Here is a 288,358-nt window from a genome sequence, read left to right on the forward strand (position 1 = left end):
GTGAGTACTAATTTACTGTTAGCCAATAACAACAGAAAAATTCTGTTTCACTCTGCAGTAGTCCAGTTGTTTGGTCAAGTAACTGCATTATCAAGCAACTGAATTGGATAAAACTAAAGTATCAACCATTCCCTTTTGACCTGCTCTGAAGAGTAAGTGTATATGTGATTAACAATCTTTACGTCCAGGTCTAAAAGCTGAATAACCTGAATGTGTATTTTCTGTCATAATTTGTTGCATTAAACCAGTGAAAATTTTTTCCTGTAAAGATTTATTTTTACTTGTTGAATAATGAGGTCCAATCATTCACTATCCAAAGAAGATTATCTGCAGCTACACTTCTAGATCTCATGAGACAGAAAAACTCATATGGACTTTTTCTGGTGTATTATGGTTTGTCTGATGAGTTATTAGACATCTGAATATGGAAATGTCCTTAGTGTTAGTTTAACATCTTTCCTCATGGGTTGTAATTTCATAATCACACGTTAGTATTAATGATGGGGACATGGCTTTTGAAATTTGCTTATTGAGAGATGATATACAAAAAGAAATAGGACAGATTCTCAGTACGTGAAAAACAGTGTAACTTGCCTAATTCAGTTGAGTATCTGACTCAGATAATGTAAAAGCCACACAGTGGCTGACACTAGTGATGAGGTCTCAGGCTCATGTCCATCTGTGTTTAGGTGATCCATTGACCAACATGGTTATAGGAATTCCCCAGGCAACGTGTCTAGGCAATTGACCAGTATAGCTTACTGCCTTAAACTGTAGACCACTGATCAGCTATCTATTTGCAGATAGCTTGATTGAGAGTGATTTTTGACTTGAATGCAGAATGAAGTTTAATTTCAAGCCTACAGAGCTGTAGCAAGATGTTGAACTGTTCTTTTCCCATACCTTGTAAATGAGCCAAAAATACACCACTCCCTGTGGATGGGGTTGCTATGCTATTGTATTCTGTTCAACACCATCCTGTTCTATGCTCATTACCTTAACACTTGAATGCATCCAGCTGCTCTATATGACAGCCATATCTGTAGCTTCTTTTGTCTTCCCAAGGAAAGAAGGACAGATAAGGAGTAATTTTGGTTTTGGGATGTGAGTTTATACTAAACTCAGAGGATAAAGGGAGAAGGAGGCTATTAAAAGCAGTTTTTAAGAGCCTTATTTTCCCCAGGGAATACATCCTAGTCTCTGAGAAAGCTTTTTTTTTCTCTTGCAAGGGTGTATTTCGCCATCATTTTTGCTCTTCCAAAAGAGTTAAAATATACATCTTACAATTTCAGTTAATTTTTATATGTCTCGGAACCCTTGAATGCTTAAAAGATAGTGATGTGCACTTTGAGCTTAATTCGGCACCTTCTTTGAAGCCAGTATAAACAGAGGATGCAACTGATACTGCTCCTGATTCTTGAGAGGTGCACGCTGCATTCTGTACTACTTAGCATTACTGATAGTGAGATAGCTTCATTACTAGATCTGCTTTGTTTTGGCTAAGATGAGAAATGATGAAGACAGCTGGAAATGAGGACATCATTTACCATGCTGCAGATAATACAAAGTACTAGTTGCATATGAATCTTCAGCAAAAACAAAGAGCTTTTGCTGGGCATAAAGAACATTTCAAAATACATGTGAGCATGAGTTTTTCACCTAATGAGGTTATAATGTGGCTACATATTCCTTCTGCAGGACTCCACATACTCCTCATCCCTCTGAAGACCTGAGAGGAGGTAGAACATGACTGTTGAAAGCAAGTGTCTTGAATCCAGCTTCCTTCACCTGCTCACTCTCTACCTCTGAATCCCACTCCTTCAGTGGGTCAGGCTGCAATTTGTCCTGTGCCAGTGTCAAAGATGGTAAAAAAAGCAAATACGGTTCAATTAATTACTCTCTGCACGCTCTACAGGGCTGCCATGAGGTCAGTCTACGAACAGTGTGTGTTCCCTGCACCATGCTGGGAATACAGTATTCACCCTGCTCATGCAACCAGTCGTTACGGGTAAACAAGGTTTAAAGACTTACAGGCAAAGAGAGAATGTCTATCAACAACCCAGCTCCAGCAAGCATTCAAAAAACTCTCAAAGAAAATAATTTCTTGCAAGACCCCCCTTCCGAGCCTCCTACAAAAAACTTCCACAATTTAAAGAGAGCAAGCATACAAGCAAAAAAATCCAGAAATTTACTTAATGCTACGTAATGCTTGGCTATCATTTTATTCTTCTTTCTTTCTTCCACCTCCTAGTGTGTTAAATGCTTTCTCCTATGCAACTAGCTGACTCTGAAGTATTCACAAATAAAAAACTTTGCTAAATCAGATGGGTTTAAAGAAAATAAACTGGAAGTTCTTGATAAATTTCATCTAGCTCAGACCCTAGTATTTGTTGTTTTACTGAAATATTTGCACCATAAATTAAAGCTCAAAAGTTGGGACATCTGCAAAAACAAACTGAACATTGTTTTTAGCTTTTCTTCTGAATCATTCTTTGATTAGCTTTCCAGTAAAGAAACTCACTGGGAGTATAAGAAGGTATCTTTCTCTTTCCATCAAGCACTTTATGTTTGGTTATTTACTACCAGCTGTTCATGTTAAGAATTACAAAGGTTCACAGGGATCTGTGAGTGTGTGGTAGGTAATAAATCTGCCAAAGATTATCGAGGTTTGTGTATTTTAACATACTGTGATGTGACCTTAATCTCCCTAAGTCTAAAGAAAAAGAAATTCTGTCTCTTTATAAAAGATCCATTATCTACATGAAGATAATGCTGTTTGTGATTTAGTTCTGATGTCGAACCTTATTTTTGCTGATGGATTCTTGGCATGTACTACAGAAAGGTCAAACAAGAGATATGTCTTTGTATTGTACAATCAGACAAAACCAGTTATTTTCAATGTGATGGAACTACTTCAGAGCATCTTGAGATTCTTTTTTAAGCTGGAATTTTGAAATGATAACTAGGATATGTAAATGCAAAGTATAATTTGCAAAATTATCAGCACCTGCTACAAGCAAAAATATTAGTGTTTGTTTGCATTATCATCAAGGATATTCAGATATGCATCGTTTTTTTTTTTTTGATCCTAGGCTTAGTACAATAGTGGAGGCATTAGTGCCTTCATGTTTTAAAAAATAAGAGTCATGCTAAATCTTAAATCCCTGCATAACTCTAAGGAGCAGAGAAAAACCTTCAGGAGGTGAAAAAGAAATGAGACAATTTCTTAATGGCCTCATGTAGTATCTCTAAAAGTTTAAAGGCAGGTTTGTCCAAGTTTACCCTTTAGAATGTGGCTTCATGTTCTTTCATGTTCACTGTAAACGTTATATCATACGGCTTTTGTCATGCCAGTTAATCTGCAGAACGGTTAGAAATTCACATTATTTGTGCTAGAAATATATCGTTCTGTTACTCCATATTATTAGATACTGCTTCTTCACATGAGCTAGCTCTTTTCTAAGTGAATGGTCAAATCTAGTCTGTGACATATAATGTGGCAGAAACACCATAGAAATCCATACTGGACATGACAAAATGGCTGCATCAATACTTTTTTCCCCCCTCTCTGTGGAGGAAATAAAAAATGAAACTTGCATCTCTGCATCCCCTTTTTTTCCTCCTCTTTATTTACATCTCAAGATCTTAAGTTAATAACCATCACTTTCATTTTTAAGCACTTGTGAATGTACATTTTGCTACATTTTTGATACAGTATTGCACATTATTGCACAGATTATTGGAAATATAATAATTATAAGTAAAAAATCACTCCCATCTCTATTAATTTATTCATTATATATATATAGTGTATCTTGTCCTTCAAATCTACTGATTTTTTTTTGACATGTCCTTAATTATACTGTGAAATCAAATGCAAGCAGATATTTCTCCTTTATTTATGGGCTGGTTTTGCAACAAAACAAAACAAAAAGAACCCAAAACAAAACAAAACAAAGCAAAGCAAAGATATTTCTCATCAAGGTTTAGGAAAAAAATTGAAGCTTCTTATTTCTGCCATAGCTTGTCTTTTGCTGGTAATCAGCCACTGTCATTATGCAGACACCATGACAGTTTGCTATCAGATTGGCACTTCATTTTTCCATAAAATATTTCAAGCATGAACTTCATCCATTTCATGGATAAAGGGCTTCTGCTTAAAATTCACAATTGCAATAAGACAGAATCTTTCATTTCAGTTAAGGATCTTGTTAGACAAATGGTTCTCAGATTTAGGTCCAAATATTGAGTTCAGCCACCTTGTTCTTTTTTTTTGTTGTTTTTGGGGGTTTTTTTTCCTGCTGGCTACCCTGTTGCTCAAACACCTCCAATTTCTTATCATTGATTACCACTGAGGATGAGTCCTTGGTCAAAACTGACTATATTGAGCTCTGTTGTAGGACTATTCAGATCAAAACACCTGCTCTCCATTCCACAAAGTAGTTTGAAGTTATAAGGAAGACAGTGTTATAAGGAAAGACAGGCCTTAGCTAAAAAGACTCATAATTCACCCCGATTCTTGATGAATTAGGTAAACCAATTTTACAGCTCATGACATATGACTTGCACCTAGAAATTGGTAGGTAGATGGATTCTCACTCTTCAAGCCTATTCCTCAGGTGAATGCTCTGATGTAAATGACCCCTATAGGTTAATCAAGTGTTATTTGTTCTGACTTATCTCCAAAGGATGGATACAATAAAGATAAGAGACAAATATTCTCACACCACTGTTTAGATCCCACAAAACCCTACCCTGGAACCAGAAGTTATAGGTGAATGTGCCTGCTGGTATTCCACCTCTGTCTGTGCACCTTTGTAGTTTGTATTTTTTATTCCTGAAATTCACAAGAATACTATACCCTTTATCACTAAACATATCTTGTGTTGTACATCTGGTTGAGCTTTTTCTGTTGAACTCTCAGTGAACTACTTCACTAAAGTTGCCTAAAGCTGAGCAAAATTCAGAACTGAGTGCACCTTTGGGGTGCAGAGCTTCTGTCTAATAGGATGGGAATAGAAAGTAAACACTATTCCACTCGTAAATAACTGAATGTTCAGTTGGAGAGAAAAGCAATGTGACTGCATTTGTTGGAAGCAAAGGAATATAACAAAACCCCAGTTCATTTATGCCTGTTGAATGTAATGTGAAAGAGATGTCTCGGGAGACATTTGAAAAAGACCCAGAGGAATGTCCAAAGTCAAAGGACTTGGTGATGCTCTTTCATACAGAAATATAGATAATCAAATGTACACGGTCCTCAAGTGAGTTTAAGAGTCCTAGATTGGGTATGCATACTCTCTGTTACTGAATGAGAGTAAGGCATTTACTAGAGTTCAGCATAGTCAACACACAGGGAAGCTTAAGCCAGCCATTCAAAAGACTGAGGAAGAAGTTACTCAGGCATCTGTCTCAGGAGTACTCTGACATCCTGCTATGAATCTGAGATTTATAATTTGAGTCACTTTCTTATTTCAGGCACCTACAGGGTGTTATTTCCTACTACAAAGGGCAATAGCCATGTTCTTCATAAGAGCAGTGAAAGTCCTTTTCCAGGGAGTACGAGACCACATTTCCACAACTCTTGTGTCCACCAAAAGACTAAAAGGAGTTTTCAGTGTTCCCATCTTGAAGCTAGGCTTTACGTGCCTTCAGGGAATTAAGAACCGTCTATTGTAAATCCTTAAGAACAGTAAACTTCAGTTAATTTTTATAGCTTTCCAGATCATTTTACTGTTTGTTAAAAGTGTGGTTAGATTGTTTCTACCAAGGAATCATAAGCAATTCTGCACTTGCTTAGTCTGTAAGGAAATGTGTCAATTCAGAAACATGTAGACTTCTGCACAACATTGAACCTCTAATAGTGCTGCAACAGCTGTTAATCTTAGTGCCTTAGCAGTTTTTTCAGTGAAGTAGAAAAAGCATTAGGGAACAGACAAAAGTGATGTGATTCAAGCTCTCTATAAAATAATTGTTCTTCATTCACTGGCAGCCAATGTTTTTACATTGTTCATTGGTAAGAAGTGTGTTTTTGACATATAACACTTCTCTCATGCTAGCTTTAGCACCAGGGGTGTCAGCAGCTTACCCCTTTAATTTATGTTTGCATGAATATCCAGAAGAAATTGCAGAGATCCTCTTGGACAGCCTTCAGCCAATTGTGGTCCTGTTTCATAACAATTGACATTTGTAAGAGATATCTATTACAGACCAGGAGCTTAATCTTGATTTTACACCACCTCTTGGTGAAGGAATGTTATCGTGGCATTCAATGCATCTAGCTACTATGCTGTTGTTGTATTATTACTTAACATTTATTTTCCAGTAGTCCTAGAAGCACTGCAGAGATCTGAGTTCCACTAAACTAAGCACTCTGCAAACAGTCCCTGCTGTCCTGGTCCCTGCTGAAATAAAATGTAGTTTAAGTATTTGTCTCCCAAGGGACACTGGAAAGCTAAAATGGATTAACTCAATGAGTGAAATTAAATTCTGTTTGTTAAAATATACTAAACCCTGCAGGTTCCCCCTTAGAAATAAAGTGCTTCTGCTTACTATCATTTAAATTCTGGAGGAGTTAATTACAGTTTTCTTGTGTGTTCCTTTTGCAAATTTCATCATCCAGCTGGATGCAGGTGAATGCATTCAGCCAGAGTCCCACCAGAAGGAAAAGCAAGTTACTGTCTGTTCAGGACAAGAAACTACAAAATCTGGACTTGGAAAGATATGCAGGAAGACTAGGACAGGAGGCAAATAATTAAAAAAAGAGCTTTCTGCCTTTAGTATGTTGAATCTCCAGCTGATTTTCTGTATGTGATCTTTGTATAGGCATAACATCTGTACGATAATCAGGTATGGATTTACTGAAGGAGTCATGGTATGCGAGAGCCCCTTATGAGCACCCCCCAAGACGTCAACCTGCTCAGAGGTGCAGTAGCTCCGAGTGCAGCTGCTGATCTCCCATGGGTCCCAGCCAAACCACCACAGTGCACGCTCAGAGCATATGCACAGCCCCTGTATGGTTAGGATGAACAGACTTACACAAAGTGTACCCCGTATGCAGATGGTTAAGGCTATTCTGGTTCAATATGCAGTTCACATAAAATAAGGTCAGTGCATCCCAATGGTGTTAGACTCACAGATTATGAGCTGCACAGTCTCTGTTTCTTCCTAGATGTCCTGAATGAAGTATGGGAACCCTAAGTACATTTATCGTGAATGTGGTCATCTCTCAGCATAGACGAGTCCCCCATCGGTTGTGTTGTATCTGTTCCTACTAAATGTCTTTGCAAGATTGTCCTTTTCTGAGCTATTAAAACGGTCCTCAAAATATCTTAATAACCTTACAGAAACCTCTCTATATTTTCAAATATTCAGTTGTTCACACAGGTGATAGTAAGACTACCAGTGGTCTAAATTTGTGTGACAATTTGTGAGTACAGTTGTCATCGGTGTGATAGATATTTGGAATGGTAGTCAGGTAAGCAGAGTATTTGCAAATGTTACTTTTATGAGAAACTGTGATAAGAATGCGTTAAAAACTATTCCAGAATAACATAAAATAGGAAGGCATGAACAGATATGATATAATAAAGAGAGCCTAATGCAGGGCTAAGAAAATTCAGTGACAGTCCTTTGGCTCATTTCAGCGGGATTTGAAACAATCCCAAAATACATATCAACACAGGTAATTATGACTATATTTATTTCTTCTGAAAAAAAAAAGAAAAAGAAAAAAAAAGAGGAATTACAGGAGAAGTCAAAGCCACAGGAAATCTCATACAGACACTAGAGCCATGCTCAGAGGGAGTCTTATCACTAAGGTACTATGTAACACTGCATAAATACATCTCCTGGTATTTGTTGGGTCTGGGGATGTATACTGGTTTGCATATGTACTGCAGATTCTTTTCTGCAATAGCCAAAGTGTTTGCCATCTGCAATCTATGAACTTTTCCCTGCTTCATGACTTTTCATACCTCAGTTCACAGAAGATAAGACAGCGGTACTTTTTTTTTAATGTGTTGTCCGTACTATGCTGAAATTGATATTATATCAAAGAGTTACCTTATGGCCTTAAAAACCTAGTAAAATATATTCAAAAGGAAAATATAGCAATGACGTAGTTACTCAGTTAGATATCATTGAGTTAGGTACTGCCCTGGACTGAGATCACTCTGCCTGGATAACCTGGGTATACCAGGCTGGACCATGATTTTTTAGGATTCATAAATTTTAGGACATGATCAAAGACCCAGAATACGTATGTATGTGCATAGGATATATCTGTACTTACACATATACAAGGGCTTATTCACACTTCGCTAATAGCCATAATATGAGTTCATCTCAAGGCAGTGTATTTTGGGTTTAATAAGCCATCTTCCTCATCCTATGGCTTTTTCTGCAGTTCCAAATTACCACAGGGGAATATTGACATGGATTTCTGAATAGTGAGAAAGGTAAGAATAACATGAATAAAGAGAATTTTAAGAACATGAGAGTAATGTTCTAACTAGAGGTACTTTCTGAGAGAAAAGATGTTGACAGCTTTAACGTCAATTACAGGAATCAAATCCTTGTCAGTGTGGTATGAAATCACATGCATATTTCTGTTTCATGGACTGAGATTTTTTAAATCTCACATTTGGAAGAAGTGAAGGCAGTGAGGAATATTCTACATACTTCCCCAAAACAAAGCTAATACCTAGTCATTATATAAACAAGCAGCATAAACAATTCCATTTATTTATTTCTCTGAATTGCCTCTCTGACATTAACCTGGAACCTAAATGAATTTTTACAGTCTCAAAACATCAGTTTATTGTATAGGTCAAAGGTTAAATGTACTCCCACATCAATTTCAGTACTCTGTAATTTTACATCTTATATTACATGCATTGTGGAAACCTAATTTCAAAATAAAGAGCAACACTTTACAACTGGTAGTGGGTAATTATGGGAAAGCATACGTGCATTGTGGTGTAATAAGCCTGCCAAAGCAAAGTGGAAAAATCATGGTCCATCCTGACTAAGAAAAATGTTAGATTTTCCACCAAATCCACAATAATGTATCCAAACAGTTCACAGCTTCAGCCCAACTCTCTTTAAAACTCTTTGAGTATGATAAACCCATAGGCTAAAGGAAAAAGAGGTAAATTAAAAAGAAAAAGATGCACTTTATACAAAGAAAGAACCAAAGTGCTTCTCTTTTTTAACTGGTGAGTAATACAGGAGTAGGACCAGACCCATGGAAAGTATTAAATATTAAATAAAGAGTATCAAGTTACTAGTGCACTCCTTATGGCTCATATAATGAAATCTATGCTGCAATAAAAATGCAACTTTTTTTTGTACAATCAGATGTTCATTGTTGTATGCATAAATACAGCTTTCTTTGTGATATGTCTTTTTCATATGTTTAGAGAAACCAAACAGTTCATTAAAATATCACTCATCAGAGTGACTGTTAGCTGACAATTGTACCACCAAGGAAAATAATTTATTTTATATCTACCAACACAGCAAAACTGTAAGGACTTCGCAGTTCAAGAATAAAAGCAACAGCAGCTGACTTCCTTTTTCTTTGAACTTTCATGTGGCTGAAGTGTATAGTATACATATCACTGAGGCTGCGTCCATAAACTGCTTGCATACTTGCACAGCCAGAGTCACAAACTATCAGAGATTAGATAGATTTAAAATAAAAAACATGATTTAAATATATATATGCTTAGTACATAAAGAGGACAAGAAAGTCAATCAAGGCCTGGTTTTTAAATGAAGCCTTTGAAATATCTGGTAAAATTCTGTGGAAAAAGCCCTAAAACTTTGTGGGTTTTTAAAATGGTTTTGGTTTTACATCGTTTGCACACCATGCATGTCTTTCTGTTTCATCCTAAGCTGATCTTCCCAGTAAAGATAAAGGCAATCAAAACGTTCAGGCATCGCCTGGTTAAGGATCAAAACTGCTGGAAATCAGTTTCCCTTTGAGACCATCCAGGCCTTACAGATTCCAGTCCGAACACTGCAAAACTCATGCTTCAATTCAGATGAATTGATATGTCATGAGCCCTGTTGAACAGCCTTTCAGTTTTGAACGGTAATAAAACTGAGCACAAGGTAAGTTTTATCCAGAGTTGGGGTTTTTCTCACTTTTCTCATATTCTGTCATTTGACTCATTCTAAGGATGACCTATGGATTGAAGATATCCTCCTCTGCTCCATGTTTTAACTTGTTTTGTTGCAAGCTGGGATAATCACCTCTCTTAACCTGTAAAATTTGGTTTCCACCTCATGCTACAATAGAAGTAAAACAAAGAGAGTTTTCTGGTTTCTTTCTCCTCCATAAACTTGAAAGAGTGGCACTTGAAAGGTAGAATGATATACATCAGATGCAGATGAACAAAAATATCTCACTTTTAGTCACTTCTTCAAACTCTGCATCACTCCAATAGGATGGGTTTTCACCTTAGGCTTCCATTTACATAATTAACCTTTCTAGCTTATCTTATTTTCCTTTGCAGACAGTGCCTGTGTCACCCTTAAAAATATGCATCCTATTGGTGATTTAAGCATCAGATTTATAACTGGTTTGTCATTTTTGGGGAAATGGTTGCTACTTAGGTACCATTGTAGACTTCATGACATGATGGGCTTTTTTTTTTTCACCCTCTTGTAGCTGTAATAATCACAGTGCCCTTCCAGAGTTTCTGTGGTAATTCCTACTTAAATTGTATCTTTTTTAGAAGACACAAACAGGCACGTAGAGCTAGTAGACAGTAAAGCATCCTTTATCTTTGCTAGTTCATTAACATGAAATGGAAATTATCTCTTTCTAAATTATAATGTTTGATGTTTGTTACAGTTTCTCTAAGCACAGCCAAGATTTTTATGGTGTTATTACAATTTTTTAGTAAACTTGTCTTAACTAAGATGTGTTTTGTATTTTAAAAGTCTTTAAAAGCTTCAATGTTTCATTATTTAACATTTTTTTCATGTTACGTAGAGCTACTAGGAAAAAGTTCCATGTTGTAAGCGAGGATTTGGCCACGTGGTTCTCATTATCTTCAATGAGATTCAGATGGCTAACTCACTGCCTTAACTCTGAATATTTATATATATGTGTACATATACCGCTGTGTTTCACTGGAGTAAGAATGCTTATTACTACCTGGAAGTCTGCTAGTGCTTGCTGAATTTTTCTGAAGAGTTTTTCAAGCAAATTTTGATCCACCAGTGGTTTCACTACCCATATACCTTTGTTATTCATTCTTCACGAGCACTTCTTTAAGGAAGTTTATTTTGAGCATTTGGAGAATGCTTATTTTTCAAGCAAAGAACTTGCTAAAATAATAGTCATTCATATGTGGTAATAGTTACAGTCTTTTTAAAAAAGAGATATACAAACACCACTATGTGAGCTAGAAGATTAATCAAACACCACAAAGAAAGAATGGTGGATTTTCACACAAAGTCACCATCAAAGAACTTATGGAGAAGTTTCTCTGTTTGTGAAATTGTGTGGCACAATAATTATGAACATGCAGACTAATTATGTGTTGAAAGTGGAGCTATTTGCAGCATAACAAGCTCTACTAAATAGTTCTTGCCCACCTTACTGTAGGTCAATACAGGATCCAGTTAAGAACTCCTCAAGCTGCTCTCCTCCTAAAATTCAAAGCAATCAGACTCAGGCTGGAACAGAAAACCTCAGGCAAAGTTCACTGTAGTTACTGCACCTAACTCTGCACCACCAAAGGTCGCAGTCTCTCTTAGCAGGGAAGCCAAAAAAACGCAAGTTCTATTTCAACTTCTCCATTTCACAGACTGGTGCCTCGGTTGCGTTTGCTGCTGAAAGATTCACATGCTGCCTTTTTCTGACTCCGCCAAGAAAGCTGTGACTGACAGGTGAAGTGCAAAACATCTGCTGGGAGATAATAGTTTTCAACCTTTGCTGCATTTCCTCAATGAACGTTGGTCAGAGTTCTTCATTTAAAGTGACTTTGTACTATTCAATGCCTGGCAAAGCATTACTCTGATTCAAGAATAAACACCATTGCATTTTATGACCATTTGTAGTCGATAAAAATTGATCTTTCAAATGTACATACCTGGAGATGGGCTCCAAAATCTACCTTGACTCATTTAACAAAAATGCACCTGCATTTTTTTAATTGCTTACGTTTCACAAATTCCAACATGAATCATAAATGCTTAGGACATGGAAATATCAGGAAATTTTTACTGAGATGTGATAGAATCCTAAAGTGACCAGAGTGGAACTACATCCCCCCTGCTTTGCTTTTGAAATAATTGTGCCAGATGACACTGACTCTGTTTGATCTCTAAAAATATGCTTTTTAAATAAAAAAAAAACAAAAACCCCCAAAACCCCAAACAATCCCCCACCCCCTAAACTTAGCCAGACCAACTTTTTCTTCAAATACAGAAAGCTCAGTGCTTGAGACATAGTAAATGAAAGTCTTGAAGGGAAATATATCTCTTATTTTTTAACAGTATCTTTGTAAGATAGGTCCTTTCCTTTCTTCCCGCTTTCTAGGTGACTATCTATAAGTAAGGCTTAGCTATGAGCCTGTTCCCTGTTGCAGACAAGACAGTTAACTCCTCTCCTCTCAACTGCCTTATTTCTATCTTTCTTTGCCTCTTAGGGCAATGCTGAATTTTCTCCACGTCAAGTCTAAGCTGCTCTCAGAGCATCCCACACCCCTCCAGGGTGCTCACTCTTAACCCGCCAGCAGCAGCCAGGTTAAGTAGTTATAGTAGCTATATGTGCCTTGGCACATGAGTAGCTTTCCTCTCAGCTGCCCCTTCAGTAGTATATCCCACATACAGTAGTTACACAGCAAACTGAAAACAAACGCATTGAACAGTTTTGCCCTCTACTATAAGGTGCCTAAATATTTACTCAGCAACCAAACATCCAAAAAGAACCAGCTTTAAGGATTAAACATCCAAACAAATTTAAAAAAATCTTGTCCTTGTAACTATTGCAGTAGTGTACTGTACTCCTGTTCAAGTAGTGACCTGACACAACATTTTAACACTGTAAGTAATCTCTTTTGTCCCTTATGTGTCTTCACCGACACCATACGAAGTAGCATGCTCACGGGGCATGCTGTATAATGATGAATTACATTTTTTTGCATAGGATGTGTATAATCCAACGTCCACCCTCCCCCCTCAGGTGCAACCAGGTCCCCCCTTCCTGTGTATTTGAGGAATTTGCCCTTGCCGGCTCAATTTCTCTCCCTCCTCCTCTCAGATGTGCAACCTACCATGTGTAGCTATAACATAATCCAGACGTGGTATTTGGTTTTCATTTGGTTTTTCATCCAGTGAGCCTTGTTTTCTGCAGCAGAACCACCTCTGGCCACATCAATTACACAATCTTGCATCAATTACACAAACATTTAGATTATTTGCCACACTGACAGAATACTAAGTGAGAAAGGGAAACATTCTCCCTATAATACTGACAGCAGACACCACATTCTTGAGAATGCCTATTTTTTAAAAGGCATTTAGTTTCACACAAGCCCAAACATCTATAAAGAAAAAGGTTGATTCGTTCCTTCCTTATCCAGTGCAAGAGCTTTCCTTTACTACAAAGACACCAGTGTTCCAGGCAGTTTAGTTTTAAACGTTCCAAGGGGAATCTCCCTGAAATCTATTGTTATTATTACTATATCCACATTTTCCTGTAGAGTGTGCTAGGCTTTATCCGTATGCACAAGATCAGAGTCCTTACACCTTAAGACACTATTTAACCATCAAATGATCATTTCTGACAACGTTTCCCTAATGTTCTGACCTACTTTCCCTGTCTTTTAATCTTTCTGTGGATTCCAGTTCTAACTCTTTTGATTAATCAGTATCACGCGTCTCATTTTTGGATAGTGGTGCATCCTCAGTACTTGCAGTATGTCATTGTGCCTTTTCCCTTCAAACTATGATACCGTCTGGTTTACTGACTCAATAAAGAAAGTTTATGGGAGTCTCTCAGGGTTTTCTGCTGCAAGATGCTAAACATGCAAATTGTTTTTTTTAGTTCAGTGGACAGACACAATGAAAATAAAGACGACCCCAACTAAAAAGGTTAGTTTTCAAATATGAGTTTACTTGTTGGCAAATTCTTCTTTCCATGCCATCCTTCTCTTACTACATGCACCACAAGATCAGTTAAAGGTTTCCATTTTCATATATTTCTCAAAATAGTTTCATTCACTGTAAAAAAAAATAATGTTCCTAGAAAATAAAACCTCAACCGCAAAATTTCCCCCACCTCTAGAAATGGTTATCAGAACTTGAAAAATCTCTAAGCTGGGTGAATAGTTTCCTTGTGTTCAGTGGTATTTATTGCATGTTTCAAGTCAATCAATGAATTTTCCTTTTTTTTCTTTTTTTTTTTAATCTCTGTAAACAGCCCAGTTATTATCTGTTTGATAACACAGTACCCAAATTTCAACTAACTATGCAAGGTGTTTTTCCTGCAGGGCAAGATAAATAGGTATTATTAAATTCTTCCTCTACGGTATGATTTCTCCATGGAGACATTTTAAAATTACGTTGGTGATTTTCTTCTATATCATAATGCAAACTCCTACCTTGTCCTGTTTACTGTCTAATATCATCTCAGGCCTACTTTTGTCATTCCTGTTTTCCAGTTTCCCTTCTGCGGTTGTGCAGGGCTTTTGAATTATTTTTTTTATATCTATCAAGGTTGTTCTCTGTGCATTTGTCTAAAATCTCTGGGATTTCTTTCTAATTTTCCGTGTTCTCTGTTTTTTATAAATTCATACTGTATGGAAATTCGCTAACATTTGCACTCTTCTACATCATTAATGAATTTGAAAAGCAGTACGAAAACACACTGATGGAATTTCTCAGTATGTAACAAATCCCAGTGGAAGTCAGTTTTTGCTGATCATCATTATTTCTTTTGATCAACTTGTCTATCTTCAGGTTATTTCTCAATGTTTTGGGTTTTCTTTAAATCAGCTCTGTAAGATACACAGTGCTCACATATACATGCAGTACTTACAAAATCACAATCATATGCTAGGAAAGTATGAGAACTGTAGTTTACTGGGTTGCAATGTCTGTTTTATTTCCAACTTTCAAGTATCAAATGTATAACATAGAATTCCAAAGCACTGAAGACTTAGAGAGTCCAAGAATGTCAGGGAAAGAGCATTAAAAGATGGAAAACAATAAAACTCCAGATGGGTTTATAACAATGAGAAAGAGACTGGGTTAAAGACTGAACATCAGTTTCTGATGGATATGGAAGATTTTTCGGGCTTTCTTGGGGAGTGGATTCTGATTGATTTTGTTCGCTCACGTCAAAGTTACATTTGCACTTTGTAAGTCTGAATTTCATTCGTGATCTTTGATTATCTCTAGCTATTTTATATTACTTCATGTTGGATTGCTTCCTGTAAAAGGTGATATTTTTCCAGAGCTGGACTTCAATTTATCTTTTACAAAATCCGTATCAGACACTTTTTGATATAATGAAGAGGGCAACATAATTAATCAATAAAGCAGTGTGTTATCATTTAAGAAACTAGCCAGTGGAACGATGCCTGATTATCCGGGAAGACTGCCATTTAAATAGACAGAGTAAAATAGTGGTTTTGTATATATATATTTCATATGTTTCATATGTTTTTCATCTATGCAGCCCTTTTTTATTTTACAAAACAATTAATAAGTGCTCAGCCATGAGCTTACAGTAACATCATATACTTCTATATTCACAACTTGCAAACTTACTAGAAAATATTTTACAGGTTTTGATAATAAATTCTTTCTATAACCCTTCCACAGGATTCTTAATGCAACCACCATGTTTACATATTGTATATCAAAATTAAATAAGACAGTTAAACTACTTTTGGCCCTACTACAAACACACCACAATAAAAATTAACCATTAAGGATTAAGTCTTGGATCCATCAAAGCAGTTAACCACATACATAATCTCATGGAATTTATCAGTTCAACACATAATTAAGTCCTTTACTGGACCAGATCTTGAGATTGTAATACCAAAAAGATGGGAAAATTTGAACAGGCTCTGTTGGGTCAGAGGTTTTTTGTTTGTTTTTAATTTAAGATATATGATTCACTTGTTAGCACTGTATTTAAATGTCCTTCTGTCCTAGCCCTTATGCTTTTTGTAGTCTTGGTGTACACAAAGGTCCACCTCAAAAACTGGAACATGTCATAAGCATCCTATATGAATAAGTGAACTGATCAGAAAGACCATGAAACAGGGGGTTGTAGAGCCAGTTCACACTGATTTATCTACCACTTGAAAGTCGTAAGTGGCATGTGCTACAGATCCCACTGAATGTCTGACAGACATCTATCACTTCCTCTGTTAAAAAGATATTTCCTGAAATTTGTACAGAGAGGAAAATTCAAAAAGTCGAAGGCATAATTTTTCAGAAAGGCTAGTTTTAAGGTTTCCACTGTTTAAGTGAATAACTTCCACATAAAGGTATCTGTTTTTTCGAAAATGCTAACGGAACTTCTTCGCAGTCTATCCTTCTCATATGCATTAAATGGGGTACTCTAACACTGCGGCTGCAAAGTCACAAACCACCTATAAACAAATAGTCTATTTTAGATTACTTTCCCATTAGTAAATTTTGTCTTAATTGTCTTATGTTAGCCTCTATTTGAAATCAACTTATGACTTCAAGCTAAAATATTATATCCAACCTATATATCTTATATTACTTCAATATATTTACGATATCCAAACACTTTCAACCAAAAAAATAAACAAAAATTTAAAAATTCAGTAAGGGGAGAAATGTTTCTCCAGCATTCTTACTTTCTAGAAATTTAGGGTTATATAAAGCATATTTCCATGCCCACAAATGTCATCACAGCCAAGACTTCAATGCATTCTTTGTAACAGAAGCCAATCTGAAGCATTTGAACTTTTATTAGTGGAAAAATTATAGTTGAACTCAGATGATTGAATGCAAACCCAGATTGCAGAGGCTTTCCAACTACATGTGACTTCCCTCCACATGTGTAAAAAATGCACTCACAGTTTTCTCTGCTTATTTTGGTGGCCGTAACATCACCAGAAGTAAAATTACTATGGTGGTTTGGTCCTTTTTCATTGCAGAATACTTGCATTGCATCTCTATTGAAACTGTTCCAAAAGACTTCCCATTACCTTTATACCAACAAACAAATAAAAAGCATGGAGGTAAGCACTTTTTGCTACTATTTCTTTTCCGGCTCAGGATTTTTGTTGTGTGGCACAAATAGGAGGAAGCATCTGTCCTAGCCTACTGTAAATTCAATCAGGAATTAAATTCTACTAATTCAAGCATGCCATTTCTGATCTACTATGGAAATGTGTTTTGTAATTAAGTTGCCAACAGTCAACTCCACAGATTGGTTTTGGATGACATTCAAATACTCCCAAGAATACCAGAGTCCTTTCCTCATTGGCCAATATTTCATTATTTAATATAACATGCAGACATTTCTTTTTATGCACAAATCATTCAGTAGCAATGAAGATTTTTGAGATCATTTACCCAGATTTCATCCTCTGAAACCTTTATTACACAGCTGCTTCCACAAGATTCTACCAAATAAGCAGGAGGTAACAAAGTCAGTAGAAACCCTTCTCTTAGAGTAGACAAGCTGTGCAGAAGAATGTCCTTCCTAATGGAGAAACCCTGCTTTGCAGAAATTTCTTTTTTGATTTCCAGGAGCTGCAGAATTAGATCTATATGACTGAACAAACACTCTGTGACCATTCCTAATGTCTTTTGCAACAAGGCCCAGTCAGCATGGGTTCATGAAAGGCAAGTCCTGCTTGACCAACCTGATTTCCTTCTACGACCAGGTGACCTGCCTAGTGGATGAGGGAAAGGTTGTGCATGTTGTCTACCTGGACTCTAGTGAAGCCTTTGACAGCGTCTCCTACAGCATTCATCCTGGAGAAGCTGATGGCTCGTGGCTTAGACAGGTTTACTCTTCACTGGGTAAAGAACGGGCTGGATGGCCAAGCTCAGAATTTCGTGATGAACGGTGTTAAATCCAGTTGGTGGCTGGTCACAAGTGGTGTTCCCCAGGGCTCGGTTCTGGGGCCGGTCTTGTTCAATATCTTTATTGATGATCTGGATGAGGGGATCGAGTGCTCCCTCAGTAAGTTTACAGATGACACCAAGTTGGGTGGGAGCGTTGATCTCCTGGAGGGTAGGAGGGCTCTGCAGAGGGATCTGGACAGGCTGGATCGATGGGCAGAGATCAACTGTATGAGGTTTAATAAGGCCAAGTGCAGGGTCACAACAACCCCATGCAACGCTACAGGCTTGGAGAGGAGTGGCTGGAGAGCTGCCCGGCGGAAAGGGACCTGGGGATGCTGGTTGACAGCTGGCTGAACATGAGCCGGCAGTGTGCCCAGGTGGCCAAGAAGGCCAACAGTGTCCTGGCCTGTATGAGAAACAGTGTGGTCAGCAGGAGTAGGGAAGTGATCGTGCCCCTGTAATCGGCACTGGTGAGGCCGCACCTCAAATCCTGTGTTCAGTTTTGGGCACCTCGCTACAAGAAGGATGTTGAGGTGCTTGAGCGTGTCCAAAGAAGGGCAACGAAGATGGTGAGGGGTCTGGAGCACAAGTCTTATGAGGAGTGGTTGAGGGATCTGGGGTTGTTCAGTTTGGAGAAGAGGAGGCTGAGGGGAGACCTTATCGCTCTCTACAACTACCTGAAAGGGGGTTGTGGTGAGGTGGGTGTTGGTCTCTTCTCCCAAGTAACTAGTGATAGAACAAGAAGAAATGGCTTCAAGTTGCACCAGGGGAGGTTTAGATTAGATATTAGGCAAAATTTTTTTATGGAGATAGTGGTCAGGCATTGGAACAGGCTGCCCGGGGAGGTGGTGGAGTCATCATCACTGGAAATGTTCAAAAAACTTGTGGACATGGCACTTTGGGACATGGTTTAGTGGGCATGGTGGTAATAGGTTGACAGTTGGACTTGATGATCTTAAAGGTCCTTTCCAACCTTAATGATTCTGTGATTCTGTGAGGGGGCAGTTTTTTGTCATTCTATACCATGAGAGTCACAAACTGTTTTTTCTTCTTTGGGTTACTTTTCTGCCTTTGTTTAAATGAATGAGGGCTGACACTAGTATTTAGAGATTATATCATACAACAAACAGCATGTCAAGTATATTTTTAGGACTTTCCTCCATGACGTAGAATTGATTCTGGCATTGAAGCAATGTAGAAAAGAGAGAAAATCAAGGATGATAAACATGCAATGTCTTTATTCTTTATTCTTCATTGGATATTAGGAAAAAATTCTTCACCAGAAGGGTTGTCAAGCATTGGAACAAGCTGCTCGGGGAAGTGGTTGAGTCACCATCCCTGGAGGTATTTAAAAGATGTGTAGATGTGGTGCTTAGGTGCGGGAGAAGGATGGACTTCACAATTCTATAAGAGTTATATTCCGAAGCCGTTTATTGTCTTGTCTGACTCCAATATATATCATAATCTTTGTTTAGTCACCCGCGCACACACTCATGATTGGTTACAGCTTGTTACACACACTATTGCAATTGGCTATATACAAAGTATCACGCGCTGTCCACGCGCCTCTCACACAGTCAGGATTCGCTGCTTGCAGGTGTTCCTGTTTTCCTCACTTCTTCTTAGCTGTTTACCACAGCTCCTTCTCCTCAAGGCCGAGCCGTGCAGATATCCAGCTGTTTACCAGCTTCTCAGTGCCACAGCTCCTTCTCCTTAAGGTCGAGCTGTGCAGGGTGATCCCAACACTTAGGGACTTGGTTTAGTGGTGGACTTGGCAGTGTTAGGTTGATGGCTGGACTCAATGATCTTAAAGGTCTTTTCCAACCTAAATGATTCTTTGTATGTATGATTCTATTGCTGTGACTGTGATACAGGAAAATTAGCACAGGTGAATATATGAATTGGTTCATAGCATGAAGACTACTTAGCTGGAGGTTAGATGTCATACTTAATTGTTGAGTAAACAGGATGTAGTAACTCCTGCTGTATTTAAAAGATGTTATAGACAGTAAAATGAAGGTCTCTCAATTGATGCGATATGGTTGTTAGAAGATGTACAAAGGCAAAAATCCGTATGTGGAATGACATGTCTGCCTGTAGGTAAGCAAAGAAAATGGGACTCAGCGGACCAAATGGATCCATCTGCCATGTAAACATATACAGGTGAGCTGGTCATACCTTTGTAGTCAGTGGCAAGCAATAAACACGCCTAGGATCTGATTCATCCTATTCTAAAATAGATGTCAGAAATAGACCACATGTTCTGAAAGTGCCTTGAATAGCAATATTTTGTACAGAAATACAAGTCCAAAGCAATGAAGTGGTCATTTGTGCTGAATCTCAGCTTCCCTTACTGTGCAGGAGTTTGGTTTGTGTTCTTGTGCTTTTCCTGGTTCCTGCTGAGATCAGAATTTAAAAGTGCACAAATAGTAGGAGAAATGTCATGTTTACAATTCTTTTCAGCTTGGTGAGAAACAGGAAGTGACAGAAATAGTATTCTTGGCTGATATTCTAGCAAGGGGTTCTCAGACATTATTCTTGGGGATTTGTCACAAATGCCTTGCCTTATGTTTTGTGAATTTGCAGAGTGATAGAAACGAAAATCTGGGGAATCCATCCATTCTGTTTTTCCATTAAAACAAAAAAGGTTTCCTATGACAGGAACAAGCTCCAAAAAGGAAAAAACACACTTAGCAAACAAACTTATGTTAAGAACGTTTTGCTGGAAATATTTATACTTCACTCCTGGAAATTATACTAAATACAGTTTCACAGTGGTATCACTTGAATCAAAGGGTCTCTGCGTGTTAAGATATTGAATGGAGGTCCAAGGTTATCCTTTCTGATTAATTTTGTTTAAAAGTACTTGACACATGTTGAAATCTGTTTCTTCCAAAAGTCAAACAAAAACTGGCCTTTCTAAAAATTACATAAAGTTCAGAAAAACAATATCTTTTATAAGGTTGAAGTAAAACACAAAATGCACAGGGAGGATCCTCTTTCTAACTCTCTAAGCGTTGTGTTATCTTTTCATCATGTAGCCTAGTGTTATTCTATGTCTCTTCAATGACAGTGTGTGAGACGTACTTTCAGTCACTCTGGTTAAGGACAGTGAAAATGTTATGAGATGGTAGGAGTGCCAGCCACCCATCCATAGCCTGCGTTGTCTTAACAAGACTTTAAAATGCAGGATGAGCGTGCTGGGATCACTTATCTCAAACACGGGATACCTGAATTTCTTGCTTTCATGAATGGTTGGTTTTGATTATGATGTAGTAAACAAAAATACGTCTTAAACCATTATGTCAGAGAAAAAAAAGGTCATCTAAACCTACTTTTTTGCCACGTGCTGACACAATTGCCTCTTTTCCCCAATGCCTGCTGAACTGCTTGTGGGAAAACACCTTAACATGCTTTAGCCTTCATAGACCAAATTCGTAATTAGTTACTGTTTAAACATTTGAAGTTAGTCTGTTTTTTTTTTCCTCTGAGTGAGTTAGAGAGAGCTAATGCAGTCAGTCAGCCAGTGCAGGGTGTCAGTAGCCTCAGGAGAGGCACAGTGACAAGTAGCTGGAGTGGAAACCTCTTGGCACAGCTGAGCCTGGAAGAGGACAGCTGTCCTCAGCCTCCTCCATGCGGAGAGCCTGCTAAAGGCAGACAGACGGGCTGAACCTGGGTGAGAAGTCTGTCTCTTAAACATGCACTCTGACCAATGAACTGCTGAGTAAATGGGAACACCACAAGGCACCCTCCATGAAGAAAAACCTTCTTTCTTTTGCCTACAAGTGCAAGTTCCCCTCCTTGTTCCCTTTCTCTCTCCAATAAAAAGACGACTCCGGTTGAATGGCGTAGTTTGTACAAATAAAAAGTGTTTGGGGAACAGGACCACTGGTTTTTGAGGGCAGATGAAATTAATTGAAAGTGAAATTTTCAATTGAAATTGAAAATGAAACATTTTCAATTATGTTAACTTTTTTTTCTCTTTTGTATTTTCAGATTGACAGCTGAAGCACCACTGCCACTAAAAGATATGAACATTCTTGTGATGAGTTCCTCTGGCCACTGAAGTGCGTGACATACTTTTGGTTCTGTGTCCCTGTCATTATGTATGAGATGCTGGTCACCAGTGATCTCAGAATTAGCCCTCTGCACAAACAGGCTGACCCAGCAAGATAAATCTTTGACAACTCTCTCAGGTCTTTGTTCTCAGGCTGTAAACCTGGTATGTTATAGAACCACAGCAAGGAAAGCTTTCTACACTCATCTTTATAGTGAACCAAGTGAATGAGGAAGGAAGATGAAGGAACAGTATAAATTAATTTCATTAGGTTTTCCATTATGTCCCTGATTGTCCACTGAAACCTTTTTTACTGATGCTTGTTAAACACTCACGACGTACTTGAACTCCTGGCTACTCAGCTTCTCTTTCCGTATAACTCATGGCACAGATTTTCTGTAAGTGATTCCTGACTTCAGCCCTGTTTTATTTCTTTCTAACAACCTCCTCTATTTTCAACAGACAGTAGAAAGACTGATGATCTTTCTCCAAAGAACAGATTTCTGGTTTAGCTTACATGGCCCACAGTGAGAACTAACTCATCACTGGAGTTTGTTCACAGAATAGATATACTCCAGAGTCATGATATTTTTAAGACACATTTTTAAGCTTATGGCTCAAGGAATTATGCCATTTATGATGTCCCACAAGTCTCTATTTTGCTTCTGAACCAGAATCCAAGTAAATGAATGTCATTATTATTTTATGTGGCTTTGTGGCTTTTGTGTGAATGACAGGCATCTGCCTCATTAAAACCACTGTATCTGATTGACACATTCGTGAGGATATTTGGAAGGGATTGGAAGCTGAAGGATTACTATTTCACCACTAGAAATTACTATGATTGATAAAAATTTAAAAATTTTGGCTGCACAGTTTTTCCACAGATTGTTCTAGAGGTGAATTTAAAACTTTACATTTGAGCTTTAGCAGTACAGCATATGCCATAAGGGCAGCTTATTTTTTCAAGGTGATATTTTAGTATGCATTTTAAGCAAATGCATATCTTGTACCTCTCAAAATTTTTGTTCTATAGGTACAGACCAGAATAGTATGGAGGGAAAGAAAGGAAATTTGCATCTGTATAGTTGCAAACATAATCATAAAGCAAAGGATGACCTGTTCCATAGCTTGTAGTAGTTGAAATGGACATAGAGCCCAATTCTCCCCTCTCATGGAAAATCCATGCTTGCTTTATGCTTTCTTTTTGTGGTTCTCTGCTTTGGAAATGATTTGTTATTAAGATGGACTGCATTTTTCCATGTAGAAATGACTTCGTTATGTGAAAGTTAATCTTATTACAAAAAATCCAACAACAACAACAAAAAAACCCCAAGGATTTTTGAGGGGTAATCAGCTTATTTGCCTGTGGTAAAGATTCTCAGGCTTGAATGAGTGTAACTCCAGGCCTGTAAAGCAACAAAGGGAAAATAAACAGAGAAGAAAAAATTAAATAAAATCTTTTCACTTTACAGATTTAATATTTCAAGAGTCTAAATTTCCATAAGATAAAGTTAGAGAGACTCTTTTTTTCTCTCAAAGCCTTGGGCCATAGTATTATCGGTCATTGGAAATGAGATTTCATATCCACTTCTGTTGGTTAAGCCAGCTCACCAAAACAGAGCACCCTTCTTATGATGGCAGGAGTGGTTTATCTCTGTGAAATCTCCCCCAAGTATGTATCTTAGCTGCTGAAAGTCTTTTTCTCTGGACTTGAAAACAACAGGATCTCCTCACCCATATTTCTTCAAAAACTAATTTCTATAGTATTACTCTCCACTCCTAATTGTTTTCAGGAAGTATTGTACTGTGATCCCTGGGCAGAGTAGTGTTCATGAATATATTTTAATTTTTCTCATCTGCCTTTTGGGAAGTTCTCTATATGGTATTCAAGAGACTTCTATTTTTCACCTGTGCTTTAGTACAGCACCTACTTTTTGAAAAGCGACCTGTGATTGTTGCTGTTCACCTTGAACTGGTGTCTTAGAGGTGAACAATTTACTCTCTACAAGTGCCCCTCTCCCTCCACATGGAAAGGGAGCTTGAACAAGACGTTCAGACAGACATTAAATTCCACACAGCTGAAAATAAATATGATGAATGTCAGTATATGCATCTATATGCTACATATGAGCACCATATGGAACAATGCAAATAAATACACACTTACAGGAGTAGTAAGTATTCCCAAAGCTGGACTCCACCCTCCACAGATTAGGCATATGACCTGCTGCACAAACAAAGTTTCTTCGTCTCTCAGGTTTTTTTCCCTTGAGCTTGTGCATATGCTTATTTGTGTCAATCTGTTGCTTTTATTCTAAACTTAAATTGTAATGGTGAGATTTACCTCCTGATTAAGAGACCTACATTTAAGTGCCTAGATGCATTTGTCTACAGGTGAGGTAGGTATCTAAGCTTCCATTACATTCAGTGGAGAACTCATCAGCACCGTCAGTGTCTGCTTTTGGGAGAGCTAAGTAACTGTTCAGACTCCATTGACTATACTGCACAGATTTCCATTAACCTTACTTGGTGCTGGCTGTACTGGTAACTCAAGTATTTGTTTGTGTGCAGCTACGTGAAAACATCTAAGGTATCTGCCCTTATCGGGGTCTGACTCCTGACCGATAGCAAACATACATTTTAGCCATAGTGCTTTTTCTACCACACAGCCCAGCCAGGATGCAGCTGTCTAAAGGACTTACTAACCTCACCAAATTAGAAAGACTGATACCCACCTACAACTCTTGGAAGAAGAAAGTGGGCAAAGACTTTTTCCTTACATGGCCTTCCACTATATGTATTTATACATCACTATCCCTCAAAAGTTCTTTAGCTTTATGCTCAGGTTAGAAGGGCACTGGGTGTGGTATGACAGGTGGGAATTTGTCTTAAACGTGATAGATATTCTCAGTGAGTTTATACATCTCTAAGTGATTATTCAGACAGTATTATAGCTCTAGGTGTGCTGTGATTTTGTTTGCTCTGAAATATTATGTTTCTTACTTACATCATAACAGACAAAATGACCCCTAGAGTTCAGTAGGAATGAATTAACTCAATGATATCCAGCTCCAAAGCAGTAGGACTGTGCTTGTCTGTATCTGTTTGGTTTTTTTTCAAGACAGGAATTTTTCACATCTTCATTTCTTTTTCCATCTATAATCGTTACAACATATACAATCCACCAAGTTGCACCAGGTAACTTAGAAGTGTACATCACTAACAGCCAAAGCTGCTGCTGGATCCTTTCATGGACCTGAGAGACCTGATCAAGAGAGGAGATGGCCTGGACTGAAGAAAGGGAATCTGAGGGCTGCTCTGTAAGGTCGTGTATCACATTGTATCAAGTCGTACCATGTCATGTCATGTCATGTCATGTCATGACTTATCATACCATATCGTGTGGCATAAACAGAATCCCCTGAAGTCTCATCCAGGAAATACAAAGCTGTTTTTACCAAGGTCTGTGTAGAAGCCACATCCATTAGAAATGACTATGTTTTCTACACAGGGTAGGAACACATTACAGAGATGTCATGAACTAAGCTGTAACAATCCTGTATTGCATACATGAGAAAATAAATCCCATATATTCTAGAAAGTGAAGTCACAGAAAAGAGTTGTGATTTTCATATCAAAAGGTGAAACTTCCTATTTTTAGTCAGAATTACAATTCTGGCTGACAATCATAACTAAATATCTGACAAGTAGAATACAAGAGGATTGCTATGGAAAAAACAATTAGACAAACCCTTTTTTGCCAGGCAATGTTCACAGTTTGTCACAGGCATTCTTCTTTTACTTCCCCAAATATATATATTTAGGTATACATATAAAGAACAAAGCTTTTTCCCTTGGATATTTTACCATTTTTGAGAGAGATATTATGTGAATTCATGAGTACACTAGGAAAAACCTAGAAAGTCAACAAGTAAATGGCTGACCTCCAAGATCATGAAGTAAATTAAGATGCTCTTTTTACTTCAATGAAATAATTTTTCTCAAGAAAGTGTTGGTCTTTATTTATACTGGAATCAATACACTTATGATCAGGCATGAGAAGAGAGGAGCTATTTTTTGTCTTGATTTAAGAGTCTCTCAGATCATTCTTTCAATATTTTTTTTGGTTGTTGTTGTCTTTGTTATCTTCTCTTGCAAACTAAACCTGCTACATTTTCATTTTGCCTTTTTTGCCGTGGTACATGTGCAATTAATACCTTCTTCCGCACGCAGTTACAATGAGGCAATAATTGCTCCTTGACAGGTGGTGAACTGACGTCCAAAGGTACCAGAGTGCTGAGCACTGCGGCAACTAACAAGGTGACTTGTTTTTCCAGACGGGTGTTCCTAGAGAAGGAACCTTTTGTTTGAAAAATCAGCACAGGTTACAGGGAAGGGGAAAATCAAGGACAAAGAAATAATTTTTGCTTTTAAAAGAGATCGGGGAAGTGTTTCAACATAGATTAATGAGAAAATACCTAATCACAATTCACAGGCCTGTGTCCAGTGCTCATTCTGTGATGGAGGTATTTCTAACCCATTTTTATTAACCTTTAAGACAACTATCAAGGCATAAATTTAACTATGAGGCTATGTCATAGCTACTTTTGAACAGCTAGACTGTAAAATAATTTGTGACAAGACAGATCCAGGAATGCTTTTCTGAAATTGTCATGAAAAATGGATGAATAATTGGGAAATGTATTCAGGTACCTCATCCAATCTTTACAAACCATATAATTTTGAACTGATAAACAATTTCTTGTAAATGGCCAAATGTCAATTATTGTACAAATAGGATTAGTATGAAAGATAGTAGACATTTCTGTCATAAAAAGGTTTTTCACCACAGTTCCTGAAATAACACCTTGCTATTCCACTTCTCAAACAAAGGAACAGATTAAGTTGCAATTATTTCACCTTGCAAAGTCACCGAGAGATGACTTTGTTAGCTGAGTGTTCATACTTAGACACATTTCAGGGTATTATGTTACTTAAAAATAAAATTACATAAATCTGTACAGAGGAAGTCTTCAGGCTCTTACAGCAGAGTGGGTTGTTACTTCATCTTATGATCCATGATGCTAATGAAGCAGATGATTTTAAGTAGTACTTCGCATAATAACAATAAGAAAATCACGGAAGTGTAAATGGCTGAGCAAACCATCTTCTCCAGAAAGGCACATAACATTAGACCCACAATTATGCTCCTTCTGTAAGCCTTCACACTAGAGAAAATTCCTTCAAAGTCATCACTTAGAGGCTTCTAGGAGAATTTAAATGTGTTAGGAGTGTTACATTTGCTTTCTCAAACTGTACTTGTCCTTTTCAAGATGCAAAAAAGTGAGATTGACAATAATTCTTGGTAATTAAATTAACTACAGAAAGTACAGAATAGATTAAGCAGAGAATAATAGTTTGTGATTGGTTTCACAAAGCAGTGTGTCTTCAATTTCTTTTTTGCACAGTACAAATCCTCCTCTTGCTATAAATTATGTCATGTTGTGCCTGCCATATAGGAATAAGCATGCATGACATTACAAAGACACCAGCTAGTATCACTGCAATTACAATGGCTTGCATATTTTCATTACAAAATCCATTTTAAACTCCTTGTATATTTCCTAATAGAATACATGCACCTCAAGACCTGGAACCCTGCTGATTTAAGGAACTCTTTATAACTCGGACAACTGTGATTAAAGCAAAAACGCATGTATTTGGCAAGCCATTGTATTTTTAATGGACTCAGTTGTAGCTTTGCCACAAGTTTTGTCGGGGAGCTGGCTTTGTAGCTCTAGAAGCCAGGAACCTAAAAGGGAAGGGATTCTACAGAGAAAATATAAAAGCTCAACCACCTTCTTAGCTCCTCTTATCCGGGTGGGAAAGAAAATAGATATTTCTGTGGATGGAGCCAGCAGTAAATTGCAATATTTTTCCCTCAGCCCTTCCCTGTCTCAGTGAGGGAGGAGGCAAAGTCCTACCTGCTCCCTGATGCCATCCGCATGCCTGGCTGCGAGGCACCCACTCACCTCTGTGGGAGCTCTCCTCCTACTCCCCGACCCCACGGGAGAGGCAGGTCTTCCTCTTGTGTTCTCCATCTAGCTTAGGGTAAGAGGAAAAGGAAGGGAGGAAGGGAGGAAGAGATGAAAAGAGGAATAAAAAAAGTATGAAAGAATGGAAGGATGGAAGGAAGGGAGGAAGGGAAGGAGGGTCTGGGATTCCTAGCAGTCTACTCTGCAAATAAAACACAGCCGTTTTCAGAAGTAGAGTGAGGCAAAGGTAGAGTTATTATCAATATTGTTTTCTTTAAACTTCCTCTCTTTGTTTTGTTAAACATTTCACAAAGCATTCCCTGAACACTACATCTACAGCATTTTCATGTCAGAATCTTTCTGAGATTTACAAATAATATGTACTGAATCATCCATGTACCTCCATGAGTGTCATTTTAAAAATGAGAAGAAACATAAGAAAAGTTAGCTCCATCACTACATACACACAAGTTAACTGTGAGAGTCTCCAACACATCCAACCACCAGATGAAAAGGAACAAGGAATCCTCTAATTCTTAGAGAAATGCATGAATTTACATTTTTATTTTAAGAGATCCTTCCTGCTGCACACTTGATGTTCTCTGGGTTGCACAACAGGACAAGTATAATCTATACCTTCCTCTACCTTTATGTCCCCCTGTATTATGCTTTGCATCCCTGAGGAGTAAAAAAAAAATTAATACCTAAGAGATAGAGTAAGGAAAATAATAATAGAAATTAAGAACCAAGTTTTCTGTATGGGTGATTTAACCTTCTGGTTTTTTACACCATCTGAGATACCTCTGGACAGAATACGGCCACTGAAATTTAAACCTGGTTGTATAAACTATAGACAATATCCTGGGGTTACAGCCATTGATAAGGCTGATAGTTTTTTTCTTTGTTTTCTGAACCGTGTATAAATTGTATAGAACCCACTGAATAAATAGCAGTCTGTAGTCATGTCAGATACATACTGTATGCAAAACCATCTCTTAGTACTTTTGATTTTAAAGAAGTTCATTAAACACTGAAAAAGCTGAGTCAGCAGAAGCCAAGTCAGCAAACAGTTTTAGTGCCTGTCTGTAATTAGTTTAGACATCCAGACAACAAAGGAAACAAAGTTATTCCTCTTTGACACTGTCATAAAAAGGGAGAGTCAAAAGAAACCAGGGCAGGTTAGTTCTGAAAGCGGAGTGTACTACATCGAATGATTTCCATGGGGAGAAACACAGTCATTGTGCAATATGCTGCTGAGACACCTGAATGTAACCGGTGAAGAATTCATTACTGAACACACACTCTTTCCTCAATTGACACATTGCTAACTATGTCTTCACCTAATCCATTATGACATGCCTCCAAGCTAATAAAACCTTTTCCTTTGGGGTACAGAAGCTTGGGTACCTCAATATCAGCTTTCTAATATAAGTAAATGAGGCAGCTTGCTCACTTCGCCACACCTAGTTGTGGTGTGTTGTGTTCACTGGAATAAATGAGAAAGATGTGTATCTATCTATTATGTCCTTCATCATCCATGAAGTATCAGCTTCACAGGTACCTAGTAATTAGGGCTCGCAGAGCTTGCTGATTAATATGTAATTTTAAAGCTTCTCATGGTGACTCACCTCACACTCAACATAATGCAAGTATTCCTGTGTAAGTAGCAGGGCTTATTATAGATAAAATATGTGAACTGTAGATTTAAGCAAAACTGAATTTTCCATGTTTACACACTTTCACTTAAACAAAAGACAGAAGTAGAAACTTAGGAATAAACCTAAGTTCTTAATGCCTCCCTCGTAGAATTGAGAGAGCTGAGTCTAAAAAATCATTACCCCTTTATCCCGCCTTGCCTTCCTGCATTTATGTTTTGGACACTTAAACTCAACACACACCATCAGTATTTAATATCTCAGTTCACCCAAGAGCACAGGTTTTGCAGATCCCTAGCAGCTCGGTGTTGAGCATACCGATGTCTAGTTCATCTTTAACCCCCACTTTGGATTCACAAACAAGTCATTTCACTGCCAGACTTATCTGAGCAGCTTGTGCCAGTAAGTGTTTTGGGATTCCACTGAGTAAAAATGCTCTCAGTGAAAGCTGATGGTGGTTATAACTTTTTTTTTTTAAATGGAAGACTGATGTTTTTCTATCAGTGTCTCCTTCAGATATCTGGTTAGCACTACAGCTGAGGGCTTAGGGCTCTGATGTAGCATGGGAAGGAGCTGTCTGCTTATGACCTCTCCCCCTTGACCACTTTCTGAACATTTTTTGCAGGCACCCTTACACAGCTCCCCACTTTGTACACTGGTTGTCAAACAGCTTGTTAAGAGGTATATAATACCTCTGGGTGTTGTACAGGAAGCCCTTATAGTTGTGTTTCAGAGATACAGACTCTACTGCAGAGATAAAGTTCTGAAAGCCAAAATGTGAGAACATTTTTGGGTTTTTTCTTAGATTTGGAACAAAGCTTCTGTTTATTTCAGTGGCAGTGCATAACAACTCAGGGGAATAAGGTCCAAACTGCACCCCCATCACCATAGGCCAATGAAAATACACATGCCCTGAGGATGACTGTAAGTATAGATCCTGTTTCTCTGAGCACAAGGCTACTACTGTCGTCTGAAGACACAAGGATCTAGACAATGCTGCTTGCATCTGCTATATGGAAACAGCTCCTCAGCAAAATCACAGGAAGTTGGTAACTCCAATTCTAATTACTTGATAAGAAAGTAAAAATTTTTTTTGAGATTGTTTCAATATGCTTGCTAACTCATTTAATATAATCTAGAAGATGCAATCAGCTCACCAAAAAATGTTTAGTTGGTAAATAAAGCTTATTTGCCACATATCCAAATCTGATACTGCCTATTAATGAGCAATAACCATTGATGTCAGAGATTCAGTTTTTTTGTTTTGTTTTTTTTTTTTGGTTTTGTTTTGGCCATTAGTATAAACAGGACAAAGAGGAAAAACCAAGAAAGCATAATACAAGAATGAGAAAATAAGAATAAGAAAGGCATACTGTTCTTCTTATTACTTATAAAGAAAAAGTTTTGACAAGAAGTTCTTGCAATTAAGGCCAGGAGGAAAAAAAAAGAAAGAAAAATATCATGGTGTTGGTGTAAATGATTAAAATTGTGCAAGCAGAAATTAAACTGTGTACAAAGTAATTGAGGGATGCATTGACTAGTCCACAAGAATACGCTGTTTAGGACAGAGGAAGCAGGCTTTTCAACTCTGGTATTTCTGCATCTACCATTTAAGGGAGCAGTGGTTGCCTCTCCCATAGAAGAAGGTGTCAACCCACTTCATAACAGAGAAGTTTGAAGGATCTCCATTAAAATATTCACTGATGTCAGTGTCCAAAAATGTCCATCAGGTCAGGGTACCATTTTTATAATAAGTCTCTGTGTTCTATCCAGATTCTTAGGTGCTACAGCTTGCCATGTCCAAAATAATTAAGATTATAATTAGTAGATCTTAATACCACCATAGACCCTATTGCTTGCAAACTCAGGCAGGGAAATAGTATAGGTAAGACAATACTTGCTCTGCCTGGAGGAATTTACACCTGCTTCCCTAGCAGAATTTGGAGGCAGTCATTTTGTCAAGACTTTTGACACTCCTACCTTGTACGTCACCCATGCTGCACAATATTTACAGATTGCTACTAAAGAAACTAAGAGAAGAGTGTATCTTTCCATGATTGAAAATTTCCCTATTCTCTCATCCTGAACGTGAGTCTGAGCCTAAGGATCTTTCATACATATGCAAAGTATACAGGAAAATCTGTTTCTCAGTGCTCCTAGAATATAAATGTTCTGAGCACAGTGCCTGTTCCAGATTAAGCCTGATCCTACACACTTCAGACAGGAAAAAATTCCATAAAATATTACCTCCAGCTCCTTTCCTTTTCCCTTTCCCTTTAGTATTTTCTGTTTTCTTCTCTTTTCATTTTTCTGTTCTTTGATATCTCTGTTTCTAGAACGGTTTACTAGCATAGTAATGGACTTTGCACAAGGCATCTGTTTAAACATACTGCAGAAGAAACGTGTTGTTTTCCTTAGTGTTAACCTGGTCAACAAAATTTCCAGCTATGAAACAATCCTTCATCCACAATACATCATCCTGCATGTGATTTCTTGATGTGGTGGATACAAAGAGGGAGAGAGTCTCCAGGGCTGACCTGCTGTTAAATGGAAGTGTTTTCCGCCTGGTGGAAGCAAATGGGGCTATGGAGTTTATAGCAGCAACAGATTCCTGCCTCATAGTTCAAATCCATCAAGTTTTATATTTCTGTTATTTTGTGGCTGGGCTTTCTCCTCTAACTGACAGTGTAAATGAACACCAAAGAAAGAAAGAGACTGTGCATGTTAAGTGTTGTTTGGTTTTTTGGTTCCCCCACCCTGTATTGTTGTTGTTGGTTTTACTCCTTGCATCACAGCAACGCCCTGAGTTCCCGGTGGAAAGGAGGGACCCTGCTGTGGCAGGCACTGTACAAGGCTATAATGAAAAGATAGCCCCTGCCCCAAGGGCTTACTTAACCTTTTTAAATTACTGATTCAGTTTAAGATTGCAGTCCTCACAACTTGAAGTATTCTCTCTCTCACTCAGTCTTTTCTAAGAACAGAAAGACTAGACTGTCCTCTGGCTTATAAAATAACGAAGAATTTTTCTGTAATGCTCCTTTTTCATCACATTTTACGTCAGTTGTTTCTTGTATGGGTTAGCCCTGAAACACATATATTACGCACTGAAATAAATGAAAACACATGACACAATACTATGAATTCCCCCTTCCCCCAACAAAACCGAAGGCATTTGAACTGCTTTAATTTTTGCAGTTTTTGCCAATTAATTGCACAAGCTCAGGCATTGAAATTCATCCTGTGAATATAGTATGCCTCGCAGGGTGTTCATATTGCAGCACGGACACCAATGGGGTCACTACTAAACCAGAAGTGTACTCCACATATAAAGGGCTCTTCTTTTGTGGGTTCTCAGAGACTACAAAAATACTACTTATCTGAGGTTAACAACCTGGTTTAGCCTTACTTTAATAATTCAAGCTTCATTCCATTCAGAATTAGGAACTTAATATTCTACTCTTCTGAACAGAAAATTGAAGGGAATTACTATTATTTCACATCTGAAAAATATTTCAATAAAAACTCTGTACATTTTGGAATAATGAAATGGTTTTCATTTTGTTCTTTAGAGAATGGCATGGTGTTTTCTCCTGACTTTCACTGAAAAAAATGGAAAATTTCAAAAGAAATGAAAGTTTCCATTTAGACCAAAAAAGAAAGTAAAGGCTTTCTTCACTAAACAAAACAAAACTGGTTTTCATTCCTTTAAAGTCATGAGCTGCTCTACCAAACCATTACTCATGAGAATGTGTTGTTTGCTCATATTGCAAATGTAAGGAATCTTCATCTGAGTGTGAAACTTGCTACAGGGAGTATTCTTTCTTTGTCTTAAACAGTATTGTTTTAAAGATCATTTTTAAAAGTATTTTGTTCTCTATGCATTTAATTAAAACCAACTTTTCACCCATTTGAATGAGAAGCCCGAAGGGGAACAAATACAACTCCCATTTCCTATCCCTAGGGCACTTATTTTTGAAGAGTAGGTTATGTTGAGACACCCTTAGTCTCAGTAAAGGTATCTTGGATTTTAGAATCTGGGTAAGACCAAAATATTCATTAAGTCAAAACAACAATGACACTACTCGGTATAAGCAACACTTTCTTCAGTTCACCACTGAAACGCGGCGACACCCGGAGTATACAACGTCAATCTACCTGGAGTATACAGCATCAGGTTATATCAGTGTTAAACAATGGGCTTTGGGATGCTTTTGGTTCAGTATTCAGTAACGTTATCAAGCTACAGTAAAGATGTGTTTATTGGAGGAGGGGAAAAGCTAAGAAGACAGACAGACTCTTTTTGCTTCCCCGGCATTAACACTGCTGAGTGTACACACCGAGCTATGATCCTTACTGCCAGCACATTTGAACTAAGCATTGAACCCACGCTAAGCCTCCAAGCACTGCCCTGAAGCACATGTTCCAAATGCTCTCTTTTTTAGAGCAAATATTGATCAATACAAACCACGGAAATGAGAAAACAGGCTGAACAGGCTGTCCATTTGATTTGCAACATTTTTCCACTACTTCTTTGCTACCCTCCCCAAGCACTTTTACCAGGGGAAAACTGAATGATTTACACATTAAGATTTATTTCTTTTGGTTCTTGAATATTTGCGGTTTTAAAAAACGAGCAGCTACAATGTCAAATGACTGCAGTTTGTGTTTTAGGGCAAGCTGCATTTTTAGCATTCTCTGGTTGGTTTGTTTGACAATAGGAATGTTAAGCACAGTACAATTGCTGCTCCATCCTAACCTAACATACTGCATACATCACATTTTACAGGCTCCCAATGCTGTCAGAAACAAAAAACACAGGATCGAGTAGTTGGGAGGTTAATGAAAAGCTGTATAGTAACTCCACTGTCCATGAAGACAGAACTGGGTTATAATAAGGCCTCTAAGGGCCACCAGGAGTTGTTTCAGGCCTTCAGGCAGGTACGGTCCTTGCCGCTGTTCATCTCAGCTATTTCCTTTCTTCTCCTCTTCACGCGTTGCTCGCTGCCAGGCCCAGCACCCCTTGCCTCCCAGCAGCACGCAGGCCGTGCCCAGCTGGCAGCAGCGACCAAGGAACAGAGGGGCCAGGACAAGGGCAGTACCGGTGGCAGCGACCAGGGTATGGAGGCTGTGAGGCAGGAGCTAACCTGCCAATTCCTGGTCCAAGGGTATTGCCTTCAATTGCCTTCTCCTGCCTCCTGCGAGGGCTGACATAAAAGATGTTTGACTACATTGTCTCACAGGCTGTTGCGCTGTAAGGTTAATAAAATGGAGGAATATGCAGCCATCACAGAATATTTTTTGCTGTTTTGGAGATGACAAGCTGGGTGGGGAGCTTCTTTTCCTCCTCTTCCTTCTCCTCTTTTGATCCTTCTTCTATGTTTGTTTTTCTTCACACCCTGCACACATGTTCAGAGTAAGAGCTGAAAAACAAGTTAATAAATACATTCTGTGTATTGCTCTTTCCTGAAATGTCCTTTGCCATACATGAGGTGATTTATTTCTCATACAATAAAACTCTCAAGACAGCAACAATTATGGCAATCATCGTCACCTTGAAAATAGGTGTGCTTTTCTGTTATTCTTTCTAATGTAAAGTGGATGAATATTTTAACCTTAAAGACAACGTGAGTCACTTTTGGAATACCCTGGTGAGTAACAAAATGCATACTTGCACTTTCTTCTGCATCATGATGTTACTATACAAGACACAGTAGATGCCATCTTCTTTCTCTGCTTAGCTTTAGAACAAAGCACTGTCAAAGTTGGCAAAACCAAACTGTGAAAGGTTTCACTGTCCTGCACCTATTTATAAATTCACTTAGTTAATCTCATGGCAGTCAATGGCATGATAGTAAAGGCTGCTATAAACTTTGTAGGGCTTTGAAACAGGCCTGATACTTTTGTGTGCGGAGGAGCCCTCCTTTATGAGGAGGAGAGCACAGGGCAGGGTGATGTTTCTAGAACTAGTACAAGTCAGCTTGGCCTCTGGGCTACTTTTTAGCTCATTTTTCTGCTGAAGAACTTAGCATTTGGGTTCTCGACAAGTATGGGGAAAGAGAAGAAAACAACTGATACCAGATTGGCATGTCCTTTCCAAAGAATTCAGTGAGTCTTTAGTGTTCTTTTTTGTTTGCTGTTGCTTGTTGATGCACAGGGGAACAAATCTGGCTTTACTTGATGCTGAAAAGAGGATAGTCTTGGGAACCTGCCCTTTTCCTGTTTTTGATATTTTTTCCTTAGGAATTCACTTTTGCTAGAGATACTGGACTAGATGAACTTTAGCCTCATATATTATCACTGTGTACTTGGAGGCTAGCAGCAGTTCTACAATAAATAAGTCACGTAAATTTTAGAAAGCAATTATTGTGCAAAACATGGTTTAGAATGATAAAGACTTATTTGTTGCAAAAAGCACAACAGTGAAAATTACTCAGTGAAATGTTTTCAAAATCTAGTAGCTCTTCCTTAAGAGAAGTCTCATTGTTATCAGTTGCCTTTAGCAACATTAAGGGCAGAAAGGTTATATACTATGTTGGATGCTGCAGGACAAATAAATAGCACATGTATAACTGCCTAACTGGAAATTCAGTTGCAGAAATACATATGTATTCAGTGATTAAAAAAAATAATGAAACCAGATTGACTACAAGTAGGTATAGCTCCATTGACCTCAGGGAGCTACATTGACAGGAAGCAGCTAAAGATCTGTACCATCAGTTTCTCAGTAGTTTTATCTGATTTATACCAGTGTGTAACAGGAATCAGATTAGTTTTATCCCTACTCTAACTCCAAAGACTTCGGAGAGATTTTGTGAAATATCCAGGAGAAAATGAGATACTCCTAAGCATATATTCCTCCCAGAAATTCACTGATTCCACTTGAAAAGGACTGCACAACTCTGAATGTCTTTTTAATGGAGTTGTCCTACAATAAAATATGCCTGATTAAGTGCTCTAAGAAACATTATCATTAAGGCTCTATGTCTGGTGAATATCATTCTCAAAGCTTTTCTTTCCCTGATTGTGATGAAAGGAACATAATGGTCAGTTTGTGATGACTGGACCTGATTTACCATTGAATTGCTGCATTTAATAGGAGCATTAAGTCACATTTTATTCTATTTTATTCTATTTTATTTTCTAACAAAAAAATTGTAATAAGACTTCTTGGTTTTGTTGGTGCTTATATCAAAGGAAAAATACAGGCTAAGATATCTGCACCATCTGACACTCTGCATGAATAGGTTGCTAACAAAATTAAAGTTGTAGTATTTCTCACACACCAATTAGCTTGGATAAAACCCAGGGTGAGTTAAAAAGTATGATTCATTACTGTAGTCCTTGAAAATGTCTTTAGACTGCCATCATAGGCTGTGTATAAACTCTGGGATTTCAAGCTTTTAAGTTCAGATATCTATACTAACTACCTCTTGGCTATATGTCGAAGAAGGTCCAAAAAATTATCACCTTCCCACTAACATCCATTTTGGTTTCCATTGAAAGGAAAATTAGTTGTGTCAGTGGGAAGGAAACCACAGCATACTTCAAACGCAGGTGCCCTCATCTGGCTGATCAGAAAAACTTATTTATCACAGAGAACTATGTTGCCGAGTCTGATCAGAAGCAGTCCCAGCCTTTCAACAAATGTCCAGGCTATGCAAATCATTGGGAGAAGTTTCACTAGAAACATGGCTCAAGTAAAAAAATGTAGGTCTAAACTTTCTTAAGTGCAAAAAAAAACCCAAATTCTTTCTGCTCCCATGTGAAAATCTATGTGAGGTTGATTGCAGTTTGCAGTTTCCAGTCAAATCTGGAATCTGGAATTAGACGTGTTTGACTCAAGTCCATGGCTAAGATGTTCAGAGCTTTTAAATTGTATCCAATTACTAAAGCTCCAGCTATTGCTCTAGAGACACACAATCTCTTCAGAGGTTTACATGCATACCAGAGCATGTCTTATAATCTCTTGCAAGGCTGTTGGAGGAGTACTAAGTAGGTAGATAAGCCAACCTTAGCCCTCAGACTTCCGGATAACCAGGGTATTAGAAAATCATTATAGATTAATTGAAGGAATAGTTAAGAAAAAAACCAAAGTTTAGAGTCTAATTCAACTCATTGTTAAGTAAAGTTTTTAATTAGATCAGATAGATTATCTCTATCTATTGACTGTAACAGGGAAGGATCGGGGTTGTGCAATCCCTCCTCCCCACACCACACTCCAAAGAGCCACAATCATAGATTCATAGAATCATAGAATTGTTTGGGTTGGGAGGGACCCCTAAAGGTCATCTAGTCCAACTCCCCTTCAACTAGATCAGGTTGCTCAGATATAATATAATGAAAGTGTTCATCTGTGCAAGCAGTCTCAGAAGTGGGATGTTTTGTAATGAGAGACAGCCTTACAGATGTCACCAAGGAAAGATGAAGCAGTGTCCCATGATTAGGGATCATGGGGTCATGATCCCTAATAATCATGGTTTATTAATATTAATATTAATTATTAATAATCATGGATCCTTCATAATCATGGGATCAAGGGGTGCACCTTCCCAGACTGACTGTCTCCGTGCTAGACAGAAGCACTACTTGCTTTTCCACAGACACTCGGTGCCCACACACATATATGTATTCATTGTGCTTCCAAAACTTTTCTTAGCAGAAGGCAGGACAGAGACAGAAGGATAATTTTAAAGTACTGCATACCAAGAGCTTCTCCATTTTACAGGGAAAAATAATAATTTGACAAAAATTAAAAAGAAGAAAAAAAAAAAGTAACTTTTCTGCCTGGCAGTGGAGTAAAAAGAAAATTATATTTCCAGACTGTATTCCAACAGTGGTGCGAGTAGAGCCAAACTGGTTAAAAATATGCAAAAATTGGTCTGAGGAAAGGCTTAAGCCTGAAAACTGCAAATAGGAAACAGCAAGTGTTCATTATAGTACAAGAAAAAGCTTTATAAAGGCAATTTTTTTTTTTTTGTGATTTAAAGCCTATATCTTCTGAGTTGGAGCTAATGCCATCAGCACAAAGTTTTCAGTCACAATGTACTTTGTTTATTCCAGTCAAAGAGCAGCTTATCAAGACAGGATCTCCAGGGAAATGCTAGTTCCTGAAAAATCGAGAAGTCTAGTTTGAGTAACATGCAAAGAAATGTTACAAGAATTAATGTTTGCTACTGTAAATCATTTGTAAACTAAAGACCAGGCCCAAATTTACAAGAAATTTTGAATGTAGTGTATTAATTATAAAAATATAATGTACTCTTTGAATTAAAATTCTGTGCACAGCCACTGATGTAATGATTTATGGGAAATATCAGTTTCACTAGATTCACAAAATAATTGAGTCAAGTGGGGGAAAAGGAAGCTCCCTAAGTATGCAGTGCGGTGTGCAGAAATATTTGGCTAGGGAAAATAATATAACATCTAAAGAAGAAGAAATGAAACTCAAAGCAACACTTGCAATGTGCCTGTAGCTTGAAATTAAATGTTTCTATAAGAGGAAATTGATAATACTATTTGCAGCAGGGCTTCTTCAGACGTGTTAATGCTTTTCTGTAATTCATGAAATCCATCCATAAGGCGATTTTCAATTTTTTTTTCTGATTTGACAAGCATGTAAAATTTTCCAGCAGATAGCTAAACCTTCTGAAGAGAATAGAAGCTTATTGACACTCCTCTTACTTTCCTTAGTTATCTTATACAAATCCCTTGGAAATAGACCACAAGCGTCAAAGTATCTATGGATCCCAGCCTGAAAATTACTGTTCAATATTCAAGGTAAATTGATTCAGTTTAGTAAGGGTGTTGGTGAAGGAGGTAATTTCTCTCAAACTTTTTAAAAAAATATATTTGACAAATGGAAGTCTGTACAATATCATAATAAAGGTCAATTCTATCTGTTTTATGTAGAAATATAGGCTCTGGTAATTATCTAAATAAGACATTCATGCAGGGAATGGTGACCTGTATTAAAAAGTGAACAGCTGTGACTCCTACAATACTAGATATTCCATGAAATAAAAATAAATACTCATTATATAGCCTAAATATGGTAAATATTGTATTTTTTGGCTATTAGAAATATAATCTTGTTTTCAGGACTTGTACAAACTGCATTTCATTTGCTTTATATTTTGCCAATCTAACCAGAAATATAGATAATACTAAGCACAACTAATGTTTCATGAATACTTTGGTGTCTTTCTGTGCATATAATTCATATTTAGACATGCAAGTGGCTTTAATATATCTAAAACTGACTATTGACATAAAACTGCTCTTCAGTTCGTTATGGTCAAAATTGCAAATCAAAATAGAAATTAAGTGGTTGTCTTATGCTAAAAAAGCACTTAGGTGTGAGGACATTTTCTGCTTTCTGCTGTTTTCTAAAGTGTTTACACTGAATATACTTCACGACCAAATGAGAGAAACTGAAATTAAATTCCTTTCTCTGCTATTACATGTATTCACAACAAATGATATTAAATATATTATCATAGGTGGTATGATACCAGGAAATTCCTGACCACCAAAATATCAGACAGATATGGATCTAACTGTAATAAGGGACTAGGACAGATAGACAGTTTGTTGTAAAAGGTTAAGGTTACCATCTGGAACAAAGTTCCTCTGAGTCTATCTGAAGTAAATCAAAACATATTCTTCAATGACTGTTCAAATCTCATTGACCCTATTCTGGTTTGTCAGGAAGGTTAGAGAGTTAGAAAAGGCTCTTTTTGTTTTGTAATTAAATTAAAATCAGTTTGGATAGAGATAATTCTTCCGTGGATCATAAACAAAACATACGAGAACTGAGATGAGTAACACAACCGTACTGACATAATGCTAATGGAATGTTTCTTGTTAAAATATTTTAAAGAAATAGTAATTTCACTTAAAGTGTTAAAAACGTGAGTTTTATCTTCTTTGTTCTCTTTTTTAGCAACACATGACACCTTGTTATTGCTCCCAAACATTTTACAATTGGCATAAATCTGCCTCTTAAAATTTGGCTGAAACTGTTATATCCATGAGCATCAGCAAACAAACTAGTTATTTATTCAGCATTTTTATTTCATCAAGGGCAGTTAGATTATTTTTGCATATGACTAGAGGGCCTTTCCTCTAAAATGTCGAAGCTCTTTGCTTTCTGATGCTTAGTACATTCACATTTTTTACAGAATCACAGAATCACAGAATCACTAAGGTTGGAAAGGACCTTCAAGATCAAGTCCAACCATTAATCCAGTGCCACTGTGTCCCCTAAACCATGTCTTGAAGTGCCACATTCACACGTTTTTTGAACACTTCCAGAGATGGCGACTCCACCACCTCCCTGGGCAGCCTGTTCCAATGCTTGACCACTCTCTCAGTGAAGAAGTTTTTCCTAATATCCAATCTAAAACTCCCCTGGCACAACTTGAGGCCATTTCCTCTTGTCCTATTGCTAGTTACTTGGGAGAAGAGATTCTTTATTTTAGTAAAGAATGGAAATGGGAGCTTTCAGACTCTCATAGAATTCCCATGAAGCAGTGGGTATGAGCCTGGGTCATAAGCAGAGAAGCGTAATGTCTTTTCCCAAAGGTGCTGCAAAAGGAATGCAGGAGGAAAACTTGTATAATACTTGAAATTTCAGCAGTATTTGCAGTATTTTGCAACATGCCATTAGTTAGAATGTGAGGTCAGTTCACAACTAAAGAGAACAGGGTACAACAATGACTTCTAAGGTAAAGATAGTCCCAGAAATGTTAAAATTATGACTACAACAGGTTAATAAAATTGTAAATTTTTTTCAACAGGAAGCTTTGAAGAAGCTACAAACACTTTCACTCTGATATGCTTTTTCAGAGGGAACTTCACAAGGTCCCACTAAAGCCTCAGCCTTGAAAAAATGTTGCTTGTTAAAATGAAAATTTGCTTTTCTGTTTGGTTTTTTTTTTAAGATATAAAGAAAACAAAAAAATTAGCTATGATTTTTTTTTCATTTAAAAGTACCTTACTCTCTCTCATATGACCAGGACTTACTTTGTTCAGACTCACAGGAATGAGCTGTTTTCAGACAGGAAGCAAATTGTAGAGGCAAAATGTGCCACTCCTGCCCATTCTTCCTACCTCTACTCCAAAATCTTTCCTAGACAGATTCTTATCAAGGATTCCCTTTCCCATTGTAGATCTATTTCTGATGGAAATTTCTGCTGTTGCTGCCATTGTCTATCTTTGCTTAAGTACAGGTACATTAGGCCATCCTTCATAGGCTGCCATAGGACCAGAAATTGAGACATCTACAGCTTGTAGAGATTTTCAGCATATTCATTTTAGTTCTGAGGCTTTCCTGGCATGTGCAACCAAGTTGGCGTGAGCACGCACTGTAAATCCCACTCTTTGGAATAGCAGCAGATTTATTGCATTGGGATTATATAGTCAATCTCTGCTTGGGCAGTAGATCAAACTCTCCCTAGAAGTTTGGGGCTTGGGGAGCCTGAGCTAGCCAGTGCACACACACTCCCATCATCTATGACTTGATATATAGCAGCTCTAAAGAGTGCAAGTGAATAAATTTTTTCTCATGGAGGGAGAAAGGCCTCACCTTCCCATTAAGAGTCAAAAGAGGTGGGAACTTATTTGCTCCCTTGTGATCTCTCAATACATCTTCCTTGAAAAAGGCAGATGTTTTGAGTCGCTTATTTTTTGTGACTTCCCTGACCTTCCTGTGGCTGCAGAGTAAAGGCTGTTACTGACTGCTGGTCAACGATGGCTTACTTTTGGAAGATGAAGGGCAGCGTCTGAAAGGAATTTTCCTGTTAGGTTCACTATTGGCATGTTTATGTGTTGGATTTAAAAATTAGTAATCTTTGGTTGATAGGAACATTTAGTTCATCATAACTTGTAACTGGTGTTCAATGTAGATTAAAGAAGTAAAAGACTAAAGGAGAAACTGGATTTTACTGGAAACAGTGGCCTAAAATATTTCCAGAAACCCACTTTGACACCTTATTTCACTCTTGAGACTAAATTGGGCCCTATTTGTAGGCCAAGATACATTTAGCTCAGACAGCTTGTTGTGCGATTGATGCTATATAAATTCTGTGCTGGACCCAGTTACTGTATTAAGCAAAGCAGTACTTGCAGGAGAAGCAACATCTTTCATTGCATCAACTGACTGCTGGGCTCTCAGGGCTATAAAATGTTGCTATTGCTACGTTAAACCAGCTGCTGCAGCCTGCCATTGAAATCTGCATCTGTCTCCATCCTCCCGTGCGTCTGCATTAATCACAAGGGCAAAAACTACAGTGAAAACAGTTCTGTTAATTGAAGCTTTCTCATTTTCTGCAAAGAAAGGATGAGTTTTGTGATATACTGGTTGTTCTTGTTTAATGGAGCATTGCTCCTTGCCTGTGCAGATGAACTGCAAAACAGGAGAGCGAGCATACATTTTCTGATTACAATGATACTGTATCACTTTCACTAAAAAAAAAAAACTTAAAAGAATAAATAGTTTCTGCCAACTGTAAAGCATGCAGCATGTCTTTTAGTGTTGATCTTGTTTCAACTCTCGGCTGCAAAGTTATTTGTTTGATTAGATTCTTATGAAGTTTGGAATATGTTTACATGCAGGGACCGCTTGGAAATGTGTGACGGTTCATATCGGCAAGAGAGTAAGATACAGACACTTATAACCATTCACACAAACATGTAAGTTCAATCCATAGACATTTAAATATGACTACAGTTAAATATGGATATGAACCGTTTTGTTATTTCTTCTATGGATCTATTCTTACTAACTTACTCAAATTCCATGCAATCCTAGATCAAGAACTGGATTCTTAGTATTTACTGCAATGGTTCCCCTTTTTGCCCTGCCATAGCATAAAAGTGTCTTTGGGATTCTACAGCCAACTTAATAAAACTCTTTAAACATAGGAGAAAGAAATTATTGCACTGAGTACTTTAGAAATACTCCCTTTCTCTTGGACTCTGACACATCCAAAACTTAGAGAAGGCTCATTTTTGCAGACAGAGTTATTGCAATGTCTCTACAAGATTTTGGCACTGAGTCTGGGAAAATAGCGTAAGAGCCAATGGCAAGAAGGCACAGCAGGTGATGATGCCACTCAAAATTCCAGTCTGGTGCACTGCCCCGTGGAAGACGCTTCTGCCTGAAGCCTTCAAGCCTGGTTGCTACATTTACAACCTTGGAGGACAAGGTAGTTGGGCCAAATACAGGAGAAGGAAGAAAGTAGCCCTGGGAGAAGCACTCCAAGTGGGCCGTGGCACAAGAGTAAAAACAGGAGGAAAACAAACAAACAAACTACAGCCATACCTGGAAAGCTGGTAAGAGAGTTACACAATTGGATCTGGGTTTGGTAAACAATTGTAAGAGAAAAACATGTATAAAGTGTGAATATCAGTGGATACAAGGAGGATATAATCTCAGTTACTTGGCTTTCCTTTGCTTTTCAGTCTCTTCCCTCAAAACATACAAAACAATACGCTGCAGGTTAGTTAGAATCCACTGAGATTACTGGAATTATTCCAAGGCATGAACTAGGGTCATAGTTTCATATTTATATTAAAACCTTGGGGATTAGTATAAACTGTTAGACTTGAGTTTTGGAAAATCTGATATAGTCCTTTGTACAACCCCTTCAAATCCCATACTTGGCATATAGTTTATGTTTTGGGTACTAGAACACAAGTTATAAAGCAGAAAGCATAGGTGGTTGATGTTAGTTTTGTCACTGTACTTATTACTGGAATGTTCTAAAATATTATTATAGTAAAGCTGATACATGAATAGAACAGAATAGAATAAACAGTACATTATAGAAAAACAACCCTCAGTTTTATTGCTTTACAACCACAGATTTTGGGTAGTTTTAAGAATTGTAAGTTTAATTGCCTTCCCATTTTATTCTTTGTGCAATCTTTTTAGTTTTGTTTTTTTTCCTGAAAATTGCCCAATCGTTTGCACATCTAAAACCTGTGTACACCATTTCAAGTAATTCCACACCTGCAATTTTATAATTGTAACACTGCATTAAAGAGCAGCAGGAATAATGTATTTTTCTACTTCTAGCTGGTATCAGTCTGGAAAGAATACAGAAATGTCAGTGCCTTCTCATATTTTTACTGTTGAAACACAAAGACGACAATGGAGCTATGTCAAAAGTGAAATATGAGAATTTAATAGCTGTCCAGGGCTGTGCAAATTGCAGGTGCAGATTGACTAGCAATTTATGGGGCGTAAAACCCAACAGCGAATGAGTAGGCAATAAACACAGGGAATTGTTGGACAACACTGAACAGTCAAACATGAGTTCGGCTACCTGCACCTTAGCTGCAGCTGCAGCACGAAGTGAGCAGGGCAGAGGGGTGAATGTAAATGCCTCTGACTTCAGAGAACGCATGAGATCGTGCTGGGTAGTTTGGAGGAGTGCTGAGCCAAATGCCGAGGTAGAAGTCAACTGTAGAAATATTCACTCTTAATGTGCTCTCTGCCAAATACAGTACTGTTTTCCCTTTCACCTCTCACAAAATATTGTAACATATTCAGATTTATTTACTGAAATTTCCATTTTTCAACAACAAAATACATTCTTTTTAAGACAGTGAAATTTTGGATGAATAGGGGCCTCCTCCCTTTTCCAAGGCCACAGATTTAGCTGTCAGTCAAGGAGAAGATACCTCCCAGTCTCCAGAACTGAATGAGGTCTGAGGACAGGTTGATGGCTTCAAGGAAAGGACTACACTTAGTGAAAGAGGTTGAAGGGAAGACGTCAGAGTTACAATGCTGAATGGTAGAAACGTAGACTTGCTAATAGCTCTGTTGGAGACAACTCTGTGGGCAGACTGACGGTGGAGGTGAAGAGCTGTGGGGCTGTAGCCCACAACCCTTTGGTAAGCCCATTGCCTCCAACTGACTTCTCAGAGGAGCAGCTGCACCCACGTCCAACATCTTTCCACCATGTCCTCCACACTACAAGGAGTGTTTTATAGCTGAGGCAAATTATCTGCCTTAATCATAACAGGCTGAAAGGTCCAGGAGCTTGCCCTTGAATGGAAATTGGATTTAAAAAAAGAAACAACTAAAAGGAAATAAAAACCTACGAGTGAAGCCACAAATGTGTATTTTGCTTAGGAACCTACTGAGTTTGAAAGCCGGCAGACACCTCATAACAACTTGGTTATTGACTGAAAATAGAACAAATCCAGTTTGATTTAGGTTAGTGGAGCACCAGTGATTCATGACATTAGTCAGCCATGTACATTCCAGCAGAGATCAAACCTAGTAGCTAGAAATAATACCAAAATTGAGTAGCTTCATAGGATTTGAAGGATTCAATGCATTTTTGTCTCAACAGGGAATGTTATACTCTGGCTTCTCAATTCACAGGAGTTTTTCACGAGCTTCAAAACCCTGGAAAAGATAGCTAGGTTGCAAAACAATCTGTGCTTACATTTCTAGCAAAATCCATTGTGCATGTATTAAAAAATTCCCTCAAAACTGAGTAATAAGCTTAAACTGGAACAGCTTACAGCTGACAACATTCAAATATTGACACCCACAATTATTGCTGTTATTATTTACCATTTGCATAAAGCATGGCAGGTTAGACACTAGAGGCTTTAAGAGATACACAAGAAAAGCTTTAGCCAGTGGAAACTCATCCAAAAGATGACCACGCTCTACAGTGTAAAGTTTGCCTCACTGCCCATGCACAATATGGGTGCCAACAGCACCTTCAGTGCAGGTTCTCGGTTACTGGGTATGCTGATTTATTGGGTGTGGTTGCATATCTGCACCAACATTTTTTACTGCCATGACTAGTCTTATTGAAACTTAGAAAAGCATTTGCAAGGATAACGTTGAAAATAATAAAAAAGATCTAGGAGAAATTGCATTTCAGGAAAATGGAGAAGGCATAAGGAATCAAAAGCATGAAATAAAGCTGTCAGGTCAATGTAGAACAGAACTGATCATTGTTATTTCTTTTCCCACATTTGCTTTGATCCTGAATTCATTATTCTAGATACCTGAAAAACTTTAGGGGAAAAAGTCTTTTGCAAAACAGTCTGAAAAAAGGAGAGAGAGGCAGCAGAGAGTGTTACTGTAAAAATACAGAGAATTTAGTGTTAGAACCCAAGATATCATTAGAGCCCCTTTGCAACCCTGAATTGGCCTGAGGGAGAGAATTCCCTTCAGATGTATTTACTCTGGGAGTAAAATCTTAATCATAATCACAGAATCACAGAATCATTAAGGTTGGAAAAGACCTTTAAGATCATCAAGTCCAACCATCAACCCAACACCGCCATGGCCGCTAAACCATATCGTGAAGTGCCATGTCAACACGTTTTTGAATACTTTGTTTGAATACTTTTGAATACATTTTTTGAGTCATTCTACAGTATATGTTTAGTGCATTAGGAAGTGTTTGCAGTTATGCATGTCTCTCTAATCTGCATAAAGAAATTACTATTTCTAACACGGTGCGCCTGGCTGAAGAAGGCTAGACGAATATAGTGCAATCTCAGTCACTAAAGATTGACTACATCTGTAGTCGGTACATACGCAGTATAAACTCGGTCAGTTTGGTGAGAAGTCCAGTATTTCTGCATTAATGCAACGATTTTAACTCTTAACCATATGTTTGGATGACAGCTGTATTCCTCAGGCTCTCTACCCATATATACACACACAGAGACATACATATATAGTCTCACAGATGTTATTGTATTTAGTTCTAAAACTTGTTATTTAATGTTTATTAGTGGCAATTAAGTAAATTTTAGTTGCACTATTTTCCTTAATTTTTACCATGAAAATGGAAGAGTTGACATATGTCTTGATATGAGGTTTGTTTGTGTTTTTAGGGATGCTCCTTTGAAAATTTTTTTGAAGTGCATTTTTCAACAGAACAGTAAGGGATTTTATTAATAACATTAATCTATTTTAAGGTCCTCTTGGTGTATGCAAATTTACTTTTGTAATTAATCTAAGAAAAATGCTTGATGGTCTCTAAATCAGAGTCTAGAATTGAGAACAAAAAGATTATTGTAAAACTAAAATATTTTGTCTGATCAATTTTTAAATTTTTATTAATAAATTAAAAAACAGCTTGTATAGGCAATGTTTGAGTGCAAAATCATTACAATGAAAAGATGCACTAGAGATACAGATTTCTAAAAAACTTTGTTATCTCAATATGACTTCTGAATTTGCTATAATTCCATTTTGGTTTAAAGCTTTCTTAGGAAGACATAGAAGAACATAAAAGGTTTTAAAAATGATGTATATTTTGAATAATATTTGCACTGCCAGAAGCACAGTAGATATGTTACAAGTCTTCTCTGGGTAAGGAATGTGCAGCTGCCCCAGAAATAAGGTAAAAACTACATGGTAAACCCAGTTGTTTCATGGAAATACTAATGATAACGAGAGCTAAAATGTTTCCACACACTTGAGTCCTACTCCTACCATGTCAGAGACTGAATTAAGTAGGGTTTTAAACTTCATCTTGTTGGCCTGTTGAGGCACAGATTAATGATTAATGATTAATGATGCTACCCACCTTGGCAGTACAGCAGAGAGGTACCTGTTCTCCCTTCCTAATATGTTTCCCAGCAGCGGTAGCCTTTTGTAGATGGACACAGGGCTCTCCTTTGTAATTGCTGGGGCTGTAGTAGCGGTGGTGAACGTGTTCATGACTTAGGATGATATATCCCCTCCTGTCCACCAAGGGTGTGGCACAGCGGTAGGAACAACTGCATAGGAGATGCATCAACCTCCCCATTTGCCATATTATCCTCCCAGCACACAGGAGCAGCCCAGCTGGAGAGCATCTCAGCAAAATTAATTCTCTGTGATTGCAAATCAGGCCCCTAATTTGAGTAGAGGTAACTCAGGAAAACTCTGCAATGATGAAACACCCTGAGCAGCACAGCTGGCTTCCCACCCCTCTCTTCCCTCCTGGCAAAAGTAATCTCTGCCAGTCCAAAGCTTTGGCAGACTTCGTAACGATGGACCTCGGATTGGATCTGTTTGCTTCCACATTCATAGCAAATCCTAGACGAGTAAGGGACAGTCATCCTCATAAATTTGCTTTCCCACTCATACAATGCCTTTGCAGGAGAACACTTTTCTGAAGATGGAGATTTATGTCCCAGTGAATATTTACTCACATCCATAACTAAAATGTATGAAAGATTTTTGGGTCAGCAGAAACATTAGTAAAGATGTGGTTATAGTAGCAGAAGCCTTCCTTTGGCAGGTTTCCTTTTTTTTTTTTTTTGTATAATCTGTATCTCAGCCAGGCTTTGCCTGAGGAAGCCACAGTGGAATAATCAGTTATGTCTGAGGTGCTGTTCATGCAGTTGCAAAATTGATGTGACCTTTTGACTTCTAGAAATGCAATAGCATACAGCCCAAAATGTGCATGCTTGCCTGGACAGGTCCACTATGTGAATGAACTCATGTTTTGCATTGCTGGTGATAATTTTAAAAGGGAGGGTGAGTAAAATAAAATAAAATAAAATAAAATAAAATAAAATAAAATAAAATAAAATAAATAAAATAAGATAAAAGGAAGTGTTCATTCTTGAACAATAATAAATTCCTCATTTAGAAAGAGGCTTTTGATGATTTCAGCAGAAAATTAAGAAGCTTTATATATGCATTTAATTATCTTCATTATGCTAATACACCTGTTTCATAAATAGCTTCTACAGAAAATCAAAAAATAATGTAGTGCTTTTGAAAAATTACCTCTTTGAAAATAATAAAAATTTTGAAAATAAACAAAGCCAACTATGTCAAAACTACAAAATCTAGGAATCTGAATTCAACAGTGTACTGAAGCAACAGTGTACTTGAAAACCTCAATTTCTTGTTTTGTCTCAATAGTCTATTTAGCAATGCACTGAATTAGTTTACTTTGAACATTAATCCTGTCCTTTTAGTCTTCTTTGGTGGTGTGCTATTTTATTTTCCAGAGCTTCATACCATCCTCTGTTCTGGGTTGTTCTTGTTTGGAGTAATTTGTGTCTGTAAAGCAGAAAAACTTTGGTGTTCACTTCCTGAACTTTTATTTTACGGCTAAGAGTTTTCATAGATGCAGATGGCAGTGGGATTTTGTTCTGCTGTTCTTGAGTTTTGACAAATTAAAACAACTAAGACTGTTCCATTCAATTTGTATACATGACTAACAATAACAGGATTACACTGATATGATTTTAAAGCCATCTTATACTAAATGTATAGCTGCAATTTGAAGCAATCTACTGCTACTTCAATATCATTGCACTGCACCCTAATAAAGCACCTTCTAATTTATGGCTGTTGTGTTATAACAGCAGGCATTGACTTATTAATGTAAGAATTTTTCAACTCATATTTGTGCCATATCATTAGCTGATGCTGTTATCACTGTTGGCTCTTTGGCAAGCACTAATGTTTTGTTAATGCACAAATAAGAGACTGGAACATAACATCGGTGTATTAGAAAAACAACACTGACTTCTTACACCAGCAGAAAAATTGGGCTCAAAATACCTCATATTGTAGTTGTTGGGATCACATTCATTTACTCTGGTGAGAATCTGGTCCAAATCAGCACTGCCTCTTTTTCAATGGCCACAACTTGTAGAAGACATAATTTTAGAAAATAATTATATCTTTCTATCACTTCATAATTTTGAAATGTATTCAATTTGTGATTGTTATGAAAAAAAATGACCTTTAACATTCTAAAGAATTTTTAAGCACATTCTCAATTTTTAGCATATCTGTTCCGTTTATCTTTCCTAGGAATGAAAGCCCATGCTTACAATTTCTACTGAATCTGACCACAGCAAGAATATATTAAGGGCTAATTGTGATGCAAGATTTTCCAGCTGCATTTCCCTGGAGAAATTTCTGTTTAGTTGATATCTTGTTTCAAGACACATCGAGGAGAATGATTCATTTGTGTTTTGGGTTTGGTGTGGTTTTCTTTTCTGCTGATGTATTTGGAGGTCCTGAGACATGGAGACCTGGAGAATGGGAATTCATTCTTGCTCAAGGATTCTACATAGGAATTTTCTTCAACAAGATCAGGCACAGAGAATAAAAGAAACATGAGAGTAGGCAAAAACACAGCACACTAAGTGTAAGATCATGGCACAGAACACTGGTTGGCATGCAAAGCTAGACTTTGCACAGTAAATGAACAGATATGATCTATTTTTTATCTATAACTTTAACTATTTCTCAGTGGGATATGGTGTATAGACATAACTTAACTGGTTTCACTTTGTTTCCTCTGTGTTTTCAAGACATTTCTAGAGTTAAAAACATAAATAGTTTTAAGAAAAATAACTTGTCTTGCACCAATAAGAGAATAAGAGGTCTAATAGTAAAACTGACAGGAACTGGTATTCTTATATGCTGTAATGATGCAACTTATTGTTTATGGATATCTATGAAGCTCTATCAGTTACACTGTATCAAATAGGTAGCTAAGAATTTTAGTTTATAATTGTCAGTATAATTACATTGAAGTAAGTGAAGCTATTAAAGTTAGAAGTGGATGTATGATCAGACCTAGAATTTGGACCTTTGTCTATGTTTGAAGAAAACTTTGTCTTTAAACCAGAAGAAGCCTCTCTGAGCTGAAACCGTATTTTAATATTTCAATATTCACCACTTAAGGATGGAAGACATGCATCAGGTCCTATTCAGTTCCATACCACCAGACTACTATAATTCTGCTAAAATGTAGTATAATCAATAACAACCTAGAACAATTCACATTGAGGAGGCAAGATATTAAACAGTTTGCAAATGTTCAATTTTATTTATGAAATTATGAAGCTATCATTAAGACCACTGCTGTGTCGTGAAAATACATGCAGACTTTATTTCATGTGATATGTGTTCAAGACACACACAAGAGAGAAAGGTTTAATAACTATTCTCTCAACCAAACAAATGTATGACAAAAGTCAAAGCTGGGAGAAGGTGCTAGTATGTCTCTGTTTTTGGAGGAATGATTAATGGCTGACATAAAAACAAAGATGTTGGAGCTACAAAATCACACAGGAAGCTTAAAAGAACATGTTCCAGGTAAAGAAGGTGGGATGAAAAAAAAGGGCAGGAGGAAGGTGATTAACTGGGGAATCAGCCGTGACCAGAGAAAGCAGGCTGACTTAAAAATATTCTCTGGTTCTAAGTATTTTGATCCCAGTCCAAAGTCATAACAAAACTTCAGAGTTTTGGTTATTGTAATTCTTTCTCTGTTATTTGTTATGTACTGTGAGACTAAAAGAGAAACAACATTCCTGTGCATCATTTCACCTGTTTTTACCTTTCTCCTGACCCAGAAGGTATAAACCAGAAGAATATGTACTGCTAGTAGGCTGGACAGTTTGCAAGAGACATGCAATTTCTGGGATCAAAGAGAGTTAGTCATATATCTAGGCTAAGGAATCAGAGGATATTCTCTCTCTCAAGTGATGCGAGAACCCCACCAAAACCTCATGCCTATGGATTCAAAGCCAAAACCATTATCCGAGTTCCACTTCATTGCAATAAACTGAGATTTGTATTTGTGTGAACTCAGAGTAGCTGCCTGAGTTTCCATTAGCGGCACCTTAAACAAATCTATCATTAAAATGGATATGTAGGGAGTTAGCAAGAACTTTGTTGATTAAGGAGTCATCACAACTTACATAGTGTCTTTGAAACTCACAGAATACATGAGGGTTAAATAAAAGTAATTGCTTTTGTACTTCGCCGTTTTGCTTTAGGTAAGGAAGCCGTGTTACCTGTCAACACCTCTTCTTCCCCACCAGCTCAACATTGGCACCTTGTCCATTCCCAAGGTTTAGTGAGGACTGTGGGATGAAACTTTAGAAATACTTACCTTCTATTGCTGCATATTCTGTGCATCTGTGTGTATGTGCAAGAGGTAGGGGATGAGATGAGTAGCGCAGGGGTGGAAGCTTTCTTTCTTTTTCTTTCGTGCTTTGGGTTCACGGATGTGGCAGGAGAGCACCTACTGTCTTGAGCTGGGAGCAATGCACACAAATGGCCTTCCAAAGAAGAGCAGAGACTGCACACATCCAAGAAAGTGAGTGTTGTATGCATCTGAAAGTTACAACAAGGCTAATAGGAAAAGGTGACCAAAAAAAAAAAAAAAAGAAAGGAAGAAAAAAAAGGCAAAAAACCCAAGGAAAAGAATCTCTGAGTTTTTCAAACTTTTCTGACAAGTTAAGACTATTTTAGGGCTTAATTACTAACCTTTTATTTTTACTGCACCACCTATTTATCCCAGGAGGGACAGAACACTACTTTGGTCCTTTAAAAATTTATTTCTTTAAAAGTATATGTAGCAGTATGTACACTTGAGATATGTTGCCTTTTAATCACTCTAAGAGCATTTTTGCACACATATTTTGAGTTAGGTATGTTGACTCTTCACTGCAAATAAACCTGACTTTGCCCAAACCTGGGTACCAGAGGGCTTAATGATTTGATACTACAGTTATTTTAACAAATATCAGTCAGGTAACAGGCTTTCAGTATGGGTGTGTTACCACAGACAAAACAGTAAGAAATATCTGTACGCCAACTATTACTCTCCAGGGTGAGATGCGATATGTCAAACCCTCTAAAAGTGGAAGTCTGTGTTGTTCCCAGCGTGACAGGAGAGGTAGTTTCCCTGACTAAGGCTTTTATTTGCCATCCTTGCCATTTGACATACTCACCGTTCAGCCTGGCAAGCTTGAACTTTGATCATTGTTTCTGAGTCCAGGACACTTCTCAGCCTCTCGCCCTTTGGGACATGATTGTTTTGGTCCAGGTCTTTCGAGCTGAAGAGTTCACAACCCTTGTTCCAGGCTTTTATTTTTTCACAGATAAATCAGTGATTTTGGAACTGCTGCCAAGTACCTCCTTGTTAACATCTCCTGGCCTCCAGTGTGAGGCTTGGACCGCACCCTCCGATACATTCCTTGTTTCCCTGAGAGCACTTCTAAAAATATCAAAAGAGTGAAGCTCTGTGTCCTGAAGTTTATTGAGGACTAGGGTGTCATCATGGAGTCTCGCATGTTATTAATTCTCCTCAGAGACCAGTCCTGAACCAAAAGTATGTAAACACACCAAAAAACAAATGAGATGAAATACAGGGAACAAAATAATAAGCACGAAATTTTGATAAGGGATGTCTTCTTTCTGCTTAAATATGGGACTGGGAAGAAATTACACTCAGTTTTATAAGCTGCAATCCCCAAAATGCTTCTTGTTTGTAATCAAACCTTGTAATCAATTATTTGAGCAAAGTGACAGGAAATTCTTAGACCAGTCTCTACTTATTTTCTTATTCAAACTGATGTGATCCTGGTATAAGCCTGATTTTTTTAAAAGAAACTGCTTGAGCAAATACAGAAAAATATTTTGAACAAATGTTTCTTAGAAAGGAGACTTTTATTTTGTACGTTATATTTCTATGACTTGGTGGACAGATACAAGTATGAAAACAGGGTAATGGAGGCAAAATAGATCACAGAAAGTAAGTTAATAGAAATTCTGAGTGGAACATCAAAGATTTTCTGGGGCTTGCCCTTGTGGTAGCCATATAGATTAACAAAATGCATGCGTTAATGGCCAATCAGCAAGTCTTTTTGCAATGTACTTAATTTGTGCGGTGGTAGTGTCCCACAGGAAAAAAAAAGACAGTCCCAGGAGGTTTTGATATAATTGATGGTATAGAAAATCATTCATGAAATAATTGCATGGAATCGTACATGACCAAATCACTGCAGAATATTTTGAAAGATGTTCCTCACCTGTGTAACCATCTCTGGTGATTGTGTGCAAAGGCATCTTGAGCTACAAACTTGCCAGTTATTCTTTCAAGGTTTATGTTCTACTTTTGTCACCTCTAGAATTTGATTAAATAGCAAATTCATATTTCTTTTCATAGCTCTAATCTTCAAGCAGTTATACAGGTGAGGATTCCTAAAAGTGTAAGAAGACATCTTTGAAATTACATTCTGCTTTTCAGCAGTTCTACAGTGTTCAGAAAAAAGGAACTTTTTTGTATCTATGATTGTTGATCAGGGATTTCCCAGTTTTGTACTAAGTACTTTTGATTTGTGAACTCTGGGAAAACAAAATAAAACAACGAAACCTACTACATTTGCCTTAACTGGCATAATTTTGTAAAGGAAATCTTCTGTCTCCTATTTACAAGTTACAATTCTAGAAGGATAAGTTAGCCAATGAGTACAAGACTTTTTTTCTCTCCCTGTTTTTTTCCTTCTATGACTACATTTGCAAAAACATCTGAGTCTTTGGACTTATGCAAAGTTTATATCCTATGACATGGCACTTGGTAACAAATTTTGTTCACACAGGAGATAGCACTTCAGCTGTAATCGGTGCTTAAAAAATTATGAGCAGTTTGTGTAAACCTCTCTTTTTTGGCACTACTGGAAGTCAGCTGTGATTTCAGAGTATAATAAATGCATTTGGTTGAATACCCCTGTTGTGCTGTGAGGAGAGCTTGTCTTTGGCTCATTTAGATTCTGAAGACTTTGTCCAGTGTCCAGATGCACTTTTAAAATGTAGTTAAGAGAATAATTACTGAATATATTGAAGAGCCATTCCCTTTTTTTTTCAGTTTATGCCCACTAGATTTCACAATTGGCACAATTACTGCAAACTCATTTGGCAAAGAGCCATTATCTTCAATGGGAATAATGCCTACTACACTAGTTCTCAGTCTTACCCATTATTAACAATGTGCATTTAATAACTTGCGCTAATGGTCTTCAAAGCAGTCCCAAAATTGCTTAAGCTGCTTCTCACAGTTTTTGAAACAAGTTAACAGATTCTTGTAGCATGCAGAGGCAGAAGTACAGCAATCAGTGCAATAGCATTGATGGTGTTTGCTGTATCTCTTCAGGAATAGCCATGACTGAATAAAGCTGTAGCAAGAAGAAATAGGAAATTGGAACAAGCTAGTCCTTCCAGTTACTGACTACCTGAGGCAAAAATCTGTAGTGACAATGAATAGAATATGTACTGTGTGGCACAGACAATCCTTCTTCTCACCAACAAATTCTTTTGGAATAGTATTTCCAGGGAACTCAAAGACGGTGGAGGTTGGTAGGTAAGATGTGAAATTTTGCTTTAAAGATCAAATGTAAATGCAGATAATTTTCTCAATGCAAAAGTCAGTCAGATTGCTTCAGACCAGAAGCATTTGCAGGGAAACTGTCAAAAAAAAAGATTTAAAATTTAACTCCAGATTGATGAATTATTTTCAAACTTTGGTAAAGTTAAGGTGCATTCCAGTTTCATAACCAATCAAAAACTCAATAAAATGCTCTTTGCCGTATCTTTTTTTGGAAACATATCTTAAACCCCCATGTTACTCATTAGGATTTTTGTTTAAATTAAAATCATTTGATCCCTCTGACCTTTGGCCAGTGTGCCTTCTTGACTAATTCCTAGTATTTTTGTGAAAGCAATTTGAAGAAAACTTTTCTATGGAAATACCTTTACCAGAAAAGAAAAGAAAAGAAAATGGTTTATTGCATTATTGAAAATAGAAGGAAGCCACTCACTAAGATCAAAGACCTTTTATTCCTGTGAAAATTGCCTGCCAGCACATGAGAATCCATGACAATTCAAAGCAACATGGCAACTTTTTGTTTTCATGGCAAATCTGTCTTAAATATATTTCCTTTAGTTTTCACAAAGAGAAAGAATTTTCTTCACAACTATATAATGGCAATTAAATGAGTGGAAGATTGCAGCTGAGAATTCCCTATACAGTATGCTGATAATGACACAGTCTATCTTCTACCTGCAAAGCAATGCAGGAGAGTTCTGCATTGAGGAGGCTGTTGACAAAAGCAAATCTACTCCCAGTCCATTGTTGCTCATTAAAAGAGAAATACATTAACAGTATGGCAGGAAATTCTGAAAAATATCGTACTGTGGGTGCAGCAGACAGAGGCACATAAATAATCACCTTTTTCTTCTTCTGTGGTTCCATTTGTGTGGGTTGTTTTTTTATTATTATTATTCCCTTCTCTAGTCAGTGCTGCACTCTCTATCAATATATAAATAAGAATATGGAACCCCTGACAACAGGATTTCCTTGAAAAGGAATATATTTCTTCTTATTAGACAAGAATCTTCATGAAAGATAGGAAAGTGAATGCAGATAACTTGCCATATCTTCCATTTTGTGTAGTGTCTTATTTTAGCCAGGCTGCTGAAGGAATGTGTGAAAAATAGCATCCAAATTGTTGGCATTCTCATGAGATAATTGGTCCTTAGTACCTAAAATGAATACAAATATTAGCTCTTTGCAAAGCATTATAATTTTCAGGCAATTATGCCAGTGTACTGCACTTTGATGCTGCCACTGTTCTAATTTTTTTGGCTGGTGACTACCCCGTTGCTTCCATTATGTCCTGCCTGAATTTGTAGTGAAGGGCAGCCAACAAGGTCTAAATGAGAAGCTTTGCAACTCTTACTCCAGTGCTAAGGCAGGAACTGTGTTCTAAATAATTGTATCTCAGGGAGGTTTTTAAGGAGAGGAGTATTTTCTCCTTCTCTCTTGTTAACCCTCCTACCTCCATTGCCATTACAATGCTAACTCCATTGTGTATCTGCTCAAAGACAGCATCCTTGAGATGAGGCATACTTGTTGCCCTCCAGAGTGGGCTGATACAATTTTCCCAGCTCTGGGTTGGAGAATGGGCTACAGATCTCTGCTCCAGCCATGATTATGCAGCTGGTCCTGAGGTGCAGAGACCCAAATAGATCTCTTAAAGCTTCGTCTCTGAGTTTGGAGGTCATGCAGTTGGTTTCTTTCCCACTTACTCTTGCAGATAATCCCATCTCTCTCTTCCTCTGCCACCCACAAGCCAGGTACAGACTGCCAGCCTTGCACAGCACCTGCCAAGCAGGTTTTCCTGGAACTTGAGACACAGAATGGGGAAATTTTGTGGTACTGAGGAGCAGCTGAAGTCTCTGCTGGGAGCTTCCTCTTACCTGCAGCCACTCACATACCCACAGCAGGGTAACAGTCTATACCCTTTTTTCGCCAGTGGACAACTTGCAGAGCCACTTAAGAAGCCAGACTTCCTACCTGAGAGCATGCCTCTGCCTGAAACCTCACTGCTCCTTTCCTGAAGGGCTTAAGGATTTAAATCTTCCTGGGGAAAAAATGTGGTCAGCTAGGTTCAGTAGGCCACCCAAAGTCACTTCATCGCTTCCTAGCTGATGAGATGCAAAAGACAGGAACCATACTCTTTCTGTAGGTTCATTTCCCAGCAAACCTGCTAATGAATTTTTGTGATACAACACGGAGAAGCCAACATAATAATTCAAGCAGAATACTGGTTATTACAGGTGATTATATTTTTCCTTCCAATGTCTTAGTGATTTAAATCTTGGTTCTGAATTTTCCAAGAGTCCTAACAGCATAAACTGAAGCCAGTTCTGCTGTATTTCAAAGAACACTGTGGGAGCTCAGATTTTCTTCAAAAATTATTTCTCAAGAAAGAAAATTGGTTGGTAATACTCAGGCTACAGGGAAAGTCAAGCCTCTGTGGTTCAAGCACTGAAGAGAGAAATAAAAAGAAGCCCAGACAGTGCTTTTGGGCTTGTTGTTTGTTTGTATTTAATTGCCATGATTCTGAAGCCAGGTTCATGACTTCTGCAGACCAAATTCAAGGGTTTGGGTCCTGCTTTTAAACTTGCAAATGTTGCCTACACTTCCAGGACCATTAGAAGGGATTTGGAGGAGCAAGTGATGCTTGGCTGTGACTGTTGACCCCTGAGTAACCCGACGTCCGTATCTAAAAGTGTCTCTTTGTGATATCTGAATGGGTTTACGATTTTCCATAAATGATTTCTCCCCTTTCTGCTTCTAGCCTAATGCCTTCAAGAATATGTCTTTTTTTTCTTTTTTTTTTTTTTTAACTTTTAAAGATATAACAGATTTTTTAATGGATCATCATGTCAGCTTCCCTAGGCACAGTGATCCCATAAAGCTAAGAGACACATGATTAAATTAGGAGCTTAACTACACCTCGGTGTCAGGCTCTGAAAAAAAACCCAGTAAATTACATAAAATGGTCAATATAATCTATACTTCCCGATGCAGTATGTGACATCCTCAAGCAGCATGCATTAAATTTTTAATGCAATCCACTGATTGCATTATAAATCACATATTTGTGTATCAGTGATGAGAAAAGCCTATCCAAAAGGTCATCTACTCCAGGGTTTTTAAAAGGATTCTCTAATTGGTTTCTGAGAAATTCACAGGCCATTTTGCATGGCGTTTCCAGACTTCTTTGCAAGCCTGTTAAAATTAGCCTGCATTTTGTTTTTTTCCTTTTATTTTACCTCATTTTTTTGTTTGCTGGAATACTCAGGAATGTTTATGTGGGCTTTTGAGGAGAAGAGCTTTACTATTTTTGCAGTTGTTTTGTACACCACACAGGATACACAAACCATACACTGAAATGTACTGATTTAGCCTATTTCTCTCCCTTTTTAAGGTGTTTATTTTTATTTACAGCGCTTTCAGTGTTCAGTCCTGATTTTGTCTGTAATGCTGTGATGTTTACCGAAGTGCCACCAATAGGATTGCAAAGCCCTGGGATGTATCTTTCAGTATGGACTGTGTTCACTCTCTCAGACCCATGGGAACTACACTCCTTTCTTCCAGCTGGGTGTCTGGTGGTCTGCAGGGGCTGGGGCAAACAATCCCTTTAAGCATAGAGGAAGGGAGAAAGAAAAAAAAAAAACCAAAACAACCCACACCATTTCAGTATTAGCAATTACTAGCTTTTTGTCTGGCCGTAACCCAACATCATATCAACAGCTGGACTCCTTTACTTTCTTTTTCCTCTCTTTTTCAGTCCCCTTTCTGAGCCTATCCTTTCACATCAAAACTTGCAAACAGATGGGCAGCTCCAGAGAAAATTCCCCTGGGACCTCTCTAGATCCCTGAAGTAGCTGCTTACACCTGACTCTTCCCACACATGACAGGGTGCAAAATCTCTGTCACCACAGAAGCTGTCAGGTGCAGTTTTAAGCTCCCAAAGTCACATCTCCCACATTTGTTCAGGCCTTTGCCGGCCAGCAGGTATTGTCCTTTTTATTCTTCAATATGTTCTGCCCTTTCACTCTCGGGGACTTTTACTTCATCGTGTCAGGAGATGCCCAGTAAACCTTCTAAGGGGCTCCCCGAAGTATTGCCTGTGCCTTTGTACTCCTAAGCCTGTGCAGAGAATCGTAAGCTTGTTATTAGTATAATGGTCCCAAGCATAACAAAGGCTCCCACCTGCTCCTGCATGGAAGGGCGCCTTGGCTCCCTAACAATTAGCATCAATTACGGCAGGGCTGGCCGGCAACTGTGCTCCCAGCCCTCTGTGGGCTGCAGGTGCAGGATTATCCCCCTGACCTCTCGCTCCCAGAGCCCCCTCTGACGATGGGAGCAGGAGGCAGTCAGAGGAGAGCCGCACGCCTTTCAGCCGTCATGGTGAGCATTAGCTATTCATGTCATTTCCAGAGCGCCGAGATTAGTCTCGGGAAACTACGCAGAGAGCAGGCTCCCTCTCCTCAGCTCCGGTTTGCCCTGCTGGGTTCTCCCACGCTTGTACATCCTCTCATTCCTCGGTATCTGTGCTCTTGCTGCAGGAAAAGTAAATGCATGATAGCATCTGTGAAGGAAAACAGGGTTGTAATAATAATAATAGTAGTAGTAATAAAAAAGAGAGCCCTACAGCTGGCTGCCTGAGTGGCAGACAATGGCATGCATGTAATACGCTTGGATAGACTTCTCTATTTCATTGCCTCGGCTTTTAGGTGTAAATGTGATGCCAGAGCTCACTTTAGTTTCAGTGTGCACCGTTACAGTCACTTGTGAAGGCAAGAAGTACAAAGCTAGATGTACTGAAGACGGTATAGATAGCACCCTGTCATGACAGATACTTTTGAAGAGAGGCCAGCCTACTCTTTTTCTAACAAAACTGGTGAATTTACAAGGTCAGTTATACCTGAACGCAGAGGGCATAGTAACTTCAAAGTAGCAAAAATCACCTTTTTCCTTTATGTTTAAACATTGTTCATTTTTTGTATGCCTTCAAAAAAGTAAGGGTAGGCTTTCTTCCCACAGACAAGTAACGGTCTTTGTGCATTGCAAGTTCTATATATACTGAATATTTTATAGACTTGGTATTTCTTTGTCCATGTACAAAACTACATACATACATATATCACATTATTATCTCCTTAAAAATATTCATCAGCAAGGAGGGGGAAATCAAATAAATATATTACAGAGAAAAGGAAATGGAAAAAGAGTATTTTAACCCATTTCTTACCCAGAGCAGAGCTGGGAACGATCACAGAACAATACAGATCAGCTGGACCTGGGCTGGAAGCTGCCAAGGGAGAGACGAACCCTTTGAGTATCCCCATAAGTCCATCCCATAAAAAGAAAGGCAGGGAAAAAAACCCACCACTGTCTATTTGATCCGAAAGTAATTATATAGTAGGAGAGCAGCGTATGGTGTCTACGTGGGTTGTTTTTCAAAAAGTTTCTGACATTCTACCTCTGGAAAAATGGGTTGTTTTAGGAATAACCTCAACTGAGGCATTGGATATCATGTTGTCTATAGTTTCTTTATTTTTTGGTGTGGAAATCTGACAGGGAAAATAGAATGATCTGAAACTCTAAATGGTGAATTTGGCATCTGTGTTATGAAATGTTTACATAATTTACCTCAATAATGTTACTACTTTAGGTAACAGCAAGGGGTGAGGACAAGTGTTCTCAAAGAAACGTTGTTTGATTTTGTTTTAGGCAGAAGACCACAGCCCTGACCCTCTTACATATTTGTAAGTTAGATATAACCCTGCCAATATATCAGTGTAAAAATAGCGTGAGTAACAGGAGAACCATTTGTATGGTAGTTACATTGGATACTTTAGTTATGCATTACACTGACGATATGTCATTCTTAAAAGCTGACAACAGAAGGGCTTGGAATAATGTCTATTAATAATGATGTTGTTCATCATGGACATTTGCCTTTTGTATTTAATTAGAAATCATCACCATTGCTGACAGAAGGTGTGATTCCTTCAACAGAGAGAAGACACAGTAGGTCTCGCTGAAGGATAACTATTCATTCCATCACGCCAACAGCCTTAGTATTTTTATAAAGCAGGAGACACTGTGGGGTTGTAATCACTTCAGAGTAGCAAATGCTTTTAATGGCAGACACTGTAAGAGCTTTAGATTAAAAAAAAGCATAGACTTCATGCCAGCTGGAGTACTGCATGTCGAAGGAGGGAAAACACATAAGGAAGCTTATAGCTCAAACCTTCATGGTAACAAAACAGTAAAAAAGGGCACTACGCTTTTCTCAACAGGAGAGATGCATGAAGTGTCATAAATCTTCCTTGAAGCTAATACAGAGGCTGAGAAAGGAGGCCATATGTGAGGCCTGCGGTCTTTTCTACTAAGATTTTGGTGGGGGGAGGTGGACAGACCCTTTGTTTTTGGGAGCAGAGGGGTGATTTGGTTCTACCCTTTATAGGAACTTTCAGCAACAGAGGAGAGAGGTTTCTCATTGCTGAAGAACATTTTACACATATACAGGGGCATGGAAGTAATTTTTAACTGACTTGCCAAACCAGTCTGTGAATAAGTAATATCAAACTAAAAGAGAGAGGGCCTTTTTTTGCTGTAAATGCTATAGTCTCACTTTTAATGGCACGGTGGCAAGTTGAAAACAACTGCATCGTGATGCATCAGCTGCTGGAAAACAACAACAGTGACAGAAAGATATCCCCCATTGGAGGGGCTGCTCCGCTCCAATCAGTGCTTGCAAGGATGCCAAACACGCTTCTCCAGGGTGGATCTCGTCACCCCCCCTGCTGAAACAAACAAATAAATAAATAAATAGGTCCCTCTTGGAGGGGAGTGTAGCTGTAAATACAACACGGACAAAGACTAGTTCTTGAATTACTGTTCCAAGCACAAAGAGGGAATTGAAGGGAAGGAGAAGGGAGGGGAAATCCCTCTGAGTTTACGAGCAGACATCAAAGAACCACTTCCAGAAATCTGAACACTCAGATAGGAGGGGAGGAAACAAAGCCTTCATAGGAAACTTGAAACAATTCAATAAATGCCATTGTACATGCCCATTCAGCGGGTTCAAGTTACACGTTACACAGGCATGGGGAGGTTATGTGACGCTACTCAGTACGTGTGAATACGTGTGGTGGATCCAGGAAGCATGCTAAATCAGTACAGGTGTAACACCAACCTGTATGTGAAAATGTATTTCTAAGTTTCCCATTTTGCTAGTGATAAATCATGGCCCCATCTTTTCATTCACCAGAGGTTTGTTTAATTAATTTTAAATAGAACTTCACTTAATTTTTATTGATTTTAAGCATTGTGTAAATTGCTTTTTATAGATTAGTTAATTAAGGACTTTAACGTGTAGTCTGGTGTAAACAATGTGTGTCTGCAGTATATATCACATAAGCTCATAAATATTAAAATCAATGGCAAACCAAAATCATTGACTTAACATGTCAGTTTTTCTTCCTGTACATGTATTGATACACACCTACACATATCCATAAAGATGTGTGATATTTCTCCAGCATATATGCAAGCCTATTTTCGTTACAACCATTTCTGCCACTGATCTTAATGAATTCAAAATGTTTTCTGCATCATGCCTATGCACTTAGATTGGAAAGGCAGCAGTGACATTTATTGTTATTATATGCAAAATACCATATGAATATCAAGGTAAACAGTTAACAATTTTAAACTAGAAAAGTTCATGGGTCTGTGAGCAAAGACTGCAAATTTATGCTGTGTTTTTTTGGCTCTAATTAGTAACATCTTTGAATACAGGAGCACCTGGATCGTATCATCATCTGCAAATATGACACTGGAGGACATGAGTTTTATTCTTGCTCATTAGAGCATTAATTTTACTCCCACTTTATTTCAACCTTTCGCTATATAAAATACTACCAAAATTACACCTGGCATATGGTTTTCTCCTTTTGTTTTGAGACCTGCAAGTAGAGGTGGTTTAGGATTGAAAGAAGACACTCTGGTTCCAGTTACTGAAATCCTTGCTTCAGCTGAGAAGAAGAAAGGAACAGGCTATTCATTAGTGACAAAAGAGCTGAATTTCATTTTTTTCTTTGGTTCTGGTGTTATTAAACCTTTCCAAGGTTTTTTGTTGTTGTTTTTAATGAAATTCATCAGCTCCAGAAATATGTTTTGTAACTGAAATAGTTCAAGATAATAAAATAATAAAACTACTCTTCCATAAAATCGGTTTTGTAACTATTTGCGAGACACGTTTATTGCTTATCATAAAAAAAATTAAAAGTCAAACTGCCCTTATTCAATACAACTTAAATGATTTTAGATCCTCACCAGTGCCACAGCTGCTTAAAACATCACCTCTTGGTTGAAAAAGACTATAGCAGCAGTTTGTTTACAGCTGATCCTCAAGTTTCCCTTCAAATTCTCAAAAGAGAACTCCATCTAAAACCACTACATTTGCCTGATTTTGTTAGAAATCCGTGAATCATCACTCAGTATCATGACAAGGGGTTTGAGTCCTTTTGAAAGCTTGTAGCCATTGCAGTCCTTTCCTATGAATGCAGTCCGAGTCACAGACTTGAGACCTAAAATGAGATTAATTTCTCCTGAAATGAGGTCTTAACGGATATCTTTCCATTCAATTCTCTACAGTTTTTAGTTCACATGTATCACCTAATATGTGCATTATCCAGTCATAGAAAATGTGATCACTGGAATGGAATGCTTTATTGGAAGATACATATATATGTGCATACACATATACTTACATGTACACATATATGTATATTTTTTCACTTGTACATGTCTGGCTGTTTCCCATGTTACAGGAGGTGGAGAAATGTTCCTTACACCTAGAGCAAAATGTGAAGGTAAGGTAGTGATGTTTACGTACTTCCTGTCAAAGCCCATTCCAAATTTTCTCATCACCTTTGGGGATATACTATACTCTGTAAGGATAAATCTGTAATTCAGTACAGAGAATTTCTCTATGACAATAAATTTTTGCTTTATCTTGCTCTTATACCTCTTTTTCACTTGCTGTTTCACAGTGGGATACAGCTCAGCCTAAGGTAGAAATCTATGCCAGTGCCAGAAGTTTGATACAAACTATTTGTCCAAGCTCCTTCTGCAGAGAATGGAGGCTTTCCAGAAGGCAAATTTTTCACCCTACCTGAGACAGTAATTGTAGAGTTGAGATGAAGCACCTTCCACTGGTATTGATCTGTCCCCATTAACTCTACAGGAAGTTTGTAGGACTGATAAATACCTAACCTTTATACCCTCCCTGAACTTCATCCATTTGTTATCTTGATAGGGCTTGAAAGCACTGGGGTTAGACCTTCTGCAATATTTTGTTGGTTTTGCCTCATTGAAATCAAAGACCATGAGGAGTCTATGCACTCTTGAGGAGCAGTACCTGTGACTTTGAGCTGCATTTGACACTGTGTCAAGCAGTGTCAAATCAAATGAGGACAGACCTTGTATGTCCGTTGTAGCCTTTGCTGCTTCAGAGACACATTAGAGAGACGCAATACTGCTTAAATTTCCCATATGAATAGAACTCATCACCTGTGAAACCATGCTTCCAAGCAAAGGAGTTTCCTTGTTCATGAATGTCATCTTAAAAGGGGTTATGGCTGCAGGTCTGTCCAACCGCAGCTCCTTTGCTGAGGTTATTACAAGTCAGGATAAGCTGTGCTCTGACCTTGCACTGTACTTCCTCTGTCAAAAAGAAAGAAAAAGAAGGAACAAAGCTCCCAGGACAAGGAACAGGAATTAAGACAATGAGGAGTCACTTTTGAGCAAGGCAAAATGCTGATAGTAGGAAGAACACATTACACCAAAAACTGTACCTAAACTGAATGCGTATTTGTCAACATACTCAATGAAAATTTTTTAGAATGGAATTCAGATCTTTGCACTGATATATCAAAAATATCACCTCAGAATTTAGAACAAAACCTCTGAAAGTGTGGCAATGTCCAATTTCAGTGTAATTTACTTCATTTTACCCTTTTAATGATTGTTTAGCTTGAGATGTTTCCTTTATAAATATGCTTATAAATCATAATCAAGCCATAACCTTTCTGCTTATTCTAATATGTAGATTTGGTCCATTCATCCAGTTTGAAGTATATTTCTAATATTTGAATTATTCCATTTTCTTTTCTAAACCCTCTCCAGCTTGTCAACTATATTTTAAAATTATTCTAGTGCACATCGAAAGATAGTAATCTATTGATGGCCTCACTAGCCTGATTCCACAAATATATCCTATATAAATTGACTTCCTTAGTCTTTTCATTCCCCTGGAATATCATCTTCAGTTAGTTATTGAGTCCTCAGCCTTCCTCTCCTTGCTTTCCAAAGTCAGACCATAAGTCAGTCACATAAGAATGCAATTTATAATTCTCTGTCCTGAGAGAACTTTCTGCTATTAAAATGTACATAATTTTATGTAGACTGCCTGCTACGTGGCATTACTTGACAGGTTCTTTATAGAGGTTCCTGGCAAGAGAGTGAGAGACATAGGCATAAACTGAAATAGCAGAGGTTTGTACTGGATACAAGGAAAAAGATCACTGTGCAGATGGTGAAGGGTGGAAGAGGCTTACCAGAGAGGTAGTGCATCTCCACCCTCGGATATTTTGCAGTGCCTCCTCAATAAGGCCGTGAACAAGCTGGTCTGACCTCACAGCTGACCCTACCTGGGAACAGCATTGGACTAGAGACCTCCTGAGTGTCCTTCCAACCTGAATTATGTTCTAATTTACCAAAGGGAGCTGAGAGAGTCTGCACAAGCTTACACCTTTCCCTTGTCAATCCTTGATCAAAGGAAGATTCAATGTAGGAGAATGTTGTCCACAGGGAGCAGGAACAAGAGACTCTGCCACAGAAGCTCTTTGGCAGGGACCGGCTCAGATGTAAACAGAAATTTGAGTCCATTTGTTCTAATCTTTCCAAAAGCATTTGGGATGTCATATTCTATGGGAAAATGGTTGTAAGAAATGTTGTGTCATACTAGATGGAGTGCTAGAAACTTTTCCATGAATGTTCATACAAATGTGAACATTAATTTAATTCTGACCATGCCAATGACCCTGTCTTCCTAAAATAAGTGTGTACATTCAAATGGAAATTTTTCAATTTACAATTGCAGTTTGTATATTATATTTGCTCATAATTATATGTTTAGCTGAAGTTAAATGCAAATCAATGTACTTTCCATTATATAAAGATGACAAAGGAGCTTTTAGTGGTCTGAAGAGGCTTGTGTTAGAAAGACCTTGTGTTTAAATGCAATGGACAAGAAGAGATGATGGAGAGCACTGGCATTTCACATCTTGCAATATTATTAATGATAAAGAGAAAGAAAAAAGGGAAGGATTAGGAGACTTGAAGCAAGAAGTTAAATATTTCATATATGAAATGTGTGGTGGCAGCAAGGTGTCCGCTGTAAATGTCACTGTAGGAGACATCTGTTTGCTTAAAAAGTGAGAAACTAATAAGGAAGAGAGGAGTTTTGGTTTTAACTGCATTAAAAAGCTAATGTCTGGTGATAAAACCAGGTTCATATCCATGGCACTATTGCTCACTTCAATGTTAGATTCATCTCACTGTACAAAGAATGCTGCACATTTTAAGACAGCGATGTTTCAAGCCAACTTTTGTGTGTCTGATTTGGATATCAAATTCCTTCTACATGCTGTACATGCTGTAATAGGAATGAAATGTCTCACTATGACATATTGCCGCAATTTAATGCATGACGTTAACGCTAATGACGATGTGTTTATGAAGCAGTATGATTTCACTGTCCTTAATCCCTCTCTTTCCTCTGTAGCTTACCTAATAACTTTCAAAATCAATTCAAAGAGCTGCATGAACATTACCAATGCCTCTACGCGAGCTCTCTCTTGGGCGAATAGTAAATAGTGAAGACAGTAGGGAAGAAGAGCTGCCAGGAGAAGGCTGGACTGGTGCCCTCTGCTGATGAGGTTAGGGTCTGGCACATGCGCCGCTGGTATGCCCGGGAAGGGCTGGGATGCCAAAAGGGAACACTTGTCGGCATGAACCAGCACAACCTTCTAAAAAATCTTGGAAGCATGTAAGGCTCAGTAATTGGGCGTATTCTAGCTTGGTTTTCTTCCAAGTCAGTTCTTCTCCAACCCTCCCTAGCTTGGAAATATTAATGAATTATCCTTATTGCTGAGCAATGCATTTTCCACAGAGAGCTGTTCCAGTTGTTTTAATGCATTTGCTTCACATTCATCCATAAAGGGTTTTTTTTTTGCCTACTTTGTACTGTGAGTCTGGCAAACAAGCTTAGTATTTGCAAAAAAGGAGTGCTAACCTCACACATTTTTTTGAAAGCACTATTCAAATTTGGGACTTAATTAAACTTGGCCAGACACCTTATTTGATTTTTTTCATCTGTTTGCACAATGAAAGTGTGGTGGTGTTGGCTGTAGCTACATAAACTTTAAAAAGTGGGATATACACATGATAATGCCTCTACCCTGATCCCTGACCTTTAAGAATGGAAATGGAGAAAATAGATTAAGTTTTGTTCTGTTTTCAGGATTCCTGTGTCAGATGTTATGCCCATGAAATATCTGACACAAGACAGAAATAGCTCTGTGTGGCTAAGGCTAACAACGTATCACAGTTTTTGGATGGTAGGAAGTGAATCATAAACTTAGCATGAAAGAAATACAGACCAAAAGGCGATCTCTGAGGAAAGAACAAGGCATTTTGAACAAATCAATAGAAGAATTTCACTTTTTCTTTATTGACAGTTCATAAATAAGAAAACTGGAAAATGTATTTTATCAAATTCTTGTTGACAAATTAGTCACTACCTCTAATCAGCATCTGCTGAGTGATGTTTTCCTCCTTTGACATTCCCCCTTAGACTCCTCGTTGCCACACCTTCAGGTACAGATTGCCCATAGAGGGAGACGGAAGTGACCTCACACTGTCCCCGCGTGGCCAGCTTTCTAGCTCAGTCAGTTTAACACTCAATTTCTTCATTCACGTTTGTGATTATTATAGGAACAGTGAATCCAACAGGTAACTAATTTACCAAATGCTCTTCAATAAATGCCTGAAGTCCATTGCTCAGGTTTTCAACTAATAACCACTGGTAGCTACTTTTAGGACTTAACTCAGGAACCCCATTTGAGATGCCTTACAGGAACCCAAGTTACAGAAAATGTCTTGCAAACAAAGCCTGGTATTTTATAAAGCAGAAAGCTTATGATATCACTAAAATTGAAGCAACGTCTAGCTGCCCAAATGACATACAAACGTTTTGTTGTGATAACAGCACTTAGGAACCCAAGCCACATGAAAAAAAAATCTGCAATGCTTAGCTAGTTGTCAAGAATCATAAAAGTGAAGCACCTGACTCCATCATGGTGATTCAAAGCCTGTAGGCCTCTCTAGAAAGCTGGAGAAGATCTGTACATGTGAAAGCTTATATTCTAAGGAAGCCAACAGGAAACCCTGAAAAGGATTGCATCTCAATTACTTTCTCCGAACAGGTAGACAAACCATTAGGTGAGGTCTTCTACAAGAAGACCCATGGCATAGGATCTGCTCCTGTGGCGTGGTGCCAGACTGAGCAGTGCTCATGCTTTCCTAAAATGGCTGCTTTGGAAAACGTGTTTATGCTTGGGCAAGAGCCTAGTTATTGGGTCACTTGCAGTGAAAGTGGAGTATCTCTTTTCATTTCCTTCCTCACCCTAAAGCATTTGAAACATAGCTTTTTACACCACATAGAAGACTGACCTCATAAGTCAGCATGGTGGCTTAGAGTATTTTAGAAGGGAAAATCAGCATTGCTACAGATGCAGGGACATTTACAAATTCAGTGCCAGCGTCTTGGACTTAAACTCATGTAATGGGAAAATCTGAGCAAGCCGTATATTATAAGAAGAGCAACAACTGCAGATTGTCATTTGCTTTTATTTTTACTTCAGAATAGGAAAAGTGTTAAAAATAACAGATTCAGCATGTTCTTAGCAAAAAGAAAAAAAAAGTTATGTGTGTCAGCATCATGTGATAGGAAACTTTTAGGCAAAAAAAAAGTGGCAAGTTTCTGCCCATCTGGGAAGGAGAAGGAAAAGAACTACTGTCATATCAGCAATTGCCAGTGGTATTTTTAAAATGCCGTTGTGGCAACATTTTTCTTCTGCAAGCTCATCTGTTGAAAGATTGGTTAAATAAAATAAAATAAAATAAAATAAAATAAAATAACATTGCCAACTAGTCTGAGGGAGAAAGTGGAAGCAAAGAAGCCTGACTGGTATGTAACCATCAAAATGTCAGAAGTTCAGATCTTGCTCTTGTTTGATTGCTTCTAATCCACCCCTATACAGAAAGAATGGCAGCTTTCAAAGGGAAAATGAGTGAACTGAAAAGTGATAATTCCCAACATGCTTCCAAGTTGGAGAGCAAATAAATTCATCAGATAAAAATAATTTCACAATGACAAGGCTGTTAAGGTATTACTCTAAGAGCTCCAGACTGTGTTAGTGTCTGGCTCCTGAATTTTTCTAGTAAGTACCTTTTCTCTCCTGCTTCCCTTTCCCTTTGAACTGTTAACTAATCATTTTGAGTTCTGCATTTAATGTCCATCTTTGAAGCATGTGGCCTAACACATGCCTCTTTCAATTGGGTGCAATGGCAAGGGGGGCTTGGAATAAAAACATGACATCAACTACGAGCAGCACTGTAATTAGCAGTGGAGTTGGACTGCTCACTACAACCCCTTGCCTTTCTATGTTGAAGCTGTGCCTGATACAAGACATAAAGATTAGAAGTAGGTCATACAAGTAACTCATGAATAGTTAACAACTATTTAGCTACTGTCTTGAGTAGCTGTTGGGAAAAGGGGTGGGGGGAACAATCACAAACGTTAATCTGTAGCAGCAAATAATCCATTGCCTCAAATGGTTCCAAATGGACCAATGGATAGGAGCTCATTTAAAAAGGTAATTCTTAAAGGAGTACATTTCTCAAAAATGCGAAATAAAACTCCCTTGACTGAAGAGTAGTTAAGTAAAATAGCTTCTATATGTGCAAAACACAGGAAAAAAGAGCAGGAATATGCTTGCTTTTTGGAAAAGGCAGTTAACATTGAAATCATTATTGTTCACGACTTGTTATTTAGTAGTCTGTTCAACTGATGACTAACGCAAAGAATGAAATGAGAAATATGACTGCCCTAGTTTTGCAAGAGAGTATGTTAAACGATAACATGTCATGTGCCATAAACATTCATCACACTTTCCTTCACCTATTGTATTTTAAACCGGTGATTAATAAGACTAATACAACTGAACATAGGTGCAATACATGCAGTAGGTGATTGTATGAGGGATGAACCAGACACTAAGTTCTGTATTCTACTCCTGCCTCTGCCACTGATTTCTCAGTCCCCTGACAAACCATACACTGGACATAAAGGAATTTTATTGCTAAATATGCAGAAGAAAACCCAATAATATGTATAATGGTGCACAAGGAAGCTGTGTTAAAACTTTAAAAAGAGCTGACTGCCTAGCTCTTACTGGAAGTACAAATTGGAAAGTGTCTGTAAAACAGAAAAAGCCATTTGCTAAACTGAGACTGAAGTTCCTAGAGAATTGTGCAGCTAAGTATCTTCAAAATTTTTTGCCTGATGTCCAGAAATTATCAAATAGTAGGGCATGGTGTAACTTACAGCCAAGTTTACTCTGCAGTAATTTCCTTGATTACCTATGTCCTGAGTTTCACCATCTGCAAAGTGAGTATTGCAAAACATAACTCCCTCCTCTGCAAACTTTTTTGAGGATTACTTAACTGTGAAGACATTAAATGCTGAATCAGTCCAAGTGGTAACTCTCCCTCTAACATTTGTTAAGAGCTGTAAAAGCATTTGTCCTTCCACCCTTCCCATACATAACTCATATATATCTGTGTTGGACATGTGAGACTAAGGAGAAAGATTCTTCTTCATGAAGCTGCAGGGACACAACAGGCTCAATCTATAATCCCCCACTCAGCTCCAGGGAATAAAGCAGAAAATCTGTAGCTGATTAGAAGTCTTTTTTTTTACACACGTTTTGGCCAGAGCCAGTATCTTATCCAGCTTTTCCCCTAAGCATACTTCCATCTTAAACAAAGGGAAGGAAACTCTGATGAGGCTCAGACTCTATTGTAAAAAAATCTTCTATTTTGTTCCAATGAATATCACATTGATTTTATTGTCTTACATCTCTGTGCTTAGAGAAACAGAAATTTCCCCCAGGTATTATTGTTATCATCCTCTCTTATGAAGTCTTTGTCAATAATTGCACCATATTTTTCGTAATGTAACATGCCACTATTAACTTTTTAGGATGAAATGAAGAGAATGCCCGAAGAGATACTGTATATTTCTAGAAGATATTAAAATTGCTGCTGAATTACAGATATAACTATTTAGTTAATTATCTTAGAGAAAATAATAGCTCTGAATATTCTTTCCTTTAGACAAGAGAAAACCAGCAGTTGTTATATGAAACCAAGGAAATTGCACATTTGTAAAACCACAGTGAGATAAGTGCCACTTAGAACAAGCATAAAAGACTCCTGTTTCTGGTTTTTGTTAGGGAGCTTGGGTTGGGTTTGGATTTTTCTTTTTGTTTGGGTTTTGTTGGTTTTTTTCCAAAGGTAAACTGGGATTTTTCAGGATTGGAGAAGAGACAGATGAGGGAAGGTATGACAAATGTTATGAAACTGTGAAGGTGATGGATGAACGCCACAATACAAAGCCTGGTAGGAGCTCCCACAGCACAAGAGAGCTGAGAGAAGAAGAGCAGTACCTCTTCCCACTATGGATAGTGAACCTCTGGAGTGTAAGGTCTGCCACAGGTAGCTGAAGGAGGCAGGCAGGACCAGCACATTCAAACAGGTGCCTTCAAGCACGGATATTAAAAGGATGAGGCAGAGGTGTATGATCCTTGACACAGCCCTCAGTATCCCTCAGACATGGATACTGAGGGCATGTCAGGTAGCAGACTGCAGGAAGCAACCAGACTTCTATGGTGTCCTCAACAACTGCTCCTATTGCCACTGCTGGAGACATTGTGCTAGAGACATGCGAATCAGATCCAGTGGAGATTTCTTAAGTTCTTCTGTTCTTAAAAACATTTGACTTTATGCTTTAATAACGAAGATTCTGTGGAAAAGGTGAAAAAATGAAGTTGTGTTTAAGTATGGTGAGATGTGACAAACAAGATCAAGGGAAACAGAGTATTTAAAAACTTCACATCCATTTCTGATTTAGCTTCACTCTGGTATAGACATCTGTGGGTTTTGACCACAAAATTACAGCACAACCCTCTGACATGGTAATAATTTGTGCCCTTTGTCAGATTTTACCTGTTAATACGTAGAAGGTGTTAGCTACAGCATACTCTTAATTTTATATGAGAGGGAAGGAGAGAGGCCAGACAGCAGAAACAGCTGCAAAAGCAGTCAAAACCCAGTGTGCTGGGTGACACCTGTAACATAGCAGTCACCCAGGTCACCTTTCTCCCCATCAGCCTCAGATACACAGCCTCCCCCAATGACTCTGGAAGCACTCAAATCCCAATTTTACCTTATCATTCCCAGTCACATTAATTTTGGATGACCAACCAGTAGAGGCAGATTCAGCAAGCACCTTGGGCCAATTCTGGTGCTGTCTGCACTGCCATTTTGTCTCTCTCTGTTTTGTTTCAGGATCCTAGTCCTTTGATTATCCACACTGTCCCAGGGCCAAAGCAGCACTGTCTGGGTCCTGGGGCAAGTGCTATGCCATATGAATGTGTATGAATCTTCCCTTCCTTTCTCTTCCCTCCTCTCCCCTTCCCTCTTCTCACAGTTAAGACAGGAAATTTAGCCTGCAAGGATTCAGTCTCTCACCTCCATACATGCCAGAATATTCTCACGTGTTGAATTTGAGCTCTGCAAGACTGCCAAGTTCAGCCTTGTCAGTGTTAACAGACAAAAATGTTGTATTTGCCAGAATTCAGGTCTTTACTCCAGAGTGAAATTTCAGCATTTCCATCAACAAGCACCGACATAGCCATAAAAATGATGAAATTCACAATTAAGTTTGGGGTTTTTTTTAATGGGTCTGTCCCAGGCTGGACATTTTCAAGAAAATTAAAAGATTTTGTAAGGGAAGAGCATAGGTTGTTAATGATGCATAAACAGATAGGAAAAGGGGGCTTCAGCAAAGCAGATGCCCTCCCTGATCATAATCTCATTAATGTATTTTGAAGCTTCAAATACGTTATTGCCTGCTTTCAGAGCTGGTTAGCTTTATGCAGTTGGCTTGGCAACATATGCATTCTCCAGGTAGATGAATAGATGGAACAGGGGTTCAGCTTCTTCTCCAGTGGTTTGCAATAATGTGGCAAAACCTGCTCGGCCTCCCCACAGCTTTTCCTTATTTATGTTCTTCCATCTAGCCTGGCATTTCTTTCTTATTGCAACTGCGTGGAAGTGGGGGTTGAGAGATCCACATGCCACCAAGGGACTGCCTGGAACTTTTCTTATAGTGGGGGAAAAGGCCTGGGCTTTCATTTGTGTGGGCAAGAGGAATAAAAAATGGCCCGAGCAAAATTGCTGGAACATGTGACATCCTGTACAGGAGCGAAATGTGCAATAACAAACTTGCTGTTCTCTCCAGAAAAATGTCTAGCTAACATCAGCAAAGAAGAAATTCACAACCAAAATAAAATGGCAGAGTGCCAGATAGTGCTTCGGTGCTTAAGGCTGTTGTAAATTTTTTATTAGAGATGTCTGTGCATCCCAAAGGTCAAAGCTGTTTCCAGTGACCTAGCTGTCATGAGTACATGGCAGCTCTCAGGTTTGCACAGGAACAGTGGAACAGCCAGTCACTGAGTGACTCTGTCCTGTGTGTTGCTGCTGCCAGTTCAGTCTTCCGAAACTAATGTTACAGGATGCCTTACCTTAATAATTGTCTTGTATGCTGGTAATATATGAAGAACTGATATGCCCCTCAGTGACAGTCAGTTATCATCTCATCATGCTGTTTTGTTTTGTAGCAGCTGTTACATTTTTCAAAAACCATCTGAACCTGAAGTCCCATCTTGACAAGAGTTCTCCGAGATGACTGTTGAATTGAAGGATTCAATATCTAACAATGAAAATCATACCTCCGCAAAACAAGAAAAAGTGATTTCTTACCCCATTTTAAGTTTTTAATAGTAGAGTGGAGAGGATGCCAATTTGAAGAAGAAAGGTAGCAAGAACGCTGTAGCATACTAGATCACTATGTACAGCACACACATATAAGACATAGAAAATTAACAAGGTGAACCAAAACAAAGTTAAACTTCCAAATGAACCTCAGCGTATAAGAAACCCACTCTACCATCTTGTCTTCAGCTCTTCAGTACAGCCACATTTTGCTTTTTTCTTTGAGTTCAATATTTCAAACTGCAAAGTACTTTCTGAAAGCCATCAACTACTCTCAGCTTCTACAGAGTGTGGTAAAACTTTGTGTCCCTTGAAAACACCAGCACCTCAAGGGGTCAGAACCTTTACGCCAAAAATAAAAGTAGTCTGGAAGTTCAATCCCCTGCTATGGAGTTGGAAGCACCACAGCTTTACACTTACAGGCAATATTTTGTTAAGGAAGAAATGCCAGGATTTGTTGTTGTTGTTGTTTGCTTGTTTTATCTTTCTTTTAAAAATTCCAAATCCCTGTTGTGAAGCCTACGAGGTCCCATGAGTAGAAGCTGCGCATGGTGAGAAGCAGAAAGTTCCTTAAAAGACTATCTGATAAGCCCTAAAGTAAAATTGAGTTGTATTCACTTTAAGGTTATCTGCAGAGATTCCACTACTGAACAACAAGTTCTCAGGAAATTGTAAATATAAAAGCCAGGCATTTGTGATGATTTCAAGAACACATGTGTGCTGTCATGAAGGAGGATCCATTCCATCTTCATGGAGTCACAGACTTTAAAGGCCAGAAATTACTTCCTGAAAAATACAAGCCAGAAAACTTCACCCAATATATTTTGTACATGGTATTTCCTTTCTTTAAATGAATTGCCAGTAATATTAACTTGATAGGGTGATTAAAATAGTTTCCATAGACAGTCCTGGGGAATGCCATTCTTTGAATGAATACATATACAATTGGTCGAAGTCTTCTCTGGTGGACCTGCACTAAATTGGAATTACAGATGCCACACAGCTGCCCCAATGGTATGTGCTGGAAAAAAGGACAGCGATACAATATGATTTGTTTTTACCTACCCTCAGTAAACTCAGGGCTTGATCTGCAGCAGCTTCAGCTCATGTAGGCTGGAAACTGTCTTGTGCGTTAACATTATGTTCCCCGTTACTGTGGAATTATCAGATCTACATCAAGGGCTTGTGAAGCAAACAAACGAACAAACACAAACAAACAAACACCGTTTATTTGGGAGTCAGTGGTCAGCATATCAAAATGCAGCCTCCTGCACAATGCTACGCTGAGAACCAAGAGGTGAGGGAGACAGCACGCCATCCAACAGGCTGGACCAGAATGGCAAAGAGGAAGTAGGGTTGGAGAATTTTGTCTTAAAATCTTATCTTTTCTACCGTACAAAAGAGTCTCTGGGTCTAATCTACCAAAGTGGATTTTTTTTTTCCTCAGATTATACTCAGTTTTCTTCTTTTTTTGCTCCTAGATAGTTTGTACTTTTCAAATCATAACATCTCCAGTACAGTGGCACTCGGAATACATCCTCCCTTTGTTCTCTTACTGCTTTGCTTTAATTAACAGTCTCTTCATAAAATGGAAGGGTCCTTTCCTCAGCTGTCAACAGATTGAATTGATACAGTCTAACACTCTGATTTTCCCTGCTTTTCGACAAGATATAGCCTGCGATACAGATGAGCAGTTGCCCGCAAATGGCTACAACTCTCCGTCTTTTTCGAGACCTGATATAAATCTCAGCTGGAACAGATCCAGGAAGAACAAATGTCGCTGTACAGTCACATAACGGCTGCACGCTACGCATGCTACCCAATGCGCTATCTGTGGGCCCTATTATACCCCCAAAGTGCAAAGATTTGCTTTCAGAGTTTCACAGGCAGAGCCCTCCCTCATCTCCCGCGCTGGACTCCTTGCTGCCCCGCCAGAGCCTCGCACAGCGTGGCGACGTGCGCCCGGGGCACGGGCAGAGCCAAGCAATAAGCACGGCAGCCGGAGAGGATGCTCCTTCCCCTTCAGTGCCTTCACGCATGCTCGGAGCAGAGAAGCCGTCTCCCCCAGGGATTGCCATGCTCCCTCCTGCAAAAGGCTTATAAACCCTCCCCTGGCCCAAGAAGAAGAAGAAAAAGGGGGAAAAAAAGACCCTAATTAGCTAGATGTTTGGGTTAACTACTCCATGAGCTGGAATTAAAGGTTTATTACTTTTATGGCTGGCTTTTTATCTAGGGAAAAGGGAGTCAAAGCATGTTGTGAGAAGCATTTGTGGTCGCCTCAAGGGGAAGGCACAAGAAAGATCGTCTTGAGTCTTAATTTCCATGTTGTCTCAGAGAAAGGTCAAATGTCATCATTTATTTTGAGACAAAAAACTTATGGGGAGGTGAATAAATGCTTATGTTACTTTCTCTCTCCTTGCGCTCGTTTCCTGCCCTGGAATGGAGGCGGATCAGCTGAGCAGAGACACGCAGCGCAGTCCTACAACATTCAGCTCGGTGGGGATGCGATGTTTAGGTTAAGGCAGAAAAAGTGTTGGTTATTTAACTCAGACACAGCCATATGACCTTCAGATGGCAATATCGTGATCAGCTTTGACAGGGGAACAGAAATGATCAGCCATGCAAAATTGTCAGTAGAGGTATATTCACCGTCCACAGCTTGCAGCTGTAAAGTAGTTCTGTTTCAAAATGTTTCTGATAGCTGTAGGTGGGATGCTTTCCAGTCAATATCCGATTAAATGGCATGGTGTATTTTAAGAGAACTAAACTCAACTGTAATACAGAAAGTATAAAAACTTTGTTCTTTGTAAAAAAAGTAATTAAAGTCTGTTTTAATTTCTATCTGAACCCTAAGAGTGTTAAAAGCACTCCTTATGAATCAGAATGTTTTCTGAAATCAGAAAAAATATTAGCCATCTAAGGCAAGCAGGAACTAGTAATGATTATAATTACCTTTACAGTGCAATGCTTTAGTGCTTTTCCAGTATACATTAATATGATGCTCTGAAGTGCAACTCATCATTCTGAAATGAAAAAGGAAAATGTAGCAGAAAAGAACCTAAACATCAATTTACATTTTCTTTAAGTCAGCACCCATCTATTCATGCGTATATATATACACATGTGTATGCATATATTTGTATATTTGTACTACCACTATATAGAAAAAATATGCATACAAGTATACAAGGGTTCAAATGTGAAATTATGGGTGAAAGTTCGGCACCCAAAATGTGCCTCTTTTGTTTTGTTACATAGATTCGGTGAAGAGAAATAGGTGTACTTGACATCGTAATGTTTTTTGTAAGTAAAACTCCTAAAGAACAGGGAGTTTTATACAGGGTTTCAGAAGTCTTACCTTTGCTCTTTTCTGGCTTCCCACACTGTAAGGTTTATGTGCCAAATTCTCCACTGTGACAGCCAGGCAACACTGTAGGCCTAGAAGCTGCTGTGATTTCTTCCTGGAGGGAATTGGCCGTTTCCTGACAGCTCTCGATCATCTTCATTTAAGCTCGCAGTTGCCAATGTTTGGAAATTGAAGCCCCAGCTTCAAACCCTGTCAGCTGCACCCTCCTTGGCCTGAATATTAAGCATTCCAGGCTCAGTCTTCTTTGTTTTATTTTTTCTCCTTTTTTTCTTTAACTTGAATGCAGTGAAGATGATGAATTTTCTTCTGTTCCGGATATACATTTCTAATTCTCAGGGCATATCATAAAGGGCATCTGCAGGAGGTGAGCAGAACTTAATTCTGATTTCAGGTTCTGTGCAAACTTAGGCAGGACACTGCTGTTTTGGTAACAGACAGTTCATAGCTGAAATCATAAACAAAGTTTTCTTTATTAAATGAAAATCAAGGAAAGCAACTGTGAGACCTGGTACATCCTCATGTTTGGTATACATATCCTCAGAAACTGCACCTTAAATTTAGGGAAATTGAACATAGCTGTTGTGTATATATGAGTGTGTATATATACACACACACATATATTTAGCCTAGCAGTTGAATGTCATAAACAGAAAGTGAATCTGACTCCAGTCAGCTGAAGTCCCAAGAGAGGAGGATGAGGGATTTAAGCGAAAACTGAAAGTTACTGGGGCAGGGAGCGCTGCCCGCGGCGGTCCGGGGCGCGGCCTCTCCCCCGGGGCAGGGTGCCCTCCGCACCCCAGCGGGACCCTCCGGCTGCTCCCGTCTTCACGCCTGCAGCAAAGGACGTGACAGACAGCTTTGCTCGAGGTAGCACCTTCACCAACCTTCAGGGTTGCGCCCTGGTTCAAAAACACCCCACGTCCAGGCAGGTTAGATGTTTAAAGCTTTTCCTGCCGTTCTCGATGTTCATTTTGCTCAAGCGCTGAAGAGCAGCGGTGTCCTGTCCTTAAGTGTAGCACGGCCTCAGCAGCGTGAAAGGCTCCTCACGCTTCACGCTTTCTGTCGCCCGTTAGCAATCGCGATAGCCCGTGGCGATAGCAATGCCTGCCCCTTTCCACCAAGGGCAGCCGGCCAGCTGCAAGGCATCAAAGCAAATATCACGTTTACGTCTCTCCCTGCTCGCCTAAAGCAGCTCTGCTGTAGCTATCAGGTGTCTCAAAGGGGAAAAAAGGCAGCATCGTAGAGTTATAACCCAGGCAGATATTCATGCCTAAGTATTTTAAGTCCTTTGCTTGCTTTAGAGACCACCAAAAAATTTTACGTAGCGTAATGCAGACGAAATGTAGCTGGGGTTAGGCTGATTACAGCGTCATTAAAACTGCGTGTGACACATTTCTGTGGATTGGAGAGCTTCTCTTTATTGGACAATCAGTGCTCTCAGCTGAGGTGCATCACCAGCACACACCACCGTTGCCACAAATTAGGGACCTGGAGTTCTTGAAATCTTATTAGACTTGACACTGGCAGCACAATCCTTAACTGGGGCCCGCAATGAGAACGGCTATTCTTATCAGAAATTTATGCCTTTCCTCCGCAATAGACAAGAGGGGGCAGAGGCTTCAAGAAATTAACTGAAAACAGAACCGTAACTAATCTGTTTATCTAATTTTTACCAGATGTGCTAAGGTAATCTCGTAAAAGGAATCAAATGAAATCAGCACAAGCACCACAGCTTCACTGAACTTTGGGGACTGCTGAGCATAGAAGTAAGTGTTCAGAGACCAGAACAAAAGGTCTGTAGATTTTAAACCTTTTTCCCTGTTAGGAGCACGGCAATGAAAGGAAACTACCTCGTTTTTCCCAAAATGTTCGTTTTTTTACTTACCTTGCTGGGAAATCTTACAATACAAGATCAGACCACAGGTTCAGCGCTGTGCAGTGCTATTTGCTAGATGTATGATGTACAATTATATATTTCAGAATATGAAATTATGTATGAAATAAAATTTCATAGTCCACAGCACAGAGAACGGAGGGAGTGCGGCGTAGTCACTGGTAGTGGTATTGACGAATTGAAGAATCCAGTTCAGCGCAACTTGCACTGAGCTCTTCAGCTCCTGTAAATCATATGGAAAATCTTCTCTGACTAAACCCTCCTGGATTCTTTATTGTCCTTTAAAGCAAAAGAACCTAACTGATTCTCATGCTTTAATTTGGAAAAGAAGTTTTTCCTCCACAGAAACTTTGCAAAGAATGTTAAATGCCTCGCCCTATTGCTGTATTTGAACAACATGTTCTGGTTACATACTGCTCTTTAACATTAAATCAGCGCGATGGTTTTTCACGTTCTGTGTCCTCTCCATTACCTTTTAGCCTTCCAGAAGTTTGTTGGCAAACTTCATATCCCCTCGTGTCCTGCCAAAATTAGGCCATACCTGTTGCTGCAGAATTGGAAGAGAAGAGAAAACAGACTATGAAATGCACTGTTGATGGACATGATGGAGATACTGGAGTCCACACAATGAACTGCCACAGGTTGGTCATGCTGGACAAAGGATTTTTTTTCATCCAAGCTATCAAAAGTGAATGATGAATAAGTGGCTGATAATGAAATATTCATGTATGTGCAAGGATTTTAAATATTCTGGAATTTCAAAATATGGATGAGGAGTGGGTTTAGATCCACATCCCAAATCACTTTAGCTAAAAGATGTGGGTAAAGGCAATTTGGTTTTTTAAAAGTTCTTGCTTTTGCCTTTCTTAGTATGTATCACGACCTGTCACATCCTTCTACCACTTTGCCAACACAAAATATTGTTGACAGAAGTGCACCAAACAAGGGTTATAAATATGTCTAAAGGCATAAAAGAATATCTTTACAAGAAATGCAAAATGGGATTAATTTGGAAAATGTGAAAGTGTGGATTTGATTGATCTGCCAGCAGTTTAATAGAATACTGTTGAAGACTTGTGTCCATTTTGTCTGATATATTAACATCCTTTTCCTCAACTTCACTCACACAAATTCCAATATTCTATCTGTAATTATTTTTTTCCAGGTGGTGGGTAACTTCTTTAAAACAAACTATAAGCACATTTAAATATAATTATGTCATTTTTGTTGCAAGAAATTTCTTGTTTACTATGTGGGAAGAAAAATACTTAGATTCAGACCTGACTTGAAGCATGGTGTTTTAGTTGCATAGTTAGGCAACTTTTGGCTAAACAAAAAAATCCTTGAAAGTGAATTATTGATTGGGAATAATATTTGAAAGACAAGTTAATAGGTAATTCTAGCAGTAGGACAAAAAGAAAACATGATCATTAACAGTGTTGAAACTTTTCTTGCCAGGTTAACAGTTTTATTTTGGAAATGTTGACACTTTTAGTTTCAATATGCACTTTTACAAGTACAGGTTTTGAATTATCTTTCCTTTTCATTGAAAACCAGCCTATACTACTTAGGAAAAGGACAAGAAAAAGGGCTAAAATATAATAAAGAAACCTTATTATTGGCTGACATGACATTTTTCAGTTTTTTTTTTTCCTGAAAACCTGAATTGTCAGTTTGACTAGGCAATTGCTGTTTGCTCACCTTTACTTAACTGCACAAAATCAATACACAGTACTCTGCATTATACGGTGCTTTCAACAATACAATGTCTTTTCAGTAGTCCGATGAATTTCTGAAGGCACTAAAGACACTTTGGACATATTCACTTGGGTTGCTACATGGATTATTGTGTCTCTGGTATGGATATTATGTACGTAGCATGATGGTGCAGTAGAATTAGTGAATGGCCTCTTTTCCCACTGGAAATATATCTAAAGTAGAAAGAGTAGTGCCTGGCTTTTGTATCAGATGTGGGAAAACAAATTAACATTGCTCTTTCAGGAATCAAAAAAAAAAAAACAAAAACCAACTTTGTCATTACAGAGAGGCAATTTTTCTATATTGTATTTACAGAAAACTTTTTTTACAGCAGGAGTTTTTGTTTGTGCAGAAATTACAGAGAGCATCTTTACTTTGGCGTTGTAGCTTGGTACCTTCCTGATATTTTTTCTGTTTTGTGGTGCTTGTAGCAATGGATCAGCTAAAAATCTCAGCTCAAAAGGATTAATGCATGATAATCATGAATGCTGTAAAAAGCTGACCCAGCATTTTTTTTACCAGCATCAGAATACAGATGAAAAGAAGCGGTTTGATGAAATATTTCTTTTTGTTTGTGAATCTACTGCATACAATGTTTGAGTTCACATTGACTATGCAACCTGAGATATAAGCAAATTTTCTTTAAGTGATTTTTCCCTACCTGGCATTTTTTGTATTATAGAAGTGTATTGCTTTTTTATATCAGATAAAGGTAGAATAAATAAAAAGAGATATGGGACTGTAGACACCATTTGGTCAGAGTTAACAGCAATAACTTGATGTTTTTAAGTGTGGATTAATTTTACTGCCAGTAACAACATCAGTGGTTATTCATGCTAAGATAAGGGCAATAAAAATCTAATGATCCAAGATATATGATTGAGAAAAAGATCACAAAGGAATTTCCCTCTTGCTATCTTATATTTCACATTACATAAATGGTCAGATACACTATAGGATTTTGGAACCTGTTTCTGAAATGCTGAGTCTGATTTATTGCCAGAGGCAAGATGCCAGACTGGATGCATCAAGGATCTCATCTGTTAAGAAATGCTTCAGTTTCTTTCAAGAGACTGTCCATATGCGCATTCAGACCATAAGCATATGTCTACTTCTCTGAGTTGAAGACTTCTTGGTTTTAGCAGTATCCACAAGTTCACTATCATGTCCTGTCCCTACCTGAAATAAACTGACTGAGGCTGCCTCTGCTCGTTCAGGAATAATTTGTGGATAGGTTCTGAACAGCCACCTTAGCAATTTAGCCTTCAATCTGATTGCTTCCTTTCGTGATTTGTTTGTTCTGCTTTCTTTTCTGAATGTAATTTCATTCTTACATATTGAATTTACCTTGCCTCCTTTCTCTACCCACCTGCAGGCAGGAGTTTTATTTTATTTTTATTCTTCCCAACTGTGTTGCAGCTTGTTCAGTTATGATGAGATGTGTCTCCCCTGAAGCCAGTTATGGCCCTTTTTCCATTGGGATTCAAATATAGGCCAGGCAGATGTGGTGCTCACCACCTCAGAAATGTTTATTTCTCTCCATCACCCAGAGATTCTGCACTGCAGATGTCTGAATTTGGGTGGGAAGAGACCCATCTGAGGTGTTTATTTGCCTACCTGGAGCCTCAGAAAAAGTCATGCTTTCAGCACATCCAGCATTTGCAAGAACAGTGGGCTCCTAACGACCTGGTTGGGGTTCCTTAGGTAAGCATTTTCCATAACATTTCTTTCATGGGCCCTTAAGAAAGCTAAGGAAGGTCTTGCCCATGGTAGCTGTGAGCTCTCTACCCAGACAAGATAGTTCTAACTGCATACCCCATTCCTCTTTCACAGTGTGAAAATCCCACACTCTGCCGCATCTAGAGCAAAATATCCCATAAGACACACTGTGTGTGCCATTGGGATCGCCCTTTTATAAAAAAGACTCTGTGTGTGTATGTGTGTGAAGATGCCTGTGTACATGTATCCCATTTCTTCAGGCTGTTCCTACTATTTCTGGGGTTTTGTACTTTTGTCTTTAAATTGAAAAATGAAGTGTAAGTATCCAAAGATGGTGGGGAGCTGATTAAAAATGGAGAATGGCATCCCATTTACCCTTCAATATCTCAGACGTCTTACTCGGAAAGGTGCAAGAGGAAGAGATGCTTCAGACAATGTTACTTCCACTTCTAAAAGCAAGGGACAAAGGTGCCAAGGCAGTGCCTCAATATTCTATAGAACCCTAATTGCAGTTGTATCTGTCATAATACAGCTGCCATGTTTCTGTAACATTTGCATATGTTGTGTATGTGTTCATGTCCAGGAAATATGTGTTCATGTCCAGCACGTATGTTATGTTCTGTTCATCTAGAAATGACACAATCCTACTTTTCTTCCCAGTGTTTTGTATGGAAAAAAAGAACGTGTCAAGGGAAGTCTAGACATATGGTAACCTCAGCTCTCAGAGACACTGTAATCCAGGGAGACCAAGATTGGCTGTGTGTAGATTTTTTCACTCCTACTGTAAAACTAATGTTATTTTTTAGTCACTGATGTTAATAATCTAGTAATATTTTGTCCATCACCCACCTTTATTTCTAGTTTTCTTTTTTTCTTTTAGTCAAATCCTTAGCCGATACATTTTGAATAATCCGTAAACCAAATTGCACAAATATCCATGGATTTTTCACTACAACCCCTAAATGCATAGATTAGTTAAGTATTTTTTGTTTTGGTTTGTTTTGTTTAATCACAGCCAGTCTCAAAGGTGAAATGACCTCTTTAATTTGGAACAATTCATTCTGAGCGTTAAGGAGGAATGTTTATATGGTTTAAGTAAATTAGTGAGAATTAGAAGTCTCTAGATAATCCTCATTTTCCTTTGGCCTTCCAAAATGCATTATCCAAGGATGCTTTCCAAAAATTCATTATGGTTTTAATCCAATCCAGTCCTACCAGAGCTGCACATTTCTTTCATGAATTGTTGTCTGTATTAACTGACAAAGCAAAGTCATTCTTCAGGCAGTCATTGAAACTCTTTTCACAGACTCAAAACATACCGTCAAAATACATTTAATGCAGATCTGTAGGAACAGGATCCTGAGCAAATGTTATTGTGATAGCACACAGAGGAAGAAACACTTCACAGTTCTGTTTCTTCATACATTTATATAGTAAACTAGTGGTCAGTTCACTCGCCCATGGATTTGAAAAATCCAGGTTAAATTCTCTCCTCTACGTTTGAGAATTTACATCTTCTATATACCAGGAGACTATGCAAACTACTAAAGTATTCTGGCTAGGTATCAGAATATAAAGATATTTTCAAGATCCTACACTGTGTGGAAAATAATTCTGAAGTAATTAGGGCAGGTATAAAGAGCACAAGTTGAAGGAGGACACCCTAGTTGAATATGTTGAAGAACTTTCTTGGAAGAAAGAAGAAGCTCGGCTCCCAGCTCTATTAAAGCCAAGGTGAGGTTTCCTAAGGGCTCTTTAATATGAGATATATAAAGTGTTTTGGAGTAGAGACTGGTTTCTAGGATGCTCCTATCAGAGCTTCCACTCCTTTAGAAAAGGAAGTTACTACCAATACTGAGCGGTTTTTTGGAGGAGCTAGCCCCCTGCCATCTTTCCTCATTCACCCAGCATACTCCCAAACACAATACAGGAAACCAGCACACTACTGCATGGTTCAGTAGTCCACTCAGAAGAGCCTAAAAAGTAACTAAACATGACAGATTGCAGTATTAATTCAAGGCAACTTCCAAAAGATAGCGAAGGTAGTTTTCCTAGGCTCCCTCTGCAGCCAATAGCTGGAGATAGGTTCCTCCACAGCATTTCAGACCGAGAGATTGACTTCAGTGTTCATCCCATGAGGAGCCTTTCTTTGACTAACATTTTCTTTTTATACTGCTTCCTCAACACCCTAGTCCTTTTCTGGATTTACTTTCTCCCCAGTTTTGAAGGGTTACCAATGCACAAAAGATGCTTCCTTACAGGAGAAGGCTATTCCAGAAGTAAGAAAGTAGAAACATCTTGCTCAGTCCAGTTTTAGACCACTCATTCAGGTCATTATATCTCCTCACCATACCAGCACCTAACAAGCCTGTGCTTAGTGAACGTACTGCAGCTGCATGTGTAGATCAGTCGTTTACAAGCTGATTAGAAAGGGGTCTGGGGCAAGGCAAAGCATGTCCCAGGGAAAATAGAGAGATTTTTTCCTGCACCACCCACACATTTGGAATGGGGCTGTAGGTCGTTTTCTTTTTTCACTCTCAGTCCAAAAAAGTTAAAACACGTAATTACAAGATACTATATGTAACTAGGGAAATTAATCTAAACCAGAGAACTCTGATACTGCCAAGAAGAATGGAAACAGTCAAGCTAAGTGTATGTAAAGAGTGCACTTATTTTATAATGCTCTTTCTCAACCTGTGAGGCGTGCCTTTCTCGGTGAGGTGGACGGAAATACAAACGAGGCATGTGCTGTGATGAGGCACAAAGGAGATGCTAACTGACTGTGGGTGAAGCACAGGATAAATTATTTGTGATGTACTGTTTGGCAGTGTTTAAATTTCAGGTGAAACTGAGATTTTTTCATTCCACCGTGGTCCTACACTAGAATTATATCCAGTGACTGCATAAAAGTATTATTTTTGATTACACCAAATATATGATAGCTTTTAGAAGTTCTTTTTGCATAATGGCATTCATCCAGACTTCAAGAAATGTTGTCCTTCGGGGCTATGCAGTGATTTCCAGAAAAAACTGTTAAAGGTTGTTGTAGATTTACCCATATTAGGTAAAGTGCACCTCATTTTCTCTAAACCTGGAAGCTATAATCACCCCCAGGTCAGCCTAACATATAGGTGGGAGACTGCCTTGAAATTCAATGTGCTGCAGTCACAAGGTAAAGAGCTATGAATGGACTCTCATTAACAGAAATCAAATGAATTTGTTCTTGCTGATAAATAGGGGAAGAAAAGAAAAAAAAGTTTATACCAGGTATGAACTCTTAACAAACTTGTATCTAAGCACAGCTTTAAGGGTTTGGTTCGTGCTGATCTGTTTCAAACCTTCTTTAATAAGATGGCTTGAATCTAACTAATAAGACTGAAAAACTGGACTGCAGACACAGATTTTGAATTGTTGAGTTTGGAAGCACCTCGACCTTTGGTTTTAATCTTGTAAAGTTCATAACTGGATCAAAGCACAGAGTTTGGGGCAAGATTTCCTGTCCTAAGTGCCTTTTATGATCTATGGTATCAGAAATAAATCTTAAAATATAGTGCATGTACATTTCTCTATTAGATTCCTGCTGCAGCATAAACAGATGCACTGTCTCCTTTCAGCTTTCATTTAATATAGGTATAATTTGCCTTATTTCTCTATCACATTTCCAGATGTCAATAGTGAACTTGGGAACAGTACAAGAGTCAGGTTTTTTGCACTGATATGCATTACAGGTTACTTTCATTTTCACCCGTGCAAAGCAAACTTCTTTCTCATTAACTAAATCCTTTGAATGCCTTAACTAATAACAGTTCCCAAAAAGCAGGAAAGGTGCAAAAATCGAGCTAACTAGTACAGACTAAGCACATTCACATTTCTTTGGTGCTCTGAGTAGTGATAACTCCTTACTCTCGTTCACGTGCAAATGTAAAATATCAAGTCTTCTTCTCTATTATAGCTCTGTAATTTCTAGAAAATGCTGCGATATTTGTCTGGGGTTTTTTTCTTAGTTTGGTAACATTTATGAACTGTATGTATCTGCTGTTTTCCAAGCAGTGACGTCATTTAATGGAAGAAAGACCACACTAAAGCTGCCTTAGCAATAGTGGGTGGTACTCTGTTCTTGTACAAAAAACACTTGACTCCAAAACGGCTCAGTGAACCATAATTCTGGAAAAATTCAGAACTACAGGAGTTTGTGTTTCTTCTTCAGTGCCAAACAGCAAGTATTGGAAATTTCCTCAAAGGCAAATCCTTTTGTTTCTGAAAGTTGAGTTCTGCCTCCTTGTCTCATGCTGCTGCACGATTTTCCAAGTAGCTCCATTAAGGCCAAGGTGAGGTTTCACATTACAGTTGAGTTGACAGGTTGTGCCACCAAAACAGCATTCCTACTCCAAACCAAGGCCCTTGGCTGCATGCCCGTTCTTCTTCCCTCACACCAGCTCTGGTCCCAGCTGACCACACGGTGAGCTGACCCACGAAGCACAGTCAGCAGAAAATGATCCCACTCCCTTTTTTTTTCCTTTTTTTTTTTTTTTTATTATTAGTTCAGCTAGATTTAACCCGTGAAAATGGTTCATCCGTTAATGCCAGGGAGGCAGAGGGATGGTTTTACCAGGAATGAAGAAGAAACGTAACGGGGGGGGTGGAATAGGTACCTCTTAAAAGAGCGCATGTGAAATTCCACCCTGAAAAGCCGAATAAGGAGTTGCTCACCATAATGAAAAACAGAGCCTCTGACTCGTTTTGTTAACCTTAACAGAACAGGCTCGATTGTGAACCCTTCACCGGGGCTATATTCAGGAATCTGTACACTCTGAAAGGGCACGCACGTGGGCACAGGGCTTCCACGCCGTTTGGGCAGCGGGACGGGTGCAGGGGGCTGGCAAAGCGGTCCATTCTTGCATTTCCCACGGTCAGTGAGGCTCCCCGGCCAGGCTGCGCGTGCGCTGCCAGCTTAGGGCAGCTCCCCCCAGACTTGGGGTACGCTGGCTGCCCCCTCTGCTCAGGACGGGGTGGGGGCTGAGACGCCCGGCGATTCCTGCAGACAGCCGTCACCTCGGCTGGATGGCACACGGCAGCGTCTGCTGTGAAAATGCTCCCTCTTTCATTTAATAACAACTCTCTGTATGTCAGAGATGGCTTTTCATGATTTAATGGCTAAAATGCCCCATAGTATAACAACATCCTTATTCTCAATTATTTGCAGAGTTTATTTTCTCCTATTTTTGGGAGAAGGGAGGAGCTTGCATCCTTGTTCATTAACCACTGCCATTTGAAAGAAGAATGAACACTGCTGAATATCACTGCATGGTACTGTCGGGTTTAGTATGCTCACATTATACTTCTTTTACTCTTTTTATTATTCTCCCTCGTGTTGCTGAAGCACTTAAAAGTCCCAGAAAAAGTGATATTTGACTATGCTGACTGCTATACAGACAAATGAGTCCCTGTACATAAAGGAATTCTTCTGTAACTTCTTCTATCTCTGCGTGTTACGATTTATTCGCATGCCTACTGAGTTTCAAGTCAGTGACATTTCTACTCTTCCATTAATATCTCAAGTCTTGCTTGAATATTTATTCAGAACTGCATTTAATTCTCTGTGCAGAAGCTGATTTTTGCAAATATTAAAGGTAATTTCATGGTTTAGTATAAATCTCTATAATGTCTATTGTTTACACAGTGTTTGAGGAAGTGACCGGGATACAGTAGTTAGAATGCAGAAATAGTGTGGAATCAGAAAAAAAAGACTTATTTTGCAACTTTTCTGATGCAGACAGATCAGGAAGCACAGATTTTTCTAAAGAAAGCATGCTGCTGTTAAGCAATCTTCTGCTTTGTTTCCGAAGCATGTATCTACTCACTAACCCACAATTCTCACTAGAGAAGAGATCAAAAACCAAAGATGTTTTCCTTAATCGTTTTCTGTCTGTGAAAAAGCACAGACAGATTCACAAAGTCTGAGAAAACAGCGAAGAGAAAATGAGTGACAAAGCAAGTAAAAAGTTTACATAAGGCATGTATATATGATAAATATGAAATATCCTTAATGACTATAATATATATTTTCTAGACACAGCATTCTCCGGTAAGTCCTGGTTTATTCTTGGTTCTGTTGCATTTTGAGAAATCATCTGCATGTGACACATAGATGAAAGTCAGTGGAAAACCTGTACCCATGTAGTTTTTAAAGTACTTTATAGAGGAGTGTTTTAAGATCTGTAGAACTCCATGATTTCGGCTCTATTAACTTTCTTCACAGCGTCAAAACATTTATAGCATGTATTTTAATGGGTGTAATATCCATCTAATAAACACTAAAATTTCTTTGAAAGTATACTTGTAGCAATCACTTTTCACACATTTTCAGAAATGTGTAAATCAGTCTAAAAGCATTGTTTGTGTAACTGTTTCTCCTCCACACTATATTTCGTTAAGGTTTTGTCCTCAGAATTAGTCATATTTATTTTCAAGAATGCCACAGAAACCACAACTTTCAATTGCATTTGCTTTCAGACATGTAAAAGAAACACATGTTAAAGCAATTAATAAAATTATGACATTCACAGTTCGCTGGAAGTTAGCTCCTGCAGTTTCTCAGTGCAAGAGCCTAGGCTGACCAAAACAATGAGCGCAAATCAAGCTGCTCCCTTCAAACCCTGAGGAAAGTCACATGAAAATGTCATAGAACAAGTGGCACATTTTTCCAGAGTAATTATTTTCATCCTCCCTCTCTTTCTCATTCAACGTACGATTTCTCTCCGGGCACTTGGATTCAAAGCTTTCTGATATCAAAAGACCTCTAGTTGACTTAGCAGAGCCCTGAAAGGGCCTGGGCTGCCGTAAGGTGGGAGCTAATGAAAACTGTGGTTTGTTCTCCCCTGGTGACCTCTCGGTGAAGTTTGCCAAGCTGCATAAAAAGCAGCGGCTCTTTTTGCACAGGGAAGTGAGTCTGTGCGGAGTGCCACTACCAGAATTATCTAGCGAAGTTCAGGGTAAGCCGGCCAGCGCTGAGACAGGATTTACCTCCTAGTGTGTGATGAGAGATGAGAATTCAATGCTTTGCTTTTTCTGCTTTCCTTGTGTTAAAAAAAAAAAAAAGAAAGTTCAAGGCTTTTCACTGAATGAATTGTATTGTGAATGTGTGTTGGGGGATGAGGGGGGAGAGGTGAACTAGTCAAAAGTACATTCAGTTTTACATCCTTGAAGTAAGGAAGAAGTAGGGAGAAGGAATACCGAGCACTAGTTTCTCGCATTAAAATACGAGATTACTTTTCAGTAAAAAGATCACTGTTCAGACAAATTAAAACAAGATTTTAACATATATTTCTTCTCTAAAGTCCTAAAGAATGCATATTTATCCATGATCTTTCCATCTTTGGAGCATGTTTAAAGTACATTATTTCCTTGAGATAGTACAGCTACTCCTTGAAGAAGAACACTTAGTTACGACAGCCAGATGTTTTCACACATGAAGAAGGCCACTAGAACACCCTGGGACATATATGCATTTTAAAACAGTCTTCAAAGGAAAAAAAAGTTAATGTCATACTTAATGTTATGACATGACATAATGTCATGTTATGTCATACATAATGTCATGTTATGTCATACATATAACATATATCATAATATATATTATATTATACGTATACATATAACATATAGCATAACATAAACATACATATACATATAACATAATGTTATGTCATGCATAATGTTATGACATTAATGTCATAATGTCATTTTCTAAAATGGTCATTTCCCTATTATAATTGTAAATGCACTTCCTTTTATTCATGTGGAGTCCTAAAAGGGGCAATTCTTTTCTGTGACTCTGGAGAGCGTCTCTAAATAGAAGCTTTTTAGCAATTAATAGAACCAGTCATCAAATTTCTGCGTACTAAAGGCGTACAACGGCACGCGAAACGAAGGGTGTGTAGGTCAGGTGTCTGCCTCGAGCACAGGGGACACAAGGACCACAGCACGCAGGTGAGTGGCTGCTGTGAATCCAAGGGGAGATCTGCTGCAAGTGAGATGCTGAGGGCAGCCTACCTCCCACCCTGCCCCACATTTCGTTTAGGGTTTTGACATGCCATTCAACGTGCCCACTGTGCAGTCGCTTTTACCAGAGGTGCGCTGCCTTGGCACCTCAGGCGCGGCTACCTAGGTCGTGCCAGGCAGGAAGGAATGTCCATGCTTGGGTTGCTGGCGTGCAGCAAATCTGACACGTCCAGGCAGAGCTGGGCCTGTCTGGCCCAGATAGGAGGGGGACGACACATGTGATGCGTTTGCAGAAGTACTGGCCTCTTGTGTGGATGCTGTCCAGCTACCCCGGGCACATGGGATGCTTTCCCCACAGCCAGCACAGTACCTCTTGAAGAGCCCCATTCCTTGCTCCCACTCTGGCAGCATAGAGGGGAATGGGGACATATGGCATTTCCCACTCCCTGTCATCTTCTGCTGGCCTGGACATGGACAAATACTCAAGAACATCAAATGCCATCCAGACAATGCTCTGTAATGGAAAGGGAGGACATGTCTGGGGAAACCCAGATTATGAGAATAATCTTAACCTTAGAGGAATGCATCAGAGAGATCAACAGCATCTTGCACGAGGCGAATGACCCCAAGACGGGTAGAAGTAAGCAGTCTGGGAGTCAGGAGCATGATGTCAACAGAGATTCTCACTGTGTTTGAAGCTGTGAAAATAACTTCTGAATTTTTCTGCACATTTTCAGACAAAGAATATGTAGGTTGGGGTTTTTTTCTTTCCTAGCTACGAATTCATATATTAAAATTCCCACATGACCACTAAAATATTGGCATGTCAAGCTTTGAAAGAGGTGTTCCCCATCCCATGGAAGATTTTTTTGTTTTTAATTGGAAGAAAAATAAACTTTCCAAAATACATCTGTATGTAATATTCTTGATAAAGAGTAACTGAGAGAAAGCATCTGTTACATTCTTTCGAATCCAGGACATGTAAAGAAAAAAACTATTAAACTATTAGAAGAGTTATGTTTGCTTATTTTCTTATCTTCCAGAATAAAAAGAATTTTTCCTTCTGCTCACTATCAGCATACAAAATAATATTTATACTTGAAAGTGTGATCACAGGAAATGTTACTCAAGGATAAACACTGTATCGTGGGTGAGAGAAATTAGGATGTTTTGCTTCTATCAAAGATACCAGAACAGCCAACTGTACGTAGGTTATGCCATCTGTAAGCTAGTGTCATTGTCTACCTTTCTGGTGCCTGTGTTGTTGATTTTTTGCCTGGTAATGTTGCCATCATATTCTTCTGTTTCTCCAAGTCAGTGGGAAAATGTTCCATGTGCTTTTGTACTGAGTACTTAAAATAATTTTTAAAATCATTTAAAAAAATTATACTGGGGGACAAATGCTAATGTCTTTTCTCAGCCAATTCTTCATTTTCTTTGCTCTCATTTCTGCTACCATCTTCACAGACTCACAGAATGGTTGAGGTCGGAAGAGACCAAACCCACCAAACCCAGAAGGACATCAGGCAGAAGTGTAACCCTGTTTGTGGTCTGGCCAAACACATAGTGATAAATTCTCTACTGCAAGGCGAGTTTCCTCCTGCCTTATTCACTGCCCTGTGATCTTCCTCGGAAAGCAAATAAGTAGCAGTGGGCCTTCTCCTGGGGGAATATTTTTTGCTTAATGGCAAGACAGAAAAGCAGCTCAGCACCTGTTTGTGTTTCGCCTTTTCCCTTTCTCCACTTACTTGCAGTGAACATCAAATGAGATGAAATAAATTGCATTTATTTTAAATTACAGGCCAGTTTATAATCACCTATGAAAATTTCTTAAAATATGAGGAAAATAATAATTATGTTTTCCATTACGACTGCCATCTCCATTGAAACCCAGGCACTGCAAATATGCGTTATCAGCAGTTGGAAAGTAATTACCTGAAGCCAGGTGCACTGTTCAAGGGGAGATCACAGGCAGGTGGTGATGTGGTGGAATTCCCTTTTCTACTCTGGACTAAAGTCAGGAGCAGCAAGAAGCTGCAAAACGTTTCCACCTCAGTGTGTCAGAGCCTGCCCTCGTTACCTCCCTGATGACGTCCCAGGACTTGGAGTGGAAGGGATGGGAATTTGGCAAGGTCTTGCAGGGTAACACCATTGCTCTCTCAGACCACGGTTTAAGTCCCCACTCTTTTCCCAGGGGCTCCAGTAAGTTACTGTCAGGGCTTCTGGTGTGTTTGTGTGTTTATCATTCCTCTGGTTTTGCAGATGAAGAGCTTCAGAACTGAGAAATGGAATGAACTGACCAAAGCAATTAAGGAATTGGTGCCAGACTCAAAAATTAAATCCAGACAAGCCCACGAGGCAATAAATCACAGATGATTTTGGCATGTAAATAACCCTTCTTTTTTAAATGCTGGGAATGCACTTGCTATGGTCCAAGAAAAAGATGAGCTTTGATTCTTTTGTAATCAAAGCCATAGTACATAGGACGTGCTGGAATCAGGACAGTGGGTACAAGAAAATGTTTGGAAAATCTCAGATTTCCCAGGATTTTATCTAATGGCTGCGAGGATTTCTTGTCATTGCTAAACTTTCTACTTATGATAATTTTTTCCCACCTTTTTTTTTTTTTGTACGAATAAACGACTAAGGAGCTCAAGGCAGCAGAGCTCACAGATTGAAACAGAAGATTAATTGATCATTCTGAGGTTTTTCCCCAGTGCACTGGGTGGTTCTTTCTTTGCTCCCTTCCATTCCCCTCCTCCTCTTCCTTCACTGCTGATGTTAATCAGAGGGAAAGGAAGTGACTGTTTTCCATACAGAATGTTGATATTTGGTGAAAAAATAAGGGGTGGGGGAGTGAAAGGTGCACAGAAAACAAACCCAAAAAAATTTACTGATAAATTCCTTTTTATCTTTGCCAAATGCTGCTCAAGTGTGGGAATGGACAGAGCTGGCAGTCACTTTCACTAAGCCGGAAATACCATCTTTAATAAATTCAGTTAAAGGACTGGATGGACACATAAATCTCTTTGTATCTGTGTGACAGCAGTAGTGTAATGTCAGAGGAGATCTTGGAGCATTTAGCAGAGATCTGAGGCCAGCTTGTTTGCTGTCTTTTTCCTTGTGCCTTTCTGACACTCAATATGAAGCTGAAATATTTATACTTAAATGAATATTGCTAATGCAGGATATTGAGGTCATTGGCATGAGAACAGAATGACAGTAGTCTGTGTAAAAAATTATCCAAGCTTCTTCAAGATGCTATATTTAATTGCACTGAGACTCCCTTTGCCTTCATTCCACCTCCCAAACCCAACATTTTATTTGGTTATGTGTAATCCACCCTTTAAGTGCCAGCCTCCAAGGCTCAAACTCTGCTTGAACTGTTCTCAGAAAATTATCACTGCTATTACTTTCTAGGACTTTGGCTGTTTACTAGAAATTTTGAACAATACTTACATTACCTAAATAATCAAATACTGGTTCTACTAGGTGTATTATACCCTTTCTTCACATAGCACAGTGAATTGCCGTGTTTTGATAGACCATGTACGCTGCAGACAGGTTTACTGCTGGAGAGCCAAGTGACTCTCCATTCTGCCATCATTTGTGCTGCTGAATCACTATGTCATATGCCATTCATATGATGTCATATGCCAGTCTGTTCCTGGTTAGTAACCCTAAGGTTGTTTCCCCTGGTAAGCGTCTTTACACCTGGGTTCATCTGCAACCTCTAGAACCTGAGTGGTTTTTCCCAAAGGTTATGCATCTCTTCACTTGTAGAACATCAGCCTTGCTCTGCTAAGAACCTTATACATGTTTTTTTTCTCCGCTGCAAGATTGTTGTGGATCCTTTCCTCAAAACATTCCCACTTGAGACCTCCTCAAAGCCCAGCCCCATTACTTCCCTTTTTATAAATGCACAGATCTGTGACTAGATCACAGCTACTGGTCTTCTCCTATATAATTTCATATCTGACTACAAGTTACCTTCCTATTTTAAAAATCTCCTGTGAACCTGAGGCACCCTGAAGTATGTCAACATAATTTTCTTTTGATATATTTCCCATCCCTTTTCTTTAATATTCAAGTAATGATGTCAGCAAATTGTTGTAACTTATAAATAGATTGTCTTTGTAGATTTTGTTATTTAGAATAACAGCATGGCCCTCCCTCTCAGCCGTTTCCATTCCAACCTTAGTCGTCAGCTAAAGACAAAGTGCCTTCCCACTTTCTGTCATGTTTTTCCTTAATTTGTACTTTCTTTTGAATGTTTTTCTTTTTACTCAAATAATTTGAGATAGACTTTAAAATTCATTCATTTATTGAGTGTGGGAGGATGAAAACAAAGGTGAAGTGCAAATACAGTTTGAAGATTATTTTTAATGAAAAAAACACATGCTGCAAACATAATTTCCATCTGCTTAAGATGAAGTGATTGCTAGTTTACTGGTGTAAAATCACAAATGGATTTAAGTAATGAGTAATTTTAAATCTCTTAGGTAATGTTCCAAAAATCTGTCACAAAAGAATGATCACACCATAGAGAGTCTCTAAATTAGTGAGTTGAAATCTCAGTATGATTTCATTAAGTATGGTATTTATTTCACAGATTTTCCAAAAGTGGCCACTCAGTAACAGTGACAATAGAAAAGCCCAAAAGCTATGACATTGAACAATTCAGCTATTATGAAGCAATACTGTTACATGATTAATAATAATGAAAATATTTCTTCCCTTTCAGGAATGATTTGGTAGATTTGTCTTCATCTTACCTTTTTCTTTTTTGACCAAGACAGTATAAACTGTAAGAACCAATTAGCATTTTTAATAAAAAAATAAATCACAGAAACAAACTCATCCTTATTTTGAATGCTGTGACTGGGGAGAAAGTTGAGGAGATAGAGATGGGAAACTAAATTAGTTCTGCTCGTAAATTATATTCTTAGGTCTTTTCCAGCAGTGACTTCTTGGTTTTGCAGCAAATGCCTCCAATATTTTCCAATTCAGAGTGCTCCCTTGCTGTGAGCCTTCTTGCTACAAGGCCACCTGGGATCAAAGCTACTTTCCCCCTCCTGTGGTCTCAACTAACTCCATTAACTCTAATTACAAACACTTCTGTTACACCAGCCAGATTTTATGGCTTCCAATGAGTGAGCCTCATAGCGCAAGAGAAAGCCCACATGTTACTACTGCAAGTTCCCTCTTCAGCATTATTGCTTGCCATACATTAACCTCATTCATGGTTAGATCTGAGCTAGAATCACTTTGGTTTTTACCTTGTGCAATCAAAAAGATGCTTAAATTATTTCTTGAAGTACATGATTCCAGAAATTAATGAACTTGGCCAAGGCAAAGGCTTTACAGGATTTAATTTTTTGTATGTACTGTAAGGCCCAGAACAAGCTTATATTGTTTATTGATGTTACTAACATTTTCTTAACGCACAATGCCATAAAGCCAAAGTGTGTCATTCTATATATATAATACACAGAGAAACATTCATCACTTGCTCTCAGCTTGTTTCTCGATGTCAAGCTTTTTCAAAATGTTCCTTGAAGCTTCAGTAAAATGGAAGATGGAAACATCTAGTTTAATTTAACAAGGATTGCACATGAAATGACAGGGGGTTGCAGATTCTACCCAAAAGGTGCTAAATAATACAGTCCTGGATTTATGTGTTAACTGTTGCAGGTGGCAATCACCTTCCAGGGACTGCAGCAAGGAAAGTCTAACACTTTCTGGAGATGTAGAACCAAACACGCTCTATGACTGTAAGAGCCTGCTCAGTCCCTGCTACTCCAAGAGTTAAAATAAATTTGTTGGTAATTAAAGAGCCTTAACATACTCCCTATCCACAGCTGCCTACAGAAATGCTGTCATAATTTCTCCAGCATGTTGTACTATTGTTCTTTTTCACCCTCAAGAAGTCCACTCACGATCAGCCCTGGCCTCAGTATGTGCCACTCATCTGCGTTTGCCTAGAAGATTGTGGAAGCAGCTGGTGTCTTTTGCTCTAGCCCTGTGCCCAAGAAATCTTTGGGACACTTTTAGTGTCTTCTGCTGGTCTGCAGGGTCAGCTGGAGAGAGAGAGCCCCTCCGTGCCTGAGCACGGACCAAACTGTCCTCCCCTGGAGAAGTTTCAGCTTTGTCTCAGTAACAGCCAGTCATGTTTGAAATCTTCTCCTTTCTTCCCTGATAGCTTATAGAGAGATTTGCTTCTACAGATGAGGGCTTTACTGCATTGAGGATGAGTGAGGACATCAGTGCAAGACAACAGAAAGAATCACACTGAAAATGAATTGAAAATGAAACTGTGCAAGAGGAAAATACAAGTGGAACTCCCCTAACTTCAGTCACCTAAAAGATATATATCTAGTGTGAATTATCAAGTCTCATCCCACAGTCAGTACGAAAATACAGCCACTTCTGGGATGGACCATCTCATCCACCTTAGATATCTATTTTAGAGTGGGATAAACTGTGTTTTGGAAATGTCTCTTTAACTCTGATTTTTTTGTTTTGAAACATAGGTGATTATAGAAAGAACAGCATTGTAATTTCTTGAAAGTATTAAACTATTCATTTTTTTAAAAGTATTTTCTTCCCAATTTCACCTAACAGGATTCCTGTTTTTCCATAATTTTACTGGTCAGGATTAGCATGTTTTTCCTCCTCTGGCTGCAGAACTCCTTTCCCTCAACACAAACATTGAAACTTATAATAGTCAGTGATTCCAAAATTACAAGATGGAGAAATTTTGCCTAATATTCAAATATATATCCTACAACATCATGGTTGACAAGAAAAGAGATCTTCGTTGCTGCCATTTCTCTAAAATTAAGAGAAATATATTTAGTCATGAGCAGCTGAAACTGCTACCACAGCTGGAGATGGATTTCAGTAGTTATTTGTGAAAATAGGTGCCTAAATTCAGATTAATCACAACAGCTTCTTAACTAACCAAAGCTGTAGCAAAGCTCTTGCAGAGTTCAAGATGTGACCCAGTCCTGCTGGCTCTCTCAAATCTGTGTCCTATTTGCTGGAGAGAAAGTAACCAATGAAGATTATTTTATCAATTAAATGCCTCAGGAGCAATCAGATCTATTATCATCATAATGATAAAAAGAAAAAAGAGCCAAATTTACTTCTTTAACTTCAACTTAACTCTACTTTTAAATCTAAAGATGTGAAGTGCTTCATCTTACTGTTATTCTTACTCTGACAAATTCTGGCTGCAGAAATTTGGAGTTTATCGAGGAAAAGACAGCATTAAACTTAGGTCCAGATCATAGCCTGGCTTCCAGCCATACAGAAAAATAGAGTCATAAACTGTCCCCTTAGTCCCTTAGGCATCTCAGGTTTAAGCTCAAGAGAAATTTCCAGAGAGTAACTACTTCCCAACTGTGTGTTTGCCAGGACCGAGACTGGTGGGATAAATAATCTCATTCTCCCTCTCAGTTCCTCCAGAACAAATCAACTGATGTGTGTGCACTGACTCAGCAAAGAGGTGCTGTTCAAAACACACACCTGCTGTCAGGTATTTCCCCATTAAAAGTATAAAGGTCACTAAGAGAATGCCAATCTGTCTCCAGGACTGCTGTTAGGAAAGTGTGGCAGAACGCATTCACATCAATTAGTAATTCAGAGTCTAACTTCTAGTATTAGGAATTTATTGTAATTCTTCTCTGTCTTCAGATGTACAAGAGTTTTACCCATTTTTATGTGGAGGATTTACCCTGAAGTCTACTTGCAGCCTTTAACACTGCTGTCTATGTCAGGAAGTTAGTTTGTGAAGGTCGTAATATAAGATGTAGGAACAGGGTAGCCAAGCTGAACTTCACCAAACGTTCCTTCAGCCTGCCATTCAGTTTTGGCCGTGGCCAGGTGTAGGCACCAAGGGAAGGGGCAACGGCAGACTTGGTTTTTCTCCTGGATCAGTCTGCAAGCTCCAGTAAAATGATTTATGGAGTTCCTGAGACAGAGAGAGTAGTAAGTCTTACAAGTTGTAGAATCATGCCCTTCCATCAGTTTGTCCACTCCACTTTTTAATATGTATAAACTTCTGGCAGCCTTTACACCCCGTGGCAGGGAGTTCCACAGCTTCTCAGCTACAGGGTGAGGAATCTCCCTTTTGTCTTGCCAGCTTGAACTTGCCAGCTGCTGTGTGATGACCACTGACTCATAAAGCAGAGAGGACAAATAAAAACTGATTCCCATTCACCCTCAGTGCCATTCATGATTCCGTAGGCCTCTGTCGTACCCACACCTCAGCTAGTTGTCTCCATGTTGAAGAGCTTATTTGCTCATCCCTTGCACAGAAAGCATTGCTCACCCTTGGTGACCTTCTCTGAATTTCTCTAAGGGTCTTTCCCAGGGAGTAATTCAGAACACTAAAATTAATCCTTGCTCTGAAACACTCCCTGGTGGGAGCTTCTTTCTTTCTCCATTTCTCCACATAAAAGCCTTAAGGATACCAAGGGACCCACTTAGGCACCTGAGTTAAGCACTGGGAAAGCTCTTCCACCCTGCTTTCACTTTAATAATTTTCTTGTTTCTAAGAGTTAGAAATAACATAACAGCCCAATTTTTTTAAAGAACAGAATTATTATTCTTGCCTCGTGAGAAATAAATTATTAAGATAAAGTTCCAATATGATAAGTCTTTCACAAAGAAATAAAAACACTGTATATAAGAGGAAAGTGTTTGCAGAACTTTCATACAGGGTTTTTCCATGACTAAGTTTGTCCACAGGCTGGATGGCTTGTGAATTCCTTCCAAACTGAAGTCTGTGGTCACTGCAGTTAGTAATAACAGGGTCTTTTCCTAAGTCCTACTTACATGATGTGTTCTAAGCATTTGGTATTCAGTTGCTGGAATTAAGCCTATTTGATTGTGCCCAAAGTAGGCAAGGTTGTTGACACTTCACTGAATTGTTCCCAGCCCTAATGTTATTGATTTTTAACATACAGTAATGAGAGTGAAATCTGGTAAAGAAATGAAAAGTTGGACTAAGAATACATGAAGTTTTCCCTTTTGTACTCTATAACATGCTTTTTGCTCGGCATGTTATGTTCCCAAAAGTAATCTCAAAAATTGTCCTGACATTTGAAGCACAGAAAAATGTGAAAAATTGCATATGCATGTAAAATTGCAGGCCTACTTCTGGAGGTGAGGTCCATCTGATCATTGGCCAAATATCACCTCCATCCTCCTTTCCCCCCTCATGTGAACTCCCATTATGTTTGCACTCACTTTGTAATTTGAGCTATGACTTGATCTTCCTGCATGTGCTGTTCTGGTGAGCATTAATTTTGTTCGAAAGAGCTGCCATCATTTTTCATTTAGATAGGAAGAAAGAATATTCCATTTTGTAGCAGTCATCTTGGTGTGTTGTGTGTCTGTCTGAAATGTTTCCAGAAAGCACAGATAAATGGTGTGATATTTGAAAAACAGGGCACCATATATTTTGGATAGTGTCTAGGAAAGTTTGCAGGATGTCCCAGACTGGCTCTGTCTGTGAGGTCTGAGACAGTCTTTCTGACAGAACAGATCTGTTACTTACCCAACAGGGAGCCACTAGTTTCTCCCTTTCATTTTTGAATGAGGAATTGAAACAATATGCCAGCAGGAACAGTAATTCCAGACAAACTCCAGATTACAGTGCGCCTGATGCAGCAAAGATTTGCACCAAGAACTTTGCTTGGAACACATGAGCAGCTCCATTGCTAGTCGTCAGGTACCTTGCTGAATGTCCAAGCACCTTGTTAGCTGATCAGGATGTATTTATGGGATTAGGAACAATAGAAATACCCTTTTCCCAAATGGGAAGGAAGTTCTCTGAACTAGTAGAAATCTACATGTGATTTCTTGGCTCCTCCTTATTCTTACTGAAGCACAGGAGACAATTCTTTTTCTCCTCATCCTTTTCCATTCCATTTCTGACTTTGTGATGAGCAAGGCAAGGGAATGCTTAATGCTGGAGTTTGCTTCATCCATTCATGATCTTAGTAGGATGGCAGCAGCAGGGGTAGCAGCAGAAGATAATCGTGTACTAGGATACTCTTACATTTTTTCTGTATCTCTAATGCAGGGTTATCTTTTTATTCTAAGGCCAGAAGGAGATTTTCCTCAGAAAATGCTTTTGTTTTCTTTCCATTCTGTTGGGGTGGGGGGGAAGTTTAAGTTAATTTAAAACATTAGTTCAAATGGCAGACGAAGTTTTATTTGAAATCTCTAGAAAGTTGTAGACTTTTTGAGCATGAGACGAGAAAATGATATTACATGCTAAGAATGGATGGCTAAGAATGGACCATGCAGTACAAATCCATCCTTCTCCTTTTATCTGTTCCCTTTTCTGCAGAGAGGAAGGGAAAGGAATATTCCTAGCCAGCAGAATTCTTCATGGGAACTGCTTCAATAGTAGTTTGAGGCTAATTCTTCTATCATTTAATAGGTTTAATAAGTCTGTGGCCTCTGTTTTTAAATGTACTATGACAAGTCCGTCTGAGTCTAGAAATGAGAATGCGAAAATCTTCACCGACTGTTGAGAGATCCCGTGTCCTTCAATGGGACAATTGCTGTTAGGATGAATCCATTGGTGTTTTTTCTAGGTGTGCATGAAAAATAACCAGTAATGATCAGGAAATATGCAATTTCTCTGAAAATAACTGCCAAATATAATCCAAAATGACCAAAAATTATGTGGTGTTATGATAAATAAAGAAAGCAGTGAGATCATTGAGAAAATTACTGAAACACTAAAAAGTTCTTAGAAACATTTAGAATTTACATTTACCCAGCGAAATATTTATAAAGTAAAATCTTTGCCCTGTATGAATTAAACATATCAACTATCTAAGCACCTATCTCATGAGTTTGATAAAATGATTATTCATTTTTCATGATTAATTTCCCAGAATAAGCAGGAGTCTTAACCACTGTTGTTCCTTGTTGAAGCACCAGAATGGCAGGGAGCGCGGTGGTCCTGGTTTGATTCTGCAATGCAGATATTCAGCTGGTTCCAATTTCTGTTGTGTAACACCTAAGGACTATCAAATATTGCCCATTTTGGCCTCACTGAATGTTTAGCCAATGTCAACATGATGATAGCCAGCTCTAGAGAAGCCACTTTTCATTACTTAATTCTACTGTAAATATACAGTCACTCCTATCTTACTCACTGACTCATCCAAATCAGCAGCTGGATGAAGAGCAGCTGGATGAAAAGCAGCTGGATAAGACTGGTCCAAACTAAACTGCAGTGATATCTGTAGAAGTACACCAGCATTCTGGGTAAGCTTGCCTCTTCTCCAGGGTCCCCTGCCATGAAAAACCATTGTCCACAGACTGCTAAACTGATCCTCAACATCCGTACTTTCACCATTTGTTTTATTTTGGTTCTGCCTTTGTAAGTTCAAATGGTCATAGTGGGAAAAAAAGCAGACCAGCACCATTAACACAACAGGCCATCACCCCGATATTGTTTCAGTCACATAGGAGAAGCATCTAAGTATGCAGGATATTCACTATTGGCTACCTCAGTATTTTTGGCTCTGGGAAATTGTCTCATGCCACAACTCATACACACACAGGCACATTCACACACATACACACATACACTGAATTACTGGGAACATTTTTGTGATGCCAATGAAGTCTCCATAGGCTTTTCATAGGCTTTGAAACCTCTTGTTTTAAGAGCTACGAGTACTTGAAAATTTTAACTCCTTTCTGATTGAAATTAAGAGCTAATTTCTTCAAGCTTATTGCTCAACAATAAATTGTTCACAAGAAACAACAGATACCCAGACTACATACCAATCAAGCTGTTTCTCTTGGGACAAATTGGGAAGTAAAAGCTTGTGAAATATTCTCCTGCTAGAGTGCTGGAGGCAGTATAAGAAAGTAAAAAGACATTATTTGTATTTTTGAATGTGATTGCATCTACATGTGGTGACATCTACAAGTGCCCTGCATCTTCAGAAGTCTGCTGTCATTCCATTTTGAAAATTGTGATTTAGATGTTTCTCATATCTGTCTAATTTTATGACACTGTGTATAACTGTATTTGCATGAGTTTCATTAGCTTCTCAGCACCCATTTCTGTAAATAAAAGGTCTCGGGAATTCTGAAGCACAGATTTTAGAGGAGCACAAATTTCCATAGTGGCATATTGTTTTGCTATTGATTATCTAGGGAAAAAAAGTTGGTTTTTTTCTCTATAACATTGTTTTTCAGTATTATACCAAGAACCCAAGCTAAGTAAACACTCTTTCCACTGTTTTCAATATCTTTTGTGTTGGAAATTTTTTCTTAGGAGAAAAATACCTTTTTAACACCAAAATTCACATCTGTCATTAAAATATATGGGTTTTTTGTAAGGACATGTATTTTATTTTCAGGAAAAATCATCAGTTCTATATTTTATGTCAATGTCATGATAGAATTTTGAATAACATTAGACAGTTCATGGGATAATTGCACCTTTACAATACCAGCCAAGAACAACTCCAATAAGTATTCTTCTGCAGAGTATCTGGCATCCTTCCTGCATAGAGGGACATATCTCATGTGACTCCCTCAAAGGACATCATTGCTTCCCCACTCCAGAGCCACTGACTATAAAAAAAAGATTAAGATTGAAACCTCCACCCTCTTTTTTTACCTTGAGGTAAAGTGCTGGAGAATGCAGAGAGAACACTGTTACACCAAGAAAATTCAGGTACAGAGTTTTTTCTGGCCCTTCTATGAGCCACTGGTGAGTGGTTTTGTACCTTTTCCCCTAACAGATTTTTGTGTACATATAGGTCTCGTTGTGAAGTAGTTAGTCTATTCTGAAGTAAAAGGATTCATCATGTAGTGTTCACTCTTTGATAGCGAAATTTGTCTGGATATTTTCAAACAGAATAAAATAGGGGTTTTTTTCAATCCATAAACAAAGAAAATATCATGACAGCATCCTAAGCAGAATGATGTGACTTCAAAGTTGCCTTGCTTTGAGACAGATGACATCCCAAGGTCTCTTTCAACCTGAGGTGATTTTCTCCATTATCTTATTACAGAAGTTCTATACCCTAACTTATCTATTTATTCAAATATGTAGACTCACTGAATCACAGAGAGAGATTAGGGTGTATAAATTCTGTAATGGGATAAAAGAGAAAATCACCCATGAGACTCTCCTGCCTTTTTACCTGTGGTGCTCGAGGTGAAGAAGAGAATATTTTATGGAGGTTACATCTATACTACAAAGTGGGATGCACTGTCCTGCCTTTAAGGCCAAATTGTGCAGTACAGTTGTCATCAACAAGTTAAATTCTTCTCTGTCAAAAAAATGTGTGGGCGCCTCCAAAATGCCCACTGGGAATGGTCCCAGACACACCATTGCCCAAATGGTGCCTGGGCGTGTCTGGGAGAACATTAGTTGTGCCTGAACAGGAGTGTGTAGGGGTGAGGTTAAAAGCGCAGGTTATTGCTCAAGCCCCTCTCCTGCCCCTCTTTAATCTAAGACAAACCTAGGTAAACAGCTGTGGGAACAGAAATACGGCAGAGATATATGGTGGTACCAATCAGGGGCTTTGCTAAGACAGAGGAAACCTCTTATATTTGTGTATAATGTAGTTAGCCTACAAACTACGTTTCTAGTTGACATTTAAAAAGGGAGGCAAAGTAATTTCTTGGGTTTTTTTAATGCTAAAACATCATTTAGATTATGTGAAATATGACTTTTTTCCCAGATAGCTAAATAAGATAGCTAAATAAAGCACATGCCTGTTACAGATATTGAATTTATAACTTAGAATAGCATGTGCAGACATTTGAAAGGGGGAGGCTGGTTGAGGAACAGAATGGGAATGAGCAAGTTGTAAAAAATATTTTGGTCTCACAGGCAATATGAGCATGGTTTGCTTCATAATGTCTTCTTTCCCTCAAGTTAAACTATAATGAAGCTTGTGTTTAAGTAACATTACTTAACATTGTGATGCAAAATGACCGAGATCCAGGAAATTCAGAACTAAGGCTGATACTGCCTTCAGTTCATGCTGCGATATCTATTTCCCCTTCTCTTCACAAAGCCATGAGAAAAGGATGAAGTGTCAGTGTAAAGCTGAATTTTCTGGCTTTTGTCAATTCTTGTCACAATATCAACAGTGCTTAAGCACCGGGAGGTGCGTTGTATTTAATAACAATATCAGATTACATTAGACACTCTTTCTTTTTTCCTCCACTTATTGCTGAACAGGCTGTTTTATGGCTTTTGGAATTCAAATTACATCTAACTTGACCTGTGCTTGGGTGTGTTTGGCTTGGAATGCAAATGTCCTGTCCAGTCGCATATCCCTAGGGTCCCCTACAGAAATAATTCTAGCATTCCTGCTCTCTGTACATATATAAATCTTTGATCAAGGATATTGTGGAAACACTGAGGCTAGTACACATTCTCCTTATACAAAAAAAGAAAAAAAATAAATGGTCAGGACAGCTGTAATGCTCATGCCTAGAATTCAGACAGAATGCTCCAGCTTATAAATGGGGTGTGCATGCATATAGCGCAAAAGAAGTATCTTGGTTTTTTTTCTTTTATGTTTCATAATGGACTGTTTCTCTGGGATGCTTACAGCATGTTTTTATCATATTGACCTATTTCTGTAAGTGTTTCTGTGCTAAAGCAAATACATTGTAGGTTTACCCACCTCACATTCCATGACGTTGGTAGCATGCAACTCTAAATCAGGTTTATTCTAGCCCTGTTTTGCACTTCAAGAAAAACTTACCTGTTTTCTATTCTTTATGATTACAACAGAAGAGTTTCCAGAGATATACAGGAATACTGATTAAAGAATGAAGAGATTTAATTACGAAGGTACCTGCTGGCACAGCTCTATTTAAACATTGGATGTGTTTTCAGGATCAACCTCCTTTCCAGAAATGCTTGATTCAGCAAGAGCTGGTTAAGTCTCTGAACTCCAATAATAGCTTTGCTGTATATGCTTGAAATGTGAATAAGCCTTCTTGAGACATTTTGCTAGGAAAAAAAATTATTCTGAACAGCAAATTACATTGTATTTTTAATAGTAAATGATGTTGTATAATCTGCCAGATAACTTCCAGTAGCATATTTTTAAAGTACTTAAGGTTTACAGTATAAACCTCGCTCAAAAATACCATGAAGACAGCTCTCTTCCAGCAAAGATGATATCAAGTATGACCAGCCTTAAAATATCCTACATTTGTATTGACTTGACAGACTAAGGCAACTTCCCAAAAGCCATTTTTTGTTCTGTTTATTGAGGAAATACAATAACAGACATTTCAACAATGCAAACAACAAGTAAGTAATTGAGTATTAATCCTTGGCAGGCTGAGCCTACTAGGACTGACTGTAATTGAAATAAGTGCAATAAAGTATAACTAGAAAATCTGATGAGTAAAATATCACCTCTCTTTGAGGTTTGAAGGTTGGAAGAGGTGCTTTGTGGTCAATGTTCTAATAATAGACTGCCTAGGATTTCTTCATCCTAGCTGGTACCCTCAAGCAGATGGTGTTGTAGTGGAATAAAGTATTGAGGAATGCTTTTTTTCTTTTCTTATTTCTTACAAAAATCTTTTTTTATAACTGGGATGTGGTAGGAGTATTTTACACACAGAAGAAACCTTTTCTACAGATTTCTTGTTTCCTACAGGTTAAGGTCTGCAGCCATTACCATCTTCCATTTTCCATACTGCTCCTCCCTTCTTCAGGCTTCTCTCTCTCTCTGCCCATGGTTCTCTAATACTCCTATTCTACCTATAAATCTGCATATTGCAACCAATGCAGTGGTGGAATAGAGACAGCAAGAAAAGATCTTGTGGAGCTCTGTATATTACTGAGAAAAATAAAGTATAGCAATAGGGAGGGACAATATTTGAAGAGCAGTTTATGAGGAAAGGAAACTGCTCATGGCAGAGCGGAAAGGGGTGTAACTTCAAGTAGAAGGGGAAGGAACGCAGTGAGCATACAGGAGGACTTTATGTGGTAAGCAGGAGCTTAACAGTTGAGAGATGAGAAATACTTTTGTTTAAACTTAAAAGACGGAAAAATAACTTAAGTAAATCCCCAAACCCTCAAAAGTCTGCATTTACAGTCAGGTTGCTCAAGTGTGCTTCCCATCAGCACAATCATTTCAAATCAAGGAAACCACTAGCGGAGCCAGCATTAACCAAACTCAGTTTACACATCTTACCACCTAAACATTACAGTACCCTTAGCTATTTTCAGCACCCTCTGCTTGATAATAAAAACCCTTTAATTTTGGCATGCAACCTTGTGCAAGCCTCGTATCCAGTTCTTTAAAAAAAAAAAAGTACAGTCTTTGTTCTGACCTCATGTTTATCTTTCTGGTGGCTAAGTTATTAGCTGTCTTCACTTGGCTAGGGCAAACTTCAAAGTGGATGTCTTTGAATAGCATTTTAAGAAATTTGAGGAACTATATAGGTATTTTATGTTAGAGATGAAAGGATGTTTTTAAGTAGAACAGATGAGGCTGTGAGTGTATATGTACATTACAAAGTTTATTTAACAGTCTGCTTCTATTTTTTTCAGTATTCCAGAATATTAAGCTTCCTTGATCACCCTGGACATTTCAGAAATAATTTAAATTGATGCCAGTAGCTTTGGTACTGTATAATATTATTTATATGCTAAGATATATGTTACCCTTGCCCATGCTATTTATGTATTTTCCCATTTTCAAAGTATTCCTTTTAATATTCTTTGTTATTCTTTACAACATCATTATATATTACTATTTTCCCAATTTCTCGATACTTTTTCACTAAATTCAGCTCTTCAGGTACTAGCAGACTTAGAATTTCTTTATGTGTGGAGATAATATAACATCTCTTCCTTTGTTACACTACTTGACATGGCACTGAAAGAGGAATTTCTTTTCATGCTTTTTCTTGATTCTGTGTTATTTAAATATCGTGCCAGAATAGTCCACACTGGTGCAGACACCACAGTGGATGCTGCGAGGTGAAGATGGCACTGCTGAACTAAAAGTCCAAGCAGGTGTGGCTAGCACTGTACATACACTGTGTACATACGCATGGAAAAAAATGTGTGGGTATGTGTATGTATACGGAAATGAATAAGCAGTCAGTTTAAATAGTGTTTGCAAAGGGAGAGAAAAAGACACTGAGACAGAGGAATGTTACATGTGGTGTTTGCATATGGAGATAATTGATATCTGATTCCTAAGTGGTCAACACATTTTCCTGGTTCAGCTAGCAGTAGATTACACAGCAGTCTCTTCAGAAGTTCATATGACTGAGTAAGTAGTCTGGCTCTTTTCCACTGTACCATTCCTTTGTCTGAGGGTGAAATATTCATTCAAAAACTAGAAAATTAGGATCTCTCTCTTTCTGTTTTAATTTTACCAGTTACATGCCTACGTAGAACAGTTAGCTACCGAGTTCAGCTTAGCTTAAGTAGTTGTTTTTGCAACCTATTTAACATAGCTCTCAGTGCAAAAAGGAAATATTGTGTATTTAATTTAGCACTAAAGTGCTGGATGAGAAAAAACAATTCACAAGCCCACTAAGAATAAGGATAAACTGGCACCTACCCCCCTAGATTAGAGGGGGATCTAAGTGACCACTGTATACACTCCTTTTCTAAATCACACCCTGACCCTCTGACACTTTGACTTTACTTGTGGGTCTCAGTGAAACTACTCACAAGTGTTAAACAGATGCATAAGTGTTTACAGAAATGAGCCTAACAGAACGACGTGCTTAATCCTGCTGCATGATTGCAGGGAGGAGCTGGAGCAAATTCCACCCAAGCATTATCCAAACTCCGGATCAAACCAGAGAAGGAAAAGCTGTCTGCTGCAAAGAAGAAGTGGAATGCCAGACAGCTTGCTTGCATAAGCTGCCAACCAGTGTTCCTAGCATGTATCCTCAGGAGTCACTGTTAAATAGGAAGAAACTTGATTTGATTGTAGGAGGATGTTGAGGGGGAGAAAGTTAACACTGAATTTCCACAGACAAGGAAAGATCCAAGCAGTTATTAATTACTAACAATGACCACAAATGTATCAGTTTTCTGCTAAGAGACAGAAAAGATAAAATATAGAAATCTCCAGATAAATATATCAGAGGAGAATGGATTAGAGTCTGGTGAGTCTGGCTTACCAAGTAGTTTCACAAGAGTCATCAGACTAGTTTAGGTAGTAGTGCCAGCAGGCAGCTCCCAGCCCGTTGAGACCATGCTGAAGATAAAACTGAAAAAATGCCCTTGTGCCTCTGCTGCTGCAATGTGCAGGTAATAAGATGCAATGAAAGAATTGTTTTGAAGATATATTCTGATAGTGAGGAAAAAAGGTTAAACAGATTGCTTCTCAAATTACTGGATTACACTTTGTTTGTTTTCTGAAGTTACGATTATATCACCCTTTCATAAATAAAGCTTTCCTTGTTTGTATATAGTGCTTGCAAGCTGGCATTAAAGAGAATATACCTGATTTTCTGTCTTGATAAGGTTGGTAGGTGGATTAGTCACTTGTATGGGCTTTGAAGTATCACAAAACCTACCTTTTCTCTGGCCTTTTTCTAATAAGCAGGAAGTGTTACTGTGAGCCAAAAAGAGCAGCATGATTCTTCCTATCATGCATCTGCACTTCTGGATTCCTTGTGTCTATGTTTTCTTTTTTTTTGTTTTTACTTTCTCCTGCTGATTTATGTATTTTTCCTCTTTCTCTTCAAGATTAACAATAGTATCCTATTAGTTTTCATGGTAGTTTGTGATTACAATGTCTGAAAAGAAATTTGATCTACCCAGCTCAGTAAATGCAAGTATCTGCTCATTCAGACATATGAAAACTGGCAGAACCCATTTCTAAAGCCTCTCAGCTCACAGCTCTGTAAATGGAAAGACTCCACAAAAGCAAGAAACTCGTGAAAGTCCTTTACAGTTGATTACCCTTTACATAAACATACCTATATACACATTCTAAGACAACCTGACCTAATCGGACTCTGTCCTCTTTAAGTCTCTCTCATTTTCATCTCACAATCACAGAATCACAGCATGGCTGATGTAGGAAGGCACCGCTGCAGATCATCTAATCCAATCCCTCTCCTCAGGCAAGGTCACCTGGAGCAGGTTGCTCGCAACTGTGTCACATTTTTAGTATCTTGAAGGATGGAGGCTCCACAACATCTCTGGGCAACCTCTCCCAGTGTTTGACCAGTCTTGCAGTAAAAAAAAAAAAAAAAAAAAAAAAAGAATTTCCTGTACTTCAATTTGTGCCCATTGCTTCTTGTCCCATCACTGGGTGCCACTGAGAAGGATCTGGCTCCTTGTTCTTTACTCACCACCACCATCCCACCATGAGATTCTTCCTGAGCTTTCTCTTCTCCAGGCTGAATAGTGCCTCCTCTCTCAGCCTTTCTTCATAGGAAAGATGGTCCAGTTCTTTCATCACCTTAGTGGCCCTTTTTGGGATTCTCTCCTGTATGTCTCTCTTGTACTGGGAAGCCCAGAATTGGACCCAGTACTCCAGGTGTGTCTTACCAGTGCTGAGCAGAGGGGAAGGATCACCTCCCTTGACCTGCTGGCAATGCTGTTCCTAACACAGCCTGGGAGGCTGTTTGCTGTGAGGATGCACTGCTGGCTTGTGTTCACCTCAGGACCTACCAGGACCCCCAGACCCTTTCTGCAAAGCTGCTTTCCAGATGAAAATATGACACATCTCCTTTTTTGCTTTGTCATTTAAGTAGACACCTCTGTACAAGTGCCTTGTTGCCTCCTAAACTCATCCTTCTATTTATAATGTTAGCTTGACCAGGAGAGCTTACTTAGTACATCCACTCCTGAAAATAAAATAAAATAAAATTCATAGATTTCCTTATTTATTCTTCACTAGGTGGTTATGACACACTTACAAAAATCTTAGAAAAGGTAGATATCCACAGCAGACCCATCAGCAAAGCTGTGAGAAAAGCTATTGCTAACTTAGAAGTAGAAGTTACTAATAAAACAAGAAGTTAGCGAGGAAAATGTGTTTGATTTACCACACATCATTATGGGAAACTGCACAGCACATTTTTAAGTGCTTTGCTGCATTGTGGCCTGTGGTTTTATATAGTATAACTAGTACTGTGTCAGCTCATACTATTACTTCATATCATTTCTCTGAATTGTCCTGGTAATACAATTTTTATTTCTGTTAGCAGATGGAATTTGTTGAAGTGTTTTTTCTGTTGTGTAGCAGAATGATCTCTAATTTGTTTTCTTAATTTTGCTGCCTAATAGTTTAATTTGACATATGTCTTGCCCAACTATTATTTTATATTTAGCTATATTTTTAGTCTTCCTTTTTGTTGTTTTGTAGTCCCTTAAATGATTCAAAGTTTAAGGTTTTTTATGTTCTTGCATCAGCTTTATTTCCTATTTTTTAGAAAAAAATATGTTTCTTTTTTCTGCATTTGGAATTTATGAAGAAACTTATTATAGTAGTTGAATAATTGAATAATTGTTCTCAAATCCACATTAGTTATTTTTTCTGTTGATAAAGTGATGTTTTAACTCATTCATATTTTTTACCTCCATATACTTCCTCCTCCTTTGGAAAGATTATTCAAAACTTTATGAGTTTTTAAATATTGAAAGTACTACCTAAATGTCCTCATTCTGATAGATCTTCCTCAGCGGACTCTTGAAGAAGAGACTAGGGAGCTCAAAGCACTTTCTTGCTGTCGGACACCCTGGAACCACTTCGTTTTCCACAAAGTATTTGTTCTTTGTAAAAACAGCTCAAAGTCTTTCTATACTGACCAGTTCTGCCTATAAGGTAGTCATTCTCTTTCTACAAAGACTGAGGACGTAGGAGCTTCCTGCTCTTTGGTATTACATGTCCTGCTCTGTGGATAGGTCACAGTTACTGCTTAATGTCATACTTTCCTGGATTTGCTCTCTCTCAAATGCTTAGAGGTATATTCCCTTAAGTCAAGCCAGGGTACTTCCTTTGCTTACCAGAATAAAAATAGACTATGGGATTCGGAGAAAAAAGGGTCTACTCAGCATTATTATTTCAGTTTCTCAGACTGGAAAACTCAAACTGTACAGGTCTGTCTAGTAGTAGTAGCTTGGTATCCTACATTATCAATCCAGGAATACTATATAAGAATAGATTGATCATCTAACAACAACAACCCAAAAAAACCCAACAAAAACCAACCAACCAACCAGAGAGAAATAAAGCATAAAACTTTAACATGTTTTGGAAAACTATATTGATGTATACAGTGATCTGAGGAGCCTAGAAATTAAAACTGTCTTACAGAAGTTACTGTGTGGAGTGGTATAGAAAAGAGTCTGGTTGCTAATCATCGATCATCAGCCCCTTCAAGTTCCAGTAGAAGATTACAGGAAAATAGGGTGCTTTTTTACTGTGCTGCATACAGTCCTGGCAGATCAGGATGTCTCTTTTCTTGGATCTTTAAATCTAGATTAATTATGAGTCTGCTTTTCCCTGTGTTCTCATAGAGAAGAAAATAATTAATGACTATTAAATGGTTGTAGTATGAGGCCTAAATTAAACAATGTCTTCCCTTTCCATGTTTAGATAAGATAGGTTGTGAAAAGTTAAGTACAGATGGAATATGACAAATGCTGTCATCCGATTTCCCATTGCTTTCCTGATGGCATGTCTTCTGAAGTAATTTCTAAGTAGTTTCCACTTTCTCTTAAGACACAAAAGCCTTACTATATCTTTTTGTACAGTAGAAAAGGTTTTTCTTCAGTATCTAAAAAATTAGGCTAAAAAAAATGTTTTTGAAGGTCCTTTTTGTAAAAAGAAGAACTGAGTTAAAAAATTCAAGGTATTTCTCAATTTCAAAACTTCAGCTGGATAAGATATTCATTGGAAGTAAATTGGGTTATTAATGCATCTTTTGTGGAGATTGGCAAATCAGCTATATGTGAATTCCAACCTGTCAAATGCTTGCAAAAGGTTGACTTGAAGTGTTTGCAGATCACTCTTCATGACCTGAAAACAGTTCCAGAAGCTGCATGACATGTATCCCAACCACTGCTTTGACCAACCAGAACACCTAATACACCTCAGTGAGTGATTGCAAACCATTCCTGCTAAGGTTTATAAACTTTTGGGGATTTGTCAACAGGAAAACAAAGCAAAGAAAGAAAACCCACAAAACCAAAACTATGCCCCACTGCATGCATGCAGAACTAACAATGATATAGACAGCAGAAAGCTGTCCTCTTTTTCTAGCATTCAATGCCCAAAATTACAAGGAATGCAGACAAGCTTGCAGGGTAGATCATTGATAATTCTACCTTATTGGGAGATTGGGATAATTCTCTGTAATTTTTTTTTCTTCTTGAGTAACAACACATCTTTTACCATAGAAGTGGTACAAAGCCCAGGCATCTTAGAGAAGTGTCATAGTACCTGAAAGCTCTGCTTTAACTGATGGTAGGAACATTCTTTTTAGAAAAAACAAATGGATTTTTTTTTAGTTTTTCAACAGATTGGACACATTTTTTGTTACTATTGATGCCAACAAAACTTTAGTATTGTAAGCACTTTAGTCTGATACTAGAACTAAGCAAGTCCTTGAGGAATTATTGGATCAGGATGAACCGAAGAACAAGATAGGTTAAATTCTATCAGGAGTAATTATAACTAATAAAAATTGAGAGCATGTGAATGTAGAGTTTTAGTTCTAGCAGCTCTACTTTTGCAAAGATTTCCATCTTTGAGTGCAGATAAAGATCCAAAACTGCTAAAAAAAAAAAAATCAAATCCATGGTGAGCATTCACTAGACTGGGTCCAAGTTATTATGTTGACAAGGAAGCTTTTTCTTGCTGTTTCTCTTGCAAATGTAGAATTTATTAAAGCTGCCATAACCTCAAACCTTTCAGAGAAACCTTTCTTCTCTGTGAATTTGACATAACAGTAAGACAATACATGCTGAAAAGTTTAAATAGTTACAGCTTTTCTTTTTTTTATTGATTGAGGAGTGACACGTCAGTTAAATCCTCTTCCTCCTTCACTTTGCTTCCCACCCCACACCCCCAGCTTATTGAATATGCAATGAAAAGCTAATTGGCAGAGAGCCATTCTGGCAAGCTGCATGATGTGTTCAGCAGTTTGTTTGATTTATACTGTTGGAAGTTGCCAAACTTTTTGTCATTTGGTTTAATATAATGCTGTATCCTTAACAATTTTTTCTTCCATGAAGGATTTTATTTTGCTCAGTAGGATTATAATTTGAAGGTATAATTAGCATCTTGTTAATTGTCGATAATTACACATGTCATTCAAAGAGCTCTTGCAAAGGGCATGCGATTCATTTAACAGAACTTCCTCAAGCTGGTGTTCAGAGGTCCCTAATGAGCAAAGAATAGAGCAGGAATGGATGTAATAATATAAATTGAAAATATGAACACATATAAGCAATCTAAATTTAAATTCAAGACAGTGACATGAATGAGCCCCTCTGCTATCAATGAGACACACAAAAGTGTGAATTAACAACCTTTGTGCTCCAAAAATTGCAGAGACAAAGAAAATTGTGCTCTGATGTTAAGCTTTGAATTTAAATTTCCACCAACATTCATGCAAATGTAATGTAACATATAGAATATTACAGCCAATGTAATGATGAAAACTAATAATTAGTTACACTGTAATGGTTTTTACCACTGCAGTGTCATTCTATGCTGTGTAACCATGGCAGAATTTGATTGTTTCTGCTCATACTGTTGCAATTGTAAGGTTCTCATTTAGGAAAGCAGGCTCCATTGAGGGAAATCAAGAGTATTTCTGTAGTAAAGTTTGGCAGCCTTGCAGACTTACAACCTGTTTCATATCAAATCGGCACAATGGTGCAGATCCCTATGAAAGAATAACTGGGGTTTCTCATTCCTTGGCAGGTAAAACTCTCAGTGGATCAGTGAGCTGGAGGAAATTTTATCCTCTCCTTCAGGCTCATCAGTCTGGGGCCTGCAGAGCTGGAATCAAACCCTCGTTTTGGGGTGAAAGGATTTTGCCACTTAGCTACCTCAGAGTTACCCTGCCGAAGAAAACAAACGTGCGGTAGCCTCCGTTTGAACTTGTTTTTGCTGCGGCTCGCCAAGGGGGGACATGACACCGCTTTTGCTCTCCCCTCCACCTGTGCTGCAATGTTGAAACTGTCATTGGGTGTCTGTGTCCTTATTTTCCTTGCTGCCACTGTCATCTCCTTGGAGCCAAGGGGGAGAGGACCACTCTAGCAGAGGGGGAGGCAAGCTCAGAGAGGGGCTCAGAAAGTGTCCACGTAGCTCTTAGATAATGCCGTCTGCTGCCAGTTCACCCAGAGGCCAGTGTGAAAGCCTGCAGGATCCGATCCCGGAGACCTCCACACGCTGAAGGACAAGGTGGGGTCACTTGGTCGGCTGAAGATCAAAGCAGTGTAGGGCAGCCTTTGCATCTCTTTCTTCCACGCTGAGCTGTGCACTTCTCAAACGCAGGCTACAACCAGGGCCGTTGTGTCCAGGAGTTGCCACAACCTCCGCTTGAACTTCCCGGTTCTGCCCCACCTCACCAAGGGGGTTCATTCCCTCTCTCCTCAGGAGAGCTCAGCTGACTCCAGCTGCGTTAGCTCCAAGTGGGCTGTTTGTTAGAAAACTGCTCGCTCCCAATATTTCCATTTGAATGCAGTTCATTTTCTCCACCCATACGGATGACTTCAGACATTTTCCTATTAGGCCTTCTCTTTGTTGTTACATGACTATGGTGGAGTTTTTCCCTTAGCCATCTGTCTTTTTGAGAAGCACTTTGAATATTGTCAGGTGTTCATGCTAGCAAGAGTTTCTCTGTGTATCCCTCAGAGCCTTTCCAATCAGTTCCTCTTCTACTTGACACAGAGCTGCAGCAGCTGGTTGCCAAAGCGCTCCGTCACCTTTGTTAATAATCAGATTTTACTGCCTCAGTAAAGAATGGGCAAGAATGAAGATTTAAAAGAGATTAGCCTTTAACCGAATTAGAGGGGACTACAAATATCTTTGGTTTACGTGAAAGATTCAAAAGATATTTTGTCTTGAGAGTATTAACATTTCCTTTTAATGGCTTTATTAAACAAGCATATTTAAATTCTTGTGCCATCTTTCTCTCATTTTCCTTAATCCCTGGGATTCTGTAACATAGGATGATTGTCAAAATTTATGTTTGTTCCAACATAACATTATAGTTAACTATGAGTTCTTGGTATTTTCAGTAGAATTTGCTTTGTTTTATTTTTTTTAGGCAGTCAGCTCACAAAATGTGCACAATTAAAGAGAAAAAGCCACAAATCAGCACAGAGTATCAGGACTATTAAGGTATTAATAATCTGTTTGAGTAAGGTGTCACAGATATCACTGCACCCAGGACAAACAAGCTCTCCCCAACCTCACGTCTTTAAAATTAAACCATCTTCAATGTGACAAAAGCCAGCTAACGAAATAGCTCCATCTTCTCCTTGAGAGCTGACCACAAGTGGCCCAACTAAGCGACTTACTTATTTGCGTTATTTCTTTCTTCACTCTCCTGTTACACGGAAGATGCTGGTTTGGGCCGTGCCAGAATACAGGCGAAACCGAACCTACCCCCTGCAGCTCCAGGCAGTGCCCAAGGCAGAGGGTCTTAACCATTGAGCTGCCAAACCCATAAGCTCTCACCGGGCTCGCGCTGCTGCTGAAGGCAGGGCCCAGCTAAGTGCCAGAAGATGCTGCTGTGGGAAGGAGACTCAGTTTCTCCTGATCAGTGCAGAGCCAGGAACCAAAAACTGGGACAGGCAGCCCTGCCTGTTGCCGCTGCAGGTTCAGCATGGATCCAGCGGTGGGTCGGTAGTAGGGATGCGAGCTGGGAAGCCTTGGTTCTTGGCGTTAGCTTGGTCGTGGGGTGTGAGGCCTGCTGGAGTGCTCAGGAGCTGGGTTTGCTCTGTTGTGTAAGGTGGTGATCTGCTCTTTCCTGAGCGCATGTGATGGCACAGAGCCTGTTCTCACTCTCCCACCTTCTTAGAAGCCATGGGGGACCACACATCTGTTTCTTCACACAGATGATTGAAGTTTAGGGAGGGGAACAAAGGAAGGTGCTCCCACCATACCTCTCCTAACACACATATGAGGACTGCCAACGTGGCCTTCCTTTAGCTTAGTTGCCAATACCTGCTCCAGTTACTTCAGATTTTTGGTGGTTTGCTTTTTTTTTCCCTGTTAAAAGTTGAAACCATGGTGCCAGGGAGGGCTGTGCCCTCCCATTTACGCAACACCCTTCTAACCCATGTGCACCTGCTCTGGAAAGCCCTGGTTGTGACTTATGTCCCATTTTTGATGAAAGCAAATAAAGTTTAGTGTTAAATCTTACAAGCACTATTTCAGTGACCCAGATCCTGTCTTCCAGGGGTGCTTAATTACTTCTGTGTTAACCCACCAAAAGAAGCACAGGTGATGCTCTAAAGAAACCTTATCCTGTCCAGGCTGAAAAGTCTAGAAATGATGCAGGTGCCCTTGCTGCAAATGTCTGAAGAAACTCCTGCATGGGCTGCTGAACAAAAGGGCAACACTACCTTGAGAGATACTTATGGTCTTAAAAGAGAGAAGGCTCCTTTCTGCAGCACCCTGAAGGTGCCTGCATCTAGAATAGGACTCACAGTTGTGAACCTCAGTCTCACACTGATGCTTAAACTGTACACCACAGCATGGTGCCAGAGACTGCACAGTTGCTTTAGGATTCATGTCAGTGGAAATTAAGGGTTAAACACAATAGTAGAGTGTTTAACATCTGCCACCAAATGATGGGGCATTTCCTGTTGTAATAACAAGATCTGGGGCCATGAGAGAACAATTTAAAAGACACAGTGTAAGGTTTGTTTCAGGTTCTTACCACTTCTCCAAGTCCTACCTTCAGGTATCTCATCTCCAGGATACAATTACTTTCAGAGCTCTATCTGTCATTATCACTATTATGAGACATGATGTGCTTCATATTCTCACTAAAATTAAAGAGAAGATGTAAGGTAGATAGTACAATGCAGTTCAATATCACTAAGAGATGAAGTGGTATATATGGGTACATAGGGAGAGTTTTAGCTAAATTTGTTTTTTTGTTCATAGTACCCTGTAGGCCAATCAAAGAAATTGCATCTTTTACTGGCCCAGCCCAGTGCCAAGTAATTCTCTTCTCCTTTCTGTTATCTCTACCTCATTTCCTAATGATTCCTCAAGTGTTCTGTTCAAATTAGTCTAACAGTATTTTCTTTTCTTAAATCTTTTTACAAATCACATTCGTAATACAAATCAATGCAGTGAAACCACTGAATAATGCAGGCACAATATATACATCTAGAGAACAATTTTAAAGCTCTTCAAATTCAAGTAAAGAAGGAGAATGCAAATAAGGCTGTGGATAGTCTTGCCTTTTATCTGTGTGTGTCTCACATATCTTCCTTTTATTTCCTACTTCTTTTTAGAATAGCTCATAGTGCCAAGGTTTGAGTTTGCTTCTTTTCCATCCTAAATTCAACCAAGCACATCCTGGTAAAAAGAAGACCATCAGCAGATGATATTTAACTAGATCACTGAGGATTTCTCATTTTTCCTGTTCTCCATGTAGGATTGATAAACTTAATTCAGATTATTTTTTATATGTTAAAAGTATGAAAGAAAGAGGAACAGAATATATAAAATGTATTATAAAATATTCAGCAGAAAAAGCAACAGAAGAAATAGCTGATAAGCTTGTGGAAGAAATTGTGAGTGGAGCAGAAGAGTAGAATCAAACAATTTTTTTAACGAAAGAAAACTTGTAGCAAGGAAACAACCAGCATGGAAATCTAATGAAAAAAAAAATCAATTAAGTTATCAGCAGACACTATGTAATCTATCTAGGAAAATAGAAACACTTTACAATTTGCCGTTTTGCAGCTGGAAATATTTGGAAGTAGAATGCAGGTAGTCTGGGTGTTTATTTGGAGATATAATAAACCTTGCATTCAGGTCACAAGTCGTCTTCAGCACTATCATATTCTCAGTAGTTGTTACCAATTCATTGAACTTTGTCACACATCCCATTATATGTAATGCTTTTCTTAAACTTGATCTTCTCCAATCACCTGAAAAATCTCTTCTTAAAAGAAAAAACATGATGGCAAAACATAGTTTGAAAACCACTTTCAAGCTTAAATGCCTCAAAAACAAATGTATGAAAGTTTCCAAATTGAATCTTATGTCTTTTACTGCTATCTTGCAGGGTTTTTCAAAATTATTTTAGAACATGTGGCTTTGGCCATGCTGTCTGTACAAAACATGTAGAATATGTATGGCCAGTGGGGAATATATAAAAAGTTCTGTGAACTTAAGTTCTCTGCAGACAGGCTCAAATGTATTACAACAGGTTTCTGAATGGAGGACCTTCTATTCCAAGCACACTTCAGTCCTACAGAGAGCCTTGTACAACCCAAAGCTTCAAGAGGTACGTGCCATACAGCCCACAATGTACATGCAGTACTTGGAGTGTCCCAATCTTCTTGATTTCCATCATGATGAAACAGGAAAACTTTTATAACCATATATTATTTTTGGTTGATTTACTCTGTTTTGCTGTCTGAGGTTAACAGAAGGGAGAAATAATGTTCTTTGATAAAGAAAAGAGGAATTATTCTTTTAACCTTGAAAGTTGCCTTGCTCCCTGGAAGTTTCTCTCATAATGTCACCTGTAACTTTTTTTATTTTCCGGGACTGTTGAATCATCTTTTCTCTGTGATGCTTTATGAATGTGCATCCAATGCTCTGGAACAATATTTATGTACACATTTCCACATGTTTCTAAAGCAAAAATGAAAATAACTGTGGTTAAAGCTGTTACATCAGCTACAGAAAATATGTACTTAGAAAATGAAAGGGTGCTATTTTATAAAGCAGATAAATAAAAGTCATTCCCTTGTACATATCAGCCAAGACTTCAGTGCGAGGTTATACTTAAATAAGTCTTATGATATTACTGGTGGAGACAAGCTGCCAGGAAGAGCTCAAGCCACCAGCTAGTAACAAGGATGCCTCATGCTGTTACAGCAGTAAAATTGTCCATGATAGTAAGAATATGTTCTCCACTGTACAGGGTTAAAATTTACCCTGTTAAAAATACTGTCTTCATCAATTAAAGCAGATTTCAGAAGATCAGAAAGAAAGCACCAAGACCCTGTTGCAAGCTAAGAGTACATTTCCACTGCATCATTTTCAGTGAGAAGCAACCCTCCCTAAGGACAAGTGCTGACCCCCAGCTCCCCTAATTTCAATCCAGCTGCAAATAATGATGCTGAAAGCCTTATTTCTGAAAACAGCCTGGTCTAAACTGGAACTTTTCCTTTCTTTATCGCTATATATAAAAGTTACCAAAGGATAAATGTACTAGATAGTGCTTTTTAGGAAACCCCCAAAAGAAAAGCATAGTTCAAACCTTTGAAGAATAGCTGGTCAAACCATAATCTGAATATAATTTCTTCTGTACTAGCATCAAATGAGCATAAAATTAAACTGGTTTTTATTCTAGTGCATTTTACCCATAACACGTACTAATTTATCCTTGGTGTCAGTGAACAGTGAGGGGAAAATGAAGCTATTAAACATTAGTAAAAGTCAGTGAGATGGAGATCAGGATATTAGGAAATGTACTTATTTTGTATCTGCTCCAGCATATTTGTGGGCAGGAACATTTTGTGCTTTTTACACCCTCTCAGCCCTAGCAGCACTATTGTCCCAGTAGCTAGGAACCCCCAGTTTGAGGTTAAGTTTTGGCAGGTCTGAGCTGGCCACGATATTTAGCAAGATACCTCTAGTGTATTTTCATATGCTCGATTTGTTTCAAGAAAGTCAAGGGACAAGTTTAAATAAAGGGCATAGCCAGGAGTTGAACATATTCTTCATTGTGGATAAGGCATCATCTGTATCAAAGGACATGATCCTCATCATGACTACCTCACATGGGAAATACCAACACAAATCTCTCAAAAGTAGTGTTTAACCCTATTAACTGAGCCTGATGACAGAGGATCAACACATCACAAGCCAGCAAAATCTGTGCTCACCACCCCAGCTTCTTACAAGGCCATTTGTGCAAGAGTGATTCCAGGTTTTGATTATCTCAGGCTACTGACTTCCATTCTTGGAGCTGTTGCACTTGGTAAAGAAGATGTAAGGTCATATACCAGCCAATTGCAGGATAAAAGAGGGAATATAAAAATAATATATATAACATTTCCTCTTCCTCTTTTTTCCTTCCATCACCCGTGCACTAGCACATATGCTAAATAGAGAATGAAAAGACAAATTCAGTAACACCTGTAGTCATTTAAAGTCATACTTCAATCTTGTCTCCAAACAATGAATGATACTTTTCCTGGAAGCTATACATATGAACTAAGTTTTTTTTTTTAAAAAAAACTAATAACATCAGAAATATTTGTTTGTTTATTCTGCATTTAATCAATAGTTCTAATCAGCTGTCTCTGTACATATATAGATATATTTTAGAATATATATATTGCTTTCTGAAATACATTTTAGATTAGTGAGCATTTTTGTGCCTCTCAATGTATACATAACGAAAAAGAATCCACTGATAGGTGCTGATAAACCAAAGGAAGATGTGAATTCCTGAAAAACTGGAATGAGCACTTCTAGTAATTGCATGCATCACTGCACGTAAGTGACATATAGGTGTTCATAGGAAAGTGGCTCCTTTGCATGGCAGGTAGTTAGATAGTCTTATCTAGCTAGCTCACTGTTGAAGGTGTATATACTGAGCAGAATTAGGATCACTTCTCAAATGGTTAAAGCACTGCTTTAATTTGATCAAACTTCTGACAGGCAATGATTCTAAGAGTTAACAATGGTCTTAGCAGCAGCACAGATTAGAATGGTCATCAAAAGTCCAACATCCCAGTAAAATAGACCCAGCATCATGTAGTCTTCTTCATAAACCTATCCATCTTTTTTATCACCAATAATCTCTTGAAAGACTATTTCAAAAGATGTTTAGTCCTTTGATGGCTAGAAGTATCTTCATTTAACAGGTAAACTTATTAACAGGAAGCTTATACTGAATTATTCTTGAGTCAGTGAACAAAAATCTTCTCACTAAGATATTTCATCACTCTTCTGTTGCATCTATAACACTATGGAGTATCTGAATTTTAGATCTGAATTTATCTGTCTGAAGTATCTGAACGTAGCCTGAATATTCTTAGACAAATAAAGATGACTTTTTGAGAACTTATTTAGTAAGAAAAGTATAAGTGGGTTCCTGATATAGTAATCCACCTGCAGAGCAAGTTACTAATGTTGTATTTCTTCATTATGCTTTTTGGGGTGAGAATTCTGAAAAAGAATTAGGAGTTATTGAGTACTTCAGCACACTTCATAAGTACCAATGACACTGAAAACTCATTTCTCTGTGTTATCAATAGAAATGCTTCTCCAGCTGCAGGAAAGGGGGTGGTGATGCTAATATTTATCAGTCCTAACCTCAGGGGGTGAGTTTTGTAGGTGGGATTAATTTAACTGAATGTAGGTATCCATGGTATAGATACACAGATATGGGCTGGTTATTTAAGTCCCCATCACCCTATGAGAAATAAGCCCTTTAGGGTATAAGTCATTTAGCTATTTCATAAGTCTACTCAGGATCAACTGGTTTGCCTCTCGAAGAACTTAGGTTTCCTTACTAAGATAACCTTAGAAGGGGGTGACCTGATGTTAGCTGAATTAAATAGTCTCCTGTCTTTATTACATAAGGATGACTGCAAAGAAGTGGATCTCATCTAGACCCCAGATCTAACTCTTCAACCTGGTGTTCATAGTCCCCTTTCACTCCAAATCTAATAAATGGAATGGAAAGGCACCTCTGAAGAGCAATAATTGCACAGAAGACCTGCCTCAACCTCTGTGAGTGCCGATCATTCACCCTCAGTTACAGAAAGAGCCTATATAAGGCGCCTATACATCTCACAGACACCTTATTTTATGGTCTAAAGTTTCAAGGGATAAGTACAGGCCAGAAAAATGTAATCATATATCAGTTCATTTTACAAAGACAATCAAATAGCATACCTCTGTTGTTCATGAATGTCTAGGTTTAAAAAGTTTCAATCATCCTATCAGTGTATTGAACTAACACCGTAAAACGATTTACTAGATGGTATTGTATTCACACAGTGTAAATCACAAAATATAGTAACTTAAATAATAGTTTTCAGGAGACCCAGCAACTCTTAGATCCATATAAGAATGAATCAATATAAACCATTTGCCAAAAACTCAGAGATGAGGACTGGGGCAGTGGGAGGGTAAATTCGTAAAACAGATTATTCACAATGAATAATTCAGCTAGTTCTTTTTACAACACACTTCCACCAGCTGGCTTTTGTGTAAGAACTTCAAAGTATTTCAGTCTGAATTGATTAAGACTCTACACTACATTGATCTGGGTGTTAGAAAAATTTGCTGTTCTCCAAAAAGCAATGACATTTGAGAAATGCAGTTTTGTACTACTTCTCTTGACATGTCCATGAGAATATTTCTTTGAAAATTAGGACATTTTTATTGATCTCAGATGCAGAAGTATTTTCATGTCGGCTGTCCTTTACAAGGAAAGTACATGTTGAATCACAGAATTGCTGATATTTCCCTTATAATCTTATCACCTTGGATCACTGAAATCTATCAGTTTTGTTTCTAGCTGCAGATGTGGACATTTCATAGCTAATGAAAAAAGTTATGAGTGAGAAAATTTCAACAAAAACAGTCCTTTTTTCTCCCTGTCTTATTGAAATCCCTTGCTAAGAAAAAGAAATCCCTTTTTTTCCCCTTGGCACTAAAATGCTGTAAGGAAGGACTGTACTGGTGCTAAATATTAGCAGCTGAGTTCCAGAGTGATACATAAACAGAGTTCAAAGGCAGAAATAAATTTACATATGCATTGCTAGCATAGTTTCTTTTACCACTGCAATATTCTATATGTTAATTTGAGTGCTGGAAAACTCCTCTCTCTGTGGCTTGTATTTTAAAAACAAACTAAAATAGAAGAAATAATTTCTGAGGCCACAAATGGGACTTTGTGGAGACAGCACACATTAGGACTAAGGGCCTGGCAATTGCTTCTTATTTCTTCCCTTATTTATACTGTTTGTTTATTCACCCTGTACTTGGAGGTCTGGCAATTTTTTTTCGCCTTTGTCAAAGCAGCTGGGGCATTTTGTGATGCATCTCAGTGGGTGCTTCACTGTACTCCAAGACAAACATTGTTCTACCATTGTTAGAAAAATATGTTTCATCCTCACTCATATCAATAACTGTCTAGCCAGTTTTATCATCGTGGTGACAAAGAATGCTATCCATTTGTTTGGATAAACATATCTCATTTCCATGTGAAAAACAAAGATATAAGAGATAATAATGACAAACTGAGAGATATCAAATGTTTAATAAAGTTTAGAGAAACACTTGAAAGTTTAGATATATGTGGAATGCCCCAGATTCAATCCTTTCCAAATGTAGATGGTAGAGATGTAGGTGAGAGATTACCACTGTTTCTTAGTTCTTCCAGGAAAAAGACAGCTACATATTGGATTTTCAACTCCTGATTTCCAGGAGAGCTGTGGCAAATTATGCCACCATCAAATGAGTACCTCTCTGGTTTGTTTTTCCTTGCAAAATTATGGTAACTGCAATTGAGGTTGCAGTGGCAGCTCCAAGACTGTAAGGCAAAATGGAAATGAAAGAAACATTTGGAGAAGATAGGTGAGTATTATATTTGGAGAATGAAGGTAAAAACATTGAACTTCAGAGGAGTTCCTTTTAAGCCTGAGAATGATATATTACGTTCTCATGAGACTTGTGCCATTCCTGAAACAATACAAACAAAACAAATATTTACAGTAGAATCAATTTGTTCAAATTCTAGTTGAGGACTGGCCTTGCTTCTGCTCACATGGAGCTAGGAAACACCTGCTCAGGTTGAAGAGACTCCTCATCCAATATGTTTGAAACTTTAACTTCCTTATGATACCAAGTGTTTCAACATAAGGGGCCAAAACTTCACAAGCCTGCCTTTCGATACAGGGGGAGCCTCTTTGGAGACTTGTAAAGAATATGCAGACTTTTCTGGTGACAGAATGATTCCTGGACTGCTAATATACAGTCCTGGAAAGGAGAGACTGCTCTTCCCAGCTAATCCTTCAAGTACAAGGGATTGGGAGAAAGATTCCAGCAACCACATCAGGGATGCCTCTGCTGCCCTCCCTTGCAAACCCTCAATCTCGGATTGCGCACAGGTATTGAGTTCGTGGTCTGTTTTAAAAAAGATGTTTTAATCAAAACCAAGAATAATGCAAGCTGCCAGCAATGGGGAGTTCTTTCCTTCTACAGGAAAGACAGCAAATAATAATATTCAGTCTGATGCAGGTACCAGATGTAAGCCCCTGGCATTTAGCAGAACTTCTCCTCTGTCTGCGTGTGATTTTCATGTGCTTCTTTCATAGGCAGTACTACAGAATGTCTTAGAAAAGTGTTGAGAAAATTGGCAACTTCCCTATGCCCATGCTTCAGAAGACCTTGGAATGGGTGAACAGCTCTGGGGAAAAGGTTTGATTTCAGCAGAGGAAGATTGCAACTCTTTCCAGATTCCTGGCCCAGACTTAAATACCAGTAAAAAACTCCAGCGTACACTTGCGCACCAAAGGTTAGTCCTCTGTAGTGGTGCCAAATGCAATGCTTAAATTACTGTAAATATAGAGGATTTAGTTCTTTTCTGCACTTCTGCTGTTGTGAGGTTAGATCAGCTTAAAGTAAAGATTCATCCATATATCATTCAATGTCTCTACAAACATAACTAATTTGTTCCAGGCTTCTTCTTCTTTATAAGGAGTGTCATGCCATAAAATATGGCAAATTTGTAAAGTACTCACACTCCTTTGGGAGTTTAAAACATACAAAGGCAAGGAGCTGTGGGTGTACATACACACAAACACAGTCTGTGTGGAGGCATTATTAGCATTGCATGTTTTAACAGCAGTGCTTTTTAATCTGTGCTCCGTTCTCCCAGCTGTTTCCCTCAGACTCACTCCCATCATTTCAAATATCTGGAAATAGGTTTCTAACAGATGCTGTTGCTTTCCTCCAGATCCAGCTTCTTTTCTGTTTATTACCTTTACTGTAAATGTCCAGTGTCTCCTGATTCAAGATAAGCCTTCACACTTCTGAGAAAGTCTCCCTGTTAAGTTTCGATTTCCCGCTAACTAGCAGAGGTAGAAACAGAATATGCATGCCATAGCAAAAAGAAGTTTGATGATAGCTTTCCCACCAGCATTTTCTTCTCCTAAACCTACAAGACACCAGACTTCAACCTGTCTGAGGTTGTCTTGAAACATTCAGAAGTGCAGTGGCGCTTCTGAAACAGTTGGCTTTACAGGCAGGAGGAAAGATGTACCAGGCCAGGAAACTTTCACAAATTCTCTGAAACATTGCCAAAACAAAAAGGGGGAGCTGTTTGGATTTGAAGGTGGAGGGGAGGAGAGGCAAAGGTCTACAAAATTTGGGGGCTGCACAGAACTTACGCTTATGGCTGCTCTAGGAAATGCCTCTGCTCTGATCCACCTTTTTTTGGCCTAATAGAACTGCTGTTTATCAAAGGAGATTTTCTCATTTGAGTCAACCTTTATAAAACAGTCTTTCTTTTGCCATCAATACAAATGCATATAAAAAAAAAATCACATCTTCTCTTTCAAATGGAAAATTCAACCCCATTTTTAGCTATCATCCACTAGTAGCTATCCTATATGATGATTCATTACATTTAATCATTCTGAATACATATAAAGAGAAGATAAAGGATTTTAAGGCTCCAAGAAGGAGAGAAGCCATACATATACTCCAGAGGAGAACAGCTGTCAGGCAGGGGAAGTAAGGAATAATATTTTTATTTTGTTGTGAGGCGCTTCCTTCTATAAATAACACTGTTACATGGGTATAAATCAGAAGTACCATCATTCTGATGAGACCCCAGGAGACTTGAGCTCTCTGCTCACATGAAATTAGTCTCGATTAACTCAGATGACTTCTGGACAGGTTATATGCTCGTCATTCACAGAGGTAGTCTGACTGCTAAAGGTTGATATTCCCTCAGAAATGAAGGTAATTAATGGATGAAATGCTGCTAAGAACCTAGCTGAAGTAATTTGCACACCAGAAGGTCCAATATTATTAGCAGTCTAATATTATTCACTTATTTTCATCTGCAAGCTTCAGTACTAGCCATTTTATCAGCAAATACTTATTTCCTTTTCAATTCAGTGTTTTGCTTTTAAATCAAATAGAATGCTGGGATAACAGGAATGCACTACATTTAATTCCATAAGAATTTTAAAACTTATTTGCAATAAATTGTTGTTCTGCAATCTTTTTTTTTTTCTAAATCTGGGGTATGCTGGGGTTTTGTTGTTTTTTTAAGAATTATTTCAGATAACAAAATATAAATGCTTCTGTGTCTTTTTTCATTCCATAAGCTCTTTCACAATGGACTGTGGTTCATGGAAAAGATTGCAAGGGTCTTCCCACAGGCAGGACTAGACCCAAGCACCAGATAACAACCTTTTCTCTTCACAGGAAAGGGTATGGTGAGGATTCAGTTTACAGACAGGTTCTGTCCCATAGTGGAATCTGAAATGGTGGATCAGGAACTATCACCCTCCCTTTACCCTCCTCAGAAAAAATAAATTAAAAAAAATAAGAAAAAAACAAAGTGGAAGAAATAAGAGAAGACAGTGAAATGGTACTTAAGACATGTTTCAGAAATAAATTGTTAGAAGACAAAAGTCAAGTTGTTAAATGGGAGAAGAAAGTAGAGTGATCAGTCTTGTGTTTAGTACTCTGAACACAGAGCTTTACAAGCATAAAGGCTGTTTTGTTTTAAGAAAAAAGACCCAACTTTAGATATCTGGTGGGGATGCTGGGGGATGGGAACTTACCATTAACTGGAACAACTGTTCAAAGCAAAGAGATGAAAAAGGGAACAGCCGAAGAATTTCTCTCCAAGTTGCCTACTGAAGCAGTTTCGGGTTTAATTTTCATGTCTGTGTTGCAATCCCTTGATAGTCAAAACTGGCTGATACAACATATGAGATACGCCAATGCCAGTCCTGGGTATTTTGGGTTCCTGGAAACAGCACAAAGATCTGTGTTGACAAAAACTTTACAGATGTGCCAGATTTTTTATTCAGAGTGCAAAGCAGAGGCCCCTCAAATAGGGAACGCTGCCCTGCCATCAGCAGTCCTTGGAGATGGTGGCTGGGCTGTGCCCTGGGTCAACCAGGCAGAGGGCATCTGGGGTGTGGGCACCCAGGATGTCCTGTCTGACCAGAGCAAGGAAAGGGGGAGTCACCAGAACAAGCTGACTTGTCAAGTGCAGTATTGTTTTCACAAGCATTCAACAAATGTGAATGAGGCTCCCAGTTTCCTGAATATCACTTAGAAATAGAAGGTTTTTATTGTTTTAATAACAAATGGGAGGTTCTTGCACCTGCGTCTGTTGTGGGCAGATTTGAGATGTCCTCGAACCATATTCTCAGTGAGGAGTCTCAAGGGGACTCAAGGGAATCCAGTTCTCACTAGGAATCATATCCTAAAACTTATTTCAGGAAATATGGAAGGGATTTTTTTGTTTGTTTTTTCTTGTAAGCTACTTGGCAGATGGTGAGCTCTTAGAAAACACTCAAAACTTGTGAGAAACCTGCGGTGACATTGCAGGAGTTGGCAACAAAGTTCAAGTAGGGAAGAAGAAGAAGAAGAAGAATAATTTGAAGGTTGGGATCCAAGAGAAGGGAAAGAAATCTATGGAAGACCTGGTACTATTTGTGAGGAGAGGAGAGGAGAGGAGAGGAGAGGAGAGGAGAGGAGAGGAGAGGAGAGGAGAGGAGAGGAGAGGAGAGGAGAGGAGAGGAGAGGAGAGGAGAGGAGAGGAGAGGAGAGGAGAGGAGAGGAGAGGAGAAATTTCAGCTTCACTTCATAAATCCAGTATACATAAAGCTAAGATCTAAATTTCTAAGTGTTTCAACTTGTCAATATTAGTCAAGTTTTAGAACTATGGAAAGAATGCCCAGATGCAACTGAGTAATTTTTCTTTTATTGATTGTAAACTTCTGGTCAATTTAAGGTACATGTATTTGTGGCCTTTGACATATATAACCTGGGTGACTTTATACCTAAATTCCTCCATGCTATATTAGCTCTGTAAAGTAAGGGGGAGAATCAGGATGTAGTACCGCTGAGGACTTTAAGCCTCTAGACTTAAGCAATAAATACTATTCAGTAGAAACAAAATGTATTGTTTATATATCAGAAATCTGTGTCAAAGCTTATGCAAAAAGAGATGTACTCTGAAATATGAAAAAATAAAATCCAGTCTTGAGGTAATTTGCTTTGATTTTGTTGAAGCATATTTAACAATATGTACTGAAAACACATTAAATTAACTGAGAAACTGTTCTCTATTATCCAAAAACCAAAATGAATTTTTGCTTTTATTCCAAATTCAGTTGCACAGTGTCTTGCTCAGAAGAATTGAAGTAAACTTAATTTGATAAAGAAGAAATTCTAATGAAAGAAAGATGCCTTAAATTCCATCAGGTTACTAAATAATGTTCTAAACTTTTGTGACGAAATCTTTTTACTTTGCTGAGGAAATTTGACACACAGACATTTCATTTTTTTATATTTGACTAAAGTATTTAAACAAAGATTATCTTACTGTCTACGGCAAATGCATTTTGTATCCAGAGCATTTTGCCTAGCATTTCAGATGTTTACATAGCTTTTTTCATCTATTGAACAAGAATACCATTAAATAACCAGCAAAACTTTCCCAAGAGATTTCTTAAAAAGTGCTTCTTTTTTATGGCTTTTATATTAAGATCAGTATTTTTTGCAACAGTGAAACCTTCAAATAATATAGCTTCTCTAGATGCCTACAGTAAAATGACATCTTAAGTGTTTTATTTTTATTACTCATTATGTATTGACAATAGTGACATTCTCAGACATCCCATGAGCACGAGGGCCACGCAAGCCAAAGGAAAATTATTTACAAGCCACAGCAAAAGTTACTTATGAGTATTAATGTTGTAAAATGCTTTTCCCTTTCTCTGTTTCTGGTGTTCTGACGGGACATTGCACACAGGCCTAGCAGTTAAAGACATCTTCAAGGGAAAACAGAAGACAAATCCTCAAGGCCTTGTAATATGTGCAGCAAAGAAAGAGTTAGGTGACAGCTAACCAGAAATCCGGTCCCAAAGGTAGGATGCGTGTCAAAGCAAATGTCAGCACTTTCAGGATAAGGCCCACTTCTTCCAGCCCAAGACATTTCTGTTCATTCAGATGGAGTGTTTTGAGCAAATTTAGCAATCTTCTGAAGTGTATCTCCAAATCCAAGCACCGAAGCTCACTTTGAAGCTAACATTCTTACAGATTGAAGTACGTACTTAAAAAGCTTGTAGAATCAGCTCTGTTATTGCACAGGTGAAGAGAATTTTTTAGATACTAATATTCATCTGCAGTGTTGAAAGTCATCAGGAAGAAAAGTCTCTCTGAGACTTCGAGCGCTCCTACACAGGTCTGACACAGGTAGTAAGCTGCAGAATGAAGCACACTTCTGACTGAGGAGCAAATAAAACCAAGATCAAAATAAAATCAAACACAAACACTGTTTCAGGTGAAACAGGGGAGATGGAGTACCTCAGCTGGTGGCAGACAATTATTATTTGAATTTTTATATTCTATATTTTATTTATTATTTTATTTTATTTTATATTTCTACATGGATATGAGTAAAGAGGAGATAAAGCCAGAAAATTTAATCTTGCATTACAGAGCCATACTCCATGGGTCATGTCCCATGTTGACGACACTTTGGTGTTCTAGGGACACTACATCATGTTTTGGTGGAGGGGAAAAAAAGACTTTTTGTCTTCCTTTTTCTTAGACCATAAATTTCTTTACTTTCTGTGTAAGCTGTCTGTATACTGCTTGAGTGTCCCTACAGAATCACCATTTACAGTACCGCTTTCACCATCTGCATTGCATTTGGCACCTGATGTTTTCACGAATGCATTGCATTTTGAATGTGTTTTCCTTGCACACCTTTTCAAAGATGTGTCTTTCAGAATACATACCCTTTTGAACAGACTTTGAATCAGCCGTAAGAATTGTTCATTCCAGCTGTCTGTCTTCAAGGTTGCCCGCTGCAAGGAGTTGCACTCATAAAGGTTTAAGTTTCATGGTCCTAGCAGCAAGAATTTGCTTCCTCTTTGCAGGGGCCCACACCTTTGCAAAGTCCATGCAAACTGTGCTGCCTGTCATTAGATTACTGTTGAAGTGGAAAGTGTGTTACATTGGACTTGTTTCTTTAGGTGATGTATAAGTATTAGCTTGAGATCTAGTTCAGAAGAAAAACTGGATCCCTGAAAAGACATTTATTTAGGGACTCCTCAGTGAACAGTGGTCCTTTTCTCAAATTTTGATCCATTAAAACAAGCTTTTAAGACTCGGGGTCTCTTTACAAAGCTCTACATTTAAAACAGATCTTGCAAATTACGTCAGGTGGCATCAAGTGGCAGAAGAAACAGGTCTTTCCAATTTCTTTGCGGTGGGATAACCAGAAAGAGCAACAGTCTGTTTGGGACTGTAGTTTCGCAACACTGTCTGAATGAGGCTGGCAAGCCCTGGAAGAGTAAGAAAGAGAAAGATGAGCAGGACATCCGGAGGCGCTCAGTTCCCTGGCACGAAATGGCTATTGAAGTTGTGAAGTGAGAAAAGCTAAATACGATTACAGTCTTCTTTTAGCCATCTGCTGTGGTTTTTCGCTAGCTTTCTTCAGCCCAGTGTCTGAAACACAGTCCTCCCAACTATGCCTCATTTCTTCACAGGTATTCTCCAAAATATGACTGCGCATCTTCAAATTACGTTCTGCCTCTGCAGGTGCCACAGAAAGGTTACCGAGACCTTGGGGTCCATCTTGCTAAAATGGAACTACTAGAATTAACACCAAGTCTTTAACTGCAGAAGTCGAATATTAGGCAGCTGGATTTCCCAGGACCATTTTTTAAACCTCTCTGCATGAAGATCTTGTTCTTTTCAGTTTTACTTAAGCTTTACATCTACTGCCACACTGTAAATTGCAATTCATTTCTATAAAATAAAGTTATGTGGACAGGGAGGATTTCAGGTAAAGTCCAGAAGTTTTGTTTACTTTTAACTGTGCCTAAATTCCTTTTTCAGAATATTGATTAAAATGAGTCTTACTGCCTTTTGCAAGACTTTATGTTTAAAATACAAACATGATTATAACTAATACGATGCAATTAAGATTCTTCATCCAATGACACATTACAAATAAAAACCAAACACACAGTTACCTACACCTAAAAGTGTTGCTGCTGCTATTTCCAGATAACTTGGAAAACTAGTAAAAACACACTCAGCAGGACACATGACAGAATATTTTCATACCACTTTTTAACAGTATTTTTGCCACATAGAAACTGAAAGCAACTCATTAATTTTATCGTTCATCTTTTAAAATTAACTTAATAGCAACAATTTCAGCAACGGTAGGTATAATTTTATTTTCCTACTTCAGGTCAATATTTATACTTACAAGGACACCGAATCCAGGACACTGAGTCTCTTCTATTCATAAAAGACCTCACTAAATACTGCTTGACAAATAAAAATTTATATTATAGATCGAGTACAGTCAGTGTAATTCAATGCATAACATATGTTCATAACATGTTCAGTGATGTAAAGAATGCAAAATAGGAAATTTACACAGGTATTTCAAAATTTTGCAATGCTGGGAAAATACAGACATTCGTTTTAATGGATACAAAATAGATTTGTCACTGGTAGCTCTGACCTGCAATTCTAAGAAAAAAAATCTTTTTATATGGCATAACTAAAGGTTAAGTTACCATGCTACATCAGCCAGCTAAATAATTTTAATGATTACTGTGTGTAAAGAGAGGACATTTCACTAAGTGTTGAAAGATAGGAGGCCAAGTCCCATCTCTGGCACTGGTCAGTTGAGGTGGCCTCAAAAAAGTCAAGTGATTTCTTTGTGACTATATTTCCTATTCTCTGCCAATACCATCATTTTAAACCAAATAGGGTGGGATTCAGGGGCTTACTTCAGATGAGAAGTAAAAGACATTAGAGAAGCACATCTTTTTGGTTTCATTTCACCCCAGAGGAATCCATTCTGTAATCTCCAAGGCTGTTCCATGGTGAGAGCCAGAGTGCAATATGTAGGGACAGCCAGAATACGCTCTGCCAAGGTCCACTTCTCTGAACTGAAATACTCGTATAGATGTGCCCGTTGCCTCTTACTTTCTGACTATGCCCAGCAGAATAGAGAGTCAAGACTCAGAATTATTTCACAGTACTGTAATAGCAGAGACTAATAATAGTAGTGATCCCCCAAAATGTCTTTTCCCAGCTTGGGCTGATAATTATGAGGAGTCTGGTACTAATGGATTTATCTCCTTCCAACATAAAATATTTTGTCTCTCTTTTGTTCAGCCTGCATAGCATCTTCCATGTTGTGGATCCCCTCCACAAACTCACTTGATTTTGACTAATTGACTTTCTCAAGGGTGGGGGTGAGGGATGAGCATTTGAAGATCACTTTCCACATGACTCACGCTATCCCATGACTTTCTGCACTCTTTGAAGCTTTTGGTCAGACTCAGCATATTAAGTTCTCTGCTTGCAGCAATAAAAAGGACATGAACTTGATCTTTTATCACCTATCACTCAACATTGTCTAATATGCCTGTGTGGAATTCAGCTATCTTTCAATCACTGTTTTACTTTGTAACTTTTTACTTATGTTTTGCCACACCATCTCTTTCTGGGAATATTTTTCATCCTCTCAAAGTCTTACTTGTGATTTTCTTCTTCTGTATCATGTTATGGGGCTGGTGGAATTCAGGTTTTCTTTTCCTTTTTTTCTTTAGGCCCATCATTCCAGAAGTAACTGAAGGATTTAAACATTGTTTGTGAAGTCAGTGTAGTACTGCAATTACAAGATTTATATAAAAATATATAAAAATTAAACCCTCATTTTCAAAACAGACCAATTAAACTTTTTTTCTGTGGGTCCCAGTTGGTGTTAGATATGTGCATGGCCTTGCCACAACTGATCCCTAGTTAAAGGTATGAAATTGCTAAATTCCTAAAGTTGTTGGGATTGTTTGTGATGCTATCAACATTTTAAGGTTAAACAGAAAACTCTAGATTCAAGTTGTGGCAGGAATGGTACAAGAAGGATTGATTTTCATGTGTGGTGGGGGTTTTTTTCAGTTTGTTTGTTTTTTTTTTTTTTAAGTCCTCTTCAAGTCTGCACGTAGCCTGAGCTGCAATAACTGCAGCCCAGGGCAGTGTCAGTGAGGCAATCAACACCTTATCTGGGTAACTTTCATTTCCTGTTGAAAGTGGTTGCTGAGGTATGCACTGAATCCACATCTCCCCCCACAAACTGCTTCATCCTCTTTGCTATCTCCCCGGTGATCTTCCTTCCCACAGTAGAGGAAGAAGGCTGGGCCTCCTCCTGCTGCTGCAAACACTTTCTTCGACTCTTTGATTCAATGTGAGCATGAGGCTGGGAGGATTCCAGAGGTCCCCCAGCAATTCAAGGTCTTCCAAAAGGGCTCCACCAGCTTCAGTGGCACCAGGATATGTCCCTCATGACATAAACCAGCACAGGATTTTCCTGATTTTCTTTTCCTTAGGAATTTCAGTTCCCACTTTTAGGGAGCTGACCTGAACTGTATGTTGCAGCTCCCCAAAATCCACGGTTTCCATAACAAAAGTAATGATATGTGATATGGAAGTAACTTCATTTGTGATAAAACAAAATAACAAGGTAGTATGATATTCAGGCAGTTTCAGTTTTCCTTCCCTCTGCTTGCTAAGAAGATTAGCCAACTTGATGGGAGGCAGATTATTTTTTAATTGTATGATATTGTAGAGGGCTTGTCCTAAAATCAGGTTTATATATAGTTAAAATAGGTTAGTAAGTGGTTAAAGATTCCTGCATGGGGCTTTTAGACATCCCTGTTTGCTTGGGATTTTTTCCCCTTTAGGTACTGCAGACTAGATTTGTCTGGACCAACAGAAATTAATTTGCCCTATAAAATTTACCCTCCCTGAAGAATGCAGCAAACTCAGCAAGATTGTTTCCTCTAAGTCACTTAGAAAGGGTTGGGTGGGTTGGGCAACCAGCTACTATTCAAGTAAGACTGGAAAGAGTTAGAATAAGAAATTTAGATACTGATCTGAGACCCAATTCAGCGTTAGTGATACCATCAAGACCTCTGCGCTATATTTCAGTAGGGGTGAGATACATAAAAAATGACATAATATAGCAAATTTTCTAACATTCATTAACACATCAGGGGAAGAAAAAACTGGAAATTTCTCTTTCCCTCTAATCCCACACATCTCCTAGCAAAGCCAAGTAGCAAACTCTGGGGGAAAAAAAGAAAAAACACAAAACCAAAACCAAACAAAAAACCATACAACACCAACCCCCCCAAACCCATGCCACGTGAAAAGTCAGAGATGGTATCTGAACATACTGAGAAAGTCATAATGTCCACTGTGAATTTTGACCTCTTCCAATGAGCTTAGCTCCGTCACTGTTTGCTACTGGGAACCAGAAATGAAAATCACCTGGATATGGCAGGGTCTTTTAATTGTAACGCTGACCCTGTTAAGGTCATGCTGCATCTTTGCTGCCAGGTCCAGCTGCAGTATTTTGGCCTGGTTTTACAGTTATTTAGTTTCCAGGTTATATTGCTTGCTATTTCCATAGCTGAAACTACAGTCTCCCCTGGAAATGGCAAAATGATGACAGGGCACTGCCTCAGACTGTAGTCTACGCAAAGGTGGAAATTTTCCCCACTCCCATCAATTTCAAAAAAAGTTGTGCAGAGAGCAGATGTGCCCAGTGTAGAGTATCCTTGTGTACAGCTAAGCTTTCACCTTCTTGCATGAATGCTTTTACAGAAATTATTCACAATTATCATTAATTCACAGACTACAGCTGAATAGACTTGGAGGGCACAATGGACCATTTTTTGGTCATGTATCCTGCTTAATAGAGACCTTAGTACCGCCCCGGTAAGTAATTTCTGACTTGCATCCAGACCTTCTGATTTACTAAAGGGACTTTGCAAACAGCCAATTCTTCATTGCTGCACTGTTGTGAGGACCTTGTTTCTAAAGTGCAGATTTTGCTGCTTAAATTTTATATAATCATGGACTGGTTTGGGTTGGAAGGGACCTGTAAAGGTCGTCTAGTCCAACCCCCCTATATCCTGTAGGCACATACTTCACTAGACCAGGTTGCTCAAAGCCCCATCCAGCCTGACTTTGAACATTTCCAATGACGGGGGCATCCACAACTTCTCTGGGCAACAACTTCCAGTGAGTCAACATCCTCATCGTAAGAAATTTCTTCCTTATAACCAATCTAAATCTACCCTCTCTCAGTGTATTTTTTCTGGCTGGTTAATTGACTAAATCACATGCTATCGTTTCCTTCCCTTGGCAGTATGAGTCAGGTAAGTAACCAATAAAGGAAAATACGCAAAATGCAATTTAATCCTAGGGCAGGATCCTCATCTGATATCAGTCATTTAAATCGTATTCAGGTCATCCATTATGCCAGTGTACATCACCTGAGAATCTGTCCCCCAGGGAGCAGGAATAATATTAAGTTTTTTATGATGACAATCAGGAAGCACATGAACCAAACTTCTTTGTAACTTCATAAATTCACTTTTGAATAAACCCAGCTAAACCACTTCATTTCATTAAGATTTGCAATAATAGAACAAAGGACACTGGCTTATTAATAGAATATGAATATTGAAGAGTATTTAATGTGGCTAAACCATAATTGACTTTCTATTCAAACACTGAGGAAACTGAGATGGTGATAAGGAGACCTAACTTTCTGGTTTGGCTTCAGTTTTGATTTTGCTTAAAGCACAAGTAGCAAATGATGATATGTATGTTTTGCAGAGAAGAGGTGGCGTGGGTAGGATTGTCTTGCTGCCAATGCATCCTATGAAGTAGGATTTGCTGGTTACATTGTAGTTTTTTTGGTGACCAGATCAAGAGTAGCCTGATAGACAAGCTACTCTGAGTCTGACATAAAAAGTAGAGGTTTATTATCATTTCAAATTCAAAATTTTCTATCTGAGTATTTGCTAGATACTTGGTCGTATGAACTTGTCAATCTCTGGCACTACTACCCACTCCATGTGTAACCTCCTGTAGTTAACATCACTTCTCTTCATCAGCTGACACATTTATAAAGACAGTGGGACCATATGCAGTGGTATTAATTGCAACCAGTGTTGCTCTGGTACAAGAGCACCACATCGTTACCACCGCACCCTTATTAGGCGCTTATTTTATCAAAGCATGAAGATCAAGACAGAAGTCCTCCACTTAAACCAGCTGTCATTTCAGAAAGCATCTAATAAGGTAAACAATATTTAATCAATTATTTTATTTAGATGGGTTTAAATCATGAGCTTTGTGAGGCAATCACTAAGTCCCTGCTAGTAGATAACCAGCATAACGGAGCAGAGCTCTTGGTAAATCTCTGAGCTTTATAACAACAACAATAATTATGTAGCACATTTCTCACAATCACAATCTTAGTAATAGCATTAATGCTTTGCTCTTTGCAATGCTATGTGTGATTCCATAAACTCTAAACTGCTAATGCTTTGTGTACACTCTGCCTCGAGACTGATTCTTGAAATAACAGCAAATAAATGTTCAAACCTTAGCAAACCCACTTACAAAACTTGCCACTATTACCAGGAGATCAGTAATTTCTTATTTGTTGAGTTCTTGTGTTGTCTCTTCTAAATGTTTGTCTTTTAAACAGCTTACTTTTACTTGGAGCTTAACATTCCTGGAGACAGACATCATGAAAGCAATAAAATTCTTCTTTCTTCTTCCTTCATTCTTCCTATGTATTACAGGACAGGTTTTATCTTAATGGGATTTCTCCAACGTACTTTTGAACCTCTGCCTAGTATACAGGTAACTGACATTGTCCGCAATTCAGTTGATTTCACAAATAATTTCTCAGCGCTTCCACAGCACCAGGAGTACTACCTTCCCATACAGCACAGCAGGCTGCACAAACGGCCCTGTCATTTTTTGGCTGGATGTACCGAGTGATCTTCTTTTAGTTTGTACAGTTGGCACTATTCAGCCACCCGAGGCTTCAGGTTTACTTCACGACCGGATATTGAAAGGCTGAGGTACCTCGCACTTAAGTGGCTGTCTCTTGCATGACTCGAGCCTGGGGCAGAGCATTACCTACTTTCTCAGTTCTGGGTGTGTAACCTGCTCACGTGCGCGTAGACTGTAACATGACTCGGCTTCGTTAGTGATCCTCTCGCTCATGACAAAATTGTGTTGGCCACATGTGGGTGCTTGTACGTACGCCCAGTACCTGAGCTAATCAGGCAGTCACAGAACGACGGAAAATAGGGCTGCGAAGGGTGCCACAAGGCAGCGTCACGGCATCGCATTCACCGAGAGCTGACTTTTGTCTCGAAGACCCCGTTGTGCCCCACGCAGAGAAGCTCCCGCTCCCTCCGGACAGCCCCCACACTCCTGCACTGCCCTGGCTGCGGAGAAAATGTAAGGAGTGAGGAATGAGGAAATACTGTAAAAAGTTAAGGATCTGGAAAAATGTGTCTGTTCTTAGGTAACAGCTACCTGACCGTCTCAGCAGTAACACCTAGCTCGTCTTAATCCAGCTCTTTCAAGCACTCTGCTGACATATGCTTTTTAAAGGTAGCCAGTCCTGGGAGGGAGATGTTACCTGAGTAAACCCCGCACTGCCATTTTCAATGAAGCTGAAAAAAGAACAAGGACATCAATCCAACCTTGGCTGTGTTACGTGAGAGAAAAACAGTAGTGGGTATAAGCGGGAGAGAAATCTCTTTTTTGCCAAACGTGAGACTTCTGACTAGTAGATGTAATTTGCAGAACAAGAATTTTATTTTCAGGGTGTTCTTTGGAATGGAATTTAATAAAAAAATGAAACAATAATGAAAATATTACCTTCAAAACTAAGGTTTCTTGTGCCCTCATTGAATTGAGACAAAGCAACAAATACTGTGGTTCTTTTAACATCTATTTTTTTTTTTTCACTCTTTCGTCTCCCAGTTGTATGCCAAACCTGCTCAACCTGCATGTTCTTGGTAGCTATTAAAAGAAATACAGCAGTCAGTATTATTTCTCTGCTTCAGCATAACTGGTTATCCAAATATTTTGGCATTAACTATGAAGGGACAACTTCTATCATATCAAAACCTAGCAGAATCTTTTTTACTTCTTTTGAGGGATTTTAATGGAAACTAGAAGAAACCTTGGAAATTCCCTCAAGGATATTTGTTAATAAAAAATAGTTTATAATAATAAATTAAAATACTTTTCCTCTTTTTTTCTGCTTTTGGGAATATCTTTTCCCTATTTTGTATGAGACTAAATATGTATCTTGAAGTATATTCCCAGAGTGGAAAAAAATGAATCCATTAAAAATAAATAAGAAGGATTGCTTATTTTTTGTCAATGAAAATGTCCTTGCATGTTCCATGGGCATTTTGTAAGACATTTTTAAGAGCGAAACAAAATTCTGCAGGGTTTGGGTAAAAAAAAAAAAAATCATATTAATTTAGTTACGAATCTTTAGTGACAAATAAAACATAAGGCACAATTTTTTCTTCTAAATATTTTACAAGTCATAAAATACCTAATACTTATCTACAGTTCTTTTCTGAGAAAATATAGTTGCACAGGACCTGTTTTCTTCCCTTGAGTAATAAGAGATAATTTATTAACAGCATTAGGTTTTTATTTCATTCACCTCCAGCTCTTAAAAACAAATAAGCTGTTTTCAAAGCTCTGCAAAGGTTTATGAGCTGCTTCCCAAAGCTGAGCCTACTCTCCTCACCACCTCATTCTTCAGTGACGTTCATCCCGGCCTTGCTAGTTTGACAGTTATTTTTTTCCTGCTTATTTTATTGTGATAGGAGTTATCCAGCTTATCAAGGACTGTGCTGTCAGGGAGATGCACAACATCCTGTGGATCCTGAGATCAGATGTCTGGAAAAAAAGAACTAAATGTATTGATCTGTAACCAAAGTGGGAATTTCTATAATCTCTCTCACACCTCATAGAGTTTATGCAGTTGTGGCTTAGAGCAGAATTTGTAAAAGTTTGTTTTGTTCGCTTAAGCCCTCTCTTCCATGGCTGGCATGAGACACAACCTTTTCTCTGGCAGCTCTGGTTACAGAGCCTAAAATACCCTGTTTTGTTTATTTATTTTAAGGTTTTGCAACAGGATGGATCCTTGAGATACCGTATCTCCGTATCAGGGCTGCCCTGGGGTGCAGCCAAAGCAATCAAACCATCACTACCCTTACTCCTGTGCTTGCACCGCAGCACCCGTGCCCGATGGACCAGGAGCTCAAACAAGACTCTCCTGTCGCCGTGCTGACATTACGCGTCGCATCATCCGCCTCAGCGTGGCTCCGCGGCGGGCACCCGGGAATGGCCTCCCGGGGCGGCCACGCTGGCGAGAGAGATTCCTGAGCACCTCTTGGCTTGGCGTACCACGAGCTGCAAGTAATGGGACCAAGCAGCGAATCCTTTTTCTGCTTCAGAAGTGGACTATTACTAATTGTACAGCATGTCCGTGTTCAGGAGTATTTTACTGCATTCCTAAAAATCGGTTTTATTGTACGTCTCAAATAGCCAAATCACATCTGATGTTCCTGCCGGCGCGGGAGCGAGAGCAGGAACTGGAAGCACAGACGGAGCAAGAAACGTGGGGAAAGTGTGTGTTCGCAGTCCTGTCGAAGTGCTACGGTCTTCCCCGCTTGAAGCATCTCAGCTATGCCAGCCCTGCTTGTCTCTTAACCAGAGCTGCCAACTGGGCTAAATCGCATGGTGACTTTCTGAGGCTGACAAATGTAGGTTAAAATGCACCAGCCAAGCTCATTTCCATTTGGATTTTACCCAACGCCTCAGATAAAGGGCCTGAGCAATAATTTGATGCACTAATTAGCCCATAAAAAAGGATTGTTATTTTTAGGTGCTTAAAGTTTTGTTTCGGAGGAGAAAAAGTCTTTGGTATATTTTGATGAATTTTGTGGTGATGCTTGCTGCAAGTAAGAATAAACAAACGAGTTCTTTCAAATTCCTGGAAATGACTGAGAGACATGTTGTGAATTCTTTGAATTAGTAAAATAGACTGCAAGTAACCAAGCGTATAAAAAACAGGGTTAACATGTCACAGAGGACCACAGTTGGTTGACTACTGCATTTTAACTTCAATTGTTTTGTAAATATACTTCATAATTTAACATTTAATTCATAACACAGTATAACAAAGATCTAGTGCACGTTATTATAAAAAGCCTACACTGAAAGTATATTAAAACTGCAGAATAAAGTGGTGAAAACTTAGGAAAACGTTATTTGTCCAAATTTAATTTATTTCTGTTAATATGGTTTTAAGAACATGACAGCATACCATTTTTACAAATATTACATTTTGGTACTTGTTCCATGTGTGGTCTCACACCTTGTTTACTGCACATCCTCTAAATTTGCACTGACTAGTCAATTGTTAATTCTGAATAATTAATATCGTTACAGGATATTATCCAAAGTTTTCTGGAATAATTGCTTAGAGTTAGGTTTACAAGCCCTTATCAGTTAATTAGAAGTAGTGAACCAGCAAATCCTACTGGAATCATTGGAGACGCAACACTTTTGAAGCACTAATTGCTTTTTTAGGTATCCGCATTAAGTCTACAGCTCAAGAAAAATGTGCTTGGGATGAACTGAGGAAATAACCCTCCAAGCCTTCAGGATTTAGTTCAAATCATAGAACAGTTTTTATTTTCGTGATGCCATCCATTCTTCACACTCACCTCTCATTCTGAGTTGCAGAAGTATAAAACTGCCTGCCAGCAATGTTAGCATGTCTTAGGAAGTGTTGCTAATGTGGGCTTAATGCTGCTACAAGGACACGGCACTTGAGCGCATTCATCTGCCAACACTGACCATGCGGTGAGTATCAAACACTTGTACTTGCTCATACTTTTCAAAAGAGCAACAAAGAAAAGCAGACTAGGAAAACACTGCTGATCCTTTACAGTTACACCCACAGGTTCAGCTCTGGGCCGGGTTTGACTTTCCTTCATACCCATGCGAAAAAGTAACTCATCTTCTGTCAATGTAGTAAAACTGTTGTCAAAACAGTGGAGGACTCAAAACCGTTTTGAGGAAGGGTAAGTAAATAAAATAGTGAATGTGCTGGCTATCACAAGCAACAACCATATTGGTTATCTAAATAGTATCAGCCAATGCCCCGCAGGGTGTTTTTTGTCTGCCTTTTCTATACTGGTCGTAGTTTGCCCCTTGGAAGTGCACAAGGAGAAGCTTAATTGTGTACCTCCAGGAGGCCGCCGCAGAAGTTTCGAACACACCTTCATATAAGCATGTTGGCCATGACAGAGACACTAAAACAATCACTGGCTTTTTACTCTGTTTATTACTGCTTTATCTTCTACCATGTCCCTGGTTTTGCTCCACCTCTCTCCTGCCTAGGTGGATGAAGAACCAATACTTTCCTCTGGTTTGACTCCGCCGGCTGCAAGGACACACAGTGGGAGTCACAGGAAAGGGCTACATCCTAGCTAAGCAAAGATTCACCTTTTCCAGTCTTTGAACACCTCTGAGAACACAAAAAGGGACAAAAAAGGAAACATTTCCATTTCTCTTTTACTTCCTTCTCTTCTCGTAAACATGGTGAAATAAGATTGTACGCCAGACCCTTTGCTTTGTGTGTAAATTGGCTTCTGTGGAGCTATGCTGATTCATGGCATCATTATTTTTGTTGCTACTGCTTGCATGACTGAAGCACCTGCAGATGCCAAGTGAGATAGGAGTCAGCTGTGCCAGGTACTGTACAGATAAAAATCTCTTGAAAGCGTTTGCTCCAAGTGTTCACCAGCTGACTAGACCAGAGGAACTATACGGGAGGGAAGCAGGCAGCAAGGAGGCAAGGAGAGGTGCTTGCTCAGAGGTGCTCAGCAGAGCAGCGTCATAGCTGGGAATAAACTCCAGGTATCCAGGTGCCCAGATCACTGCTCAGGCCAATACTCTGAGTGGCCTTGCCAGCTAAAACAAACATATATTTTATCATTTGTTGCCAAACTACCAACTACAGTGAAATGTGCTAACAAGATTGTATAACAAGATGTACAAAAGCAGGTTTCACTCTTCAAATATTTTTGAAAACAAAACAAAACACAACACCCTTTTTTCTCATTGTTCAGAGTCACTCTATTAAAGATTTCAGATTTTTAGGATGTTGGACAAATTTATTTGGAAAGCAAAAAGAAGCAATTCACTACTTTTTTATTTGAAGCTGGCCTCTGGAAATAGAATTCAATTCTCAAGCATTGTCTCTCTGCCACTTCTTTAACGTGCACATAAACTAAGTCTGTTCATCAAATGGTAGATTTTAACAGTTAGGGTGGACGTCTTGAAAGACTTCTGTACCAAATAAAGTGTTCCTTTGAGGGGCAAGCATCTTGTTCAGATAATATGCCCAGCAATGCCTAACTAGTTTATTGCAGCAGTTACCTTCTGACATTCGGCAAGAAGTTTTACACCCGCTGTAAATTATGTTGCAAAACTTCCTCATATTAAATCTCGTCAGCAAGACTCTGTTTCAGCTCCAAGTCTGCTGTGCAGAAAAAAAGTCAGCACAGCAGAAAAAAACTTCCTTGTGCTTGACCAAAACTGAAAAAAGACAGACAGACAGCAAAAGAGAAGAAAAATGTGAAAAGAAAACCAGAGGCTCTTTTTACAGTATTTCTAATTGCAACTTCAAGAAGAGAATAGAGAACCACCTTAAGACTCACAGTTGGAGTGGAGGGGTTTTTTATGTCACTTCTTCATAGCCTTAAATCACCATTGCCATTGGATGCTGATTTGCAGCTATAAACTACTTCCAGTGTTTACATCAGGGTTTCTGAAAGAAATGCGTATCTCGGGCCAGCAGCTCAAATACATCGCTGTCTACAGGAACTGAAGTGAGGCAAGTATGCATTGTATCAAATGAGGCCTGCAGGAATCCGAGGCAAGCAAAAATTTAATAAGTTACACCCCAAAAAACTGCACACAAAGACAACAGTGAGAACCAAGAAACAGCATTTTTTGCACACAGCAGTGGATGCGACAGGACTATATCTTTTTGTCTCCATGAAAGTAAAGGTCTGTTTCACAGTGGGGAGGAAAGACATCTTTTCTGCTCATTAAACGACAGAGAAAGCGAGTGAGGCTCTGCGGCTTACTTCGCCACCATATGAGCTAGAGCAGGAGGTGAAGTCAGATCTTCCTAAGAGAAAAGAACTTTGGGTTCCTCCTAGTTTCAGCGTGACGGTCCCTCGCCTGCTGTCGAACGCGGAACACCGGCCCTTGTGCCCAGTCTCAGAACTTGCGGGGCAGGAGGGCAGAGAGCCGGGGGAAGCGAGCTCCCCTCCCAGGGCCGCAGCAAGCGCCCTGCTGCGTCCCAGCAGCTGAAACAACCTGCGTGCTCCCACAGGTGGGAAGGCTTTTGCACCAGTCCTCAGGTCCCAGCCCCCTCGGCTCATTCGCGTCGTGCCTCTTGCCCAAATAGCTTCCTGCTTCCACCACCAAATGACGCTCATTCCACTGCAAATGGCCCCTTTGAAGTCGCTGGGGAGGGGCCTGGATTTTATCCATGGCACAGAATCCTAGCATACCTTTAACCCTTCTTAGTTTTTTGGGGAGTGGGGGAGGGAAGGGAGAAGCAGCAGTTACTGAAAACGAATGAACGAACGAGAGAGAGAGAGAAAGAGAGAGAGAAAGAGAGAAAGAAAGAGAGAAAGAAAGAGAGAAAGAGAGAAAGAGAGAAAGAGAGAGAGAAAGAGAGAGAGAGAGAGAGAAAGAAAGAAAGAAAGAAAGAAAGAAAGAAAGAAAGAAAGAAAGAAAGAAAGAAAGAAAGAAAGAAAGAAAGAAAGAAAGAAAGAAAGAAAGAAAGAAAATGCTAAAGAAAGAATACAAAAATACAATTTTGTCAATCTGCAGTCATCACTTAACACATTAATATAGGGCTTCCCAGAAAAGGTAGCAGCTACCATATCTGCCCATCCTTGTATGCAATTGTCTCACCAACTTGAGAAGATTTCCACAGCTATGTCACCGTTAGTCAAAGTCTTTTGCTTTCAAGGTCAATTAGTCCATGGTCATGTCACAGAGAGCTCTGAAGAAACTCCTCCGGTCTGACACCTACATTTCATGCCTAACCATGTGGAGGAAGGGGAAGTGAAACTGTTAATTGGTTGTCAGGCAGGATGAAAACATCATTCTTTTGGCTTACTAAATGTTCACACATAGGAAAGCCTAAATGTTTTTTTTTCTTCTTTAATTTAACAAGTTTAAAAAAAAAAATTCCTGTGAAATCCCTTGGAGTCCAGAAAATCAGTGCATCTTGGTTTGAGTTTGAGGCTATATTATTTTTTAATGACACTAAATAAAATGAAAAGTTTTGCTGAAATGAGAAATAATTCCGGCTCCCAAATGACAACATATAACTTTTAAAATGTGTCAAAGCCAGTCACAAGGAATTTTTGGAATGTTTACATTTGTTAAGGAAAGATTTGGCAAAACGCATTCTTGAAATGTTTTGATTTCACTAAATCTGCCTCTTTACACAAAGCAGAAAAAAAAAAAGAAAAATATTGGTGAAAGAAATTTTCACTGAGCTCAGATGACAGATGCTCTTGGGCTACGCAGTTTATGTTAAATGAAGAGAAGTCCTTAAACTGTAGTTCAGGTCACTGCTTTAGTCTACATGCCTGTCAGTGGCCTTTTAACTCTTGCCACGTTTCTCAGATTCATAAGAGTGGACTCAAAGCACAACACAAATTCTACCTCAGGGCCAGGTTTTCAACTGCAAACTGAAATCATCACAAATCTTCCCCTAGCACATGTCTTTTAATGTATATGAAGTGGTTCACTGGGACCGCAGAAGAAAACTTTGCAAAGAAAATTGCACACAGCCTATAAAGCCATACTTAACAATTAACACTGTGAAGGCATGGACCAGTGTAATCGTGTAACAGCAGAGATATTTCTGTCGAGATACAGTGAAAAAGAAACAAAGAAACAAAAAAAAATCCCAAACAAACTCCAAACACCAAGTATGAATACCGCATGAAAACTGGGGCAATGCAATCTAAAAGGTTACAATAAATAGCACTAGAGACCTGTTTTTCAATTCATGAGAAAACCAAATAAAAGGCATTATGAGCCTCCTTAAGAAAACACATTATATACACTTACATTGTTTAGTTCAACCTAAAAGCTGTATAAAACAATCTCTCCCCAGTGTGTTACACAGTTGAGACCCTTGGGATTTCTCTTATAGTTTTATGCAATTTATTTCATATAAACTAATCTCCTACTTCCTCTTCCAGCATGGAAAGATGTTTTATTGCTATGCTGTTTGGTTTAGCAATGGCAACATGCCATTACCAACACTCTAGTAAGTATACAAAGCAAATTTAACATCTTCATGTCCAAAATATAAAATTGTACTGGGATGCACACCCAATCTTTTTTCACATCAACTCACCTCCTTGAATCTCACTCTCCTTGCACAGTGATATTGTCTCATTGCCTGTAATCAGAAGCACAAATAATTGTTTCTGAAATCTGTTTGGTACACACTTATACTCTATGCGCTACCTGGTAGGTTATTTTCTTATCTGCATGGCCAAAAGTAAACTATTCCAAGCATGTCAAAAGATCATCAAGAATCTAGGGACAATGCTAACCATTTTTTGTTTGCTCCAGCTCTGTGGACTATCTTGGAATGCTAATCCCTTCTCCAGCAGATACTGCACATGAAGGACCTTCAGCAAAGGTGGTAACATGGAGCGTAGCAAACAGCAAGGGTACAAGGACCTTGCAGGAATAAAACCAGGATTCCCACAAAGAAGGTGTCAGAAAGCTTTCACTTCGTAATTTCATTCGAGAAGACAGACTGAGGTGTGCACAGTTCGGGCTGCAGACTAATTTCTTGGAACCTATTGCCATAAAGGCATACAGCCTCAACGGTACTTTTGGGGGTCTCCTAAATCATGAGTTCAGAACCAACTGCGGTATTAAAACACTCCAGTGCATGTTTTATGTGCCAAATACGCATTGTAGAGAATCATAATGTGAATCAGAAAACAGCAAGGCCTAGACATTTGGGCACTCTCATTTCTGTGAGAACTAAAAATTTCAAGGGTAAAACATTTTAAATGGCTAAAAGGAGATGAGAAACCTTATTATTTTGACTTTATCTGCTTACTGAGATATTAATCTTTCAGACATGACATTCAGCTTGTAATTCAGGAATGTAAGTAGCTGCTTTACATCCTTAAGTGCCAGTCTGAACAACCTGATACAGGAATTGGGATGTTTTATTTGAGAGCTGGTGGCTCGATAATGGAGGTAATTTTTCTCTAAATTGCACAGTTAACCAGGGAAATTAACTCTCTTATTTAACATTTTTAAACAACTTTCCAACATTTAACATAACATCAAAGCTTAATTCGGTGTTTTGACTAGTGCTGTTCTGGATAATAACTTCTACTGTGTGAGTTCTGCTGTATATTTAAGATCTTTGGGGCAGGAAACCCTGATTTTGGTGAGAGTTTCATATCAGTATGATGATGTGCAATAAGTATTGTTTTTACAATTTTCAGCAGCCATCTTTCTATTCCATTTAGGAAAGAAATTACAGATGGAAAAAGGGGAGAAAAGTAACCTCGCTCCAGTTTGGGATCATGCATTTTTATAGTGTGTTTTTGATTTATTGATCTGACATCATGTTCTCCTTCTGTTCATTTTCTTCTCACCATTTAGGTTAAACAACTTGTCCTGGTATACTGAAATTTGGAGAAATCTTAGCGACTAAGAAAAATCAGGTGAGACAAAAAAGATTTGCTTCAGTTTGCACAAGTACCTACTTTAAAATTTAACTACAGAGGATGAAATTTCTGGCTAAGTTCTGATTTTATCAGATATAATGATCTATCCCTACATATCAGTGGTGATGACCTCTAATCTCACCAACAAAATGTTTGTTTACAGAAAAGCTATTTGCTGGATTTAGCATAATGACCACAGTAATTACAGTGAGGGGAATTTATGTTTCATTTAGAAAACTCCTGGATAGCTATTCTGGCAACATAGGTAGTTTAAGCCTTTAATCTCCAACAAGCATGTTTTCAACAGACTAACTTATAAACTGTGGGGTTTAAGAGCCCTTGTGTTTGTTTACTTGTCCAGAACCACACAGTTCTTGGCATGCGTGTCTGTGTGCCCAGGGGAGGTGTCAGCCCGGCGGCAGAGGAGGAGGAAGGTTGCAGAATAGGTTTCCAGCATAGGCAGAGGCAGAGCAAGTTTACCCTCCCCTTCCCCTGCTCTGTCCCACAGGGATCGGATCCCTAACTGCAGGAGCAATTCAGACTTGCCTACCCAGACAGCAGTCATGTGGGCGGTGGATTTTGGACAGTGCGTTAGCAATTTCCATTTCCATACCAGCCTGAGGCCGTTTCAAACCAGTAGCCTGGAGCAGCTGGGCAAACCCCTCAGTCCTTCACACCCCCAAATTCTCAGTGGCACCTTTTACCTGAGAAGTTTGGATGAAAGCTCAGCAAAGTGACATTGTCCTGACCTGTACTGCATCGCAGGTGGGACTAACCACACAGAATGTGTCATTTTTTGTGTACTATTACGCAGGCTTACTTTAAATTTCAAACCCTGGGTAAAAGCTGATTTCTCTTTCTTTCGGTCAACAGCTTCTGTGGCAACATTCTTGGTTGCCTGATAAGAAGTGATTAGAATACCCTCACTGTAAGTTGGGATCTAGTTCACCTCCTCTGTCCTATCTGCTGGGTGCTAAGATTTAAAGGCTTGAGGCACTTTGGCAATAAGTGTCAGGCTGGAGAGAAAAAAACAATGTTTGTATGTTTATTTTCAAACAATACATATCTATGTATAACCATGCATACCTCTATGAATTTAATCTTTTGCTGTTCATTAATCATACAATAGGGTCCTCAGCATTAATTTTGTCTACAAGTAATGAAAAAAGTTTCTATTTTATTAAAAACTCATCAATTACTCTAAACATGCTTTTACAAAATAAAAGGCAAAGGAAACTTGTGACATTCTACAAACCAAGGTCTGTCCATTTGAGACTCAAAAATGAGAAGCCAGTCAATACATATGATGCAAATAGTTCTGGTAAAAGCAGTCTTCTAAATTCTTGTGCTCTTAAACCAGAGGAGAATACTTGATGCTTCTCTGAGCTGAATCATCAAGGGTTTCCTGTACCCCAAAACTTTCTTCCACATTTTCAAGAAGTTCAGGCAGATGTCAGCTAAATTAAACTCTATTTTTGGAGGTGTTTGGGTCCAGAAAAGTAAGCCACATTCAGAAACTTTCAGATTTAGGTATCAGAGTGGAATGATGGTTTTCAGGGGAAAAAAAGCATTAGCTTTCAATTTGTCCTGATTCAAACAGGAAAAAAAACTAATCTAATGTAGTCTAATCTAATGTAATCTAATACTGCTTTTCATTGTGAATCCAAATGGCAAGAATTCTAAGAACTACCAGCAAAGTGAAAGGTCACTGGTTATTATTTTATTGTTGCCTCTTTACTAAAGTGTTCACAGACCCGCAGCCATGTAGAGCTGACATGCATCTTTCAAAGTCTCCAGCCAAGAGCACGTAGCCTTCAGGCCCTACCACATTTCGTGTAAAAGCTCCGCACGGAGCACAGCCCCGGTGAGGGGGCTTGGGGCCCGTTCTGAATGCAGGTGTGAGAGCTCGCTGCAACACCTCATCATTTCAAGGTGAGTCAAGTAAACTGCCGTATGTCAGAAGAGGTTTGCTGTAATTCACTGTCATGGATTTGTTTTGGTTTGTCTGTCTGCGCAATTTGATGATTTCTTACCAGGAAATGGGTATGGGGCCACAGGAGCTTTTTTTTTGCGAGGGAAGGGTGTTCACAGCTGTTCTGTCTGCCCACTGGGGCTGGACAGTAGAGGAGACCCCACTCGTGCAGATAGGTCCCCATCTGGTGGGTTACACATCTCAGGCACCATGACCACCTGCTGCCCAGCCCTGCAAAAACCAGCCCTCCCTCACCGTGAGCGGCTGGCAGCAGGGCTGGGGGGAAAGCCTAAAAAAGAGAAACTGCCTTTTTCAGGGCCTTGGGTGAGACCCTGAAATGATGCAAGCAAGGCTAAGATTCGCTGATTTGAAATTGATTTTGAGTGTCAGTAGTTGGCACTGCTCTGAGAGGAAAGAAATTTTATTACGTATTTGGGGAAATGCAATCTACGCTTCTTCATTGTGAGAGTATTTAATTTTAAAATAAACAGAACAGAATGTAGTGAGGAATAAGATGAAAACATGCTTTCTCAATAAATAAACAGAACAGTGGGGATATGACTCGATGTGACTTTTCCTGATGGAACAAAATTTTGACTCCAAATGGCAAATCGGACTTGTCAGATGATAAAAGTTAGCCTTGCCATTAAATACTATCGCTATTTTGGCTAATATTAAATATATGTGTTACATAAAATAAAATATATAGCATGGATAAGAAAAAACCTTGGGAATACACTCAAACTATCTTCCTATTTTTGTAGGAAACTGAATGCCACCAAGAACTCCACTGTAACGTGGAAACTAACAGCCTGTCCTTGTGGCAACATTAAACCCTCGTGAGGGTTTGTGAGTCTTCTGAATCTTAAATAAGTTGACTTTTATTAGAAAAGAGAGTGCACCTCTTCTATGGCAATGTTTTAAGTAATACTTCTCAGAGTATTGCCAAACACACTTATCAAAAAAATGAGTCACTAAGTACACCAGAGGTTGGTTCCTGCAGAACAAAAGGGGAGCTGTGACATTTTAACTAAGTTTTACTTCTTCCTTTGGGCTAAACCAATGCCTGATCAAAAAGCACATGCACGTCTAGCATGCAAATTTTCTTTCTTACCACGATTCAAAGCAATATAAATTATAGTTGTTTACATCAAGCTTTCACACTCTTTTGAACATTGGGCTTCCCTTGCTTTGGCTAGCAGAAAGCCCACAATGTAACAAATAAAATTAATTCCCGAAGCTGTACTGACATCATCCTGGCTAAAAAAAACAAGGAAGTAAGCTAATCGGAGATCTCCTGATTTATATTCTGCAATGAATACAAAGGGGCAGAAACCAAGGTCTTTTAAATGGAAACTGTCAGCAAAAAGGAAAACAGAAGAGAATTATTTTGGGAGGTGGCCAAGAAAGAGCAAAAGGGTCATGGGGGTAGAGGGGATACTAGAAAATAAAGGAATGGTCTGGGAGATAATATATACTACTGCAATGCTGTCCCACCTGGTAATGTTATGTGCTCACAATGCCATGTCAGTCAGACTTGTGAAATGAATAGTGAAAAAGCATAAATAATTAATTTTTCTTATGGGTCTGAATTTTATAACTTTTTCTTTTGGCCGCAAAGAATAGTCACTTAGAGAAAATATTCACAAAATTTAAAAAAACCCTAAAAATCTTTAGGTTGAAGAAGACTCTTTCAACCTCTGGGCATCTTCTGTTTCAAACTCTCTATATATTTATGTGTCATTTCATTTTTATTTCAAAAGGCCAGAATCTCATCTGCTTTCGAAATTTTTGCACAAAATTTTCCTCAACTGCACTAGCTGGCATGTTGTAAAGTATAGTCTCTCCTCCCTTTCCTTCACTGTTTATTCATCCCCCAGTTGTCCTTGATGAACTGGGGAACAGCATCTCTGCAGCAGCTATTCTTTCATAGAGATAATTATTTCATAGCGATACTTCCCGAGATGAAAACAGTGGATCAAACACCATGATTTCCTTTGTCACAACTGGTCCTTCTACTGGGCTATTTCTTTGTTATGTTACCTTTGGCATGGCACAGGAAGAGCAAAACAAATCTGTGTACCTCAAAACTCCCTTTGGAGAGCAGCAGATTTGTCAGCAAGGTAAGCAGGTTTACCAGCACTGAGACCAAATTTGCTGAGTCTTCTCATGCCAAAAGGTGGGTTGAGCTGCTGGAGGAAAACTGGCAGGTACCAGGGTACAGACTCTTAAACATTACTCCTGTGGCCATAACTGCAAGGAATACTTTCTCTGACAGTATATGCAGCAAGCAAAAGGAAGAATAGGTTGTATACATCCTTAAACACAGCACATACACTTTTGGCATTGAATCTGAGAATGAGTCCTGGAGGGAACTGCCAATACAGGAGTAGAAACAAGAGCTATACTTTCAGAGGAAAAGGGAAAGGCAAGGGAATAAAAATGCAGTCTAAATGAGCTGTGGGAAGAGGCAAAACAGAAATATCTATCCAGTAGTCTTTTTTTAAAATCACATAATTACATTTGAGCCAGAAAACAGTGGCATCAGTTATAAGTGTTCAACCATAATGGAAATAAGGTATTAAAGAAAATCAGCTGATCCTACCAAAAGCACTAAAACAGCTATTGTAGAGGGTTTTAGTATATTCTGCTTTGGCCTGAGATCAATAATCATTTGGGAGGGAGGGTTGTTTCTGGCCCAACTCATTCCAACAATTAGGTTCATAACACAGCTCTGCAAACAGTTGTAACAGCTGAAGGGCTAAGCATTTTGCAACATGCTATGGAAGATATAAATGTACCCATAATCACGGAAGTCCAATTGCTGGAAGTACAGTTTCTCCCCAAACCAACAATAATGGCAGATTGTAATGGAGAAACCGCCTGGAGAGCAAAGCTGGACGTGCAGTGATGATGCAAATTGTTAAATGACTTGTTTTTTTGACCGTTCCACCCACAGGAGTTACTGATTTGAGCCTTTCTGGTAATAATCCTCTTTCACATGTTGCAGCGAGTGTGGTGGCACGCTCCAGGAAATGCAATCATTGCTAAGATACTCACATTCTATCTGTGAAGAAGATATGTGACCTGACTTCCAAAATTGAGAGCAAATTCAGAGTACTGTTTTACCTTACCCATAGTACATCTCTTGCAAACCATTGCATGTTCGTATGGAACTGTTAATTGCATCGTGTTTCCTAAACTGTTTTTCCAGTTTTACTGATGGAAATATTTGGTTAGGTTTTATGGGCACTCGGTCTTCCATTCTTATTTCCTGGCATATGGCAGCTCCATGCTCAAGTTTATGTCTCTTCAGTGTCATTTTAAAAAGTCACAGATTCAGCTGCTTCCAGTAAGTAGGAAAAAAGTGCACCTCATGGCACTGGCTTTTGTGAAAACTACAGGCCAGACAAACAGCTACTGATACCAGTTCATTTCTACTGTTCAAATGCACTATGAAAAAAATAGCTTCTGGACTTTTTTTCTAATACAAAGACAAAAACAAAACCAGTGACCACCGGGAAGTTGAAATATTAGTTTGATATACCCTTTATACCCTCTGAGGATCAAACAAGTTACTTAACAAAGCCTTTCTCATTATTCACATATTTGTCACTAGCAAAACTTCCTTACAGTGATAAACTTTGCTCAGGCAAAGCCTTTCTGCCTTGCTACAAGGTTGCTTTAATTCATCTGTCAAGGAGAAACAGAAATCTTTTTCAGAAGTCTTTAAATATCTTTCCCTTTGCATGACCTCTTTATTGCCTCCAAATTTCTTGAATCCTGTAATCTGCAGGTACCATATTGTTAGACTTGTGTGAGTTCCAGAGCTAGACAGGGAAAGGATTTTCCCATACCGTCACTGACACACTGGCCGTCTCGTACTGCGGGTTTCGTACACGGAGGGCTTCGGGCTCAGCTCATATTTACAGGCACCCATTCATCCATTGTGTAACCGCTCTGCCCGAAACCGAACGCAGTTATACCAGACGCCTCTGATTTAAAGGTATGGGAATTTTTCTTTTTACTTACAGTAAAGGACGTAAGGACTGCCAAAGGAAAATGCACAAATAAAGAAAACAACAGGCTATTCCTAATAAATAACATCTGGACAGAGCTACATTATGGAATTTTAATATTAAAATTAGCAGTGTTTACAGCATGTTTTGAATGACGTCAGTCGAAGGCTTCTCATCAATCTTCTAAAAAACAAAACAAAGCTAAGACTCATAAAGCAACATCTTGGAATAGTTACGGCATTACTGATGTGCAGCTGACGGAAGTTTTATGTATTGCATCAAATCAGACAATGAACTCGGAATGTCAGATTTCAACGTTGCTTTATTATACATGGCAGTTCTTCATTCTGAGTCGTCAGAAAGAGATATGTGGATTCCAGTAACATTTGCTGAACTGCCACATGGTCAAAAGAAATGCCATATGAATAGACTGGCTGTGACAGTATGTACTAAGGCCAAGAAGATCATCTTTATTTTTCTCATCTGATGAGTCAACCTTCTTTATTATGGAACCTGTGTTCTCTGTGGCTCACCTCATTCTGTCCAGTTTGACATCTTGCTCTGGTCAGTTGGAGATTTCATGCTGCATTGAATGTTAGTATTAGTCTCGTATGTTGCTGACCACCTTCATTCCATATCAACAGATCATAAATGTGATGATCTATCCAGCTGAGATCTTCAAGACCTGAACAGCTGGGTGCTTGGGTACTGCAGCACTTAGAACTTGCAAACATGCAGAATTTGCATTTTATTTGTCAAGATGGACTTGTATCTGCTTTTGTTTTGTATAGAAAAATAAAAATACTGTTGCATAAATCCTTCTTCCCAACTTGTGTCTTGGGGGAATGTTTGATCTTATAGCCTCTATGTCTTAATTCCTTTCTTGTTTGGTGCAAGTAAGATAACTCGTTTTCTAACCCAACTCATCGGTATCTCAATTGTACAAACAATACCCCATTTTTACCATTCAGAAAACACCAACCTTTTATTTCCCAGTGATTGAGGTTTGGGAGAGGGAGGCAGTTGAATATACTGTACATTTTGAACAGAAATCTGTAAATGTCTGTCAAAGATTTGTTATCACACATCAATGATACCAGTGCAGGAAATATGGTCCTATGATTTTGTTTCATTTATATGGGAGTGGAGGTCAGCAATTTCCTTTTTTTAAGCATCACACTGTCCCTGTCCTTCCATGATACTTGTTTAACACTCTACCTTGTGGCAGTGTTTGGTGAACTCATCTTCAGATGAGCGCTATGAAACTTCAGATACATTTTTAGGATGGACCTGGGATAAGAATCACATAGGGTAAGATAATTTACTTCCTTTGAATCTTAGCTGACTATCTTGAAGCCAGATGCTTATAGAATGCCTTTATGCTTCCTACTTTTTCCTTTAGGTCCTGTTTTTCTCGTTTGCTTCTTGTTCACATAAACCTAATAAAAGATGATTATTTTTAAGAGCAATCTGAGACACTTCAATAATAGTTTCTCAGCAGGGATCAGTGGCATCTGAGTAACTCCTTGCAGCTTTGGCGGACATGACAGGAATATGACTGGCAGAGAATCAATTCAGTTGCTAGATAAGTAAATTGCTAGGTAAGTAAAAGAAGAGAAATTGGGTTCTTTTAGGACTGGAAATTGAGACGTCTGAAGTCCTGTCAAAAAAAGACACTCTCATAAGTCCCATTCTGCAATCAAAAATGTGTGCTTATCCTATCCTGAACGATGAAGATGATCATCTCTTTGGCTAGTATTTGTCACTCTTACATCACGGCATTCGATCCTAATAAATGTTCCCTCATCTTTGTCTCACATCTTATCGCTTACATCAGTCCTGGGGTACAGGATGTTTCTGCTAGGTGACTTCTCAATATACCGGTTTCCCCCCCTACCACCAATCATTTATGGGTGATCTCTTCTTTTCCTTTACATTTAACTCTCATTAATTTTAATTAGACTCAGACTAAGCCTAAAGCCTTTAGCACAATTTCTAAGAAAAAGGAAAAGAAACATAGCATGCCTGCCAGATGAATTTTCCCAGAGCTCTCACAGCTCTAATTTACACTACAGACACACCAGGATGTGGTTGGAAGAAGCCTTGCGTTTCCTGCTTGTGCATGCTTTGGATGCATGACCTCAAGATGTCAAAAAGTCAGTGGGTCATGGGGACAAGTCCGGCTTTGTGGCTTATGCTTTCTGGCTTGTAGATATGAAGCACGTAAACAACTTTTGAAGATATAAAATTTAGTTTTAACAGCTCAAGAGAAGGCACTGGGTTAGCTTTCCCGCTCTGAGAGAGACTTACATATTTCAGTCTAAAACTTCTTGATTGCTTCAGCTTTTCATTATGCAAATTTACCAACAGGGAAAGTGTTGAAATTACATACTAAAATCCAGAAAAAGAACTTATCAGCATTTAATTTTTTTTTAAAATATGCCTGGCTAGTGAACATGCCCCATTCCTAGTTTTTTACCTTTGCTCTTCCTCTTCATTATCTATCATGTAAAACTGACTTCTATTCAGCTTCTAAAATGTATTGAGCTCCGCAGTGGTAAGAATCCTTGAATCAGATTTAACCTTGGTGGCCTGCCATCCGGAACAGAAAGAGAAATCTTAATGGGATGCAGGTGCAGCTGAACCGCACCATTGATGTGGTGAAAGAGACCCCCAGGGGCTCCTAAAAGTCCCTTATGAAAATCTACCATCACATGAAAGGATTGAGATGATTTCCTTGTTTTGTGGAATCCCTTTTTCAATGACTAGAGATGACATTCCCAGGGCTTACCACAATACTTCTGGAAAGCAGGGTCCTTTGTGCTTATCGATGACTTGACAAAATACAGTGTATACAGTTTCCTTGCAACTATTGGAAATTTCCCTTTGAACCAGGACGTCTCTGTCCTTCCCTAGCCTGCCTTTGTCATACTGAAACATGACTCAGCTATATCATACTGAAATATGACTCAGAAAATAACCCACCCAGCAGGATGCATATATTACAGGAGCACAGACTTCTGAGGAGGTCTGATGGCCAAAATGTGTGGCCTCTTTGACTCCAAATATAATTCCAAAAGGCCTCCTTTGACTTACATAGAAACCAAATTACATCTCTTTCCTATGCGTTCACTATTCACTGTACCACACTTGTAGTTTGGAGACATAAAATAGAAAGTGTCTGGGAGACACAGTTTTTAAAATGGCAATAACACGTCATACTTAATGCCCCTATCTCAACTAGCAGTGACGTGGCACATTTTCCTTAGTAAATGAGGAATTACCATATGGAATTTCCAAGAGATAGAGGTCTGCTGAACCTCACAGTCTGATGCTCTTCTAACTGCTTGCATTAGCTGCATAATCAGAGAGCCCTGAAAAATACACTAAATATTTGATCGTGTTAATTATCATCTTTCATACACAGATTCATTTTAGCCATGCCTGACATGCCCTTTGTCTAGATAAATGCTTATCCTGCTAAATGCTTTTGCACCAAGAGGTGAAGATCATTGACTGCATCCGCACTCCATAACACTTGGTCCTGGGTCTCTCATGGACCCTGCATGGTATCCTCAGGCCATAAGACGCAGCTATTCTTTTCTGTGTATTTTATTCAGTTCAGAGGGCCTGAAACACTGTGAGGACTGTGTTGGAGCATATCAGCATTATGCTTTTGTATCACTGAGCACAGGGGATGCCCTGGATATGACAGACAGTGCAAAGTCTCTGGGAGGACTGTTCAGGACAGTGCAGTCTCAATCACAGTGTTTATTTGTAGAAGTCCCTGGAGTGAGCTTCTCCCAGAGCTGTACCTGGGGTTTGGTTTGGAAGAGATGCAGCTGATTTACTCTAAAAAGGAGTCCAAGAGTGACTAACATTTCTGCAGTGCAGGCAGGAAGTGATCGGGACCAGAGAACAAACTGCAGACCCAAGCGCTACCTGAAAGTGACACACACATTGTAGCCTTGATACTGACCAGACTTTTTAATGCTCATCAAAGCTATGTTCTCCTTCTGCTCTTGAATGCTAATCAAAATGTTGCAACAAAAAACCCTAGGGACAAAATCTGTTCTCCTCCCAGATCTCAGGGATATTGGACAGCTGCGTTGGACTTACTTTTCCTTGGGCAGCACTGCCATTGACTTGAATGCAAAGAATAAACTTGATCCAATTTTTCAGAGAAACTCATAGGCAGGCTATTCAATAATTAATTGCTGATAACAGGTTAAGATGCTTCTTATACTCCTTTTAGATAACGCTATGAGTGGCAGTACTTGCATGTACTGAAGGAAAAAAACGTAGAATCAGTGATTAACACCACCTGATCCAGCCTTATCCTTTATCTCCTCCTATATTGTTATTGTTTAAAAACAATAAAGCTACAGCTGCTTAAATGACCCTACTGATTATTTTTTTTCCAAAATAATCAGCTTCATTTCATTTAAAAAGAACAGCCAGAGCAAGCTAACCATTTATTTATTTTTCCTTCTAAGTGGCTCCTGGCAGGAAAAACTTTTATCCGTTGCTGGTATTCTCATACACAGATTTCGCCTCCAGCTGCGCTCCAGTGTTTAGGTTCCCTGGGCGGGCAGTACTTTTATTACTGCATACTGGTGTCAGCCCTCAGGAGCACAAGGGTGGATGATGTCAGTCAACATCAGGTAATGGGACTGTTCAGAGTTAGCTCTGCTCCCTTCAGAGCACGTGAATTCCCCTCATGACCACTACCTGGGTCCTCTCACCGTTGAGGTCTCCAGGAGTTTTGCCACTGACATCAGCAACGGAGTAAGAGCCAATATAAACTGCCTGGTTTAAAATACCTGTGGCTGTATTGTCTTGCGGTACTGGCAGGGCACGAACAACTGTCTCCTTGCTTCAGCACCTCTCACATCCACGCTACGCCAGAGGCTTTAAGCCATTTGGGTTGTTTATACAATGCCAGCATTATATATGGTTTCATAAAGAGCCACATATAATTTATAAAAGGTCCTGGTGGAGTCCTCGCAGATCTGATCCCTTTTTTATTTTGAACCTACTTTTTTGCCAGTTTAGGTCTTGCCTGTTTTCAAACTGAAGTGGACTGCAATGTGGCAGCCAGCCTGACTGCCAAAATCAGAGCATGGGATCTCGTCCAAAACTCACTGTGGTCAAGGAGAAACTTGCCACTAATTCAGTGGGATTTGGACCAGGCACTCTTGAATCTCCTCTCTCATACTCGAGCTTTGCACCCCTGTAATGCCTTTGGCATCTTTGGAAGGTATCCTGATCTGCAGGAGGGAGAAGAGAAAAATGCTTCCTTTTGTATTTATTTTCTTTAAACATTTCCTTTTACATTGTCTCAAACGCTTTTGATTTATAGATCAGCACACACCCAAAAACAGTCCCTGAAAGCAAGGAAGATTCAGAGGCTTGTTTGCACAGCTTTAGACCAAAGTCTGCTTAACTGTGAAAAATAACATTTTTGTCGGCTGTTAGTTCTTAAAGAGCTGCTGGTGCCTCCTGGAAATCTTTGAGGAACAGTTTGTTTAGGAGTGAATCTGCTTAGGACAATACACAATTTTATTTTTCTGGTTTCTATCTGCTATAAGTCTCAAACAAAGCAACCAGAAAAGATACTTAAAACCGCAATGAGAAAAGCACAAAGAACAAAAATCGTATTTAACAATTAGAATCCGTTCATGGAACAGAGCCAAATACTCTTACAAATGACATAGCCTTAATGATCTGTTTTTAGAAAGAGACCAAATCTCTGAGAGATTTTCAGCTGGAGTGGAAAACTATTCAGATTACTTTATACAAAGAGGCGACATTTTTCTGCTGATGTAAATGCTGTATACACAGGCACCAACAAACGGCACATAGGCCAGCAGAAAATTTGATAGAGATGGCCTATATCTTCTAACAGTGCTTCCTGCTTAGGAACCTAAGACTTGACATTACCCTTAATCAGAATTAAGATATAACAGGGACATTATGTAGGGAAGTAATTCTGCAAGCCAGTGAAGCACTTCCAAGTGTGAGGAGCCATGTCTTGATGTAAGATGACGCTGTCAATGCTTTCGTTACTGCCCCTACACTTCTATGAGTGGCTTAGTAGGGACAGGAGCCGACTTCATTGCGGTCAGCTGCTGCCTGAGCAGTCGGGACCACATGCATGTGGAGTAGAGAAGAATATTCTTGAAATTGCCTTACTTTAACCTTCAGAGCAGTCTAACGTTCAGACTCTGCTTCTCAGGTTTTTTACCACAGTTACCCTTATGCTAAGCCCATCTCAGTATAGAAATGGGTCAATATCCAGGGACACATTATAGCAGCCCTTCAGTACTTAAAGGGGGCCTATAGGAAAGATGGGGACAGACTTTTCAGCAGGGCCTGTAGCAATAGCACAAGGGGTAATGGTTTTAAACTAAAAGAGGGGAGATTTCAACTAGATCTAAGGAAGAAATTTTTCACAGTGAGGGTGGTGAACCACTGGCACAGGTTGCCCAGAGGTGGTAGATGCCCCATCCCTGGACACATTCCAGGGCAAGTTGGACGGGGCTCTGAGCAACCTGATCTAGTTGCAGGTGTCCCTGCTCATTGCGGGGGGATTGGACTAGATGACCTTTAAAGGTCCCTTCCAACCCAAACTATTCTATGATTCTATGATATTCTTAGCAGTGGAATTTCTTTTCCATTCCACTCACTCCTTATTGAATTGAAAACACAACACTGTCTAACCTTTTCCCTATTTCCTCCCTCGTACTTAATCATTTAATTACAAATTTCATCAAGACAATAAGCACAACTCTGAGAATCACGTTGATTAGCCAATTTTGTGTTCCTCCACCACCTGCCCAGCTCAAGACATTGTCAGAATACTGAGAGTTTTACAAATTCCCTGCCAATAGTTTATATTGTCACAGTTTTGCAATCATAAGTGTATGTCCAAAGTTACGCAGAGAAACAACTTCTTACTATTCATTGTAGAAATTGAAAGCAAGTAAGCTAATGTATCTATGTAACTTTCCATTTACCATTACTTAACAATACATCATCTTCTAGCATTGCATTTTATAAGAGTTAATGAATTGCAGTATACTGAGCTCTAAGGACGTGGGAGAAGTCAGTATCTTAGCTGGGTCCTGATGTTTCTATTTAGCTTAATTCATCTCTTACCAAACAAAACTCTTGTTGAAGTCAATGAATATTTAGCTGAAAAAACAATTGAATAAAGACAAATTCAACATTCATTTGATTAAATGTCTTCTGGCACAAGAACAGCAGGATTTGGCCTTAAGCAACATTTTCAGGATTGGACCAATGTTCTTATACCCCAGAAAAAAAAGATCTGAAAAAAACTAAAAGGCAGAATTCACAAATTTCCTATATTAACTAAACAATGTATTTTTACTGACATTAGTTTCCTATGGGAAAGTTTGTAGTCACTGCTCTGCATGGGAGGGGGCACTGTAGAGAGTCACATCCATCCAATTCAATCTACATGAATGTTCCCTTTTTTTTCTTTAACCACTGGAAAATTAAACTGCAAGAGAGAGCAATTTTATAAAAGCTTTCTATCATTTTTATCAGTTTCCAGAATCCCTTCTCAGAACACAGCCTTGTCTGACCCTGTGTCAATCAAACACATCTGCCCCATTTCAAAATTCACATCAATATGCTACTATTGGACAAATCTTTAAGTTGATCACTGCCTTCAGGCCTAGCTTAACCTTCAAATTATGTAAATACTTCCTATTCAAAGCCTGTCTTAATTTCCCTGAGAAAAGCTGAAGCTACAGTTGTGATACCCAATCTGTCCTTTTTATTCAGATGTGAATAACAACAACAAAAATACCCCAGACCCTGAGGAAATGAAATTTTAACCATAGGCTTGTTTACCTTTAAAATAACTTTGTCATTTTCGCTTCCTTAATATGAACATGTTTTGTCTGCTCGACAGGAAACAGTTAACTGAAACATGGAGTCCTCTCCCAGCGTTTTTCAGATGAGCGAAGCTCAGACCAAAGTCCATATGGTATTCACCCATAAACACAGACACACGACAGGAAAAATGCATTTTAAGTCTGCACGCTGTGTGTCTTGGAAGAAGTTTGTCAAACAATTATGAAAAGAATTCAGCTTCCTCATAGCGCCCTGGGAATGTACTCAGACACTGGTTCGGTTCTCATTTGGCTTCAAAGAAAACACTTGAATAGGTCCCATTTTTACAGGATAGTGTTTATAATGTAATTTCACTTCTGCATTAGGGATCTCTTTCTTTGCCAATGTTACTTTTAAATAGGATGATTAATATTTAAAGTCACTTAATTATCACACGTTAACCCATTTCCAGAACTGGTTACAGCTACCCTTTGATGTGTAAAGGAACCAAACTCACCACTGCAGCATTCTTATGAAATGAAGACATTGGGAACATGAAAAAGAAAGTTTTCTTCTCTCTTATTATCATCACCCTTTTTGGATGAACAGCTTAAATTCCTCAGCATTGTTAGATTCATGTCCGAGCACCTATTTGTTGAAGAACCTCATTGTGCTTTGTCTTAGCTACTTTTTTCCAGCAAGGTGTCAGCTATGTTAAACTTTTGAATCTGTCATGCTGGGAATTTCCACATGTAGGGAACAATATTGTGCAGAGGCCGCTTGCCATTTGCCAAGTTAAACTTCCAGTTGTTTGCAATAGTCATGTTACATAATACTTCCCACTATTAACATTAAAAAATCACTATGCAAACAGGTGATTTCTCCTCTTGGTTTCACACCTAGCTCCCAAAAGCATTAGTGTATAGGTGAGAAGGTGTCAAATGGAAAGACTTGTTAGGGGAAAGAGGCTTTACACAGCCCCTGCGGATGAATCAGCAGGATCATCCTAGCTCTCCATCACTCTGGGCACCACTGGATTGAGCGGCTATATATTGCCAGTCCCACTGTTGTCCAGTGCTGCACTTAGATGGAGGGTTAAGAAAAAAAATTGTGTAGCAGGCCCCCCAGTACCGCTGAATTACAAAATCTGTATGTGATGGGGTGGGCAGATTGGATTAAAAGGTGTTCAGCTTGCCTGCCAGTGATATATCAGAAAAATCCAATTAACAGGCAGGGCTAGCTTCAGTTTCCTAGATTCTCTCTCTGCTTCCATTCACACATCTACAAAACGCAAACAGACAGTTGCAACACAACCCTAACTAGCATGGAGTGCTTTAGTTGCTCTGAATAGGAAAGTCAGAGGAAAAACGTTCCTAAAAACATTCTTTGCAATACCAAGAGAGATAAGATGGAAGAGTGGTCCAAGACAATCTACCTAAGCCTTCTCAGCTGAGCTATAATTTACTGGTGTTCACCACCTATATTAAAGTGCTTTCATGGACCAAAGACGTATTACCAAGGAATTTTCTGAAAGGTGAATAAATCTGGGTTTTCTTTCTCAATTTGTTTGCATAGTCTTTTATAGACTATGGACTAGTAAATTCAGCAATTACTGAAGTCATTTGGGAATAATGAGATATCTAAAAATGTGATTCTCAAAGCAGGCATATTAAGTACTGTGACACATTAGCCATCCAGTCAGAAATTTTGGGGAAGGGAGTCTCAAAGTCCTTCAGACTCATAACCTTTGACATCACTGTTAAGGAAGAACTTAAGTACTGTTCTAAAGTCAGGCACCAGACCCTAATTCCATTCTATTACATAAATCTCTTTCTAAATATAGCGTTAGGCATCCAGATGATCTGTACACCAGGAAATGAAACAGGGCCATGACACAGGCTTGACCACTAGCCCAAAATGTTGTTTTACTGTTGAACTGGGAGAATAGGTATACTGTATACCATATACCTGCCGAGAAGGACTTGGGGGTACTGATGGGTGAAAAGCTGGACATGAGCCAGCAATGTGCGCTTGCAGCCCAGAAGGCCGATCATATCCTGGGCTGCATCCAAAGCAGCGTGGCCAGAAGATCGAGGGAGGTGATTCTGCCCCTCTGCTGCGTTCTGGTCACACCCCATCTGCAGTCCTGTGTCCAGCTCTGGAGCCCTCAGCACAGGAAAGACATGGACCTCTTGGAGCAGGTCCAGAGGAGAGCCACCAAAATGATCAGACAGGTGGAACACCTCTCCTGTGAGGACAGGCTGAGAGAGTTGGGGTTGTTCAGCCTGGAGAAGAGAAGGCTCCAGGGAGACCTTATTGCAGCCTTCCAGTATACAAAGGTGGCTTGTAAGAAAGATGGTGACAGACTTTTTAGCAGGGCCTGTAGCGATAGGATGAGGGGTTATGGTTTTAAATCAAAAGTGGGTAGATCTAAGGAAGACATTTTTCACAACGAGTATGGTGAGGCACTGGCACAGGTTTCTCAGAGAGGTGGTAGATGCCCCATCCCTGGAAACATCCCAGGTCAGGTTGGACGGGGCTCTGAGCAACCTGATCTAGTTGAAGATGTTCCTGCTTATTGCAGGAGGGTTGGACTAAGTGACATTTAATGGTCCCTTCCAACCCAAACTATCCTACGATTCTATGATTCCATAAGGACGAGCTAGAGCTCTTCCAAGTAGTGCCCAAGTACAATGCAAGAGACAACAGATGTCAGGGACCAGTATGGCATGCCAGACATTCTGCTGTCTTGCAACCCTCTCCCAACAGACTGTACACCTCCTAATTCTCCCCAGTACTCCCACATACCTTACATATCATCCCACGTATGATAGAGACTGGATGCACAGCAGTTTCTTGCTATAAGAATATCATTTTGCTGGGATGCAAGACAGCACTGATATTATTTCAGATACATTAAACTCAAACACGTGGCACCTTAGGGTTATAAGGGCCACATGCTGCCCAGACCTGAGTGCTAAACTGCACAAATAGTATTTCATCTGTGTTCAGCAGTATAAATCTAAGTCCGGGTCTAGGTGCCCCAGATAGGCGTCTAGATGGTTAGTCCATACAATGCAACAGTACTTTTTGTGAAAGAGGTTAATCATTCTCAAGCTACATAAAGTGTTTTTTCTACAGATCATAACAACTTTAGGGTGGGTTATTCAGGAAATCTGGATTGTTCTTCTTTATTTAGGTGCCTACATTTTATTTAAATAGTGGTTTATTTGCCTATGTGTTACTCTATATTCACTCTGGAGACCTCTTACACTGACTGAGTGACAGTATAGCTGAGAAATACAGGAGAAGGTAAGTGAATAGAAGATACATGATAATAAAATGCTTTTGTTGTAATGCCAATGTTAAGAGCCAAAGACTATTCCTACAAAGCTTTATCTACTAAATGCATCTTGCTGCTCCAATATGCTCATGAATTATTCTAAATAAAAAGTTCTCTCTCACAATTCACCAGGCAGTCATCATCCTGAGTTACCTCATGTTTTCCTCCTTTCATGTAAAAGCAATACAGAAAAGTGGTAGAAAGTAATAATATTCTTATATCTGTATTATAACTTGACTAACACCTGTAAAAAATAGATATGTTGGAGGAAAATAGGATTATGTCAAATAAAATGTTCCCAAAAAATGGAAGTGTAGCCTGATTACAGTCCTTTGTTCTACTTTCTGTCATCCTTTCTGTAAATTATTAATTAAATTTGCAAAAATTGCTATACTTTGGGTCTTAGAACAACTAGAAGAAAACATCCGTAGCATACCTGAAACTTTATTAAGACAGATGTGAAGGAATAGTATATTTCATTCTTCAACATTTGCTAAGGCTCAGTTACATCTACCTGGAAAAAAAAATAGGAGGAGACAGGAATATTGGGTCCCATCATTTGTAGGCTGACTTTCAACATTTTAATAGGCAAATCCAGTTATGCTGATTGCAAAGCAGAAATTGTTTCTGATCTTTCTTCAGTGAGAAAGGATTGTGTTAGCAAAAACCTGTACTTTTGAATGCTGTGGCACCATGAGGTGGTAAAACAAGTACGAAAGCCCATAGCAGTTTTTTAAGGCATCTGCAAAACTAGCGTCAAGTACAAAACTGCATGGCTGCACAGCACAGACCATTAGACTAGCAGAAACTCACTATGCCACCTCAAATTAGTTCAGACAACTCTGAATAGATAATTCTGTCTTAGCAGACCTGATGTTGCCTCAGGTATTGTCTGTCTGTGCTGCTCTAGCTTTATGCTGGGTCAGAAACATTCTGCTCTCCTGCAGCCACCATAAACCAGCCCAGAAGAATAAAGCCATCATGCATATCACATTCTCCAATTAATTTTGCAGAGCTGGGACCACACATCCATGCCTGATATGGATTAAATCTGCACAATCTGGTGAACTATGTTAAGGAACATGGATTGTTCAACAAGTTAATTTGACTGAAAGACATTATACCCTGCTCACAGGGGCAGCTGGGACAGCAGATCTAACAGGGCCAAGGAGCTGTGAGGAGCAGAGAGAAAAAGCTGATGGGCAACAAGTTGTTGTCTCATTCCTCTGCATCTGAAATGTTCTAAAATTCATCTGCTGCTTTGTATTTTGTGGAATTTGATGTGCTTACCAGAGGCAAGGCTCTGACTTATGAGTTACAGTCATGGTTTGGGATAACTGTGAAGCCTTCCCATGCCTACGTGTCAGCCTCTCCCTTTCCGATATGTGTCCCTCTCCCCACAAGGAGGGCTTAGGCCCTCGTGAGCAACAGCAGCACACCGAAGTACATTTATCCCCTTACTCATTTACATGAGTAAGGGGATACTACAAGATCAGCTAAGCAAGATCTGAAGTTAGAGGGAGGCCCATAAAAGTAATAAGTGATGAACAGGTATGCAAAGTTTCCCAGTTTTATAGTTGTCTCATTTTAATCTGCTTCAGTTTGTGGATCAGGTCTCAGTGATTCAAATCCATGGTTGTTTCAAGTAAGGATTTCCAAAATGTCCTCCTGAACATTCCAAATTGAAGTCAAAAAGAGCCTTCTTTAAAGATGACAATTTTTTTAAAACTTTTACGTTTTTCTTACTCAATGAGTTCCACAGTGTTTCAAGTCCTACACATTCATTTCAGCTGTTCCAGCTGCTTCCTAACATTCACTAACCCTTTACAGAAATAACATAGAATAAGGCTCATGACAAAGAGTGAAGGGTGATCAGTAAGGTCAGTACCTGAGGAATATGAGGTATACCTTAAGGTCAATAGCTAGGAGATCTTTGTGACTTATGAATCTCTGATATGCTATCTTTGGTGTTGACATCAGATGGAGCAGGAATGGGAAGAGGTTACCTCTACATAGCACTGTAGCTGGGGATCCTTTCTGTAACTCCTTCTTTTTCCCTTCTAACTCCCAACCTTTCTCTTGGATTTGAGCCCCCTGCGATAGTCTTATAGTTCTTTCTCTCTTCCTTCAATGAGCCATGATCTATATTTTTTTCATCAAAGTGACAACATCAGACCTTTGAAAACAATAAGAATAATAAGGTTAAGGTGAAGGCCATCTCTATATATAACGGAGGAGATGGAGTTTGAAGTGTAGGAGAAGGCATGAGAGCTAGCTCAGTAATCCAGGGGCATGTCAAGGCAGAGAAGTGGCTCTGGTTTATGCAGTAGGAGTAGCCCTTGTCAAGTGGGGGTAATATGGGTGTAGGACTTAGTCTGAAACACACAAAATTGTGCAGGGCTCCTGCAGTTGCTTGTGGCATAATGTTCATAGCAGATGGGACAGCAAAGAGCAACTTTTTATATACAGTGACTTAATGTGATGAGAATGGAGCTGAAGAGGAAGGACTGTCAGTACAAGATATACAGGAAAATTTAAAGGTGTGAATACAGAATGAAATGCTCCCTTTCTCCAAAGTGTTAAGCTACTGTAGCCACCACAGTATAGCAGTAATTTTGGGACAGACAATGTCTCCATTTCTTACCAACCCTGTAAGCCATCACACAGATCAAACACTCTGAAGAACAACTGGAACCTGTCCTCCATTAGATCACCACATATTGAACAGGATATGATGATTTCATCCTTTAGAAGCACTCTCTTTCAAGCAACAACAAAAATAACAACAAAACCAAAATTAAAAACAAGCTGTTGAAGTATATTTTCTGCCTTCTCGTCTTACAGTGAATTCTATATGCTCACAACACACATATCTCCACTACACTGAACAGATGGTCCTTATGCCAGCCCAAAAGTTAAACCTGCAGCTTAATCCCTAGAAAGAATCTGAGACACCACAGCTCAGTGCTGACTGGTGTTGTTCTTAGAAAGGAGAAACCACAGAGGCAGAAACACTTGCAAAAATATCCACAACCAAAATAAAGAGGCAGCATCCAATGGACTGCAAAGCCTTTCTGCTAAAGTTTTTCTCCTCATTCTTCTGTAGTCCCTTTGCCGTCAGCACATGATGTCATCTCTTGCTATCCTTCTGTTTGCTTAACATTAAACTAGCAGATCACACTCATCTTCACCTTGCTGCTGACAGTCCTGATGGCAAAAAAATACATCACAGCTTTAAAATAAGGCTTTCTGGAGAGACATGAACTTCATTGCTTCAAAATACACACATATATTCATGAAAGCATCAGGCAGATGGACATGTCTTACCCAGACAAGCTGATTTACAGCCAAAGATCTAGCAGTTTGCTACAACTAATCTGTGTTCTACAGCCACAGAGAAGAAAGGTAATGCAGACTAGGTGCTTGCGAATGCTTTGCTGGCATTGCTAGGAGCAGGTAGGCAAGGTTAAAGTTACTTAGATGGGTCCATAATGATGGAATCCTGTCTTTGTTCTTCGGTGAATGCTGGATTGAACCTACAGGTATTTTCAAATTTAAGAATTAATTTGTTACCTTTGTCAGATTATTCTTAGAGAGAGGAATCAAGATGATTTGCTTTGGTTGACAATTTAAAATAGAGGTGTATTAAGATGAGACAAAACAGTAAGAAAATCTTGAGAATGTTAAAGGCTGAAAAAAGCTGAAGCATTAGATGAGGTATTTTTAGTCTTTAAGCTCTCCAGGGCAGCGATTGTCTGCTGTTGAGTATTGTACAAAGCTGAGCATATTGCTAGCTCTAAACTAGCACACCTTTGCTACCATTGAATCTCTTCACATTAGATAAAAGGGGAAAATACTGATACAAATAAATAGGAAGACAGAAATGCTTTACTCAGAGCATCTGTAAATCAAATTATGCAAAAGGATTCCCTTTCCAAAATCTGGAATAAACAGGCAGCTTGATCATGTAGTTCCACAGCAATCAGTTTGTCATCTGTACTGTCTACTTACTGCAGACCAAAGCAACCTTCCAGGAAACCACTGCCAAAGCGTACGAGTTGACAATTATAATTCCAAAGACAAAGATTTCCTAATGTTTCTGACTCGAATCAGTCTACATTAAATTACATCAACTAGAGAATACTGTAATTGAAACAAAAAATTATCAGTTGAAATTTCTTTTGAAAAGGCAAAGAATTCCTAATCAAGAGCATGATTTTTCATTCCGTTGCACCCCAGGACATCACAATTGTAAAAACTGGGCAGCATGGAAGATAGTACAATTATACACCATCATTCGCTACTCATTTACATTAAAATTCCATTTTTCATTTGCCATACGCAAATATAAATAACTTCACAAGATGTAATCATGCTCCTGGTGTTTTCTAAGATAATAATAGTCCATTCAATAGTAGTTTAAAACCCCAGGCATTGCAAAACCCAAATGGGATAACAGAATGTATTGTTCAGACTAAGAAAACAAAGGAAGTTAATCAAGGTCCTTACTTGACTACAGCTGTCTTCAAACAGAAACCTTTAAGAGGTATTTCTTAACCAATGATTAATGAGTAGACACCTGAAAAAAAAGACTGCCAAATTGTAACTTGTTTGCTTAAATAGCGCAACAGTGACTGTATAAAAAGAAGATATTACCATAGATTTTATGCAGAAAAGCCAGCTCTACAAGAGAGCAAAGCTGCTTTTCTCTTTTAACCCTGCAGACAAGGTAAAAATACAGATACGTAAGTATTAGTCAAAGTATTCAGGTCTACTACCTGATAAAAAATGAAAGAATTTGAGTTCTGAAGGAATCTGAAATACATATTTATACTCTCAGTAATTTTTTCCAGACATTTGAAAAAACATAATTGCAATGAAAAATACAGGAAAGGGAAAAACAACAGCTATGAGATACAGGATTCATGGGACAAACATGGGGCTCATCATGCAACAGAACTACTTCCCTGAAGTAGTTGGGAAGATGTTAGAAGTAACTCAGAGGGACTATTGGCTTTACTCTGATCATCACACATTTTCTTGTGGGCAATAAAAAGAATTACCCATTTCTGAGATCTAACTCATTTCTTTGTGAAGAAATACCATCCCACTGAGTTTGTTTCAAAAATTCTGAGGTTTGCCATGGGAAGGAAAATAAGTGGGTGATTTCTCCACTCTTTTCAGCAGCTTCTTAGGCACCATCTGGTTCAAGCTGTATTACATGCATGTGTGCACATACACAAACAAATCCCCTTTGGACAGACACCTCAAGGAGGTCCATTAGCTGCAAAAAAACCTAGACCAATTTCATCCTTGTTACCACTGAGCACAGTGAGAAGGAGAAACCCTGAGCTGGAGGGTGCCTTGAAGCCTGAGAGGGCTTGGACATGGTAGCAGAAGGTGCAGCCTCCCCCCTCACTATGGATGGGTTGGGGGTCATTGCACTGCTTTTTGTGAGAGCGAGCAAGTAGCATTGCAGCAGTGCTCAGCATGGTTAAACAATTACTTCTAGCGCTGCTGATTAGAGGCAATCCTATCTTAGATAGAAGAAATCAATATTCTGTTTGCTATCAGAAAGGGTGGTTTAAACAAACAAACAAACAAACAACAAACAAAACACCTTAAAAAGCTGTATTAGGAGCCAGGGGGAAATCAAGGCAACTTGTGTTGCCACAGATGCTTCTTCTGGCGTTCATCACCGTTTGTGCGTAACAGTACCTAATAAAAAGTTTCTATCAAGTCTGTGTGTGAAAGAGGAAAAGTGGTGTTACTGACCATGCAGCAAAAAGTCCCTTTACCTGAAAGGAGCTAATTCCTTTAGATCACAGCCAGATAATTCTTTGGAGTTTACAATTTAAATAGTTTTTCCTCCACAGCCTGTGAGTACATGTCTGTCGGAGAGGATGCAGAGAAAGGCTGGTAAAAGAAAGACTCGGAAACTGTAGCTTAGTGTTGCCAGGAGATTTTTCTCCTTTTCTGTCTGCCTGAACCTTCATCAAGTGAAAAGACTGAAAAGTAACCCTTAAAGGTTGGCCAACTGAGCAAACCTGGGCCTTAAGTAGAGAACTCAAAAAAATCAGGTGATGAAGAACGCTACGATAGTTATATATAAATATAAGAAGAAGCAAGAAGAATTATCTAGAGCAATCTGAAGAGGTAAAATTGATGTGATGGAGTAGAAATGAACAATGAGAAATGGTGGTTGAAAGAGATGACTGCAAAACAGTCTCTGCATCTCTAACTTCTCTGTTACTATATAAAACTTTATTTTAAGATATTAGAAATAAGTAGGGGAATGGAATGTTAAATTCAGACAGGAGATAGAAACAGATTTATTACGCATGTTCTTTCTTCCTTACTACTTGGATTTAGATGTGACTGAACAGTTAATTACTTTCATTGCTGCCTTGGCAAACAAACCAAGGAGAACAATAAACTTGAAGCATCTCCAAATTCTTCTGTTTAGCATTTGATCATTTGCTAGAGCAAACAGCCTTTGCCATGAGACCGAGGTATAGTTTTGTTTCAGATGCCACAGCTTGGTTTGTCTGATTTAGCATTGTATGCTATGAAATTTCTTCTAGAGGTTTGATTACACTTGGCAGTAATATGGTAAGTGCATATGAGTAGTGTTACATCAAAGCTGCAGAATATTTCAAATTCATCCATGAAGCTGAAGGAGACCTTACTTTAAGAGTCTCTATCAGACACTGATGCAATGCAAACGCTGCCAGAAAGGATGGTCCCGTGTTCCCCCAGGTTGCCTATTGCCGTCACCAACCGTACCAGAACTAGCGTTTGTAGGGTGAGTCAGATCCCCAGGCAGCTGCAAAATACTCATGCATACCCAAAGGAGGAGGAAGAATATCCACTTGGGGGTGGCAGGCCATACTTATGTCAAATTAAAGTGACTAGTACCAGAGGCTAAAAAATGTGCAGGATATTGCTCTCAGCCTGCAAGCAGAAATCACAAACAATAGAAGACCTCAGCTGAGAGCACTGTGTGACCTTTCAAGTCAGCGTGCTGGCAATAAAGTGTTTTGAAATGTGACCATTTGTTTTTTAATAGGTAGCTGGAAATTCAGTTTGTCATTCCCAAGCTCCTCAACTTATTAAGCACCAAATAAGTGATTACTTACCTGTTCTAAAGCCATAAAGCATATACCTCGCTACACAGCAACGTCCCTTGCTTTTTGCCTGTAGCTAGGCACCGCCGCTGATAGAGAAAGAATGTCCCAGCTGCTACCTGCATTCCTGAACACCTAACCCAGCTAAGGAGGAAGCACAGCAGATCAAAGGCCCCTGTACTGACTTCCCTCCCCTTTCCTTTTCTTTCTTTTTTGATCCACAGCAAGATATGAAGGCCACTGATGATCCAAGCTGAAAGACCTGTTTCTGTATTCAAGTTCTTAATTACAGCTGTCGATCTTTGGTGATGCTGAAATCCTATAAATCCTATTAATAACAAAATTTCTCTTTATGAAGACAGAAAATTAAGCTTTTTACATGTACACTGAAGCATTGGGGTTTTTTTAACTACAATTGGAATAGCTGTGCCCCATATCCTGTGGAAGAATTAGTAACAGGAATACATTGCTGTGGATCAGAAAAGAAATTAAAGCTAAAGAAAAACTGTACAAAAGACAATAGAAAATAAAGGGGATCACAGGCCAGAAGAGAGAGAAAATTTAGGAAAGAGCAAGATCATTATAAGAATTTTGACAGAATGAAACCAAAAGGATTTCCACCATGTGATTCAAAATTGAGTTTTACATGTAAGTGTTAAACTTCTCAGAGCAGTCTTAAAACTTGTAACTCAAACACTTGCTATACTTACTACTTTAAATAGAAACTGGGGATTTTCATAACTTCTCAGAATCACATCTATTGAACATACAATGTGTACACAGTTTTGCCTAGTACTAGGAAGGGGCCTTATAGTGGAAACAACTAAAATACAAACTTCTGTAAGCTGATTTTTACTCTGCTCCACGTAATGCCTTTTGTCAAATCACGTCACTTGTTCTGATATTTATCATGTGAATATGTGCCTATGAGTGACTAAAACAGAAAATAATGTTAATTTGTCCAAAGTCCACTCTGATCTACTTCTAATATTTATCATCTTGTATTTGTCACATGTCTTTTCTGCTGCTAATAGTGAATACTCAAGTGGGTTTTACAAGCTCGAGGATCCCTTAGCAGGCAGAATATTGCTGCAAGAGAGCAGACAGGGAGTTTGGGGGGTAGATTGGGGTAGGCTTGAGGAAATATCCAGCCAGTATAAATCCACAATAGCCAAAAAGTTTGCAAGTCATGTCCACCTCAGCCTGAGCGATGGAGGGCCCGTGAGCAGAGCACACTCCAGTTTCTCCCCCCCGGAGCATTCCTTCTGGGCTGTTATTACCAGAGCAGGATAAAGAGCTCTTGCATACAAAAGAACCAAGACAGAAAGGAAATATGTTTCAGACTTGAAAGGAGATAGTCCAGGCCTAAGGAACTGGCTTTCTATTTTGATTCCTTCTGCCATCTGAAATAGCCATTCCCACTAATTCTCTTCAAATTCCTTCCAGGAGTCATCTGCTCAGTGGGCAGAGCCTCTCCAACTGCCTAAAAAAGTGCATATCCCATTGCATGAACTTCCCAGTTTTCTAGTACTCAATCATTCTCCTGAAACTTGGCCATTGTTTCCATCTTCACCCCTGCCCTGCAACATCTACAGATGCTTCCTGTAAAGCTGAGCAGTTTAGTGGCACTATTCAGGAATGTGTAGATAAACTGGCTTTGAAGAATTGCGTGATATGTTTGCATGAAAGATGATGTATAAAAATAAAGTGTTTCATTACGTGACCAGCCCAATCTGATCTAACCTCTTCACTTGTTATCGCTTGAGTAGACAAGAGTCTCCTATTAGTGATAATTATTCATAAATATGTATACATACACCTACATATATTTGTGTGTGTGTATGTGTGCATATATGTGAGATGAAAATTATTGTATCTCAATAACATACTGCTGACTTTTCTGATTAATCAGATAAAAAACATGAGACTTTGTTCCTTCAGTGATGTTCTTTTCTCTGCAGTAAAAAAAAAAAATATTTTATAAAAAGAAGGGAAAAGTAGGACTATACTGTCATCATTACCCCTTTCCCACAGCTATAGACTTTCTCAGAATGTGTTGAAATTTCAAAATGGGAGATAAACATGGATAATGTTTGGAAAATGTCATGATTCTCTTCAGCACTCCTTCATATTTTTCCGGGTTTGCTCACTGATCGTAGACCTCTGTTCATATGAATTCACCAAAGAATGATGCAAGTATGTTGAATAGCAGAGAAGAGTTGATGACATTTTAGAAACATACCGAATAACCATTTATTTTCCCATGCGCAATATTTAACAACTGTTTTTTAATTTGAAGTATTGACTATTCTGTCAGCTACAGGAATGTCTCCAACAAACAGAAGAACCATTGTTAAGAAACAATCGAGTGAAAGAATGAACAAATGGATCATCTGAACTCTTAGACTGCCCTCATTGCAATAGCAGGTCCAAGCCTTGCAGCTTTCCTTCTAAACAAACACATTTCAGAAATGGTTTTTCACTTTTAGAGCAGACCACAGTTTCCCTTGTCGCATTTTGCTGGAAAAGTAACACCAGGCAAGTGTACTTTTCATCAAAACAATAATTTTAAGAAGGAGGAGTATCCTTATCTGTCTAACACAAACAAGGTGTTTACGAAGTAAGAATGATTTCGTACTGGAAAGAAAAAGAAAAAAACCCCACATTTCTGACAGTGCATCAAAGTGACAGTGAGATGAGTTTTCTACTCAATGAAGTAGCTACTGCACTGTAAAAGCACTTACGCTGGGGTTAAAGAAGTTTATGGAATGCAGAGTTCTCTTCTGGTTCATACAGGGAAGGTTTGTATCTAATAATTCGCTGCCATCAATGGTATAATTTTATTATGGATACGCCCAGAGCACCTGCATAAGCTTTAGCACAGCAGGATACCCTCTCACAGTGACCTTTTCATAATACTACACTGTATTTGCAGCCATTAACCATGTTAGTGTTGTTATGCAGCTGCTACATTGCTGTCTTGTGTGGGTGGCTCTCTAATGATGGCTTTTTTAAGGGTCCTTGAAATCACAACAGGATAAATCTTCTTCAGGGAGAAAGTTCAACCACATTCTTTCAGCAAAAGGAAAGCCTTTCCTATCATGCAGTCCTTGAACTCTCAATTCCCTGTCCTTCTCCCTCTGCCCTAGCTGACCCACAATGAGTACAAAAAGTGAAATCTCAGGTTTTCAGAACATTTCCTGTTGCAACAGGAATGGTTTTAAACTCCCTTCCACATTCCCTAGTTTCATCGCTGCTGCGAGAAGAGGTGCTGGTTCAGCACAGCATTCAGCAAACATACATATCGAGCCAAGCTGAAGATGCCGTTTTTATCCTGTGTGAACGGCCTGTGTGGCCAACGGGAATTTTACACCTGAAAAAACATCTGTGACACCGCCGCTCCGCAGATCTGTACTGGAGGCAGGCCCATGGCTCCTCCACAATAACAGGAAACACTGTCATCAACACGGAGCGGGCTGTGCCAGAGTGGTCTTTTCTATACATGCTCGACAGGGAATGTAAAGAACATTCCCTCATAAAGTTTATTTGGACAGCAAAGGGTGTGGGAGGGCTGTACTAGACTCTCACGAGAAGCAAGGTGTTTTCACAGATTGTTATTGAAGGCTGAAATTCTTTCTCTCTCTTTTCAAACGCTTAGACAAAAAAAAAAAAAAAGTACTTTGCAGTTTGTTTAGCATCACATCCCCGCTTGTTATAAATCTGCTCTGGCCCATTAGAAAGGCTGTGCCACCCTTCCCTTTCAGTGGAGCTTTTATTTTCACTTCTCTTCTTCCCCCATCCAACTGCCACAGCACGCTGGCTCTGCAGATCGGAGCAAAGAGGCGGTGAGACAACCCAGCCTTTCCCCAGACCACCTCTTCCAGCTTGCCCTTCAGGACAAGAGGTGGCAGAAGACATCCCCCAGCGTGCAGCCTGTAGAGACCCCCCCGGCTCCCCGAGCAGCTGTGCAAGTGCCAGGAGAACTGCCTGCCCTGGGAGCTCAGACTCCGCGCGGCCACAAAAATCCCAGTAAGTGTCGTTCTACAGGCAACATAGTTCAAGGTATTCAAGGCAGCCTTGTCATCACGGATAGATCAAATAAAGATATTGACAGCGTTAATGTCTCTCTTCAACTCCTGTCCTTGCGCCCATATTCTTTAAACTTGTCAAAGGACAAAAAATGCAAGGCGATCTCTTCATGGAGCTTAAGCACATTTTATTTGGAGTAGTCCTTATTTATTTTTTTATATTTTTTTTTCTAAAGGGACTTTCTTCAATGATCTATGGTTATTCACATCACTAGGAAATATGAATTAAAATTTATTTCACAGTGTTTTATGAAGGAAGTAGTCTGGCTGTCATTTATATGTGTTGTTTGGGTGTTGGCACTTAGAGGAAAATTATCGATGTGTTATACGGCCTTGCTTAATATTTAACATTGTTTAACAGAGCTGCCGTAGGCAGTTGTAGAAGTGCCTAAATATGTACACGGTACATATGTGACACTGAAGTCTGGACTACCCTTTATACAAGAGTTTTGGACAGGCCAGCTTATTTGGCCATAGAAATTCTTAGACATAACAGTGAAATTAAATAGGAAATAAGAAAGTTTCTTTTCCCACATTCCTTGAAGTTTTATGTAATTTTTTTGCATACAAAAACTGTTGATAAAGATACTTTTGGAGTATTCCTGCATAAGTGGCATCTCTAATTGCTATGTCCTCTACATCAGTTCTCAGTGGTGGTACTTTTTATCTATGAATAGCTCTCTACTCTCAGAGCAATCTCCAGATATGTTTTAAACCATAACGCAGAAGTCTATGAACAAAGAAGTCAGGAACTGCTGGAGTGCAACTTCTCTCTCATTATATCTATTTCCTACTGGGATCATACTACTTGTCCCCCATGTGTGGGGAGAGCAAAGGTGCCGGGGCTTCCTCCGGCTGGCTGTGGATTTCTCTTTGCCATAGGAGTAAACACATGAGACAAATGGCTGCCTTTTCACTCTAGGTGTACACATCAGTTTAAGTGCAGTTTCTCTGACTTAATTAAAAAAAAAAAGTTTGTCTTCCTGTACAAGCTTCTCTGTGGAAACTGAATGTCAGCACCCAGACAAATCCAGTTACTTTCAGTGAATCTGAGCAACTCAAGTACCTGAAAAGTCACTGCCTGCAGGTAGCAGCATGGCAGTGCTGTTTGCATTCCTCTGAGCAGAGGACACAGACCTGCCCATCCCTTGAGCCACAGCTCCTTTCTTATGTCTAGCCAGGAACAGAAGGTGTTGAGGACAGTTGACAGAGCACCAAAATTCACGCTGTGAAGTCTGATTTTCAGAGATCCAGAAATATTCACATGTCAAAACAGGAAGCTTTAAGGTGCTTTTTAGAGTTAAAAGCATCATGCTATGCTGTTTGGTAGGCTACATACTACTGAGAAGCAGACAATTAGAAAGTACTGTTCTCTCTTTTCTCTTTAAGTTCCCCCAGGCCCTTACTGACCTTCTAATGCTGGGCATGACAACACCATGATCACAGAAATTACTTCAGGATCATTCAGAGGCTCCTGATTTAGCTGGTCAGCTGGGGACCAGAGGCAGTCTAGACACAGGAGCGTGAAGCTCAGCACTGTCTGGTTTACCTTCAAATGTAGGCATACACTTGCACACATAAAATGCACTCTATTGTGAACCCACACACCAAGGAATCACTCTAAAAAAAGTTTAAAGTGAGTTGTTGACAACCCGTAGTCAATCCAGTCAGAATGTTGACTCAACAGAATTGGGTAAGAAATACTGACTATAAGACAATGAAAAGGCCAAATGGGTGTTTCTTTTTGATGCTAGCCAGAGGACATAAGGCTGAGTGCATCATTTCTGTTGGTCACCCTTAGCCTTTCTGCAAAACCATGCACTTACAGTTCAGCTGTGTCTCTAAGCCCCAGTCTTTGAGATCAGTTTGAAACTGCACTGATCCAGTGAGTTCAGTTTGGTGCCTGTACTAATTTTTAAGGAGCATTGACAAGTAGCAAAGCATGCCATTAAATGGTGCAAAATGCCTCCTCTGCTATGCTGGGTGAACACCGAGGGCCTTGTATGGAGGGGATAAACACTGGAATATAAAGGAAGAGAAAAATCTGGCTGTTCTAGTCCATCACACTCTCCTGTGTTCAAGACTGGAGCAGATGTAGAGCTGGAATACCATCGGGTGAGGGAAGGGCTTATGTTACGAGAAATGGCAAAGATAGCAAGGTTTAGCTAGTCTCATAAAAGTAAGAACCCACACTCACAGAATCACAGAATCACCTTTAAGATCATCAAGTCCAACCATTAATCCAGCGCCACCATGTCCCCTAAAACATGTCCTGAAGCACCACATCTTCAGCTAAGGAGAAATTGTTCTTTGTGTAATATATAAGACTAGTCAAACAGCAGGCCTGGAAACAAATAATTTAAACTGACAGATGATGTTGACCCAAGACCAAATGTGTATAAATTATCTATGAATAAAATTAGTCTGGAAATTAGGTAAAAAAAAGAGCTGTTGCAGTCACCGGAATTGTGAACCCACATGGCCCTTTCCTACCTGGTGGTGATCACATCCTCTCCAACTTCACTTTCCATTATCCACCACAGTCTCTCACCTCAATTCACATTCATTGAAACTGAGCAGCAATTAGCTGACTAACCTAAAATCATGTTTCCATCTGGGAACAGCACAGAGTTTTCTTAGCTCAAAATAGTTCATGTCAACGTTTCCAAATCTTTTCTTTTCTTTTTTTTTTTTTCCTTTACATTAAATATTTCAATATTTGCTGCAATTTGGGGCAAAGAAAATGCCAAAATTACAACATCTCCCTGTGGGTGGAAGTAGCAGGGGGACTTGTTCTCAATAAGAATAGCTGTGATCCTGAGGAGATTTGTATGCTATAATGCTGCAGGGAGTATAAGTTTTTACGATGTTGCAGGACGTAAGGAGAGACCTACACCTCACAGCTTTTGCAAACAAAAATCCAAGGCTGGTGTGCTTAATGCTAGAAACTGAAGCTGAACTTCATATTCGTAACACGCTAATGAATGCTCTTATAGCCTAGCTATCGTGGCTGCTCCATTCTATATCAGCTGTACAAAATGCATTTCAAATTAAAAATAGAAAGAGCTTTTTAAAAGTCAGGGGATTTCCAGATATTCATTCCGTTTGGATTTTACCCTTCAATAATGAGGAATGGTTTGTACTTTTATTGTCATTCCCAACTGACTATATCTGAAATGCTTAGCACAGAAGTAAGTTTAGCTCTTCTGTAATAAGTTTCTAGAGCCAGCAAAATATGGGCATTATTCCCACGCCTACTTCTTCATATTTCCTCTTTGGCAACAATGGCATATTTTAACCCGCCTTGATTGCTATGATGTCTCAAGTGAATTCATCTTAGTTAATGATGAATTAATTTCCTCTGTTTGACTCATCCCTGCGGTTGGTGCATATCCATCACAGACTGTTAGAATACCTAGTCAGATAAACCACAAGACAGGGAAACCCTCTGGTGTGTAGAATTTTAGCCATATCTCTTGGATTTGGGAAATCTCATAAAAAGAATTTCTAGTGCAATGTCCTGTGCTTCCAACTTCTGAGTTACAAAGAAAAACATCTAAAAGACAGTTTATAATTACTGTCCTGTCTTCTTTTGGTTTTTGTTCATTTGTGTTTTGGTCTTCAGTTGTTTAGCTCCAGGGAGTGTAGAGGCATGTAAAGGAAAAAAAAAATCTCCACTTAATTTAATTTTTATGCCACTCTGTGTTATTTTCTCACACACATCTCCATTAGAATTAGGAGTGCATGTAAAATTTGGGCTGTTTTAATATCTAAATAGATAAATTTCCATGGAGCTTATTCATGCATATAGAATGCTTTTTTCATTTTCAATTTTCCATGTTAAGAGTTGCAGATCACCACAGACAGACAAGGATACCTGTTTCAGAAAGTGCATACCACTTTCCATTTAAATTTTACTTCACTGGTAGTACTTACCCAAAGGAAAATGTGAGTATTTATATTGCTGTGTTAGACCATCTACTAAGAAAAAGAGCTATTGATTCCAGGAAACAGGTATTTTTAACAGCATTCCTGATATTCTCCCAAATTGTCTGAACACTGCCTTTTATCCCACATTATCCGTTCCTCCAGTTCTCCTCAAATGAGGTTAAAAAGTTGCTTGACTGTTCTCACACCAGCCTAAAACAAAGCTTCAGGGACGGAGTCGCAGTATCACACCCACAGAAGATTGGCAAGAAACTGAGTAAGCGAGGCCAAAATGTCTCCACTCATTCAGTCTTTATCAGTTGTGTTTCAGTCACACTGCCAGATTTCTTTATATCCTACACCAGTCCTGGGCTAATCAGTGAGTTTAGCAGGTGAACACAGCGATTTACAAGGCCTGTGTGCATCATATCATTTCGACATCATCAGGGTGGAACATCAGATCGAGATAATGCAGCTCTTGCTCATGGAAGTAGCTGTTAGCTGGGGAAGGAGGCCCAACGATTTAAGAAGCTCACTCCCCAGGAGTAAGGATCCCTTAGCATTAGCTGAACCTGGCCCCAAGACCCATCAATAACAAGGAATCTAACGCCTATGAATCTCTGACTGAGTTTTGTAGACTCTTAGAGCTACACCTGAAATGCAGTTCTAGTAATAAGGCTTTTCTGGAGACATTTTATAAACAGAACAAAATTGTTCTTTTGTGTCTTCCATGTTTTTGGAAGTGACACAAAATACAGCAACTAAGAAGCATAAAAGAAATAAAACGTAACGGACAGGTGGATGGATGGACGGATGGACGGATGGATGGTAATTTGTATTTAAATGGATTAGCAAATCAATTATTACAAAGAACATACTGAATTTCCTGGGATTTTCACACTCATGTGAAATGGGTGAATGAATCGTCATTAGCAAGGGAGACGAAAGTAATATTTCTGCTATTCAAGTATGACAAATACGAGATATTAAAATGTTACCTTCTTCTATTGCTTACATTTTCACAGAGAGAAAGTATAGTATACTCATAACCAGGGTGGAAAATTAGTTTTACTGTGTTTTTTTATGTCACAGTGAAATTACATTTAAATTGTATATACCAGGAAGTATACCAGCATGTACTTAAATGCTAAGATACACATGTAGTAGGAGTAAACTATGCATATCATACGTTCTTCACTTTCCATAAGTGATTTCATAATCAACTTGTAATAACAATATATCAGGATATATCTGAGACCCATGATGTACCTCAGGAATGCAGACAAGAGCAAAATCATGGGCATTGTCAGATAAAATTAATGTTTTCTTGCCTTAAAACACCTACAGTTCTTAACTTGATCATTTATTATATACTTAGTATGAGAGAGTTAACTGTGAAAAATATAAAGATTTTCTTACTTAATTGAGTTAAAAGCAATATGTAGATGTTTTTTATTTTGTTTTCTTTTTGAGATGCTATCCATTTTGAACAACAGGAAATTTTCTTTTTCTCAGACTGAACTCTGAATGTTGTATAAACTCTCGTTCCTCAGAAACAGAGAGGATACAAGGAATAGGGGAGGGAGCAGGACCCATACCCAATGGAATAAATGGGCTTTCAAGCTGGGAAAAGCTTTGTCCTTGTTTTCTGATTAGTTTATCTCATTGTTTACAAACCCCAGATGTCTTAGAAAGACCTCACTTGTTACCACATATTTTCTTTCCTGATGAATCATTCCACTCATTTTTAAACCAAGACAAATGCCAGTTCTCTTTTTTTCTAAGGTTACCTTTCAGTAAGCTCAGCTTAATGTGCTGTTGTAGCTCAGAGGAACACTGTTGGGAACTTGAGAATCTACTGAATTCGTGTTTTTTTAAAAAAGAAGGGGAAAATGTTGCACTGACTTAGTATTAACTACTTGAGAACTCAGCGTCTCTCACATCTCTTTCCCTTTCCACTGCTCAAACTTAATGGAGACATTTTGGAGACGCTGACAAAAACTCCAAGGTTTTACAGCAGCTGGTATGTTTGGAGACAGTACCCTGGTACCATCTGTGCCTCTCCAGGTCCAGCCAAATTAGTCTCCTGCCCAATCACAGAGTGGAGAAGAGGAGCTGAGAGCAACAGGGAGCCTGGGCAGGTAGGGAGCGGGACACTGAGGGTGGCAGTGGAGCCAGCTCCATGCCAAGGGTTTCGGCTTCACTGTGCCCCAGCTGCCCTGACAGACAGGTAATCTCTTCAAATGACCTGATGGTTAGCTCACGCAAAAACTTACACCCTCAGAGTATGCCTCGTCTACAAATATACTATCAAATAAAGAGATTGGGGAACTGTCTGCTGGCCCACTGGGGCAGTGGCATGGCACAGCTGCCCTACTCAAATGATGCTCTCCCTCTTCCCTGCATCCCACTGTCCGTTGGCAACATCCCTAGAGCTCTCTCCTGATCATGCCTAAACACTGCCAGTCAGAATGCTGCTCGATACAGATCAAAACTGCCTGGGAGCGTGCTAATAGTTGAAGAGTACAGGCAATTGAGCCCATCACTTAACCCTGTATCTCTACATCTTTTGTGCCCACACATAACCCACAGCCAGTTTTATTGGAAGGAACAATCTGAGCAATACCTTGGTGAGATTAAACATCTTATTTATGGGAAAATTTGCCAAAGAAGTTCTTGCTTCACCCAAAAACTTCCAGTGATACTTCAACAACAATGTGAGGAGAGCCTCTGCTTCTCAGCATTAGCACTCTGAGACAGCCAAGCGCTTGAGTGTGTATGTAACTGTAAGCATGTGAAGAGTCTTGAGATGCTTCATGGAGCTAGAAATATGCTTGAAGCTGAACACATGAATAAGTATAATCTGCAAGAAGGCCAACCTTTTTTACCCCTTTTCTGGTGTCTGCTTTCCCTTCCCACAACCTCTTCTCGTAAATGGGTGTGTCTTGTTTTTTCTGTAAGCTGTCTGTCACAGCTGTGACCTGTTTTAAAGGAAATCTTGTCTATTTGAAAGTCATATTGATTGCTACTGCTTATAAATCGTATAAATCATAAAGCCTAACTTTGCTTTTCTTTTTATGGAGTTGCTTTAATTCTCCTGGTTTGGTATATTTCTTACGTAAGCTGTAATCTGTCATGGTAAATGCTAACAAGAAGATAACAGTTTGGTTTGAACTCTAACTGTGATAAACATTTTGATTTGAATAGAATAGTTCACCTGCCATCCTGAGTTCCCATAAACATGCAGAGATACAGTGAAAAGAGTGGACCTGCAATATAAGTTCCTAGCAGAGCTATGTCTGTGATAATGGGGATTGAAGTAGGAGAGCCATAGATACTAGGAACGTGGTGGTGAAATAAAATGTCATGGACATAAAAGGGTGTAGGTACAAATTATGGATGTGCCTAGAGCTGTTTGGACAGAGTAACTGAGATTCCTTTAGCTTTTAATTACTTCTGTTTTTGCAGCAGAGGAATTACCTACTGAAAGTGCCTGTGTGCTTGTGTGCACGTGTGGTTTGTGGGAGCAGTTGTATAACAGACTGAGAGATGCAGTCATTAATAGAAAAATATTAGAGAACTGCTAGAAATACTGTACGAAGCAAGGAGACTACCAGTTTTGTTTATAATCACGGGGTGAGAAACTGTACAATATTCATGCTAACAGAGTGATTAAAGCAAAAAAAAAAAGACAAACAAAAGGAGAGGGGGCAGTTTTGCTCCTCTTAGTGTGTTGCTTTGTTTAAGGAAAACTCAAACGAGTTCCTCCCTGCTGAAGTAAACTCTGAAGACTCCCTGCTGAGCCAAAAGAGGGAGTTTTACAGTCCCATTCACTTTTCTTCTGCTTTCCCAGCATTGTGTCAGCCTTTGCACTGTGTCACACATCCGCAGCGCAAGGCACAATACAGCTGCAGTGCTCAGATCAGAGACAGGAGACAAGAATCAAGTAGTTTTTCTCAAAAAACTGTGGCCTGCATTTGTGCTGCTGCACATCTCTCACTTGGCTCTGCTGTCCAGATGCTCTTTGCTGCTAATGCCTGAAGATGGAACTTATTTGGTTTGAAAGCTCTTATATTTTAAATGAGAATCTGGTATGGAAATTCACTGTTCCAAAAATGAATACATTCAGAGAAACACAGCAGGCTAAAGGAAGAAGGATCACAGACCAGGGACAGAATGAGGCAATTTATATTTTAAGTCTAATAATAGCTTTTTTTTCATATTCATATGCAATTTCAGTAGCTGTTCTCTGAGCCAATGTTGCTAACTCCTGTCCATAAAAAATAAAAAGAAGAGGAAGAAATTAATAGATATAAAACAAACAAATACTGGGGTTTAAGATTTGTTTTTTACAGGTGAAACAAGTTTGGAATAGTCCCAGAAAAATCACGTGACTTTTCTGAATATTTTACTATTTAAGAACCCCTTACACAATTCCTTAGCATAAGTAAAAATAAATGCTAATTGCATATGAGCCTAATCATAAATTATTTTCCAAATGATGTAAAAAAAGACACCATCCTGTATCGCTCTCCAGAGGGAATATGTGACACTCTATGAGTGGAAAACACTGTAAATGTTGAAAACAAGTAGAAAAAAAGATCCACAAGCTTTTCCCCTTTGCGATTTGCAGGTCAGACAATATGGGAACTGCCTGAAATATATTTTTATTCAAAAGTAATTGTAATGAAGAATTTCATATAAATAAAGGAAATTACTTTTTTAATAGAGAACCCAGGAACAAGGAGTGTCTTTAAATGAAAGCTCATCTATTTACTGAGATCTGGACATGTTTATTACAAATATTTATTGAAAGAACAAGTATCATCATTTGAAAAGGTACAATTTCAAGCAATCATTAATAAACAAACACATCTGCAGCACAATTTAATTAAGAAAAATATGATATCTTGAAATTTTCAGAATAAAAATAGTTTTTACCCTCTCAAGATACTAAGTCATCATCAGAATAGTCAGTAACCATAGCAGCTTGATAAAAAATATTTTAGCTGAAGAAATTCTGTTATCTTACAGGCAGTTTACTGTTGAAAAAATCTCCAAAGAAAACTAATTGTAATGAATCAAGTGAAGTTAAAAGGAATCAATTATCAAAATCAAAGCAATATAGCAGAATTTTTAATGTATGCTTTCAAATTCATCTTATAATTCCTTTTCCATCTTTTGTGGTAGGAACATGAGGAACAAGTAATGACATCTGCAGCTAAGACAACAAATACTGCTGTAAACCTTATGTAATCCGTTGGGACTGAGATTTCCTATGACAGGTACAGCCCTGTTCAGCCAGCTCTGTCACAAATACCTGTATCCTCCTGTTTCCATTTTCCTTTCTTATTCTTTCACTCCCAACTTTGCCAAGCCCTCTGAACAGGAAGATTCAAGAGGCAGCTTGAGTCCAGGCAGGTGTTATCCTTCAGCCAAGGGAATATGGGACTCTGTGTAGCTGGGGCTGGAGCCCCTCGTGCTGCTTGGCCACCTCATGGGTTGAGTGTGAGGTGCAGGGTGGAGGTGCTGCCTGAGGTGCCCTCTCCGCCTGGCCTCAGACCTGGGTCCATGACTCCCAAGTTTCCTCCTGGGGGAGGACAGTCATCCTGGCATGCAGTCAGGGTGCAGCCGGCATGCTCCCATGTCTCACAGTTCAACTGCAGCCAAAGAATTTCACATCCGCTGCCTTAAGTCATAAAATGAACTTGGGCTTGACTGTGGGCAGTTCAGTGAGGATCTTTGGTCTATAAATAGTGACAGTCAGCTAAACATGCAGAGCATTAGGATTTAGAAAGCACAGAAAGGAGAAAAGCAGTGAGGAAAAAAAAAAAATAGAAGCTGTTGCATTAAGATGTGGTGCTACTTGACTTGGACTTGACTCCACAAAGCGCTGGTCTCTTCACTCCAGAAGTATTACTGCAGCTGTAGGCAAGTCATGATCAGTGCTAGGGTGCAGAAAAATTAACACGCAAAGATGTGACAATCAGGACTCTCTGAGAAGAAATAAAAAGATAAAGGCTGATGGGATCAGACAGAGGCAGAAGCAGTGAAGAGCAGAAAAGCAATCAGAATTTTTCTCTCTTTAACACGTACGATGGAATGTGCCCTTGTGCTGAGCAGTGAAACATTCGGAACCAATAAACAATGAGCCAAGCATGGATGCTTTTGCTAAATTTTTGTGTAATGTTGAGGCAAAAAATTTCCAATAGGCAAAAATATTTATTGCATAAATAACACAATATCTAGAATTACAGTAGTGAACAGTAGTATATAAATAAAGTTGCAGAAATTGTTTTTCCAATTACAGAGAGTAAACAGGAACATTTTTCTGGAAACAGGTTGCTCTCTGATTGTTCATATAAAATGTCTTTTCTCTTTTTTGAGTGCAGCTAGTATTAGCCACTTGCTGCCGGAGGCAGAATACTTGGGAGACAGAAATGTGAGTGTCCCACTCTGATGTAGTGCAGCAATAAATAACCCCCTCCTTTACCAGAGGAAAAAAAAAGGGGGGGGGAATAAAAACAAAACCCCAAAAATTATTAACTCCTCAGCAATTCACTTCTGTTCTCTATTCTTGGACAAGAGTTACAGGTTATACAGAAATGGATGGGTGTCCCCTAGGAGAGGAGACAAGGAAGTTTTGTCACATAGAGACTGATCGCCTGCTCACGTGACTGAACTGACTCCTCGATACCCTCTCACATCCAGAAGTTTCACCCACCAATGCACTTATTTGTTGTGTTGCAGCAGTCACTTCTGTAGCAAAGACGTTAAAACAATTTCTGTAACTGCTCTCCATTTTCAGTCCTTGAAAACCGGCGATTTCATTATTAAGGTCTAATGCACTGCTTCGTCTTGTCTTATTCCACTGCATCTCAGATGTCCTCTGAGCTATGGTTTCTCAAATGACAAAGCCTGCTGCGTTCTGGTCTTATCATACCTTTTAAAACAGCCTGTACTTCCACCCTGAAGTCACTGTCTTGTATGTTGATGGATATTTCTCTTTTCTGGAGGCTACAGCCAGGAAAGAAGTTCCTCGTGTCAAAAATCCCATGCACTTACATATAGCAGAAAAAAAAGTTGGGGTTTTAGGGGGTTTTTTGTGCTGGTCTTTTGGGTTGTTTGTTTTTTGGGTTTTTTTTGGTGGGAGTTTCTTAATTCGTTGTTTCCTTTTTTGTTTAGTTTTTGCTTTAAGGGAAAATGTATCAAAAACATTTTCTTGGGATTAATGTCTCATATTTTCATTTTGTGACCAGTGTGTGCTTTCCATATATTTTGCCAAGCAAACAGATGGATTAGCCTACGTTGAGTTTTTGGCACATGGTTAGAGCACTCCCAAGAACTGAGGTAGCTAGTCTAAAGCTATGTAGAAACATAAGATTGTCAATTCAAGCTCATACTAAAACTTTGTCTAACCTGTCTGTGTTCTGCTTTTAACTGTGATCAACAGTGAATATCCATGGAAGTAAAAACCAGTGGGGCAAGCATGTGGCAACAACCCCCAGAAACTATTACACCTTTGTTTCTCAAGGACTTCCTAGCTCATCCCCAGCTCAAGGATTTCGCCAGCTGGAAGCCATGTTTTGGGATTTAATAGACCTCAGTGGGCTTTTTTCTTCCATTTCTTTTATAATCAGTATTATTTTGACTGATTCTTGAGCTCATGAAAACTGTTTTATTCACAACAACCTATGGGAAGGAACCCCATGGAACCACATGTAGATGTGCTGTGGAGAGACATTTCAGGTTGTTTGGTTTGAGCCAACCACTTGTTTGTTTGGTATGCTACACCATCAGAATCATATCAGTTACTTCTCCACCAGACTTTCTTGCACATTTATACATTTTTGGTCTTGTGCCAGCACTGTCATTTACCTTAGATTGTTCTTTTTCCCGCATCGTGTTTTACCCACTTTGACCTACTGATGGGAACATTTAATTTAGCAAAGCCATGTTATTTTAGATTTTGATTGTAACATGGGTATTCCATTTGCCTGATAAATTATCTCCTCTTTGCACCTATTACACTTCCATTTATCCTGCTGGAACTTGGCTGACTAAAACTGTGTACAATATTTAGATGAAGACCTCCCCAGGGTCCTGCACAGTGCAGTCATACTTTCTTACCTCTACTGGAAAAACCTCTCCAGTTTTCATTCTAGGATTGTCTTTGCTTCTTTCCCAGTGTTATTTTATAGCTATCCTGTACCTGACTCATGCACCCAGTTTCTCTTCTTCCCTTACTTACCACTGATGACATCCCAGAGCCTTATCAGTCCTTCAGTGTATGACTCTGTCTCCCATAATGCTAATTTCCATCCCACTTGCTATCCAGGTCACCCAACTTTTCCTGCATGATATTCCCATCTCCCCATCACTGAGAATGTTTCCCAGCTTTGAAGCAGCATTTGAAAGGCCTAACTGCACATCCTTTAAAAAGTAGTTCTTTCTCAAACCGAAGCCTTTAACCTAATTCTCCCTGAAGACTCTCTTCTGGAAGGTGTTTTGCCATAGCAGCTCAATTTGAAGCAAAGCGATAGAGGTAAGCTTCCTTGAGGGCAGCACATTACACACTTAGGATTACAGAAATGAAAGTGTTTGCAGGAAATGTGGTCTATTTAGCACAGCAAGCCATATGTCAGGTTCCTATGAGGCTGAGCTATATTAAGGAACAAATGTCAAGACATTTCTGACAGGCATTAGTGACTCTCATGGGCACAGGGAGGAGTGGAGTGCTGAAACAGGCTTGCTGCACCTATGAGGGGAAGGTGCAAATGGTCATTCCAGTTTCCTAATGAAGGAGGTGGGCTTCTCATAACCTGCCCATAAAGGTTAACAACGGGATCAGGGAGTGCCGGAAACACAGCTGCGAGGGCTTCTTCACCAGACTTCTCTCTTTTGCAGGGATGTGAGCACGTCTAGACTGCAGGGGAACTTCACTGGAAGTGCAAAGGTTACTTGAAGTACACACACAGACTCAACACCCACAAGGAGATAGTAATTAGGCTAATGCTAGCTGACTGAATGCTGTCAATAAAAATTCCCTAATCTGACATCTTCCATTTAAAAAAGATACTTCAATAAAAATCCTTCTGGAAAATGAAATTTGTTTTTCTGTACGTCATCACTAGCAATGTAGATGACCGAATAGTGTCTGGGGAGTGACTAAGGGCAAATAACTTCAAAATACATCAAATCTAACTCAAAAGTCAATATTGTAAGTACTGGATTCTAACAGGTTATAGCTGTCCCTGGTACCCTAGTAAACCAGTCACCAGAGAAAAAAAATTACCACAAGATAAGACAAAATTCTTTGGAAAAGGTTCAAAGGAGAATTTGCAAGGTGTTTCCTAAAGGCTTGCCTTTCCCTTTGGCTAAACAGGTCAAAGATGTATCTTGATAAAATAGGACCAGGGCTATGTTTACATTCTCTGTGCACTATTACTTTGTATTTTAGGGCAGGCTCCAGGAAACATTACGAGAGCGAGCAGTCAGTTCTCTCTTACCAGGGAATAGCTTTCCTGAAAAGTAGAAAGGCCCAGTGATGGAGTCACTTTAACTTAAGCAAGTCACTTAAGGATATATTCAGTATCAAATGCTATTCATCAAGGAGAGGTACAAAACCAGAATTTGCTCACTTTTAGTAATAGCTTTCTGTATTTGGTTGGCAGGCAGGTAAGTGAAATCTCCCAAGAGGCTCCTGCTCCATCCAGGAAAATTTTCAATAAATCTCTGCAAATACTTTGCAGTTGAAGGTTTTCTTACAAGTCTGGCAGTCTGGTTACTGCTCTCTTTCTGTCTTACAGCATCACAGAGTCTACCACACTAATTGGTTATGGCACTTAGATACAGCTATCTATTAAAAAACTCCTTATAATCCTAAATCAGGGTTCTATGTGTTTAACTTCTGCCACCCAGTCCAAATCCCACAAAAATAAATAAATAATAATAAAAAATCTGCTTACTTCAGTGGAGTCTGAGTTAGCTATAGAATCATAGAATTGTTTAGGTTGGAAAAGACCTCTGAGATCATCAAGTCCACCACTAAACCATGTCACTAAACACCACATCTACACATCTTTTAAATAGCCCTCCAGGGATGGTGACTTAAATGTTCAAGCCTGTTCAAATGCTTGACAATCTTTCTGGTGAACAAGTTTGTCTTAATATCCATTCTAAATGTCCCCTGGGACAACTTGAGGCCATTTCCTCTTCTATCACTTTTTACTTGGGAGAAGAGACTGACACCCACCTCGCTACAACTCCCTTTCAGGTAGTTGTAGAGAGCGATAAGATCTCCCCTCAGCCTCCTCTTCTCTAGCCGCTCCTCAAAGGACTTGTTCTCTAGAACCATCATTGGCTTTATTGCCCTTCTTTGGATGTGCTCCAGCACCTCAATGTCTTTCTTGTAGTGAGGGGCCCAAAACTGAACACAGTATTTGAGGTGCGGCCTCACCAGTGCCAAGTACAGGGGCACGATCACTTCCCTACTCCTGCTGGCCACACTAGTTCTGATACAGGCCAGGATGCTGTTGGCCTTCTTGGCAACCTGGGCACACTGCTGGCTTATGTTCAGCCAACTGTTGACCACGACCCCCAGGTCCTTTTCCACTGGGCAGCTCTCCAGCCACTCTTCCCCAAACCTGTAACATTGCATGGGGTTGTTGTGACCCAAGTGCAGGACCCAACAGTTAGCCTTGTTGAATCCCATACAGTTGGCCTCAGCCCATCGATCCAGCCTGTCCAGATCCCTCTGCAGAGCCCTCCTGCCCTCCAGCAGATCAACACTTACTCCCAACTTGGAGTCGTCTGCAAACTTACTGAGGCTATATTTAATCCCCTTGTCCAGATCGTTGATAAGGATATTAAACAGAACTGGCCTCTGTACTGAGCCCTGGGGAACACCACTTGTGACTGACCACCAACTACATTTAACTCCATTTACCACAATTCTTTAGGCCTGGCCATCCAGCTAGTTTTTTACCCAGCAAAGCATATGTCTGTCCAAGCCATGAGCAGCCAGTTTCTCCAGGAGAATGCTGTGGGAAATGGTGTCAAAGGCTTCACCAAATCTAGGTAGACAACATCCACAGCCTTTCCCTCATCCATTAGGTGGGTCACCTTGTCATAGAAGGAGATCAGACTAGTCAAGCAGGAACTTTCATGAACCTGTGCTGGCTGGGCCTGATCAGCTGGTTGTCCTGTACATGTCATGTGATGGCACTCCAGGTAATCTGTTCCATAACCTTCCCTGGCACTGAGGTCAGACTGACAGGTCTGTAGTTCTCCAGATCCTCTTTCTGGCCCTTACTGTATATGTAGATTCTCATTTTAGTTTTAGCAACAGCCATACCACATTCCTTGGCAAAGAATTTTTTATCCATCAGCACTGCAACCTGAGGCAGGGACCTGAGACAAAAATTGAGTTCTTTCTGATACTTGCTGTTATTGCCTCAAACAGCGACATACTTGCTGGCAATACCTCTGCAGTGTGACAGTGTGCAAGGTAAGATAAAGTTCTGCACACTTCTTCTCAAATGTCTCCTAATACTGATGTTAATGTAACTTGATTTTTGTCAAGAGAGTACACAAGATTTGACAATTGTTTTTTCTTACTGATGGCAAGCCTATGAAAAACTGTTGAAATCGTGAAATGTGTTCAGACTTTGAAAAAATTTACCTTGCAAATCCTGTTTCTATTTCCTTCCACTACAGAATTACCTGGAATACAATGACACAGAGAACTGGACTAAGACAGAGCCGTGAGATTTCTATTTTCTTTACTTTGCATTTTCACCCATCCAGTTCTAGGAATACAAAGTGAAAAACTGAAGCAGGTAAGTTTGTGGGATCAGCCACAATTTTCAGTAGGTCAGAGATTCACCATAGGAAAGTCACTGCCAACTGACTGTAGCAGCAAATTTCCACGTTCTTGTTCTGCAATAAGGTCTTTAGAATTAAGTCTGTGCCAAAAGGTGCTTTCAAAAATACGTCATGATGGCTCTCATCCAGTACAGCATTTAAACACATGCTTAACCTTGAGTGGTTGAAAATTCCTGCCTGAAGAGAAATATTTTCATTCCTAAAGCTAAGCACATGCCCACTTTTTTATTATATGAAGTACCATGTGAAGAGAACATGCAGTCCTGTAAAAACACAGATATGAGGCTGTACCTTTGGACACAGTTTTGGTTTTTGTTAGCCCTCTTTTTTTTTTTCCCCTTTGTAATAGGCTGCTGTTCCACAGAATATTATGTCAATGAAAGTTAAATTTACACACACAAAATGGACATCAGCACATAGCTTTCGGCCTGTATCTCCATCTGAGTGTTGGGAAAAGAACAAGGTTAATTCACTCGAGCAATAAATCCTCCCAAAACAGTTGCTTTTACTGATGGGAATTTTGAATACCAGTCCAAGATGCCTACAGACATGGTACATTTGATAAATAAAATAGAAATACACAGACCAAAGAGGGGAATGTTTTTATTTCCATTAGCCAGAAGATACAATTATCTAATAGAGGGTTTTTTAAGTCTTTCAAAGTAACTTTTCCAGGTCAGTAGACACATTTTGGCTAGAAAGTTTTCATTAAAAAATGGAACAGGATAGTATTTCCAACCACATTGCCTGTAAAAAAGGTTATAATGCATTTTTGCGACCTTCTGCCTCTTTGCCCTGGTATCCAAGGTACAGTAGTAACACACAGGGTCTCGGATAACTCACAGAGAATGGCTTCAAAGCCAAAGTGTTTTCAACCTTTAGCAATTGTGCCAGAGCACCCATGAGTATCTCTCTCACACTTTACCATTCACCTGGTCCAGGAGGTATAGCGTTGTTGTTTTTAAAACAAAGCGTAACGCGTGTTTTAATATATCATGTTCAGTTTAATGGGGGGTTTGTCTTCACCTTTTATTTTTCATTGTTTTTATGTTTGTACTGTATGCACTGTATTTGGTTTGTACTGTATGCACTGCGTTACATAAGAAAATTATGTATCATGGTAATATTATTTTAATAATTCTTACCATCATGATGACCATCCCTTTGAATCAACAATCGGCATCTCGAATTCTGATGAGAGCAGAGTGGATTTTCTCTTCTGGACAGGGATGCTGCTGTCTTAAAGAGGATCTGGTTCTGTTTTTTTAATGTTAGTGTCTTAACTTCCCCCGTATGACAGAATGCCTGATGGCAGTCTCTCTCACAAAGTAAGCAGAGGCTAATTAATATAAGTTAACATGTGAATAGGATAGGTTTACTTCTCTGTTTCTCTTCATTATTCTTGTTATCACTTTTTGCTAAACAGAAATGCTTCTCATTCTTGTTATTTCACAACAGGATAGTTTTTCCCTTCCCTTTCCCCTTCACCCATGTTGCCTCTTCCCCTTACCCCAGCAAAATTCCTTTTAAAAAGAAATTAAGTAAGTAGAGCATCTTCCATTTCCAGGAGAAAGCTGTTCTTCCTGTCAGCTATACTGTAACATTTTTTTGTATGCTGGTTTGGACTGAGTGCCAAGCACTTAAAAAAGAAACTTCACAGAGTTAAGAGACAACCATTATCAGAAATACAAAACCTCAACTCTACCAGACTAGTAAAAGGACTTCATACGATCAAGCTGGTGTGGGGATTTATGGTTCTACTGAATAGAATCCAATGAAAAAAATATGTCTTATAAATGCAGACATTTTTTGCCTTTAACATACTTTAATATAATCAATTACCCTCTTAAAGTTAAAATAAATTTTTCTTCTCTTACTAATTATTTCTTTTCAGGAGTAGAAAGACTGTACTGGACCCAGTTCCGGTAACATTCCCTTGCTGCAGGTTATTCTGGTCACTGACAGAGAAACTGTTCTTAACAGTAGGACAGAATGAGACAGTAATTAACATGAGTAAAAGAGGCAGCATTGCTTATATAGTTCATTACTACCACTAAGAAACTACATTTTGTACATTTGCAGATCACATAAAGAAAATAAGCATCGAACACTCCATTCCCTTTATATATTTTCAAAAGGATCTTCTCACTTTCCTCCCTTTCTGACTCATGCTTCCAGCACGTTGCAGAAAACAAGCAGAAAGTCTCTTTCACAGAACATCCTCCAAAGTGGTTTGATTTCTCTTAAATTTTGTTACCATTATTTGAGCTTTGCATAGAGAATATAAAAGTATAAATGAACAGCTGCATTTTTGGTGCAGAGTCAGATTTCTTGTGCTGAGTCTAGATTCTGTGATTTAGCAACACTTAAATTTTTCTCATTTTTAAAGGTTCAGTGAGTAGGCAGAAGCTGGGCGAAACATTCTGCCTCCTCTAGACCCTAGCTGAAGTAGAAGACATCTATAGCATGAACTATATGTTTGTATCAACCACCTTTAAAAAGGAAGAAGGAAAGCCACCAGTCATTTTGTCTAGTTTCAGTCCTTACTAAACCTATATAGACCAGTTATCATGACTGCTTGGTCTGAACTTCATGTAAAGAATTAAAGTATCAGATATATGATATAAATATGTAACCAGTTTAATTAAGAAACCACTTAATAGTAATTTAGCTGACCAAATGCGATAAGAAATTGATCTCCATTAAGTGAAAATGACACATGACAAGCAAAATAGGAGTATTTTCATAGTGTAGTGATACTGGTTCTGCTAAATGCATACCTATATCGGATTAGCTGAATCAGCACAATTTTCTCACCTCAGACACAGTTGCTGTTTTGAAATGTTAGAAGGATGTCCACACTGGGTGGAAAACTATGCTCTTAACTTATTCTGGATGTGGTTCGATCATAGAGTCAGTCTGGCTTTAGGACGACTCATACCACATCAAAAACTTCATAACCACATGATACAAATCACTGTCTAGTGTCAGCTTACTCTGCTGGGTCAAACTTGTCCAAAGTATTTGTGATTGGCTTTGCAGTACTAGGATTTGGAAATGTCTGTACAAGTGAATTAAAAGAGCAAAAGACCATTTCTTGGCACTGAGGCCAAATAGCATAGAGCGGCATGTATCCATAATGTGAAACCCTCTTACCCACCAAATACAGTGGTAACATCCGAACACTTACTGGAATTGCTTTTGGCTACTATTAGTTGCCAAGTTATGCCCAAGTTTTATTTAGGGAATGTTAGCAGGTGTGAGCCAAAACCATGCTTTGGGTTGTGGCAGGATCTTAGCAGTACAGAGGACTGAGTTTCAGTGTTCACAAATGTTGTCTGACAGTCTTTGATCTGCTTCAATAGAAGGTATCAAAGAGTAGTCACTAGTTCTGTCTGAGACACACTATGTTATTTCAAAGATGGATTGCTGGAAGTGGCACACATCCCGCAAGGAAACCATGTGCTTTTGGGCCAAGAAATAGAAACTAAAGAATATAATTCCCTGCAGCCTTGAGCATCCCCAATGACAGTAGATACCTTTCTTTGCCTGGGGACCTGAGCTAAGACTTTTGTGTTCATATCCAGTTACCATAGACCAGACACAGCATGACCTGTTTTGCTGTATCCATCACACTTAAATGAAAATGATATCAGGTCCATATTGTTTCATGAGGTCTGATTAACTCACCAGATATGTATTCTACTCCCATGGAATAAAGAACAAGTCTGGGATTAAAATGTTTGGTGGCATGACAGTGTCCACATCTGCTGTTACTGATGGAGAAGTAAAACCTTCTATCAAATTGCAGTGAAATATTTTGGACATTCTGTTTTAACTTAAATCAGCAGTTTAAGTCCAAATCTGTGGGGTTTGACTGAACCACAGGCAGAGAAATAAACGATAGGTCATCTTTCTTGGTAAATAAATGAACAATTATTTTTCTTCATATTCTTGTCAGAATTCTTCACAAATTCCCACTCATCACTTCTGCTTTTGTGTTTCAGAAATGTATTTGGGGAAATCCATTAACATACATGAGAAAAGGAAGAGAGAAAAAGTGGAATTTCCACAAGCTGCAGTTCAAACCATGACTTTTTTGAAGGAAAAACCCTAAAATGTCTTAAAGTTAATCATCAGCCTCAAAGATTTTTGCACCTCCAGTTTCCTTTTGATGTAATTCTTTTACACTGAATTCTGTAACGTCTTCAGAAATCTGACATTGAACTGGCTGCTCTAGGTGGCCCTGCTTGAGCAGGGGATTGTACCAGATGACATACAGAGGTTCCCAATCTCCACCGTTCAGGGGTTCTGTGACTGCAGAACTCTGAAGCCCCTTCACTCCACACCAGTCTCCCAAATACACTGGGAAAAGGACCAGCTGAGTCTTTCAGTGACACCTGTCACCTTGGTATCCAAAATGGAGGAAAAGAGGGAATGGAACAACTAAAAAGAAGATAACTCAAATGAGTAGAGAAGATAAATAGGATAAGGGGGGGGAAAAGCAGCTATGAGCACGCTAACTGCACAGGACAGTTTCACTCACTCACCTCCTCTGCTAAGCCCATTTCCCAACAGTTACTTGGCTGAATATCTTTTCCCCTTAAACTGATAGCCCAGAATATGTTTTACCTTAAGTGGCGACTTCTAGCTATGTACAGCTTGAGAATTCAGTTTGACATGGAAATTCTTTAGGACCAAGAAACTGTGATACCTCTCAAAGCCTGTTTTGCATCAGAAAAGTAGATTTTTTTACTCCCATTATTCCTCACCTCTAGCCTAAAATAACCTTCACTAGAACTGACAAAGGAAATACGACTATGAGAGAATTAACAAGAGTGGGTTGTTAACGTCTGATGAGCATTTCTGCAAATAAAATGCAGGCTGCTGCCTGGGATTTTGTATTTTATTTTAAGTCTGAAGTTAGGAAGATGGAATTAAGCAACAGGTCTCAGGGGATCACAGAATCATAGAATCTTTGGGTTGGAAGGGACCTTTACAGGTCATCTAGTCCAAGCCCCCTGCAATGAGCAGTGACATCTTCAACTAGATCAGGTTGCTCAGAGCCCTGTCCAACCTGACCTGGAGTGTTTCCAGGGATGGGGCATCTACCACCTCTCTGGGCAACCTGTGCCAGGGTTTCACCACCCTCACTGTGAAAAATTTCTTCTTTATAGCTAGTCTAAATCTGTCCTCTTTTAGTTTAAAACTGTTACCCTTTGTCCTAGCACAACAGGCCCTGCTGAAAAGTCTGTCCCCGAAGAAGGAGAGAGTTTGAATTGTATGATGAAGCTAGTCAGAAATACTTGATAAAGGGTGTGAAAGGATGGGCTTGAAGGAAAATGTTTCTCCCCAGTCATTAATAAGAGGCTGCAGAGGGACTAGAAGAGAGGGGTCAGGAACAGGGACAGAACTCAGAGTCTGAAAAAAAACAATACCCAAAGAAGAAGATTGGATAGCTAAAGAGACTTTCCTTAAGTTCAAAGACAGCTCAAGAGTGATCAGAAAAATGACTTAGGGAAATGTGGGAAGTTTTTATGGTTTGAGTACATCTACATAATTTTTGTGTTTAAAAAAAATAAAATTAAAATTTATTTTGGAAACTTTATAAAATGTGCACATCTGTTTACTTCAGCTGATTTGCAGACTAAAAAACTTCTTGAGCAGAAAGGAGTCATTGAAGAGGGTGATCTCAGCTGATGGAGGCATGTGAGGAAACCTGGGTCATGAGAGCTCTGGGCCGTGTGTTTTTGTAGTGCTGTGTGATCACCTTTCCATGAAGGGCTAACAGACTGGAGTGAATTTGTATCCAGAACAAAGACACACAAAGAAGAGCAAATGAGTGTATGTTGGTACCTATTCACAGGACTCATATGAAAGCTTAAGAGCATATCACTATGAAGAGAATAAATATTTAAATAAATTGGTAAAATTTGAGAAATAAATCTGCAGTGTGAATCATCCTTCCTTGATAATGGAACCTTATTATTCACAGCACTGTTCTTTATAATTCCAACTTTCCTTTTCAAGTCTTTCTTTTCTCTTTTCACCTGGAGTCTGTATAAGTGGGCCTGAAGTTTTCAAACACATTTATCAATGAATATGAACCTAATCCTACCCTGGCTTTGATTTAGGAGCTGGAACTCATTCATTGAGGGTTTATTCATTTATTTATAAATACAGTAGTTAACCTGAGCTTTGTAAAACAAGTGACAGGAAAATTATCTAGACCAATACTTTTCAACAACAGGTATAACATTCTGAGTCTCATGGATATTGTTACTGTTAGCCACCTGAGAGCGAAACATGATGAAGTTGTTTTTTTGTAGTACTGTTCTTGTAATACAGAGTTCTATTGGAAACCCATGATAATAAAGTCACAGTATTACTTCAAACAGAGAATATATCATCATGTTCATTAGCAAAATTTTTTCCCTGGTATGAATTTTTTTTTAAAGATTAATAGATATTTATTTATAAAATAATTTGTTGAAAACCTGTGATATGGTCATGGAAGAAAGAAAATCTTTAGAAACAAGAACAGCAAGACCACCTGCAATCACTGGTGTTCAATGTATCACTGCATTGTGATGGTTTTTAAGCTTAGAACAGAAATAGTGACATCACAGAGCAAGTAACAAGGGTGGTCTTTTAATTTCCTCTTAAACTTATTTTGTATTTTGTATTGCTTCTCACTTTAGAGATTTCTGTTTTGTTGTGTTCCAAAGCCAGACTTGATTTGAGCTTATATTCTTTCTGCAGTCAATAATAGGAACACTTACAATAGCCCATCCTATAGGCTATTTCAAGGCTGGCACCATCATCGTCAACACTACTTAATTTGCTGCTTCAATCCAGCTCTGTGGGAAAAGCATAATCTTCAAAACAGTAATTTGTTGTTCTGCAAACAACTGGGCTTGATATTTCACATCTCCGTTTTCTCAGATGACAAACTCTTTTTCGGACCAAGAGATAAGTAAGTACATGTAACCTGTAATTAAGCATTGATTTCACATGACATCAGCCCCTTGTAGGCCTAATCCTGCTTACACTGTCTATATATGAGAAGTCTCTTCTGCGACTGTAACCAGCCATGAGGAAGCTAGCAGTATTTGTCTGCTAAACCTGTTCTTTTCCATCTCCCGTTTCTGTTGTTCACCCCAAAGTATGATCAGGCCTGCGTTAACCACTCGCTACCTGCACATCTACTATAGATGTGGTTTTACGTGGACAAAACCCTAGAGTGAAAACCCTGGCACTAACTATAGACTGAGTTAACTCTGCCCGAGTTAGAACAAACCCCCTTCTTTGACAGGCTGCCATCAGATACCTTTCTGAAGGGTGAGTCTCTGCCGTTATTCCTGCAGACACGGTGAATATGTACTGATCCTCTGCTGCTGCAGCTTTTGTTTCCAGGCCCTTCGTTTTCAATGGTTGCCATAGGATCTATCATTATCATATGAAAAGCCTCACACAAAACCCCCCAGAAGCCTTGTTGCTAAAGCCATGAACACTTTTCAATTTTCATGTAAAAGGAAAAAAAAAAAACTCTGGATGGGAAACGGGTCGCTGCAGGAGAGCCTGTCTTTAGCTCTCCTCCTCACTTTCTCCTTAGAGATGACTTGATTCTTGTTTCTCTTTTAACGACGTGAACTCCTTCCTGGATCTTCTTCCTGACTGCCATAACAATTATAGGCTATTTATCCACTAAAACAGTTTTAATTGCCTCATAAGGCAAGGGATAGCCATGTATTTTTCTTGCCTAATTTGTTATGCAAACTCTTCTGTTGCAGCGTATGTTTGACTTTTTGTTGAAGACTTCCATGCCCAGTACCCGGAGTCTGGCTTCAAAAAAAAGAGGTGAAGAACTACTAAAAACTGAAGAAGAAACACACACTCCTTGGTATATAAGATTTTTATTCTTACAGGACTACTGATTTGGTGTAAATAGAGGAAGTATTTGTTATTGGGGCTGAGACCCCCTGAAAAAGACACTTTTTTCCATGTAGCCATTTTAACAATGAAGCCCAACCCCATTTATCTTATGCTGGAGAAATCACACTCCAACTAGTGGAGCTACAAGAGTAATTCCTGCCATTTCACTGTTTACTTCAGCATAAAAGAGGTAAAGAAAAGAAGTTTTTGAATCTCTGGGCTTTGATATAAAACAGAAGTTTTGTTTTCAAAGACCAGCCGTGATGTATACAATATTTATGGGAATACCTCCAAAACCTGGTAAGGCAACATAATATAGGTACCTCACTGCATCATATAAATGAGTTAATTTCTAATCCCTTGTAGACTACTAACTTCGGGAAGGTCAGAATTTTTCATGAGGGACGTGGAATGGTTCCCCATGTCCCTGCAACTTGTTTGAGCATATGTAATAGTATCATGTGTATACAGCATGGATGTGACACGCTCGTCTCCTCTGAGCTCTTGTAAGAAAACTTTTGCACCCCCTTCCTTCCTTTCTTCCAGGGAATAGTGATGAAAATTCAACGTAAGAAAAAACTGTTAAGAAAATTCTCACTTTTCTGACAGAACTACTCTGAGGATCAGCTATGTAATACATATAGACATCTCACATTCAATATATATTTAACCTCCCTGGAATCATCTTCAGAGAGGCACCCAAATACATAACCTTCTTTCCTAAACTGTATTAAATCCCCATTTCTTCTACTGCAGTCATATTTTATGCCTATATTGTATTCCTTTTGCACTACTTCAGATAATTCCACACATATAAAACAACAAACAAATAAACTATTTTCTGGCTAAAAATGGAGAGGAAAGTTACATTACATTCTGGTTATGTACCCATCAGGATTTTGTAGCTTCTGATGACTATTAGTTGGTAGGATAATTGCGGGTTTTTTTCTTCTTCTCCACTGACAATTTTAATGTCTTGCCTGTTTGTTACTCTCTGAGCATGATGGAAAAAAAGAGTAATGTCTTGGCCTGTGTGCATCTACAGCACACTCTTTGTGACCTTCACCTACCATTGACTGTGCCTGCAGTAGTGTACAGCTGGAAACAAAATGCTTCATGAGAAACACAAAATGACACTGTGAAATCCAGGGACCACAAACAGAGAAATTATCTATAAAGACAAAACTTTATACCAAATCTGATTATCTTAGGGAATGTTACTGCACTTGGCTTTTTTCTTATCTTTAAAATCCATATTCCGATTAACAGAAATCACTTCTACATCTGAGTTTGAACTGTCCAAGGGCTTGTATAAAATACAAAACAAGAAAAAACTTCATCCTCTCAGAGAGGCAATGATACTCTTAAATATCAAATTTTGTTTATAGTTCACATTCTTTCAGCATCACTAGTTCTAATGGCATATGGCTTTTAATAGGATGCTTTAGGTTGTGTTTACAGGCTGCTATACATAGTCACCTCATCGGTGGGAGGTGTTTTGTGGTCAAGTCTCTGAGCTGCCTGGTAAAAGATCTGAGAGTGGAGGCGACCAGACTATACAGCACAAGGGAAAATGAGCAGGAGGTCAACAGACTCTGCTGCAAAGTCAAGACATTAGATCCTGTATTTTACAGAAGAAGGGACAGCCAGGCTAGAGGGGGTGGAGATTTGGGAATCCATGATAGTGAATTGTGGAAGCTTATGCTTCTGACAAGAGGAAGGAGGCTCTTTCTCCACTTGCAAGTGCACAGTTGCAGAAGAGGTGTATGGCCATGATGGCAGGAGAGAAAGAACAAGTTCTGTTGTTGGAGGTGTTCGTGCTAGATCATCCTGATTTGTGTATTAAAAGCAGTGTACCATGAAGAGCCAGCTGTGAGTAACAGTAGTAAGAGACTCTCTTCTGCAGGGTGTGGAGGCACCTATCCTAGCTGTTGGAGGCAATGCTTTCACTTAAGCAACCACAGGCTCCTCTCTGAGGAAACAGAGCTACTGCAGAAATACAGGATTAATCTGACAAAGTAAGGCAAGACTATCTTTACTAATGGTCTTGCCAACTTGGTGAAAAAAGCTTTAAACTAGATTTGTTAGGAGATGAAAACCATAGTTTGAAAACAAGTGGAGGAATGAGAAGCAGGAAGGAAGCACCTGAGGAACAACATATCACTACTTCCCTGAGAAAGCAGTGCAACTCGGAGTCCATGTCAAGTGCATGTTCACAAACATATGGAGTACAGGGAACAAACAGGAAGAATTAGAAGTCGAGGCCCTGTCACATATGTATAACCTCACTGGTATCACAGAGACATGGTGGAATATCTTACGTGATTGGAGTGCTGCAATGACTGGATACATGTCCTTAGGGAGGACAAGCAGGTGAAATAAGGAGGGAAGGGTTAACTACACAAAGAAACACCTCGTCTGTATGGAGATTTGCTATGGAATGGCTGAGGGACAGTGAGCGAGCTTATGAGTTGGGATCACAGGCAGGGCCAACAAGTGGTTGTTATGGCGTCTGCTATAGACTGGTTAGTCAAGGCAAGGAAATGGGAAAAGACTTCCTTAAACTACTGGAGGAAGCCTTATGATTGCACATGTTAGGTCTTATGGAACACCATTGAAGTTTGTCCTGCTTTGAAGAGGTTCTAGTCCAGATGGCCTTCTGAAATCCATTCAAACTTAAATTATTCCATGATTTCTTTTCTATGAAATGGAAAAATAAAAACATCCTTTTATATCCCTTTCTGTGCTAAGAAGCATTTTAGAAGAGGACTCACTGGTGACCAAACGTCATTAAACTGCTGTCATCTCCAGAGACCAGACCTCTAATCTCAGAATAATTACCATGAAGAACAGACCAGAACATTGTAAATGAGACCTACGCACCCATTCTGTTAGGGCTACACACTTGTTAAAGTGGACATAAGCCTTAATAAAGACTGAATGTCTACTTATTAGTCAACAATTTCATGCACTTTCAAGCACCGCAATTTATATGCTTAAGTTTAGAAAGTTTAGAAGGTTTGATGGGGAAAAATGCCCATAGCAGTTAAGTAATATTATCACAAAATGTTGGCATCTTTCACTGTATGCATATGAAAACAATTTGCATGGCTATGTTTTTATATTTCTGCCACATTTTAATATTTTACTTTTCCTGCAAATATTTCTGCTACTACAAAGTGTTGAACAGAGCTAATACTATCAAGCTGAAATTTTCTTGACTGTTCAGTTAATTCAGCTCCATCTGATTTACAGGGGTCTAATACCTCAAATATTGGTCTTATTTGACCAGACCATTTATGCTACATGTACAGAATTATTAAAGGTGAAAACTATTTATATCTTTGCCATTTCTGTATAAAAATTTACAGACAAGGGTCACATCATAAGCTCTGAAAAGCTTTCAATAGTATCATATCTTTCACCTGTAAAATGAGAAGTATTCATTTAACCATAGATAATATCCTGCAACACAAAAGGTAAAGTGTAAATTCAATTATGTTGGTAGTTTGCAACCCTGTAAATAATATGGTACACTCTGGAAAATGGGAATCCCTTTTCTAATAGAATGTCAAGTCTCATTTTTCACATGTGTTCAGTATTTAGTAGTACCCTCAGAGCTGTTGCATCTGGAAAAGTATGCACCCCACAAGGGACTAATCAGTGAGTAGAGATGCTTGAACTGTTAAATTTAATTGCATTTGGTCTACCAACTCCACCTTGACCCCAAGAAGAAAACCTTTGCTTCCTTTCATTCCACTCCACAAAGCCTGGTTTGGTGCTTCCATTCTTCTTTTCACTTAGTTGCCTTCTGTATCCCCCATCCTTGCCGTTAAGAAGCCCAGTCCATCCTTCTCTTATTCAGTGTGTTGCATCAGGCAAGGCACCCTTGTTGTTGTTGCACCTACTACATGTAGAACACAGAGACTTTAAAACAGGAATGTGTTACTCAATTTTAATCTAAACGTTGCTGTAGTGTCTGCATGGACCAAATCCTGCTCAAAAGAGATGTGCACTGCTGGCTTCTGAGCAAAAGCAGAATCATTCTTATTGCCATCAGTAATTCAGAGGCAGGGAAGACCAGAGATGCTGCATAGCATGTCACAATCTCTCTCTCTCACATCATTTCAAGAGCAGCAGCAAGAGCAAACCCGGTACTTCAAGGCTCAGTGTTTCAGCTTCGCTCATTTTTCCTCTGCTTCCTCTCCTTCTGGTAGGACCATTCAGGTCCCCAACACTAACGTCTAGCACAAAAATGAAATAATCTTGTATCACCTGTCCAGAAGCACTGGCTTTGCAAATGACCTTGATTTTTTTTTTTAGTTTCTGCTGGATTGATATTAGCCAAGAAAACCATTCTTTTTATGTGCTTTTAAATGTACCTGTCTGATAACAGTCCTACCTGCTGTGAAAGGACTTTTAGGAAAAGACATTCCTAGGCAGAGCCAGCAGCTGCATAAAAGGTTCATCCAAAGCAGAAGCAGATGCACACCTTCATAACCGCTGGACACTAATGGTGTTTTCCAATGCTGGCTTCACTTTTCCCAGCTGAGAAACTTCGTCCTCATGCTCTTGACACCTGTATTTCCATCCCCTCCCACCTTTCTCTTGCAAGTCTTTTTGTGACAGTTTCATTATCATAGAATTACAAAGTAGTTTGGGTTGGAAGGGACCTTTAAAGGTCATCTAGTCCAACACCTGCATTACTTCTTCTCGCCATATTCTCCTTTACTTGTGTCTATCTCTTTCCACAGCTCTCTAGTACTTTCTACATTTTTCTAATTAACTAAATCATTGCCATTTTGTTTCTAGCTAACATTTACTTACCTGTAACTATGTGTTTAGAAAAAGCCAAAAGAACTGCCTATACCTCACCAGTATATGACAGAGAAATGGAAAACGTTATTTGTATGTTCTTGACCTTACCTAGAGCCTCTAGGTGCTTTGGTAATATGCAAAGAGTAAGTTAAACACACTGGCTTCTAAAGATGGGTAGGAATAGGGAGGTTTAATTAAAAGACTGTTCCAGATCAAAGGTGATTTGTAATGGGGAATGTAGATTGCAGCCATTGTCTGTGGCTGTGGTGTGTGAGAACAGTAAAATTAGCATCCATAAATTAGCATCTGTAGTTTATGATTTATACCCTCAACAGCCACTCAGGAAAGGAGGTTCAGTTCACTTTTCAGAGGAAGTAAAAAAGGGCATTTTCTTTGATTTTTAGTAATTTTGTTATATTTCTGCTGTATCTCTGCAACTGATACCAGGTTCAGTCTCCCACAATGGTGGTTTCATGTTCTTTAACTTTAGAATAGCGCTGTCCCATAGGAGGATTCCCAGTCACAGGCTGAATCTGATAGCATTTTGGGTGAGCGTTTCTCTAGTCAGTGGTAAGAGACATTTGTGAAAGACAATTCCTACACCCACCTGTATACAACCTATAACTCTTAGTCTCTGAAGTCTTTCTGATGAAGTGTTCTAATATAGCCTGTAAGAGTATGTTGCATTGCTGTCCAGAGCATGAACCATGTTACCTGAGAAATTATAGAAAATATAACACTTATGCCTGTAAAGATCTAATTTTTAGGTGTTTTTCAACATCCTGCACAGTGACAAAGCCTTCAGTGCCAAGGACCACTGGAATTCAACTCAGGCTACGTACCCTTTCTTCCTTTAAAACCCACATTTGGCAAACTGCACCTTTGATAGTTCTTCATCTTGGAAGTAATCTAATAGGCTCCATGACTAAGAACATTAGAGCCCCAGGAAGCTATAAAAAAGTGATCAGTTCACTAAGATGAGTCCATCCAAAAGACTGGTTAATGAATCCCACACAGTCCATGAAATAACTGAAGAACATATGGCAGTGGAAGCGTGAGAGAGAATATCTCTCCCTTTACACATAACAATTTTTTAAGTCCTTCAGGAAGGCCAGAAAAAGAGTCTCAGGCCCAATCTTTAGAAAACAGAATTCATTGTGATAAATGTAGGGTTTTTTTGTTTCTGAAATATTTCAGAAAGAATTTTTTTGTCTTTGAGGTTTTCATGCAGTGTGTATTAAAGTTTACTTTCTTGTTGACTTTCATATTTACCACGCAGGTTAGGTCAGCTTAAAGGACAAAGGAACACTTAGTATTATAGTATCATGAGCATAGTGATGACTGTCAACTCAGTGTCTCTTTTCCATTTCTGTTGAGGCTCTGCTGCAATTTGACTTCACTAATTTGACTTAGTTAAGGCTAGGTCTGAATGTGGCATTTCTGAAGGAAAAGAGGGATTTATTTTCCTCAAAGCTGAATACTACACTGTCCTAGTAGGGCTAGTCATGGGTCTGGCAAAGGGCGTGGGAGATGAGGAAGGTGTAGAGACAGTCCAGGCATAGATAATAAGACTTCTGCCCACCAATAGCAGTCTGCTGGCCCTGGCAGCTGTCACACCTGTCTGCACCAAAAGCCAGATCTACATCCTCTTAGATAAGGACTAGCAAACAACTTTCAGTCCAAGTGAGTAGAAATCAGGGCAAATATCCAGACGCTGAGGTGAGGAAATAGTAGTTGTTATAGTTTCTTTCAACATAATTTTTTATTTAGTTTGGGGAGGGGTTGTCAATAAAGTGCATGATCTGAGGTGCTTGGGTCTTTTTACAGGGCTAAATGATAACAGTGACATCATTTTTTAAAAATCTTTCATTTTGACAAGGAGTCTGCAGCCTTCTGAATGTAATAGACCCTGGCGCGTTCATCTTTGCCTCTCTCCCCTCTCCAAAGTGGATTGCTCACATATGACCTGCTTGCAATTACAGTTTGAAAGCCCTTAGAAAATGCATTTACACAGAATCTAACTTCTCATCACATTGTAAGGCTATGGGACAACATGTTACCCTAAAATAAGTCCAGATACGACCTTGCAAGATATTGACAAGGAGAATTGCATTTGCAGGACTGGTGGACAGCTTCCCATTCATGGTGGAGTAAAGGCATGCACACGAGCAGTGCTTGTGGCATGTCTAAGACCTCACAAATGTACACTATTCCTTAGTCTGTCATGATTTATTCTCCTGTCCATGTCCTTGGTGGTGCTTCTCAGACAGGGGATAAGACAGCTCACTCTGGCTACTAGCTTCTTGCCAGATGCAGTTCAAGGCACGGGCTGTCAGCTGTGTAAGAAACCTTCCCCTTGTGTGAGAGTTGAAATGTTTGAAAAAGGTGCTCAGCTCAAACAGCTCAAACATCTACATTCCTGGAGATAAGGACAGTTCTTCTGAAAGAAGAATGTCGAGAGATGTACTTTTCAGTTACATCAGAACCATTTTGGCACCTTGCACTATTTTTTGAGAGCCTTACGTAGTACCACTTTCGTACCTTGTTTTCCTACCCCGCAGGGAGAGATATGGAACTTGAGCCTTATGCAATACCAGTGCTGATTAGCAAAACATGAACTCATTTACCAGTTTCTAGATGCTAAAATAAATGAACCAACACAACCAGGAGCTATCTCTCTATAGCAGAAATGAGCCTAAACCAAACCACTCACCCCGCCATTGTCACCAAACTCAAAAATGTCATGACTTGTGAATATCTGGGTGGGTTGCCAAACTGATTCCCAAAGCATTTTGCAAAAATTAAATGCACCTCTGACGCCTGTCAGCCTTGAAGCCTGACTGTGCCTCTTCCAGCATGCATGAAGACAGGAACAGTCACGGCTGGGCTTGGGAGGTGCTGGGCAAAGTTCCTTTTTCTGGCTAGCAAAAATGCTCAGGTGCTTTAAAAACATCTCAGAAATATGTGAAACATGGAGAGAAAAGCCAATTTCTTTCATAACACTGGTTTCCTTTTGGCTTTCCTGCAATTTTGTGTATTTTTACATATGCTTACCTCGACATGCACCAAGCTTAGCAAACATGAAGTGTTTCCTCAGCAACATTAAAAAACAAAGAAAAGACAAAGTCTTGAAAAATCATCAACAGCTGATTTAGCCAAACCTCACCACCATTATCCATAGTGGTTTGGGTTATCTTTTTCTTGTTTCCCCAGTCAGAATCAGGTCTACAAAAGACTAAACTAATGTCTGAAAAGAGTTGCCATTAAACTGCTTTCACCTGTTTCTAACACATACATCTATGTAAACATACAAATGTATAGACAGCAGCTAACATACTACAGAGAAAGCAGTTTTATTGCTGAACATCTGATTGTACTTATTCATGCGTTATCAGAAAATCAAAAATATAGGACGTAATGAAATACACTTGCAAAAGTAAAATGGGCAGGATACTGTGGAAAGAGGGTGGAGATGGATGACGGAAAATCAGGAATGAGAGATCTGGGGCAAGGGAAGCATCTGACTAATTTTTCCAGGAAAAGAAAAGTAAGTCAAAAACAGTAATCAGGATGAACAATGTATTAGAAGTACATAAGTAATACCTCACCTAAATCTTTTCCTGGCTTCCAGTGCTGTTGGAAAGTGTCAGTTCTTCTTCGTCATGTCTGCTAAGCACATTTGGAAGGGAGAAGGGGGTGGAGAAAAAAAAAAAGCAGAGAGAGAACTTAATCTTGGAATCCTTAAAAAGTCGCCTGTGTGATTTTTCTAGCCTCTGGTACAGCAAACCGGGTTGCTATGGTAAAATGGGTCAGAGCAATAAGCAAGTTAGCTTGTGCAACAAAATCAGACTCCCGGTGCAGCGACGGGAGACACAGGCCAAAGAAGACAGTAATCTACAGCTGAATCTAGGTCACTGGGGTGCTTTGTAGCTGCAGCTGTCCGTGTGGGACTGTGATCTCCGGCAGTGCTCACAAAACCATCCTGACGGCTGGGCTACCGCTCAACGGTTACGAGTGTACTGCGGGAGCTGTTGCTTTGTCCCCTTCAAAAACAAATTATAATTTTAGATTTTTAATTATGAATGCATATGCAGGCAGCATGTGTCTGTGTGTGTAATATGTATGCACACTTATTTTAAAATAAAACATACTCAGCAGGCACATGGCCCATATTTTGCGAACCCGTCACACAAATTAACATTCACACTCCAAATGATCATTATCACATATTTATGGGAACCGTGCATCCCACTCCATGAAGGCTATAAAGGTCTGCAAGCAAACGTAAGAAATCTCTTCCCCAGCATACCTAATGAATTCCCCCCCCTCAGACAAACGCCCTCCCAAAAAGCCTGGGAAAAGAAAAAAGTCTTTGGAGAATGTCAAGGAGGTCATCCCACAGTTCAGTCTCTCACATCCCCCCACAAACATATGCTGATACACCCATCCATGCAGTAATCTATTATTATCATTTACTATTCTGAGACTGTTTAAAAAAAAAAGGGGGGGAACAACAATCAGTTAATAAGAAGCCAGGGAATGGGGCCAAATCAGGAGCAGAAGTAAACCAGCATACCCCTCACTGATGCTGGTGGAACTACAAGGGATTATGCAGGCTCAGGGTTTAGTCTCACATACAGACATCGTCCTCACCCGAGGGGGGATGCAAAATGACCCATAACGAAGATTCATACCGAATAGAAGAAAGGTGTACTCCTATGATGTGATGAGGTTGGTAGGTCTTTTGAGTATGAGGGCTACTATGTCAGTGGGTTTTCCTGCCTTTTTCTTTCTTATGTTTACAAATCCTGCCTGGCAGAATTTGCTGGGTTGGTCTGTGATTCCGGGCTATGCAGCAGAGATTCTGGACATATCCCCTGCACATCGATATATCAACCTTCAGTCTATACAGAGTGAGCCTGGAGCTCCCAGGGTATACCAGATTTACTGCACATGCAGTGACTGACCCCACAAGAAGCTCACAGTGGGTCTGAAGCTCCCCAGAAGCCTCCTGGCACATGGTACAAATGCTGAATAGTTCTTATCCTATATACACTGCAGGTCTGACACACCGAATGCCAAATACATCTCTGTCATATCTCATTTTTTTTCTGTCTCGTGTAAAAGTGGCATAAGCATATAGTAACACTAGGTAGAGATGTTAATGACACAATTAAACATTTGGGTTTTGGATGAGTTTTGGACAATATTGGTTGGATGTGAATTTTCCCTGTGACAACCACAGGATACGAGACTTTTTCACTTGAGACAACTACACAGGACCAAGCCCATACAGCAATCCTGTTTTTTTTCATTGTCACATCTCTCATACTGTGTCAAAACTTTTTGCCCATTTCTAGTGAGTGTGAGAGTGGAGGAAAGACTGAACCTCAGAATCAGTGGCCTCCTACATACATCAGCTATAGCAATGAAGTTCCTGCCCTCCAAGTCCCACATTTAAAATAGACAACTGAAATCAGAAATGTGTTAGGAATAACTTGAAAATTAGGCCAGGAATAATCTATGGTCAGCATCCAAAGACTAGAGTTTATTCACTGAACTAAACAGTTAAAATCAATTCAAATCAAGAAAACATTTAACAATGCATATTTTTATTGGGGAAGGCATTTCAACTCTCATAAAAGGGGAAGGTTTCTTATATAGCTGATGGCCAATGCCTTGAACTGCATCTGGCAAGAAGCTGGTAGCCAGAGTGAGCTGTCTGACCCGCTGTGTGAGAAACCCCTCCAAGGATATGGGCAGAAGAACAAAACGGCACAGACTAAGGAACAGTGTGCATTCGTGTAGCCTTAGACACTGCTCATGTGCATGCCTTTAGAGATGCCTAAAAAACAGGATGAAACATGCAAGGACCATATTCCAAATGTCAGTTTGTAACTCAGGTGAAATCTCTCAGTTCATACTGAACTGCTAGCATTATGCAAGTACACTGGGCAACTGCCCATTCTGTTGAACAGCAGCACACATAAATACCTTGCAAATGCTGGAGGTAGATGTGTGCATCATGCACGAGTATGCAACACATTACTGTGTTTTTTCAAGAGGGAAGCAGCAGAAAGCAAAAGGGAAAGAGAAAAAAATGTCAGAACAGGTTCAAGAACAGGTTTCTCTCTTGATAATCACAACTCTGCTTCTTCTCTTAGCAATAATAAAGATTGTATAAAGATTTGTAATGTATAGAAAAATAAAGGCCTTGACTTATTCCATCTATCACATATAGTTCGTCTCTTCTCTAATTTCCACAGCAACTTGTCTTAAATCCTTCAGCATTCTTCTCCTTGATTATTCAACGATAGCTGAATAGTTCTGATAACCCATCTGATATAGCCAAGTGATGGCAATATTTGTCTACTGAGCATTGTCTCTGTAAAGCAAACAAATACCATTTTGATCAAAGGGGACAGTCAAATTCATCATTGGTGAAGCATTCTGCATATGAGGTTTATGCCTAATGATCACCAGAACAGACTCATTTAGAGATATCTCCAGAGGTATAAAGATCTGCTATTGAGCTGATAAAATTCTTTTCATGCCACTGATACCTTAATAGCCAAGTGTACAGAATGACAGGCACGGAGACCAGTCAGGCTTGGAGACTTACCAGGATAGAAAGGGAGAAAGAGGTTTGTGATTTTCATTTGATACCAGAATTACATAGCCCAAATGTGTCATTTAATTTTGATCAAATATGTTCTGAAGGGATTTTATCTACAACAGCAAGGCTACAAAAATCTGCACATAAAACAAAGGGGGGAAAAAATGCTGAAGTTCATTTCTTAACTCTGACATGAATATAACTTTATACTTGCAATAACTTTAGCCTTCCTGTTTCCAAAAAAGGCAGTAAATCACAGACTCGGGGGACTACGCAGACATGTACTGAGGGGGGGGATGGCAGGGTGTGGGGAGGGAGGGACGGCTTTATAGGCAGAAAAGAAACATTCCATGGAAGTAACACCACCAGATAAATCCCCTGCCGCAGAGCCCGTCTGCACATTCCACTACTAAAGGGCCATGAGTTCCTGATAAGGGGTCATTTTCTTACCCCTGGACAAACAGGTAATTCACAGAAAAGAGCTAATTGACTCTGCCCCATATTGGAGGAACTGAAGTACCTGACACACTTCTGTCACGCTCCCTTCTCTGAGTGGAGTGAAGTGGGTGTTGACTGGAGGACGGCTGCAGAAAAGGCTCTCTGATAAAAACTCCTCTTTTTTAACTGATTTTTTTCTGATTTTATATTTTGGAAAATGTTTTCAAATAAGGAAGGGAAGGGAAGGGAAGGGAAGGGAAGGGAAGGGAAGGGAAGGGAAGGGAAGGGAAGGGAAGGGAAGGGAAGGGAAGGGAAGGGAAGGGAAGGGAAGGGAAGGGAAGGGAAGGGAAGGGAAGGGAAGGGAAGGGAAGGGAAGGGAAGGGAAGGGAAGGGAAGGGAAGGGAAGGGAAGGGAAGGGAAGGGAAGGGAAGGGAAGGGAAGGGAAGGGAAGGGAAGGGAAGGGAAGGGAAGAAGGAGGGGGGAGGAAGGGAAGGGAAGAAGGAGGGGGGAGGGAGGGAAGGGAAGAAGGAGGGGAGAGGAGGGAGGGAGGAACTACCTATGCAAAGCTTTTATTCAGGCTTTATTTAAAATACAGGTTGGACTTGCATAAATGTGTCTACTGATAACACATTGAGTGGTGCTCAGGTGCCGATGAAAAGACACATCTTGTATGTTCAAAGAACATCATAGTCACAGCAATATAATACATGTGGTCTTCTTAAATGGAAGAAAAGTAGAAACTTGTAATGCACAGTAAAACTTTAGAGTTCATCTCCTTGTCATTTAGTAAATATAGCATTCTTCCACATTTTGTTGTCCAGAATGGAATAACAAGGAGGTTAATCTAACTACTTTTTTAACTAGCCCCTCTAAGAAGGATGAAAGAACATGTCATCTACTTTCCAGATTAAAGCTGATGACTGTTCATCTGTACAATATATGTTGCCACAATAATGACCTTATGGATTTCATCAAACAAGTGTTGGCAATTTCCCACTCAGTCACTTAGTGTAACTGTGGACTCTTCTCTTGTTTACTGACATTAGGAATGCCTTAACAGAGCAATTATTGCCTCATACCTCTTCAAATGCTGATAAGGATGTAAAAAGAGAAGCTTCTGATGCTCACTTCTCTCCCTGGAATGTGTTAGGAAAAGACTGGTCCCTCAGTCAGTAGGAAGGATTAAATCTCTTCTTTACAAAATGAACCCCTTGGAGGAACTTTAGAGCTCTTCATAACTCAGGCAAATGTCATTTCAAGAGATTCTTCAACAAATAAGCTAGAGGGTTCTCTGGGAATATATTAAAAACTAATTACACAACTAAGATTCAGCCCTTGGGTAAATGTGTACATTAAGGGTATGACAGCTGTTATTGTAACAGTTTTAGCTTAGTAAATGACCACAAGGTCTGATGGAGACAGATACTTGCTTTCTGAGTATGATCTCTGGTTTCCCCAAACCTCTTGCTTTGGATCCCTTCACAGTAAGCTATGAACTAAAGCAGTAGCCTGTTGTTAAAGGTTTCGAAGTAAAAAGAGAAATCACTAGAGCACACTGGCCCTGGTACACAGAATTTTAATTCCAACTGTGCAAGCTAAAATAATGATCATTTTAAATAGAAATACTTGAGGCAAAACATAATGTCTGGCAAGGTAGCTGGGGAGGAAGTATCTCATGTCATCCATGTGGAAGTCTCCAGCCGTAACAAAAGCTTCCTTAGACACAGTAAGTGACTAAAGTTATAAACATTTATATCACAGCTAATTTACTTTCAACTGTAGTTTGGAAAGCTCCTCTTGCTATGTTAAATGATGCTGCTAAATGTCAAATTCACAAATTTGGAAAGTTATTGTCAACACTTTGCTATAAGCAGATATTAATTAATACTAAATTGCAATAGCTTCCATAAAACTTCAATGGATGCCAAAAAAAAAGTTCATTTTCTATGTTACTACAATGAATAACAAAAGAAAAAGAATGGTTTTCCACTTACAAAATAAAACATTGCCAAGAGCTACATTCAGCCAGTAGCCATTTGTTTCAAGAGGATATTGACTCCTGTCATATGATGAGGGAATATAAGATTTGGTAATCTTACTGGCACATGTCAGGTGAGTGTGGCCAAGAAACACAGAACTGTCTCCTAGCAGTCGTCTTTTCATCCGAGCTGTGTTGTATGGTGCCTAAGAAAACCGAATGTCTAAAGAGAACAACTGTGGGGAAAAATGTCTCTGAGATGCTTAGGAGAGAGAAACATGGTGGAGCGTGGTAGAGATGACTGTAACGCTTCCAGATTTTCCTGGAAGCACATTTTATTGATCAGAAACTGGAGTCAATAAACTCAGTGGGTATATGAAAATGTTAAACAAAGTCACTGAAAAAAAAATTTAAGTGCTACAATCAGCCCTGTATATTTACTGATTCTAGAGACAGGAGTAATATCTAACTGTCAAAAGCCAACTGTGATTTTGGCCACTCTTTCATAAAAGCAAGTAAGAAAGTGTGCAAAAACAAGAGCTGCAACATGAAAGAACCACACGAAAGAGACATGAGTCATTTACAACATAGGATATCAAAGATAGCCAAAATAAAGGCTGGTGTAGCAGATTAACAAGCCTGAAACTTTAAAAGATTGTGTTAAAACCACAGAGGATGCTAACAGAGAGGCTATCAGAGATGAGATAAGGAGAGCTAAGAGACTATAAATATCACTCACAATGTGATGTGATGTGATCAATGTGGTAGGAAAATGACCCAGAGTGAACACGTATCAAAAACTGGTTACCTTCATAATTCAAGTCTAGCCTCTGTTGAGAAACATGATTAAAAAAAAAACAAAAAAAACAAAAAAACAAAAGACTTTTAAAACAAAAAGAAAATATTTTTATGTCATGGTGGAGGAGTTACAAGGTTTAATAATTGAAAAGGGTTTTTGAAAGACAACTATGGAAAAAAAGTATCAGATTGAGAGCAAGAAAGGATAAAAATAAAGCTTTTTGGGGTTTAGATTATAATTATGGAGTGATATAATGAGTTAGAAAGTGGAAAAAAGTCAAACAAATGAAAGCAGAGTCAATCTTCAGAGAGAGGATTTATCTGTGGAAGACTCAGACAATGAAATTACGTGGAAAATAGTTGAAATGGTCAAGAACAACATGCTAAGAACTAATGCTCCCTTTGAATATTTATGGAAAGGAAGAAATGATCTAACCAAAAGACTTGAGAGACTAAATCACAGGAAGAACGAAAGTTCCAAAGAGAAAAGGGTAGTCAAATACCAAATACCTGTAACCTACAAAATTTGATCTTTGATAATAAGCTATAGACTTAATAAAGCTCGTTAACACTCAAAGTTAGGATGACAGACACTAACTAAGAATCTCTAGGAAAATTATTCCTGTAGTTTAGGCCTTTTGACTGATTCAAGGGGCAAGATGAGTAATCATCTGGAATGTAACCCAATTCTTCAAAACAGGAACTGCAAGAAGATTGAAGGAATATTCCCTTGGCCAGAAAAGACAACAGGAAATTTTGAGAGAGACTTCACATCTAGGGTGCATGGTACCAGAAAAGAGGAGAAATAGCAGATAAAAAAGGAAAGACACATCTTCTTTAAAAGCAAAAGTCAGGCAGCTGATACTGTTGACCATTACATTACAATTAAACTAAGTAGTGTGAACACAGTGGTTAACAAAGAAATAGCTTAATTACAAATAAAATTATTTTGGAAGCAGCAGTGTCAAAGGGAATGTCCCTGAGTGAAACTGATACAACTTTTCCAAAAAATGAGTGAATGTTTTCAATGCTAGTGAAATGGAACTGGAAACCAAAGTGCTTGCAAATAGTTGAAGGACTGAGACATATCTGATACAAAGCAGATGCAAAGTCAGAAAGATTGAATGCAAGAGTAAATAAACTGTAGAGACAGCAATAGCAAACATAATAAATGTGGAGGCAGTCACAACACAGGGGCATCAGGCTGTGTGGTATCATGTCTTGCAGGAAAGCAAACGTCTTGCAGAGTTTATACGATATTTTGCAGAAATAGCAGAGATCAAAACCAGAATCTGTTCAAGAACAGAAACTAGAGAATAAAGCTCTGATTGTGAGGCAGAGACAACCCGCTATCTTACTTAATTATCTTGGTAAATGTTCACAGAAGACGTCTATAAAAGTTTGTTGTTTTTTTTTTTCTTGGTGACACAAACAAATGAATGAAGAATGAATTTAAAAATAAATAGTGGAACTGATTACAATGTAATTTCTGGAAGCGCATAAAAATATATGGTGACACACAAATAAATGGTGACTTGCCTGGCTCAAAATCAAAACAAGCCTTAATTTGTACAGTAAGCATAAAATGAACTCATGTGGTGAAGTCATACGAGAGCTCCTGTATAAGGATAAATACAATCAAAACACCTCAAAATAATGAAACAGGAAGATTCCTGCAAGCTTGTTTTGAAGAACAGTCTGCAAATATCAAAAGGATATTTATCAAAGGATAACTCAAACCTGGGAAAGTACTTTAGGCTCACAGAGGTAACCTCCTTCAGAGGACTGCTCAGAGCAGCTAGTGCAGGTTGCTATCCCAAAACAAGAGGCAGAGGACATTGCTTCATTGTATAGAGACCTAAGCCTTTTCAATCTAAAACTGTCCTTGATGGCTAGCATTTAAGTCAGAGTTTGTTATCACTACAGCTTTTTATCACATGGCCCAAAATATTTTAATAAAGAAATCAGGAACTAACAGTCTTTTCTAAGAACAATTAAGGCAGAATTATCTTCTTGGAGATTATACAAACTTAGCTAGATAAGGCCCCAGAACCCTGATGTAACTTCGAAGTTAGTCCTGCTTCAAGCAGGAGATTAGTCTAGATGTTGCCCAGAGGTCACTTGCTTCCTAAATCATTCTATGATCAAATGATTTTGTCTGGAATGGGCATTTGTGAAGAACAGATTTTAAACCCATTGATCTTAGGAAAATTAAATAAGAAACAAAATAAAACAGTTTAGAAAGAGTCCAAACAAAAAAAATAATGTTTGTTTCTCTAAGAAATGTTTTATTCAAGCTTTCCAACTAAGCTAATACACTGCATTTCAGTCAAAAAAATGAAAGTCTCCACTCAGAAAAACATTGTAGAAGATAGTTATGACATCTGGGTTTTATTCATTAACTTTTCTTCTCGGGAAAGTACCTTAGCCATCAGGCTGTTAAATATTTTGCTCTTATATCTTCTGTTGGTTTTCCATTTTCAGTAAGTGTGTTTTGGACCAAGGACAGAAACACAGGTGTTGCATCTCCCCAGGAAGTACACTAGCCATTGGACTAGAGAGCTATCACCATTAGGTTTGCTACACTTTGCATGAATTTTGAAGAATTTTACAAAGTAGAACAATGCTACCACAGGAGCAGGGTAATTTCAAGATGAGTTTATCACAATATCTGAGTTCTAGGACCTATATTGTAATAGTTCAGTAGGAGAGATAGGAGCTTAACAGATCTGTGCCTTACTTCCTTGATTTGAAAGAGTGTTGAGAACTGAGCTGTGTAATTCATGGCTCATTCAGTAAATAGGAGCTTAAATCAGAATGTCACTGTATGTCCTGATTTAAGCACAGAGTTTCCTGGCATGGTCAGAAAACCACATAAGGAATCAGTGTGAAGTGAGGTTATTCACGTCTTTTTAATAAGCCATTGATTTGGTCATTCCCCTCACAAACAGCAATGATAATTCCTCGTCAAAGATATATTTGTACATCTTTGTGGTCAGGGTGTACATCAGGGTGGTCAATCACTGGAACAGGCTGCCCAGGGAAGTGGTCAGGGTGCCAGGCTTGTCAGAGTTCAAGGAGCAACTGAACAATGCTCTTAGTGATATGGTTTAGTGTTAGGTAGTCCTGCAAAAAGCAGGGAGTTGGACTTGATGATCCTTATGGGTCCCTTCCAACTTAAGATATTCTATGATTCTATTATTTGTATGTGTGAAAATGCCCTGGACGTTATTCTGAAGAAAAATTTCTTTGATGGCTTTATTTGAACATGACTAGTGTCCCTTTATTTTCAGGTGAAGGAGATCCACAGGCTCACCAGTTTGTCACATTCCCTCCTTAATATCCCGTCGACTAGTACAATTGATTGCTCTTTTTCCTACAGTCTTATTTTCCCTTCATTCACTTGGAACCTAATTCAATTATAGACAACAGTAAAACATTTAGACATTTTAACATGCATACATTTGCTCAATGTTGCTCCTCTCAGAGGAATGATTTCTGCTATTTTCCTCAGATGAATTCTTTTTAATACCACAGGAATGCTGACTTTTTAAACTATAGCTTTATGTTGGTGCCTTTGATGCTATGTATACATAACATTTTTCATTCTCAGCATGACCCACAAAGATACTTTCAAGGTTGTTGAGCCTCAGAAATGATTGTTGCCATTCTTGTGAAATTAACCACATGCAAAGTAAAAGATTATGCTTCTTATGGACAATTTATCACTTCAAAATAAAAGCACATTGGGCCAAACCAATGCCGAAGTTAATTTCATTAGATTTAACGGAGTTACTCCAGGACTGACTTCAGCTAACTGTGTAAAACTATGCAGAAAAAAAAGCTTGGTGAAGTTGTATTCACCACCATGTGAAGCTAAGTAATAACAGAACTTAACCAAAAAACATACTGCTTTGCTTAGGCAAAGATTATAAGTACATTATGATCATATTTTCCTGTACAGAACTGTAGTACAGAAGGAAATGCATAGAAAGAACAACTAGACAAATAATCACATTTAAGGTCTCTAAAATAATCTAACTTCCAAAATATGGATGATACAGATAGATATCTTATTTAGATTTCTAACAGTGCTGTCTTGTAAGGAAATTAGATTGGTAATAATCAGATTAGTAAAATAAAAATCAAACCTTGGTTCAAGAGACAAATTAAGATAGATATACTCTGTGTCTGTGTCTAACTGTTCTCAATGTTTGAATGAAACAGCCATTGGAGTAGGTCCTTGGTATGAGGAACAGAGCTCAAGACTCCAGCTTTCCCCAGACAAATACATCAACTGGAATAAAATTAGTCTCTTTATACCATTCTATCTTCAGGAGGGAAACAGACTGTTTTCCTTGTCTCTCCTTCCTTGAATGAAGCAATAAAGCATCTTTACCTTCCTGACTACAAGGAAATGCCTCTGCAGGAAGGTGATGTCAGCTCGAATACCTTCAGCACTGGGCCCTTTAACATGCACTGAGGTCTCCTAGTCCAGAAGTCTCAAGGTGATTAGTCATGAAGACTATGGAAGACAGAAGTAAACAGTAATACCTGAGTGAAGAAGGTATCCTATCCTATCATGCGAATTTATGCCAATAGCACTCTGACGCTGACCATCAAAAAGAGAAGGCAGTTTACCTCAGTTTCCCACTTTCTTGTTGGGTGTTCTAACTGCAATACTACTGTATTTAGAAAAGGGGGATAAATGCGCAAACATTATTTGAAGCTTGTAATCATCTCTGCCCTGTTGGATGGTCTCTGTGAATGTCTGCCAGATAAAGCTCCACAGCAAAGCTCAACAGGAGACCCTGGTAGGATGCAAAGAGCAGATGGGTATCGCTGATCAGCACCCTGGGAGAGAGGCTGTTCTCAGCAAGTGCAGCAAATCCACTTGCAGAACAAAACTATAGAGATACCTAAACTTTGAGGCATTGTCATTCACACTTGGATCCAACCTTAACTATTCAATCCCATCTGCTTCTGTCAGTGAAGAATCTCAGCGGTTGTTTCATAGGAGAAAGGAAAGAAGGTGTGAATGCTTGGAAGCCTCCAATTCTTGGGGTCTGTTGTAGCCCTGACTTGGTCTAGATTAGACTGTGTCTTCACTGCAGTGAAATTCTGTATCAACAGACTGACATTAAGCAATCTAAGTATGCCAAGTGAAACATCAATGACCAAGCAATAGCCCCTGAAGAACCTGAAGGTGAGTGTGAGCTACAATCCCAGCCCCAGATTCTCAGGTAGATTTTCTACTCTGTGTTCTGTGAAGTTCAGGTTATGTCATTAGTAGTAATGAATTAGCTTTAGCTATCTTTAAGCTCTGATGGTAGCATCAGCAAACCTTTGAGTTGTCAATTCATGAAAAATAGCTGTATAAAATTCTGTAATACTCAGTTAATGATTCCTGTAAACATAATTTCAGTTGATTTATGTATTTCTAAAAACAGAAAAAAAAAGCTACTTCTATTTGACTTAATTGCCCCAAAACAGTTGGATTCTTGGGCCTTGCTTACGTGAGTATTTAGTGAAAGGGTCAATCTCATAAGTGTGAAGGAGGAAGACTTGTCACTTTTCAGAAAGCAGTGGGTTAAATCAAAAACAGTGCAGGTAGGGGAAGAACTGGCAGCAAGGCAGTCACCGGCGAATGGGGCCGAACGGGCAGAGACAGCCGCGGCGTCTCTGGCATGAGGCACTGCGCCTGTGCGCCGCGGGCAGGGGCTCTGCTGCCGGCTCCTGCCGCTGACGTGCCTCCCTCTCTCGTCTGCTGCAAGGAATCCCCATGCTGTGGGCAGTGCCTGTTGTAGCCCGGGTGAGGAAAATAACAAAGCCCGAAAGTAAGAAAAAGGGGTTCTTTTGTGACTTTCACTTTTTCAGCTTTGCGGGATATCGAGACTGAGCTTTGTCACAGTGGTCTGGGGAGGGGAGTGCTCTCCAGGCCACAAATCACAGAGAGAGAGAAAGAGTCACTCAGCCAAATGTGGAAGGGGGTGAAATATCTGCCTTGACTGTATTGTAAAACTAGAAGGGAAATATACTTCTGAATCTGGATGACCATCTGTCTGTGATTTTAATTTTTAATATTTTAATATTTCCTGTAAAAAAGGCCTTGCAGGATTTTGAAGTTAATTTGACCTCCTACCTGGAATCAACCTTACCTCTGACACTGCAAAGCTTTCCAACATGCTCTGTTTAAACTGTCGCTACACATCACCCACCGCAGAAGTTTCTTAGGTGAAAACCCTGCCGCCGTTTATAGTTCAGAGAAAGACTGATAGTTTAGGACAGGAAGTGAAAAATGCCACTAAGCCAAATGAAACCAGAAGAGGGTTTGTGTGGGCAGAAAATAATGTCAGACCAATATTTTGGACTAGTTATTCATCTGTCTAAGAACTGTTAGATCAGTCCCTTAAGAAAACAAGTTTAATACTGCTGTGTTTTGACTTAAAATATGTTGAAGGCAGTGGGTAAACCTGCCACCCTTTTTAGGAGTAAATGTGAGAAGCTATTGAAATTCCTCTGGAGAAAAAAATGGCTAAAAATACCACATGCATTCCCCAAGAAACAGGAATGGACCACTGCCCAAAAGGAAGACAACATGAGGGCAGATCTTTTGCTGCAGCTACTTTTATGTATGTTCAACTGTCTGTGAAATAAACGGAAAAAGAGTATAAAAGCCAACACAGAGGATGAAGAGGGACTGGACTGTGGGAATGTCCTGAAGACACCACCTGAATGTGGTCTTACATGGCTGTAAGAGTTTGTGCCAAGAAGCGACATGCTGTGATGTCCCGCAGCTGGAGAAGTAGCAATGTATGCACTCATTGTAAATATAAGTCCATCAGTGGGGTCTAGCTCCACTATCAATTCTATCTTTTAAGAGAAATAGCCTAAAGAAGTGCAACATTTGGTTAACTACTAGAGTCAAAAACAGGACAACACCAATTCTGCTATGATAAAAAATGCCCTGAGGTATTTTCATTCTCTCTAGTAGTCAGTGTTTCTATTACATTTACATAATAGTGTTTATATTACATTTGATCCAAAATATGACAACCTGCAGCTGGTATTGCATCACGTTAAGATGTTACATTATGTATGTGACGTAGTACCAGAACAATGATTTTTAGAGAATAGGCTTGAGCGTGCTCACATTAAATCCGTAAATGAAACTCGTGTAACTTCAAGTTTGGTTCTGAGCTCCAAAATCACACTGAGGATCCTTAGGAAAAACATGAACAATTACAATTAGTGTATTTTATACAAATGAAATTAATCAAAAATGTCATTTGGCCTGGAGATTCTGACCTTGCTTTCATCTGCAACTCAAAGTGTAATTAAGAAAGGGTAAGAACTCATACAGTTGCATTCAAACATAATGCTCTCTGAAAATATTGATAGGCAAAATCAACTTTTCTTCATAAAACTCTCTCTCTCCAGATGTAATTATTTTCTTCCTAATATCCAGTAATGACATGTGACTATCTCTTCAGGCATCACTACAGCTCAGAGGACTGCAATGCTCTAGTAAAACCGAAGTGGCTGTGAACTATCTTAACACATTAGCATATTAACAGACACCACATCTCTGATAAGAAAGATTTGCTTTCATGTTATGCATAAACAGAGCAATCAAATTATTTTACTCATGGTAGATATCCTAAATCCTATGCCAAGTGGTTATTATACACGGTGTTACAATACCCAGGCTATAATCCATCATGGTCATGCTAGTGGATCCCACCAAGGGATCCCAGCACAGCTGATGCTGTTATTCTCTTGAGTCTATTTATATGGTGAGACATGTCTATTGAAACTATCCCTCATTTTGCATTCTTCCAAACATTTTTTTTTTGGTGTCTCAGTGCTATCAAACACTGCAGTTTCATGGTAACACTATCAAAGAACACAAAATACAAAGTTGTGTGAAGTTCTACAACATGCTAAAAAGTTCAGGGAAATGAATCTCTGGGCAGTTTTTCAGGAAGATTGATCTGTGTACATTTTGCTATCTATTTTGCACTCCTGTCTTCTTCCCCATTCCAGAATGGGCTTTTTGTAGTTGGTACTACTGTACTATGGATATGACTGTTTAGAGTAGTCTTGATCATTTGAAATAAACCAGATCTCCTAGGACTGAAATTCAACCAAGACAAGGGAGAAGTAATATGGCAAGGAATCAGCTGCTCTGGTGAGGAAAAAAAGGATGAGGTAAAAGCTTGGGCACTGGAATAGAAAAGTAAAAGAAAACTAAAAAACTAGTTTTATAGCTAATAGCAAACAGCTGTGTCCTACGATCATACCAGCCCAAATGGTTGCTGGCTATCTAAGAGAGTCTGTTTGGGTGCACGTCATTCAAACTCACACTTCACAGCAAGTTATCCTTGTACAACAGCTCTCATACACAAAGAGCAGAGGACCTCAAAGCTCTCAGCACCATCTTTAAGGGAAAGAAAAGCCAGGCAAGGAAGGATGAGAAAGACTACACTGTATTGCTGATGTTGTTTGTGTACAGAAAATTTGTAAATAGGAGTATGATCAAGGCCACATTAAGTAAACAGACTAATAGCGTAAGACACGTCCATAAGTTTTTTATTAGTCCCTCTAGCACTACCTCAAAGCAATAAGCAAAAGCTCTATTAGACTCAAGAAATTCTCAGTTACTTTAGTGTTAGTGTTATGAAGTCAACGTCATATTAAGTGATATTGTAGAGTGGAGTGACAACGTGCCATTGAGCTCAATAATTATCAACCGAGCCTGTATCTAAGAACCCTTCCATCAGAGCTTCCATCATGGGAGCAGAAAGGCAACATGAAGCTCTTTACATATTCAGGGAGGTCTTGCGTAGTCCATGCAACATTCTCCAGAGAGCTGGAATTGAAGGCACAAACAGGAATTAGTCACTTTCAGTGAGAACACTCTTAAAAATACTAATCTCTTGCAAGACGCTTGAATGCCAAGATATTCCCTGAAACATTTCAGGAATGATAAACGACAAGTGAATAAATATTGTGTCAAGTGTTAGTCATTTAATACTCTGGCGTAATGTGTCTTTAACAGCATACTGTTGTCACTCTACTGTTTCAGAGGTACCATTCGAGTATAGCTGTCACTGTAGTGTCTATTATTCACCCAGCAAGGCTTGGCCTAAGCAATACAACGGTAGAGACCAGGTATACTCTTCACGTCTATAACAACAATTGCCAACTGACATTGTCCTAACATGAAAAAAGGATTATTTCAGAAGAGGTATCTGGGGAGTTATTCCTCCTGCAGTGTAACACAAAGCTGATATATAACCATTTAAACTCAAGGTGGTCTAACGAGTCTTGCAAAATAGAAACTCTCTGTTAGTATGATCGCTCTGTTAGATGCTGGGTCTACATGAGAGCAGCTGCTTTACTGTCAATTTATATTATGCCATTCAGCATATTACACAAACTAAATTCCAATAGCAAGCTCTGAGGCAGAGGTATCACTGCCTATAAACAGTAGTAAGCCACTGTGTAGGACTAAGAATAACTTTTGGGAATAGCTCTGAATGATAGGTGTAGACAGAGTGAAAGGCATCAGTTTTCAAAGGCTGGTTTAAAAAACTTAGGTGCTACTATCGCCCTGAAAGCCTACTGTGGCTGTTTCTCAAAACAAAAAAAAAAAAAAAAAAAGATATCTTGTTTTACCACATATTTCTTAACAAGGGATTTACTATATCTGCCCAGAACTAGTCCTTATAGGGTCATCATGCCCCCCCAAAAACACTTTAAAGTAAAAGTTGTCAGGTAACCTAATCCCAGCCTTCCATGCTGCTCTCCAGAGGCCTTGTCCCCTGAATCCAGCCAAAGGCTGTGAGGATGCAGTTGCACAGGGCTTGCTCACAGATCATTCAGTCTCTCAGTGCATCTGTAATTCACATTTCACACCTCAAAATACAGAACACGACTCATATGCAAAATCAAGTGTGGAAATGTAACAAACTGCTGCTGAAAATGACTCTGCGATAACACTTTCACATTTCTCTGTGTATGCATACAGCTAGTTTTTCTTCTCTGTTGTTAAGGATGTTAATGCACACCACATTGTTAAAATGACCTTTAATAAAATCTATGACTATTATGTGGCTTTCTCAAACCATCAGACTTATTTTTTTAGCTGATTATTTTTTCTGATCCATGTCTTTCTATTGTTCTTAATTTAAATAAACAATATTTTGGGAAGAAAATTAGCCTTAAAATGAGTAGTAGCTGATAGGAATGAGAAAAGATAAAAAGGCAAATGTAAAGTAGACACATCTGTAGACAAATAACCTTATTGTCACAAACACATATTCTTGTTGAATTTACACATATGGAAAAAATCTGTCCTTATAATAATCAATTAGAATTTCATCATTGACATCTACAAAACCAGAATTCCACTTCTCCTCATCATGTTTGTTTCTGCTATGGTATTCACCAAAAACAGAAAATAAAAATAAGCAAAGGAATATTATATCTAATTGGGGACAAGAACTATACATACCACTTACTTCTAACTTTGGTTCAATTTATACAACCACAAAGTGACAAATTGTACTGACACAGACATAAATTACTGATTAGCAGCAAATTATGCTGACACAGTAGCATAGTGTAGTCTCCAGCCACACCTGAGTTTGAGTTTTATGAGCTCACATATTTGAGCCATGATGAATTAAGATGAAATAAAATCATGTCGTATAAAGCTGTGACCCACTTAAGCAAATGAAGGGAACGAAGCCCCACCACTTACACACCAAGTGGAATAAGAAAATTCCAAAGAAAATCCAAAGTTACAGTGTGGACACCTATTTGCTAATACAAAATCTACACCAGCCTTATTATTATTTATTTGTTCCTAAAGGCGTGTAAGCCATTTGGATTGCACTGGCTCACAGAGAGAGAAGACTGAGCCTCAAAAAGTCTACACAGACTGCAAAGTCTCCCTGCTGCTTAGAGAAGGACATGGGTAGTTCTGAGCATTATGATGTGGCCCCAAGTTAAATAAAAAACAGTGGGAATCCTCCTTGTCCTTTTGTCCTTGAGACAAAACAAGAGCTGGTTCTTAATGTTACACTCAAGCAAAATTCCAGTGCTTTCAATGGCAGTTTTGTCTGACTAGCGTGCATGGCATTGTTCCAAGGACAGGGAGCACAAAGGTGAAGACTATGAAGTGATATCACGCTCCTGCAGAATGGTGTATGCCGTAGAAGACAAAGGGGTGTGTATTTGGATCTTACGGTAACCAAGTTGTTCCATCAACAGAAGTTTTTATGTTCTGGAGAAGCTAACCCCATCCTCTATATGCATAAAAATTACTAATAGATTTGAGGGCCCAAATGACATGGACTCGGTCAGGTCAACCCATTTATTACTGCTGATGTAATAGGGCATCCCAGTCTGCCAGCTGGGGGGATTTTGGTGTGTTCCCCTCTGAGCACTCTCTTACTGTGCCTTTGCTTCCCAGCCTGAAGTCAGCACATCCTGCCAGCTTTTTACATGCATCTCTGCATCCCCACCTTCCCGTTGCCTCAGGGCATTTCTGTTTAGATTTAAGATGAACAAAGAGAAATTAAATACATGTCTTTTCGAGAGTTTTTGATTGTATTTGTTTTTTGTAATTGTTGTAAAAATATCTCAAAGCTCTGTTTTTCATTTATTATTGCTCATTTGATAAGGCGAAGCACTGTATGCTATAAGCTTTCGACTTTTGTCATCTGAGATTGAAAATACAATGCTAAATACATTAAATATTCACAAAGGGAGTCAAATAGGGTCATGGAAAGTGCCATACATTAATCATATATATGTGGTATTCCCTTGTTAAATGATATAGTTCAGCTCTGCATTTTCTGACAAATGAGGGCAAGATGTTGTTTGTCATTAAAAACTAATTAGAGGAAATTCTTCACGCTTTTTTAATGAAGAAAAGCAAACTTTTGGAAATCATAATATGAAGAAAAGTCAGACTGGAGAATGAAACCAAATTTCTTTTTTTCAAAAAACATGTTTCTAAAGAAAAAGTGTGATTAGTTACAAAGTTCACTTGGCTCATATACTCATAATGTCACCAATCAATAAAGTTACACCATGGATAAGAATCAATGTCTTATAGCAATGAGAGATAAGAGGAAAAAAATAAGAATGTGATTACTATTATCAAATTCTGCTATTATTTGAAATATTTTTCTTTGGTATTAAGTATTAATGGGATCAAATGAAAGACAGACCTTTCAACACTTAGCTGTACTAGACATTTATGAAGATGAGGTGTTTTCCACATGTCAGGCTGAGCAGAAAACGATTTTACATACCTCAGCAGAGTTTAAACACTTCTGTGGCTGGAGAAGCTAATGTAAGGAGATGGCTCTACATCTTTAAAGTGAAACAAGGCAAGATCCAAGACAGAGTTAGGAATTATTCTAGTTTTACAGTGGCCATGGCAATGTGGAGTTGGGCAGCAGCAACTGATGAGCATCAGCAGATGGCACACCCCTTTTGAAGCCCAGGCCAGGCCCAGAAGCTGGTGAGTGCCTCCTGCCATCACCCGGGAGAGGGCAACAGGTTGCAAATGGGTTGGAGGAAGGACCTATGCCCTGCACTTGTCCCTACACCTCAGCCCACTGAGGCAGACAGTCCTTCTGGCACGTATTTCAATCTACTCCCACTTACAGTCAAATTCCACAAAATTACCATTACAGAGACACCTCCTTTCACGCACGTTTACTTTTTCTGTAATTTCACTTTAGGGACAGTCAAAATGCTTCACAGGGCAACTCTCTTAGTAAGCCAAGAGCAGCTAACAACTTAGTCATGTTACCCTAACAACAATCTTCTTCCAAAAATGCAAGCAGGGGAGTGCTTTCACACAAGTTCTACATTTTTTTTTTAATTAAAATAATTGTGAATATTACCACTTTCTTGGGCAAGTGATTTTTTTTTTAATTTTCTTTAAAATAAATGTTTAATATGGATGCTTAGTGTAGTAATAAAAATTACCTAAATTTTTATATCCTTTTGAAAATGATTTTGAACAATTTATAAGAGTGTAGGATGGTCCTTAATTATACTTACCATGAAAAAAAAGGGTTGTTCAGGAAGACTCTGTTTGCATGTCTTTCACACATGCCCTGGCTGATAAGAAGCATGAGCATACACCTTATGTGTCACCAGAAAACTCCCACAGGAGCTCTGATGAGCTTCTCCCACCATAGGAGAAACTTCAGCTAGAGGCTGTTCCTCTTTAGACACCAGAAAGCCAAGACAGAAATCCATAGAGAATCAGGCTCTTTAGCTTTTGTGCTTACGGAACTACATCTTTCTTGTCTTGCCTTGCCTTGCCTTTTCATTTTCCTTATGAAAGCAAGTTGCATATTTCTCTCCCATATTTCTCATTACTACTTGGCCAGTCTGGCAAACTTGCCCCAGACCTCTGGTATGTCCCACAGTCAGTGTTTCTTAGAGTATTTCTTCAGAAGATAGCTGTCATTGCGCTTCATATCCATTATTTAGAGCATTGTTTGGAAAAAGATCTCCCCGGAGACAAAGAGAAGATTATGAGGTTTTCTTCCAGCAGAACAGAGTGAGCCACAGTCATTTCTACACATATCCATAGGACAGTAGCTCTTCCAGCTCTCACAGACAAGGATTTTCTTCTGTTTATCAAAAATCTACCAAAAATCACCAAAAAGACATGAAGCTGACAAGATGAGCACACACATGGAAAGATAGCTTCATATCTCTCCATTAATGCTCTATGAACCAGTAGTACACTTTTGACATTCATTTGCAGCAGTTATCCCACTTGCTGTTCCTTCAGTTCATACCATGAAGTGGTCTCAGAGCACAACAAATGGATTTCTCTCAAACGGAAGTTGTGCTTTAGGAGATCAAATAACACACTTCAATGACAAAAAGTTTTCAGCCCACAGGAGCAGACAAGAGTTAGTCCAAAATAAGCTTGTCCAAAACATTCCTTGTGTGGACACAGGATCCTCATTACCAACTGTTTTGCCCTACAGATAAGGTCTGTTGGATGCACTATTTGCTAATGTGAATATAGCCATAATAGAGACAGGAAGCAACTGCTAGGAGTTAAAAAGGATGAGGCCATCTGACAGGGTAAAACAGTGGGCTTCAGCATAGGATGTTTGGACTCGTTTGAAGTGAAGTGAACCTCCACAAATGCGGACAATTCTCTCAGGAAGAAAAAATATGCCTATATGTCTAATTGCTTTGAGGTCATCATATAAGAGATATTCCATTAGAACAAATTTTTACTGTTTGGATTTTCAGATTGCTTAGAGACAATATTTGTGTCTCCTTCATGTACTACAGGAGAGTGCAACAGGAACACCAAACTGGTATTTTTTTGCATCATTAACTATCTAATTTTACTGTCAGAATACAACAATGTATTATCCTTCATAAAAACACATACCGCTTTCATCAGTTTTCCCTCAGGGACGCAACGTTTCATTAGCTTTCCACGTGGAACTGGATCAGGCCTTCATAGATCAAGCAAAAGCCTACCAAAGTCTGAGGGAGACATCCCTGCAGAATTGTGGGATTTCAGCCATGTATAATCACAGTATTGCACAGTAAGCCTTGCTATACATATTGGTTTTAATTCTTCCACTTTTTTTTCCAGTTTTATTTGTTTGTATTTTATTGCTCTTGAATACAACTTTAAATGCTTTGAAAAGACACTCATAAAATACATGGACGTTATTATGACCTGTGCTATTTATTATCATGTAATAGCCTCATGACAGTTCTCCCACCCAGCCATCAACCTTTGCGCTACATCTTTGCAACAGAACTTGGAATATCCCTGTGCTTTTGAATTAGTCTTTTCTGTAACAGATTAATCTTAAAATTAAAGATTTTACTGCCTGTCTTTGCACTTCAAAATCTAAGTACATTTGAAAATTCCCTATTCTAAAGCCAACAGTGGTTGTGACAACCTCAGTGACTATCTCTATATATATTATCTCTAATATATTTTTGTTGAGATTACTACATTACTCCTTGGCTACAAAGTCAAGTTAGCCTCATTTAAACCAGTAGCTTCATGGAAGTACTCTGGATTTCCTACATTTCCTGCAGAATCCTCCATTCCGCAGATTTCTGAGAGAAGGAGTGTGTAATTCTTCAGTCTTCAATGGACTCTGTAGAACATGTAGATCACCTGAAAAGAGAAACAAATAAAAAGTACTTACGCAGAGAGAGATTCAAGTCAATCAGTAAAGTAACTTCATTGGAGCATACTGATGTTTGCAAAACCTTCCACCTACACTATCTACTATGATACAATGTTTATATAAAACAGGAAATTAAAAAAAAAATCTTTGCATTTTACAGCCTCGTCTTTACTTCAACAATAAAAAAATTGAAGTATGTCACATAGTGTGACTGATGTTTTGTATCAGTACTATTTATAAAAGCCTTTTTCTGTTAAAAGTTGCTGATAACTACCCTGTTTTCCCTCCCTGACTCTGAAGAGGAGTAGTCATCTGTTAGCCTTTATGTATCAAAGCACAGCCACCAGCTGTGACAGGTAAAATTGAGTATCTCAGACGAAATCCCCAGTACTCATTCACAGTTTGGATCAATCATATATGCATTTGAAGCTATGGACTGATAACAGGGAAGCTGTCCAGGTTCAATGTCGTTGCACATGAGCTTGCTACCCCGTTTCTCTTTCATCAAGCTATTAAACAAACTCTGTAAGAAAATGGCTACTAAAGCAACATTTTTCTGTTGGCTTGCAGTCTCCGAAGGTCAGGGTAATCCTGGCTGTGTGTCTGGTGACTACATGTGACCATATATGACTGAGGATCCAAAAACCCTAAGTTACACCTCTGCTAGTTAACCAAGCATGACCAGGGCTCAGTCCAACTGCTACTACATGAGTTTTTAAATCACTAGCACAATCACTGGGCACAGTTTTGATCTGAGACAACTATAACACTCCGAGATCACTCTTTGTAGATAACTTATAGATAAGACAGGCCAGGATAATTCCCAATAGGCAGTTTGAATGCAATCCCCATGTTTTGGGTAGCTAAAAGAGATTAGCTATGGTGACGAGAAATGTGTCAAGTCAATTGACTTCAGAACTGAAGGACAGTGCCTGACCTGTTTCAGTTACTAGTACAGAGGTAGCTGACCTCTCTTTTTTACAGGAAAAACTACAAGATTATATTTTTCATTTTTGTTTATTTCATCAGAGGATTGTTCTGACCTGTTTTTGGCAATAAAGTAGCAGAAAATGCTGGCAGACAGTTTACCATCAATATGATCATGGAATCGATATTAGGAGAGATATACAAAGTTATTAGCAAACTCAGCTTAAAGGTAGGTTTCTTTAACTTCCATATTACAGATAGGCAGGCAATATCATGTAGCCAAAGTCTGTTTCCTTTCCTCTTTATTACAGCTCCTCTTGTCTAAGTGTATTTTTCTCCCAAAGCCTGTCCATATATATGCAACAGTTAATTAAAGCTTTGTCTAGTGAAAAACCTTCCCATGTCCTCGGACACTTATTTCTACTAGTTTGAATGGAAACAAACTGTTCATTGTAGGGTGGACAGAGAATTCTTAGAACCAGCTTCAGTTGATCTAATAGCCCGAGCATGAAAGCATTTGTGAGGGGACCGAATACTAAATAGTAAGGGTGAGAAAGACCATCAACTTTCAGACCTAACTACCCAGAAGTACGCACAGAATGCAAGAGGTGGAAAATTCAAAAAAGAGAAATTCACAGAACATTTTTGTGAAAGTGCCAAGGAGCATTTTGACCTTTCCCTGCATTGTTTCCCTGATAAAATAAGTAGCACTGGACAAAATCCCTGGTGCTGTCATACACTACTAGCGGCAAGTCTGCCATTTCTAATGAAACCCCCTATACTTTTTCACAATGTACGTTTCAATATTTCATCTGCATAAAATAAGTCCAACTGTATTCTACCCACAATAACTACTTGTGAGGAGCACAACATGAATAAAAGGAAAATGCAGATAATGAAAAGTATGCGTTAACCCATCAGTAAGAACAAATTTAGTACCTTCACCTTTGGCAGATGGATGAGTAGGTTTCTGTAAAAAGCTGGCATAGCTTTAAAATAGCAGTGGGTAAAATGGTATGTGCTGTGCATCCCAGTCTGTAGTGAGACGAGCAGAGCATATCCATGGGTAACTGCTTCATTAATCAAGAAGTCACTGTGCCATTCTCTTCCAGCAAGCTTGTATGATCATCACGTAAAAGACAAAAAATGTGTTGAGGGGTCCCCTTTTTCTTTTTTTCTTTCCATCCCCAGCAGGGATGAGGCTTCTTCCAGGAGAACAAAGGTTTTCAGCAGCCAACTCGGACAAAGTATCACCTGCATTGATCCCTGTGCCAGCCAGGGCAGCCCCATGAAAGAAGACATGCCTGCCCCAAAACAATGCTGACACCATGGCTCCAGACAGAAGCTGCATGGGATTACCCATCTCCTTGTTATGGGGACATGAGTTTCTGTGGTGGGTATGACTTTGCCAGCCTGGTGAGGTTCGCAAAGATTTCCTTGGAAAAAACAGTCTTTGGTTTTGAAAGGAGATCTTCCCTCATCACAGCTGCATGGGCTGGTGATATATCCAGGGGTTTTATGCACTCTGTCTTGTGGCTAATGCAGGCCTACGGTTAAGAGTAGCATTGGCTTCATTTTATAGAATCATAGAATCTTTGGGTTGGAAGGGACCTTTAAAGGTCACCGAGTCCAATGTCCCTGCAGTGAGCAGGGGCATCATCAACTAGATCAGGTTGCTCAGAGCCTCATCCAATTTGCCCTGGAATGTTTCCAAGGATGGGGCATCTACCACCTCTCCAGGCAACCTGTTCCAGTGCTTATAACCAGTTTCCAGAGCTGACAAAGCCAAAGGTAAGTGTAGGAGGTACACAAAGGCAGAATTCTCTCCTAGAGAGGAGTGGAAACATGTTTCTAGTCATTACACATCATGCCTTTCTCAGTCTTTCTTTGTCTCGCCCTAATCTGTGTAACCCCTTCTGATCCCTTTACTAGCCAGAGTAAGCCAAAAAGTATAGCATAATGAAAGACCAAGAAGTTTGTATAGTAAAAGTGTCCATGGTACTAACATATAGTCACAATGACACCTCATAACAGAGTGCCATATCAGTGAGTGCTCAGGCTGAAGCTCCCTTGCCCTCTCCTTCAGCAGTAAGCCAACAGCTGAATATGGTCCAATAATGTCAATGAAATGACCAGAGTTTGAGAAAAGTCTCCCTCATGGAAGACAAGCAAATGCTATGAGAAACAGGGCCACACCATTGCAGGGTGAAGAAGGTTGAAATCAGACTTTAGCACCGCCAACATACAACTTCCATGTACCATCAAGGAAGCTACAGTTTCTGTAATACAACCTTGTTGCTCCTATTAGAGAGTGCAACAAATATTCTTTGGAATCTGCTGTGTAGAGATGTTCACAAGTCACAATACCTTAGTCTTTAGAAAAATGCATGAGCCAATCTGTTCATGGTTTTGATATATTTCACATCATTCCCATTCATTAATAAAGGCAAGGTGAAGACAAGACCCTTTTTTCAGTTAGAAGTTATTCATTAATTTGTTTTACAGTCCAACAGGAAAGCTTGGCAAATGGGGGAGAGTGAGAAGTAGAACTTCAGTTCCAGTTAGCCAAAGCAAACAGAACAGAACTCAAGGCTGAATTCTACTTTCTGCCCAGCTCCACTGGTGAAAAACATATTGAAGAATGAGCTGGATATACTCGTAGATGGTGAACACCTTCGAGATGCTTATTGAGGTGTTTATCTCTTTCTGATTGATTGCAGTTATTTGTTGTACTTTCGACATGTGGGTGTGGGGGTTTTTTTCCAAACTTAAAAAAAACCACCTCTGACAATGATATTTATTCATATATTTACTATTTTTAGTCCTCTTCTGAAACTACTTATACCTTCAGGAACCACCTGACATTCTCAAAATGAGTCCAGTATCTTAAAAAGAAAAATCATTGGTATATTTGGTCTGATTTTCCACTGCTTGTATAGGGAGACAGAGGGAATCCAAATGAAAGGGAGTAAAATATTGCTGTGCTAACTAGTTGGCACTTTTCCATGTGTTTTTTGTGCAACCACTTACGTACGTTTCATGACAGCAACATAATGCACAATCCACTTCTATAGGATGTGGTGGATGGGTCTAACAGCTCATTGCTGACAGAAACGTAGAACCCACCTCCTCCCACATGTGTTTTCCACTCGTGGTCCTGGCTATGCAGTAGTGCCACTCACCTTTTGCCAACCACATTGCTCTTCAGATGCCACTATCAGTCAATTCACCTCCTTAAATTGGACTAAAATAATCAGAAAGTTGGATAATTCTCTTTTGAGTTAACTGGTTGAATTGGCTCAAGGAAAGAGGTAAAGGGTGAGATGAAACAGTGGGGACAGGCTCGTGAGAGGGGAGAACAAGAAAAGAAGGCACAGAGCGGGAAGGAGGAGGGAGTGAGACCTTCTCCTGTGGCAGCAGCAAGGTCTTAGACTAGCGTTGCCGCTTGCTGGATTGCAGCCATAAACTTTACCTTCACAGCACCAAATAATGAGTTATGTCGCATTGTTAGATGCCAAAGGAAGACGGGGCCAAAAGCGTTCTTCCCAGACACTTAGAAAAGTGAGCGCTCCCTGGGAAAGCAAAGGCACATGCCTAGTTAACACACGTGCTAAAGTGCTTTGAAGAATTGGAACCTAATCCATTTTAGTTTATGGGGGTGGAGGGAGGGGATTGTTTCTCCTCTTAAGTTAAGTAACTGTTAACAGCATTCCTTCTGTTCAGAGGTTAAAATGTAGATGATTTGTCACCAGCACATGATGTTACTGTTTGCAAACATAATAATTTCTAAACTAGAGATTAGCTTGATCCAGTTTAAGACCATAACCCTTTTGGAGCTGCACATTCCTAGATATTGGACTTTTCTTTACATTTTTATTTTCCTTTCACTTATCCTCAGCATTGAGCAAAGAAATTAACTTACTCGAATAAAGGCAGTAGGAGGTTTTGGTAGAATATAACTTTATTACTCATTGTAGCAATCACTTGATTAAATCATTTGCTAGACAGACCTCTTGATAAAACACTGTTTACTTACCCCTGCACTGAAAACAGCTTGTGTCCCAATCACTGCAGGGTTGATTCAGCCGTTCAGCCTCCAAGAAGAGATAAATTAGTTCTGAGGTAATTTAGAAAAGACCCCCCAAAACTAAAGTTCTTTGGAATTTAACAATCAACTTTTATGGAAAAGGAAACATTTGCTCCATGATTCATCTGCAGTTTGAAGTCACTGCTGAAATACTGCAGAGATAACTTTACATAGAGGCACTAGGACAGTCCTGGCACTGCCTACTTGTTACCTGTAGACAAGATCAACCCTCACTCATTGGTAAGGTTCACATATATTAAAGGTTAAGGCAGCCTGAACTTCTGCAGATGTTGTAGAGCTGGCTACTTCTTACAACTCAGTCATATCCTACTTCTGCACAAGAAATAAGTTTGCTTAAAGGATCATATGGGTGCTTTGTTTCCTTAGGCCCCTGAAGACAGTCTCCCCAGAGCCCTGCTGAACTCCTGCAGGCACAGGCTGCTCAGATAAGGGCAGGTTACCGGTGGCTTGTGCACCGCAGTGTTGGGCTGAGCAGCCGGCCTGAGGCAGCTGGGCTTGGGTGTTAAGGAGCACGAAAAGAGGTGGGGAAGGAGGCAGCAAATGCTGGAGGATGGCTTAGAGAAAGTGGGTGTTGGGAGTGGGATGGCAGAAGAAAAGGGAACTACACATAGAATTACTGTATATTTGACTAACATAGTAGATGATTCATTTTCTGCTGGTTTAAATATAGTAAATTCATTCACTGTGTGACTCTGACACACTACTATTACTATCATTATTATTGTTATTGCCACTGTTATTGTTGTTTCTATTTTATTATAGCCATAATTTCTATATTCATTCTCATTTCTGTCCCTATGTTTTGAGATGAAATCACATTAACAGGGTGCCAGCAAGGTGTGGGAGATGACAACTAACTCAAGTCTGGAGAGCTAGAGACAGACCAGATATCACTGTTCAGATCATGACACCTAAAAACATTCTCTGGGGATGTTGCTTTACAAAACAGATCCAAGGCTTTCAGCAAGGCTGTAAGGGCCAGGGGAGGGAGGAGGGCAGATGACAGGAGAGGCTTTTCCTTGCACCCAGAGGAGCAGCACCCATCTTCATTAGCAGATGCTGTTAAGATTCCCTCCCCGTCCCTGAGTGCAGGTGTCTTCCACCTAAGGTCAGAGGGGTCTGCAGTGGCTAAGGTAGCACCAGACTTACATGGCGCTTTTGAAATTTTAGTTCAATGGTTTGCCCAAAGCTACAGCGAGTCAGCAGATCACTAGCAATCCTGATCCCCAGGTCAGTTTGCAGTATTCAAGGTTAAAGACAGGGATGCGTGAAAACTCACTGCCAACCAAAGAGTGTGATACAGAGAAAGAGAAAAAAAATTGTCAGCTGGGGTTAGCTTTTAGCATTAATTCTCTGTGGCCATTGGCTTGCTTTGACTCCTCATTTTTGTTCTTTCTATACAGAGGGCAAAAACCAAGATTTTTTTTCACAGAAATTTTACTGAGATGTTATCACTCTTCTTTTTTTGAGAGAGAGTGTTGGCGAGGTGACATTTTCCAGTCCCCCCAGACATGTTTCAGATGATACAAATCAGCATCATTCCGTTACGCTGATAAAGCTGGGAGGATCACATCGAACAACAGGCTTCGGTCTCCTGTTGGAAGTGCTGAAATACTCTCCTTATGCCTTCTCAAAATACTTTCTTCCTGCTCGATTTAGTATTTCCTAAGTGACCCGATCAGGAAGAGTAAAAGCCTGTGATGTTTTCTAAGACTGCTTATAGGTGGCTATAGCTGATTTTTCCACATCATGTCAGCTGTTGGGCATTTAATTTGGTATATTCAGAGGAATTTAGTGCTAAAACTGCCTAGCTGTACCACTTCAGCTCCCAGGTCACAGCTTAAAGGAGCGAAAGCAAATGTGATGTGGACATTGCAGACTTTCAGTATCAGCCTGCATTGTAAAAGACTTGACTCATTTCTTTTGAGTTAGACTTGTCTATTCCTGTTACTGAAAGATGCTCATTGACACTTCTCTGTGAGTATCTATGTATTAAAATCTCACTACGGTCTTCTATCCTAATTCCCACTATTCCCACTAGGTTCCTGGTAGTAATTACACCTCAAATAAATAAAATCAGAAACAGGAATCACCCATTACTCAGAAAGCTGGTTATGTGAAGAGCAAAGGAATATTCAAGTTCATGTACTGCAACTAATGAGCAAACAAGCCATTTGTTTAATTTGTCTCTGGCTTCAGACTTGCCAAACACCCTCAACATGACCTGCAAAGAATACTTAGAGGTGCTGATTGACACTGTTAAAATAAATACAAGTTGACTATTATTCTGCATGGAGATGATCTATCCCCAAAAGAACCCGATCTTTCATACCCCAACTGACAGTAGTTAAATCACTCCCAGGGACTGAATTTTTGAAAGGAACTTTTTCTTTTCCTTACTTGAATTCCTGTCTAAATATAAACCTCGCCTCCTTTGGTTGATGGACAATAGAAAACCACATCCTTGCGTCCAGAAACACAATGCATACTAAAAGCAATTTTGGAGTGACAGAAAAGCAAATCAACAAACAAAAAATATACTTTCTGTTGCCTGAGCTCTCCTGCTCATATACTGTACTATGTTAGATTAGTCCACATTATCTGTAATTTAATTGCTCCTGCAAAAGGTTTGACACTTACTTCACTTATTACAGTCTCTGCTGAACGGTATAGACCACCTACACTAGGTTTGTCTGAAGAAAATCAACATATGCTAAGCCTTTCAAGTGGATTGTATATAAATTATGATTACAGCATAGTTTATTCTAGCTAATGAGAATTTCACAAAGCATTTTAAAAAATAAAGTAATTTTCAGAGAGCTTAGTGTCTTTAGAACATCCATAAACATGGTCTAAAACAGAGTTGTAAACTAAGATGCTTTGTCCAAGACTACTCATAAAACCTCAATGTTTTTACTCTGGGATAATGGGATTATATAAGTAGAACTACTTAACATCACTTCAGGACAAAGCACATACAGATACATAATATTTTCTCACTGATGATAACACTTTCTTGTTTTCAGCCATCTGATTTTTAAACGCTAGTATTCCCAAGTAGAAGACTGATGTGTCCGAACCCAGGTGCTTCTGTTTTCTTGTTTATCAAGACAAGGAAATTTCCTTTGAATGCAGCTGCTCAGTGAACCTGCAGGGCTTACTCTAAAAAATGCTCTAATTTTATCTCCTTTCAGAGATATAAAGATTGGGCAATAGCCCCTTCATTTTCAAAGCATTGCCCAAGGCCCAGGAACACAGGGTCCCACAGTAATCACTGGAAAATATGCAGCTGAAACTTTATGTGGTATTTTCAGCCTTCCTTCAGCTAAGTGACCCATCTTAAAAGAACATATAATTTCACTGGGACCTTCTCAGCTGAGAGAATATTGTGAAAGCAAATGACAACAGATAAAAATATCTGGTACCTACAGTCACAGAATCACAGAATCACAGAATCACAAAGGTTGGAAAGGACCTTCAAGATCATCAAGTCCAACCATTAATCCAGCGGCACCATGTCCCCTAAACCATGTCCTGAAGCGCCACATCCACACGTTTTTTGAACACTTCCATAGATGGTGACTCCACCACCTCCCTGGGCAGCCTGTGCCAATGCTTGACCACCCTCTCGGTGAAAATATTTTTCATAATATCTAATCTAAACCTCCCCTGGTGCAACTTGAGGCCATTTCCTCTCGTCCTATCACTAGTTACTTGGGAGAAGTAACCGACACCCTCGTCGCCACAATCCCCTTTCAGGTAGTTGTAGAGAGCGATAAGGTCTCCCCTCAGCCTCCTCTTCTCCAGACTAAACAACCCCAGTTCCCTCAGCCACTCCTCATAAGACTTGTTCTCCAGACCCCTCACCAGCTTCGTTGCCCTTCTCTGGACACGCTCCAGCACCTCAACATCCTTCATGTAGTGAAGGGCCCAACACTGAACACAGGATTCAAGGTACGGCCTCACCAGTGCCGAGTACAGGGGCACAATCACTTCCCTATTCCTGCTGGCCACACTATTCCTGATACAGGCCAGGACGCTGTTGGCCTTCTTGGCCACCTGGGCACACTGCCGGCTCATGTTCAGCTGGCTGTCAACCAGCACCCCCAGGTCCTTTTCCGCCGGGCAGCTCTCCAGCCACTCCTCCCCAAGCCCATAGTGTTACACGGGGTTGTTGTGGCCGAAGTGCACGACCCTGTACTTGGCCTTATTAAACCTCATACAGGTGACCTCAGCCCACCAATCCAGCCTGTCCAGATCCCTCTGCAGAGCCCTCCTACCCTCCAGCAGATCAACACTCCCACCCAACTTGGTGTCATCTGCAAACTTACTGAAGGAGCACTCAATCCCCTCATCCAGGTCATCAGTAAAGATATTGAACAAGACTGGCCCCAGAACTGAGCCCTGGGGAACACCGCTTGTGACCGGCCGCCAGCCAGATTTAACGCCATTCACCACAACTCTCTGGGCTCGGCCGTCCAGCCAGTTCTTTACCCAGCGAAGAGTAAACCTGTCTAAGCCACGAGCCGCCAGTTTCTCCAGGAGAATGCTGTGGGAGACGCTGTCAAAGGCTTTACTAAATTCCAGGTAGACAACGTCCACAGCCTTTCCCTCATCCACTAGGCGGGTCACCTGGTCATAGAAGGAGATCAGGTTGGTCAAGCAGGACCTGCCTTTCATGATCCCATGCTGGCTGGGCCTGATCCCTTGGCTGTCCTGTAGATGCCCTGTGAGCACTCTCAAGACCAACTGCTCCATGATCTTCCCCGGTACGGAGGTCAGGCTGACAGGCCTGTAGTTCCCAGGATCCCCCTTCCGGCCTTTCAATGTAGACGGGCGTCACATTGGCAAGCCTCCAGTGTTCTGGGACCTCCCCTGTTAACCAGGACTGCTGATAAATGATGGAGAGGGGCTTGGCAAGCTCCTCTGCCAGCTCCCTCAGTACTCTTGGGTGGATCCCATCAAGTCCCATAGACTTGTGGGTGTCCAGGTGGCTTAACAGGTCCTTAACTGCTTCCTCCTGGATTATGGGTGGGTTATCATGCTCTCCATCCCCATCTTCCAGTTCAGGGGGCTGAATACCTTACGGATACCTGGACTGGCTATTAAGGACTGAGGCAAAGAAGGCATTAAGTACCTCAGCCTTGTCCTCATCCTTGGTCACATTGTTCCCCGCCATATCCAGCAAGGTATGGAGATTCTCCTTGCCTCTCTTTTTGTTGTTAATATATTTGTAGAAGCATTTTGTATTATCCTTTACAACTGTGGCCAGACTGAGCTCTAGCTGGGGTTTTGCCTTTCTAATTTTGTCCCTGCTTGACCTAACGAGATCCTTGTACTCTTCGTGAGTTGCCTGCCCTTTCTTCCAGAGGTGATAAACTCTCCTCTTTTTCCCTGAGTCCCAGCAAAATCTCCCTGTTCAGCCAGGCCGGTCGCCTTCCCCGCCAGCTCTTCTTACGGCACATGGGGACCGCCTGCTCCTGTGCCTTTAAGATTTCCTTCTTGAAGACTGTCCAGCCTTCCTGGACCCCTTTGTCCTTCAGGACTGTCTCCCAAGGGACTCTCTCAACCGGTGACCTGAACAGGCCAAAGTCTGCCGTCCGGAAGTCCATGGTAGTGGTTCTGCTGACCCCTCTCCTTACTTCGCTCACAATTGAGACTTCTATCATGTCATGGTCGCTAAGCCCAAGATGGCCTCTGACCACCACATCTCTCACCAATCCTTCTCTGTTCGTAAACAGCAGGTCAAGCAAGGCACCTCCCCTGGTGCGCTCACTCACAAGCTGTGTCAGGAAGTTATCCTCCACACACTCCAGGAACCTCCTAGATTGTCCTGAGAAACACTGGGGAAGCAATGTGGTTGTGTTATTGCTGACAATTTTGTCATTATAATAAGTATCTGCAATCAATAAGAGCAAATGGTCCAGGATGTTATCACTTCTTTTATCATGGTGAGGATATAATTTACCCTAAGAGGCAAAATGCTTAGATGAGAGCACATCAACATTTCAATTCCCTGAATATAACAGTAGCTTTGGGTCATTGTTCTTCATTGGCAAAGAGAGGGAGAATCAGATTAAAAGAATATGATAATAGATTTCCTAGATTCATAGACAAATAGAGCCAAAAAGGACTGATGTGGTCTGACCTCCTAAGTAACATAGGCCAAATGATTTTTCTGAATTTTATATTTTTTTAACTAGAGCATATGCTTAAAAATAACAGCCAGCCTTTAATTTGCCCTTAGACCTTGTGAGTTATATCAATGCAGTTAAAAATGTGGGCTTTATCAAATCTAACTATATTTAACTTATATCTTTGTTTTAAAGACTGGAAAAGCCCTTTACGACCAGATTTTCAAGGCTTCATAACTTACAAAGTGTAAGGAACGTACTCACAGCCTCTCTCAGACATTCTAACTGTGTTGAACACTATAAGCATTTCATATAAGGCAGGTTTTCCAGTCCTTTAATCATGTCTATGTCTTCAGTGCATCTCCATATGGCTGTCTGTCACCTTAGCACACAGTTTAGGTGCTTCCACGCTCCAGTTCAAAAACATCCTATTTATACATACAAAAATGACACAAGCCTTTTGGATGCAAAATTCCACTGGCAGCTTCTGGAAGATAGAAGTTGCATTTTTATTCTGTATCTCTGGAGCATCACACAGTCCTTGCTGAAGGCAGGTGTTCCTAGGCACTACATTAAATAGAAGTTATAATCATAATACTAGCAAACCCAAAAACGTTATTCTGTTGATCATAACCTTCTTGTCCTTTTCAGGTTCTTCTTATAGATAATAGCTTTCTTGCTACCATTTTTTCCTATTTGACCTAACTAAAGCACATATTGCCTTTAGATTTCCTGCAACAGTGACTGATTCTTTTTTTAATTTATCATTCTTCCCTGAATCTTTGTACCTTTCATAAGCTCAATCAGTAATTGTTTTTTTCCTTCCAGGTTCTTTATTAAAACATTAAATATAGGAAAAACAGTGATCTCTTCAGAACCCTGCATCTGTTCATTGATGGTTCCCTGTTTACAGTTCTATTTTGAGATTTGATATGCCTCACAATTTTAGTTCCTTTAATATATTCCATGTTGATTTTATTTTTTCCAGTTTTTAAAGCAAAAAGCAATGCAACAACTGTGACACATTTTACAGAAATCTATTACAATGATATTATTATCTGTATCAAGTGAACTAGCCTAAGCAGTAACAACAAGCTTTATTTTCCATGTTCCATGTGTTGATTGGAACTACTTTAATTATTCTCCATCAACTCCTCCTTAATGGAGACTCAGACTGTACATTCAATTTTTCTGTACTAGGCTGACAAATGTCTACAGCACCAGGATTAAGGTTATCTAGGTGTTCCCTTTATTTTTTTGAAGACTTTCACGCTTCTTCCTCAGAAGGTTCCTAGGTCTTTTCCAAAGTCAGACCAAATATGAACAACTATTCCAAGAGCTCCTCTAAAACCTCCTTAGAAACAAATCATCTGGATGTGTGGATTTAAAATCTCCTAGGTTTCTAATAACTACTGTTTAACACCTTCTGGTTACTCAAATGGAAACCATTTTATTCATCTTCCTGGAAGCCAACCAGTGGATATAACATTTGCTTATGCACACTGCAGAGACATCTGTGCAACAGTTTAGTCCTGAGTTTGTGTACCACCATCTCTGGGCTTGTCCTGGTCCAGTGCTTCCAATAGGTTGCATATCATTGACCTTCAACTGTGCACTTCAACAATACAACTGAAGAAAAGGTGTGAATTCATAAACGCTTATACTCACTCACCAGGCAGTTCTGACAGGTCAGAAGCAATAAGCTACAATTAATAGTACTTGGGCTTAATTGGGCATGTCTTATGGAAGTTAATGGGGGAAAGACTAGCGAGGTAAAATTTCCTGCTACTGAAGACATAGTCTACCACCTATACTGGAGAGGATAAATGCCAGGAAATTGCTAAAATAATAAAGAAAACCAGGAAATTCAGGTCTTTTACTAGTTACAAAATCACAAAGGTTTAAAAGTAGCAGTGTATGAAAACTTGTCATTATGAGGAATAACACTGCAATGAAAATGCTCAAGTTTATTCCAGTCACTATTGGCAAGTGTCTGCCATGGAGCTCCAGTGCGGGTGTGATACATGGGAACTATCCACAGGGACTGGATACTGCAAAATGCACCACATTTTTTTAATTGATGTGAAGCCATTGTACAAGCCTCCAGGTGAGCAATTAGCATCTCTGCGCTGCAGAAGCAGTCTGCCAAAAGCATCTTACCACTTGCTATGTACTGTCTTCTGCATAGGAAGGACCTTCATTACTCAGAGCAGCTACTCTGCATGAGGGTGAACCATGTATGTTAACAAACCAGAAGAATTCACATTTCTTGCATTTGTAATCATTTACAAGTGTAAGATTTGTGTACATTTGTAAGATTTACAAGAAATCACAGAAATTAGTCTCATTTCCCTCAGTGGAGTGGTCTGGTCTGCTTGCACCTATGAACTGTCTTGCAAAACCTTGTACAAAATAGCACTCCGTGTTTCGCTTCCACCATGTGCAATGTAATCAAAATCATGCTTTTCCTTCATTCCTTACTTCTTTCCATTTTCATGTATTTCTCTCTTTCTCTCTTGCTTTTCTTCTCATGTGCTTGCTTGTGTTCTCTCCTCCCAGTAATGACCCAGTGCTTAGCTGGAGGAAGGCAGGAGGTGTGGGGGCAGGACTGTGTTAATGCCCTAATTAAGTCTGTAGTTAGCTGATGGGAAAATCGTTGTCAGGAGAGCTGATAACAAGCATAAACATGACAAGCTTATTTTGAAAAGTCATCCTGTCACTCTGTTTACTTATGCTACTGCATGCAGCTCCAAGCTACTGTCATATATGTTTATATTGATCCATCTGCATCCCTTTTCTTTCCTCCCCCTTTTTTTTTCTTCAAGGAATATAAATAAAAGCTTCACACATCTTGAACTTCAAGAGATCAAGGAGTCCCCACAGTAGAAGCATATATTCACTTATTTAAGTAATAGTAGAGAATATGGAAGAGAAGGATCTGACAAGGTGAGGAACTTCACACATCAGTTTTCATTTTCTGAAAGAATTACAGGTGCCTTTGTCCATGCTTAATTTTATTGCGATATTTAAGTAAATCACTAGATTAATGTTAAATAGATAAAAATGTCTATTTTACAGATATTTTAAATAGAGATCTGAAAGGGTTACAAAATATAAGAAAGAGCAGCAGTGTGTATAAAATATGTCCCAGTCTCTCTGCCACAGCATACACTGCGAGTGCAGTATTTATCTCACAGTTGGAATTGCAGCGTTGTCTGTGCTTCATTCTGGTGACGGCCAATAAGCCTTCATGAACTGTTCAAATTATTGTCTATATAAAAGAGTCCTTCAGACCATCCAAGCTGTGGCATACAGTTTAAGATTTTTGCTTTGGAGAAACCGGTCATGGTTTCCTAAAGTTGAAGACTTGCTACAGCATGAAAATTGAGACAAGTGATCAAGCCTTATATTCCTGAGCCATTCTCATCAACACGCTACTTTCCTGGCTTCAGATAAAAGCAGAAGTGACAATGTGAAGCTATATGCATGGCTCTGGAACTGAGAGGGGTTTATATTACAGTGGCTTCATTTGATTTTGCTTCAGCTTAGGCAAAAGGAGTCAAGTTTCCAGTTAAAATGTGTGTTGTCTTCTTGTTGCTGTTGTTCTCTTTTAGCCACAGATGATTCATTACAGGTAAGTAACATTTCACAAATCAAGCTTTAATTATTCAGCTGACACAGGAGGAGTACAATTTGTCGTTGTCCAGCTGACATAAAGAAACTTCAACTACATTAGTCTTTCTTTTATAGTGGATGGTGTTTTATCAGAATTCATTTTATTTAGGACATGTAAAAGAACAATTCCAAGAGCTAAAAAGAAAAGATTCATCACAAACTACCCAGTAAGAATGCTTTATAAAAATACATTTTGCTGTGGACCTAGATTTTTAATATCGCTACATCCTGTGGATCATGAGGAGAGATTAAACCCTAGAGTTCCTCAAGGGTCTTCTGTCACCTGAAGGGAGACAGCAGTGGGATTCATTTAATCTGATTTAGCTATCAAACAGGTAGATACCTTGGCTGAACTAACCACCCAGAGACCCTCCTCACTAGCTTGTGAAAAGAGACAGGCTCTTCTGAAGGGCTTGTTCTCAGCCCACTCTGGCTTAGATCCCATTTTAGGTTGGTACGAGCTGCCTCCTGGAGGGGCTCACTCCGCTCCCTGACTACACACAGAATCTGCAGTTTAGACAGGACAAGTCATGTTGTCAGCTGAGTCAAATGAGATGGGTGTCATCATGGTTTTAGGGACCAGGACCAGGTTTTCCTTCTGTATGTGGATCAGCTACCAGAAACAGCAATGAAAGGAAATACATGAACATCACTAACATTTTTCTCAGGTTCAGTGTTGTTAACTCCCATGTCCTGACCAAATGCCAGCCTGTGTAATTATTTTCTGAATGACCTGAATTCATTCCCTCTATACTTCCAACTAATGAGAGCAAGCAAAGAAAATTATGTACAGCAGCTATGGCTGCTGTCAGAGAACAACTTCCATGCAGAAGACTCCCAATACATTTTGCCAACCACAAGATCAATTCAGCTCTGGGTTATGCCAGCCTTTACAGGCACAGCGGAAGATGCAAGATGTGACAGACAAGTCTGCGGTAGTCTGTGGTGGAACAACTACCTCTGAAATCCCTGCTCTGCTGGGAAGCCACAATGAGTTAAGGGACCTGAAGTGCTGATTAACCAGGAGACGTGCCTAATGGAATCATTCAAGAAACAAAATTTCTCTGCAGTCTTGACTACACATTAAAGCGCTCCTCTTCTGGTGAGAACACCTCATCTGTGTCTGAAAGATTTTCATGAAGTCTACTTGTCCTTATGAGTACAGAGGGTACAGTCATTAAAGCAGTAGAAACTGTAGCCAGAGGACAGAAAATATGTTGAAGAAAAGCAAATCTAGGTGAAGAAAAGCATTTTCTTTTTATTCAATATCAGCACAAGGACCAAGAAAGATTTCCTTGATGGAAAAGATCCAGAATGTTTCAGTAGATTTTGGATGAGGCCCTACAGGTTCTTCTCCTACAAGTCTCAAGTTATGTAGAAAAAACAGAAGTTCTGTATTTCTTATAACTCATACTTGCTTAATGCTACAGAAAACTGACATCTAGAACTAAGCTAAATTAGCAAGACATTTTTTCACTTTTATGTCTGCAAAATGCACAGAATAATGATACTGAGAAAAGGTTCATGGAATTCCTCTGGAGAATGGCCTGTAGATGGTTAAAGTGGCTCACATACTGTTTCAAATGCAAATGTGAAAGTTGATTATGAAAAACACTTTCATATATTCATGGAACTATCCATGTTTGTGAAATGTCTAAAGAGACCATATCTTCCACAGAAGATGTTTACAGCTTCATAGACTGACAAAGGTCAAAAACCACTGGTTAAATAACACATAGATGTAATTGTACATCTTCCTTCAATGGAAACCATCATGTGGCTAAATTCCCATCCACCTCTTTGAAGTGTTGTCCAGAGATGAAAAGGCTCTCTCTTCTGTTATCTGACTGGTCTCCAGTGATTCATGTAAAAAAGAAAAACTTCAGAAAAACAAACAGCCTCTTAGAAATATTTCACAACACTAAATAGTCTTGTTTTTAAAGATGCTTCTCTGCAGACACAGTTGCAGACTTTACCTCTTGGGCAGCTGTCTAATGCTCACTCTAGCATTGTACTGCTGGCAAAACGAGGCAGGTTTTCTCTGAGCAATTAGGTAGGATGAAGAGCTTTGGTAGGACAGTAGGGAAAGAACAGAAATATCAGATCTTTTGCTGAATCATTCAGTCTGTTTGGCAAATCAGCACTTCATGTCTTAATAGAGGTATACTTCATCATCCTTTTATAAAAATTTGCACCTGTATGGGATCATTTAGAGGAGATCAAAGTCATTTATATGTACAGACTAAGAAACAGATAAACTGTAAAAAAAGAAACCCTGGAACTCTGTGACTTGTACTAATTCACCCAGTGAACTTATGGCAACAAAAACAGAAAAACCTGAATACTTGTCTCTGAACACACACGCTAATTAATGCACTAGTTAAAACAATCTGACTAGGAGCAGTTTTGAACTAATATACTGGAAAAAAAGTCTCTCCAAGAACATATTTTAAGTGCAAATGAGTCAATAAACAAAACATGGAGTACAACAAAGGGTCTTGCCCTAAGTGTTTATGTTGGAAAAACAGCCTAAAAACTGACTGAGACCAAAGTACAGTGTGTTTGCAAGCAAAGCAAATACTTGATGACAATACAGGCAACCGAAACAAACCATGGGGTAGGAACAAAAATTTGCTTCTTTTCCCAGGAGAGAGGAAGGAAAGCAGACACAAAATTATACATAAGTTAAATGGTGCTCCCTTACAACATAGAGAAGTAGCATAATTCTTTTCCTCCTTTGTTGTAAACCCTGTGTGACTTAAGGCAAGATTTTAGAATACTATAGACTTTAAACATCTAAAAGCACATCTGAGGATATGGATACACATCTAAATAATCAGGTGCCTTTTCACATCACACTGTTAGGACAATACAATCAGTGTCAGTTAACATCTGCTTTGAATTACTGTTCCTTTGGTTAGTACCCAGTAAACTCATTAGACTCAGGTGCTGTATATGTGACTATAATCATACATTACCAGGCTGGAGAGTAAGAAAGCTTTCAGATAAACAGAAAAGTTAGCAGGTATTTGCTACTGGAAGACAGATAATGATAGTTAGTCCTGTTTTCTTCTGTCATGTACATATATATACATATATATGTTGCAGCAATGTCCAGGCTGGTGGAAGATATAGATGAGACAAATCCAGATAAAAATATTTTTATTAAATAAGGCCCATTTTTCAGAGAGAGCAGTGATTTGCCTCAGTGGTATTTCAATGCTGACAATGGGATGGAGGAAAATGATTAATCACTATTAACTACCATAACTGCTCACTATTATGTACTCTTTTACAAAGTTATATCTGTAAGCAATTTTGTTTGTTTTAAGCACTTGCCTTCTTTCTTTTAACACAGTGCTGCCAGATCTTGAGGTTTTGTCACAAACCTCTACAATTATTTGAAAACTGTGTGCTAAAATAATGTGAATATATAATCATTTTACGTTTTCTTCTTTTCTTTTTTTCTTTTTTTTTAGTTTAACATACATCAAGAGCAATGAAAAGGAGAGTCAAAATCCAACTAGAAAATAATACAATCTGTTAGTTAATCATTATTGTTGTTTTAGATAGTCCGGCTTATAACTTTACTGAATATTTGTGTGGAACACATAGTAATAGCCTCCTCCTACTCAACAAACATTCACATCTTTGGGATTTTGGAGCCAGCTTGTGTTGGGCAGGTATTAATGCTAGAGTGCTATGTGCTTTGGCACAAAGTGAGGAACCACAAGAGTACCAGGAAACCTGGGCCCCTGTCATTACAGACCCTTTCCAAGACCACTGATCTATTCCTGCCTAATGAAGTGCCTTATTCATATGCCAAGGTAAGAGTACGTATTTAAATCAGGGGTTCCTGTTTTGGGGTAATGAAATTACTGGCTCTTGATATGGGATAGTTCTTTCTCAGAGCACAGATCCACTCCACAAGGCTGATGACTGAAACCAGAAATAAAAATTTCCCAGTCCACTCTAAGTTTACCCTCTCCTCAAAGTGTGAAGCTGTCTGTACTGGTAGCACACAACAGAATGCAACAGGAGCAGACCTTCAAAGCCAAAGTGTTGGCGTTGAAGAACTGATGTCCACTGCATGCGGATGGGAGGGGATTGCTGTTTTTGTTTGGTGGGATAATTTCAGGCTAAGTATAGTTTGCTCCTGTGGACTGACTGTCCTTCCATGGTTGCAGTGTATTAGAGTGTAATTATCACTTAATTTCATCTAAACTGAATATGGCTTGGGCATGGACACTTCTTTGTAATGCAAATCAAAGCATAGTAAATGGGGACAAGGCAAATTAAATTCTGATCCTAACTACTGTGTTACAGTGGGCACATCCTGAGCTGTAAGAGGTGAAGAACGCAGCTTCCTTACATTGTAAACCAATCTAAGCCAGAGCTGTTGTGGTCCTACCCCACAATGATTTTCCCCGTGACCCACTATTTGTTTCTCCTCCATTATGTTGGAAAGGTGCTTGCCTGGCAAAGAACCATGTTTTCAGGGTATTCAAAAAGAGGAAAAAAAAAAACCAAACAACAAAACAAAACCAAACACCTTGTTCTATTCACTTCAGTGCTTTTCTCCTTTTGCTCCCACACCCAGCACATTATGGAGTCAGATGAGCTCTGTGTGATCGAGGTGGAAGCACTCAGTTGGTGATAGAGCTGGATATCAGTTGAAAGAGTTCAAAGACAGGGCTATGACAGACCTGCCTGGCTTATAATCAACACAGAGGACTGTATCTTTAGATTGGAGACCAAATTCCCTAAAGAAGCAGCAACAAGATGCACTGTGAAAACATCTACACCTGGTATCTCCATGGTATGACACAGCAGAGATACCAGTCCAGGCCCAAAAGCAGACTTTATAGCTGAGGTGTTCACCAGCTTGACCTTCCCTGTGATCTCTTCACTACATGCTTCAACTAAATCTTTCATTTTTCTTTCGGTACTCAAGTTTTCTCCTTCCTGGGTAATTGCCTTTAACTTCATTCCATGACCTGACAAAAAGGTTTCTATAAGAAAGCCAACAGCTTTCACCATTGCCTGACAGCATGATGAGAGGTGTGTTTAATCCTTGCCTCCCCACAAAGTAATGAGACAGAGAAAACAATTCCTCCCTGGTTTGTCCTTACATATAAGAATGCTCTTATGCATTCCCCATTCTATAACCACACAAAGACTTCAAAGGTTGCAAGGGTCCCCCTGATACTATTTTCACTCTTGCTAAGGTTTTCCTATGTCTCACTGATGGAGTTATTGTATAAATTTCACACAGAATCATACAAAAATACCAGTAAGAGTTTTGCAAATAAATAACAGAAACAGCAGAATGCTATGTCTGTTTCTGTCAGAGATGCGTTAGACATCAATGGTAGTTCATGGTACCAAGCATAACAGGCCTATGTAGAATAGGTGCAAATATGATGGCACTTACCTTTACCCCAAAAATAAGATTCCAACCCACTACAGTTCATCAGACAGGCCATCAGCATTTCAGTGAAGGGGTTTAACTCCTTCAGCAGGAAAATGAATAACCATTACAATAAGTCTAATGGGTATTGTATCAGTGGTACTAAATATTTTGTTGGTTTTTAGTTTTTTATTGCTTTTGTGAGATGCAGTTTCTTTTGCCACCACATTCCCTACTATGCAAGATTTCCCAGTGTGCTTTATGTTAATGACAATTTAATACACGGTAGGAAAACCTTGCTAACTCTTTCTTCACTAATCCATAAAGCCCAATTGTTCACATTAAAAAATAAAACAAAGTTTTCAAATAGTCCAGTATGTGACTCTGGATCACAGCTGTAAAACATACCAACTTTCAGGCCAAATCTTGTCCAGACTGATTTACATCAGCAACATTCTGCCCTTGAAAAAATTTAATTTTTTATTAAACAGTGGATTGCCCTTACAATTATTTGAACATACAACGTCTCTGTACATAAGCAACTTAGTCATTTTGGCTTCTATAGCTCATTACAAGTGTTCTGAAGAAAGAGAATGTGTTTTGACACTGTACAATTCTCACTCTTAAATTGCACTGCCCTCATTACATGTTTAATGGGGGAGTGGTTAGCTTGTTTACTTCTCAGTATGACTCTTTCCCAATCAGTATGAATCTTTACTCATTTGTGTGAATGAGGAAAACCAAGATTTTAACTCTTGTGATTCTTCTCCTGAATGTCACGAGTTGTTTACAAATGTCAGTGGCTGAAGACAAATGAGGTTTCTGAAGAACATCTCGTGGCCAGCAGGGTGTGGAGGTCCTTGTGGTCAGCTGCTGCCTTCTCTCTGGCTGCCCTGTTCGGTGGCCCAGATGGACTCAAACAGCAATGTAGTGGTATTCCCTCTTCTGTCCCCACTTTCCCAAATACCTTGTAATATTCAATTCAACTTTTTGACCAGGACCATGTCTTGAGCTGAAATTCTTATGAAGTTTCCTGTGGTAGCCCTGAGTTCTAATTCTTCTTTTTCAATTCAATTCAATTACGGTCAGCTCAGACCCCATTGTTTTGCAACAGAACAGGATTTTTTTCTCACAAACACTCCTTTACATTTAGGTGCTTGAATATAATCTGCTATTGTATTGCCTAGTCAATCAATACCAGGATGTGCTTGTGAAATATTCTGAAATTAAATTTTGTTTTTATTGTCCTGAATAACTCAGTATCATCAGAGAACTTTGCCTCTTCACTAGTCACTTGCCCCTTTTTTCTAATTGTTTATTGCTTTCTTGAACAATACAGGTCCAAGCAGAGATCCCTGTGGGACTTCAGTGGTGATCTCTTTTCACTTAAAGATGACCATATATTTCTACTCTGAGTTTCCTTTATTTTAACCAGTTTAATCCATATGAAAAAATTCCCTATTTTCCCATTGCCACTTCTTCAAGGGAATTTGGTGAGCAACTTTTTTAGAAATGTATCTAAACTGACATGTAAATGCTTTACAAGGTAATTTTAGATTTTCTTCACCCTAATTCAAGGTACAGACACACTTGGAAATGCCATAATTCGCTTAAGATTTGAGGGAATTTTGATCAGCTCCTGTTTCTTTCTCCCGTTTCCTAGAAATCATGGCACCCATCACTGGAAAGATGGGGATCTGGATAACACAGTGTCCTTTACTGTTACAATCTCTGTCCTTCAGACAAGTCAAAATATGTAAGACACCGAGCAATAAGCGAGATGATTGATTATGCTGTTTGTTAATTACAGTATATTAATAGCCTTATAGAGCAAACTTACATTATGTTGGTGTCCTAAACCTCCTTGAAGTTATATTCAGAAAGCCAAATAAATAGTCAATCTCACAGTAGTCAACCTAATTTCAGGGTTCCATTTGAAAATGGGGAAGAAGAAGGAATGGAGATGAAGGGTGTTCATTCTTTTTTATTATATATTGTACTTCTTGCTTGCAAAGATACTCATATTAAAGATCATGTATATCTCCTTTAATAGTGTTCAGTTTACATATCTGTTGCTGAAGTAAATTCAGATAAGTGCACGTTACTTGAAGTTAAAGATTTAGCCTTGCCCTTCATCTCCCAGCCTTTCTCAAAATGTTGCCTTTTCATAGGTGGAGGGGATTAAAGCTCAGTGAAAATACCAAGAAGAATTCTACATAAGAAAAGAAAGAAAGAAAAAAAAGCAACAGTGCTTATGTTCATTTCTCTATGTTCTCCTCTGAAATCTCAGTTAAATGGTTTTGCAGCTGGACTTTCTAAGTGCCAAGTCCTTTTCAGAGAACATTTGCAAAACTGCTCCTGAAGATGGTCTTGAAAAGATAAGGCTGAAAATTGTTAGTGCTTACTGAACAGATGGAGAGGATACCACGGGAGAGATAAGAGGAAGAATAGGCATTCAGAATGAGTAGAGCTAAGGTAAACAACTAGCCTGCCAACCCCCCGGGCCTAAAAGAACCAAAAACAGGGGTGGAAAAAAAAATTTAAAAATGCAAAAGCCCCTAATACAGTAACAATGTCAATAAGAAAATCAATCTTCCTGCAGAAGAACTCCCTGAACACTGGCTGCAAAAAAACATCAATAGTTGCTCAGACCACGATTTGTTTTAAACATGTCAATTCTGTCTACACTGATATTAACCAAGCATAAGTAATAACCAATTCACTGAGCCTTCACAAACATACAAGTGTAGTATTAGAGCATGTCAAGCCATCTGAGACTAATTTGAGGTCTGCAGGATTTGGAAGACTTAAACTTAATATCATTGGACTGGAAAAACTTCTGACAGTTATCATGGCCCCATGTGTTTATTACAATGTGCACAAAATATATACATACTAACGATGGAAAAGCTGCAACATTGAGTTTTCAGTGTTACGTGAAGTGGTAGAATAAAATATGGTGACAGACCTTTTTTTTCAGCACAGCTCTTGTAGGAAGTTGTTAGGGTTGTTTTTAATTTTAAGTTTTTGCGAAGGGTCAATTCATACAGCCTTTCCTCAGTAAATCTGTGATTTGGGGCAACTTCGAGCAATTTGTAGAATACAAATACAGAGGAACCCTGCAAGAGGATATTTTTCTTGAAGTAGTCTCTCATTATTACTTCTGTAGGAGTTGATACTCTGAGTCAGGTAAGGACATGTTCCTAGAGCTTATCTGGTAATTAAGAGAGTGATTCTCACTGTATGACTCCACCTAAGATAGTCTCTGAAAGTTAACATTGGAAGTCTATGGAAGTCTATTGGAAGCCCTAAACCGTGAAACTGTTCCTTGGGTGGAAGGAAAGAATAGGCCTACCCTTTTGAAGGATGACTGGACAACCGGGCTGGGAAAGTCCAGTAATATAGGGAACTGCCTCAAAGAGAGTTCAGGATGCCATGTGGTTTCTCTTTCAATCACCAACAAGATGGCACCTTGAGAAGTCATGTTCTGTGTCTTGTATCTCAAGATACAAACCTGGTCAGGGAAGAAGGAAATGAGGACCATGAACACTCATCTTTCGTCCCATGTCCTGCACTGAGTTATGAGATCCACTGAGGGATGAGAAAAAATAGTAGAATATCTTATGGCAGATGCTTCAGAGTTTAAAACAAGTCCCAGTCCATCAGCACAAGAGGTCAATGTACCATACAGGATTGCACTTGTTCTGGCTCCTGCAACTGCATGCTGAAAACGTCCTTTTAGGCTAATCTGATAAACTCTTAGATATATGCTTTACTCTGTAAAGTAATGTATATTATGTTCAAGGGAGAACAACAGAATTAACAGTTTGTGCTTATGTTGCCGATTAAAACCATAAATTGACATGTTCAAGGAAAAAGTAGTTAATGCTAAAGATGACTAGGTTGGTTTAACATACTGCTAGCCCTATCATATTGCAAACTAATCACCTTTTGAAGAGGATTAAATTAAGAGTGCAAATGGATCTGCCCCACTCTCTGGTTGCACAATTGCTCTGTCTGATGGCAGGAAGGCAGCAGGAACATATAGCTTGGGAAGGACAGAGCAAGTCTCCTCTAGAAGGGGCTCTCTGCATGTAGGCTGAACTAAGTGTATCCTACATCACTTTATCCGTTTGCCAGCTCAGCTTTTGGCTATGCCTTGGCCTGGGCACAGCAATCATTTACTAGCCTGAAGAAATACTGCTTTTCTGCATGGCCTTTGAGTGACCCGTACCAGTTTTAGCTTAGCTCACAAACTAGGCAGGCTAAAATTCCTACCAAGATGTAGCTCTTCTGAATCTGAAGCCAGACTGCTCACTTTCGCAGCTGCGTGCTGATCAGTCAGCAATAACTCCATGGGCACTGTGTAAAATCTGAGTGTGGAAAGAGAGATTGTAGTTTTAATGCAAGTTAACAGTTATAAAATCACAGAATAATCTAGTTTGGAGGTAAAAAAGCCCAACCCCTTTTTCAAAGCAGGGCCAACTTCAAAATGAGATCATGGTGCTCTGTGCCTTGCTCAGCTGAGTTTTGAGTATCTCCAATGACATTCAAAGTACCTTGGTACCTACTGTGAATGGTTCTGTTTATATCAAAAAGTTATTATGCTAGTTAATACTTGTTTGCTAATACATCATTAAGGGAAGATTGTTGTTACCTATATGGACTTACTCTAAAAGATTATGAAGAGTTTAAAAGAGACAAAATTACCCTCTTTAAATTCCAACAAGATTTCACATTTCCCTTCATTCACTTGTGAACATTTATCTTCACAGAATCACAGAATCATTAAGGTTGGAAAAGACCTTTAAGATCATCAAGTCCAACCATCACCCCAACACCACCATGCCCACTAAATCATGTCCCAAAGGGCCATGTCTACAAGTTTTTTGAACACCTCCAGTGATGGTGACTCCACCACCTCCCTGGGCAGATTGTTCCAATGCTTGACCACTCTCTCTGTAAAGAAATTTTTCATAATATCCAATCTAAACCTCCCCTGGCGCAACTTGAGGCCATTTCCTCTCGTCCTATCACTAGTTACTTTGGAGAAGAGACCAACACCCACCTCACCACAACCCCCTTTCAGGTAGTTGTAGAGAGCGGTGAGGTCTCTCATCACAGAGATGGCAACTCTCTTGGTTGTCCTACACATGCCCTGTGAGCACCCTCAAGACGAACCTCTCCATAATCTTCCCCAGTACTGAGGTCAGGCTGACAGGCCTGTAGTTCCCGGGGTTCTCCTTCTGGCCCTTCTTGCGGATTGGCAAACCTCCAGTGATCTGGGACCTCCCCTGTTAACCAGGACTGCTGATACATGATGGAGAGTGGCTTGGCAAGCTCCTCCACCAGCTCCCTCAGTACTCTTGGGTGGGTCCCCTCCACTCCATGGACTTGTGAGTATCCAGGTGTCATAGCAGGTCATTAACTGCTTCCTCCTGGATTATGGGGAGTTTATTCTGCTCTCCATCCCTGTCTTCCAGCTCAAGGAGCTGAATAACCTGAGGATACCTGGTCTGGCTATCAAAGACTGAAGGAAAGAAGGAATTAAGTACCTCAGCCTTTTCCTCATCCTTGGTGACAATGTTCCCCCTGCTCCGCATCCAATAAAGGATGGAGATTCTCCTTGGTTCTCTTTTTGTTGTTAATATATTTGTAAAAACTTCTTCTGTTATCCCTTATGACCAGATTGAGTTCTAACTGGGTGTTTGCCTTTCTAATTTTCTCTCTGCATGACCTAACGAGAACCCTGTACTCTTCTTGAGTTGCCAAGGATGTGTTGATCTTAAACAGCTTTGAGTCAGTTCTGGGAGTTCTGATATGAGAATGGACTTCTGCATATATTAACATTAAAGAGAAGTTGAAGACTATCTGAATGTGTGTTTCTTTCCTTAAAAATTAAAAAAAAAACAGTCTCCAGATCTAAAACATTATGCATTTATATGCCCACTTAGCATACTTTAATGCTCTTTTAGTGCATTTTCCATTTTTTTTACGTTTTCAATCTTCGCAATTGCTAGCCAGAATTTCCCCAGATACATATATTTGGCACTGTGTACACTCATTTTCAGATAGGCTTACATGAGATGGTGATAGAAAGGTCAAATTGTTTGCACAATATTTTAACCAAGGTAAAATACAGAAGGATTAACAAGGGAAAAAAAAAAGGAAGTTGGACAGGATTTGATTAAATGAATGTTTACATACTTCCCTCTTTGTTTTCAGTGCAGGTTTGGAACAATAGGGAGGTTCCTTACGAATTAGATTGGGAGGGCTAGATTAAAGAAAATAGGTGGCAACAATGCACCCCTTGAATGTAATTTAACGTTGTAAACTGTTTAATTTGGTGTACATTCAAAGCCAAAGTAAAACTGCTCTGAATTTCAAATGTCAGATCTGGAATAAGTTTCTAATTCTTTGAAAGATTAAAAAGTTAGATCAAAGCTGTTAAAGTGGGTAATTATTTCAGTGGGCAAAATTGAAATGAGGTTAAGGTATTAACTGGATATGGTATCCATGCATTTATGATGTATGACAAACAGCAGTCTTCATATCTCTAAAATGTATTTTTCCTATCTCATCATGTCCCTGATGCAGTTCCAGCAATGAATTGAAATTTGATCTTTGTAACATGACAGAAAGATACTAAGCTGCGTTCTGAACTTTTTTTTTGGTGGATTTTTATGGCTACAATTAGTATGGACTTGTGATCTACATTTTTTCACATACGCTACTGTCCACACATCTGAGAACTGATTCTGAAAGTTTTGTGACAGTTATCACTATTTATCAATGACAATAATAGACTCACTATAACTCCCTCACAGTTAACATTTTTCTTCAAATAAAAATAGTGATAAGAAATGTGTGAAGTTCATGACCTTAGATTTCAAAATAGTTCATGGCAGATGCATTTTTACAATGAAGAAACAGGCACATAAAGGTAGTGTAATGTAATGAAGATTGGTAAGCAAATTGAAGACAGACTTTGAAACTGGGGAAAAAGATTTTTCATTCCTAGAATAGTTATGCATGGATAATGCTGATTGCCTACTGTAACATTGTTATTATTTATAAGAGTATTTCCTCTGTTCAATAGGAAGAGGCCATATTATTTTTACTTTTGTAGATTGCAATGAATTAGAGCCCAAATGTTCTAACATATAGCCTGGATTTGAAGCAAGTAGAATCAAAGCAGTACAATTCATTTACACATTTTAAAGGCTTCTTCAATTACTTTGATGTTACAGGAGGAAAACTGCAGAAAAGGAAAACTTTTTTTCTAAAAAGAACCTGACTGACAGTTCATGGAAACTATGTCCTCCATTAGTCAACAGAAAAAACACAGCAATGATCTTGTCATTTCTGCCAGCATAGTTAAGAGCAGTAATTGATAATAGCTTAATTTGTGGCTTTAATTATTTATATATTTGTCCAATATAAATACAATTGGAACTTAAAATGTATTACGGGGGAAAAAAAACCACTGACAAGATCTCCCCCAGTTGTTAGTAATCCAGGACAGCTCTGAAACATGATTTGAAAACACCAGTCTTCCTGTCTCATTGTCAGGCACCTGAGTCATTCTAAAGAAGCTTTAAATTTTGCAAAAATGAAAATGGATGACTGTCCAAAACAGTACCTATAATCTGGTTTGTAAACTGAGGATACAGTTGGCCTTTTGGGTTGTGAGCACACATTGCTTGCTCACATCCAGCTTTTCACCCACCGGTACCCCCAAGTCCTTCTCAGCAGTCCTGGCCAGCAGGTTGAGGGAGGTGGTTCTGTCCCTCTACTCCGCTCTGGTGAGACCCCACTTGGGGTCCTGCATCCAGCTCCGGAACCCTCAGCCCTCAGGAAAGACATGGGCCTGTTGGAGCTGGTCCAGAGGAGGGCCACAAAAATTATCAGAGGGATGGAATACCTCTCCTTTGAATAAAGGCTGAGAAAGTTGGGGTTGTTCAGCCTGGAGAACAGAGGGTTCTGGGGAGACCTTACTGCAATCTTTCAGTATACAAAGGTGACTTATAAGAAAGACGGTGACAGACTTTTTAGCAGGGCCTGTAGCGATAGGATGACAAATAATGGTTTTAAACTAAAAGAGGGTAGATAGAAGGAAGAAATTTTTCACAATGAGGGTGGTGAGGCACTGGCCCAGGTTGCCCAGAGAGGTGGTAGATGCCCCATCCCTGAAAACATTCCAGGTCAGATTGGACGGGGCTCTGAGCACCCTGATCTAGTTGTAGATGTCCCGGCTCACTGCAGAGGGATTGGACTTCGATGACTTTTAAAGGTCCCTTCCAACCCAAACTATTCAATGGTTCTATAGTAAACATAGCCCAAGATGGCAGATACTTAGGAACTGTGATCTAACCATATAAAATGAAACCGTCTGAATTAAGATTTTTCTTGAACCCTATAACCAAGACAACATGTGCAGTCATTAATGTTGTCTAGTCCCCTTCTGGAGAAGTTCAGCTCAAGGAGTATTAGACTGGATTAAATTAGAAAATAATGAGGTCCTGATAGAGGAATCAAAGAGTGGGCTGGACAGAGCACAATGGAGTCAATAGGACAGCTGAGTAAGCAAGGAGATTTCCTCTCTCACTTGTACCATTGCTAGGAATATTTTAATTTAGGTTTGGTCCCTGAATGAGTTTTGTCATTGAAAGTGGTCTTGAAAAAGCACCAAGTCAATTTATCCCCATTACAAGGCCCTTTTCACTGGCAGTCCCTCAGTGTTGCTGAGATAAGGAGAGCAAAGGAAATATTTTACAGGGACCTCCAAACTAATTGTGGGTGGAACAGAAGTTAGATTAGATACTTCTCCAATTAGAGATGATTACTGATGCAGACAAACAGGCTTTTCTAGGGCAGAAGCCCGCCTACTCCTGACTCTTTCCTCTTTCCTTTCTGAAAAATGTTTTCATTTCACTGTCCCTTCCTTCCTATGTCTCACAGTTGCCCACCTCCACAAGACGCTGCCCCAGAATCCCTCTTTGTGTACTCTTCATCTCTTCAAACCTTCCTCTCATTTTCCCAAACTCATTTGTGCTTAATCCTTCCCTCCCACCTCGGTAACTCCCTCCCTCTGTTTCACCACAGAGCTGGACTTATTCATGGAAGCTAGTTAAAATGAAAAGTTATCACAATCTCTTTATTTTAGAGGAAAGACCTAACATCCTCAAAAGCACACTGCTATGAGTAATGTGCTTTCACTTAACTGTCCCAGTGTAAACACCTATCTACTCCAGACCCTCCCAGTTCACCCAGTCTTCTCACTTATTACTGCTCCACAGCCAAAAACTCCCCAGGACAGACTCTTCTTGCAGATCCTCTCCCCTCCAAACACCACCCGGTATTGAGCTTGGAGTTGTCTGAATTTTCTGTGCAGGCTGACAGCCCCTCTGTCCCAGTGGCGACCAGCACCCCCTGCCCTTCTTTCCAAGGCTGCTGTCTGTAAGTAAGCCAGCCAGCCCACCTGCTTGCGTCCTCCTGCAGAAGCCAAGCTTCAACTCCTGTGTCTGGCTGGGTCCCTGACACCCCAGGCACATTTAATAACAATCTACCCAAACAGGGCTTTGACAGCAGAAACAAGAGAGCATGCTGAAAAGAAAAGGAAAAGAAGAAGAAGAAGAAGAAAAAGAAGAAGAAGAAAAAGAAAAAGAAGAAGAAAAAGAAGAAGAAAAAGAAGAAGAAAAAGAAAAAGAAAAAGAAAAAGAAAAAGAAAAAGAAAAAGAAAAAGAAAAAGAAAAAGAAAAAGAAACAGAAAAAGAAAAAGAAGAAGAAAAAGAAAAAGAAAAAGAAGAAGAAAAAGAAAAAGAAGAAGAAAAAGAAAAAGAAAAAGAAAAAGAAAAAGAAAAAGAAAAAGAAAAAGAAAAAGAAAAAGAAAAAGAAAAAGAAAAAGAAAAAGAAAAAGAAGAAGAAAAAGAAAAAGAAAAAGAAGAAGAAAAAGAAAAAGAAGAAGAAGAAGAAAAAGAAAAAGAAGAAGAAAAAGAAAAAGAAAAAGAAGAAGAAAAAGAAAAAGAAAAAGAAGAAGAAAAAGAAAAAGAAAAAGAAGAAGAAAAAGAAAAAGAAAAAGAAAAAGAAGAAGAAAAAGAAAAAGAAAAAGAAAAAGAAGAAGAAAAAGAAAAAGAAAAAGAAAAAGAAAAAGAAAAAGAAAAAGAAAAAGAAAAAGAAAAAGAAAAAGAAGAAGAAGAAGAAAAAGAAAAAGAAAAAGAAAAAGAAAAAGAAAAAGAAAAAGAAAAAGAAAAAGAAGAAGAAAAAGAAGAAGAAGAAGAAAAAGAAAAAGAAAAAGAAAAAGAAAAAGAAAAAGAAAAAGAAAAAGAAAAAGAAAAAGAAAAAGAAAAAGAAAAAGAAGAAGAAAAAGAAGAAGAAGAAGAAAAAGAAAAAGAAAAAGAAAAAGAAAAAGAAAAAGAAAAAGAAAAAGAAAAAGAAAAAGAAGAAGAAAAAGAAGAAGAAGAAGAAAAAGAAAAAGAAAAAGAAAAAGAAAAAGAAAAAGAAAAAGAAAAAGAAAAAGAAAAAGAAAAAGAAAAAGAAAAAGAAAAAGAAAAAGAAAAAGAAGAAGAAAAAGAAGAAGAAGAAGAAAAAGAAAAAGAAAAAGAAAAAGAAAAAGAAAAAGAAAAAGAAAAAGAAAAAGAAAAAGAAAAAGAAGAAAAAGAAAAAGAAAAAGAAAAAGAAAAGAAAAAGAAAAAGAAAAAGAAAAAGAAAAAGAAAAAGAAAAAGAAAAAGAAGAAAAAGAAAAAGAAAAAGAAAAAGAAAAAGAAAAAGAAAAAGAAAAAGAAAAAGAAAAAGAAAAAGAAGAAGAAAAAGAAAAAGAAGAAGAAGAAGAAAAAGAAAAAGAAAAAGAAAAAGAAAAAGAAAAAGAAAAAGAAAAAGAAAAAGAAGAAAAAGAAAAAGAAAAAGAAAAAAAAGAAAAAGAAAAAGAAAAAGAAAAAGAAAAAGAAAAAGAAAAAGAAAAAGAAAAAGAAAAAGAAAAAGAAGAAGAAAAAGAAAAAGAAGAAGAAAAAGAAAAAGAAGAAGAAAAAGAAAAAGAAAAAGAAAAAGAAAAAGAAAAAGAAAAAGAAAAAGAAAAAGAAAAAGAAAAAGAAAAAGAAAAAGAAAAAGAAAAAGAAAAAAAAAGAAAAAAAGAAAAAGAAAAAGAAAAAGAAAAAAAGTATAGTAATCCTACATCCTCATCTTGCTACTCTTTATCCAATACCAAATAAGCTTATTAAAAGAGGAGTATGCACTTTGTGCTCTCCTGGTAACGCTGAATTAAATCCAGACAACTCAAGGAGACTGTTCAGAAGGGAATTTAAAGGAGGGGATTGCATTAGCTGAATGGAGAACGAAATAAGGTATAAACAAGTATTTCAGCAAAGACAGGGTCAGGGTGAGGGCAAACTCTGGCAAGGGTCCAACCATAGTGATAAACCAGAGGGAGATGGTCATGGAAGAAAAAGTTCAGGGTCAGCAATGACAATGAGGTTTCTCGCCCTGGGGAGAAAAGTCAAGGTCTAGAGACATGAGAAAACTTTAGCCTAATTAACAGCTCTCCTTGCGGAAAAATTGGTGCCAAAATAACATAGCTTAACTATTATCACCATCATTAGGGGAACCCATGTATCTTTAACTTCCTATCTAGTTAGTAAGATGGCACGGCCCCGCAGCGTTTCCACTGGACTGCCTCCATCCATCCAGGCTGACACAGTAAAGCACTTCACGCTGCGCAGCCTGGAGACCTTGCACAGCCCGGGCAGCGGCTCCCCTCTCCTCTGGAAAAGGCAATGGTGGTGGGAGGATGCGGTCCTTTGCCTCAGAGATGCCATCTGGACATGACGGAACCAAGTCATGAAATGCTGAGGTGAACAAGTGGAACAGGTTGGTTTGTTTAAGGACGTTCCTGAAGTGCTGTAAAACAATGCATTTGCTTGTTTTCGGCTCCCTGCATGTTCTGTGACAGAGATTCATCGTGTCCCTACTTCATAAGTCCTTTTAGAGAGGGAAAAGCGATGAATAACAAAACACCTTGACCTTAAAGAGCTCTGCATTGGGGAGTTAATTCAAACAGGGCCTCATTTCACTGCCTTTACTTAACTGTTAAGTGAGCATTTGCAACTCAAAAGCGAAGCATGTCATGATTGCTGGATTCCAATTAGGTTACCCAAGGAGTAGGTACCACTCACTTTCAGTAAAAACATGGAAATTTGACCCAAAGATTTCTTTAGTAGAGATTGGGTTATGGAGGAGTGCAGCTCAAAAAGTAGAGGAGTGCAGGCATACAGTGTAGTTTACTGAAAATGTGTGCTTTCTCCTCCTTTTTCTCAAGACATTTTAATTTTTCAACATTTCAACATATGGACTGCCACTGCACCTTTAATTCCCATTAAAGGAGACCAAGGAGAATGAAAAACAGAAAGCTTTGGGTAACAGTTCTTCTGGTGGAAGTGAGACCTGAATCCGGCCACATATAGCAGCCTGGTGATGTCTGATACAAGCCATTAAAAATGCCCCATGTAGTCAATAAATTACAGCTGTGAAAATGGAACCAAATCTTTTTAATGTGCTTTCCTCAAGAACATTTTTTTATCTACATCTGGGTGTTTGCCTAAGCCCATGTGTTATTACTTAACCTCTGAATCTATCAGGTATATGGACAATAAAATCTACAAAAGTTAAAGCCTAATTTAGTAAGGATTGGTCTGGTTTCTCTGGATTTCCTGTACTTTTTAAAGCAAGCATTAGCTTTGTTACCTGGAGCGCCTGCAATTGCTAGCGCTCCCGAGCAGCTTACAGTGTAGGAAATAAAAGGTATTACGGAGTCTGAGTATAAAAATTTATGTCATATGAAGATCTATTTTTCATTATTTATTTATGTTATGTGTGAGACAGCAAAGCGTGCAGGTCAATGGCAATCAGGTACGCAGCAGTGTTCCTTTACTACCTTATTCTGTTAGCCCTGCTGCTCCTGGAGAGAACACAATGAGCTGAGACGGGTCTGGAGAGGACAGGTCCTAGGCAGGGGTGCGGAGCCAGGGGTGGCAGAGGGGGACTGCGGATTATCGTAAAAAGATCCTCCCTTAACAAATGTGAAAAAAAGTAATGTTTGGATAAACTTCACTGACGGTACGTTCGATTTTGCAATTTTTCTCGCTCCTTAATAAATACTGTACTTTAAAGGTTGAATATTTTACCTTTAAAACCATTGGTGGCACAGTGAGTACATAGAAAATTATTATAGCTATTGATAGAGGAAGTGTCCGGGAACTGAGAATAGGATGAACATCAACTCTTTTTTCTCTGATAATGAAGACTTTTAAAATTATTTTTGAAAACAAATTGCTGCTGCATGCAGTATTGTCTGACGTTTTAAGCAGATGAAATAATGGGAGAAATATCGGATGGTATAATTGTTTTAATTATGCATATTCAAGTAGGGTGTTTAGCTGTCACTTTAACAAGTAAAAGAAGTGAAATGACTACCAAAGCCATTTCTCCTCATTCAGGGAGCTTCGGTGGGCGTTGGAATTTTGTAACATGAAAAGAAGAAAACAGGATTTCCTCCTTATTTTTGTTTTATTTTCAATCTTTTTGCTTAATTATAGTGTTCAATATTGCTGAGAAATTGCATGAGGTCAAATTCAGGACTGAAGCAGAATTTTATACAAGGTGCCTGACACCAAAACTTCATCTAGCTGTCATAGAAGTCATTAGGAACTATATAAGCTTCTTAAACTCCCAGAAAGGACCAAAATTTTCAGACACATGCATAGGACAAATCTGCTGCTGGCACACAGCCAGCATATTTAAAGATGATTTAAAGATTTACATTCTGAGAAGCCAAAGAGGAGATGTAAAAGTCTGACTTCATGTCACTTCTCAAATGCAGACCTACCTACAACTTACATAACCAGATGGTAGTATTAGGGAATTTATTTGTGCCTAAGAAAAAATCAGTTTACAGAATACCATCTTAATTGTATTAAAGTAAAGCATTGCTCTTGCAGTCACTTCCTAAAATTTTGGCTCACTAGTGTCTATCTCTAAATTTAATTTCTTGCCAATCTTTGGGAAATAGGCATGTAAAGAATAACTTTGGAGTTACCTGCTCAGGTGCATAATGAATGGCAGACGTTACCACCATCATATATTCAAGGAGGGTTTTATTTCAGTCTTGTAAATAGAGTTCATCTGGAGAAGAAAGTTCAAGGACATCCTAAAAACCAGCACAGGCTCTAACAACTTCTTGTTTTTCAAGTTTTATTCATTTCACCCACCTTAACACCCATTTCCATCACTGTCTGTTGTTCCAACATGATTGGTTTTTATGAGATTATTTTTTTGGTATTAGTTTCCAACTTTTTCAGAAACATTTTTCTCTTTTCTCCCCATCACCAAAGTCAAAGAAGAATGGGAAACACTTTCATACCAGTAATTTGAAATTACATTGTGAGAAGTACGTGGGATAATAATCTGTGAAAACCGTTCCATGGAAGTGGACTAAAAAACAGTTGTGCAGGTAAATAGGGAAAATTTGAGCTATATGTTCCATGCATTTTGTTCCTATGTACATGAGGTTGAAATCTCCTGACTGTAAATTGAGAAGGTGCTGTCATAATAAACAAGATCAAGAAAATTGCCTCTTAGTGAGCAAATTTTAAACTACGCAGTCAAGCATGTCAGTAAGTACCACATTAGTTTGGTTATTTAGGATTTTAAATTAAATAACATTTCCCAGAAAATGTTGACTTTTTATTAAAGTACCCAGTATCAACATTTGCCACCTGAGAGCCAGAACTTTTCAGATTCTGGATGTTCCTCTATTAGAAGAAGGTTCCAAACAGGTCAAGGTTTGAGTTTTGCAAAATCCTTTGCAACAATTTTAAACTGAACAGAAGAAAGGTCATAGTTTTGATCAGGTCTGAACGTATTTTAAAGGTTATTGAAAACATATATGCTTACTAAAGGCAAGATCCTAAGTGTGCTTTTTGATGATTCCAGTTTAGGCATTACAATGCCAAAACACAGCACCATTTGGATTGCTCAGAGTGCCAGTATTGGGCTTTTAAGATCACTGTACAGACAATGAGGTGAAATACACCTCCGGAAGAAAATTCATGTATTCTAACATTTTTAGGTGCAAGCTCTACATGCAACAACAAGGCAGGTTTTCTGATGCCAAAGTGCAGTGTAAGCAGCCTACACCTACTACTTTCGGGAAACACTAAATGCAAGGTTCCTGAACTGGATGTGAGTATGTGTACTTGGGATCCTGAATGTCAAGCTCTGTCAGTTAGTTCCTGCTTCAGAAGAACTCACTCCCTTTTTGCTATTTCCATTTTCAATTCTGAAAAGTAAGGAATCAGATAAAAGTTTAGGATGTTGCATGGTATGGAGAGCATCAGTAAGAAATGAGCAATAACCCTTTACTTGGTTATTTATTCCCAAAATTACATATATTTTTAAAAAGATGGCTAAAAGTGTTTTAGATATATAATACAATAAACAAAGCTGCATTGGCAATAGGATACATGATATTGCATAAAAAATTTCCTTTTTCTAGTTCCTGTGATTTACAGAGATACATATATGCAACCTGCAATTTACACGTTAATTATCATCTAGAGAACCTATTTATTCCAAAGTGACTGCCATGCACGAATCAGACTGAGTAGAGGGTACATTGTTTAAGTTCCCAATGCATTTATAACATCATGTTTATCTTCAGTGTAAGGATACCTTAGAACTCATCCCTTAATTTAAGCATTCATGTAAATCTATGTTGCTGCGCTCTCTGAATAGACTAGACTAGCCACAAACTCTAGAACCATTATAAAATCCTTTAAAAATTAGCTACATCTTCCCATGCCAGGAAAGGGGACCAGAATTGTTCCACTCAGTGTTAGTCCTGGGCCGTCAGGAGGAATGCCCTTTTGTGCATAATAACTGTGAGAAAAACACTGCACACCAAAAATCACCGAAGGATAACAGGAAACAATCAGTGTAAATAAACTTGTGCCTTAATATTTCCATGTTATGTCAATACATAAAAAGAGATCCTTAAAATCCTAGCCTAAAATAGTTTTAAAGTATCTCATAAAATTAGCAGTCCTACCAAATGTTTATGACATCAAACCCCAGATTTAATAACACAGTGGCTAAAGGAGGCTGTATACTTAGGATATTACTTACAGAAAGAAAAGACCAGTTCTCTTTTTATGAGAAAGGTGTTTTTCTTGTTCAGGACAGCAGCTGATTATCTTCCCACAAGCCCTGAAATCATTTGCATTTGTTTTGTAACTACATTTCTATGCAAATGTACAGCATTCGGCTTAACATCAGCAGTTTTAAATCCACTAAGTGGAGACACTTTCTGAGACTTTGTCAGAGGGAAAGGATTAGAAGACTTAAGCTTGACTGAAATGCTGGTGGAGTATAACTCATCTAAAGAAGTTTCAGGAGTTTAAAAAGTCATCTTTTTTTTTGGTAAACTTTTCCTTCTACTCAAAATAAAAATCTATTTTCCATACCTTGTGAGCTGTAGAAAAGTTTCCCTTCTTTTTTTTCCTTAATTCTTTCCAGGTAATTACTTCTTTTGTACATTATAATAGCTTGTAATTAGTCTGTGCACACCTATACCCCAGTCATCTAGATTCTCTTCCCAACCTTGCTTGCTCCATAACACCAATCAAATTCACTGTTCATTTGTCACCTTTTTATAAGACACATTTGTGCTTTCAGGAAATCTTTGGCCATCAATGTCTTGCTTAGCTCAGGGCAGCATGAGCAAACACACAGGTACAATCCAACACAATTTCCTGGTAGCCAAAAGCACAATAAGAACTTTCTCCCTGGCCACCAGCCACCAATTCCCATCTTTACCCATTTTATGAGGTTCTTAATCCAGATCATTTCACATGAACAAAATCAGTACAACTAAACAGACAGTAAACTGGAGCACAGATTTGGGAACGTGTGACTACAGGAGAGGAGTCCAGGAAAGGCAGCTTGGCTGTAGGAGGAGGAACATACATATACACAAATGTCCTGAATGGTCTCTGTGTGTAAGTACAGGGAGTGGACACCATATCTTGCTCTCCCCTTACCAGAAAATTTTGAACTCAGTCCTGATAGCCACAAAAATATAGCAAGTGCAGATCTTCCTTAGACTGGGACAGCACTAACTCATAGTTATGGAGACCATAAGGGACAGGAGTCATGACAGTCATAGATGACACAGGCCACAGAATGTCATCTAGCAATTCTTGCCTCAGGTATTTTCTTTGAGCTGTAAATTTTGAAAGCTAAGTGACAATCCATAACATTACTGGAAAATCTCTGGAAGTGTTTAATAACTGTCACTACTAAAATGTGAGCTTTATTTTTAGGTTGAATTAATCTAATTTTTTCTTGGTGTTTTAAATTATTTCACCAGAGCATGGCAACATCACCTTCAGAGCTGCCCAGACACCGGTGTCAAATCCACTGTGACTTCTTCCACAGCAGCAAAGAGTTAGTCCAGGGGTGTGAAAAGGAGGGATTCACTCCCAGGCAGACAGTGCAAGGTATTACCAGCAATACCACTGTGCTTCCATCTCTCCTGCCCCCACCTTCTCTGTGTGTCTCCCTTCTTTCCTTCCCTCTTCCCTCCACTCTGTGTCCTCTGTGCCACCTGGTATTCATATAGTTCCAAGAAGAACTTCATGGACTTCTTGGCCTATATCTACCTGCTGTCATGCCTTGAAACCTGTGATTCATCCATGCAGTGACTGGACAAGTCTCTGCCAAAGCCCAGAGCTTACTTCTCTCCATAGCCCATGTGTGAAACAAATGCTCAGTACAGCTCCCTTTTCTTTGTGTCATATCTCATAATCCAGATCAGCAACCAAAAGGGAAGCCAAAGTGCCACTTCATTAGCTCTATAATTGACAAATTGGAATGGAATGGAATGGAATGGAATGGAATGGAATGGGATGGGATGGGATGGGATGGGATGGGATGGGATGGGATGGGATGGGATGGGATGGGATAGGATAGGATAGGATAGGATAGGATAGGATAGGATAGGATAGGACAGAAAGGGAAATGCTAGAAAGTCCAGTTGCTCCTAAAAGGGAAACCAGATTTGAGAACTTAAGATAATAGACATCATTCTTCTGTGTCCTAACCATCTTTATAAGTTATTGGCAGCTAAAACCTCTTGTAAGTGGCATGAGTTGCCAACAAAGATATAGTTGGAATTATTTAAATTTTCTTTGAGAATTATTAGCTTTGTAGGTTTCATGAGAGCCATAGAGTCACAGTACAGGTTTTGCAGGTGCAGTGATATGACTGTCTACAGAGTTATGATCAGATAGAGCTCAGTAAATGAGCATGGCTTTATCAAATGGCTTTGGCAGTGTCATAAAGAATTAAACTGTGCACCTTAACCCTGTATCTCATTTTGCCCTTAGTGGCAAGATGCGTTGTGCTTGTAGTCTTTTGATTAAGACACACCTATGAACTGCAAAACTGGCATCATCCCAGGATTTACTTCTCAGAGAAGACAGAATGTAAGGCTGGTTTTTTTTCTTCAGAACTGATGCCATAGCTCAAGAGACCCAAATGTTAGCACAAGATACAAGGTATTAGATCTTCTTTTCAGCATTTGCACTGCCCTTTCATTTAGCCATTCTGGGCATTTATTTTGAGCTGGGCACTGTTTAAGGTGAATCAAGACATTGCCTTGCAGTAGTGAATGTTGCAGCACTGCATTGTAGTTAGAAACCAGTGAATGCAGCAAGAGAAGGAAAAGCATTCCAGCTGGTTTTTACTTTGGAAGTTGGAACATAGTTTATTCCTAACTTGACAATGGAAAATATGTTTTGATTTCTCAGGACACGAGGAAAAATTACCTATCTGCAAGACACACAGAAGCACAGGTTCTGATTGTAACATGATAGGACTGGGTAGAGTTTCTCTGCCTCATCCAGGAGAGCATTTCCCACTCCCATACTTGTCCTTCTGGAATCAAAAGTACTTGTGTGAACCTGCTTGTATGAATCTTTAAGAATGAAACAGTTTCACATTCCTTCTAAGCCAGCTTAAGTGTAAGGAGTAGACACAGCCCCTCATTTAAGCCCCGGTGTGTTTTCACTACATGGCCACAGAATAAATTTCATCAGAGACCTAAAAGCTAACGTATCAAAAAGGTGGTTTCATTATTGCATTAGCTGAATCCTTGTCCTCACATCCAGCCCTCTGGATGTCCTCACAAGTACTATTTGCAGCAGAAGGGATTTGTCACAAACATAAGTCCAGGGCCCTGGGAAACCAAGGAGAAAGAAAGGATGACAGATAAACCACACCTTTTAACTACAGTCTGTACTTGCGTCTGCTTAAACACACAACCTCACACACACGGGTTCTTCTGCCTGCTTGGGGAGTAATTCTCTTGGGTCCCATATACTTCCTCTGCACATTCATTTCTTGTCTTCAGGAATTCTTGGCAGCTATGAGCTGTGGTTTATATTGGGTAATTACTGGAGTGGAATTATCTAAATGTCCATAAGGAGATGAAAGAGAGGGTGGAGATCTACTCACCTAATCCAGTTCTGCTTTCTGAGAGGGAGAAGAGTTTAACTTACAGGTCTCTACATTATTGTGATGACTGGAGCAGGATCTCTAGTTGCAAGCACCCCATTCCCCTGTAGGAGGAACATCCAGCTGACACAATTGTTTGGTTATGAGAGATGCTTCAAAACAGTTTGAGATCTAGTAATGAGATGATTAAAACACTTAGGGGACATTCAGGATGTTTGATTTCAGGAAATTGTCTTCTTGCAGGTAAAATGACCTGTGCTTGTTAGCAGACTGAATAACGTAATCTGTGTGATTGAATTAAATTGTTTTTTCCCCACACACTTGCATTACATTATGTAGGAGGAATATATAGTGATGGATTTCCTCACTCACCGAGGGCAGAGCACATTCCTGGAGCGCAGGTGGCTGGCCCTGGACTGTCCCTGGGAACCCACCTAGTCAGAAAGTCCCCTCCAGCACCTCGCCAAAAAGATCCCTTGCCGGCAGCATCCACATCTGTGAATTGCAAGATGAACTTTGGATGACTGATGAGCAAAACATGTTGGTTTTTTAATCCAGCTGCTAGAGTTGGATTACTGCCTTTTGCCCAACCATACAACTTTCAACCCCATCCCTATTCAGCTCAGGTCCTAGCCTAGCATTTAAAGTGTGTGAGTGATTTGCTCTCCATAATGCCACTGTAAGCACGCTGCCGTTTACGAGGTCTTAGCTGTGTTTTCTTCAGGCTTTGAACTTTAATGACTCATACTTATATATATGACATGATGAGTGCTTTCTATATTTAATTATGAAAAAGATTTTTCTGATATTCTGGTTGTAATTTTAGTTTTGGCAGTTGATAGGGTAGTCTGAGTGCTTTTGGAAGTAAAAGAGAAAAGGAAGTACATTCGTACCTTAAACTAATTTCTGGAAAGCTGTAAAAAGAAAAGTTACATCCCAAAATAGGCTCTCCATCAAAATTCAACCAGTAAACATTCTGTAAGCAGTGCTATTCCTCTATGGAAGGCCAAATATCTCTGATGTAAGTTTGCTGAAAAAGCAGGGAGATGTGGTTTGTCTCTTAGACTTTAAGACAGACAGTGAAGGACCCAAGGGACCATAAACAGCCCTGTGTGGAAGCAATTGCAAGAACAATGTCCTTGCCACTGTCTCAGATAGCAAATCTAAATCAGCCTAAAAACATTTTAAAATATGATAGAGCTACTTCTCCCATGCTTGTTTCTTCAAAGCTTATGAACAAAAACCCTGTAGAGCATGACTCATACTAACCTTACTTGCCACCTCTGTTAAAATTCGTGTCATGAGTTAAAACCACAGTCAGGATCTTAATCTGACAAGTTATGCATTTTTGTTAGAAATCTAATGTTAGGAACCTAATCTAGTTTTTAAATTTATCATCAAGTCATCTGACATTTTTGGATATCACAAAAACTATAGTCCTACTTCAATAGCATTGCAACTTTCCATCTACTTTTCATTGTCACATGTGTTGTGTACTCATTCAGGCGTGTCCTCTGCAGACAACATTTAGCTCTGCTGAATTAATCATTTACAGCTCTCCAAGGTAGGCTTTGAAGAAACAGTTGCCTGTATCTCAAAGGTCAACACAAGACAAGGTTACGAATCCAAGGCTAAAGCTCTAACACTGTTAATACCCCACCCCGTGTGTCTAAAACAGATTATTCTCCCAATAATCAGGTATTTGTAGACTTAAATTAACATTTGTTTTACGGGGTGAGCTAAATCTTGAAATGGTAATCAGAAAAGTTTGTCTGAGGTTGGTAGAAAAAAGAGAATCTAAAGACGAGGCTGTTCTGTCCAAGTCTACCTGTCTGCAGGACAAAGCTGAGAGACAGGCAGAGCACAACACTGAAAGGTGGCTTCTTAAAAACACAAATGGAAAGTCAGACCCAGGGCACTTACTGGGAAGGGTGATCCATACCCTTCTGTTGCGACAGGCGAAAAGTCAGAAAGACTAGATCAAGGAGGAAAGACATTGCTTCTAACAGCGAAATAAAACTAATCACATCCCAGTAACATAGCCGCTCTGTATCACTGCTATTCATCTTAGGCAATATCTGATCAGTGGCTGGCATTATTCAAACAAATGAGATACAATGAATTTTGCAAACACAGGAAATATATTTCATATCTGCAAGTGCTGATTGATTAACCTCTTTCAAACTGACATGGCCCATTTAGTGCAGTATCACGGGGCAAAATATAGAATCCCTCTGAAATCTCTGTGAAAGAGCTGGGGGAGAAGAACAAGAGGTCTGCAGCTCTACATAGGTCTGCAGGACCATGCAGGCTGTCTTCCACCTCTTCTCTAAACCAGAAGTCTGATCTCAGTCAGGCCCAGGAGAGGCCCAAGGGTTTCAGGTTTCCCAAAATGCCTGCTCCTCTCTACAAAGCCATGCAGCAGTCTATATCCATCTCCAGTTCAGGAAAAACACCACCAATAAAAACCAGTCCCAGTTATACTGTGTTGTCTTGTGTCACTTCATCTGACAATGACAACTGGGAAATGGCACATGCAACATTAACCTGTTATTGTAACCTGCCATTGCTGTTCACAGGGAAGAAGTTTGTGCTGTCCCCTGGGTGAATTTTGGTTAAAAGAAGAGACTAAATGGAAAACCCACCTAACACCTTGTGCAGCGTGTTTCCTTTGTCTGTCAGCACTTGGGATGCAGAGCCAGTTTTCAGTAACTATTCTCTCTTCACAGTCTTTCCCAAAAAAGTCTTGAAGGGTTCAACACTGCATAATACAAATCAAGTTTTTAATATAATTTTAGAATTATGCTTGGATCTTTCTTCAAAGAGTTTACGATGTTGTCTGTTACATGCCACTAGAAATCAGAATTGCTTGTCTATGGCAAGCTGCACACATGCAAACAATTTTTCATCATCCTTGGAAATGAGTAACTTTGATAAGGTCTAAGCAAAAATTCAAATGTGACCCATTTTTGGCTCACATAACATTCTGCTCATAGCTTGATTTTATCTTTACACATCTAATGCACTGCTAACTCTAAGCCTTGAAACTGCTACTTCAAGCCCATCTGAAAAGATAGCCATTATTGATCTTTTTTTCTAAGCTCTACAGATCTTCATAACCTTTCTTATTAACTGATTACATTTCAGCAAAGTAGCATTTTTCTTGTCTTGAAAAAATGTCCTATAAGAAGCAGACAACTCCATTATATGACGTACATACTGTGTTAGAGATAGACATAGATGGAAGCCACCATTCAAACAAACGTGAACCATATATTTTCAGCTGTGAATGATAAGCAAATTATTATCTTGGATGTGAAGACTGATACAGATGATAGCTGTCTACCTTCTGACTAATCCAAAGACATATTCCTCGAAGCATACAAATCAAAGCCTATTTCCATTTGTATAGAAGCTTTTCCATTTTTAAACAGGTTTTACATTTTAAAATAAAATTCCTGTTCCTGTAAGTTTTGATATACGCTCTACCATTGGCAGAACACATGGAAATTTCAAGTCTGTTCCAAATCAGAGCAAAATGAACACTGCCATCATGATAAATTTAGCACCACCACCTCCTTCTTCTTTAGCGTCTGCACAAATATGCATGTACCTGCACACACAAATGGATGAAGAGAAACAAGTTTCCTCACCCAAAACTTACAGGAAGGCATTGATGGCTCTCACAGCCACTGTGTTTCTTTCTTCTGTTGGTTTGCTTCTCTTCTAATCCATTCAGTGTCAATGAAGAGGGCAGCTTGGTCAAAACTTACTTATTCTGTTCCAATCCAACTCCCAAAGCCTGTCTCCAGAGGCCACTGTCTATCCTCTGTTTCTCTCAGATGAATTTCATTCCATTTCCAGAAACTCAGTTCCAATACTCACAAAATTTGTCTTTTTACTTATAAATATTCAAATATTTGTTATGGAATTGCTTTAAACTCTCATTCAGGGAGTACCAAAGTGCAACGGTGCATGCATTTCATTTGTGGAATCATAGCTAACTGCTATAGCTCGAAGGAGGAAAAGCCAACTATTTGAAACCGACATACTGTGTTAACTGAAGTTAGTAAATAGTTGTAAATACCCTATATAACCTATATATATATGAGGTCATCATCATGCAAAACACAAACAAACAAACCCAAACAAAATGAGAGAGATTAAATTCACTATCTTCACCTCCATAGAAATTAATCACCTTTATCTATACTCACTGCCATAGGCTTTCTTGATAGTCAATTTAAAAAGTTCTATATGCAAATGGACATCACCATCATGTTGCTTAGATGCTCATTCTAGGATGAGATGGCACATTGAGAAGAATAGGTTATACACCTATCTTTTGGGTCTTTAACTTAGCTGAGATTGAGTCTACCTTTAGTTAGCACACTGTATATGAAGAAGAGAGAAGCAGATCCTGCTCAGTGGTGGCCAGTGACAGGACAAGAGGCAATGGGCACAAACTGAAACACATTAAATTCCATCTGAATGTAAGCAAATGCTTTTTTACTGTGAGGTGGTCAAGCATTGGAACAGGCTGCCAAAGAGAAACTGTGAAATCTCTATTCTTGGACATACACAAAACCAGGCTGCACATGGTCCTGGACAACCTATTCTAGCTGACCTTTCTTGAGCAAGGGTTGTGGTCTAGATGATCTGTACAGGTTCCTTCCACAATCAACAATTCTGTGATTCTGTGCTACATTGGAAAGTTTTATTAAATAATGGTTGTATTTCACTTTGAAATCAGTTTTGTGTTATGAGCTTGATATATATGGCATAATTAAGACTATGCAAGAATGAGTTTTCTGCTAGATGTATTTCTAAAACAGATAAATCCCAAAAGAAATCTGTCTCAGCAAATGTAAATAGTAGTTTGATAGCTAACAATTACTGAGTAAGACAATATGTAAAGAGCAGCTAAACTTTTTCAATACCCACAGGAACTGTTATTGTATAGTGGGCTTGAAAGTAGACTAGAAACAGTAGTTAACTCCTCCCACATTTGGAAATAAATCAAAATCTAACACAATGGTAAAGTACAGTGATATTGCTGTCAATTTGATATCGTCTTCTTTCTTTTCCTTTTTATAAAGAAGAAGAAATAAATTATGTAAGAGACAAACTGATAGAGTTACAATTTCTGACATTTTTGACACCCTTATAATATTAAGAAAGGACAAAACCTGATAAGAATGAATGCAGAACTATTTATTTTCGTTCTTCTGACACTTTGAGTTATTCATTATAGTCACAAGTAACCTCTTTTTGCACTATATCACCATATCTGAAAAGTTCTTGCATGAAACCTGACATTCTTAACTTGCCTCTACCTAGTGTTTTTTGTGACTAGGTTTCCCAATTTACTTCTACCAAATGAAAGGCTTGAGTCATGGGAGGGATAGTGGAATGTACTAATTCATTATTTCAGGTATAATAGCTTTGGTAGTCACTGTAGCCAATCCAGTCACTAATTTCAGGTACGCCGAGTTTCAGCCTGTCCACTTTGACATCATCTCAAACTTCAAAATACACTCTATTGCACATGGACTAAATAGTTAAAAAATCTTTGATGCAACTATGGATTTTCTCTATAGGTTATACATATGTATGGTTTAGCCTTTAGGAACCTTTTAGCTGTTGCCCTGCAAACATCTACTAATGAATCTAGTCTAATAATTGCAAGAACACTCATAGGGCAATATTCATATTTATCTGAGGCAAAGATTCCCACAGTCAAAGCAAAGGGGGATAAAATCAGGAGAGAATCAATGAAGGAAAAAACCCCTAAATAAAAAAAACTAAATAAAAAAACCTCCTAACATAGCCAGTAACTGCAAAAGGGGAAAAAGGGGAAAAGAGGAGGAACCAGTTAACCAGGTAAAGGAGCATAGCAAATAACCCTGTAAAAAGTGGTATCAAAGCCTCTCTTGTTGCCCATACCACAGACTGATTATCCCAGGACAGCATTTAGGGCCAGTGGAGTAGACTAGGGGATTTCTGAAGTCTTTTCTTGCCCTGTGGTTCTGTAATTTAAATCTAAACAAAAATTAAGCAGCAGGCAACATTGAACAGGTCTGAAGTCCTCCTCTGTTAGCACAAGATGCTAAGCAAGGAACGGCAGGAGAGTAGCTTTATGGGTATGGTCATTCCTAGGTAATCATGATGTGGCTTACAATTCCCTTTCCTCCCACCTGCAGTGCTGCAACATGTTTTAACAAACACAAAATCTTTATTCAAGTTTTGTTCAAATTTCCATGATGAGGTTCATAACAGGCAGTGTGTCTCTGGAAGTTGATGTGGCTTCTCAATATTAAGTCTGATTCTTCTGATGATTCAAATATGAGAATTTTTAATGGGCAAATCCTTTGAGGAGCAAAAGCATAATCAGAGTGAAAACATCTACCTTGCCTGCTGACCGGTTGGAGATAGGAATATCTTACCAAACACAATGTAGGACATTTATTGTTACAAATAATTATTTATTTATTAATTATGCTTTACACCAACAGGGAGACACTTTCCATGGTATTAAGACCCAGTATTATGCTTGGTTATGTATTAAAGAATGGTGGACCCAAGTTTAAGAATATTAAATACCTGCTCTCTAACTCCTCTCTCAGAGGTGGTTTCGGCTATCTGTTCTCAGCCTTTCACATTTCCTAGTGATACATTTTATTTGTGCCTCTAAGTGCAGCTGGGCAATGCTTTTTGAACATTTTATAACTCAATGCATCCTTCTTTGCTTTCCCCCCCCCCCATATTCCTGAAAAAATTATTTCATTTCAAGTATAAAGAACATACCATGCCACACAAAGTGACATTTTTGGGTGTTTTTCTTTGTCAAGTAAAATCTTTTTTTTTATTCCGTTTGATCTGTACTGGTTTTATTTTTATTTGTAAATTCTACTGCTGAACCAATAAAATCAATTACTCATCTTGGCCTAGTTTGATCTGCAAAGATTTTGTTGCCACCTTCTATTAAAAAAGGGGTTCCCAAAGCACTGGAGTACTATCACTGTTAGCAACATCTCAGATATCATCACGTCTCAACCCTGTAGTTGCCAATACTGCAAAAGTGATATGATTTTATAGTCAGCTACAGTCTTACGAGGGCACAGTTTGGGAACAATCACTTCGAAGGTAGATAGCACTGTTTCTGAACACAGTTCCCAAAGCAGATGACATACCTACCTACTATTTTAGTAGGAAAAGCAGGTGCTTTGTGGCTATTGCATATTCTAAGTCTGATTCAAACACAGGGTAAATGAGAACACTTTAATTTGACAGAAAGCAGAGGGCTTTTGGATCATTCTAGCCCTACCATAAATGGGTGAAGTTATGCTGGAGAATTCTAAAAGGATTGAAATGACCTTTAATCTTTATGGGATAATCCAAATCTTGTTTTAATTTAGAAATACTATATCCTTGTATTTTACAGATGAGAGATTCAAGCCTATTTAGCCTCTATATTTTTTTATATAGAAGCATCCATCTCCAAATAATGGCTTATACTGCCACAGCCAAAGTGTAATAAAACCGGTAATTTGCCCAGCCATCAAAATTTACTCATACACTGCTTAATCTTGCAAGAGGATACACAATGTATTTTGCTACGCAACATCCACCAAATGGTCACATGTCTGGGAGAAATCACTGCAAAGAATGAGGTCAAAAAAGGACAGGTCCAATTGCATGACAGGATAAAGTGGCACTGACGGACAAAGGCCCTAGGTGCAGAGGGTATTTGAGGCTCCTTTCTCTAATCTAATGGACAACAGATGTGCCTTAGTGAGGACAGGATTAATCCTCAAACATCCCATGCCCCCTGCTATAAGACACAATGGGAGCTGTTCATACAAGAAGAATGCCCCAAGCTGAATTTTCCAGGAATGGGATGGGATTCTTCCTCTGGCTGAGTGCAGAAGAGGGCATTGTAACTGCTTTTGAAGTGATGAATGGTGCATCTAACCAGCTGGAGAAGGCCACCTGCATGCCATGCGCTGGGAGACGTGGAAGTACTTGTGGAGTAGTTAATAACTCCTTGGATTGACAGGGACAGATTGTGCAGCCTTTTGGCAAATGGTGGCTTCAAACAGTAGATTTGCATTTACCCTCAAACCAGGACAAGAGCAACTCCAACTTACGCGTTGTGTGTGTGTACATAGACATGGCATTTTATAAACCCCCTTGTTGACTCATTCCAGAAGTGAGGCAGGGGTTTCTTCATTGTGCAGCTTTCACCGTGTGCCAGCAGGACAGGGTGAATCAAAGACAGTATTCCAAGTAGCCTAATACATTCTTGCTGTTGTAGTTAACTTTCAGTACAAAGCAGGAGGAAAACAAAGGGCTAAAGAAAGGAAAAATTAGAAAGACCTACAGTCCAGGGAACCTGAAAGGGATTAACTTCGTCTCCCAGGCATGATTCGTTATGCTGATCTGAGAATAAGACAACATGGGGCTGTGGTAGCTGCCGACCTGCTAAGCCCCTTGGAAGTCTGAATTGGCAAATATCGCATCCCTCCCTGAATGACTTGCTCCATCTGTGTTTGCTAGTGTCCACATTGACAGCTGCCTGCCATCTTGGCAAGAAAATTGATGCAATTTGAGAATCTGCAGTGCATGTCTAGCACATGCATACACAAAAGCCCACAGCCTTTAGGCTAACAAAGCCTATTAGCTAGCCACTCCAGTAAATAAAGAAGTCCATGCATCCCAGTATGTAAACTAATTCCAAAATCATTAGGAGCACTTGCATCCATTAACACAGTGGTGGCTGAACATGCGTTTACTCACACAAGGTAGTGTCAAGAACTGAAGACTTCTGTATGCATTAACTCCCAGTTAGTGGGTTCAAATCTGGAAGGTATATAACATTTCTTTAAAAAAAAAAGGAGCTACGTCAATCTCTCTCTCTCATGATCTACAGACAGCTGACATTCAATAGGGTTAATAATTAGGTTTCATTTTAGTAACTTTATCAAAACACAGAGGATATAAATTTGTCACTATGATTACATATCATTGAATACATAGTGAAAGCATCGTAATCATAAGAGAAGGTAAAGAATAAACCAGTGAACAAGGAAAAAAGTAAAGAAATCAGAATTCCACCCATTGGTACTCATCCATTTGAGTCAGAGATGAGCTACCAATGAGGAGTACAACCACTAGTAACACTACTATATTCAGAGGTCCTCCAGAAAGGTGGGAAAATACTGACACTTATAATTTATAACATGCTATTTAATGGAATCAAAATACAAATCCCTGCCTATTTGTGATTAACCCAGACACCCTTTATTCAGAAATAATTCAGAGGGTTTATATGAAAAGTATTTACTGTTTACTGGGTATTTACTATAAATTTTCTTTTGTGTCACTTCAGTTTTGCATGGTTACAAATTCATACATTAGGCCAGAGTTTTCCAATGTGATTTTGAAGAGGTGAAAATACCTCATAAAACAACAAAAACCATCATGGTTTCATTTTGCCTTCAGGTTCATGCATTGAAACTAACTGAATCCTCAGGGTAGAGAAATTTAGGTCACATTTGTACAAAACAGTTCTGCTGCCACAGTACTAGTTACTCCTGCTTGCATAACTGATATTTTCAAGAAAGCAAAGTAGTCTATTTCTTAAGGCAAATTTGGTCAAGAAATTCAATCAAAAAAAATTTAAAACCAAAAGTTGAGCTCTAACAAACGGATCATCCCAAGAAGTTACATGTAATGTAGCTGTCTGTAAACTCAATGTTTGTAAAACCAGTAAAGATGTTCAGGCAAGATGCCTGCAGCATTACTTACTGGCCCTCTCACCCTTAACCACTCTGCGGGATGAAGCGTTGACCTTGCTCTGTCCTGTGTGGCTGAACGACAACTGGGTCACTTCTCCTGGAGGAACGGTGACTTCTCTTGAGGAACTGAGCACCTTGGAAACATCAGAGAGAGAGTGAATCTTGTGTGTCTGTGAGCAAAAATGTCTGCAGCTATGCCCAGCTTTGGGATGGGCTACAGAGGCTTAGGGAATTTGCTCACTCCCTCCCACTCTGGACCACAGCTCAGGAGAGTGTCAGTTCCAGCTCTTGGGGAAACACAAAAACACACAAACTGAGCAAGTTCATCCACAACACAAAGGCTGGCTTCAGACTATGATCTCTACTGAGGGAGGCTTCTGTAAAAAGCAGAAGTGAGCAGACTTCACCCTCTGGCATCTTCTGAGCCCCTTTTCCATTGCAGGGGATACTTCTTCTGGCACAGCCAGAAAAAAGAGTAAGATGCTGGTTTGAGAGGGAGAATAGCTGAGGCTGGGAGGGTCGGTGTTAAGTCATCAGAAACATCAGCTTCTGACAGCCTTTTGTGCAGCTTCCTGTGCCAGGAGACAGTGAATGTGGCCCATCACAAATACTGCATGGTAGGTTAGGATAAATACAGCTGCGGTAGTCCAGTATTATGTGCTGCCTATTAATAAATGATACTGCTCCAGTGGTTTTCTAAGAGTTCAGCAGGAGTTCACTGACTTTCATCTCTGTCATTAGAACATGCCACTTTGTTTGTTTGTTTGTTTGTTTGTTTGTTTGTTTGCTTATTTGGGGGCTTGCATAATCCACTCCTCACACTCCCTCTACTCACCAAAAAGTTTCAGTCAATTTGCATAGTTAATTGACAAAATGTCGGCTTAGATAGTGTCTCATCCTTGAGCACTGCTTTATTTGATATATTTCCAATTCCTACAATTACCTCCCTTAGGCACAAAGCTGAGTAAATAGACTGGCCTTTCACCGTACCTTGAAGGTCAACTAATTCAGGGTCTATCAAGCTACTGGGTGATGTGGATGCTAAAGCCAAGGATCCTGCACCAGTACAGCTTTACTTTCTGCCCCCAGACATTCTTTATGTCTCCATAAAAAGCCAGCTCTCAGGAGCCAGGCATAGGGAGGTTAATCCTTATTACTAGTGACACTGGAAAAAGCTTATGACAGATGCACAGTAGGTCCCCTTTGGAAGATTGTGCACAACTGAGAGCATGGGAAGGATGTTTTGCACAGAACTGCCAGAAGGCTTAGAAACTGTATTAGAAAAAGGCTGTGTTTTTCACTGCATAGCTCATTTAATGAACCTCTGTGCCTCAGGGTAAGGGAATGTACAGTATTTGAGCAGATAATCTATGTGACGTAACAAATTAACCTCTGAAAAGAACCTCAATAGTTATGCAAAGCTGTATCTTGCTTTCTTTTGAGTAACTAAGCCCCACATCCCGAATAAAATCAAGTTCTTGTTGTAAGATAGATGGCTCATGCTCTGCTATTACACTTGGTAGCAATAATAGTAATAGGAAGAACGAAAAATAATGTTTCCAGCTTAGTGGGACACCATTGCAAAAGCAGCATGAATAAATGGGAAGTGTACCTCTTCAACCATCCTGCTTCCAAAAGGAAAGTTTTAATGGAACAAATTCCTCTTTTAGCATAGACTGGTGTTATTGCTAGGGAAGGGATAAAACCATACAGTAGCTGGATCACATGGAATCCTAATTAGCAAGAGTCACTACGTTACAGGTCTGTGCTGTGATCTAACTAAAGCACTCACAGAGATTTTTTACTGTCCCATAGGAATAGGCTGATGTAGTGAAGGTTAGGTGGGGCTGCATAATTCCCTAGTGCCTGCCTGGGCTGATGGTGGCACTGATTCTTCTCTAAACAGCTGCTTACAAGCTGCCTGGAGAGACTCCTTCCAGGCTTCTTGTCCCCTGGACCATTCCTCTTTGCTCCAAAAAAGGGTCCCCTGTTTCACCCACTGCATATTCCTGCACAGCAGAGAAAAAACACAGGACCCTCCCTGCATTAAAACCACTGTGATCACACCATAGCCTCTTTAACAAAAACACAATAAATACAGTTTGTCTTTGCTCTAAGTGAATTCCTGCCTTCCAAAAAGCCAAAATAGTTTAAAAGTCAAAATAGGGTGCCCAAAATTTCATAAACAACTGGACCTCAGGATTTCTAACAAAAGTGCATGCAAAATGAACTGGAGCTGGTTCATTACACATGAAGGCTTGCAGGGAAGCAGTTACATTCTTTGTTTACTAGCTGTTAGGCCTGCATTAAGACTGTCTTACATCCTAGATAAGCGGTTTCATGGAGGCAGTTTTCTGAGTAGTAATAAAAGTCTTACTACAGCTTTTGACTCAGGGCAGCCAAGCCAAAAATAGGCAAGAAAGGAAAGCAATGTTGATACCTGAGTGAAAACTTAGTGTAAAATACAGAGCTGTTCTCATTCAGCCCCCTTCTGTACTATTCAGAGTTTCCAAAGGCAGAAGTTTTATGCTTTGTGAAGAGCTCTCATTTTGGTGTAACTGAGTTTAAGTTATTCTATTTATTTCCAGAGACGTGAGAGTCTTTGAGAATTTCTTTTGATTTGAAATATCAAAAAAGCTGGCCCTGTAATGAGTTTCTTTACATTTTAAAAGTATTTATGTGGTAATTTCCTGATGAGGGTACAAAATAAAATGTCCATTTTGTACCAAGCTAAATCAAGTAATGCAAGAGAAAGAAATAAAGACAAACCAATTGCACTCTGCACCTTTTTCAACATGCTGAACAGGAGATCCTGCACTTGGTTGCTGCAAAACATTAGCTTCAGAGCAATATACATTCTGGGGGACCATACAGAGCACAGTGTTTATATTAGGAATCAAAATTTCCCCAAACGCAGCATGTTTTAGATCTGTGCTTCAGGGTATTATCTTATCCTCATTAATTCCAAAGCTAAGAAGCAGTCTGAATAGCAAGAGGTCTAAACCATACAACAAAAATATGAAACCACTTAAAGTGAGGTCAGAAAGAGACACAGGTTTTGGTAATCAACCACTTAGCTTTCAGTTTTAGGCATATACTTGTCTTTAGCACGTGAGTAACCCTATAGAATGCAAGTCTTTGCAGGGCAGGTTATTAAAAGTCACACAGCAGTAGTAAATAACAGCTGTGGGGGAGCTGAGGAGTGGGAGAGGAGTTGGACTTCAACCTTCTCATTCCTTCAGGAATGATTGTTCCCTGTCCTGACCTTGAACTAGTGTGATTTTCTGAAAGGAGACATTCCAAGTTTGTGGAGAAAAAGGAAACATTTCTCCGGCAGATTGTTTTGTTAATAGCAGCTGTCTGAAACTGCTGGGATACTTGGAATGTCCCAGTAAGTCCCAACACAGAAGGCTTAAAGGGCAGAGGACAGGTGAGGTAGTTAGATGTGTGCATCAATGCCATTTCTGCTGTGGCTGTCTTCTTCAGGCATTTGCATATTTGGCCTCTCTGATCTCTAATTAGACCTGGAACCAGAACTCCAAATGCAAACACGCCTCTGCCGAGAGCTGGAGTCTGTATTTGGCCGGAAGAAAATGTTGCCTCTCGGTCTCACCTCGAGTATAAACATGCACATGCAAGTGCAATTACAATGTAGAACAAATCTTATTGGAGGGAGAATTTCTTCATTTGTGCTGCAGCCTAAACAATCGCCAAGCAAACACACTACGGTCTTTTCAGCTTAGCTGGAATCAACTTAGAGGGCAAGTAATGAATCTAATTGTTACACTAGTTTCCATGTCAGCAAAATAACAGATGTACAGTATAACGGAGGAGGGGAAACTTGGTTTTTGTTGTTGAGCAGGTGCTACATTAACTATCACATGGAAGTTTCTCAAGTGCATTTGGAGCCATTTGGAAGAGAGCCAAGAGCACAGCTTCCATTTCATCCTTTGGACATCCAGCTGTGCAGCTGCATAAGCCCCCAAGAAGCAGCTGAGGCCGTGGAGACAGTGACACCTTGTCACTTCTCCTTCAACCATTTTTAACATCCCACCACAAATATTAAACAAATGAAGCACCCAGGTGTTTCCCTCCCCCAGCTACGTATACCATGACCCAGCTGCCAGATAGGCCTATCGGAGCATGCTAGGCAGACCGGGCGGACAGCAAGTTAGCCCTGGCTTCCAGCAATTACTGCGCTCAGCGCATCAGGAGATGGAAATAAGTCTGCACATGTGCTAAAAGGACTTTTGGGAAGGTTCAGTGGGGCTGTATAGGCGACACAATGATAAGCTCTGTTGTAAAGAAATGGCAGGCAACTGCAGTCCCGCTGGAAACCAGCGTCTGTTTAATAGCAGTGCGTAGAAAACTCAGTCTACAATTAGGCTGAAGCTGTCATCAACAGGCAGAGAGAGGCTTAGTGCTGTTACCGGAGCTGAGGTGACTCTCAAGTGCAATCTACCTTCTCTGAACAGTTCTTCCATGGCCAAAAGACTTGGAAACTTGTGCTTATACTTTGCTCGAAGCTCTTCACCTAGACAGTGCTGAAGCTGTGGACAAGGGGGGAGTCCTAAAGATGGGAAGGCAGCATAACACAGATTCCCAGTGTTCAAATAAAAAATGTGACTGCAAAACAACCTGGAACCAGAGTTTCCAGAAATGTGAAAGGTCACAGTGTGTTTTTTAAGCTACAGAGGAAGAGGAAGCCAATAGGTGCATAAGACAGTAGTGTTCACAAGCATGCCTCTTGCAGGAGTTGTTAACTTATTTGCAACAGCTGAAAAAAGGCTAGGTGAGTGGCGTTAAACAAATGCAAAACTAAGTAAACATACATCTCTTTTGTGGTAGTAGTCATTCAGAAACGCAGTGGAAGCAAGGCAACCTGTGCGACACTGATAATAAGGAAAACATGGTACACAAATGATAAAGTACTGTGCAGTTGTGCAGTGTGTGCTATATTTTAAGGAATGAAAGCAAATAAATCCAAGTTATTTGCAAGAATAAGGAATACCTATACACCTATACATTGAAGTTCTATATTGACATTGGAATATATACATTAGAGCCGTGCTGGTGGCTGAGCCTGGTGGGAGATAACAGAGGTAGACTTCAGATATTACAACAGGGTGTGGTGCAGAAATAACCAACTGCTTATTGAAGCAACTAATCAGTGAAGCCACAAGAGAAGAAAACACCCTTATTTTAGTAGTGAATGGTGCCCAGGCTCTGCTTAGCTCTGCATGACTGTATTCATGCTCAGATTCAGCATTCTTCCTAGAACAAAAAAAAAAAATACCCCAAGCTCCCAACCCTGTAAATGTAGTAGCTTACTTCAGAAAAAAAAAGAATCACTAAAAATTAGGAAGCTTGTTAAATTAAAAGGAGCAGCTAAAAGGATAAAAATGCTTATAGTTGCCATGGAGACAGTTTATAAAATAAAAATGAGATGTTCAAAGGAAATGTATACCACCATCCAAAGACTGTAAAAACCTTAAGAAAAGTTAGCATAATTAAAAGGGAGAGTACAAGAAACTATTAAAAGCATCATGACATCTTTCAAAAATAGAAGTTTGTGAAAGAGACAGAAAGCTGAGGAGATAAAAAAGACTGGTAAGTGTATAATAAGGTGTCAGAAGAGATTCTGATAAAGAGCTTGCTAGTCATATAAAAACTGTATTTTTCCCCAAAACAAAAAACAGGGAGCAAGTGAGTCTTCAGAGCTCAGAGGTGACTTAAGTACAAGGGCACTCTAAGAAGCAGTATAATAAAAGATAAATGATCAGTTTGCATCAATATTTGTTACAGAGGTGTTTGCAAGGTTTCTGCTAAAGGGAAGTTTGAGAAAGTGTTTAAAATTAAAATATCAACAGCTTTAGGAAAAAAAAAAATCACCGATAACTTTGTCCCAGCTGTCCTAAAACAATCTCAGCTATGAATATCCTGGCTACTGACTGTGGTGCATAGCTTTGTCAGTCAACCTGGTCCTCAGGCTTGAGAGGTTTTGTTTTAAGAGCTTTTTTCCAAGAGTTTTGTTTTAAGACTTTGCGTGATGCTCTAGAGCAAAAAAAAAAGGCAAATGGGACTGGTTTCTGCACCAGGTAAATTGGTCAATTCCAGTAAGAACAGCATTTTAGACAATTAAATAATACAGTAAGAGCAGTCAATCCAACCTGTGCGAAGTGCCGAGTGCTGCTGCCAGGGCACAGTGGGGCCGGGGGCTCCCCGGGGCCGGGAGCTGCCGGTCCCCCCCAGGCCAGGGCCCGGCAGCCAGGGCCTGTCGCACCCCCAGCCAGGAGTGGGGCAGTGGGGCAGGCCCAGCCCCGGGCACCCGGCACCCCTCTGGGGACAGGGACAGGCCGAGGCGAGGCCAGGACACACAGGCAGATGGGCGGGCCTGGCTTGGTAGGGCCCGTGGCTGAGCCGGGCTGGGCTGTGGGAGCTGGGGACCGGCCCTGCTGCAGCGGTCGCTGGGGCAGCGGCTGATGGCCCTGGGGACTGGCGGGGGGCCCTGGGCCTTGGGTCAGGGGAGCCCTGGGGGGCCGGGCAGCAACAGTCAGGCCTCGGGGTGCCCTCAGGGCCTGGGCAACTTTGCCAAAGGTACCCTGAAGGTTTCTTTTTTTACAGATTCCTTCACCACAGGTTTAAAAAAAAGAGTTTTCGTAAGATAAATAACTCACTAAGAAAGGAAAGTAGGGATAATAAATGGGGAGGATTTTCATAGCAAATGGGGTCTGCCAGGGACACGGATTGCACGCAGGGACTGCGTTGGAAACTGTGTTCACATATGTTCATGTTGTTCATAAACTACACAGAAATGGTGAGAACAGATGTGGAAAAGCTCATTAATGATAATGTTATCTGTGGTATTAAAAATAAAACTGCGTATTTGTAACTTTACCTCACCACTGCACAGCTGTGACACAAAACTGTACTGTGTGATGGGACAACAAAATGGCAAATGAAATTCAGTGGTGGCAAATGCCCGGTGACTGGCAGGGGACAGCAGCACGCTGCCTGAACACAGGTCCATGGGGATGAAATCCAAAAGGCCCCATGGAAATCTCTTCACAACATCAGTTAGATTGTGAGCAGGAGTCAGAATGGCAACCAGGCTCTATTAAACCCAGGTTATGTACAAAAAACGTCAGTATAAAAACAAGATACAGAGGTTGCATGTGGCCTCTGTCTGAGGAAAAGTTACACGGGCTGAAAGTCTTCAGCTTTGCAAAGAAATGTTTGAGGGGAGAACTGTCAGAGCTTCATAAGGATACAAATAGTCTAGAGAAAATGATTTCAGAATTATTACTCATAATTTTTCATAAAACAGGAAATAGGAGAAACCCAATGAAATTGGGCAGCAGATTTGAACAAGCAAAGCCCCTTTATTTTTATGTATTAGAAGTTTACATAATAGAACCCATTGCCACAGTGTGTTTAAATGTCAGTAGGCTAAGATAAGCATTGGATGCTATTAAACAAATTTGTGTAAAAGTGGTTTATTAAACTTGAAGGTACAATGATGTC

This window comes from Phaethon aethereus (genome assembly GCF_964289735.1).
Source record: "Phaethon aethereus genome assembly, chromosome: 3".
In the NCBI taxonomy this organism is placed as follows: domain Eukaryota; kingdom Metazoa; phylum Chordata; class Aves; order Phaethontiformes; family Phaethontidae; genus Phaethon; species Phaethon aethereus.